Genomic DNA, 218,908 nt, shown 5'->3' with positions numbered 1-218,908 from the left:
ACCCTATCCATTTCTTCATGTTGGATGGGTGATCAGCTTACCTAGGGACCCTTCACCCTTGCCAAAGGGGAAGCATAATTCAACTGAGTCAGAAACAACTTTCTTCCTTCTTCCATTCATTAGAATCTGAAGACAGCAATCTTGGAAGTAAAGGAAAAGGGGGTGAGTAGTAATGTAAGCAACTAGCTGATATGATCCATTTTTTTTCCCATTTTCCTTCTGCATCTGTTGCACAGGAGTAAATTTGCCTCTAGTGGCTACTCAACACAAAACTGTCAAGGTCGTGGATATATCAAGTTTAGTCATTGTAAATTTGACAACTGACAACCACAACTTTCCAGAACTGATCAATAAGTGGTGGAAGGTTATTTATAATGCTGGAAAAGATGTGTGAATCAGGATTGCTTGAATGTTGTTTGTGATCATTCCAATTGTACTGATGATCATTATGCTATTGACCTTGTATCTTACTGACAAGTTACTTCCTTGGATTGAAGCAGAATCAGGCAAAGGATTTAGAGAGTCTCAATGGATTTAGAGAGTCTCAATGGATTTAGAGAGTCCCAATGGATTTAGAGAGTCCCAATGGATTTAGAGAGTCCCAATGGATTTAGAGAGTCCCAATGGATTTAGAGAGTCCCAATGGATTTAGAGAGTCCCAATGGATTTAGAGAGTCCCAATGGATTTAGAGAGTCCCAATGGATTTAGAGAGTCCCAATGGATTTAGAGAGTCCCAATGGATTTAGAGAGTCCCAATGGATTTGGATTTGGACAGTCCCAATGGATTTGGATTTGGACAGTCCCAATGGATTTAGACAGTCCCAATGGATTTAGACAGTCCCAATGCTTGTGCTGTGGTCTGAATATTAGGTGCTAATAAAGCTTCCGCCAGTGATTATTTTTATCCCTTTAGTGAACGGGGTGGGAGGGGGAGGGTAGAGAAGGAAGGTGGCAATGAAACAATATTACAACATCTATTACAGAATCAAGATCTGTAACAGGCTTCTTAGCTGGGTTTTTTTATCTTGTATCTGAGAAGGGCTCAGGCCTTGAAGGGTAATGAAATAAACATTCATTACTCTTTATTTCCTATGGATGCTGCGGGACATGCTGGGTTTAAGTTTAGAATTTTTTTAATTTAAAAATTAAATTTAAACATACAACACGATGACAGGCCCTTTTGGCCTGCAAGCCTTTGCTGCCCCTATTACACCCAATTGACCTACAACCCCCGGTACATTTTGAACAGTGGGAGGAAACCGGAGCCCCCATGGAAAACCCACGCAGACACGGGGAGAACATACAAACACCTGATTCTGATCACAGGTGCTGTAACGTGCTTATCCATGCTGCCCACCATATTTGTGCATTGCAGTCAACCCTAGTATCTGAAGATTTTCAAGTTTAGATTTGTAGATAACTTGGTCACAGACAGTTCTGTGAATCAAAGACAGCTTTCTTTACCTTGGATCTAGATTCCTTTTGGTACAAATTTAAAATGTCCCATTATTGTACAAAATTAAGTACTTTTTTCTGAAAACACACACATATACAAATACACATTTTTTTTTCCTTTGCATGTATTTGAGTTTGTGAGAAAGATGGAGTTGACTGATAATAAATGCCTACCCTTTGCTGACGTAAAACCTCTCTTTTCCCAGGAAGTTGCAAAGAGATGTAGCTTAGTGTATAGCACTGTCTCTTCTGAATAAGAAGGTTCTGGGCTCAAGTTCCTCTCCAGAGATCTACACAAAAATCTACTGAGCGAGTACTACACTGATGGAGAAAAGATACGTAACTAACAATTCAGGCTTGGGCCCTTCATCAAGGTATGAACAAAATGAGGGCAGGCACCTGAACAAAGCGGGTGAGGAAGGGGCAGGAGGAGGAGTACAATTCCACAGGCTGAAGGTAATGGGTGGATAATGGAGGGAGGGCACACCAGCAACCGGGGGAGGGGGGATGGCTCTTGTGAATGGTGAGGAAGGGGGTGGAGAGCTGGAGGAAAGAAGACAATGGGAAGGGAGGAAAAACAGCCTAACGGAAACCTGAGAAGTATATGATAATGCCATCTGGTTGGAGAAGTACCAAACAGAAAATTAAGTGCTGTTCCTCCAATTTACAAGTGGTCTTGGTTTAACAGTACATGAGACCATGGACAGACGTGTCAGCATGGGAGTGGGGCACAGAATTGCCACTAGAAGATCCCTGTCACTGATGTGGACAGAGCAAAGGTGCTCAGAAAAGTGATCACCCCAGACTACACTGGAGTCTCTGATGCAGAAAAGGCCACATTGGGAGCATCAGATGTAGTAGAAGGCTTCCACGGATACACGAGATGTGCTGTTTCACATGAAAGGACTGTTTGGGGCACTGATTGGTGTGAGAGAGAAGATGTGGGCAAGAATGAGATGATGAAGATGCTGCGTGTCACATGAAACATTAAGCAAATGCCCCAACTACTCTTTCAGGAAGGCAAATGGTTCCATTAACTTATTTTGATTACATATAACAGAGTTGCATCTGCTCTCCTGGACAATATTTATCAGATATTCAAGATAACTGGAACAGTTTTTCAAGTCATGATCATGTTGCTGTTTGTGGTTGAATTAGCAGTTTCCTGCTTTTAAACAATGCCACGAATTTTCATAACCTGCATGGGTTTTCTTTGGGTACTTCTGTTGCTTCACACCCTCCAAAATGTAGGTAATTTGGGTGTAATTAGGTGACATGAGTTTAATGGACATGAAGGGCCTTCTACAGTGTTGTATTGTTAAAATTTTTTTTTAAATACTTCACAAGTACTTCATTGACTTTTGGATTTAATAAGATTATGAAGAGTAGTACACACTGCCCAAAAGCTAAATCTGGCCCAAATGGGTCCTTACATTGACCATAATTGATGTTGTGTAGGATATAGAGTCAAGATTCAATTTATTGTCATGCAATATAAACAATGCAATATTACATGAAATGACTGCCGTACGGCAGCGAGATTCGCCATCAACAGAAATTGCCTGAAGTGCCTTTTACAGCCAGAGAAAGAGAAGCAAAAGAGAGCCCCCTCAGAGTCACCATGTGTCCATGGTTTTGCCTCCAGCATTCCAGCAGCCACATCAAGTCCAATACAACACATCAGCAGCCTGAGCTCCACATCCAAACCTCCAACATGATCAGGAACCCTTCAGCGCCTTCGTGGGAACTCTACTTTTACTCTCTATTCTAGTCATGTAAAACTGCTCTATTGTTCAAATTCGGTTGTCAACAAATCCCAATCTTTCTTTTTGTTCATTCCCCAGATTGATAATTATCTTACAATAGAGAAACACCACTGAGATAGCAGATACAGTATACAGCTGAGTTAAGGAGTTGTTTCTCAGAATCTCCCTCTGCGTTATCTCTGTCCTTGGCATTAAGATCTAACTTGCATTAGCCACAAATAGTCAACTTGTCACACAGTAGCTCATGGATATGACATCTAAACAAGTGCAGGGGATCTTGCTCAAACATAATTCTATACAGAAATGAGACAAGACTTCCAATGGAGAAATGGCTTTCTCCCATTTTTCTTGATTTTGTCTTTTTTAAATATTTTTATTGATATTTGTACAATAGAAAAAAATGAACCATGGCAATTATATGTGCTATAGAACTAGTAAAAAATTCAACAATAGTGATCATATGTAAAACTTCAGAAGTACAATAGAACAAACTTAATGTTGCATTAGAATCTAACAAACAAAAAAAGTATAAATTCTAAATCCCTTTTCCTAAGCAAGGTTGAAATTTGCCTTTTTTTTTTAAATTCAGGTGGCATAATCTTGGAGAGAGCATTATGTCAAAATTCCAAATCAACACTAACTCAAGGTTATGATAGTAGTCCATAAACAAGCCCATATTATTTGGAATTTGATATTTGAATCAATGACAGTATATCTATTTTTTTTCCAAATTTAATCAAGACACAATATCCCTTGTGCACGTGAAGGTTAAACATGTTCCTTCCATTTAATCAAAATTGCACATCTGGCCATTGACGAAGGATAAAATGTGACATTGAATTGAAGTCAGTAAAACATCATTGTCACAAAGTATTCCAAAAAGAGCTATGAAAGGGTTAGGTTCCAAATAACCAATAGAGTTTGAAAAACTTCCCTCCAATTTTTTTCTAAGCGAGAGGAGGTCCAGAACATGTTATTTAAAGAGGCATCACCCAGTTACATTTGTCACAGAGGATTTAAAGTCATCACTTTTATTTATCGTTCATACCATGCTCTCCACGACCATGAAGAATATTTACCTAAATATATTAGAATAGAAGTTAACCACATTAAAACATTAAAATATTAAGACATATACAGTAACAGTCCACGTTACCTTATCCATAAATGTTCTGGGAGTTCAGGAGTCTGATAGCTTGGGGGGAAAAAAGCTGTTGCCCAATCTGGATGAAAGGCCCCAGGTGCTGCAGTATTGCCTACCAGATGGCAGAAGGGACCACAGTTTACATGGAATCCTTCACAATGTTTATTGCCTTCCACCTGCATTGAGTATTGTATATGTCCTTCATGTTAGGAAGAGAACCCCCCAGTGATCTTTTCCGTTGACTTCACTACCCTCTGCAGGATCTTGAGGTCCAAGAAGGTATAGCTTGTAAACCAGATGGTGATACAGTTGCACAGGATACTCTTGATACATCCTTTGTAGAACGTAGTGAGGATGGAAGTTGGGAGATGAACTTTCCTCAGCCTTCGCAGGAAGTAGAGGTCCTGCTGGGTTTTCTTGGCTGTGGAGCTGGTGTTAAGGGACCAGGTGAGATTCTCTGCCAAGTGCACTCCAAGGAACTTGATACTCTTAATGACCGCAATGGTCGAGCCATCAATGGTCAGTAGAGCATGGTTCCCCTCAGGCCCTCCTGAATTCAACAACCATATCTTTTGTTCTTTTAACGTTCAGATACAAATTGTTGGCTCTGCACCAGTCCGTTAGCAACTGCACCTCAACTCTGTACGCTGTCTCATCATTTTTACTGATCAGGCCCACCACGGTTGTGTTGTCAGCAAAGTTGATGATATGGTTGGTGCTGTGTTTAGCTGCACAGTCATGGGTCAGTAGAGTGAACAGCAGTGGACTAAGCATGCAGCTCTGGAGTCCCTCCGTGCTCAATGTGATGGTCTTGGAGGTGCAGTTTCTGATCTGGAAGTCAAGAATCCAATTGCAGAGGGAGGTGTTTAGACCCAGCAAGCTCAACTTTCTTATCAAGTACTGAGGTCAATAAAAACTATTCAAACATATGAGACCTTGTTTTCCTGGTAGGTGAGGGCTAGATGGAGTGGTAGTGATGGCATCGTCTGTAGAGCGAACTGCAGGGGTCTAGTGACGGGAGCAGCAGGGGCTTAATGTGCCCCATGACAAGCCTCTCGAAGCACTTCGTGACAATGGGTGTTAGTGCAACAGGGCACTAATCATTGAGGCAGGACACAGACGACTTCTTCAGCATGAGGACAATGGTGATGGCTTTGAAGCACGTTGGGACCACAGTGCTTCTCAGGGAGATGTTCAAGATATCAGTGAGAACATCTGCTAGCTGAGCAGCACATCCCCCGAGCACTCTGACAGGAATGTTATCCAGTCCAGCAACTTTCTGGATGTCCAGATAAAAATGAGACAATTTAACTTTAGACATATATCCTCTACGAACCACTTTAAATTGTAACAGACAATGCAGTACACAAAAGGATGTAGTGTTAATCAGTTTAAGGATAATATTCCACACCTCATTGGACACTAAAAGGTTCAAATCTTGCTCCCAGGTGTTCTTGATTTCAATTAAAGAGGCTTGACTTAAATTAACCACTTTGTCATAAATAACAGATATTAAGCCTTTATAAAGGGTCTGTGGTTCAAAAAATTTATCAAGAATATTTGCTTCAGGAATTCCAGGAAAATTAAGAGCAGGGATTAAACAAAATGCCTAATTTGTAAAAATCTAAAAAAGTGAACTTTTGGTAAATTAAATTTTACAACCAATTGTTCGAAGGATGCAAAATTATTGTCAATAAGAAGGTCTTTAAGACATTTAAACCCAATCTATGCCATTAATTAAAAACTGCATCTTGCAAAGAAGGTTGGAAAAGATAATTGGATATAATTGGCCTAATAAGAGAAGAACTCTGAAATCTAAAAAGCCTTCTAAATTGTACCCATATTCTCAAACTGTGTTTAATGATCAGGTTGTCAGTTAACTTATAGAAAGGAGAAAACAGAGAAGTCCCAAGAATTGTCAACAAAGAAATATTCTAAGTAGAATCTTAGTCTTACCAAGAATATTTCTTTGTTGGCCATTAATAAGAATTTTGTCTTTTTATGAAAGTTTATTATATTAATGGCCACTTGATGAACCTCACATAGTATTATCAAACCAAAATGTCTACAAAGACTCTGTTTCCCCTCCATCTGTAATACAAGTGCTGGGGCATTCACAATTACTCGGCAAAATAGTGTTCAAGAGTTACTCATTTGAATAATTACAGAATAAATAGATGTATTTCTAACACTTTTTATCATGTAATAAACCTGTGAATGGTTAACTATTTAGTAAAACAATGCACGGATTAAAGTTCTCTGAAAATAATTTTGACCATTCAGGATGTTTAGACCCTCAACTCCAGAGGGTTTTTTTTAAACAATATTTGTTTGATTTCTATTCCTGCCATGATCTGCCAAAATACATGATTCTTCTTCATCACAGCATCCGTTCACAGGCAGCACCATCAACCTGAACATCAATGGAGGCCCAAGTATAGTCTCAGCCAAAAACAAATTCACATTTCAGTGAATGGCTTCACAGTTCATACACTGGTCCACCCGGGTGTAAAACTGAAAGAACTGGATGCAAAGTGTAGGCAAACCTTTTCAAAAGCCCCTCTGAATTCAGTGTCCTGCTGTAGAGTGAAATTCAAAGGTGTCAGCACATGTCCTTAACGATGTTTCAGACTTTTATGGTTCAATGCAAATGCACGGCAGTCTGATAGATTAATCCTTCAATTGGATATTTAGTTGCTGGGAGTCTAAAAGCTACCATTATGCAAAGCCAGTTCAGAAAATTTTAAAAATATAAGAGCAGGGGTAGTCAAGACTGCTCTGCCATTCAATACAATCATGGCTGATCTGATGATAGGCTTATCTCCACCGACCTGCCCCTTCCCCATTTCCCTCAACTCCCTTACTATGTAGAAAACTATCAAACCTTGTCTTAATTATATTCACTGAGGTCACCTTCAATGGGCAGCAAATTCCACAGATTCACCACACTCTGAAAAAAAGTGGTTCCTCCTCATCTCTCTCCTAAATTTACAACCCTGAATCTTGAGGCTATGTCCCCTAGTTCTGGTCTCTCCCACCAATGAAATAACTTACCTACCTCAATCTTATCTATGCCTTTCATAATTTTATATGCTTCTATAAGATCCCCTCTCATCTAAATTACAGCCCCAGACTGCAAGGTCCTGACTTGCAAGGTCCTGTATATATGTATGCTGCTCCTCTGCACATAAGTGGCTGGCCCACCCACTGATGACTCGACCCCATGTAACCCCTCCCCCTGTGACCTGGCCATAAAGATCGACCTCCCTGCCCCTTTCCATTCATTCGAGCACATGGAGTTGGGTCAGCCAAAATCTAAAGTGTATTAAGGACTACCATTCTTCACTCAGTCTTTAGAATTATTGAGAATGCGTATCACATGGTCACCATAAAAAATCTAACTAAGCCACAAATTTTAACCTATCTTACACTGAGGCTCCCATTTGCTCTTGTGAAGTGGTTGATGACCTGGGAAAGCAAAAACACTCACAAAATGAGGATTATTCCTGGCTTTTGTGTGGTAGAAGTGAGGATGTGGGATTTGCAACCCAGTGTAAAGTAATGGTTGGACCTTGGGAAAATTTGCCACAGTGCCATGATTTTGTAGATTCTGAATTTAGAAGTCAATATTCATCTGATTGGAGGTTTATATTCAAAAGAAAAATTAATCATAGGAGAGTAATGATGTTCTCCCAATTATATCATGACAAATCATCCATGATCAATTTAACAGAACACATAGAACAAGGACACATTTCTCGCAAAGCTTTTAAATATTAATTGATTTATATGACAGCACAAGAGCAGAAGGGCACCACCCATTCCTTCAGTGAAATCCTGGAGATCTCATTCTCAGCTTTCCCCCTATCTCTCAAGACTTTGATGATCAAAAATCTACTAACTTGATATTTAACATCAATAATTGTTCAAGAACCAATTACTGCTATAGAGCAGAGTTCTGAGTGCAGTATTGTTTCCTAATTTTATTCCAAAGTATCCTGGATCTAATGGATTTTAACTACCAATTAGCAAACGCAATCCCATCCCTCTTTATCTCTTTTCTTCATTTCCCCTAATATTAGAAGTGCTTGAATCAAATCATTCGTTGTAAATTAAGTTAGTTTCACCCTTGGATTCCAGGTATCTATCTATATAAATTAATACTGGATTTCCTCTAAAGGAAACAGCAAGATGTGACACTCAAACTGCTCACATTACTCCAGCAGGAATTGAGTCAGGCTTTTATGCATAATTTCTGAGTCTTCAAACTTCAGTTTTCCACATATAAAGTCTGAAAAACTTTGTGATTGGGCTGAAGTTTGAACTGGCAATATTCAGCCAATTAAACTGAGCTGACTTTTTAAACTATAAACCCTCTGACTTCACAGCTACCAAGACTATATCTCTTGTAATGATGCCATTCCATTCTCTCCACTGCAACTATTATTGAGATGAGGCTCTTCACTCCAGGATATCTGAAATGTGTTCTTCAGGAAATGTGACTTCCCTTCAACTGTGGTTGATGGAGTTCTCATCCACATTGCCCTCATTTCTGCTCTCACCCTGAGACAGAACAGAGATGGAGTTCAACTGGCCGTCACTGTTCACCCTCCAGCCTTCACATTCAGCAGATCATTCTTCATCATTTCCACCAGCTCCACGAGCCCCGTCCCTGCTGCTTTCTGCCTTCTGCAGAGACCACTCTCTCCTTTACTTCCTGGTTCTCTCATTCCTCCTCATCCATCTATCCCCAGCCCTGGAGGCACTGCCAAAGCTGCTGTAATGGCAGCGTTTCCACTGGTGCAGACTCGGGAGAGTGGGGAGCGGAGATACGATGTTGCTCCGCATGGTCCTTCTGCCCGGTCCTGATGCTGACAGCTCTGTACGGGTTTTAAACAGCCTGTTCAGTTAACCAATTATGTTTTTTTTTTAATCCCGCCACCACAGTGTTGTCTGCCCAAGAGGGTGGCATCTGTGCTGGGCAGCATACCACGAGGAGTTGCAGAATCCAGGGTAGCAGCGCACTGGCACACCGCACCAAAAACAGGGTGAACACCCCTCATTGAGAAGACACATGGGAGACAACCCTTCCGGTAAGGTGACCACAGCAGCAGACCAACAAGGAGCTCAGTGGCTGAAGGACCCACACGGGCTGTGGGCGATAGGCAATTTGCAGTTGAAGGAGACACACATGCTTCTGGAGACTGGCTCGTGAGAACCCTATATGGGCTATTGGCTGAGTGGGCTGAGTTGTACCAGCTGTGGGACTGGATGGGATCGGACTTGCTGGAGGTATACACTATGATCCAGGCACGTAGCATCTCAGACTCCATGAGGAAAGGCTACATCACCCTCATCTTCAAACAGAAGTGGGAGAAGGAGTATATCAGGAATTGAAGACCTAGATCATTGCTAAATGTTAACTACAAATCCTGTCCAAGGCCATCGTCATTCAAGTCTGCCCTGCTTAATCCACCCAGACCAAACCTGCACGGTTCCAGGTAGGAAGATCTCTGTCAGCCTCTCACTGCTCAGGGATACCATCGCTTAAGTGCAGGCTGGGGGTGGTGGACACTGCTTGATCAGCTTAGACAAGGAGAAACAATTCAACTGATATCACGTGCACAATGGATGTACTCTCCAAAATGGACTTTGGGGAGGGAATCTGGAATTGGATTAAACTGCTCTACACAGACATCTGTAGTGTAGTCCAAACCAATGGGTTTGGACTATCAAAGAGATAGCTTCCCCATCAAGTCTGGAGTTAGAGAAGTCAGCCAACTGTCTCCAGTCTTCTTTGTGTGCTGCATCAGGAAGGATCTAAAGGTGCTGGGGATCTGGTTTGGAGGGGCCGAAGCATGTAACAAGAATTGGTCATAGCAGATCGCAAACATCTGTCAGAAATTGGGTCTGTGGACACAACACTCCCTTTCAATGACAGGAAAGAACCTAGTCACCAGGTGCGAGGTGCTCTTGGTACTGCTGTATGTGGCACAGGTGTGGCCCATCCCTTGCACCTCTGCCCTGAAGGCGCATCGTGCATAAGTCGCCGGACAATGGGAGCAAAGGTGTACCCAAGATGTTCCTCATCCTTCATATGTGGCTCCATCAGGAGGGGCGTGGCAAGATGGCATAGAGTCTAAACATGTAATCTCGACCTCTCTGGCCAGATGTTTAAGTACCCATCTTTTAACCCTTTGTTTTCAAGTTTAAACTTTTTTAATTTTAGTTTAAAGTATTAAGGAACCATTATGGCCATTAATGGTAAAAAGATTAAACCTCAAGTGCAAAAGAAGTCACATTTTTGAAATGGAAAGAGTCCAACTTCTTCTGAAATGGGATCTTCGAGATTGGAATCTCTTGGATGAAAAGAAGAATTTTCTTTCTCTTACTTTATTTTTTTGTTATTATGATATTTTGATGTTATTCATTGTTTGGCTGGGGAGGGAGAGATTTGCTCTAAGTTCTTTACTAGTCATCAGCCACTGGTGGGTGACCCACACCCAATTCTTGTTTCAGGATTACTACCTTTTGGTATTTTTTTTGGGGGGGCGGGTTCTTTCTTTTTTCTTTATTATTTTTTTTATTTTTATTTTAGTTAGCTTTTAATTTGTGATTTTTTTTTCCTATTGGAGGGCCTATATACATTGATATTGGTATTTAGATATAATAGTAGATATGTCGAAGTTGAGGTTTGCTACTTTTAATGTTCGAGGATTAAACAGTTCGATTAAACGTAAGCGAGTCTTGGCGTATATTAAGAAAATGAAAATTGATATTGCTTTTTTACAAGAAACACATTTGAATGTGAAGCAAAGTATGAAATTAAAGAGGGACTGGGTTGGGCATGTATTCTTCTTCATTTAATTCTAGGGCTAAAGGTGTAGCAATTTTGATACATAAAAAATATCTTTTGAATTACAATCAATGGAGGAAAATACAGGATGTATTCTTAAATTGAATTGTAAGATTTTTAGTGAATTTTGGACTTTACTTAATATTTATGCCACAAGTGCAGATGATGAAATATTTATTTCAGATACATTTTTATGTTTGAGTCAGGCTAATGATAATATTTTAGCTGGTGGTGATTTTAATTGTATTTTGGAACCTTTATTAGATAAATCTCTGAAGAAAGTTAAGAAATCTAAGATGGCAGTTCAGGTTCAAGTGTTGATGAAAGATCTTAATTTAGTAGATATTTGGAGACGTCTTAATCCAACAGAGAAAGATTTCTCCTTTTATTCATCTAGACATGGATCGTTTTCAAGGATTGACTTCTTTTTAGTATCGGCACATTTACAAAGGACAATACAACAAGCGGAATATAAAAGTAGGGTGATTTCAGATCATTCTTTGTTATATTCTGAGAAAATTCAAGTGAACTATCGTTGGAGGTTTAATACAATGTTGTTAAAAAATGTGGAATTTATTGATTTTTTTTAAAAAACAAATTAATTTTTTTTAAAGAAAATTCTAATTCTGTTCAAAGTAAGTTTGCATTATGGAATGCTATGAAAACTTATTTGAGAGGACAAATAATTAGTTATACTTCTAAAATAAAAAAGAATTGATTAAATCAGAGTCTTGAATGAGAGAAACAGATTGATGATTTAGAAAAGGAATTCCAGAAAGATGCTGCTGAAGATCAGAAAATAGAATTATCTAGGTTGAAACTGGAATATAATACTTTGCAATCTTATCAATTTGAATGTGTGGCTGATGATGTATTGGTGTACCTAACAAATCCAGCTCAATCACTTTTGCATCTGAAGGAGTGTTTGATGCAATATGGACATCTTTCTGGATATAAAGTTAACTGGGAAAAAAGCGAAATATTACCGGTGAGTGAAGATTATTCAGCTTATAAAAACATTCTTAATTTGAAATGGACAAATCGAATTAAGTATTTGGGTATAATCATGGATGTTAATTATCAATCTTTATATAAATTATGTTCCATTAATAAAAAAAATTTAAACTGATTTCATTAAATGGAAAGATCTGCCTATTAATTTATTGGGTAGAATAAATACAATTAAGAAGAATATTTTTCCACGTATACAATATTTATTTCAATCTATTCCGTATTTACTTGATAATATTTTTTCCAAGATTTGAATAAAATGCTTAGGGAGTTTTTATGGAGCGGTAAATTTTCAAGAGTAGCCTTGAATAAATTAACTTGGAAATATGACCTAGGGGGACTACGATTACCACATTTTCAAAATTATTATGAAGCAGCCCAACTTAAATTTATTAGTTCATTGATGGATTTGAAACGGCCCCCTAGTTGGGTCAAAATTGAGATGGCAAATATTTTGAATTTGAAATACATCAATATTTGTTTAGATGGAATGTAAATTTGTTACAGCAACATAATGTGCCTATATTAAAACATTTAATAAAGCTATGGACAAAGAAAAAGAAAATGATAGGTTCTAGTGGTGAATTGTCAGACTTGACTCCATTGTATAATAATCAACGTATTTCTTTCTCAATACATAATCGAAGTTTATTATATTGGAGATTTAAAGGTGTGGAAAATTTGTGAGATAGTTTTAAAGAAGATAAATTTTTATCTTTTGATCAGATGAGGGACAGTTATGGTATTGATAAGAATTCTTTGTTTGTTTATTATCAAATTCAATCTTTGGTAAAGCATGTGTTTGGTAGAGATATGATTTTACCTGAAATGACTAAATTTGAGACTTTTCTTATTAAGGTACCAGAGAAGGGTTATATTTCAGTTATGTATCAAATATTACAGGATGGTATGGATAAAAAGGGTTGGGATAAATCTAAAGGTAAATGGGAAGCGGAAATTGGTTTTATTTTTTTCCGAGGATAATTGGTCAGATATTTGTTATGATAGTGTAACTAGACTGATAAATGCGCGCCATGGAATGATTAATTATAATTTTTTACATCAATTATACTTAACACCTGAAAAACTAAAAAAGTATGGTTTTCATGAATCAGATTTGTGTTTTAGAGTGGTAACACTGTTGGAACTTTTTTCTGGCGGTTTGGTCATGTGTATATATATATATATATATATATATATATATATACAATCTTTTTGGAAGAAAATACAATTGTTTCTGGAATACCTGTATAAGATTAAAATACCTTTACATCTGACAGTATTTTTATTGGGTAGTTTGCAACCACTGAAAGGTCTGGGATTAGATAAATTTCAACTTGCTTTTGTATATTTAGCATTATCTGTAGTGAAAAAATGTTTTGCTAGTATGTGGAAAGATACAAATATGATTGATATTAATAGATGGAATAATGAGATGAAATATTGCTTAATAATGGAAAAAAATCACATATGTTTCACGTGATGATTATAGTTTTTTTTATTAATAAGTGGTTGTTGTATTCAGAATATTTACATTTTGATTTACATTGATTAGATTTTAATATGGGGAGGAATCACGTGATGGAGTAGTGGCCAGTCGGGGAACTCCAGCCCTCTCCGGAAAAGTTTTTAAAAAAAACAGAGAAAACGCAAAGGTACAAATATGAAAATTAAAATAAAGTGAAAGTAAAGGTGGGAATAAAATGACAATGAAGAAAGAAAAGTTGAAAGCAACAGGAAGAAGAGAAGAAGAAAAGACATCGGAAGAAGAAGGTGAAGGCCTTACCTGTCCGAGGAGGCCCGCTGTGGAGAGAGAAGTCCGCTCCCTCAGGTCAGTCGAAGTCCTGAGCTCAGGACTACAAAAATGGCTCGCGGAGCCAAGCAAAAGTGCGCAACCGCGCATGCGCGAGGAGTCGCGCATGCGCGATGCGCAAGACAAATAAAACACTGATGGGAGGGGGGACCAGCTGAGAAGTCGATCTCCATAGCTGAGAATGACAGCTACAGCACAACAACAAGAGGAGAACATAGAAAACAACTAGAACAAGAAAGAAGAGAATAAAAAGAAATCAAAGAAACAACAGATGACCAACCAAGAGGAAGAACACAGAGAAATGGAAGAAGAAGGGAAGGTCAAGACAATGGATTTTTTTAAAGAATATATGGAATCAGTAAAAGAATGGCAATCACAAGAATTTAGTGAAATAAAAAGAAGAAGAAAAAATACAGAAGAAAAAATGAATAGATTAGAGATGGTCATGTCAGATATAGGAAAAAGAGTGGACAAGGTGGAAGAATGAGAAACAGCCATAGAAATGGAAGTAGAGGACTTAAAAAAGAAATTAGAAGAATCTAATAAAAAAGTTAAAGAGACACAAGAGCTATTAGCTCAGAAGATAGATATAATGGAAAATTATAATAGAAGAAATAATATAAAGATAGTGGACCTTAAGAAAGATGAAGAAGGCAAGAATATGAGAGAATTTATAAAAGATTGGATCCCCAGGGTCCTAGGAAGACCAGAATTACAGGAAGAAATGGAAATAGAAAGGGCACATAGAACATTAGCCCCTAAACCACAGCCACAACAAAAACCAAGATCCATTTTAGTAAAATTCCTAAGATATACAACAAGAGAAAATATATTGGAGAAAGCAATGAAGAAAATAAGAGAAGACAAAAAGCCACTGGAATACAAAGGTCAAAAAATTTTTTTCTATCCCGATATAAGTTTTGAACTCCTGAAGAAGAGGAAGGAGTTTAATACAGCAAAAGCGATCCTATGGAAAAAAGGATATAAATTTATGCTAAAGTACCCAGCGGTACTTAAAATAGTTATTCCAGGGGAGCAAAACAGACTATTCTCGGATCCGGAGGAAGCACGAAAATTTGCAGAACAACTACAAAACAGACAGAGAGATGAAGACATGTAACGAGAGCAAAAATGACCACGAACTATATATGTGTGTGTGTGTGTGTGTACATGAGTGTATGTGTATTTAAAAGAAAATATATAGAGCATAGATAAGAATTAATAAGGGAAAGAAAAGGAAGAGAGGAAGTAAGGAGGGAATTAAGAGAGTGACTTTTGTTGTATATGAAAATTAAAATCTTTTCTGGGGGGGATGGGTGGGGAGGAGTTACAGTCACTGCGAAATCAGTTGACGTTTGCGAGTGAATTTGCAAATCCAAATGGAGAGGGGAGATGTGGTTGCCCGACAAGGGATAAAGGGCAACTCAGGAAGGGGAGGGGATAGTGGGGTTAAAGAAATTTTAGATAGGAGGATAAGGGAAATGTTTGATGTTTTAGAAATGTTGTCCTATAAAGTGTTCAAAAAAGAAAGCTGAAATGGAGAAGGAAAGGTGATGATGAGGAAACGGAAAGGAAAGATAAACAAAGTATGAAATGGCTATGTTGAACTATATGACTTTAAATATTAATGGAATACATAACCAAATCAAAAGGAAGAAACTGCTAAATTTACTGAAAAAAGAAAAAAATTGATATAGCATTCGTGCAAGAAACACACTTAACTGAAGTGGAGCACAAGAAATTAAAGAGAGATTGGATAGGACATGTGACAGCAGCATCATATAATTCAAAAGCTAGAGGAGTAGCTATATTAATCAGTAAAAATGTACCAATTAAAATAGAAGAGGAAATAATAGATCCAGCAGGGAGATATGTAATGATAAAATGTCAGATATATTCGGAGTTTTGGAATTTACTCAATGTATATTCACCTAACAAAGAAGATCAAAAATTTATGCAAGATATTTTTTTGAAGATAGCAGACATGCAAGGGAACATACTAATAGGAGGGGATTTCAACCTTAATTTGGATTCAAACATGGATAAAACTGGGAAAAAAATTAACAGAAAGAACAAAGTTACCAAATTTATAATTAAATCGATGCAAGAAATGCAACTTTTGGATATATGGAGGAAACAACACCCAAAGGAAAAGGAATATTCATATTATTCGGGTAGACATAAAACATACTCAAGAATAGACCTATTCCTGTTATCAGCTCGCATGCAAGACAGAGTTAGAAAAACAGAATATAAAGCTAGAATATTATCGGACCACTCACCCCTAATATTGACAATAGAGTTAGAGGACATCCCTCCAAGAATGTATAGATGGAGATTAAACCCCATGCTACTTAAAAGGCAGGATTTTAGAGAATTCATTGAAAGACAAATTAAAATGTACTTTGAAATAAATACGGAATCAGTGAAAGATAAGTTTATACTATGGGATGCAATGAAAGCGTTCATCAGAGGGCAAATAATAAGTTATGTAACCAAGATGAAGAAGGACTACAATCAGGAAACAGAGCAGTTGGAAACGGAAATAGCAAATATAGAAAAAGAATTAGCAATGAAGGAAGACACAATTAAAAGAAAAGAATTGGCAGATAAAAAAATAAAATATGAAACACTACAAACATATAAGGTGGAGAAGAACATAATGAAGACAAAACAGAAATATTATGAACTAGGAGAAAAAACGCACAAAATTCTAGCATGGCAGCTTAAGACAGAACAAACTAAGAGAATGGTATTGGCATCAAGGAAAAAAGACAAACAAATCACATATAATCCAACGGAGATTAAAGAAAACTTCAGAGAACTCTATGAACAATTATACCAAACTGAAAACGAAGGGAAAAAAGACAAAATAGATGAATTTTTAACTAAAATTGAAGTACCGAAATTACAAACAGAGGAACAAAATAAATTAACAGAACCATTTGAAATAGTAGAAATACAAGAGATAATAAAAAAACTACCGAATAAGTTTTTTTATTCTTTGTTTAATTCTAAGGCAAAAGGTGTGGCAATTTTGGTACATAAGAATCTACCATTTCAGTTACAGAATGAAGAGAAAAATGGTGGAAGATTATTAAAATTAAATTGTACAATCTTTAATGAGGCATGGACTTTGCTTGATGTTTATGCTCCTAATGTTGAGGATACAGCTTTTGTTGTGGATATGTCTTTATTACTTGGACAATCGAACTCTAATGTGATGATTGGGGGAGATTTGAATGTGGTGTTGGAGCCTTTATTGGATAAGTACCCGAGTAATTAAGAAGTCTAAGATGGCAATTCAAGTGATTAATATGATGGCAGATTTGAATTTAATTGATATTTGGCAAAGAGTTAATCCTACAGAGACAGATTTTTCTTTTTATTCCTCGCAACATAATTCTTTTTCTAGAATTGATTATTTTTTTAATATCAGCACATTTGCAGGATAGGGTTACATCTGTGGAGTATAAGGCTAGATTGGTTTCGGATCATTCACTATTATCATTAGAATATTTCAGTTCACAAGATGTTCAGAAAGCTTCAAGATGGAGATTTAATACTATGCTATTGCAAAAACCAGAATTTATTAGTTTTTTAAAACAGCAAATTGAAATTTTTATTGGTATTAACTGTAATTCTGTTTCTAGTCATTTTGTTTTATGGGATGCAATGAAAGCTTTTTTGTGAGGCCAAATGATCAGTTATGCCTCTAAAGTAAAGAAGGAGAGAATTAAAGAGATTGAAGACTTAGAGGAAAAGATAACTGCTACTGAAAAAGAATTTCAAAAACACGCTACCGAAACGCAAAAGAATCAGTTAACTAATTTAAAATTTAAATTTAATGAATTACAAACATATCGGTTTGAATGTTTAATGAATCGAACTAAGCATAAGTTTTATGAATGGGGTGAGAAAGCTCATAAAGTTTTGTCATGGCAATTAAAAAAGGAACAATTATCTAGGATTATACCAGCGATTAGAAAGAAATCAGGTATTACTTTTAATCAAAAGGAGATTAATGAGGAATTTTGTAATTTCTATAAACAATTGTATACTTCGGAATGTAAAGATGTAACTGGAGACACAATAGATTCTTTCTTGGAAAATATTAACTTGCCACAATTGAATCAAGAAGACAGACAAGAGTTAGATAAACCTTTTACAGAAGATGAAATAGAAAGGGCAATAAGAGACATGCCGAATGGAAAGGCACCTGGTGAAGATGGGTTTTCTATAGAGTTTTATAAAGTTTTTTATGCAGATGTATCTTCTATTTATAAGAATGTATTACAACAAACTTACAATACTTTTCAATTACCTGAGTCTTGTTCTAACGCAATAATTACGGTTATACCAAAAAAAGATAAAGGCCCTTTACAGGTTTCTTCTTCTAGACCAATTTCGTTGTTAAATGTAGATTATAAAATTGTAGCTAAAATTATGGCTAATAGATTAGCTCAATATCTGCCTAAAATTATACATGGTGATCAAATGGGATTTATAAAAAACAGGTATGCGTCAGATAATATTTTACGGTTAATAACCTTGATAAATAAATCTAAATTTCAGTTGTATTATCCAATAGTGGTTTCATTGGATGCAGAAAAGGCTTTTGATAGAGTGGAATGGAAGTTTCTGTTCAAAGTACTTGAGAAATTTTGTTTTGGTTCTTCATTTATTGGGTTGATAAAGGCTTTATATAATAGCCCGAAGGCTAGAATTGCTGTTAATGGCCAAATTTCAGAATCTTTTAGTTTGACAAGATCTACTAGACAAGGATGTCCGTTGTCACCTGCTTTATTTGCTATAGTTATTGAACCTTTAGCACAATTAATACGTCAAAATTAAAATGTTAAAGGTATGAGAGTTCTGAATGAGGAATATAAGATTAATTTATTTGCTGATGATGTTTTATTATATTTCGTGGATCCGGATATTTCTTTACCTGCAATTCAAGAATGTTTAGAAATTTATGGCCAATTATCTGGTTATAAAGTAAATTGGGCTAAAAGTGAAATTTTACCAATTTGTAAAGGTGATTATTCAGTATATAAAAATATTACAAATTTGAAGTGGACTACACAAATTAAATATTTAGGAATTAATGTTAATACTGAATTTAAAGAATTATATTTAATTAATTATTTTTGTTTAATAAAAAGGATTAAATTATATTTGATTAGGTGGAGGGATCTACCTTTGGGTTTACTAGGGAGGATTAATACCATAAAAATGAATATTTTTCCTAGAATACAATATTTGTTTCAATCATTTCCTTATTTTTTAAAAAAAAAAGTTTTTTTAAGGATTTATATAAAGCGATTAGAGAATTATTATGGAAGGGAAAATTTCCGAGAGTAGCAATGAGAAAATTGATGTGGGATTTTCAATTTGGAGGTTTAAGATTACCGAATTTTCAGCATTATTATGAAGCAGCTCAATTCAAATTTTTTAGTGCATTAATGAATATGGACAACCCACCTAGTTGGGTAAAGATTGAAATGCCGGTTATTTTAGAAAAATTTCCTCATGAGTTTTTGTTTCAATGGAATAAAAATTTATTACGAACTTATGATGTGCCAATATTGAAATATTTATTGAATTTATGGACAAGTAAACTTTAAAAATTGGGACTTAAAAATATATATTCTGGAAGATTGCCATTATATAATAATCAACTTGTTCCTTTTACGGTCTCCAATGCCACTTCGAAACAATGGGAAAAGAAGGGAATAAAAAATATATCTGATTGTTTTTCTGAGGGTTGTTTTTGTTCCTTTGATGAATTAAAAATGGTATTAGTGCAAATTCTATATTTGTATATTATCAATTAAGATCTTTTGTAAAACAATTATGTGGTCGACATATGATTTTATTACCTGAATCTAGTTTTGAAGAATATGTACTTTCAATACCAAAAAAAGGGATATATATCTGATTTGTATTGTATTTTACAAGAAATTGATAGTAAAAAAGACTGGGATAAAGATAAGTTGAAATGGGAAAAAGATTTAGGACATAAAATAGCTGAAGAAGCTTGGATGGAAATTTGTCAGAATAGTATTTGGAAATTAATTAATACTAGACTAGCAATGATTAATTATAATTTTATTCATCAGCTATATTTAACACCGGAGAATTTTTAAAAAATTGGTTTTAGTAAGTTGGATTCTTGTTTTCGATGTGATCAGACGGCCAATACTTTTTTGCATACTGTTTGGCTTTGTGATCGATTGCAACTGTTTTGGAAAGGAATTCAATCTGTTTTTAACAGTTTATATAATATCCATCTTGTATTAGATCCCGATATATTTTTATTAGGGAACATGCAATCATTAATCGATTTAGGTTTAGAGAATTATCAGATTTCATTTATTTATTTAGCTTTAGTTGTGGCTAAGAAATGTATAGCACTTACTTGGAAAGATAGAAATATACTAACTTTAGATAAGTGGTATTTGGAAATGAAATTTTGTTTGACTATGGAAAGGATATCTTTTTTCAATTCAGGATAAGATAACTTTTTATAAGTTAAAGTGGACTCTGTTTGCTAATTATATGCATTTAAGTTTGATTTAAATATGTTTAAGTGTGATATTTTAGTATTGACAATTTTTTTTGTTGTTGTTAGAATTTTTTTAGGTTAAGTTTTATCTCTTTTTTGCACGTGGGTATTTTTTCATATATAATATTGTTAATTTTATTAACTCTTCACTCTTTATTTTGGAGGGAGGGTTGGACTAATTTTAAGTTAGACTATTAATATTGTGTTACAATTAACGGGGGGTTATTTTGTGTAGTTTTCTGATGTAATATTGTAATCATACCTTTTTTTATATTTTTCTTTAAATGTAATTCTTTATTGTATTCATGTTATAAAATTTTCAATAAAGTCTTCAAAAAAAAACTACTGAATAATAAAACACCAGGAGAGGATGGATTCCCAATAGAATTCTATAAAACATTTAAAGATTTATTAATTCCTCCCCTCCTGGAAGTAATCAACCAGATTGATAAAACACAAAGCTTACCAGATTCATGCAACACAACAATAATTACAGTAATACCAAAGACAGGGAAAGATCCACTCGTACCAGCATCATATAGACCAATATCTTTACTTAACACAGATTATAAGATAATAGCTAAACTATTAGCAAAAAGATTAGCCGACTATGTACCAAAAATAGTAAATCTAGACCAAACTGGATTTATTAAAAAAAGATGAGCAACAGACAATATTTGTAAATTTATTAACTTAATTCATGCAGTAGAAGGAAATAAAGCTCCAACAGTAGCGGTTGCTTTAGACGCAGAGAAGGCCTTTGAGAGAGTAGAATGGAATTATTTATTCAAGGTACTACAAAAATTCAGCTTACCAGAGAAATATATTAATTGGATTAAAGCATTATATAAGGGGCCATTGGCGAAAGTGACAGTAAATGGATATATATCAGAACAATTTAACTTAAGCAGATCAACATGGCAGGGATGCCCACTATCACCCTTATTGTTCACGTTAGCCATAGAACCACTAGCAGAACTGATAAGAACAGAAAATAAAATAAAAGGGATTAAAAAATAAAGACAAGGAATATAAAATCAGTTTATTTGCAGATGACGTTATAGTATACTTAACAGAACCAGAAATATCAATAAAAGAATTACATAAGAAATTGAAGGAATATGGAGAAGTGTCGGGATACAAGATTAACGCAAATAAAAGTGAAGCAATGCCAATGAATAATGTGGATTTCTCAAAATTTAAGAAAGAATCACCATTCAGATGGCAAATGCAAGCAATACGATACCTAGGTATACAAATAAATAAAAACCTCGGCCATCTATATAAACTCAATTATTATCCACTAATGAAAAAAATTACAGGATGACTTAGAGCATTGGAAAGACTTACCACTAACACTAATAGGAAGGATAAACTGTATTAAAATGAACATTTTCCCAAGGATACAATACCTACTTCAGGCATTGCCAATACACTTGACAGAGAAATTCTTCAAGGAGTTAAAGAAAATAATAAGGAATTTTTTATGGAAAGGGGGGAAACCGAGGATAGCACTAGATAAATTAACAGAATGGTATAAACAAGGAGGCTTACAACTGCCAAACTTTAAAAAATATTATAGAGCCGCACAATTAAGATACCTATCAGATTTTTATCAAACAAGGGGAAAGCCAGATTGGACTAGATTAGAACTAGATAAAATAGAGGAGAAGATACCCGAACATATATTATATAAATGGGATGAAAAATTGGTACAACGTAGGAATTCTCCAGTATTACATCATCTGCTCAATATTTGGAAGAAGATTCATGTAGAAAGGGATAAAACAAATTACCAACTACCAAAACGAATACTGACGCAAAATCAGCTAATCCCTTTTACAATAGATAACCTTTCCTTTAGAGAATGGGAGAAAAAAGGGATCAAAAGAATAGAAAATTGCTTTTCGGGAAATAAATTATTATCCTTTGAACAAATGAAGGATAAATATAATATAACTCACGATACAGTGTTGGCATACGACCAACTGAAATCCTACTTGATGGACAAATTGGGAAGGAGTCTGAGGTTACCAGAGGGAAGTAATTTTGAATATGTGATTACAGACACAATGATAATCAACAAATTTATAACAAACATGTATATTAAACTACAAGAAAAGGAGAATGAGGAAACAAATGGTAAAACTAAGCAAAAATGGGAACAAGATCTAAACATAAAGATAAAGAAGGAAACATGGGAGAAGTTATGCTCAGGAACTATGAGAAATACAATAAATACGAGGTTATGTATGATACAATATAACTGGATATTACACCTCAAAAGTTAAATAAATGGGACCCAACAGTATCTGACAGATGTTTTCGCTGTAAAAAGGAAATGGGAACAACAATTCATGTAATCTGGACATGTGAGAAAGTGAAAAAATTTTGGGAAGATCTAAACCAGATATTAAATAAAATCACAAAAAGCAATATACCAAAAAACCCAGAGATCTTCCTTCTAAGTAACATAAAAAACAAAGAATTTGGACTTGATTTGGATGGTGCACAAAAAAGATTTGTTATGATAGCCCTAGCTGTAGCAAAAAAAATGTATTATGTCAGCCTGGAAATTAGAAGATAACTTGAGAATACAACAATGGTATATAGAAATGAATAAATGTATTCGATTTAAAAAAAAATAGCATATAATTTAAGAAATAATATTACAATATTTGAACAAATATGGGAGCCATACATGAAACATAATAGAGAAAACCTACCGGGGACATCTACCACCTAAAATGACAGAAAGAGAAGAGAATGAAAAGAATTGACTCAGTGGAATTTCTTGTTTATTTTTATTGAGTGACAACATTGTTTGACTGGTTTAATGTATCTTTGATTCTGAACTTTAAATGAATGGGAGGGGAGGTAGGGAGGGTGGGATGGGAAGAGGAGGGTGGAGAAAATGACACTGTATATATTTGAAAAGGAAAATGTATGTATCTTGATCAATGTGGTTTATAATGTGAAAAATAAAAAAAAATTAAAAAAAGATTAGATTTTAATATGTATGCTTAATTTTTTTTTCTTTTTTTTTTCTTTTTTTCTTTTTTTCTTTTATATATATAATATATATATCGTTCATGTTTAGTTTATTGTTATATATGTTACTTATTATCTGTATTTTGAATGAATACATTTTTTTAATTGAATGGGTGATTAATAGGACTAAACAACAGTATTATGAATGGGGAGAGAAAGCACATAAGATATTGGCGTGGCAATTGAAGAAAGAACAGATATCGAGAACTATTAATGCTGTTAGACAGAATTCTTTTATTACTTATAAACCTCGTGAGATTAATGATGAATTTTGTTCATTTTATAAAAAGTTATATACATCTGAAGGAAAACAAGAAACTGGATCGATTGATCTTTTTTTATCACAGTTGAATTTACCGATATTAGAGGATGCAGATATACAGGAGTTAGAAGAACCATTTACTGATTCAGAAATTAAAATGGCTATGATGGAAATGCTGAACAGTAAATCGCCTGGTGATGATGGATTTTCGGTTGAATTTTATAAAATTTTTTATGATGATTTATCTACAGTGTTTGGGGATGTATTATGTTAAGTTGGAGAACATTATGAATTACCTGAGTCTTGTTCTAGTGCTTTAATTACAGTAATCCCCAAAAAAATAGAGATCCTTTGAAAGTATCTTCATATAGACAAATCTCATTGTTAAATGTAGATTATAAAATAATAGCTAAAATATTAGTGAATAGATTGGCTACATTTTTACCTAAGTTGATTCATATGGATCAAACAAGTTTTATAAAGAATAGATATGCTTCAGATAATATTTTGCGCATGATTAGTTTGATTAATAGATTTCGACAATCTTCAGATCACCTGATGGTGATATCTTTAGATGCAGAAAAAGCATTTGATAGAGTTGAATAGAATTTTTTGTTTAAAGTTTTGGAGAAATTTAAGTTTGGTCCTTTCTTTATTGGTTGGATTAGGGCTCTATATAGTAAATTGGTAGCCAGGGTATTGATGAATGGTTGGATTTCGGAACCTTTTAAATTGACTCGATCAACTCATCAAGGTTGTCCTTTATCACCAGCTTTGTTTGTGTTAGTGATTGAACCTTTAGCACAGCTGATAAGACAAAATACACAGATACAAGGTATGAAAGTTTTAGATGAGGAGTATAAAATTAATTTATTTGCTGATGATGTATTGGTGTATTTAATAAACCCAGCTCAGTCACTTTTGCACTTGAAGAAGTGTTTAATACAATATGGATGTCTTTCTGGATATAAAGTTAATTGGGGGAAAAAAGTGAAATATTACTGGTAAGTGAAGGAGATTATTCAGTGTATAAGAATATTATTAATTTGAAATGGACTGATCGAATTAAATATTTGGGAATAATTTTGAATGTTAATTATCAATCTTTATATAAATTAAATTGTTCTGTTAATTAAAAAAATTAAAACTGATTTGATTAAATGGAAAGATTTACCTATTAATTTATTGGGAAGGATAAATACAATTAAGATGAATATTTTTCCACGTATATAATATTTGTTTCAATCTATTCCGTATTTACTTGATATTATTTTTTTTCGAGACTTGAATAAAATGGTTAGGGAGTTTTTATGGAGAAGTACATTTTCAAGAGTAGCTTTGAATAAATTAACTTGGAAATATGAGTTAGGGGATTACGTTTACCACATTTTCAAAATTATTATGAAGCAGCCCAACTTAAATTTATTAGTTCATTGATGGATTTGGTACGGCTTCCTAGTTTGGCCAAAATTGAGATGGCAAATATTTCTGAATTTGAAATACATAAATTTTTGTTTAGATGGAATATATAAATTTGTTACAACAATATAATGTGCCTATACTAAAACATTTAATGAAGTTATGGATAAAGAAAAATAAAATGATAGGCTTTAGGGGTAAATTATCGGCTTTGACTTTGACTTTAAATGTATGAAAAATTTGGGAGATTGTTTTAAAGATGGTAAATTTTTATCTTTTAATCAGATGAGGGACAGTTTGGTATTGATAAGAATTCTTTGTTTCTCTATTATCAAATTTGATCTTTGGTAAAATGTATGTTTGGTAGAGATATGATTTTACCTGAAATGACTAAATTTGAGACTTTTCTTATTAAGGTACCAGAAAAGGGTTATATTTCATCTATGTATCAAATATTACAGGATGGTATGGATAAAAATGGTTGGGATAGATCTAAAAGTAAATGGGAAGCGGATATTGGTTTTATTTTTTCCGAGGATGATTGGTTAGATATTTGTTATGATAGTGTACCTCAATTGATAAATGCACACTATGCAATGATTAACTATAATTTTTTACATCAATTATACTTAACACCTGAAAAATTTAAAAAGTATGGTTTTCATGAATCAGATTTGTGTTTTAGATGTGGTAATACAGTTGGAACTTTTTTTCATGCTGTTTGGTCATGTATACATATACAATATTTTTGGAAGAAAATTCAATTGTTTTTAGAATACCTGTCTAAGATTAAAATACTTTTAGATCCAACAGTATTTTTATTGGGTAGTTTGCAACCTCTTAAAGGCTTGGGATTAGATAAGTTTCAGCTTGTTTTCGTATATTTAGCTTTATCTGTAGCAAAAAAAATGTATTGCTAGTACGTGGAAAGATACAAATATGATTGATATTAATAGACGGCATAATGAGATGAGATATTGTTTAATAATGGAAAAAAAAACTTATGTTTCACGTGATAATTATATTGTTTTAATTAATAAGTGGTTGTTATATTCAGAATATTTACATTTCAATTTACATTGATTAGATCTTAATATGTATATTTAATTTTTCTTTAATATTTTTTCTTTTTTTCTTTCTTTATGGCTCTCCTTAGGAGAGTTGGCTGAAGGGAGGGGGTTCTTTTCTTTTTTTCTATATATAAAAAATAACATTCATGTTCATGGTTAATTGTTGTATATGTCATATACAATTTGTTTTTTGAACGAATAAATTAAGTTTTTTAAAAAAATATGTGGCTCCATCAGGCTGTGCATGGAACCAAAGTACAAGGGTGCCAAGTGCTGCTATGTGCTGAGGTTTTACCTTTCTCAAGTGTTGTGAAGGATAGGCCTGCCCTTGTTGCTGCACAATGTCCCAGTCAGCTGCACTTTGCCACACAACCTTTGTGGCCTAATTCTGCTCCTTGGTTTTATGGTCTTATCAATGTTGGTAATAGGATTGGTCCTGGCCAGAGACGAAACGAGCCTTCCATCACGCATGCAGCCATCTTCAGCGCAAACTCCGGGAGATCCAAAATGAGTTGTGGACTAGCCTCGCCAAACGAACCCAGCTCAGCGCGGCCATTGGCGACTTCAGGGGTTTTTACGAGGCTCTAAAGGTTGTGTACGGCCCCTCACCCCAAGTCCAAAGCCCGCTGCGCAGCTCAGACGGCAAAGTCCTCCTCAGCGACAAGATCTCCATCCTCAACCGATGGTCAGAACACTTCCAATCTCTTTTCAGTGCCAACCACTCAGTCCAAGAATTTGCCCTGCTCCAGCTCCCTCAACAGCCCTTAAGACTAGAGCTGGATGAGGCCCTCACCCGGGAAGAGACATATAAGGCAATTGAACAACTGAAACGTGGCAAAGCAGCAGGTATGGATGGAATCCCCCCCCCCCCCCCAGAGGTCTGGAAGGCTGGCGGCAAAACTCTGCATGCCAAATTGCATGAGTTTTTCAAGCTCTGCTGGGACCAAGGAAAGCTGCCTCAGGACCTTCGTGATGCCATCATCATCACCCTGTACAAAAACAAAGGCAAGAAATCAGACTGCTTAAACTACAGGGGAATCACGCTGCTCTCCATTGCAGGCAAAATTTTCACTAGAATTCTCCTAAATAGAATAATACCTAGTGTCACCGAAAATGTTCTCCCAGAATCACAGTGCGGCTTTCGCGCAAACAGAGGAACTACTGACATGGTCTTTGCCCTCAGACAGCTCCAAAAAAAGTGCAGAGAACAAAACAAAGGACTCTACATCACCTTTGTTGACCTCACCAAAGCCTTCAACACTGTGAGTAGGAAAGGGCTTTGGCAAATACTAGAGCGCCTTGGATGCCCCCCAAAGTTCCTCAACATGATTATCCAACTGCACGCAAAACCAACAAGGTTGGGTCAGATACAGCAATGAGCTCTCTGAACACTTCTCCATTAACAATGGCGTGAAGCAAGGTTGCGTTCTCACACCAACCTTCTTTTCAATCTTCTTCAGCATGATGCTGAAACAAGCCATGAAAGACCTCAACAATGAAGATGCTGTTTACATCCTGTACCGCACAGATGGCAGTCTCTTCAATCTGAGGCGCCTGCAAGCTCACACCAAGACACAAGAGCAACTTGTCCATGAACTACTCTTTGCAGATGATGCCGCTTTAGTTGCCCATTCAGAGCCAGCTCTTCAGTGCTTGACGTCCTGTTTTGCGGAAACTGCCAAAATGTTTGGCCTGGAAGTCAGCCTGAAGAAAACTGAGGTCCTCCAGCAGCCAGCTCCCCACCATGACTACCAGCCCCCCGCCACATCTCCATCGGGCACACAAAACTCAAAACGGTCAACCAGTTTACCTATCTTGGCTGCACCATTTCATCGGATGCAAGGATCGACAACGAGATAGACAGCAGACTCGCCAAGGCAAATAGCGCCTTTGGAAGACTACACAAAAGAGTCTGTGAAAACAACCAACTGAAAAACCTTACAAAGATTAGCGTATTCAGAGTCGTTGTCATACCCATACTCCTGTTCGGCTCTGAATCATGGGTCCTCTACCAGCATCACCTACGGCTCCTAGAACGCTTCCACCAGCGTTGTCTCCGCTCCATCCTCAACATTCATCGGAGCGACTTCATCCCTAACATCGAAGTACTCGAGATGGCAGAGGCCGACAGCATCGAATCCACGCTGCTGAAGATCCAACTGCGCTGGGTAGGTCACGTCTCCAGAATGGAGGACCATCGCCTTCCCAAGATCATGTTATATGGCGAGCTCTTCACTGGCCACTGAGACAGAGGTGCACCAAAGAAGAGGTACAAGGACTGCCTAAAGAAATCTCTTGGTGCCTGCCACATTGACCACCACCAGTGGGCTGATATCGCCTCAAACCATGCATCTTGGCGCCTCACAGTTCGGCAAGCAGCAACCTCCTTGGAAGAAGACTGCAGAGCCCACCTCACTGACAAAAGACAAAGGAGGAAAAACCCAACACCCAACCCCAACCAACCAATTTTCCCTTGCATCCGCTGCAACCGTGTCTGCCTGTCCCGCATCGGACTTGTCAGCCACAAATGAGCCTTCAGCTGACGTGGACATTACCCCTCCATAAATCTTCATCCGTGAAGCCAAGCCAAAGAGAGAAAAAGAAAATAGGATTCATCAGTGGGAACCATGGAGGACTAAACAGAATATATTGTGGATCATAGAATGTTACAGGACAGGAAATGGCTGATGGGTCTATAGTTTTCACTCATTTTATGCTCAGTAAATGGGGTAGTTTATACCAGGTTCTAACCTACAAACACATATTTATTGCAAATTATTAATCAGTTTTTCAAAAAGCTAGCAGATCCAACAACTGAAGATACTTACCCATAACCAAACTTAATGTTGGAAATGTTCAACTAAAGACCCATTTTTTGGGGGGAGGATAAGAAATACAAATATTTAAAATTAGACCACTCCCAGAGTTTCTATATGTGTGGTGGGGAGATAGGCAATTGGTTTACTCCCAGGAGTCAGGACAATCTATCAAACCTTTGGGAGATACATATTCCATTGTATAGACATTTTTAAAATTATTATTACCAAATTCTACAAGGCTTTCTGGACCACAGGAATTGTGCCATTTGCCTGGAGGTGAGGAGGGCTGGATCTATGAACTAACTGTCCTTGCACTGCTCTTGGTGCAGGGAAGAGTGTTCCATTAGAAATGGAAAATGTATCTTCTACCTTCTCCATTGACTGGCCAATCACGCAACTTTGAACTGCCTAAATGCACTATCATCTACCATCATATTAAATGTCAAGCAGGTCAAAGTCTGGTATTTCCGTCTCTTCTAAACCTATTTAAATGAAAGGTGCAAAAGAGAATGTTGGGGACAGCACCAGGTATCCTAAAAAGGTGTATGCCATCTTGGCAAAGCAGAAATGCCAGACAAGGATATGCTAAATAACCTCACACTCAATGTCATCAAAACCAAGGAGCCAATTGTTGACTTCAGCAAAGGAAAACCAGCAGTGAATGATCCATTGGTCATTGGAGATCGGAGGTGGAGAGGGTGAGCAAATTTAAGTTCTTGGGAGTCACTATCTCAGAGGATCTTTCCTGGACCCCACAAAATTAATAGATGTTTAAAAAAATTGTGTGATCACCAAATATCCTCTGGTCACCACCTTCTCCTGGTGCAATCCCAGAGCACCTACCTCAGTCATGCCCTCAGACCATTCCCCACTGCAATCCCCCCACCAACCAGTACTGGAACCCCACGTGGTCAGGGGTTTCCACAAGATTTCCCTTCTCTATGATCCTCAGTTACAGCCTTTTGCAATCTCCTTGCCTGACCAACAGGTTGATCACCTTCAATTGAATGAAAATACTACAAAATAATATCGGCAATATCTCTGGGAAGGCAACATCCTTATCTGAACTCCAAATGTTGAATTTTCATCCACCCTCTCTCTTTGTATGTGTCAAATTCAGTCAGCATATAATACTTAACTTTGTGAAATCTGTGGTGTGATAACATTTAATTTAAATGGACTTTCATAATTTATCCCTCTAACATTGCCTATTTGTGGAGCGCTTAAGTATTTTAAGTCCATTTGGAACTGAAGTTATTTGATACATGCATTTTATTTAAATAAAATAGATTGTGTAATTAAATAAATAATACACATTATTCCAAATATTCTCAAGAATCCCTGTTAATACAAATTTACTGTATTTATTTGCTACTTGTGTAATTAATTTATCAGAGAAAAAACATGATCTTATTACTGCTGAGATGTTTCAAAGCATAAAATATTAATTTTGATGAAAAAATAATTAAGTTCCACCAATGTTCATGATAGATACACACATCTTGCCTCAGCAGCATTCTGTGAATCAATTATGGTATTATCTACTGGATTTCTTTTAACATCAGCTTAGTTTTGTGCTCTCTTGGTATACACTGGTTGGTGAGCTACTGAGCTATTTATAGATTTTTTTTTCTATATCCAGCTGCTGCCTTGCAAGGTCTGCAACCATTCTGAAGTCCATTGCAGAAAATAATTGCTGTGAATATGTGGAGAAAAAAATATGTAGGAGTATTGTGAACAATTAGTTTGTATTTATATTTTATTTCCAGTATTTTTAGTCCACAAGTAAGGAGAATTTCTTGTGGGAAATTATTACAAGAAATGAAGTGAAAGGATGATCATTTTAAAAGCAGTCTTCACTTAAATGACACCTACAACATCTTGTGATGTTAAAGATGTGCAGATATTTACAGCTGCTTTAACAATTTGGTCTCATTAGAAGGAATTTTCATACCAATATGAAGAGGATAAGGTTTCTGTTTACTTTTTTAAAAACAACATTAACACTGCAACAAGTGAGTATTGGCTCTTATATGGTTTTGGAATACTGAGTTAGAAATAGCAGATAAGAAGAATACTGTGAATTACTAAATGCTTCTAATGTTAAAAGACATAGTTTTGTAAACATAACTTGGAGTTTAGAAGAATGAGGGGAGATTTGATAGAGGTATTTAAAATTATAAGGGAGATGCAGTTAGGCTTTTTCCACTGAGATATGAAGCAGAAGATATGGATTAACAGTGAAAGGGAAAAGGTTGAGGGGGAGTGTGAGGTGGAACTTCATCAGACAGAGATTGGTGGATTGAGCTGCCAGCTGAAGTGATGAACAGGCATGTGGATGGGAGAGGTATGGAGGGCTATGGGTGCAGGTAAGTGGGACTAGGCAAAAAAAATGGTTTAGCACAGACTAGAATGGCCGAAGGGGCCTGTTTCTCTGCTGTAATGTTCTATGGCTCTATAGTTCTGTAACCTGTTGCATTTTTTAAAATTTTGATAACTGCTACCTAATTTGCCAATCATAAGTATATTTTGCCATAAATAATTTGCATATTTAAGAAGACATGACCATTTTAGGAATAAATATATGTTTGTCTTCTTTGTAATCAGTCACACTAGTAAAATCACTGAAGTCTTTTTCATCCCAATTTTTACCAGAGCCTTTCCTTTCATGAATGTATAACTTCCCTGCTAGCATACATCTCAATAGGCAGGAATCCTGTTCAACCACCTTTCATGAGTAGTATAGCCAATAGGAAATTTAATCGCAAGCAGCATCACTGATGAAGGGCTCAGGGCCGAAATGTTGGTTATGTAGCTTTATCTTTGGTATATTAAGTACACTGTTTGACCACCTGACTTTCTCCAGCATTGTGTTTCAACTTCATTTATGGTGTCTGAAGACTTTCAGTTTACTACATCACTGATGAGCCTGATCTGTTCACACAGAAAAAAATGCATGACAGGGGTCACACGACAGCAAGTGGCATCGTTTCCCATTCAATGACATAAGGTCATTGAAGTTCATAAATACTACTATGACTGCCCAAGATAAGCAAAACTAAAACAGAAATTAAATATATTTAAATTGTATTTGTTTGATTTCCTACCATTTTATGAGAGGAACTACTTTAAAAAGTACAGTTCTGCATATTCAGCCAATATAACAACTCTCATTCATGTTTCATTTGTAGAGAAAATTGTCACCAAAACCAGCATGGGACAGGCCAAAGAAATAGTTAGGCATGCAGACCAAAATATGGGAAGGGCTTGATTTTAAGTCATGCAATTGACACTTCAAAAAGGATATGCAGCAAGTTTTCTCTTCTGACTGTGCTATCAGTGTGGTGCACTGTTATCCAGAATCAGACACACACACGGTAAAGACTGTACAACAGGCTTTAATCCACAAAGACTTCCACAGAGCCAGGCTGGCTGTAGCTGCAGCAACTCTGAGTGAGGCCTCGGGAGTCCGGCTTATATCCCGGAGGATGATTGACAGCCAGCCAGGTGTTGTCCTGTCCCCTTACACTCCTGCAGGTACAGAGGTTTCCCCCTGCAGTAGGCCGGTGGTGTACCACCACAATCAGTCAGATACATGAAACTAATTTTTTGTACAGAAAAGTAACATTGAAGTAAAAGGCATCTGCATCTGTTGAGATCCTTTGCAGCTGACTCAAGGTGACACAAAAAAAGCCATTGTCGAGGTGACACCAAAAAAAGCCATTGTCGAGAACAATAATTCCATGTATCACAAAGTGTTTGCTTGCATTAGTGAAAGTATTTCACATGTTGAAGAGAAGACAGCATAGGTTTACAAGAATAATACTTGGGCCTCACAGGTTAAGTTTAAGATGAAATTAGTCCAGTGCCAACCAAAACTCCCCTCTTCTTTGGCATAGGGGACTCAAAGCAAGTGATGCACACAAAGCTTCCAGAACCCTTTTCGTGGGTCAGCCGAACTCGAATGACCCTCACTCTTGACATTATCCAAGCTCGGTATTTCTTCTGTTTTCAGAACCCTTTCCGTTAGTTAGCCAAACAAAAGTGACCTTTATTCTTTTGATCACCAAGTGGTATTCTCATTCCTCTATAACAGACAGGAGGAAATCAGACAGATTGTCGATAACCACACATGAGGCCAATCCAGCAGAGTATTTCTTCCAAGAGCTCCATGCTCCTGTACTATCTCTTAAAGATGGCTCCTGAGCAAAGCTGTGTATTTAGTCTTCAATCTGTAGGTCACATGGTCTTTTTCTTTCTCTGCATCCTTACAGGGTGTGAAGAGGTGCAGTCAAGGTAACTGTGGGAGTTTGTGGAAAATGTCTGCAGAGAGTTTGTCTCCCAAGCTGAAGACAGAGAGATTGAGAATGGGGTAAACCAATGGTGAAAACACAAAAGTACCTGATATGACAGGGAGAGTGTTGAATGAATTTGAGATCAGGGTGTAAGTTGGCAGCAAAGTGAATAAAGTTGACTTGTGAAGAGCATAGCCTCAGGACAATGGAAAAGAGTACTCAGAGTATTTGCTTCACAAATTAGTTCGGCACAGACTTGAGGGACCAAGGAGCTAGTGGTATTCCTTAGCTCTATGAATCAAATTTAAAAAAACCTAGATGATATTTTTTAAATGCAGATAATTTCACTGAAATAAATTGAGAATGGTAGATAATGAGTACTCAGGCACTAGATAAATCTATACTTACATTGTGGTATTAGAACAGGACCAAGAAATTTGTTTCAACTTCCTGGGCAATTTTTTTTTTTTCCTTGCCTATCAATCATTAAAGGTGAACACTTATTTAGTCATTGCCTTTGTTATATGAGGGAGCTGACCATGAATGACAAATATGTTTATCAAATGTAACAAGCGAGTCATAGAGTGAAACATGAATGTCTGCAGATGCTGTGATTGTGGTAGAAACAGAGAAATGCTGGAGGAACTCAACAGGTCTCACAGCATTCATAGGAGAGAAAGATATCTATCTGACATTTCGGGCCTGAGCCCTTCTTAGCCTCCTCCACTCCAGGGAAAAGAAATTCAGCAACCTCTCCTTATAATTCAGGCCCTTCAGTCCCCATCACATAATTGTGAATCTTATTTGCACCTTTCCAATACCAAAGTGACCAGAACTGTACACATTATTCCAAATGTGGCCTTGTAGAACTGTAACATGGTGTCCCAACTCTTGCACGCAATCATAATTACATCTCATGAAGGTTACAGTAGATATAAAATGTTTTCTAAGATTATAAGTATGCTACATAAATGCAAGTGTTTCATAGACAACAAATTAACTTGAGATGATTTACAAAAAGACTTCTAGGTATTGGGAAGAAAATGGAAAAATTATAATCTATCTTTTAATTCAATTTTGTGATCTTTCTAGTGACAGACAATTATTGATTGCCCTTGAGAAGGTGATGACGAGCCATCTTCTTGAACCACTGCTGTCCTTCGTGTAATGATGCTCCCACAGTGTTACTGGGTATTTAAGCCCAATGACAACAAAGAACAATATCAGAACAAAGTGTCTCAAAATGTGTATAAGATGATGAGAGGTACTGATTACTGGATGGCCAGAAGCTTTTTCCTAAGGACGAAGTGGGTTACATGTGTTTAAGGAGAAAGGACAGGCGGGGGTGGGGGGGAGAGGAATGTAATAGATATGTTTTTAACACAGAGAGTGGTAGATCCATAGAATGCTCTGTTGGCAATGGTGGTGGAGGCAGGTACAATAGAATATTTTAAGAGTCTGATGATCTGGGATCTGCAATTACTGTATGTCAATAGTATATGGTGGAAAAAAATGAATGTTTAGAGTGGTGGATTGGTGCTAATCCAATGGACTGCTTGGTCCTATCAGGTGACAAGCTTCTTGAGTGGGGTTGAAGCTGATCTACCCAAGCGGAGGAAGATATTGCATCACGCTCCTAACTTGTGCCTTGCATTGTTAACAGTTTGATTACCATCTAGTGATGAGTCATTCCTCCCAGCACACCCAGCCTTTAACCTATTCTTGCAACCACAGCTTTGATGTGGTTGTCTATTTGGTCAATAGTTACTTGCATATTATTGTTGGTAAGTGACTGTGCAATGCTAATGCTCCCATCAATGGTCGAAGGAATATAATTTGACACACTCCTGCTGGAGATGGTTATTACCTAGTACTGGAATGACATAAATGTCGTCAGTCATTTATCCACTCATATTGGAAAGTAAATCAAAACAACTGCAGACACTGAAAATCTGAAATCAAAACAGAAAATGCAAGAAGCATTCAACAGGTCAAACACCATCTGTGGGAAGAGAAAAGAGTTAATCGATCATTACCTGTTGAAACTGTGTTTCTCTTTCTATAGATGCTGCTTATTTTGAAATGTGTTTCCAGCATGTTGGAATGTTGTCATGGTCGTCCAACATGCAGGTATAAAGTGCTGCAATTTTAAAGGACTTCTAATGGAATTGACCTTGGTGGAATTGACCTATGGTGCTCTGCACTTCTGACCGTGTCTTCCATGGATGCACCTGACCCAGTGATAGAGGTTGTTTTGTAAGCTGACCAGCAGACATCTCCTATTTAATATGGGGTATAGAGACTGACATATGAAAGAATGTAGGGCATACAGGGCTTACACATTGAAGTACAGAGGAATGAGAGGTGACCTTATGGGCAGCATGGTTGGCATAGCGTTTAGTGCATCACCTTTACAGCGCCAGTGATTGGGACCGGGGTTTGAATCCCAGCTGTCTGTAAGGAGCTTGTACATTCTCCCTTTGTGGGTGGGTTTTCCCCGGGGGCTCCAGTTTCTTCCCACCATTTGAAATGTACTAGGGGTGTAGGTTAATTGGGTGTAATTTAGGTGGCACAGACTTGTGTGCTGAAAGAGCCTGTTACCGTGCTCTATGTTTTAATGTTAAATTTAATTTAAAATTATTGAATTATCTAAAATACTGAGGGGGGTTGAAAGAGTGGGTGTTGAGGGTATTGAAAGCTAGGGGAACATAGTTTCAGAACCAAGTTTATTGAGGAGATGAGGAGAAATATTATCTCTCAGAGGATTATAAATCTCTCGAATTCTCTACACCTGAAAGCTATGGAGGTTGAGTTGTTGAATATATTCAAGATGGAGACAGATGGGGAGTAAGGGGAGTGTGCAGAGAGGGGGGTATTGAAACCAAGACTGGATTAGCCGTGATCTCATGAAATGGTGGAGCAGACACAAAGGGTTTAATGGCCTACTTCTGCTCCTTCTGTTTCTCTCATTCTCTCAGGAAGAACCCACAGATGTAAATGGAGGAGACTAGTAGAATGACTATGAGGTATGATTCTGTGGATACAACCATGTCAGTGTCTATTTTTATTCCATTTTCATTCTATCTTGTTTTATGTTTTCACAAATTTGGCTGATTTTCTCACCCATTAATACAGTTTTCAAGAGTCAGCTATGTTCTGCTGTATGTGTGGAGTCATAATTAGAGGGATGTTATTTATCAACCATATGAGTTTTCAGGGGCTTCCAATGGTTTCATAATCACCAATATTGAGTCTAACTTTTAAAATTAATCGAATTCCAAATTGTAATTTCAATTACCAATTGCCCTTATGGGATTTAATTGGTCTTTGGGGATTGTTTATTTGGGCTTCTAGATTACAGATGATGAATTATTATTAAAAATAGACTGGATGTTTAAGATTTGTACTGTGTTAGAAAATGGAGAAAATGGCAAATTCCGGAGAGGTTTAGGGGAAAAAATGTTCCACTGTGCAGGAATGGAATGAAGTTCTATGGTTTAGGGCAACCTTGTGATGCTATATAAATTAAATCGCCCACCACCAATATAATCGATATTCAGAATCATTGATATATCCATTCCTAATCTCATGAGGCAATGGTGGCTTTAGCTGATGCAGAAGGAAACTAAAGCATTTTAGAATTCTTTGCACATCCGACTCGATATTCAATATTGTGTCGAATTAATGTTTGCAGCTCGAAGCTTTTCTTTCATGTGGAGATTTCACTTCACTGATTGAAGAGGTACAAAGTTCTACGTGACCCGTTTCAAGATGATTATCAGAATTGTATTAATGTATAAGGCTTGAATGTTGCGAACCTGATGGTATACTCGATCACGTGAGCAAGGTTACCGGATTATTTTTAGAAACAGATTGCGAGCTATTCACCATTGTTGAATAAGATTGTGACGGTCCTCCGCGCGCCCCCCCTCTTCCCTACCCACCTTCCCCACCCCCCATCCCCCCCTTCCCCACCACCCCACTCCCCCCCCTTCCCCACCAGCACTCCCCCCTTCCCCACCACCCCACTCCCCCCCCCCTTCCCCACCACCCCACTCCTCCCCCCCCTTCCCCACCACCCCACTCCCCCCCCCCTTCCCCACCACCCCACTCCCCCCCCCTTCCCCACCACCCCCCAAAATAAAATCCTGATATTCTACTTTGGAGAAAAACAGTCTTGTTTTAAAGTCTGGCTAATTCCAGTGGGCTGGCGTGTTTTTGCATTATGTATCGGATTATTTCATCAGATTGCATTGGCAACATTTAGCCTATTTTCTTTTGCACTCCAGCGATGGAGCGAGTTATTTCCCGATCAAGCCTTCCTCTCTATTCTCGGGAGACCGCAGGGTGACGACAGTTCAGCGGCTCCTGGTACCGTGCAGGCAACTCCATTCATGTCGCTGAAGTCATTGTGGTTTATTCTTAGACTGGGGCTATTGATAAAATTCCAGTGATGAGACGGCGGAAGCGCGCGGGATATATGGAACTCCATTTCTCCAATGTATGTATGCGCAAATCATTAATGGACCGCTGCACAGGGTTTCTGTGAATGAGTCGGAGCTGCTGTCAGATAAACACGTGAGGCACGTGTCTAGCATTTTTTTTAAATCGCTTATGCTTTAATCAGAGATGATGTTCCCTCAAATTAAAACAAAAACCTCATCCCAACATAACCTGAATTGTTCACCCCTGGCCCCATGCACGTTCGTGCTCTTTTTCGCCTCTTCATTCATATTCTTGGTGCACTGGTACATCCTAAGTGATGCAATCGCTGTCTGCATGCACTATTTTTAGACAAGAAGTAAAAACGTGGGGGTTTGTTCTTTTGTGTGGGGGGGAGGACTGGATTAAAATAAATCACGATGATTGAACACTGCCAGTGCCAGAGATTCCAGTGCTTTCTGGCCGGTGCCAGTTGAAGGTCCGTGCAGTCTTTCTTTCCTGCTGAATTAATTTGATTCTATTTTTGAAACTCGCAGTGTTTCTAAGGGAGACCTAATGACGCAATGACGTCAATGCAGGTCAATAACACACAGGAGAAACTGAGCCGGTCGGTCAGGGTAGGCATTGTCAAAAGACCAAGCTCCCGACCAATCGAAACTCGACAATAGTTGGGTCCCCTACTGAGTACGCTTGTACCCCAGGAAAGAGCAAGTGGAGCTCGCCGAAGACAAGGGAGGGAGTGGGGGGGGCGCGTGTCAACAGATTTGCGGGAGAAGGTGAGATACCGCTTTGCAGTTGCGCGAATATTTGAACAGTGCGTGCGAGGTGGCAATGTCCTTCCCATTTATTTGCTATTTCGTCTCTCTGCAACTTGGGACCGGACTCTCAGCGGTTTGTCACTTTTAAATAAGAATGAAGCCCATCTCGTGCTTTGCATGCATCTGATACCCTGCAATTGAACCCACTGATTTGTGTATTTCAAAGGTTGCGGAGAACTCGCATCGTCTGGATAGGACACGTTTGCAGAAATTCTCGGAAAGGTAGGCGTCCAAAACATCGTGTCTACGTTTTGTATTTTCAAAGAGCGTGCACCGGAGGGCGATGTTTAATGATACTGTGCTGGATGCGTGCATTTTATTGTTTTGATATTTACAAAACGGCAATGTTGGATAATTTGGTACAAAACAGCAAGTCCCCCCCCCCCCCCCCCATATTTCTCTCTCGTTTCAGTATAGCTGCGTCGTGCAGTTATAACCGAGTAACCACAATTTTGCAGGGATGTGTTAGTTCACGATGTTCTTTGCAAAATATTCAACACGTAAACCAAACCAGGTAATTGAGGAGACTTGAAACAGCCAGATTACTTACGATTCTTCAATCAGTCTAATGTTGCTACTACCAAAGCACGTATAATTTGACTCACTCTCTCTCTCTCGCGTCCTTTGCAGTTTTATTTAAAAAAAACAGGAATGCTGACTGAACTCAACGTGAGCAGCGAACCACAGATTGCCAGTGACTCACTGAAGGGTGTGATTTCTTGACACCTCGTTATGTTTTTGAGGATACCCACACAGACATCCATGCACACGCCACCATTCCAAATAAACTTTGGATGTTATCAGAGTATTTACGAGCTAATAACTTCTGAAAAGCACACATACAGAAGGACGACACGCAGCATTTATTCAAATTATGCTGTAAATAAGACGATCAGAAGTAAATACATTTTCATTACGATTAAAATCACTAAAATGGATTCACAGGTTGGTAACTGCACAGAAGGAAACCATTGAGCTCATTTTGTCCACACGGCGTTTTTGATAGAGCAACCCAACTCGTCCAATCCCCTTCCCTCTATCAACAGCTATTTATCCAGATCTCTTTCAGGCACTACAACTGGATAATTACCCCTGGCAAAGTATTCTAAAACCCTAACAATATCTCGTGTGAAAAGATATTTCCTCGTCACTTTTTGTCTTTGACCAATCATATTCATTTAATGTTTCCATTTTGTGCCCCCCGCCCCCAACAACACTTTGGGAAAAATTTATCTCTACATCTAAAATGCATCAATCAGATTGTCTTGAGAATAAACTACTTCTGCAGCATGCATACCTAACTTGGACTTCAGTTAACTTGACTGTGTAATGCATCTGTTTATAAAAAGAAACTATGTAAGGCATATTCCACCAATTTTATGCATTCAATTAAGTCCATTTTGGAATCAGGGTTATTTGAAAAGTTCTGCCCTTCCTTCAAAAACTCCCTGCTTTTTTTTTCCCTAATTGAATCACTTGTATGGTTTCCTGTCTATGTCAATATCAGCAGCACTGAAGTTGGCAGAATTGCCCATGGGCCCTTGTGTCATTGTTCAATTTTATTTTGATTGAGAAGTATTGATACTCTCGAGAAGTAAAAAAAAAGGAAATCTGAAAAATTGAGCAAGAACAGGAGCAGGTGGCCAACCCCCCCAACTCCTCTGCCATTCAATTTAGTCATGGCTGAACAAAGCTGGCTTCAACTCCTCTTCCTATGTCTGTTCACCATGACCCTCGATTCCCATCACCTCTTTTCTATCACAAGAAAATATGACATCAGTCAATGTTATGTTATGCTGAATGGCATTTAGTGTTTTTTGACAGTGTACCCTTTCTCCATGTTGTTTAAAATAATGCTCTATATTTATAATATGTATCTTTTCTTCCTTTCAGTCTAGGGATAGATCTACACATGAAGACCTTTGCATTACATGGAAGGGAGCTAGTGATTAAAGGATTTAGAGAATCCATATTAACTACAACAGGGAAAAAAAAACCATGAAGAGATTAAAATTTGTAAAGGATGCTACTTTCATTAAAAGTGCATTCAAATCTACTCGAGATAATAAGATAAACTAACAAATCATATTACTGTACACAGAACTGCAGGATTAATTCAGCAGGTCATGTACCATCCTTTGTAAGTAAAATGCAATCGATGTTTTGGGCCTGAGCTCTTCCACAGGTGTGCTGAGAATCAAACAGAACCCTGAATAAAATGGTGGGGAGGTCGGGGAAGGGGGAAGGAATGCAGGCTGACAGGTCAGAGGTAATGGGTGGATACAGATGGGAGAGCAGAAGAGAAAGAGGCTGTGATAGAGGGGAGAGGGCAGAGAGTAGAAAAAATAGCTCTCTGAAAAGATAAGGAAGGGAAGGGGTGGGAAGCTAGGGGAAAGGAAGGAAAGGTCAATAGAGTGATCTGGGAGGTGTTTACCAGAAATTGGAGGAGTTGATATTGATGTCGTGTTGCTTCATCTGTGAATCTGTAAGGGTCATTTACGGCATCTGTGGTTCCCAATACAATCTTCTCTATATCGTGGAGACTAGGCACAGACTTGGAAAATGCTTCATTAAGCACCTTTGCAGTCCATTGCATCAGCAAGCGGCCTCCAAGTCCACATCTCATTGCCACACGGTCATGTCTATCCATGGCCCTCATGTACTTCCAAGTTGAAGCCATCCACAAATTGGAGGAACACCACCTTATATTCCATCTTGATAGTCTCCAGCCAAATTATATTAATACCAATTTTCCAATTTTGGTCAATCCCCTCACTCCTCATTCTTCTCTTTCACTTCTTCCAACTCCCCACGCCTTTCCTTCTATCAGAGATATCCTGTTTTATTCCTCTGCTCGCTCCCCTTACCACTTCTTTGCTTCTACCTTTCCACCTATATGCACCTATTACCACTTACCTTTTAGCCTGTGTTCCTCCCCATTCCTCTCGCACCCCCCCCCCCTCCACTGCCACATTTTTATTCAGGTGTCTTAGTCATTTTTGGCAATCCTAAGGGCTCAAGCCTAAAATGTTGGCTGCATTTTACTTACTATGAATGCTGTGTGATGCGCATTTCTCCAGCACTTGAGTGCACAAGACCCCAACATCTGTAGATTTTCTTGCTTGCCCAACAACTTGCCTTGTCATCTTCTGTAAATTTTATGTCCCTGGTTTACTCCATTACTTACTCAAACAGAAACGAGCAGGAGCTCCTTTTCTCAGAGGGTGGTTAATCTGTGGAATTTGCTGCCCATTGAAGCAGTGGAGGCTACCTCAGCAAATATATTTAAGACAATATTGGATTGATTTTTACATAGTAGGTGGATTAAGGGATATGAGGAAAAGGCAGGTAGGTGGAGATGAGCCCATCATCAGATCAGCCATGAGCAGGCTCAACAAGCTCGATGGCCTACTCATGCTGCCATTCCTTATGTTCTACTGTTCAAACAAAAATGCAGATACCATTCAACCAACTAACAAGCTGCATTTATAGTATGCCTTTATATTGTCAACCATTCCAAATCTTTTATCAACAGAAATAACATCAAATTGCATTGGCAAAAGCTTTGTCAGAGATGCTGGTTCTGAAATGCATGTGAACAAATAAGATGGAATACATGAGGGAAGAAATTCCAAAGCTGAGGGCCAAAACGATATTCTACTCCACTGATCATAGGTTTAAAATAGAAATTCAGAAGACACAAAATTTCTGGAGCAAAATGATTTTGAATTATTTTAGGGTGGGAGATTACTCTGTGATTGAGTTGGGCTGCTGGAGGGATTTAAATACAAAGATGACACACAGCAAGCAGAAGAATGATGTGAGGAGCACACAGTGAGGGTATTTCAACTGGGTTTAGAAGAGTGGGAAAGAGAACATCAGTTTGGAGAATTCTGGAATGATTAATTCCAGAGACAAGAAAAGCATGAATGTGCATGTCTACTGGGGTAAAGTTGAAGCAAGATGGTCAATATTACCTATTGGAAGTTGATAGACCTGATGTCAGTGGAAGTTCATCTCAGAATCAAGTTGCCAAATAAAGCTGTGATTGATTTGCCTTGCCATATGCACAAACATCTTTCATTAATAATGATTCTAATAAATGAAGAAAATGATTTTAAAATATTATGAATCTTTCAAAAAAAATCAATTGTAGAATTTTAAAGAGAGCACAGGAGGAACATGGATCCATCTTGACATTGGCAGGTGATGTAGCTATGGCTTTCTGAATCATCAAAAGATTTGAAATTTTACCACACATATGTAGGTCAATTTATCTGTGTCCATTGGGGGGGGGGGGGGAGAAAAAAATCTCTATAACTAAATCACAACTCTGCACTAGTTCCAGAGTTCTGCAGCTCATGACTTTTCAATTACATGTCCAAATTTAAATGATGCGTTGTGGTATCTATTTTCAGACGGTGTGTTCCAAACTCCTGCTACTTGCTGGGTGCAAAAGCATTCCCTTATTTCTAGACTGGCTTTTCTCCTATTTTCTTTAAGAAATTATGTGGAATTCTATGTTTTTAAAAAAAATCAAGCCAGGGAGTAAAAAAAAAGAAATGCTATAAGAATATTTTATGAATCAACAGTTAGGCCTCAGATTGTGTTCAATTCTAAAGCCCATATCCTGAAAAAAGTCAAAAGACTGAAAATAATATTGCTGCTATTTTTCCAGGGTGAGATTTCATTTACATGCAGAGAGAGAAAAGATCATGAGATTGATCTCTTTTGAGAGCAATTGTACCTTTCTTTGTCAGAAAACTGACCAGATGATTTATAAATGTTTAGAGTGACAAGGAATCTTGACAGAATAAATAAGAAAGTGCTACTTTCAGCGTTGAGAGGGTCAGTAACCAGAGGACAGTTAGAATGTTGGCAAATGAACTAGAAGGGAGAAGAGAGATTCCCCAAATTCCCATGTCCTCGCCGTAACATTCAAAAGAAGGGCTGTATTTATGAAGGGGGGGGGGGTCATGGGGTTTAAAAAAAAAAGAAAAGATAGAAATAATTGGTTAGTTGTTCAAAATATTTGGCGTATGCAAATATGCTGAATGCTCCTTGATTTTGATGGCTATACTCATTTCTTTTCCGCGATTGATTGCTGAAAGCAATTGTAAAACTACATATACAATTGTTTTATCCTTCGTGCAAAAATGTGCTTTAAAAAAAAACTAAAAGAGCGACCACCGGATTAAACAAACAGCTCCACATTTAACGAGCTGTGATTTGACGAACTTCCCTCCAGAAATTGAAGACTTCAGCACCACGATCAGCTACCACGTTTGAATGAAACACTTTCCAAGTAGCAACACCGTCGACATCAACAGACAGATCCTATCTTTAACATTTCAGTATGCGAGTAAACCGTTTAAAATAGTTAGTCCGCAGTATTTGGATTTTTTTCCAAAGAAATAATTCACAGTGGACCACTTACCATGTCGCTGGTAATACAATAACATGGGTGAGTAGCCTACTTCTATTCCTGAATAGCAGCCTTTACTAAAGACACGATTGAAAATAGTTTTGATAATTAGAATAGACAAAAAGAATGCAGAAGGCACTTTGACCACTTCCTCTCCAGTAAGATTATGTGAGTTTGATGCGCTGCTGCCTTCCTTCGTCGCAAAGTGCAATAATCCATTCTTCAGTGAAGTGTTGTAATCGCCTCCACTCATTGGTACGTGTTGTATTTCCGTGCACTGCAAAATTCTTATCTATAATACAGAATCAAAGAGTCAAAGAGACGTTTCAGCTAAAACAAAGTGGTATGGGGGTACATCCCTAAAGCTACGGTAATCTGACCAGAAAAAAAGGAAGAAAGCCTGCTGCACTGTGGACTTTCAAACTATGCACACTTGCAACATAATAAATCTCAATATGCATGCTTCTAAGTTATCATTGATTTAGTGAGTGTTAAAAAGAGTTTTAATTACAGGGCACGCGCTTATTATTCACACAGATGATTTGGTTGATTGCTATTGTGAGGAACTTTTTAAAATGTTTTTAAAAAATAATGTTGCAATTTTGCCCGCACTGCTATGAATGCAAGTCAGTGATCATTAAAGGTTTCTCCCCAGCACCCCCCCCCCCCCCCCCATTCTCCTTGTCACTTTCCCTTCATATTGACCTGGACAATATTGAGAAAGGAAACATGAGAAATGCACTTTGTAGATTTTGCTAAATTCATATGTGGGAGCCATTTAGTATTTGCCTGCTCTGTGCAGCGTGTCCTTTTACAACATGGGCTTGACGTTGGTTTAAAGTCGTCCCAAGGTTTTGTCAAGATCATCTGCACCGTTTTATTGATAATTGTGCATCAATCCAAGTAGAGTCGGTAATATATTCTTTAATAATGTAGAGTCGGTAAATATAGTTGTTGGTCCGTCTGTTGCCATTTTGGAGGGAATGTGTTCAGTTTTTTTTTAAGCAAACACTTCATTGTGTTTTCTATTCATGAGTAGCAATTGCTTCTTCAGTCACGATAGAGCAAAGGGGCATGTTACGTGATGAACACTTTCTTTTTCCTTTACAAAAACACACAAGAATGAATCTGAGCCCATACAGTTCACATTTTTGCATGTGGATGATGCGAATAGGAAGACTAGTTTTTTTTTCAGATGCCTGTCGCCTGCCTTGTGAAGAACACTGCACTGCCCTGTTTATTTCGCCAACTACAGTGAAGGGCGTTGAAGGGGGTTTATTTTAATTACTGTGCAATTTAAATTCAGGGTTTTCTCCAGCAAAGGCTGTGTTAGCTGATTCCGTGGGAGACCAAGCAGAGTGCGTGGGCGCTGAAAATAGGAAGACAGAGCCAAAGCTTCTGTTATTTGCGTCACTGCAGGAGACGGGGCTGTTTGCCTGACAAATAGAGAGAATTAATCCTCACTTTATCAATATCTGACTCAAGTTCTTTAGCCAAACGCGAGAGGAAGGGTGCAGTTGTTGGTAGTGTGCTCTGTGAAACAGCTCTCTGTTCCCAGAAAATAAATTGCAAGTTATAGCCATTGGTGTCACAAATCAAAACGTACCCCTGTTTACATCCATGCGAAGTTGCTGTGACCATTTTGTCCTCCCCGAGCTAACGCAGATGTTTTTAGCGCTGAAAAAAATCTGTATTCTCCAAAAGAATCGCCTTTTCCTGAGCATTTCGTGCCTCTGAAGAGACCATGAACGTGACGTCAATGGAAGAAGACTGACGCGGCCAAAAGAGGGAAAAAAGCTCAACCGTTTCCACTCAAGCAACAGACAGCAGCTTTAATTATTACCTATTTCTGCAAATGTCTAGATTTAAATGGACCGTTAAAGGGCAATTATGTCTTCCCTTCAATTCCAATAAAAAAATAAAGCCAATGAAACACGCACAACATTGACTGGCGTGTTATAAAGCTTGGTTATTTCTTAATGTTGCTTTCCACGAGTGCTTTCAAGGAACATGCGTTGTGGTGCCTTTGCACTGAAGTGTAAGGTTCCACTGATATAGAATGAACTTGCAGCAAACGGGCTGATCAATATATTTTAAAACTATTTCCACAGAAGTAAAGACCTCATACGTGCACAGAGACACAGCTCGAGAGATGTGCAATAAGAACGGGAATGTAAAAAGGCGTTGGGTTTACAATCTCTGCAATGATGTAACTAAAGCCGGGCAGATGCAAGTGGTGCAGAGATCGTACGGAAAAAAAATCTCAATGTTCACTTAGTGGCTTGTACGTCACGTTCCAGCAAAATGCCTTTGTGAGTAGTTTTTTTTGAGACCACATGCTAAAAATAGCAGCAGGGTTTGATCGCACTCCAGAAATAGACGGAGGGATTCACTTGTATAAAAAGAGAGCGCGGGTGGAGAAGAACCTGAATGCGGCTAGTATATAAGCAACTCAATCAAGAAATTAATTATCGGAACACTTTTTTTTCTGAATACAGCAACCTTAAGCGACGGTAAGTAAGAGTTGCATGCACGATTATGCCGCATTAAAAAAAAATGGTTTTCTTGACCTGAAAAGAAATGCTATTCATAAGCGTCTCCAGAAGTAGACTGCATGCATGTCTTTTAGTGTAAACACATTCGAGATAGTGGGTAGATGGAGAATCACCTTCACGTTAGATTTGTGAATCAATCGCGGTCGGATCTCGTTCTGTCGGCGCTGTTGAGTCTCTATTTTCATCGGCGAAACTGGGCAGACCAGATATGTTCCAAAGACAAGTTACAATGAATGTAACAGGTTTTTTTTTTAATTCCTGATAGCAAACATTCTGAGAACGATGTATGTAAGACCAGCAAACATATCTCCTCTACAATCATGTTATTACATGTTTAAATGGCTGAATTATAGATGCGTCGCCTAGAATTGCCTTTGTATCTTCATTTTATTTAATATAAACTCTCAAGACGCATTTTTGTCCATTTCAAATGGGAATGCTGCTATTCTGACCTGAAATCTCCAACAATATCTGTTATCCAGAGGTGTTGGTAGGATGTGGGTGTTGGAGAAGTGGATGCGGAGCAGTATTATTCCACAATGTTGTAATCGTAACGGTTGTAAAAACTTTTCTTCACATTAATATACTGACAAATGAGATGCATCAAGTATAGTTTTTCTTGATTCCCCGCACTACCTGAGCATTTTTACATAGGTCGTTTACGCATCTTCAATCCAATTTCAACACAATACACATTGCAACTTGTGTGCATTTGCCTTTTTTCTTCCCGCCTCTACCTTTGAACTCGCAACCGGATAATTATTTGCAGAAGCGGAGGTTATAGGATGCTTTATTTAGCTTCATTCTCTCGCGTCATCTTTTAGTTTTGTCCCGCTCATGTCCTAACCACTCAGCATCATATAAGCCCTCTCACTTTGGTGTTCTAAGTCATATGCTGCTAAACTAAGTGGGTGGAATCACTTTCTCGGCGACGTTGTTTTGGGAAAGCTGTATAACTGTACGATATTCCGTGCTGCTGCCCCTGCTGACACGTATCTGACCCAGAGCACTAGATGGTGGTGCTTCGAAGAAAGATAGGATGCATTATTAATATCTAACAGCCTATATATTGGGTGGGGACGGAAAACAAGCAACAAGCTCACGTTAATGTAGTTCTTCCTTTCATAGAGTGCGTTCACTTTGCTAACAAGTCGAAACGGTCTTTTGTTTTCATTACCGTGGTTTTATGAAGACAAGGACAATGTAGGGTCCAAAAACAAATGTAAATTGATTTACTTAGTATTTAGACTGCATGAATCCGAAGCCAGATGGATGAAGATCTGATTGTCTACGTAAGCGTCAAGCAAACATATTGAAATCCATTGAATTATGCAACGATTGCATTCTCCTTAGCAGTAAGCTCAAATCAAGATGAATATATGTCTATATTTATGCATTTTGCGCGAAAGCTTTGGTAAACAAACAGTGATAGCTAATAATGGTGAACAGATAGTGCCTGAAGCACACATCAATGAAGCATATATGCAAGTCGTCATCCAGGAACACACAAGGTAAAAAAAAAGGACGTGCATTTACAGACAGCAGTCTATTCCGTAAATAAACACATGCTGACTAATCTGCACCGACACCCACCTTTTTTTTTTAACAGACCTGCCGCGTTTTCATGACACCAGAATGCAACGTATAAGAACCCAGCGTCAATGGTCGCCAACCCGTGGCTCTGTGCTTTCTGTTACTGAGGTTTTCTGGGAGCTGCATAGACGTATTTAATAGTTTGCCAAATAGAAATAAATAAACAACTGCAGTAACTGGCATCATCTCCTTCTCAATTGTCGCGGTCCAGATGTACCTTTCAAGTGCTGGGTTGCTCCTCGGCGTAATTCAGAGCCTTACTTAGTGTTATTAGTCTATTAAATAATTCAGAGTGGCGGTGTGAATACTCCACTCCGATGGTAGAACAGCATGGTTTCAAAGTCGTGACTGTTAAGTGAATAATCAGCATGGATGCGTCATGGCTCCAGTCACAGTTCACTCGGAACTGGGGAAAATCGTGACTTGCTTGATGCATTCCCTAAATGAAAGGCTCCCAATCAGAACTTTGCAAAACCAGACTGCTGCGCATCGGAGCGATCTGTTCGGGGTTTCTTTTATTATCTTCCATGGTAGGAGAAGGTTGGTCTTAGAATACATAATTACCAAGATCGTGACCCTCCCACACAGTATAATAACTTATATACTTTCTGTGGGTGAAAGGAATGTTAGTTTACAATTTCTGCCGACGCTTTAACGTGTTAAATCCAAGATTGAACGAGGAACAAAAGGTACGTTAAATGAAAACTTTTTTTTTTCCAAAATAATTGTTCTTTTGAGTTTTGTCGAAGCATGCCTTGTGGGTTCGGTGCACCACAGTTACCGCTAAAGGAATGGTTGCTTCGAGAGTTATTTGTATTGTCTAATATGTAAGAGCTGTGGGGTATCTCAAAGTCAACCACTACATTGTTCTGCTAGCCTTGACAGAGGCTGAAGGCGGTGGTGTGTAAAATCAGTTATTTTTTTTTATTGACAGAGCCTTTGGAAGCTCTGCCCCCCCCCCCACCCCCACCCCCACCCACTCTTCTGACTTTCCCTAAGGCCCACCATTCAAGTCCACCAAGCCCTGCGTCGTTCCAAGAGGGGAGCCGGACGTTGCTTAGGACATTCTCCTGGGTGCTCGGCGACTGTTGATTGCGAGCTGCGGGGAGCTCTTGTAGACAAACGGTGACATCACGCAGCTTCGCGGTTGGCCACCCTCTGGATACAGTTCGCGACCACCGTGGCTCCTTGACCAGGTGTCGCACAAAGAAGGGCTCCGATGGCCGGAGCTTGAGGCCCGTGGTGGAGACTAGTTTAATTGGGAGTGTGTGTGTTTTTGAAAGGGGGGCCCTGAAATGAGCTCTTTCGGGATTGGCTGATGACGATTCAGTGGACACCAATGAGCTTGCGCGCCCGTCTCTATTTATTTACTGGTCAGGGCGCAAGGACCCTCTTTTACGCAGCGCCACCAGTCTGCGGTACAGACTCCACTTGGAAAAGATCGTGATCCTCGCTAGCATTGAAGTCCATTTCTCGTTCTTTCCATCTCCATCTCTCCCCCGGCCCCTCGCTACTTCTCCATCTTCCCTTTCTCTGGGTGTGCGCGCGTTCGTGGGGGTGGGTGGGGGTGTTGAAAAACAATCGCTGGTTCCAATAATGAATGGAAGGTTTGGGTGAGAAAATGCCTCGGAGGAGATGAGGGGGAAACCTGGATCATGCCAGCATTGCAATGGATGGGATAGATCCAGACTCGGCGTGGAGGGCAACGAGTTCAGCGCCAGTGAACGGCTGGGTCTGAAGACAGCGAGCCGCCAATCTCAACCACATCGTGCAACCTTTCCCCCGTTCCTCTCTGTTGAAGCAGCCGAATCCCCCCCCCCCCCCCCCCTCCTGCAAGCGTACTTGTCTCTCTCGAATCTTTTTGCGGTCTGGGCTTGCTGTATGTCACTATGTAGCCGGGAAGCCCTTACCCCAAAAAGCATTTGCGGGAGACGCTTTCGTCGAGGATGTCCAAAGGACGCGGTGACTGGCAACGGCGGCGCACGGAAAAGCCGCTCCAACCTCGCCAGCAGTTCATTGCCCATTTCACCAGGAGACCCACTGCATCTCCCCCACCCCCCCCCCCCCCCGAATTTAATCAGCTGAAAATCAGACCCTCTCCCCTGCCTCTCAGGCTGCCCCGAACTTCCTCTTTCCACGCCAAGCTGGTACAGAGAGGGAAAAAAAACTAATGGTCAGCAAACCAGCCAACCGCCACAATAAATGAGAACGGACTTTAACAGAGAGAGAAAAAAAGTTTTTTTTTTCCGTAGGAATATCAATTCTTCCTAGCAACATCAATAAACAATTCATTCACAGTCTGGCGGTGACGAGCTCTGTGAAAGAGTCGGACAAAATGGCTGTATAAGCCCACACTCAAATCGTTGCGATAAAGCAACCTCCGACAGTGTTTGCAGTTTTGATTTTTTTTGCTTCATCAGATAAAGAAGGAATCCAAAATAAAGAAAAAGGCAAATGCTGCAAAAGTTCTAAACTTTTCCAATAAATGACCCAGTGAGTGCATTACCACTAGACGTGGATTGGCAAGCAATGTGCACGGCTGCGCTCTCTGTCTCCTGTCATATTTCATCCGTTTTCCTTTTTTAAAACTCATTTATAATTGTTAAGCTTCGCATTACCGTTTTTTTTTTAAATCATCTCCTAACCCAGGTTTACTGCTAAAATAAAGAGTCAGTTAAGTCCGGTTCAAGTGAACCAAAGACAAAATAATGATGCCTCTTCCCCACTGCACCAGCTTAGTAGCTTTGAGGGCTACTGTTAGATTATAGCAAGAGTGGGAGACGGTTTGCATCTTGCAAAATATGACATCTTAGAGGTACATGCATGAACATTGAGTGCGTGGTGCAGAAAACTTTTTAGTCTGTCAAGTTTAATTTTAATTACTTGGGGAATAGAATCAGGGAGTTAAACAACGTGAACGTCCACCAGACCAATTCTATAATTTTAGCTTAAGATGGAAAACAGTATAATAAATGTGCAAGAGGGTGTACAGCTGTATCTAAATCTCGTCTGAATGAAGTCTGAAAATCATTTTTGGTATAGGGCTGGGAATAATTTGGTGAAGTTCAGCAATATTACTTGTAGGAGACGTAAAACATTGTTAGACCTTTAGTAAGTATCAGGATAGGAAGTTTATGTATGTAGAGAGGGACTAATAAATTGTGAGTTTGAATGAAAGCAATGAATCAAACGTTTGTTTCCAAAATCTAGTAGAAGTTCATGGTGAGAATGACTGCTGACAGGTCACTGCGCTCTTGATGTAAGGACAAACTTTAATTTACCATGAACTTTGATGTCAACCACTATAAAAATCAAATGGTTGATTGTGTTAGTATTATGACATTATTTATTTCAGAGATCCTCCCATTTCTCCACAATAAAGTTAACTGATGTAGATTCTGGGTAAACATACACAAAAATTGCAGATGCTGGAATCTGGAGCAAACATTGAAATACTTGAGGAACTCAATAGATCAAGCAGCACCCAGACAGAGAAATGATCAGTTAACGTTTCAGGCCAGAACCCTTTATTGAGATTCTGATTCTGATTTGAATGGTGTCCCCATCAGTTTTAACTAATAATATAAATGTATGCAGGAACTGTAGTTTATTTACATGGAAATATATTTTGTTGATGGGAGAGATTTGATTTCAAAGAGGCAATATTTAAATTATATCAATTAAATGATTTAAATAATGCAGGAAAGATATACAGCAGTATAAAATCAATGGTTTTATCCTGTTTCAACATCTGCTGAATTTATCAAGTTATGTCTTTTTCAACAATTATGATGTTATGAAAATAGTTATATACTTTATAGCAGTGGTTTTCAATCTGCCCCCCAAACTCACATTCCACCTTAAGCAATCCCTATCCCATAAGTGCTCTGTCATTAGTAAGGGGTTGTTTGAGGTGGTAGGTGAGTGGAACGAAAAGGTTTGAAAACCACTGTTTTAATCGTACCTCATTGACTTGTTATGTGCACAGTTTCATAACTCCAAAGGAAATGGGCCAATGACAATTTTTCTCAGGCACAATATTTCAGTAACAATTGGGTCTAGCTCAACCTTCCCTTCCCACTCACATCCCACTGTAAACAATCCCTTAACTAATCACAGAGCACTTATGGTATAGGGATTGCTTCGAGTGGAATGTGAGTTTGGGGGAGGGGGCAGTTTGAAAACCACTGCTTTATAGTGTAGCATAAATGCATAAAAAAGATCGGCCATTTTATAGGACATTTCAAAATGTTTGAAGGACCTTACAACGATTGTTGTAATTGCATGTGGATACAAGTAATCACAAGCAAAGCTACAAATATAGCCATGTATCTAATGATAAATATATATTTAGTCATTACCATATAACTCTCATACTTGTTCTGGGAAAGATATTTGCAATTTTTTTTGCTGAATCTTGATGTACTTTGAATACCTTACCCACATTTGCCTCACTCACCTCTTGCCCTCTCACATCTGTTGAGGAAAGTAATATAGCCGAGTAATGGAACTGTTCTCCTTTGCTGCATCATTGCTTATTAATTTTTTTATTCTTACTTGAATGGCCTTCTGTTTAATATGTGATTAGTTTGCTCGTCCTTCACTGAGCTCTTGTTTTTACCCATACTCATAGATTCTCTTACAGCATCAGGCCTACGTTAGTCCTCAGAGCATAATCATCAATTTTATTTCACTACTTATTGCCTTGTAATCCATTTCCCTCTCACACACCCAATAACTCCACCCTGATTTTCCTACACATCCATCTGCATGAGGCATATATGTGAGATGGGAAGAAACCGAAGCGGCCCCCGAGGGAAAACCACACAGTGAAGTGCGAACTCCACATAGACGGCATAAGAGGCCAGAAATGAACTTGGATCAATAGAATGATGAAGGCCCGACACTAAGTGGAAAAATACTAGGGAGGAAGCTCCTCTCATGTTACTTTCTGCATCCGTATGTACGAGGCCAACTTAAAATGAATCTACTACTTTGGGCCCTGAGTGCTGACTAGATCGGTAGTATTCCACCGCATAATCAGAGACTTACTTATGGAGCAAAGTATCTCAGTAACTTTATTCTTTTGTGATGTATCAGTCTGTGAAGCTTGGAGTCCAAAGCATCAGTTCTGAGACAAATTTCCTCAAGTCATACAGGCTTTCTGCAGATGTGGTTGCACACGGCTTACCACTCTCCACAATCACCCACATGCTACTGCAAAAACACATCACTTTCCTCTGCCATCTCTATTTTAATGTAATATTTATTTAGATAATTTGTTTTTTTTTTCAAGATTCTGCAAGTTATCATTCAATATATTTTTTAATCTAGATAATAATCTATTGTTAACTTTAGTTGTGTGCTTTTAGATTTAAAATGTAATTTAGGCCACTGTGTATGCTCTTATACAAAATGTAAACAAAACAACATCAAGGATAACTTCTATTTTCTTTCAAACTGTACTTCAAAATTTCTTTGCATGATTCCTCATGTTAGTTTGCAGGCCATCATGTCTTCAGGCATTCTAAGGTGTTCAGTACTGGTTGCCTCATAAATAGGAAGGGCATTGTTTAGAGAAGATTCACCAGGATACTGCCTGGATAAGAGAATATGTCTTATGAGGAAGGTTGAGTGAGGGTAGGGCTTTTCTCTTTGGAACAACAAAGCTGAGAAGTGACTTAGGGGTAAATAAGATTGAAAGACATAGAATAACAATGGCCCATACCGGAGGATATCCATTTAAAATAAGTGGAGCAAAAGAGAGGTGGAGTCTGGAATGGGGTGGTGGAGGAAGTTATTTCAATAGGGTCATTAAAAAGACTTGAATAGGTACATGGATGTAAGGAAAATTGAGGTTTGTCCGTTGTGAAGAAGGGAAGAGTTGGATTTAATCATGGAGTAGGTTTGTATAATTCGGCACAGATCACTGTGCTGTACTATTTGATGTTCTAATCCCTGATTAGGGGCTACTAAGTGAAGTGTTAACAATGTGATTTGAGGAAAACGTGGTTTGGAGAGGTGGGGAAAGAATGGGAGAATGCATTCTAAATTGAAAAAGTCAACATTTTATTCAGTAGTATTGGCAAATTTATCTCTTATAATATGTACCTATCACCAAGCAAAATTATATAATTTGTGATATATTATCTTCTAAAAAGTTTGCATTTTAGGCCTTGTATATTTAAAAAAACACATTGTTAGGACAATTTGGCAGCCATAATCAGGATTTTATTTCCTGTAACTTACTAAGTATATCCTCATAACATCATAACATAATTTCACTTTCCAGCTATATGCAGAAATAATAAATTTTAGTGTCCAAATATCCCAGGTTAAATTTGGTTTTACTTTAACCAATGAAATTAATACTGCTCTTCCAAGACAGCTATTTTGGCAATTCTTAATATTCAAGGTAATATAATTGGGAACGCCTAAACTGTAGAGATCCACAAAAAAATCCATATTTTAAAAGATATGTAGTATCCACAATCTTGCAAACTATTAGAGTCATTAATATATTTATCTGTAAAACAAATATATAGTCAACATTATATGTATGCTAAGATCGGAAGGTATTTTCCATGTTTCCTTCATGTTGCAGTCTTGTAAACAATAACTTTATAACCTGGTATTATCTCTGCATGCACCACAGGGTACATTGGTAATACTCCATTTTATTATTTAACCTATGTGACACAGATGGTGTACACATATTTAAAATGTTAGGCTATCAAGATGATAATTAGAGCTGATATCATTGTATTTTAAATTTGAGCAAGTTGTAGTGGGAAAAATGTAAGTTTACAAATGACAAAATCTAACGTGATAAGGAACATAATATGGGCCAAACATTTGCAGACATTTAGGTTTGTTTAGTTAGTTTGATATAGTATGATTTCTGAATTATTCTTTTTTCTTCATTTAATCAATAAACCACTATGGGTTGTTGAAATAAGCAAAATAAAGGAATTTTTAATGGAAGTTTAATACGCAATAAAATAATGGCATGACTGTCTAATTAGGGCTAACTTGGTGAAGTAGCTCAATTTTTTAGGACCAATGTTTTATTCTACCTTGTATCATTTAAGGGATTTTGAATACATTAGACCATAGACGTTACAAGATATTTTGTATGTTTATATCCAATACATCAGGCCACCAAATATTATTGAGGATTATAGTGCAGTAACTTTAATGAAAAATTAAAGTAAGATCATAATAAGGTTCTTTTTTTCCTAAACCATCGTGATTTATATAGTGTTAATTGCCTTGTCGAGCATAACACACAGATAAAAGGTACGGTAATTAAGCAACTGTATTCATTGAGGTTAATTCTTCTTAATAAAGTTACAATCAATGATAGACAATGGATGATTGTAGCAATGCCCTTTTGGAGACTGCCAAAATAATCAGGGTGAAACGCAAAAGTCTGCAGACGCTGTGATTGAAGTATAAACACAGAAATGCTGGAGGAACTCAGCAGGCCTCGCAGTGTCTACATGAGGTAAAACTAACATTTCAGGCCTGAGCCCTTCTTCAAGGTATGAATAAAAGTAAAGGGAGAAGGGCTCAGGCCTGAAACATCAGCTATATATCTTTACCTCCTATGAACGTTACGAGACCTGCTGAATTCCTCCAGCATTTCTGTATTTTTGTCAAAATAATTATCTTTGGAATTTGTGATTAAATCAACCAGGCCTAAAATAAATGTATCTCTTTTCCTTCTCAAGTTTTGCGTACAATTACAGTTTTTAATGTATTTTAGTTGACGGGAACTTTGAGTTGAGATTTTGGAATTAAGGGCATCCAAAATCTCTAAATGTTTTTGGAAGTAATTTTGTTCCATTCCAAAGTATTGAAGTTAATTGTATCTGAGAAATATATTCCTCCGCTATTAGCTAAATCATGATTTTTAATCTCCTATATTTTCATTTTTCTCACGCTTCAGATATTTGGTTTGGTATGTTTAAGATGTTTATGGTTACATTAGCATGAAGAAGAAATGCCCCATCTGAACATAAAGATTATGATAACATCAAAATCAAAGCATTGCTTGGAAGAACTCAGGTAAGAATGAATATATTTTAAACGAGTTTTGTAAAGACATTGTCTTGTATGTTCTACAGAAACAAAATGACACATTGCTACTCTTAGATAGGTTGAAGAATAGTTTGTAACTTTAAAACTAACAGCAAGTTGTCTTCAAAATCACTTTCTCTGTCATTATTACAGAATAAGCCTGTTATGTCAGAAACCTTTAGGTGAATTGAATGAAACAATGATAGATATTTTTGCACACTAACCACCTTGTATCGTTGAAAAAGACAAGCTATGAGGCAAGCTAGGTCTCGAGGAATTGATTCCTCCAGCTCACAACCAATATTTTTGGGGTTTTGTTTAGAAAATGCACAATTGAATGATTAACAATGAAAACAAGTTGCTCAGACTTTAAGAAAGATTTACAGATTATTTGAAGGCATGCCAAAACAATAATAATGCAAAATAAAAATTCCTTCAAAGCAGTTAATGTAAAAATAATTATTTGAAGTCCAGTAAAGTCAAGTTTGTACAGCTTTTTTTTTTATTTTTGATAAAAAGTGTTAATCTATAATGTAACCCAAATTATAATCAGAACAAATAATTAATTATATCCGTGTTCCTTACATATTAAGAAGGGTATTTAAGTTGGGGTTAAAATTTTTAAAAACTGACTTGTCTTTTCTGGATTAAATAAACTAATCGTATAGGGTATGTTATCATGTTAAATGCTAATCAAATAGCTATTACCTAAAGATCACACACAAAATTAACAGGTAAGAATGGCACATTATCCTAATTCTTACATAATCAGGTGAAAAATAAATAAAATCCCATAAAACTATCCAGTACATTGCTCTGAATCTCAAAATGTTGAATATCAGCAAAAAAAAAAGCCCCTGGATCATAAAGATTTAGAATGATGGTAACCATGTCAGTATGAATGACGGTAACTTGATTTGGTAACACTAGTTCTAGATGTTTGATACAGGGGTCAGCCAGGGAGGTGGGATGAGGCGATGTTAAAGGAGGAAACTACATGCCAGAATTCTTCTCCTCTCAGATTGTACTTACCCAAATTTCATTAACCAAACTCTTGACACAAATGAATTGAAAAGTGAAAGAAAGTCCTGGTTATATAATATTTGGAACAAGCAGCAACAAAACCGTGTAATTTATAACTACTCCTAATGTTTCTAAGAAAGGATTAAGTTTTACTTAACAATTTAGGGGATATCTATTTCAGTCATAATCGTTGAGAAAAAGAACGTTTACGTGGGTATTTTTCGTAGTTTAGAATACGACATTCAGCGAGAAACTTCTATACAATAAAGGCAGGCGAGTGGGATTGAATGTAATATTTGTTGATCGTTTTCTCGGGCAACAAGCACGTCATCTTTTTTTCTTGTCTTGTAACTTCTTCACTGAAGTGCCATTCCAAAGTATTTCATCTAAATGATGTGAAATAACATCGTACCAATGTTTAAACTGCTCACAAGAAAAGTGGAAAAGACGTAAGGAATTAACAATTCATTATTCTATTGGGGTGGGGGGGGGGGAGCAGGATTCCCATTTGGTTCAGACTCAAATGTAGGGAGCACTTGCAGGGATAGAAGATATCATTGAATTGAGCTGGCTTTATCTATTTAAATCCATTCATCTATCACCTTCTGATCGGTGCCGTTAAGGGGCATTCGATTCTTAAAATCTAACCCCTTTACAACGCAATTCCTTTTAGTAATCCCCAGCAAAATTGCAATTTATTACGTTATTATTTATTTTATTTCCTGCCACTTAAATATAATATTTTCTACTACCCATCATTTGAGTTAAAGGCACGGATAGATCTTTCCTGAAATTAAAAAGCAACTCTCCTTGCTTATTCTGTACATTTTTCTCAGCTTGTGGTTAATGAACTTTTTTTTTGTAAGAGATGTAAAGATGATTAATTTTGGAAGCTGGGGAGAGGAAAAGCATTTGGTGAGTTTCTTTTTTTCCCCCCGGGTGAAGAATCACCTGTTATCTGAAGTAGGTATTTTAAATTCGGCGCATGGTGCAAAGCAACTTTATGCCATGATATCGTTAATGGTCGAGATGAAACATGCAATAAACAGGCTTTGAAAAGCCTGCTTCTTAATTTTACAATGATTTGCTTCAAAAGACGAGATTAAATGTCTGTGGCACCATTTCATATTTTTCAATTGAATAATTTAGAATGAACCCATTGTGAATGGAAATGGCTACATGTAATTTCTTCAGATAAAGTTTAACATTACATTAAAGTCATACCTAAGGTGTCAGCTGCAATAAACTTAAGGTTGTTTCCTCAATCATTTCTTGAAAATGCAAGCACTCAGCCAAAAGAGAATATTGCACGTAATATGCTGGCGTGTGGCGAGTATTTATATGGATCTGGTTTTAAAAAAGAATTTATATAATCAGCGTTTTATTTTAAATCTGACGGAAGAAAATGGATCGTGTGATCTGTTTGTAAACCATAGAGAACAGGAAGATCTCTGGTTTAATTTTTAACCCTATTTTGAATTAAATGATCAAGAAATCACAGATTCTGTACAACATTCCTGAATGAAGATACAAATCAATTAAAGTTTTGCTACTTATCATGGATCCTTGATACCAATGAAAAGTGGATGCATTTTGCCATTGAAAAAGTATGAGAGGACAAATCTGTAATCCCACCTTCTTGTGAGTAGATGACCTGCTGCTCACAGTCATGGGGCCCTTTCCACCATTTTAGTGACCATTTGGATGAGGAAGCAGTCAGTTGTTGCAACCTATGGAACTGATTCCAACAAATTCTGATTACTTGAAGGAATAGAGTGTGGGAAGAAAATTGGAAGATAGGATACTGGTATCTGTGGCAGTAGCATGTTCCTCTTTTTTTAAATCCTCAGGAGCAAGGATGACTTTCTTCCTCAGAGATGGTTGATGAGGTCAATATGGGAGCCACAAACTCTGCAACAGGTAGGATATTGAGTATTTTGCAAAATGATATCTTTCGTTTAGTGTTTTTGCTGAGCCTCTGTGTGCTCCTAGCAAATAGACCCAAGGTTCTCAGTGTATCCCAAATGTCCTTCTGCATTTTGAGTGGTCATGGATCACGGGCTTCTCTTTTTCTCAAGATGGCTTTGAGAAAATCAAGAACCATTCTTTTTTTGACCACCTGGGAGGATGTCAGAAAAGAACATCCATTTTGGAATTCTAGTGCCAGCATGTTAATGATATTACTTGCAATTAGAACTGAGTGAGCTTAATTAAGGCCTTAATTCTGGAGATGTTCCCCTCTTTGATATTTGTTTGATTGTCCTGCTGGTGGATTTGGGAGATTTTGTGGAGAGAGATTTTCAATACCTATCCAGTATGTTGCTGTGCTTCCTGTAGGTTGTCCCTGTCTCAGAAGTTTTCAGAAGGACAAGGATCATGACCGCCCAGTAGACCATTTGTGATGGTTTTGTGTTTGTAACCTCCAGTCATAATTTTCCCTCAATAGCTGAAAGTGATGGTAAATAATTGCCGTCACTCAGAAGTGTCTCCAAGATATGGGAGACAATCTGTGCTTTCTGCGGTCTCAATGCAGACCTTTATTATGGTGGTTGGTGGTGTGGCAATGGGAGTATGTTCTTCGAGGGTCTTTGTTTTTCAGATGCTTTCATCTGCTTCAATGAGTGAGTTAACAGCCCAGTCTCTAAATATGCGCAAGTATCATCTTATAATAATCAATGGATGGGGTGACATTGGTTCTGGAGTGAAGGTGACCCAAATGTTAAACACTTTCTCAAATGTTTCTTAGATTAGCAGGAATTTTTCAGGAGGTTAGGTGCATTCTTTCTGCAAGGAAGATTGAGAGACATGTTGGAGCAATGACACACTGAGATTGAGTTTGTTGTAGGCCTGTTTGTTAAAATCATGCCTTGCATGCTCTCATGAAGTAAATATAAGGTAAAAGTAAATTTCTGTCGCTGATGAGATTAATAAAGAATGTTCCACAGCCCCTCTTGACTGATGGAATCTAGGGTTTTTTTTGTGTGAGATTTAATAGGCAATTAAGAGTGGTCGAAACTGCTCCTATGTATTTTTTTTTTGGAGTTGGTGCAGGGTGAAGATCATGTCCACTGTAGCTCAAGATGGATGAATCCACACTGAGTTGAAGAGAAATTACTTTCTGTATGACAGAATGTGGAGACCTCTCTCAGATGCTGCAATTCGATTTATCACCTTTCTTGAAGGTCGTTTTATGAAAGCTCAAAGGAATGCTGGTATGCCTTCTTCTTCCTCATAGTGAGTGAGTGACTGAACATTGCCATTTCTTTTCCAAGCTTCAGCAATGGTACTGTCTGCTCCTGAGGTTTGCTCTAAGGTCTTGTTAATTTTTCAATTGCCGTCCAGGCTGCATCAGATAGTTTATCATGGAGTCCAAGATACTCATGAAATGTCAAAGAAGTTCTTTGTAATGGTTCTTTCAGCAGGCAATAATTGTTCTCTGCCCTTGACAATTTCACCTCCATTTTTGGCTCTCAGTGAAGTGGGCCCTAGAGTGTTTGCACAACTAATGGTCAGGCTAGCACTGACGAAACTCCGCATTACATTTGTGTCTATGTGTGTCATGTTGGATCTCTTGCATCCTCTTTATTGCCACCATTATTTACTTGGGCTTTCTGTTGGACCTTGGCCTTCAGTGTATCTGTAGATCTATTTCTTTTCCTTTGAACCACGATGAACCTTGCATATAAAATATCATAAACTTACAACAACATGTCCTTATGCAGATGCTATCAAATATTGTAAGCATGTTTGTTTAAATCATATTATCCAAGCTAGCCTGTAATTAATCTATCTTAATCACATTTGTTCAGTTTCCGTGTGTGTGTGTGTGTGTGTGTGTGTGCATGTGCGTGTGTGTGTGTGTGTGCGCGTGTGAGTGTGCGTGTGCGTGTGTGCGTGTGTGTGTGTGTACATATAATATATATATTATAAAGTAAAAGATTGGAAAATAAAATGTTGACGTTAATAATGGAAGAGAGACTTCAATGTGTCGGCTAACCATATCATGTTAGGTCAATGGGTTACAATTTTTCATTGGTTTTGTAAAACAACTTTGAACTATATATTAAAAAATGTATTTTTAACTGCTGAACTTTATTAGCCGTTTTATTATTCATTTTAACTAAATATAAAGCTAAAAATAACCAGTGCTATTTAATAAATAATGCAACCAAGCTTTACAATTTATGTGGCATATTTGCAGATCCCATTGTTTTATTTGTAAATTAAATAATCAACATTTTTTAATGAAATGTAGGTATTTTATATGTTTAATTTCATACACAATATAGTTTGTCTTTATTTTAAAGCACAACATAATGAACTGTGCTTCTCAAAATTAATGTTATGTTGAAACATTATTTTCTGATCAACCAGCACAGAAGCTGTCTTCCCCCCCCCCCCCCCCACCACATGTACATACAATGTAGAGATGAGCATTTAACCATTGTGCATGTTTTGATCAAGCTTTCATCGGACAGTTGATTTCACATTCTAAAACAGAAATATTCAAGGATTAAAAATACAAAGCCATTCTGTAATTGATAGCCAATATGTTTATTTTGCTAAATTCGTATTGCAATGTTCATATTGCTGATGTGGATTAAATATCCAAAAGAAAATTTATTTTAAGGTTACTGAATATTTGACTCAAGTGATGGATCTACAATTTTGACATTTGTATCTAATAAAACTAAATTATTGATTATTAGAATCTATGTACATATTCCACAGTAACACACAATTAAAATATATTTTATTGCAATGGTTGACTAAATTAGAAAACTAAAAGCGGCAGAATTAAGCAATTGAATGATTCATTTGAAGCCAAGACAGTTTTTTTTTACATTCAAATATAAACACAATGAGTAGCATACCAGAATAAATCACAGTAAAAACATTTTTAAAAATATTGTTAAAATACCATTTATTGTAATAATATGAATAAATAATTGGATTAGTGGTATCTTTGCATGTCTATTTTGAAAAAGTGTAAACTGATTTTGGTACTTTGTGTGACTAAGAATCAAATAAATTTGCTTCATGATGAAATTTTTTAAATAACACTTTTTTAATTACATTTACTCAGTCGTTTTTTTGAGCATGTGGCTGAATGTGAGATGCCAGGTTCTTTGGGGTTTTATTTGCAGCAGAGATTTTGTTTATGTTAAAATGTTATCTGGAGCAAATGCAAAAAGACGTATAGATATTTTGTTTTGTTATTTTAATATAAAAAAGAGGATGCATTTTTACACAAATCTCCAAGGAAACAGTAGCACGTATTTATGTAAACAAGGAATATATTCTTAAAAAGTGATGTGGCAAATTTCAAGAAAAAAGTTGAGATATTTTGTTATCATTTGACCATCTATTGGATTGGATCTATTGAGACATTATTATTTTTACACTTTAATCAAAAAATGTACACATGTGCAAGCCTTGTTGAGCATGTGAAATTTTAATGGATTTTGCAAAATGAGTTGCAAATGGAATTTGCTGTTCTTTAAATTATGAAAACAATTATAAGAAAAATGTATGGTACAGTATTTTATAAAACTATGGACATTTTTTTGTGAAAAATGAAACAAATAAATTTGACTGGATGTACATTAAATTCCCAGAAAAAAAAAAGCATATGATGTGTTTATTAATATATTTTAATTAAAGAATAATGTCTTTTTCATTCTGGTATTCTTGCATACAATTTTTTAATGTATGTAATTAGTGATGAATTGTACATGTAAATTATTTGTTAAATAAAGTTGAAATCTGTTACAAATAGTTCATGTTGAATTGGGCTAAAATTCATATTTCATTGCTTCAGCAATGGTAAATTCATAGTTGATGTGCTTAGAAATGTACAAAGAAAGACAATTGATAATTTTAAAATGCTATTTATTATCTTTGGATATCACTTAAATACACTGTCAAAATTACAGTGTATTTGAAAATTAGATAGCGAAACATGATGTACATGAACCACACTGTTGCATTTTCATGGTGTTATTTGGAGTTAACACAAGATGACATTGCGTATTTGAAAATGTCAAAATCCAATTAAAAGGGGATTGTCAAATTTGATTTTCTGTGATTCAAAGGAAAATTAATACTCAAAATGGTGGAATGTTGTTTGCAAAAGATTATTCTGAAATTTATCAGAAGGTAGTATACAATCAGTATGATGAGAACATGGACAAAAGTAGTCTATGAATTATGATAATGGAATTTTCAATGCATAGTTTATTTCCTTTTAGATATATATTTGCATTAGTCAGATCCTTATATTACAATTACTAAATGTCGAATTCCTCCACAGTTTTCTCTCCTTTAATTAATATAAAATAACGTATGAAATATGATTTGTATCTTTTTTTTACTTCATGATGAAAATAAGTCATGCATTGGAAAGGTTAGTTGATATTTGCTGTATCATAACTTTCAAACCACTAAAACAAATGCCTGGCATTTAAATTATTAAAATAGATACAAACCTGCATGTTATAAGAAATAATGATGTTAATTGCGAATAAAATAACTTTTTAAAATAAAGTATTTCTATCAGATTTTCTTTGCTTGAATATCAACACACGAGTGGACGAAAACATGATATTTATTGAAAAAGGTGTAGGAATGGACATAAATGGTTACTGGGAAGTACCTTGACGCGATTACTTTCATTTTTCTTTTAGTATTTGTCCATATTTGCTACAAAAATTCTGATCACACCCATCACTTCCGTGTTTATGTGGGAGCGAAATCTCACGATGACTGGTATTCGGCGTGACGATAGAATTGTGGGATAAGTAGTTCCATGTCCTCAATCTTCGAGCCGAAGAACGAACATAAAACTACATGTCCCTTCATGCAACGCGCTCCAGACCTTGTCCCGGAAACGGCTGTGGGCGCACGGAGTGAGCGATGTACCGTGCAACCAATGGGCAGCGGAGAAATGGGTAACTCTCCCGTTTTGACCAATCGGCTGCGCAGTAGAGGGGGGGGGCGGGGCGTTGCTTTCGGCGATCACCGTGGTGGTTGGATGGTCGGCGGCAGCTGCTGTTGAAGAGGCGATGGGTTCCATGATGAAGCTGGACTTCCTCCCGGCGTCCGAGTTCTTTTACTGGCTCGGGTTGGCCGCGGCGGGTTGGATCTCGCTGAAAGCAGCCTGCCAGCTGGTGAACGCAGCCCGCGCTTTCCTCTTCTCCACGGGCGTCAAGGTGGAGAGCTTCGGTCGCTGGGCAGGTGAGTGGCGGGCCGCGCGGGGCTGGGCTAGCACACTCCAGGTGTCCCGAGCGGCCTCGGAAGCTACTTCCCTCCAGTTTATTGTCATGGACGGGTCACGAAGTTCATTGCTTCGTGGCAGCATCGCATTGATATAATCCGCCTTACAAAATAAATGATGATAGTCCAAGAAAAAGACCAAGGTAATGTCTATTGTTCATTCAGAAATCTGAGGCAGAGCGGAAGAAGCCGACCTTGTGCTGCTGAGCATTTGTCTAAATACTTAAGTCCCGAATCTTATCCCCCTCCCTTCCAACCTACTCGAAGCTTTGCCCTGCCTGGGTTGATATTCGCTCCAGTTCAGGGTGGATCTGGAGAGGGTGTAGAACCGCTTAAAATGCGGGTTGCCCAATCGAAACGCCAGGATTTTTTTCCCATCCTGATGGCCATGAGTCAGAAACATTTATTTCGAGGAATGTATCTACAGGAGATGAACGGGAATGTGGCATCAGGTTAAAATAAAGGATACAATGCAGAAATTGCAGCTTCTGGTTTGCACGTTGCAAAGCTTCGGTTTCTGTACTGAACCATTTGTGATTTAAAAAAAAAATCTTAAAGGAGTATACTCCTTCCTAGAGCAGTACAAGAAACTGCAGATGCTGGAATCTTGAGTGAACAAAGAGAAGCTGGTTGGTACCAGCAGGTGAGGTAGCATTCAGGAAGAGAAAAGGCTCAATCAAGCCTGAAACATTAGTTATTTATCTCTATCTTTGCTACATAAAATATATTGTTTGACCTGCTGAATATCTCCAGTGTTTTGTTCTTCCTTCATCCATGGTGTCTTCAGACTTTTGTGTTTTACTCCAGGGTAAATGGTCAGTCAAGATTTCAGTAAATCTTGTGTTTCAAATGACCATTTCTCTCCCTGGATGCTGCCTGATGATCTGAGTCTCTCCAGCTTCTCTTTGTTCACGTTTACTACCTCAAAAATTCCATTAGTTGCTTTTCACATAGAAGGATGCTTAGGAATGGCACCTGGTGGAGGTGGAGGACAGAGGGTAGAGGGGAGAAGAGAGAAAGAGAGCAGCAGAAGAATCCAGTGGGAAGATGAGGAGGTACCAGAAGAGGCGGGATGAGGACCATAGTTGGGGGAATTGAGAAAGGGAAGAGGGAAAGATTGGAAATGGTAAGGAACGAGAGGAATGTCATTACCTGAAATGTAAAAAAAATCCAGTGTATATAATATTAAGCTGTAGACTGCCCAGGCAGACATTGTGTTGTTCCTCAACTTAGAGGCTCACTTTGGCAGTTAAGAAGGTCCAGGTTGGTGTGAGATTAGGAAGGGGTGTTGAAATAGCATACAATTGGGAACAAGATGGTCAAGGAGGACAGAGGACTGTGAAACATGTCCTTGCGTCTGCATTTGGCCTCTCCATTGCAGAGGAGACTGCATCAGGAACACGATGGATGAAGTGCCTGTGAATCTGCTTTGCATAGAAAAACTTTGTGGGTCTCTGGATGGTGGTGAGAAAGGAAATGCAAAAGCAAGTGTTGTACTTCCTGTTCTTGCAGTGAAAAGTATTAGAGATCATGGAGAGGTGGGTGGGGCGGGGCAAACAAACAAGGAAATCACATGGGGAGTGGTCCCATTCAAGTTGGGGAGGAAAGATGTGTGATGGTAGTTCAAGTTGCAGCTGGTTCTTGGAGGGTGGTGAAGTAAAAGGTGAGAACAAGAACCCTATTCCTGTTTTGCAATGGTGAATAGATGTTTTTCTAGTCTGGAAATTATTTTTTGCTGAAGTGTACAGGTCATACTGGACTTGGCAATGTTGGGAGTAGATTTAAGGAGGCATTGTTAAATTGACAATTTAGAAAAGGGTGCAAAATGTGTTTTGTAAGAGATATTTAAAGGAAAGAGAAGACTGCAGATGCTGACATTTTGAGCAAAGAATTGCTGGAGGAATCATCAGGTCAGACTGATAAAGGGTCCAGGTGTGAAATTACTGACCATTTCTACCTGTGGATGCCATCCAAGCTGCTGAGTTCCTCCAGCAATTCTTTGCAATTCCTTTAGATAGTACAGGTTTAAGAGGAATGCAAGATTAGGAGTGGGAGTGCATAATAACAAATCTTTGAAGTTGATAAGGCAAGTTGTCTAAGATTGCTTATGGGGCAATTTGTATTCTGACTCCTTTTTGTAAAGACAAGACTTTTAATGGGTAGGCTTCAGCTGAAGTATTGCAAATGATTCTGAATGCCAATTTTTACAAAGCCTTAAAGAGGGTACATGGGTAAAAGAGTGATGCAATGGGTGCTAGATGTCTGTTCAGAACGGCTCAATATAAATGTTCAGAAATAAATTTTCAGGGGTGTTCATAGAATAAGTAGAAAGATTTCCTTTGGCAGGTGAATTTGGTAACTCAAAGAGTTGCAGAGTTAAAATATTTAGTAAAAGATTGGAAGATCAGTGGAGGCAGACTCAAAAGGCGACATTTAAAAAAAAAAAAAAAAAATGTTGCACAAAGTTGTGAATGAGAAATCTGTTGTCTGGAATTAAAGTGGACATCTGATCAAAAGCAAAAATCACCATGACAAGGTGGTTGCAATGTTATGGGCCTAGAGGACCCCAAAACCCAGCAGCAATAGAAATTCACCAAGACAAATGGTTAAACAGAAGTAATTTTTAATTTTCTTTTTTTTTTAAATTTTTTTATTTTTCACACCATAAATCACATTAGCCATGATATACACTTTTTCTTTTTCACACATATACAGTGACTTTTTCTCCCCACCCCCCTCCCTCCTCCCAAGCCACCCCCCCCATCCATTTTAGGTATACAATCTAGGTTGCATTAAACCCGTCAGACAATGTTGTCATTCAACAAAAATACACCAGAAATTCTACTGAGTCCATTCTTTTCTTTCCTTCTCCTTCCATCAACTTAGGTAATGTTTGTCCCCGGTAGGTTTTCGCTATTGTATTTAATGTAAGGCTCCCATATTTGTTCGAATATTTCAATATTATTTCTTAAACTATATGTTATTTTTTCTAATGGAATACATTTATTCATTTCTATATACCATTGTTGTATTTTCAAATTATCTTCCAATTTCCAGGTTGACATAATACATTTTTTTGCTACGGCTAGGGCTATCTTAACAAATCTTTTTTGTGCATCCTCCAAATCAATTCCAAATTCTTTGTTTTTTATGTTACTTAGGAGAAAGATCTCTGGATTCTTTGGTATATTGTTTTCTGTTATTTTATTTAATATCTGATTGAGATCTTCCCAAAATTTTTCTACTCTCTCACATGTCCAGATTGCATGAATTGTTGTTCCCATTTCTTTTTTTACATCGAAAACATCTATCAGATACTGTTGGGACCCATTTATTTAACTTTTGAGGTGTAAGGTATAGTCTGTGTAACCAATTATATTGTATCATACGTAGCCTCGTATTTATTGTATTTCTCATCGTTCCAGAACATAATTTCTCCCATGTTTCCTTTTTTATCTTTATATTTAAATCTTGTTCCCATTTTTGTTTAGTTTTACCATTTGTTTCCTCATTCTCCTTTTCTTGCAGTTTAATATACATATTTGTTATAAATCTTTTGATTAACATTGTATCTGTAATCACATATTCAAGGTTACTTCCCTCTGGCAAACTCAAATTGCTTCCTAATTTATCTTTCAAGTAGGATCTCAGTTGGTAATATGCCAGCGCTGTATCTCCAGTTATATTGTTCTTATCTCTCATTTGTTCAAAGGATAAGAATCTACTTCCTGAAAAACAATTTTCTATTCTTTTAATCCCTTTTTTTCCCATTCTATAAAGGAAAGGTTATCTATTGTAAAAGGGAGTAGCTTATTTTGCGTCAATATTAGTTTTGGTAATTGGTAATTTGTTTTATTTCTTTCTACATGAATCTTCTTCCAAATATTGAGGAAATGATGTAATACTGGAGAACTTCTATGTTGTACCAATTTTTCATCCCATTTATATAATATGTGTTCAGGTATCTTTTCCCCTATTTTATCTAATTCTAATCTCGTCCAGTCTGGTTTTTCCCTTGTTTGATAAAAATCTGATAGGTATCTTAATTGTGCGGCTCTATAATAATTTTTAAAGTTTGGCAATTGTAAGCCTCCTTGTTTATACCATTCTGTTAATTTATCTAGTGCTATCCTCGGTTTCCCCCCTCTCCATAAAAATTTCCTTATTATTTTCTTTAACTCTTTGAAGAATTTTTCTGTCAGTTGTATTGGCAATGCCTGAAATAAGTACAATATCCTTGGAAAAATGTTCATTTTAATACAGTTTATCCTTCCTATTAGTGTTAGTGGTAGATCTTTCCAATGCTCTAAATCGTCCTGTAATTTTTTCATTAGTGGATTATAATTGAGTTTATATAATTGGCCTAGATTTTTGTTTATTTGTACACCTAGGTATCTTATTGCCTGCATTTGCCATCTGAATGGAGATTCCTTCTTAAATTTTGAGAAATCCGCATTATTCATAGGCATTGCTTCACTTTTATTTATGTTTATCTTGTAACCCGACACTTCTCCATATTCCTTCAATTTCTTGTATAATTCTTTTATTGATAGTTCTGGTTCTGTTAAGTACACTATAACATCATCCGCAAATAGACTGATTTTATATTCCTTGTCTTTTATTTTTATTCCTTTTATATTATTATCTGTTCTTATCAATTCTGCTAGTGGTTCTATAGCTAGCACAAACAATAAAGGTGATAGTGGGCATCCCTGCCGCGTTGACCTGCTTAAGTTAAATTGCTTTGATACATGTCCATTTACTGTCACTTTCGCTAACGGTCCCTTATATAATGCTTTAATCCAATTAATATACTTCTCCGGTAAACTGAATTTTTGCAATACTTTGAACAAATAATTCCATTCTACTCTGTCGAAGGCCTTCTCTGCGTCTAAAGCAACTGCTACTGCAGGTGCTTTATTTCCTTGTACTGCATGAATTAAGTTAATAAATTTACAAATATTGTCTGTTGTGCGTCTTTTTTTGATAAATCCAGTTTGGTCTAAATTTACCATTTTCGGTACCTGTTCTGCTAATCTGTTTGCTAATAGTTTAGCTATTATCTTATAATCTTTGTTTAGCAAAGATATTGGTCTATATGACGCTGGTGAGAGTGGATCTTTCCCTTGTTTTAGTATTACTGTAATTATTGCTGTTTTACATGAATCTGGTAAGCTTTGTGTTTCATCCAGGAGGGGCGGAATTAATAAGTCTTTAAATGTTTTGTAGAATTCTATTGGAAATCCATCCTCCCCTGGTGTCTTATTATTTGGTAATTTTTTTTATTATCTCTTGTATTTCTCCTGTTCCAAATGGTTCTGTTAATTTATTTTGTTCCTCTATTTGTAGTTTTGGTAGTTCAATTTTAGTCAAAACTTCATCTATTTTCCCTTCTTTCCCTTCGTTTTCAGTTCAGTATAATTGTTCATAGAATTCTCTAAAGTTTTCCTTAATTTCTTTTGGATTATATGTAATTTGTTTGTCTTTTTTCCTTGATGCCAATACCATTTTCTTAGCTTGTTCTGTCTTAAGCTGCCATGCTAGGATTTTGTGCGTTTTTTCACCTAGTTCATAATATTTCTGTTTTGTCTTCATTATATTCTTCTCTACCTTATATGTTTGTAATGTTTCATATTTTATTTTTTTATCCGCCAATTCTCTTCTTTTAGTTGTATCTTCCTTCATTGCTATTTTTTTTTCTATATTTACTATTTCCCTTTCCAACTGCTCTGTTTCCTGATTATAGTCCTTCTTCATCTTGGTTACATAACTTATTATTTGCCCTCTAATGAATGCTTTCATTGCATCCCATAGTATAAACTTATCTTCCACTGATTCCGTATTTACTTCAAAATACATTTTTAATTGTTTTTCAATAAATTCTCTAAAATCCTGTCTTTTAAGTAGCATAGGGTTTAATCTCCATCTATACATTCTTGGAGGGATGTCTTCTAGCTTTACTGTCAATATTAAGGGTGAATGGTCCGATAGTATTCTAGCTTTATATTCTGTTTTTCTTACTCTATCCTGCATACTAGCTGATAACAAAAATAGGTCTATTCTTGAGTATGTTTTATGTCTAGCCGAGTAGTATGAGTATTCCTTTTCTTTTGGGTTTTGTTTCCTCCATATATCCAAAAGTTTCATTTCTTGCACTGATTTAATTATAAATTTGGTTACTTTGTTCTTTCTGTTAATTTTTTTCCCCGTTTTATCAATATTTGAATCCAAATTCAGGTTGAAATCCCCTCCTATTAGTATGTTCCCTTGCGTATTAGCTACCTTCAAAAAGATATCTTGCATAAACTTTTCATCTTCTTCGTTAGGTGAATATACATTAAGTAGATTCCAAAACTCCGAATATATCTGACATTTTATCATAACATCTCCCTGCTGGATCTATTATTTCCTCTTCTATTTTAAATGGCACATTTTTACTAATTAATATAGCCACTCCTCTTGCTTTTGAATTATACGATGCTGCTGTTACATGTCCTACCCAATCTCTCTTTAATTTCTTGTGCTCCAATTCAGTTAAGTGTGTTTCTTGGATAAATGCTATATCAATTTTTTTTCCTTTTTCAGTAAATTTAGTAGTTTCTTCCTTTTAATTTGGTTATGTATTCCATTAATATTTAAAGTCATATAGTTCAGCGTAGCCATTTTATACTTTGTTTATCTTCTCTTTCTGTTTTTCCATCATTACCTTTCCTCCTTTTCCATTTCTGTTTTCTTATTTTAAACTCTTTATAAGACAACATTCCTACAACATCCAACATTTTCCTTATTCTCCTATTTCTATCTTCTTTATCCCCAATCTCCCCTTCCCCTCCTGAGTTGTCCTTTATCCCTTGTCGGACAACCACATCTCCCCTCTCCATTTGGGTTTGCGAATTCACTCGCAAGCGTCAACTGATTCTGCAGTGACCGCTATTCCCCCCCCCACCCAGCACCCCCCCAGAAAAGATTTCGCTTTTCATATGTAACAAAGGTCACTCTTTTAATTCCCTCCTTATTCTCTCTATTCCATTACCTTCCCTTATTAATTCTTGTCTATATCTATATTTTCCTCTAAGTACAGATACATTCACGTATGCACATTGTATCTATTCACTCTTATACCTCTTTACCCAAATACATATCAATCGTGATCATTTTTACTCTCATTACCCGTCTTCATCCCTCAGTCTATTTTTGTAATTGTTCTGCAAATTTTCGTGCTTCTTCTGGATCCGAGAATAGTCTGTTTTGTTGTCCTGGAATAAATATTTTCAATACCGTTGGATGCTTTAGTATAAATTTATACCCTTTCTTCCATAAAATCACCTTTGCTGTATTGAACTCTTTTCTCTTCTTTAGGAGTTCAAAACTTATATCTGGATAAATGAAGATTTTTTGCCCTTTATACTCCAGTGGTTTGTTGCCCTCTCTTACTTTTTCCATTGTCTTCTCCAGTACCTTTTCTCTTGTAGTATATCTTAGGAATTTTACTACAATAGATCTTGGTTTTTGTTGTGGTTGTGGTTTAGAGACCAATGCTCTATGTGCCCTTTCTATTTCCATTTCTTGCTGTAGTTCTGGACATCCTAGGGTCTTAGGGATCCAATCTTTTATAAACTCCCTCATATTCTTGCCGCCTTAATCTTCCTTAAGGCCCACTATCTTTATGTTATTTCTTCTGTTATAATTTTCCATTATATCTATTTTTTGAGCTAACAGTTCTTGTGTCTCTATAGCTTTTTTATTAGATTCCTCCAATTTCTTTTTTAAGTCTTCTACCTCCATTTCTGCTGCTACTGCCCGCTCTTCCATCTTGTCCATTTTCTTTCCCATTTCTGTTAAGGTCATATCTATTTTATTCATTTTCTCTTCTGTGTTGTTTATTCTTCTTCTTAAATCATTAAATTCCTGTGTTTGCCTTTCTTTAAATGACTCCATGTATCCTCTAACAAGAGAAAGTATATCCTTTATCTTGCCTTTCCCTTCTTCTTCTATTTCACTGTACTCTTCCTCTTCTTCTTCCTCTGGGTTGGCCATCTGTTGTTTCTTTGTTGCCCTTTTCTTCTCTTCTTTCTTGTTTCCATTGTCTTCTGTGGTCTCTTCTTGCTGCAGGTGTTCTGCAGCTGTCGTTGCCGGCTGTGGAGATCGACTCCCCAGCTGATCCCCCCCCTCCCGTCGGTGTGTTTTTTTTCATGCGCATCGCTCATGCGCATCGCGCATGCGCGGTTGCGCACTTTTACTCGGCTCAGCGAGCCATTTTTGTAGTCCTATTTCTACCGACCTGAGGAAGCGGGCTTCTCTCTCCACAGCGGGCCTCTTCGGACAGGTAAGGCCTTCTCCTTCTTCCTCCGTTGTCTTCTCTTCCTCTCTTCTTACCGTTGATTTTGATTTTTCTTTTTTTGTCGCCATCTTCTTTCCACCTTTATACTCACTTTTCTTTAACTTTTATTTCTGTGCCTTTGTGTTTTCCCTTGTTTTTCCCGACTTTTATGGAGAGGGCTGGAGTTCACCGTCCGGCCACTACTCCATCACGTGACTCCTCATTTTTAATTTTCTTTAAACCTAAAAACAGAATCAAACTTTCCCTTATTATTATTAACTTGACCTCTTTCTAATTCTAAGCACATGTGAATGTAATGTGTATAAGTTCAGAGAAGTTCTTGGATTCACAGTCCAATCTCACTTCTCACTCCTCCAAGTTCACCGGTATCAGGCAATTTTTGTACTGTGCACGGAATTGAACATTTGTGAATTTTCACCAGGCTCTGGTGCTTAAAAGTAATTGGTTACCATTCAGGAAGGTTCTTGTTGGCTTCAGAGAGATTTGTTGCTTGTTGAACACACACAAACTGATTCCCTCCAATCAGCCACTTCAGTATCTTGCCGAAGAAACTTGCCCCATCAGGGTTTTCCAAATGATAACCTCTTCTTCTGCAGGTCACCACAGAGTTCCTTTTGTTTCCCTTATTTAGGTGAAACACACTAGCCAGCCATTTCCTCTTGTAAGGACCACAAGGGTTTTCAACAGGCTGAACTCAGAACTTACAACCTGTCTTCAAAATGGGGTTTTAACAAGTTGCCAACTTGCCATGGCTGCAAAAAACAGTTCTCTCTCTCTCTTAGAGAAAGCCTGTTTCGTCTCTTCTCTCTGCTTGCAAAACCACATGATTTTAAAAAACAGCAAACTGCAACCAGACAAATTGCGGCACTGGACCCAAACTTCTGAGCCTGTTCATCTGTTGCTTTCAAAACAATAATCCATTGCTCCACAGCATGTCCAATTAACACCTACTTGTGAAGTCACAAGCTGGATTCTTCTATTTGTACCTCCTTATGAAAACCTTTAGCAAAGCAGTTTTTATTGTCTTTACAAAGCCCCTGGGCCTGAAGTGTCTTGTTTGAGAAAAGCTCTTGCATTTTGTGAAGTATTTGTATTTGTTTGTGACCTGCACTACCCTCACAATCTATCTCCTCCAAAAACTTAGCTAAATACAATATAAAAAATGATATAATCCATCACAGCATCTTTATTTTTGCCCACTTGTCTTTGCAGGCAGCATGTCTGCCTATTTTAGTCATATGGACCTCTATTGCACCAAGATGGGCCTTTTGGCCCAAACTGGCTTGCATTTATTTGGCTCATATTCCTCAAACTTTTCGTACACCTGTCCTTTTCATTGTTACAATTATCCATACTTTTACCACTTCCTCTGGCAATTCCTTCCATGCAACCATCACTTGTGCGTGTCCCTTTTAAATCTCTCCCCTCTCAGCATTTGCTCTTGAGGGTTAGATTCCTCTCCCTGGGGAGGGGAGGCTCTTTCTATTTATCTTGTCTATGTTATTCATGATTTTATAAACTACTAAGATTGTCCTTCACCTGCTACACTCCAGGGATAAAATTCCCAGGCTATCCAGCCACCAGTCCTATCATGTTCTTTTGAATCCTTTGCACCTTTTCCAGCTTAATGCTATCTTTCCTATAGCTGGGTGACTGAAATTGCACGCCGTACTCCTAAGTTCAGTCTTACTCACATCTTGTACAGTTGTAACATGGTGTCCTTACTCCAGTACTCAATCCAAGCATTCCAAATGCCCTGTCTCCATACAATGCTACTTTTATTCATCGCTACCTCTGTGCCTTTGTTCTAGAACACTCCACAGTGTGCCTCCATTCACTGTGTAAATTCTGGGGTAGCATACTAAAGTACCATATCTTGCACTTGTCCGACTTAAATTCCATCTCCCGTTCCTTGACCCACTTTCCCAGTTCACCTTGATCCTGTTGTAATCTGAGATACCTTCTTTACTGTCCACTATACCACAATTCTGGTAACATTAGCAAACAGTTAATATAGACGAGAAACAATGGTTGACCCAGCACTGATGCTTTTTATCTTTGCCATCTCCTCCCTTCCCGCTTTAGTCTTGATAAATGCTCTTGACCCAAGATGTTGGCTGTCCATGGATGCTGCCTGACCTGCTGAGTCCCTCCAGTTTCTCTTGTGAGAATAAAATTCATAAACCAAAACTGAAAAACTTAACTGTACCTTCACTTTTCTCATTGTCCAACAGATGTGAATGCTTTTTCCAAATGAACAATGGCATGCTTCTACAGCTTCCATTTTAGTGTACAAGTACGTCTTCATGGACATCAGCTGTAATTCCCAACCCTTCACCTCTCTCAGCTAGTACCAATGCCATTTGTTTCTTGGGGTCTGCACCCTATCAGAGACCACCTTATGACAAATGCATGACTGTTTTCTGATTGTTCCCATTAATGAAAGATCATGGGTCCGAAATACTAATTCCTTTTCTTTCTCCACCAAGAACCTGCTGAATATGTTCAGCATTTTGTTTAAATTTGTGGTCATTTTTGAACTCCTTGTGTAAGTCGTGATATACTGTACTTGAGCTGAATTGAACACAGCAGAATTTCATGGAATTGATTTGTAAATATCAACAACACTTTGTAGTTTAACATTTATGAAACCTTATTGGTTCAATGGACCCCAGGGACTTTTGAGACTATTAGAAATATGGAAATGCAAGGTCCACCCTTATATTATTCTTTTTGTCATTATCCCCATTCTTAAAACTGAGCAGTTTTGTGGATTTTAGTGTAATTATAGTTGTAATGTAAAAAATTTTCTAGGCTTTTGTATGTTTTTATTTCCAACTTTTCTGATGGGTAATTTTTAGTGTGTGCATGTCACATTTGCTCCTGTCAGCTAAAATATTGAATTTTCTTTTTTGGCTTCATATTATCCCAAATTATAATTTGCAATTTCAGAAACAAATGGTGATTATTAAGAAATGTGAGTCAGTGCTGGTTAAACTATTTTCCAAATTTTCTGTTTCAGATTTACTGGAAATTATTTTGGTTATCCAAGTTGGGGCAATGACTCTTGGTTGATTTTATGCAAGAAGATTTTCTTTTAAAACAAAGTCACAATCTTTGCTCCTTTAAGTCTCTGCCTGTGGAGTGGAGGACATTATTGAGTATTCTGAGTGAACTGTTTGATTGAAGTGGATATCTGTAAAGAGTTTGCAAATCACAGCTTTAACAAATTTTTTATCAAGAAATCGTTCAGTTTTTGTGCTGGCAACATTGTGTAAAACTTCAGTTCATCCTTGGTCAAATTTGCATTTTGCTTTTGAAGGGAAAAGACCATCTAACCTGTTTTTGGACAATAACTGAACGCTGGAAAGACTTTTGTGATAAAGCTCCTGATTTTGTTGGTTTTTTTTCTCTTCCCACAGGTGCTGCCTGACCTGAATGTTTCCAGCATCTGTGGTCTTTACTTTTATTCAAACCACTTTTTTAGTAGATTTTTTTTCTCCCATGTTTGGATATGTGGCTTTCCACTGATTACTCTGGTTTCCTTCCATATCCCAGAATTTCTGGTAGATTAATTGGCTATTGTAAGTTGTCCTTTTTGTAGGAAATGGGCAAAAAGATTCAAGGAAGAATTGATGGGCATGTGAGTAAAATTAAGTTTTTGGGTAACTGGCAAATGAGAAAAGCAAATGAAAGAAGTATTTCTGGTCCGAAATTTTTGTCTTGTCCAGCATGATTTTTATGAATCACTGCCTTTTGTACAATAAGAATTTGGTGTGAATGTAGCTGTACTGTAAATTGTATCTCTAATTTTTATGAGTGGCAAGTTCTGACTGGGTTTGAGCAAGGTATTGGTTGTGTGACTGGAGGAGGGCTTAGACATGGATAAGTATCAGGGTTTGTGAATAGTTTGTACTGATATTGGTTTATATCTCGTAGGCATTTTGTGTCGGTAGTACAGTGAGCGTTCAAGTGATTTTATCATTGCCTTTGTATATTTGTAAAATTTTGTAAAATTGTGTGCATTTGCAATTCATTTGAGTTCACAGTTAAATGAAATCACAGCTGTGATATTTGTATTGATGAATACAATACTATAGTATTGTACGATGGTCTGGTGGTATTTGTTTCAATGGGCTATTCATTGTTTTATAAGTAATAGTCCATTTATTTGTTCCAATCACCCGCAAAATAACTTTGTCATGTAAAACGACGTTATTTTATGATTTTGATTTTTTTTGGGGTGTTGGGGAATGTGGACAATGCTAGCATGTCACCTTGAACTGTAGTCGATACTAATCCTCCTATCTGATCTTATGATGGAGGGGGTGTTCCTGAACTAGATGAAAATCATAAATACAATATTTCTCTGGAATCCTTTACACTGTCATTTTTGTTTTTCACACTACATCCTGAGCATGACCTCTATTCAAGAAAGGGAGATTTGTATTTTCCACTTAGAAATTGCCTTTAATTTTTTTATCCCTTCGACCATACCATATAACCACTTACGGAGCGGAAACAGGCCATGTTGGCCTTTCGAGTCCGGACCGGTTCACTGATTTTACGCGCCCTCTTCAGGCATTGGTCCCGGTAGATCTTCATTCAATAACGATGGACGAATTCACTGCAGGTGGAATCAGTCGTAGAAATGTTTGTGAAACGTGCAGTTCAATACTTCATAGCTACTCTTTGAAAATTGAATATTCTGGTCCTCCCCCCATTTCACCCACCACCTGGCCCCCCCCAACCCTGACATACCTCTAGAAGTCTGCATCCTCTTACACCTATCCTTCATTTTAAGGAGAGGCCGAGGAACCACGCACCTCTCTGCATTGATGGACAGAGTTGCAAGGGGCCAGCACCTTCAAGGCGCAGGGTGCAAGCACATAAAGGCGACCATGAAGGAGGCACGCCAATGTCTATAATTTCAGAAAAGGAATTTCATCCACATCTCCACTATATCCTTCAAGATTGCCCTTTCTTCCCCACCCACCCACCCTCAAAAAAACCCAACTCAGAACAATTATAGATTTTTTTTTCCATGACTTCTGCCTGGTCTTCCATCATTTGCAGATCTTTTGGTTCATCCATGGCTTTTGATTTGGACTTGCCTGGATAGTCTTAGTAGGAATGCACTCATCAATGCATTTCCTGACTCCAGACAGTCACAAAGTTGCTCTTCTTCATCTCCAGACTATCTTTGAACAGTCTTCATTGCTGATTCCATGCTTTTCAGCTTCTACCTGTTTGTGGTAAGGATTTTTTTGTTAATGTAAAAAGTATAATTTTTAAAAATTGTGATTCTTTGTTTTCAGACCACCTTGTAGCCTTGATCTTCCCTATCATTGCTTACCACATTGAAACCTTGCACCTCTTGGATATTCTACTTTTGCTCATCTTCTGCATTATTCCTTTTGACTTGCTAAGCCCTGGAATTGTGTTACTAATATAAGAAAATAATATAGGAGTAGGCTATAATTTCCTTAAAACCTCTCTCACCATTTAACATGATCATGGCTAATCTATATTGGTTTCAATGCTTTGTCTCTCTGCTACTGCTTGTAACATGCCACTTTGTCATCCGTCATAATTGTGGTTTGTCAAATGTTCGACCTTACTTCTGGGATATAGCTTGATACAAGACAGCCACCATTATCCCAGTGCTGAAGAAAACATAGTGATGGTCCTAAATGGCTGGTGGCTCTGACATCCACCATCATGGAGTGCTTGGAGAAGCTGCTCATGGCTCACATTAATTCCAGTCTCCCACCCAGCCTTGACCCACTCCAATTCACCGACCACTGCAGCAGATGCCACCTTTCTGGCCCTACACTAAACCCTGGGCCGTTTGGCCAATAAGGGCACCTATGTGCATTGATTACAGCTTTGCCTTTGACACAATAGTATTAAGTCAAATTATCCCCAAACTCCCATGACCTTGGTCTCAGGACCTCCCTTTGCAATAGGATCCATGTCTCTCGATTGGCAGGTGACAATTGGTGAGGATTGGTGGCAGCACCTCCTTAACAATAATCCTCATTTCCATGCTCCCACAAGGCTGCCAACTTGGGCTCCTACTACACTTCTTGAGCACCTATGACTGTATGGCCAAACAGTAATATAGATGATATTGTGGTCAAAGGCTGATGTCAAACAACGCCAGCATCACCAGGCTGAGGAACAGCTTCTTCCCATGGGTAGTGAGAATGCTGAACGACCAAAGGAACTGCTCACACTCTCCATCTCAGACTTTCATACTCAAAGAATGAAGTCTATTTATTTATTTATTTATTTATCTATTTATTTAATTATTTATTTATATGAATACTTGTCCTGTATGTGTATCATGTCCACTTGTATGTCTGCAGGTTTTGCACCGCGGACCTGAGAACACTGTTCTGTTGGATTGTACTTGTGCAATCAGATGACTATAAACTTGATGGTATCAAGTAAACTTCAAGGTTCTCTGCTTCCTTCAGTTTAAACCTCAACTGTTGGAACACTTATTCATTGTTATTTCCCTATGTGTTTTTTTTAATGCTATTCAACTATCTACTTATCTAAAACTTCCTATTCTAAATTGTACCAGTTCTAACAATAGTGGTAAAAGGTTATCGAGAAAGTAGAAGTGAAAGTTGGTATTATCAGTAACCCTCAAACCAGTGGATGGCGCTAAATTAATTTCATAAACTAACTTTGAAAAGCAAATGAAATCTTTAATTCTGACTGGCTCTACCTGAGGCTGCAGCAGTGGAGTTGATGAAATTGAATTCTGATCTCCTTTGGCTACTTGGTGCTCAGCAATTTCTAAGTATAGGGAATAGCTGTTATAATAATAATCTCCTGGCTTCTTCCCTCCCCTCAACTTGACTTGCTTGAGTACCAATCACTTTGTGTTTGACATCCAAATAAAGATTTTTGATCTTCAAATATCTTGTTTCTAGAGAACTTTATAGCATTTAAAAAAAAACCCACAGTAAATGCTCGAATAATTCAGCACACGAGGCAGTATCTATTTCAGGCCTGTGACCAATGGGAAAGGGATGGAAATAGGATTTTAGTAGGAGGAAAGATGCAGAGGGTATGATGGAACAAAGCATCTGTGATAGGATGAGTCAGAATATGGCTTAATCAGGAATGTTGTCAGCACATTAACAACCATTACACTGGCTTTAGCGTAATGGGTGGTGGGGCTTACCAACTCGAGCAGGTTGAGCTTTTCTGCAACCTCTGTCTTTGTTCCCAGAAATCCCCACCCCAGACCAAAGACCTATTTTTCTGACACCAGAATTCGTATTTGGACTCTCTGGATTTTTACTCTCTGACCTAAATTATTGGCTGAAAAGCCATTGCCTTGATTTAATTTTCCCCCACTCCCCTCACTGTCACCTACCCTACTTGGAGTATGAGGCATAAAAGCCATTGCCTTGATTTTATTTTCCCCCACTCCCCTCAATGTCACCTACCCTACTTGGAGTATGAGGCATTCTACACACTAAGAATGAATTCTGCTTTGTCCTAATAAATCAGCATGGTGACTGCAGCCCCTTCTACAGATGGTGGCAAGCAATTGGGTAATTTGTGAGGTGCAGTAGAATGGACTCCATTCTACTGTCCAAGACAGTCCTGCAGTCAAGAGAGTCTTCAGTGTTCCATTCAGTGATCATTAAGAGCCCCTTTCACACTGCCATTTACATCTGAGTTAACGTGCCAATATCGTGGGTGAAATCGCACGAATCACACAGTGTGAAATGACATAACCAGGCAAGGCGAAAAGATTTCAACTGGGCTCTGATACACAGAGTCCTGCTGAGTTAACTCACCAATTGCCTTCTGGCAGTGTGAAAGCACAACCTGCTTTTGCATTGTCACTGCTGGAGATGGGATTCCCCCCCCCCCCCCCTAAAATCCTGTGTTGCAAATAATGGTGCAGTGTGAAAGGCTTCCAGGGTCAGTTTGCCTGCAAATTTTCCCATTTCTTAGGAGGGTTGGCAGTGAGAAAAGATTTACTTGTTCTTGTTAGGGTGGGGCAATTGGTGTTTTGCCCACAAATGGGTTTTCTAGCACTAAAGAATCTCCATAAGCTATGGCTCTGAGTTGGTGGGCCTCCTGTGATCTTTCTAGCCACCATCTCTTGTTACAGTTTCTATTCTTCTGCTTTCAGGTGCCTGTAGAATGGTGGCAATCTACTTCCCTGATGCAGGGTTTTCAGCTCAAAATATCAACCTTTCTGGGGATGGCGCCTGACCATTTGAGTTCCTCGAACACAGTGGTTTTTAAACTTCTCCCCCTAAGCTCACATTCTACCTTAAGGAATCCCTATGCCATAAGTGCTCTGTCATTAATCAGGGATTCCTTAAGGTGGTATGTGAATGAGTAGGTTGAGAATGACTTCTCTAGACCCAATTGTTACTGAAATATTTTGCTTGAGAAAAATTGTCATTGGCCCATTTCCTTTGGAGTTATGAAACCGTGCACATAATGAGTCAATGAAGTACGATTAAAACCGTGGTTTTCAAATGTTTTCTTTCCACTCACATGCCACCTTAAGCAATCCTTTACTAATGACTGAGCACTTGTGGGTTTGGGGGGGGCAGTTTGAAAACCACTGCTCTAACACCTTGTTTGTTCCTACTTCCCTAACTGTTTACATTGCTGCAGCCCTCCATGAAATCTATCCAAGTGAAGAAAACTAATATCTCCTCTTCCACTAAGAAGACCTCATCATTGCAGTTCATTGCTATTTGAAATCTCACAAGCCCTTTTTGGACCTTGACATTGTGTAATTTCAACATGAAAGTTTGAAAAATGGAATGGAGTTGGTCAAGTTGCAAATGCTTTGTAAGCACTTCATAACCTGGAACTTCAAAACCTTCAGTGAACAAGTGAATAAAAGCTTTAATGTGTTGCATTGGCCAGCTGGAACAGATTGTGGAACATGTGGCTAAATTTAATAACTATGACAAAGGTATTGCGACAACTTACTTTATGTTCCACCACTAGCACGATCTTAACAATCTGAATGTCCATCTGAGGTGCATCTCCAGCCATCTGCGGTGGGTGGGGGGGGAGGGGCAGAGGGGGGGGGGGGACTTGACTTTATTAGCATTTCAAAAAACTTTTTGTCCCTATTTTTTTTGTCTCTTAATGGGTGATTTCGGTCATCTGGTGTCAAAATACTGCCCCATTGTTTAATTATACATTGAAACAATAGAGATAATTTGAAGATTCTTGCAAACAACAAATGAAAGGATGCAAATCCAATAGGGGAATTTTTTTATTCTCCTTCTGAGGAGTAATATGAATGTGGCTTTGCTTGATATATCCTGAAAAATCATTAAAAAAAATCAATGCTACGCCATGTAGAATCTCAAATAGTCCTGAGATTTTAAAGCAATTTTTTTCTGTGTGGTGAGTTATACTGGGACTGTTATTCTTGACCCAGACTTTAACAATGACTGGGGTGATCATTCTGTAGAATTAATCTTACACCATCACATTGATGGAGCAATAAAGGTGACATTTATTTTAATGTACCTGTGCTGACTTTGAAAAAGATCTCAAATTAAGACCACTCCCTAACTGCAAATATTTTTCTTCCTTGTATTTGTCCAACTTCATTAAGTTGTTTTTTTAATCTGCTTCCAGCCCTTCTTTTTCAGGCAATGTTGGGATCGAAATTCTCCATTCTGTTGTAAGTTGCTGATATTTCTCAATTTATCACTTCAAATCTTAATTCTGAAAACTTGTATAATTTCCTTACTGTTGTGCTTTCAGAACAACCCCCATCTTCAATTGAATAAATTCCATCATTGAGAATTAAAACAGAACTTGGGTTTTTTTGGGGGTTTTCTTTTGAATGTCAGAATTGATACTGAAAGGTTTTACAGAAAGTTTGATAAACTTTAGTTAACAGTTTAAAAAAAAATAAACACAAAGGAAACTGCAGCTCTAATCACAAATGTAATTTAACCCAAGTTGAAAGAAATAAGACCCAAACCTAAACTCTCTCACTTAACACTTCCCTGGTAAAATTGAACTCGCATTTTGCATGCATTTCACTGTGCTGTCTATTCGAACCAGCACTTGTAATACGCAACATTGCTGAAGAAACTTGTGCAGCATCCATATGAAGTAAATGGTAATCAACATTTCTGATCTGGGCTCATGGCAAAGATTGATACCTCTCTGAATAGTCAGGGTATCAAAGGTTATGGGGAGAAGGAATGAAGTGAGGCTGAGTGGAAGAATGGATCAGCTCATGATGGAATGGCGGAGCAGACTCGATGGGCCGATTCACTTACTGCTTTCGCCGATTCACCTACTGCTTTCATATCTTGTGGTCTAATGGCATCTGGTACTTAGCAAAGTCTGTGACCCATTTGGTCCGAGCATAACAAAGGACTCCACAACTTTATTAACCCTTCCCTTTGCTTTCAAGAATCTCATCAGCCATTGGAGCAGGAAAATGCCAATGTTCATGAATAGATAAAAATTTATTTTTTTAGAGAGGTGGTGGTTGTGAGTGTATAGCCAAGAAAGGTTGTGACAAATTCCTGGAATCTTGTCTGATGGGGCAAGTTTAATACTCTGTTGTCCAGCTTTGCTGAAGCATATCATGGTTGCCCATTTACCTGCATATCTTAATGTTTGGGGTTATCTTGCATACTGACTTCTTGCTGTTTAGCATGGTTTCAGTAAGTCCTGCTTAAAACAAATAGTTCTGCTTCTTTTAACCCTTTAGTTATATCCTGCCATTAGTAGTTGTTGCCACAGAGAAATTATTGTTTTTCATTTTACCAGAGCACAAGGTTCTAGCTAAATGCAGTAAGACTTTAATCTCCTTCATTCAGATCCTCTCTCAATAAAGACTAACTTTTTGGCTTGATATCCTTTTGCACCTACATGTTGGGTTACATTGCCTTGCACCCAAGTTCCTCTGAACGTCAATGTTAACAAATCTCACCATTTAAAACAAAAATGCCTTTCAGTTCTCTCTAATTTAGGTTATCTGTTAAAAGCTGCTGTAGTTGTCTCACCTAATTTTGTGTATTCAACAAACATGGAAATCGGACATTTAGTCTCCTTGGCCAAACCATTGAATAGCAAAGGATCAATCATTGATCCCTGAGGCACCCTAATAGTCACAGCCTGTCAATTTGATGAGAAAAAGCAATTCTTATCTACTGTTTGCTTTTCAATAATCATTTCTCAAACCATGTCAATATATCCCCCTGTTCTGTGTGCTCTAACTATGTTAACCAATGCCCTGCATAGGATCTTGTTGAAAGCTTTCAGAAAATGCCACTGGTTCCCCTTTCCACTTATCTAGTCACATCCCTTACACTCCAGATTAGGCAACCACCATATTTCTTTCATAAATCCATGTTGACTTTGCTTAATGGAATAATTCTCATCAAGGTGATGCATGCTTCATTATGGACTCTAGTATTTTCCCCACTGATTAACACAGTCACTGATTTCCTATTCTTTCCTTTTCTCGATATTATGGTCGTATTTGCTACCCTCCAGACCACAAGATCTAATCCAGAGCAAAAGGATATCGAAGAAGATCACCAAAGCATTCACCATCTCTATAACCAGTTCTTTCAAAGCTCTCTAATGTTAAGCACTGGCTCCTTGTAATTTATGGACTTTCAAACTCAATGACTTTGAATAATATTTCTTTTCCTCAATCTTGCTAGACCACTGGTTCAATAATAATGATGGCAGGTTTTTTGTTCTCTCTTCCATGAAATTATGTAATGTATGTTCTTAATTCCTTTATCCTTGTGCCCCATTGCAACTTTTCCAATACCACATTTGCTGTTGCTAGTCTTTACCTCTTTGAACAATCACAAAGTTCTTGGCTTCTGTTTCTCATCAATTTATAATATTCCAGTTTTAATCAATATCTTGCAGTACAGTAACAGGCCATCTCTCCTTTCTTCCCCCCCCCTCCCCAGCATCAATTAACCTATAACGCCATATATTTTGAAAGGTGGTAAGAAACTGGAGCACTCAGAGGAAATCCATGCAGACACAGGGAGAACGTACAAACTCCTTACATAGTGCCGAATTCCAGCATGGGTCGCTGGCGCTGTTATAGTGTTGCGCAAAACGCTATGCTAGCCGAGCCACCATCCTTCCTTGTTAAGAGCTACACAACTGGCTGATCTTTCAAAGTGTCAAGTATCTTTGAACTTTCAGCTGCCAGCTCACCTTAATAGTCATATTTCCAGAGGTGTAATTGTTATACCTATGTGCCACTAATCCACTAATTTGTGAACATTTAGATAGAGCACCTTTAATTTTATTAAGTTGACTTTTTTCGAGCCCAGTTTCTGTTTTCCTTTGTTTCTGCTATTTTCCTTATTTAATTTCCACATACTGTTTTATTTCTTCTTCCCAGATTCCTCTTGAAGTTCCTAATAGATGACCAAATCAAAGGAGGATTGAAAACTTGTGACCAAAATAGTTTTCTCCTTCCTCCTTTGTTGATCTTGGTTCCATCCCATGATGACTTTGACTTTGCTCTCTTTCATGTCTGTTTTTACTATTACCCATTTTTCTGAGATATTCAGATATTGCTTGCAGGAAAATAATTGGAATGTCCATTTTACCCTGCTGTTATTTTTGAGTATGCAAAATAAAACGTGTACAGACCAAAACTGCCTGGATAAAAATATTTGCAGTGGAATTGTATAGATTCAAAAGAAACACGGTTATTGGATGTTAATTAAACCAATGACAGGTTTCAAATGCTGTTTGTTTTCATTCACAATTGTCTGAAAACTTACTAGCTTTTCTCTCAATTTCCATCCCCAATGCTATAATTTGACAAGACATACTGAAATGAGAAGCCATGGGAGTTCCCTGAGGTGTCCAACCTCAGCTAAATGAAGTTGTCTTGTTCTAATCATATTTAATTGTACAATATTTCACATTGCAAAGGACCTGTTATATTGTATCAAGCATGTTGTTTTGAAATGTGTATTCGATTTTCTTTATCCTCCCCATGTTCTTTGGGCCAAAGGTTACAACACAATTAACAATTTCAAATGCAGAGTGTCGAAGGACAATGGCTTAAAAGAAACACATTTTTGAACATGAAATAAATGTGCACATTGATTTTTGGTTTACAGGTTTCCCCGCTCTCCAAAAGTAGAGTGTTCCTATGAAACCTTTCGTAAGCCAAAATGGTGAAAAGCAATTACCATTAATATATATGGGATTTTTTTTTGTGTGTGTGTGTGTTCCCAGCCCAATTTTACACTAAGCATGACACCATTACAAGCTCTCTTAGGCTTTTCTGATACCTTAGGCCACTTCTTGCTAACAGATTAACAAAATAAATTGAGATAAAGCATAGATGCTCACACACAGTTCAAAGCTATGGCAGGTTGATGCTGAGTGTAGTTCCTGGGGAAGGAGCTTGGCGGAGCCGCTTTTGCTGCTCTGGGTGCGTGCTGCGTCTATAATGGCTCACTGCAAACAAACACTGATCACTCTTTTTTGCTTTTCGTCTTTTTTCGTAAAAAATGAAAACAGGACTAATGTAGGTCTCATAAAAGTGAAGTGGAAAAACACAAACTTTCGAAAAGTGGGGAATACCTGTATTTGAGATATGAGCAGTCTAGGAATTCTTAAGATCAACAGTACTATATTATTAATCTATCATTTTATGGAGTATTGAGAAATTAGTATTTGCCAAGTTTTCATAACTTGTATTTAATTTTGTGTATTGGCCTTTTATATATAGACTGCCATTTAAAAGAAATCTTTGAATTGCAGTGGAAGCAATTCTAGTATAGCTTGGATCTGACAGGTCTGCAGTGGAAACTATTTTTAGATGTTTGTGTGTTATTTTTAGCTTGTAAAATATTCATCCTTGTCAAGGGCAAGACATCAATTCCTATGAATGTGATGGGAGCAGAGTTATTTTTTTTTAAACCTGTGAAGGAGAACATTGAGATGTCATTTTAACTTGGCGGATGAGACGTGAGCTTTTCAGTTCTTGAGCATCAGTAGTCTGTTTCAAATCCTTGCGCAACTGCTAATGTAGTTGTTTATTGTCGGTAACTTGGGTGGGCGGTGGCGGGGGGGGGGGGAGATTGTTGTATGAGAAAGAAAGCCGTGAGTCATTCTTATTTTTCCAAAACTTGTGTAAATTTTTGGGGGGGGGGTGGTGAGGGTGCGCATCTCACTCATTAATTATGTACCCCTGCATGCCTTTGTTGTTTTGTTATGTATTCCAGGGTCTTTGGTGGTTTCTAAATACAGCACCGAAAGGCTCGTGCATTGTTAAGGGGGATCAATCGCAGTTTTCTATTAATAGAATGAAGTGGATTGAAATCACATTTTCACTTTCCATGTAATAAATCCCCAGAAGAGATGGTGCTGCAGCCCGCAAGTCAGTTCTTTGCAATTGTATGAGGTGCAGTTGTCACGATTGCAGTGGTATTAGCCACTAGTCAATTAAGTGTTCTTGCACACAGCCATTCAGGTAAAGGTCACAATATGGTGGGTGATGTCAAAAATACTTCGAGCTAAAAATATCCCAGATGTACACAAAGCTTTTGGTTTGTGTATTTATACCGAAGTGAATTGGTTCAAAGTTGAAAATATATTTGCCAAGGTAATTGCAGAGGGAATTTTTTTTTTTTTGCTTAGCACAGAATATTTTCATTTTTAAGTTTAATGCTAATCCTGCAAGTTAATAAAATTTATGGCCATTTGGCAATGTTTTCAATTTATCCTGAATAGAATGAAAGTTTTTTTTAAAGAATCATTCTAATTTTGAAGCTGGATTCTTGAAGCAAACACAATAACTTTTTGATTTACACGCTAAGTTCATTCATGTAAATTCATAATTTGCATATTTTCTCTGGCTGACACTAACAAAGCTGCTCCATTCCACAGTCTTGATAATCTGATGGTATGTCCTAACACTAAATGTCCAGCAACCCTTGATTACAAACCACTGAAATTCAATTCTTCTTAACCAGTCCAATGATATTGAGGCTGAAGGAGTGTTTATAGTGTTCAAGCAAGCAGTTTTCTTATTACCAATGGCTATGATGGAGCCGTTTGGAAGTTTTCTAAAAAAAAAAAAATTGGCAACTTTGCCTTTTGTTCATCCCCAGCAAAATTCTTTAACAACACGTCCTGGACCCCAAACCTTGCTGACTCCTTTGGGGTTGAACCACAAATTCCCATTTCTTCTGACATTATTCACAGCTTGAGATTGATGTAACTGACAGCCCCAATTGGCCTATGGAGGTGTTAATTCTTCTGATGACATCCTCGCACAGCAAGTCTATTCTTCCTTGTGCATCTGTTATTTTCTTTAGCTGCTCCCTGATGATTGCATTGTTACCAAATATTTTGCATTTGACAAATGAGGATAATGCTAGAGTGTCACACATACAGGCACATGTTCTTGGCATTTAAATCTGTACGATTTGGAAATATATTGAATTTGGCCAATCTGCATTTGAAATTTTTAAACTTTTGATTAATGCTGAATTTTTCTGAGTTTTGTGCATTATTTGGATTAAAATAATTTTATTATCGATTGGGCTTGGAATAGCACAGGAGGTGCCTGTGCTGTGCTGACAACTTGCCGATGAATTCACCAACAACTTCAACATCTCACTCTGGCAAGCCATGGTACCCCTCCTGTTTTAAACAGGTGTCAATCATACTGATGCCCAAGAAGAGTGTGATAACCTGCCTAAATGACTATTGACCAGTGGCACTCATATCCGCAGAGATGAAGTTTTGAAAATCTGGGGTCTGAGCGGCGACATGAATCTTTTCCATATTGTAGCAACATATCTGCGGTAGATGAAATCTCACTGGCTCCACACAAAGCCCTGGAACGCCTGGACAGCAAAGATGCATACATCAGGATGTTCTTTATTGACTACAGTTCAGCATTTAACACCATCACCCACTCAAAATTGATCAGCAAACTCTCAAGATCTGAGACTCAATGCCCCACTGTAATTCAATTCTGGATTTCCTCACCTTCAGACCACAATCAGTGAGGATTGGTAAGAACATCACTCCTTTACAATCTCTGTCAATCTCAACCCCTGCTGTATTCCCCATACACCTATGACTGTGTGACTCAGTACAACAATAACACCATCTACAAATTCATTGAAGATACCACGATAGCAGGTTGTATGAAAAGGGGCAATGAGTCAGTATACAGGAGGGAGATTTGTAACGAGCCCAGAGGACTCGAAAACCAGCAGCAACAGAACTTCACCAAGACAATGGTTACTTAAACTTAATTTTCTTCATACATAATAATATCAATATGGTTGGTTTCAGCGAGAGAGGTTCGTTGGACGGACACATGCGCGCGCACACACCTCCTTCAATCAGCCACTTCAGTGTCTTGTCAAGGAAACTTGCCTCCTCATGGGCTTTCCAAAAGATGACCTTCAGGTTACCACAGAGAGTTCTTTTTACCCTATTTCAGGAGAAACACATTAACCAGTCACATCCTCTTGCAATTAACTACAAGGGTTTAGAATAGGCTGAACTCAGAATTGAAAACCTGTCTTCAAATGGGGTCTTGTAGCAGGTCTGCAAAACTTGCAGTTTCCAACACCTCTTCCTGCTGTAATCTCCCTCCAATAAGAATAGTATGTTTTTCTTTCTCTCTCTCTAATAACAATAGCAGGTTTTTTTCTCTCTCTCCAATAAGAATAGCAGGTTTCTCCCTATCTCTCTCTCTCTCCAATAAGAATAGCAGGTCTCGCGCTCTCTCTCGCGCGCTCTCTCGCGCGCTCTCTCGCGCGCTCTCTCTCGCGCGCTCTCTCTCTCGCGCTCTCTCTCTCGCGCGCTCTCTCTCTCGCGCTCTCTCTCTCGCGCTCTCTCTCTCGCGCGCTCTCTCTCGCGCGCGCGCGCTCTCGCTCTCCAATAAGAATAGCAGCTCTCTCGCTCTCCAATAAGAATAGCAGCTCTCTCGCTCTCCAATAAGAATAGCAGCTCTCTCGCTCTCCAATAAGAATAGCAGCTCTCTCGCTCTCCAATAAGAATAGCAGCTCTCTCGCTCTCCAATAAGAATAGCAGCTCTCTCGCTCTCCAATAAGAATAGCAGCTCTCTCGCTCTCCAATAAGAATAGCAGCTCTCTCGCTCTCCAATAAGAATAGCAGCTCTCTCGCTCTCCAATAAGAATAGCAGCTCTCTCGCTCTCCAATAAGAATAGCAGCTCTCTCGCTCTCCAATAAGAATAGCAGCTCTCTCGCTCTCCAATAAGAATAGCAGCTCTCTCGCTCTCCAATAAGAATAGCAGCTCTCTCGCTCTCCAATAAGAATAGCAGCTCTCTCGCTCTCCAATAAGAATAGCAGCTCTCTCGCTCTCCAATAAGAATAGCAGCTCTCTCGCTCTCCAATAAGAATAGCAGCTCTCTCGCTCTCCAATAAGAATAGCAGCTCTCTCGCTCTCCAATAAGAATAGCAGCTCTCTCGCTCTCCAATAAGAATAGCAGCTCTCTCGCTCTCCAATAAGAATAGCAGCTCTCTCGCTCTCCAATAAGAATAGCAGCTCTCTCGCTCTCCAATAAGAATAGCAGCTCTCTCGCTCTCCAATAAGAATAGCAGCTCTCTCGCTCTCCAATAAGAATAGCAGCTCTCTCGCTCTCCAATAAGAATAGCAGCTCTCTCTCTCTCTCTTGGTGCCACAAGACCCACACTACCACGTTCAGGAACAGCTGCTACCCCTTCACCATCAGACTCTTCAATAACAAACTCAAATCAGAGACTCATTTAAGGACTCTTACTTTTGTTCTGTTTTTGATCTCTCTCTATTGCACAATCATTTTGTTTACATTTCTTTATATATGCAATGAGTACAGTTTTTTTTTGCACTAGCAATAAATGGGAATTCCACCTGGCAAACAGGAAAAGAATTTCAGGGTTGCATGTGATTTCATTTATGTATGCCGACAATAAATCTGAAATCTCAGGTGGTTCATCCAACGTGCCTGTAATGGTTCTTTTTCGAACATCTGCAATTTTTCTTTGAATTTTGTAGTTTAAAAAAAAATTAGTGCCTTTTTACATTTTCTATAATATTGCATTGTAGTTATTAGATTGCAGGCTTTTACTGAAGCATTTACAGGCTCAGGTTTTTTTGAATATGTTTCAAGGTGAGAAGAATCAAATTTTCTTTATAAACTGAAATTGAAAAAAATAATTTTGTCCATAGTTAAAATACCCATGTTGTGGATTTTTTTTTGTATGAACCCAAAACCAGTCAAATGTGCAAAGAAAAATAACCTGATATTTCTTTTTAAGTTGTTACAGGAGCAACTGATGGAATTGGAAAGGCTTATGCAAAAGAGGTATGCTAGAAAATAAATATTTAGCTGAATTTTCTTTGTCTTTGCACTTCTGTGGTGCAAATCGTCTTTTACTGTTTTGAATTGGTGTTGACTAAGGCATTTGAATGGAAAATATACATAATGAACCATTTTAAAAATATTTAAAATTAAATTTGCTGAAAAATGATTAGAGCAAAATGAAAAGTTGCAGGTTTAATTAATGTAGTTCTATATACTATTCTTGACTCCTTGAATGCTTTCTCTATAAACCAGCTTGCCAAACGTGGTATGAGTATTGTCCTGATCAGCAGAAATGAAGAAAAACTGGATAAAGTGGCTAAAGAAATAAGTAAGTTAATACTTTTTCTCCATATTTTCATTCCACTTTGTTTTAATCTATCATTACCCATCTTCCTTGTGATTGCAATTCTGTTAATCACATCCAAATGATTTTGTTGTGTTTCACTAACTTGATTGACTTGGTTTTGGATGTCTTGAGTTACTAGACTTGCTTCCGTTGTCCCCTAACATCCACCCTTTCACTGACAGGAAAGATGTTGTGGATTAAATATCAGGTGAGTATTTATCCAATTAATGATGATTCATTTGGCTGCTGAGCCATGGGCTGGAGGCAACCAGGATTCGTGAGAGGGGTGAATCGGGCTCCCAAAGGGCCTTGGTTGCTGGTGGCTTCTGAATAGCAATGGGGATTTCGAACCAGGGGTCAAGGAGGATGACATGTATGCTTTGAGCACCAGCTGTGCAGCTATTGAGGTGCAAAAGCAGAGACGATAGTGGTGGCATCTTGCCTCTGAAGGGGTTCTCTTTTACTTTCCTTTCTCATCTTGATAGTGCACCTTCCTTAAACAGAGCAAAGAGAGAAACAAATTTTGTGGACATGACACTAAAGGAATCTTAATAATTATACATTTTAGTGTGTGCTGCATCGGCAGGTCAAAGCACATCAGCTTTTTGCTCTAGTTCAATGAACTTTTACTTCAAAATACTTGAGGGTCTCATCAAGTATACAAATGTGTGCAGTCTTGCAAACAAGGTGAAAATCTTGTATTTCAGATTTTACATGTCTCTGGGACATCCAAAATGTCATCCAAATTGATGCCTTACAGCGGCGACTTTGCGAGCACCTCTGACAGGAATAATCAAATATTGCTGTTCAAAACTTCTAAAAATCAAACAAAAAAACGAGAAACCTAAAAACAAACTTTCCCAACAGCATGGAGATCCTAAGATCACTTGGAATCTCTGTTGGTCCGAGGGACCTTTAAAGGGCTCCAGCAGGTACTAAAGGGCTCCAGCAGTGGATCCATGAGTCAGCTAAATAAAACTCAACCACGTGGATGCAGAGTGGGCTGCAGGTCAAGCTGAGATGCCGGGAACTGAGGCTTCCGCTCCCTACCATGCTGAATCATCAATTCATTACAGTGCACAGACGTGACGGTCATGTTGCAGTCCTGCTCCTCTGACCTGGAACACCTGGTGATCAAGTGTTGCCCATTCAACCTGCTGAGGGAGATCACCATCATTCTGGTCACAGTGTACATTCCGCCCCAGGCTGGCACTGGAGGGAGTGAGCACTGTGATAAACCGCCATTGGGCAGCACATCCAGATGACTTCCCAATCATTGTGGAAGACTTTAATCAGGCCAACCTGAAGAAGTCTCTGACAAACTACCACCAACACGTCACATGCAAGACCAGTGGAGCCAACACACTCAACCACTGCTCCACCACCACGAAAAACACATACTGAGCCATACCACGACTGCCCTTCGGCAAGTCTGTACTTTTACTCCCGGCATACAAGCAGCCTTCCCAAGATTGTGTTATATGGCGAGCTCTCCACTGGCCACCGTGACAGAGGTGCACCAAAGAAAAGGTACAAGGACTGCCTAAAGAAATCTCTTGGTGCCTGCCACATTGACCACCGCCAGTGGGCTGATAACGCCTCAAACCGTGCATCTTGGCGCCTCACAGTTTGGCGGGCAGCAACCTCCTTTGAAGAAGACCGCAGAGCCCACCTCACTGACAAAAGGCAAAGGAGGAAAAACCCAATACCCAACCCCAACCAACCAATTTTCCCCTGCAACCGCTGCAACTGTGTCTGCCTGTCCCGCATCGGACTGGTCAGCCACAAACGAGCCTGCAGCTGACGTGGACTTTTTACCCCCTCCATAAATCTTCGTCCGCGAAGCCAAGCCAAAGAAGAAGAACAAGCAGCAACTGAAAAACCATAGCACCACTGGTGAAGGTAGGGTCAAGGGAGGCGGCAGAGTGTCTGCAGGACTGCTTTGAATTGGTGGACTGAAACATATTCAAGAACTCATCCATAGACTTGAATGAATATGCAACAGGTGTCACCAACTCCAAGGCCTGTGTGGATGAGTGTCTGCCCATGCACAAATACCAGGTGTTCCCCAACCAGAAGCCCTGGATGAATCAGAATCCACAACCTGCTGAGGGTAAGGACAAGGGTGTTTATGGCTGGGGGTGTTGAATTTTTACAAGTCCGGTATGATTTCCGAAAGGCCATATCCGAAGCAAAGTGGCAATTCCAGAGGAAGCTAGAACAGATGCACGCCAGCAATGGCAGGGAGTGCAGGGCATTACAGCCTACAAAGTGAAGGCGAACACTATAGACAGCTGCAGTGCTTCACTATCTGATGAGCTCAACACCTTCTATACCTGTTTTGAGAAGAACCACCAAACAATGCCTACTAGAATCCCTGAAAAGGCTGAGGACCCTCTGTTATCTGTCCCTGAGGGCAATGTCAGAACATCATTCAACCCTCTCAAGGCATCAGTCCCTGATGGCATACCTGGCAGGGTACTGAAAATCTGCACCAACCATCTAGCTGGAGTGTTCACTGACATTTTCGATCTCTTATTGTGGCAGTCAGAGGTTCCCACAAGCTTCAAAAGGGCATCAATCATTCCAGTACCCAAGAAGAGTAGCATGGGCTGCCTCAATGACTACTGCCCAGTAGCACTAACTTCTACTGTGATGAAATGCTTAGAGGGGTTTGTCATGGCCAGAATTAACACGTACCCAAGTAAAGATCTGGACCCACTGCAATTCGCCTATCATCACAATTGCTCCACGGCAGATGCAAAATTGCTGGCTCTCCACTCAGCTCTGGATCTCCTCAAAAATAGCAATTCATAGATACAGCTACTCTTCATAGACTACAGCTCGGCCTTCGATATCATTATTCCTTCAGTGCTGGTCAAGAAGCTAGCTACAAACTCTAAGGCTCTGAGTGGAGGAAAATCTGAACAAAAAGGGTTAAGAGTTTACCCATAAGTTGCTTACAAGAACATATAAGAGTCAGCTGCATATTGCTTAAGTGGAGGCAGGGAACCTCAAGGTTGTGATTTATCTGCAGACATGATAAGCTTTGGAATTCTGTGTAACGATGATTAAATTGTTGCCAAATGTTGACAATGATAAACTATTGTCAGATTGACTGCAACAGGAAGCCCACTGCCATTTATTGTATATAAACTCTGTTAAAACTGGCTGTGAGCAGAGCAAGCTCAAACTGGGTTTTGGGCATGCTCTCCAAGATATCTTGCTAATAAAACTCTTCCGAAGCGTTACCCTGGTGTTGGTAGTTGATTCTTTCTCTGCAACACTCTGTACTCCACTCTGTAACTAGATCTTTGACTTTCTCATGGTTAGACCATATTCAGTACAAATTGGAAACAATGTCGTCTCCTCACTGATTATCAACACAGGCACGCCCAAAGGTACATGCTTAGCTTATAGCTCCACTCGATATGCACCTACGACTATGTGGCCAGGGACAATTCCAGTGCCATCTACAAGTTTGCTGATGACACCACAGTTGTTGGCAGATTCACAAACAGCAATGAGGAAGTGTCCAGGAGGGAGATAGATCAGCTCATTGAATGGGGTAACAATAACAACGTTAGCAAAATCAAGGAGATGATTGTGGACTTCAGGAGGAAGTCGGGGGAACATGACCCAGTCCTTACCGAGGGTTCAGTATTGGAGACGATCGAGAACTTTGAATTCCAGGGTGTCAACATCTCCGAGGATCTGTCCTGGATGTTGATGCAATCACGAAGAACGAGCACTCAGCGGCACAAGGACAGCTTCTTCCCCGCTGCCATCAGATTCCCGAATAATCAAATGAACCAAAAACACTGCCTTACTTTTCATGCATTATTACGGTTGTTATTACTTTATTTTGTTCAGTAACGTCATAAGATAGTTATATTTATGTTTGCACTTTGGTGCTGCCACAAAACCCTGAATTTCGTGACGTCATGACAATAAATTCTGATTCACTGTTTTGCCTCTAATAGCAATTAATCTGGTGGCTTTGGAAATTGTACTATGATGTTGACCTTTCTGTCCTGGCCGTACCTCCCCCAAGTCCTTAACAATTTATTTTCTCTCCCAATTTCAGTTGTGTCATTAATAACACAATGCTGGAGTACCTCAGCAGGTAAAACTGTATAGAGTAAAGATAAAGATGCATAACCAATGTTTCGTGCTTGAACCCTTCAAGGTATGGAAGGGGATCCAGTAAAGATCCCCCTCCTTTCCCTTTCCTTCTGTCTTCTTTCTTCCAGCTCTCTACTCCTCCCCTTCACAGAGCTTTGCCTCGTCCCCTTGTTAAGAAGTTCTGTTTGACCTGCTGAGTTTCCCCAGCATTGCTTTTACTTCAACAAGTGTCTGCAGACTTTTGTGTTTTTACTTTTCACCAGTTATTAACTCACTTTCATTCACCACAAATACATCTGACCTGTTGTTTCCAGACTTCCCTATTTTCAAAATTTCAGCATTTTTAATCCTCAAAATTTTATTTATAAAAATGAGTTTGACTGCTTCTGTCTACTTCACCTCCTGTAATTTTTTTCTAAAAAAAAATATATAAACTTGAGTAATTACTGATAATGTTGTGAATAATTGAGACTGTTGAGATAATTTGTTTATTGGATAAAAAATGTGCCGCATTGTGGTCTATTTTAACATGGTCATTTTCTACTTGTGTAGAATACCTATACAATCAGAATGCTATGATGTACAGAATGAATTATTCATCTTGTTATAAATTTGAGAAGCATTTTCAAGGTAGAGATTGTTTGTCTGTGTATGTGTGTTCAGGCGGGCAAAAAACTTTTCTGCTTTGGCTTGTTCTTTCAGAGGCTTTCAGAAACTATTGGAAAGAGGATAGAAGGCAAAAAAAAATGTTTGTCTAATGATTTTTAATCCCAGCCGTACAAGACCATTGCTTCAATTTGTGCAGTTTTCATAATCTACAAGCGAAAGAATCCTGATGTGCTTCTCTCCGGAGAGAGGTGAACATAAGGTCTACAGAACATTGGGTCTTCCAATGAATTGCATTGCCCATTTTTGTCACTGGAGGGAGTGCTAGTCTGCAAATGGATCATTGGTGCTTGAACCAGACAAAAACTTGTTTGTCTAATATGGCAAAGCATCCAAAACTGCTGCACAGAAATCTTATCAAAAAATATCTTGACTGAGCTAGTGGTATTAGACATGAACAAAAACAAGGTCAAGGAGGGAAGATGAGGGTGCCTTGTGAAAGTTAATTTGGGAAAATGTAGCTGAGTGTTCTGAACCAGAGTTTTGCAGCATGAAAACAGGGCAATACTGAGGAAGTTGTGTACCTAAGCGAGCCCAGTTGTCTACATTCATCCTGTATCCTTCCAAATATTTCTTAACCCTGTACCCCTCTGAATGCCTCTTTTTTTTCCTTTTTCTTTCCCTCCCTGTCTTCCTCTCCCCCTCCCTCTCTCGACCCAGTTTTCCCCTTCTTCCCTCAACCTTGCCCTCACCCCCTTGCTCCCCTTCCTCTCACCCCCTTGCTCCCCTTCCTCTCACCCCCTTGCTCCCCTCCCTCTCACCCCCTTTTCTCCCCTTCCTTCCCTCCCTCTTTCCTCACCTTTCTCCCCACCCCCTTCTTTCCAATCCCTCTCTCTCCCTCGTCCCCTTCTTTCCTTCTTCCATCCCTCCCTCTCTCTCAACCTTTCTTTCCCCTCCCTCTCACTCTCTTTCACCCTCCCCTTCCTCACTCTCTTTCCCCCTACCTTCCCTCACTCTCCTCCTCCTTCTCTTCCTCACCCCGTTTCCTGCTTCCTCCTCGCTCCCCCTCTCCCTCCCCCTCTCCCTCCCCCTCTCCCTCCCCCTCTCCCTCCCCCTCTCCCTCCCCCTCTCCCTCCCCCTCTCCCTCCCCCTCTCCCTCTCCCTCCCCCTCTCCCTCCCCCTCTCCCCCTGAATGCCTCTTGAGCATTATATTAGTTCGTGCCTCTACCACTTTTAGCATCTTGTCATGTATACCCACTAATCTGGAAGAAAGATTGTGCAGGGGGGTGGGGGGGGGATGTTAAAGATGGAGAGTGGAGAAGCTATAATGGGATTAAAAGCAGGGTTTGAATTTAAAAACAAAACAGGTATTGGCTACCTGGGATGGATATAGATTCATAAGCACAGGCAGGAACATTTTGATAACCTTCACTTGAGGATAGAAATGAACATTTTATTTATTGCTCAAAAAAAGTCATAGTCAAAATCAGAATATAAAAAGATACACAATGTTTATCCCTTAAAATCCCCCTCCCCCCTAAACTTCCCCAAAAGAAGAAAATAGAAGATAGAAGAGGAGATAATCTCACATACCAATCATCAACTATTGCCATGGTTTGGACCAACCCCAACACCCGTTTGGAATGGCGGGGGGGGGGAGAGAAAACTTGTAGATTCAAACCAATATATTTCAAATACTGGCTCCAAACCTTAACAAAAAAGGAATAATTATTATGTAAATTGTATGTTATCTTTTCCAATGGAATACAAGTCATCATTTCCATATGGTACAGTTGAATACCTGTGATGGACTGAGTTGTGTCCACTACTTTTTGCAGGCCTATCCGCTCTGCAATGTGTGCACCCTAATAAGTTGTGATGCAGCCAGTCAGCACACTTTCCACAAGACGTCTGTGGAAGCTTGCTGAGATTTGGTATGACATCGCAACCCTTGGCAAAGTGATGAGTAGGTAGAGGCACCGACATATTTTCTTCATGACGACATTAGTATGTTGGGTCCAGGAAAGACCCTCTAAGATGGTGACTCCAAAAATTTAAATTTGCTCACCTTCTCCCCCTCTGATATCCAATGATCACTGGATTGTACACTTCTGGGCTTCCTTTCCTAAAGTCTACAATCAGTTTTTTTTTTGCTAACATTGAGAAGTTGTTAGTCCATCATTCAGCCAAGTCTCTGTCTATTCTCTTTAATGCAAATGAAAGACCTTCCGGTATTACTTTGAAGGAAATCAGGAATTATCTTTAGCATTCAGGTCATTCTTTCGATCAACATTTTAATAATGGTATTTAATGATAATACATAGTTTTGGAATATGCAAAATGCAGTTTTACTATTTCCTACCTCTGTAAGTGCTTTAATAAATGAATTATATATAGCTGTTCAACTTTTTAAAAAAAACACCTTTTCATAACACAACTTTGGCCAAGTAGCGATTGGTAAATTTAAAAAAAAAACTGCAGGAAGAACCATTGGGCAGCATCCAAGAGAGAAGGGCGTGCAGGAGAAGGATTGTCAATGCTGTGAATTGAGACCTTGCATCAGGACTGAGTGGAGAAGGAAAATTGCCGGAGGAGTCACGTGACTGAGTAGTGGCCGGTTCGGTTGAACTAACCCTCTCCAGAAAAAAAAGTTTGGAAAAGACTGAGCTCAACGAATATAAAACTCAAGAAATAGAAGATAAAGTTACAGAGAAGAACAAGAAGATGGCACCCAAGAAAGAGAAAGTAAGAACATCAGGAAAAGAAGAAAAATCAGCGGAGAAGAAAGAAGGCCTTACCTGCATGTAGGAGCAGGGAGCTACGGTGGTGAAGAGCAGCCGATCTCAGAAGTTGGTGAGTCCATTGTGAAGTTGCGACCTCCTGATCGGTGGACTCCAAAAATGGCTCTCGGAGCCAAACAAAAGTATGCAACTGTGCAATCAAAGGAAAAAGTGAACACCTGTGGGAGGGGGGCTCAGCTGAGGAGCGAGCAGTTACAACGTAACCAGCTGAGGTACACCCGGCATCAGGTTGCTCAACTGGAGGATTAAAATAACAGCGACGAAAGGAGCGAGGAGCCAGATGAGGGAGAACGACAGCAGGGTGACTGACAACAAGAGGATCAACAGCAGGAGGCCTGACAGACAAACAGCCCGTAACTGGAGGCCCAACAGCAAAAGGCCCAACAAAGACATCGAAGTAATTAATCAGAAAAACCAGAAGAGACACAGATACAAAGAAGAGAAGAAGAAAACACAAACACGGGTACAGATAACAAGAAAAGGAAGAAGACCAAGGTCTTCACAGGGAAATAGAAGGTAAAACAATGGACAAAATATAGATAAAGCTGGGGGGCGTGGCAAGATGGCGTAAGGATCAGACGTGCCTTCCAGTCCTCTCCTGACTCTATCTTATTGTTTTGTCTAGAAATGCCCGTTAAAATTCTTTAAAAGTTTAGATAATTTCAGTGCTGTTAATTTAACTTATGATGGTACAATTGGTGAAAAAGAGCAAAAAAAATGACAACAGATCATCAAAAAACTACATTTTCCAAAAGTTCAAGTTTTGGAGCCTACCTACAAGAAAAACACCGGGACTCAGCGTGAAATGGATCCCAGGAGAGAGGTACAGTGTTCGGATGTAGAGCTCTATGTTACATCGGTAGAGCCCCCTAAAGAGGGCGCCAAACAACCTTTAGAACAAAGAGTTACTCAAAGGCATTTATCAACTGTAGAGGTGGCGCTGCAAACTGCATCTCTTGAGATAGAAGAACCTATACAACTTGATGTACTGGGAGAACTTAATACATTATGGACTGGGGAAAACCCCGGCCTGCGTCCTCCAGTCACTGCTGGAGAGGCTGTGGCTGGGGTTTCCACACGCAGTCATACTACAAGGAAGGCAACCAGAATGAAGGAAGGAACAAAAGATCCTTTGGTTATGCAGAAGAAGCAGGAATCTGTTGAGCCAAAATCTCTTCCAATTGAAAAGATTTTTGTGAATCTTGAATCTAAATTATCTTATACAATGCAGGGATTATCCAAGATTATGACTGAATTTTGTACTAGGTTTAATACTCTGGTGAAAATACATTCTCAACAGATGGCTGAGTTTGGAGCTTTTAAGCTTGAAGTGAGAGATAAATTTAATTCATGTGAAGAAGATATAGACGAAATACGGGATCAAGTTCTTGATGTGACCAAAATGGTTGAAGACTTACAAACTCAAAATAAAAATTTGGTGAAAAAGATTGATTATTTGGCAAACCAACCCGACGGAACAATATAAAGATTATTGGTTTGCCGGAAGGTATGGAGGGACCAGACCCAAGAAAATTTTTTACTGAATGGATTCCGCAGGTGCTGGGTCAAGAACATTTCCCGGAAGGTATAATACTGGAACGTGCTCACAGAGCCTTGCATAGAAGACCTATTTCAGGTCAAAGTCCAAGACCTGTTTTGGTTCGTTGCTTGAATTATTATGACAGAGAAATAATTTTACGAGTGGCTATTAGAAATGCACAACAGAGAAAATCACCCTTGATGATTCAAAATAATCGAGTTTTCTTCTATGCGGATTTGAGTCAAGAAGTTATGTTCCAACGACGGAAATTCAATCCTGCTAAAGAGTTGTTGTGGAAGAAAGGTTACAAGGCAACCTTTAGATATCCAGCTGTTTTGAAGGTTTTTCAAGATGGTTACCAACCAAAGTTCTTTGATTCTCCAAAGGAAGCTATAGCATTTGCTCAAGAGCTGCCAATTACTCAGTTTCAACAGAGACATAGTCCGTCGCGATCTCTAAGGAGACAAGAGATGGAAGAAAAGAGCCGTGCTCCAAGAAGGAATGGTTGTAATGGTGACTCGGCAGTTGGAGCTGATTAAAAGAAGAGTTGTCCTTTTTTTTCTAATGTTTTTTTTAAAAGGGATATTAAATAATGATGTTAGTTTAAGATGAAGTGAGAGTTGGGGGAGAGAACTGGATAGGCACTATTTCCTGAAAGTCATCTGCTACGTGAGTTATCTCACACCCATTTTTTTTTGGGAGTTACCGCATTGCGCGGTTTAGACGGGAGGGGGTATTTTTAACCTCCTACCCGTTTTTTTTTCCTTTTTTTTGTATGATTAGATTAAAGAGTGAAGGGGTTTTTTTTTTAAATTAAAAAAAAAGCATAAGAAAGTATTTGATTGTTTAAAAAACTAAAAATTGATGTGGTTTTTTTTTGTAAAGTTTATTCAGTAGATAAGGAATATCTGAAATTTAAATGTGAATGGGATGGATAAGTTTTTAAATATTTTTTCTTTAACTTTAAGGTGAAAGGAGTGGTAATTCTGGTGTATTATTTTGCTATTTTAGTTATAGAACGAAGGGAATAATGGTGAAAGTTATAAATTGAATTGTACAATTCTTAATGAGGCTTGAATTTTGTTTGTGGTTTATGCTCCATTTGTTGAAGATATAGATTTCGTTGTAGATGTGTTTTTATTATTTGGATATCTGAATTTTAACGTAATGATTGGGGATATTTAAATGTGGTATTGGAGCTTTTATTGGATAACTATTCAAGAGTAAAAGGGAAAAATGGTGGAAGAGTACTAAAATTGAATTGTACAATGCTTAATGAGGTTTGAATTTTGTTTTAAGATGGTGATTTATGTGACTAATATGATAGATGTGAAGTTGGTTGATATTTGGATCTCGGCTGCACCATTTCATCAGATGCAAGGATCGACAATGAGATAGACAACAGACTCGCCAAGGCAAATAGCGCCTTTGGAAGACTACACAAAAGAGTCTGGAAAAACAACCAACTGAAAAACCTCACAAAGATAAGCGTATACAGAGCCGTTGTCATACCCACACTCCTGTTCGGCTCCGAATCATGGGTCCTCTACCGGCACCACCTACGGCTCCTAGAACGCTTCCACCAGCGTTGTCTCCGCTCCATCCTCAACATCCATTGGAGCGCTCACACCCCTAACGTCGAGGTACTCGAGATGGCAGAGGTCGACAGCATCGAGTCCACGCTGCTGAAGATCCAGCTGCGCTGGATGGGTCACGTCTCCAGAATGGAGGACCATCGCCTTCCCAAGATCGTATTATATGGCGAGCTCTCCACTGGCCACCGTGACAGAGGTGCACCAAAGAAAAGGTACAAGGACTGCCTAAAGAAATCTCTTGGTGCCTGCCACATTGACCACCGCCAGTGGGCTGATAACGCCTCAAACCGTGCATCTTGGCGCCTCACAGTTTGGCGGGCAGCAGCCTCCTTTGAAGAAGACCGCAGAGCCCACCTCACTGACAAAAGGCAAAGGAGGAAAAACCCAACACCCAACCCCAACCAACCAATTTTCCCTTGCAACCGCTGCAATCGTGTCTGCCTGTCCCGCATCGGACTGGTCAGCCACAAACGAGCCTGCAGCTGACGTGGACTTTTTACCCCCTCCATAAATCTTCGTCCGCGAAGCCAAGCCAAAGATCTCTATAGAGAAATTTTTTTTCATGCTACAATTTTTTTAAGAATTGATTATTGTTTAAGAATTTTTGATAAATAATGTTACTAACTTTACTAATTTTTTTTATATTAAGTTTGAGTTAAATATGTTTCATCTTAACTCCGTTTGTTAAATATATGCATTTAAGTTTGATTTAAATATGTTTTTTAAGTCTGATTAATTACTTTTTTTTTGTTAGTATTTTAATCGGTTATGTTTTTGTTTTTTTTTGTAAGTACGTTTTTTTCTTACATATTATTAACTTTATTAATTCTTCACTCTTTATTTTGGGGGGAAGGGGGGTTGGACTTATTTGAGTTGGGTTATTAATGTGTAATAATTATTGGGGAGGGTATAGTTTATTTAGATTACTGATACTGTATTGTAATTTTATTATTTTATTCTTAATTTTTTTTAATGTAATCCTATATGTTATTCATGTTATAAAATCTTAAATAAAGTTTTTAAAAATATATAGATAAAGCTTTTTTTGAAGAACAAATTAGATCATTAAAAGAATGATTATCATTTGAATTTAATGCAATTAAAGGAAAAATGAAAAGAGTAGAAGATAAAATGCAAAGTTTAGAACTGGTCATGACAGAAATAGGGAAAAGAGTAGAAAATGTGGAGGAGTGGGAATCGGCTGTAGAATTGGAAGTAAATGATTTAAGAGAAAAATTGGAAGAAAGTGATAAAAAAAGTTAGACACAAGAGTTGTTATCTCAGAAACTTGATATTTTGGAAAACTATAGTAGGCGAAACAACAAAAAAATAGTGGGCCTGAAGGAGGATGAAGAAGGCACAGACATGAAGGAATTTATAAAAGGATGGATCCCAAAGGTTTTGGGAATGACAGAATTTCATGAAGAAATGGAAATAGAAAGGGCACACAGAGCACTGTACTGAAACCGCAGACACATAAAAAACCAAGATCCATCTTAGTAAAATTTTTAAGATGTACGACAAGAGAAAATATACTGGAGCGGTCAAGGAATAAAGTTAGAGAAGATAATAAGCAATTGGAATATGAGGGACAAAAAATATTTTTGAATATTTGAATTTTTGAAGTATTTATACCTGGGGAGCAAAACAGACTGTTCTCTGATCCCGAGAAAGCACAAGAATTTGCAGAATGTTTGCAGGACAGAAGGAGGGATGGAGAGATGTAACAAGAAAGAAGACCGGCGCTAAAGTATATATAAAGATGTAATAATATAAAGTAAAAATTTTATATATATATATATATATACACACACACACGTGTGTGTGTGTGTGTGTGTGTAAAGAACTAAAGATGGAAAAGAGAAGGGGGAAAAGAGAGATTTGTTGTATGTATTTTTTAAAATTATTTTCTGGCGGGGGGAGGGAATAACTGTCACTGTGAAATCAGTTGACGCTTGCGAGCAAGATCGCGAACCTAAGGGAAAGGGGAGTTGTGGTTGCCCGGCAGGGGATAAGGGGCAAATCGGGGGGGGGGGGGGGCTGCATTTGGGGTTAAGGTGTTATTAGGTGTGGGAATTGTTGAAGTATTTTGTGTTTTAGATGTGTTGTGATACATTGAGTTTAAAAAGGGAAAACTAAAAGATAAAAAGGGGGATGGCGGTGGGGAGGAGGCAGAAAAGAGATGTAAACAAGATATAAGATGGCCACGTTGAACTATATGACTATAAAGATTAATGGAATACATAAATTAAAAGGAAGAGGCTACTAAATTTACTGAAAAAAAAAAGAAAAAATAGACATAGCATTTGAGCAGGAAATTCATCTAACTGAAGTGGAACATAACAAATTGAAGAGAGACTGGGTAGGACATGTAGCGGCAGCATCATATAATTCAAAAGCTAGAGGTGTAGCCATACTAGTTAACAAAAATATACTAATCAAGATAGAGGAGGAAATGACAGATCCTGCAGGGAGGAATGTAATGATAAAGTGTCAGATATACTCAGAATTTTGAAATTTGCTCAATATATATGCACCTAATGATGAGGATCAAAAGTTTATGCAGGATATTGAAGATTGCACACACACAAGGGAATATATTGATAGGAGGGGATTTTAACCTTAATTTGGATCCATTGTTGGATAAAACTGGTCAAAAGACTAGCAAAAAGAATAAAGTAGCCAAATTTATGGTTAAATCAATGCAGGAAATGAAACTTGTGGATATATGGAGGAGGCAGCACCCAAAAGAGAAGGAATATTCATATTATTCAAGTAGACATAAAACATACTCAAGGATTGATATGTTTTTGTTGTCGGCCCATATTCAAGGGAGAGTTAGGAAAACTGAGTATAAAGCAAGACTACTATCTGATCATTCACCCCTGTTATTAGAAATAGAACTGGAGGACATCCCACCAAGAACATATAGATGGAGGTTAAACTCCATGCTACTTAAAGGCAGGAATTTAGAGAGTTTATTGAACACCAAATTAAAACATATTTTGAAATAAACACTGAATCGGTGAAAGGTAAATTTATACTATGGGACGCAATGAAAGCTTTCATTAGAGGGCAGATAGTAAGTTATGTAACTAAGATGAAAAAGGATTACAATGGGAGAGATCGAGCAGCTGGAAAGGGAGATAGTAAGTATAGAAAAGGAATGATATAAAGAAAAAGAGAGAATTGGTGGACAAAAATATAAAATACGAAACATTACAAATGTACAAGGTGGAGAAGAACATAATGAAAACAAAGCAAAAGTATTACAAATTGGGAGAAAAAAACCCACAAAATATTGGCCTGGCAACTTAAAACAGAACAAGCTAAAACAACTGTATTGGCATCAAGGAAAAAGGACAAACAAATCACATATAACCCAACAGAGATTAATGAAAACTTTAATGAATTTTATGAACAATTATACCAAACTGAGAATGAAGGGAAAGATGATAAAATAGAAGAAATTTTAGCTAAAATTGAACTGCCAAAATTAGAAGAAGAGGAACAAAACAAACTGGTCAAACCATTTGAAATAGAGGAAGTACAGGATATATTAAAAAAAAAGCTGTCGAACAATAAAATACCAGGAGAGGATGGATTTTCAATGGAATTTTATAAAACATTTAAAGAGTTATTAATTCCTCTTCTCCAGGAAGTAACGAATCGGATAGAAGAAACACAAAATTTGCCAGACTCGTGTAAGACAGCAATAATTACAGTAATACCAAAGACTGGGAAGGATCCATTGACACCAGCATCATATAGACCAATACTAACTCAGATTATAAGATAATAGTGAAATTATTAGCAAACCGATTGGCCGACTGTGTACCAAAAATAGTAAAACAAGATCAAAATTGATTTATTAAGAAAAGATGAACAGCGGATAATGTCTGTAAACTTATTAATCTAATTTATGCAGCTCAAGGAAATAAAAAAAAACCAACGGTGGCTGTTGCCTCAGACGCAGAAAAAGCCTTTGACAGGGTAGAGTGGAACTACTTATTTAAAGTATTACAGAAGTTCAATCTGCCAGAAAAATATATTAATTGGATTAAAGCATTATATAATGGACCGTTGGCAAAGGTAGTAGTAAATGGATATGTATCGAAACAATCCAAATTAAGTAGATCAACTAGGCAGGGATGTCCATCATCCCCCTCATTGTTCACTTTAGCAATAGAACCATTGGCAGAGCTAATAGGAGTAAAAATCAGTTTATTTGCAGATGACATCATAGTATACCTAACAGAACCAGAGATATCAATAAAAGAATTACATAAGAAATTGAAGGAATATGGAGAAAAATCGGTGTACAAGGTCAACGCAAATAAAAGTGAAGTGATGCCAATGAGTAATGCGGATTATACAGAACTTTTAAAAAAGAAATAAAAATCACCATTTAAATGGAAAGCACAAGCAATTTGATACCGAGGTATCAGGTTAGACAATAGCTTAAACCACTTGTACAAACTAAATTATCAGCCATTAATAAAGAAATTACAGGAAGACTTAGAACATTGGAAAGAACTACCACTAACGTTGATAGGGAGGGTGAACTTCATAAAAATAAATGTTTTCCCAAGGATACAATACTTAATTCAAATGTTACCAATTCCCTTAACAGAGAAATTCTTTGTTGAACTAAAGAGAATAATAAGGAAATTCTTGTGGAAAGGGGGAAAACTGAGGGTAGCACTAGGTGAATTAACAGAGAGGTATAACCAAGGTGGTTTGCAGTTACCAAACTTCAGAAATTATTATAGAGCCGCACAATTAAGGAATTAGATTTTTACCACGCGAGAGAAAAACCAGACTGGACTAAGATAGAACTAGATAAAATAGGGGAGAAGGTACCGGAACACAATACTTTATAAGTGGGATGAAAAGCTGTTGCAATATAAAAGCTCACCAGTATTGCATCACTTAATATATGGAAGAAGTTCCATGTAGAAAGGAAAAAAAATGAATTACCAAATATCAAAATTGTTATTAATGCAAAATCCACTAATCCCTTTTACAATAGATAACCTTTCCTTCAGAGAATGGGAGAGAAAAGGAAATAAAAGATTAGAAAATTGTTTTTGGGAAATAATTTATTAACATTTGAACAGTTGAAGGACAAATATGGAATAACTCACGGTACAATGTTTGCATACCACCAAGTGAAAGCTTATTTAAACGATAAATTGGGAAACAGATTGATATTCCCAGAAGGAAGCAGCTTTGAATATGTGATTACAGATGCAATGATAATTAAAAGATTTATAACAAATATGTACTTTAAACTGCAAGGTAAGGAAAATAAGGAAATAAGCTATAAACCTAAACAAAAGTGGGGAAAAAAGATTTAAACATAAAGATAAAGAATGAAATATGGGAAAAGTTATGTTCTGGAACTATGAAGAATACAATAAACACAAGGTTACTCATGATACAGTATTATTGGTGACACAGGTTATATATCACTCCTCAAAAATTAAAAGAATGGGATCCAACATTATCAGATGGGTGTTTTCGCTGTAAGATGGAAATGGGAACAACAATGCATGCAATTTGGGCATGTACAAAAGTGAATACGTTTTAGGAAGAACTAAATTAGATATTAAATAAAATCACAAAAAACAACATACCAAAAAATCCAGAGATCTTTAAAGTTACATAAGTAGTAAAGAATTAGGCCTCAAATTGGATAAAGTGCAAAAAAGATTCATTATGATAGCTTTAGCAGTAGCAAAAAAATGTATAATGTCAACTTGGAAAATGGAAGAGAGCCTGAGAATATAGCAATGGTACATTGGGGAAAAAAACAACATAATTTTTTTAAAAAATAACATTTTTTTAAAAATGTCACATTGAACAAATTTGGGAACCATACATGGAACATAACAGAGAGAGCTTGCCTCAAAACAATTTGATTTAATGTATAAAAGTAGATGACACATTTTTCTTGTTTGTTTTTCCTTTGCGTGAAGACATTGTTTTATTGTATATGTTGAATATTTATTGGTTTTGGAGGTGGAAGGGGGGGGAAAAAAAGGGGAAAATGCCACTGTATATTTAATGAGAAACGTTTGTACGTATTTTGGTTGATATGGTTCACAGTGTGAAAAATAAAAAAATTATTTAAAAAAAAATTAAAAAAAGAAAAGGGAAATTGCCAATATAAGGAGGAGATAGAAGGGTGGCTGGGAGAGGATGGGCAGATGGAGTTGGGAAATGGAAACAGGTGAGTAATAGATGGAAGCAGGCAAAGAAAAACAAAAGATAGAGGTGGGGAGGGTGAAGGTGGAGACAATTGCTGGTGAATGAAGTAAGGATATAAAGACTACAAGTGCTAAAATCTGATGTTTAAAAAAAATATATATATAATAATTGGAACTATTAAGGGAGATATGAAGGACTGATGGAACCAAAAGGGCAGGCAATCCGGTTGATGAAATGTGTGGGTAACAAATGGAAGCAGGAAAGGGACAGGGTATAAAAACAGGTTATAGGGGGCTGGAGGGGTGTGTGGAATGGAAAACAAAAATGGAGGACCTGAGGTAGACTTCTGCTGTTCTGTTAATGCAGGGTTGCACATTTCTCACATTTCATTCCTATGTGTGAAGATTGTGAATGTTAAATTCTGTTAGTCACTTTAATTTTTATCACTTCAGATTTCTTAATTTTGGGTCTGACCTTTCTGTTGATGGTAAACTGCTCACACTCTCTACTGATCTACTAAGTAAGTGCAAACTTCTTTTAGACACGATGAAGCCACTTACCTGACAAACACTATCAAGGGTCCAAATGGTGAGGGATTTTGCCTTTCAAACAATTGGAATAAAACTGACCATATCCATGGTTTTATTATAAAACACCGTAAATACGGTTGACTGTTTCTTGTATTCAAAAGCCTTCTCTGGCAATTATAAACCAATTCATCAACAAAAATGAATAAGAATCATAAGTTGCATGTTCTGAAATTGGGTTGACCATTTAACTAATATTATCATGTAGCAATTCTTCATGACTGAAGATGGTTTTCTAGTACCATTTTTTTTTTAAAAAACCACAGTGTCACTTCAGTGAACAGATTCCCTTGAGTATTGATTCTGTCACTTGACTCCACGACCAGTGTAATCTCCGAATGCAGTCAGGGAAATCCTTGTGTTGAGTAACCAATACTTCTCACTTTACATTTAAGTAGGATTTCAAATCATTCTGAGATTTTTCTACATTTATCCCCAATATTTTTTAACTATCTCTATTCAAGTCGTATCAAGATGCTTTGTCCTTGATAATTCTTGCTTGTGAATGGTATCTTCACCATTAATAACATTCATATTTTTTGACCAAGAAAGGATGTTCAATTATAATTTATACTTTTGATACATGGATAAAGAACTCATCGAAGTGGTCCCAGCAAGAATATTTGCTGATGTATGGGTTAAGTCAGAATATGGAATTATAATTTTTTTTTAATGAAACATTGACCTGATTAAATTCTGATGTGATTTGGAAGGGAAAGCAATTTTATTGGTATATGATTCTGGAAAAGAAATAGAAGAAAAAAAAAGTTAATTGTGATGATGTGTTGCTTTGGTTAGATCATAATAAAACAAAAAAAACTCCTTCAATTTGTTCTTCCTTGTGGCCAATTGAAATGCATTTTTTTTAAATCAAATTTTGCAATGTCCACCTTTTAACTCAGACCTACCTACATTTTTGTTGAAAAATGTACCTGTTTGATAAGATGATGAATCTTTGGAATTAACATCCTCAAAGGACAGACTGTTGGTGGTTCGAGGTAGAGATTTTGCAGGAAGGGAGTGAAGATAAGAAATTGAATTTGAGGTAGAAAGTTTTTCATACTGATTGGCCTGGGCAGATTAGCAGCACAATGATCTAGTCTTGTGTCCACTGTAATAAAATTTATACTTCAAGTGCTTTCCAGATTTACATTTTGATTATTTCTGAAGATGTTCTGGTGACATTGGTAGGGAGTGTGTTAAGCTGAGAATGGTGCAGAAATTATTCATGAGAATTTTATGGGAACTGTTGGGCTGCTTGAATTATGATTATGGGCTTGGACTGTTGGAGAGCAAGGGTGACCTTGACTATGCCCCTCATAATTTTATAAACTTCGACAAGGGGCAAACACTTTTTATTTTTCCCAAGCTGGGGCAGTCAGAAACTAGATGCCATAGCTATAAGGTGAGAGAAGGAAGATTTAAAAGAAACATGAGAACATCTCCCCATACAGGATGGTAGGCATTTGGAATGAGCTGCCAGAGGACATTTAAAAGACATTTGGACAGGTACGTGGATGAGAAAAGTTTGGAGGGATATGGGCCTGGGGCGGACACATGGGACTAGCTTTGTTTGTCATGGCCAATTTGGGCCAAAGGACCTGTTTTCATTCTTTGTAACTGACTATACCAAGTTGAAGGTCAAAGAATTAGTATGATGGGGTATAGTAATGAGAAGAATTAGACCAATTTATGAGAAGATGCAAGTTTGCAACTTTTTCCTTCTGTAAAATGTGGCCTTTTTGTTTAGAGGTAAGCTATAAAAAAACAATTATTAATCTGCTTGAACTTGGAGAAAATTAGTAATTAGATATTTGACATTTAATGTAATGATTTTGATCATTTATAAAGATGTATTCTTAATCTGTGGCTTTTGTTTTAAACTCTATAGCTGTTACTATGGCAAGATTATTGACTCTTTGTAACCATAACAAGAAAATTGGCCAACCTTCACCAATTTTGACTTCCATTTATTTTACAACCATGCATAATTGTAACCAATGGTGATAGTTTACACATTTGTATAATTGCCAGTATAATTTGCATGTTTGAAAAGTTATATACCTTTAGAATTTTTTTATTTTTCACACTGAACCATACTGACCAAAATACACACAAACATTTCCCTCTTGAATATATACAGTGTCATTTTCTCCCCATTTTCCCCCTTCCCTTCCCTCCCTCCTTCACCCCCCCCCCCCCCACTCACTCAACGTTCAACCTATATGACACATTAAACCCATTAAACAATGTCGTCACACAATGAAAATAAACAAGAAATTTGTGTCTTCTACTTTTACATACTGGGTCAGTTCATTTCGTCGTCTTCTCCTTCTGTCATTTTAGGCGGTGGAGGTCCGCGGTAGGACTTCTCTATTGTGTTCCATGTACGGTTCCCGAATTTGTTCGAATACTGTGATGTTATTTCTTAAATTATGTTATTTTTTCCAATGGAATACATTTATTTATTTCTTTGTACCATTGTTGTATTCTCAGGCTATTTTCCAATTTCCAGGTTTAATGAAATAATTTTTTTTTCTGATTTGAAAGACAAATGTACAACTGTGGTAACAATTAAAATTTTGAACCTGTACCTGCCAATGGATTTCTTCTGTTCAGAATTTGCAATTTTGCCTCTGTTTTAACTTGTATTTGTTTTGCTTTCCAGAAGAGCAGTTTGGAGTTGAAACAAAAATAATTGCTGTGGATTTTGGAGAAGGACCACCAATCTACGTTGTTATTGAGTCTGTTCTGGCTGGACTAGAGATAGGTGTCCTTGGTATGTATTTTAGGATGAAATAATTGCAGTTTGCAAATCTCTGCTATGTTCCTCAGCTTGGAACTTCACCTGTGTATGAAAGCAGGGGTCATTGCTTAAATCTCTTTTATTTTTGGCCTCTGTCCTTCCTTTGTTGAGACATTGTTCCTGTTCTGTTTCTTGTTGAGAGCCTACACATAGAGGTTTCACTGAAAAGAGCAATATTTTGGAAAGTTTTTCGTCAATTGCTTCAAGTTGACCTTCTTCAGCATGATTTTATGCACAAGGCAACTATTTTTAGAACATAAAACAATTCAGCAGAATTCAGTCCCTTCATCCCACTATGTTGTACTGACCTATACAAAACCTACTCAACAATCGAAACCTTCTCTATCTCACACCCATAATCCTATATTTTTCTTGGATCCATATGTCTGTCTGAGTCTTTTAATTGCAGGCTCCACCTCCACCCCCTCTGGTATTTGCTACTGTAGCCCTGGGGAAAAGATGCTGGCTGTCCACCCTATCCATGCCTCTCAATCTTGTAGACCTCCATTAATTTGCCTCTCATCCTTCTTTGCTCTGAAGACATGTTCTCTAATCCAGGCAATATCCTGATAAATCTCCTTTGTACCCTGTCCAAAACTTTCACATACTTTCAGCAATAAAGCGACCAGAACGGAACACAATATTCCAAGTGTGGTTAAACTGAGTTTTATAGAGCTGCAACATTATCTCACAACTCTTGAACTCAATTTCCAACTAATGAAGGCCTTCTTAACTATCCTATCAACCTACGTGGCAACCTTGAGAGATCTATGGATTTGGCCTCAAAGTCCCCCTGTTCTTCCACACTGTTAAGATTCCTGCCATTATCAATGAACTCCACCTTCAAATTTGACTTTCCAAAATGCATATAGAGAAAAACCCTGGTACTCTGCACCTATGGGGATTGGTAGATGCTTGAGACTTGTACAATGCCTAATTAATACACCTGCATTGAGAAGAAACAGTTTAAAAGACAAAAGAACTATCCTGTATTTGCACTGAACAAACTTCACTTGCATGAATATATAAGCCTTAAAGTATTTTACTTTATATTCTGTCGCTGCATCTGCAATTTCCTTCCCCCTATGCTCTGCCGCCCAAAAGATGAACAATAATGTTGTGGATAATTAACTCTCCCTCCCCCAGTATTTAGATAAAGCTTCTGAATGGGGTGACTCCTACTAAGAAGGAAGGAGACACTTTAAAAGCACCACCCCAACGGCGAGTGGGGAGGTGCTATTGCTGATTCACACAACTTTATTCAAACAGCTGCTACGAAGGCATTCTGCTGGCTATTTGCTCCCATCTTCATTTTTGCTTGTTGCTTGAGGTTGTCGGTTGTTTGAATTCTGGATACTAGGGGCTTTACTGAAGATTTTTTTTTAACCCTGTAAATTTCTGTATGCCTTTGATGCTTGAAGATCTAGATGAAAGAATTCTGTAAAGCACAATTTGATTAAACTATCATCTAAAAATTGAGAGAGGTCTAAAAATTGAGAGAGTTGTGATGCCTTTTCTGTAATAAGAAATGCATAACTAATTACTTTAAAAATGCAGTAAATGCTAAAGGAATGCAGCTGGTCTCAGAGACCATAGAAGGTAAAGATCTATTTTCATTGATTCGGACCTGAGCCCATCTTTCCAGTTTAAGCAAAATGCAGGCAGACATCAGAATAGATTCTGGGAGATAAAAAGGGGAGGGGGAGAATAGGAGCTGGGGGAGTCTAGACCAAAAGAAAGACAAGAATTGATTTTGGCTCTGTTAAAGGAGACACAGGGAAAAGGTCGGGGGGTGGGGGGGAGAGAGAGAGATAGCCAGCACTAGAGGAAAGAAGACAAGAAGTTGAAAATGGGGGGGGGGTGAATGGAAACCAGAGAAGTTGTGGTTAATACCATTGGTTGGAGGGCACCCAGAAAGATGAAGTGTCTTAGTCTGGCAGTGCATGAGACATGTCAGCAGGGGAATGGGGCGGGGAATTGAAATGGGTGGCCATTAGGTGATCCACACTTTTGTGGCAGTCAGAACCAAGGTACTAAAGGGATCTCCCCATCTGCGTCCCTATCTCTCTGATGTAGGGGAGACCATAACAGGAGCACCGGCTGCAGTCGATGAACCCTGCAGGTTCATAATTAAAATGTGGCTTCATTTGGAAGGACATTTTGGGCGGCCCCCACATGGTGATGAGGGAGAAAGGATTATGGGCGGTGGTGGAATATCTCCTGGAGTCACAAGGGTAGATGCCAAGGGGAATAATTGGTGTGGAGGGAGGAGTGAATGAGGGAGTCGTGGAGGGAGCGGCCCTTGTCGAAGGAGGAGATGGGAATAAAGGTTTGGTGCTGGGATCACATAGAACGTGGCACAAATGGATATGTTGGATACAGAGCTGGTGGGGTGGTAGGGGAATCCTGTCCTTGTTGCAAGTTGGGGCTGAGAGGGCCAAGGCAAATGTGTGGGTAATAGAGGATATCCAGGTCAGGGCCAAATTGATGGTGGTTGGGGGAAAGCCATCTTGTTTGAAGAAGGACCTCTGATGATCTATCATTGAAGACTTAATCCTAGGAACAGATGCAATGGAGATGGAGGAATTGAGAGGAAGGAATGGAATCCTTGCAAGATTGTAGTCAAGGTAGCTGTGTGAGTTGGTATTTGATGAAAACGTTCATCGAGAGTTTGTATCCCGAGATGAAGTCAGAGATGAAAAAAAAAAGTGTTTCTTGAGATGGACCAAGTGAATTTGAGGTCAGGGTGGAAGTTGGCAGCAAAATGGATAAAATCGATGAGCTTATCAGCTGTGCATGAGGCAACACCAAAGAAGTTGTCGATTTAGCAGAGGAAGAGTTGAGGGACCTTGCCTATGACTGCCTGCACCATGGATTTCTCCATGCAGCTAACAAAAAGGCAGGCATAATTGGAGACCATGGAGAAAGTGGGATGAGTTAAAGGAGGTTAATGAGGGTAAAGACAAATTCTGCCAACTGGTGGAGGAGGTTGGTGGTGGAGGGGGACTCGTTGCTTCTATTGTTGAGAAAGAAATGTAGGGCTTTGATGCCTTCATTATGGGAGATGGAGGTGTAGAGTGATTGGATGTCCCTGTATCGATGAGACTGTCAAGTTCATGTCTCCCCGCAAAAATCACATGCTCTCCCAGGCAAGCTGTATGCTGCAACTTTGTTACTCTTTTTGCAAAAAGCACTCTGCAAAGTCCTGCAAATATTCTGTTTTAAAATGTTTGTGTGCAACCTGCTCTAATAATTCCTTCCCAAGCCACCTCTAAATACTGTCACAAGTGTATACTTGATTATTTCTGCTGCTCTCTGACAACAGCATTCATCATAGATGTTCTTGATGGTGGGGAGGTCCTGTGATGTCCTTGGTTATGTCCATTTTCTTTTGCAAGGTGCAGAAGTGGTATACCAGAATGATGTTTGTTTAGAGGTTACGAGGAGAAATTGAACAAACTTGAATTACTATCTGGAGCATAGGAGGCCAAGGAGTGACCTGATCGAGGTTTATAAAATCATGTGAGGCATTGATGGGGTGGACAGTCAGAATCTTTCACTAAGATTTAATGTGAGTGGGGAGAGGAAGTTTAAGGGAGATGTGTGGGACAAATATTTTACATTGAATATTAGGAGCCTGGAGCAGATTGACACTATATACTTTGATGAAGGGCTCAGACACAAAATGTTAGTTATGTATAGTTGCTTTATAAAGTACACTGTTAACCTGCTGAATTTCTCCAGCATTGTGTTTTTACTTCAACCATGGTGTTTTCAGACTTTTGTGTTTTACCACATGAATGTGATGAGATATCTAACATGTGCAAGCAACAGACTTTGTTTGATTTGGACATCCTGTTCAGCGCAAACGTGTGCTGAAGGACCAATTCATGAGCTGTATCTTGAATTGTGTGCTTTGGAGAGTGGGCAGAAATTGGAGCCTCAGGAGAAAACTCGTGTAGGTCACAAGGAGAATGCACAAACTCCTTTCAGTCAGTGTCAGATTTGAACCTGGGTCGCTGGTGCTGTAATAGTTTTCCTGAACCCCTCAGTTTAGTTTCCTGAATCAGAGTAAATACCCATTCTTAATTGCTTCTCATTGTGGAGGGGAAATCATTCGTATGTAATTGAATCTGTTCTCTTTTAATTTCCTTCAGTGAATAATGTGGGACTTAGTTATGAGTATCCAGAATATTTCCTCGATGTGCCTGATCTGGACAATGTAAGTATTCAAACATTTGTAATTATTGGTGTTGGAGCTGTCGAGCACAGAAAAGTGGCCTACTACCTTCCCCCTCAAAAAATACCATCATTCCATTCGTCCCATGGTCCATATCCTTCTATGCCTGGCTATTTAAGTACCTATCTAAATGTTCTTGAAATACACTGATTGTAACTGATTCTTTCACCACCTCTAGGAGTGAATTTCAAACAAATGTGAGTTTCTATGTATGTGTTTTGAGTCCCCTTATAAATGATGTCTCTGTATTTTCTTCCTTTCATTCCCCTCCAATGAAATTGAGGCACTAGGCTTTGACAGATTCCTGATGGTTTTAAGTTCAATCCAGATTTAATATAATTCAAATTTGCTCTCCTTAAGATGCAGTTTTGCTTTCCCTAGGTTAATATTTGGCCTAGTATTTTGTTAATGCTATATTGCAAAATTACACAAAAGTTGGGATACAGGAGGATGCTGTTTGATCCAGGGTCAAAAAAAATAACCCAACCTAGTGCTGCCATGGGTTCAGAGGGCAGGTCATTTTAAACAGTAGGTTTGGGGCTTTGATGAAATTAAGTGACACTCTTTATCACATCGACGCAAACAATTATTGATACTCTGAACCAACTACCGTTTTCTCTTAGACACAAAAACTGTAATTGCAGTAAGTGCAAAACATCCCTGCATAGGAAGTCATAGAAACGGGCCTTTCAGCCCAACATGCCCACAGTGATCACCCACACTAGCCCATCTGCCTGCGTTTGGTCCATATCCCTCTAAACATATCCCTTCCATTGTCCAAATTTTTCTTAATAGTTGCAATAACTACCTCCTCCTTCTTTGGCTTGGCTTCGCGGACGAAAATTTATGGAGGGGGTAAATGTCCACGTCAGCTGCAGGCTCGTTTGTGGCTGACAAGTCCAATGCGGGTCAGGCAGACGCGGTTGCAGGGGAAAATTGGTTGGTTGGGGTTGGGTGTTGGGTTTTTCCTCCTTTGCCTTTTGTCAGTGAGGTGGGCTCTGCGGTCTTCTTCAAAGGAGGTTGCTGCCCGCCAAACTGTGAGGCGCCAAGATGCACGGTTTGAGGTGATATCAGCCCACTGGCGGTGGTCAATGTGGCAGGCACCAAGAGATTTCTTTAGGCAGTCCTTGTACCTTTTCTTTGGTGCACCTCTGTCACGGTGGCCAGTGGAGAGCTCGCCATATAACACGATCTTGGGAAGGCGATGGTCCTCCATTCTGGAGACGTGACCCACCCTCCTTCTGTAGCCCATTCAATACCACACTCTGTTAATAAAAAAAATATATCTATCTATCTCTTGCCCTCTTGCCTTTATCCAGGACCACAGACGTACCTTCCAGGTGAAATCTTTAAATAGAATAAATACAAATGTTGTATGTTAAACTTGCAGTAGGAATGATGGAAATCTCAAGGTGATGCTGATTGAGCTTAATCATTTGGATGCTTGTGCTCGAACCTCTCAAATGTAATGTGGACTTGAATTTAAGTTTGTGCAATACAGGTATGTCCCACTTAACGTCAGTTCGGGCAATGTCCATCCGCATATGTACGTGGTCCCATAATTATTCAGTTACCATGAGCAAGTCTGCAGCAATTTAGAAAATGAAATCATTAGCTATAAGAAATTGTATACTGTATATCTAAACTGATCTGACTGCCCCACATTCTCCTGACAGCCCAGTATTGGTCCCCACATCGATTCCCTACTTACAAATAAAAAGTTTACAGGTACACTACAGTTTCCCATATAGCTTTAGTATATCAATATGGCATTTGCACAATGTCCACATCACATAACACCCAATTTCATAGAACGTATCACCGATGTTAAGTGGTGCATAATTAAACAGAGTTTATTGGGAAATGTATGAGAATCCTAACTAACCATTCCAATGCTGCTGCAACAATGCCACAGTAGAACCCTGCTTTGCATCACCAGAGATTTGGGATCAGTCCTGACTTTGGGTGGACTCCATGTGGAGTTTATATGTTCTGTCTGCCGTCATGCAATTTTCTCCAAAACCATGGTCTCTTCCCATATCTGAAAGATGTGGTTTGGCCAGCTCATTGGCTGCAAAATTGTCCTTCATGTGTATAGGGGAGAGGTAGGAACATTGTTGGGGGAATTGTTGAGAATATAGGGTGAATATTAAAAATTATTATTAGTGTAAATGCGTGGTTGGTCTGGGCTTAAGAGTCTGTTTTTGTGCTGAATCTCAATTCTTGCTGAGTGTATTTTAATGAAATTGTATCTGGCATTGCTATGTTCAGTCTTTTGCAAAAATGTTATGTTAACATCAATTTAGCTCCGATATCTTAATAAAATACTGCAGAATCTAACCTTTGCTGCATGATGTTTAGGATGCAACAAGTAACAAAATGGACCAATGTGCCACTTCAGGACGTCATTACATCTGTTCTCCGTTTAACTGGAAATAGTGATGACGGGAACAAAATTTACAACTGCTCGATAATCATGTTGTGTATCGGTTGATGGCTTGCTTCAGGAAACTGGATGGTATATTATCTGACTTGGATGTGCAGCCAACTAAATATTGGCATTTTTAGGATTCAAGTACCATATTTGACCCACTTATTTTCTCCAAAATAAGTGGCTCAAAAATATCCCCCAGTTCTGAAGTTGAAATGAGGGTGATAATGGTGAGTAATGCCGACAGTGATATATTTACTTGCTGTATTTTGATTCACTTCAGATCAGTGAAAAATGCTTTAATTTCACATCACACAGACTCTTGACTACTCTAAGAAGCTAAATGTTGGGGGGGGACGTGGCAAGATGGCGTAGGGAACAGACGTGCCTTCCAGACCTCTCCTGACTCTGATTTATTGTTTTGTCTTTAAGTGCCCGTTAAAGTTCTTTTAAAAGTTTATAAATAATAAGAGGTGTTGGATTAGTGCCTAATGGTTTATATGCAAAAAAAAGAGGTAAAAGAAAACATCAACAGACTGTTTAAAAAAACTACATTTTCCGAAATTGACTGAGCCTACTTGTTTAAAAGAAGCCAGGACTCAGCGTAGAATGGATCCAGAGGAGGACGTACAGAGTTCGGCATTGAAGCTCTGTTTTAAGCCGGTGAGGCTCTTTGAAGGTCGCATTCAACAGCTTTTGGACCAAGGAGCTGGACGGGTGCCAGTATTTCACATAACGACCACTGTGAGTGCTGTTACTCAGTCTTTGACAGTTGAATCAGCTGGGGCGCCACCAGCTGGAGAGTTAAAGAGCTGTCATTCGACTGCTACAGTGGTGGCGCTGCAAAATGCATCTTCAATTACAACGGTTTTTCCAGACATTGATTCAGTGAAGATGATTAAAGAGATTTGGCTTAAAGATAACTCTGATCTTCAGTCTCCTGGCATTGCTGGGGGGACTTTGAGAGGGATTTTTATATGAAGTCAAACTGCTAGAAAAGATACTAAATTAAGGGAAGGGACAGAAGATCCCATGGTGTCTAAGGAACAGCAAGACCCCATTATTCCTGAATCTGTTGAATCTGTATCGAGTATCGAGTCACTTAGCTAATTTTGTGAACCTATTTATTTCCAAGATTAATGCGATGGCGGAAGTCATTAATGGAGCTTTTAAGCTTGAAACCATTGAAAGATTTGAAATGTGTGATCAAGGTTTAGTCGATGCACAGGATCAACTGCAAGATGAAAATAGAATAATTGAAACATTGCAGATCCAAAATAAAAATTTAGCAAAAAAGGTTGATTATTTGGAGAATCAATCTAGACGGAACAACGTGAAAATTGTTGGTTTGCCAGAAGGCATAGAAGGACCAGATCCAAGAAATTTTTTTACTGAATGGATTCCACGAGTGTTAGGACAGGATAAATTCCCTGAAGGTTTAATACTGGAACGTGCTTATAGAGTTTTAAGAAGAAAATCTTTTTCAGGACAGAATCCAAGATCTGTTTTGATCCGTTGTTTAAACTATTGTGACAGAGAGACAATTTTACGTACGGTTACTAGAAATGCCCAGCAAAATAGATCTCCTTTGATGGTTCAGAATAATCCTGTTTTCTTCTATCAAGATTTGAGTCAAGAAATTATGTTTCAACGACGCGAATTTAATTCTGTGAAAGAACGGTTGTGGAAAAAAAGACATAAGGCAACATTCAGGTATTCTGCGGTACTGAAGATTTTTTAGGATGGAAATTAGCCAAAGTTCTTTGACAATCCTAAAGAGGTTATGGACTTTGCTCAGTCTCTACCAATCATGCAGTTTCAGGAACGATGTAGTCCTTCAAGGTCTCCAAAGAGAGTAGAGATGTAAGGTGGGATCCAGATTTTTAAAAGAAATGGAAGCAATGGTGACCGAAGTGATAACGTTGATTTAAAGAAAATAAATCTTTTATCTTTTTTTTGAGAAGAGTTTAAATAGTTTAAATATTGATGATAGTTTAATGAAATGGGAGTTGGGAGAGGGAACTGGGTGGGCACTAGTTTCCAGAAGTCATCAGCTACCTGTGAGTTATCTCACACCCAGTATTTTGGGGGAGTTACCGCTTTGGGCGGTTTAAATAGGAGGAGGTAGTTGTGACCTCCGACCTGTGTTTTTTTCTTTTTAATTTTTGGGTTAAGAAGTGAAGGTTTTTTTTAAATTATTTTTTTAAATAAATATTTTTTTTTAACTCTTGTTTTCTGATTGTAATTGAGAGGGAATTAGGAGGTTTTTTCTCTCCTTTTTTTTCTCTTTTTTTTGGGGGGGTTCTCTTTTTTTTCTTTTTAAGAGGATGATGTCACAGAAGATAAGTCAAAAATTGAGGATGTTGAATTAGATGAAGAGGAAGATGAGGGGAAAGGTGATAAGAATAAAAAGAAGAAAATTAAGTACAAATACATTGAGGGAGAAGAGTTTAATAAAATTAAGTTAATTTCGATAGAGAATTTTGAAGATGTTATAAATGAAGAATATGGAGAATTTTATAAGAGTTTGAACTTTTTTTCTTTTTTTTATATAAGGGGAGGGGAAGGGAATAAAAATTTTATCTGATTGTTTTTCTAAGGGATGTTTTTGTTCTCTCGATGAATTATAAAGGAAACTTGGTATTAATAGAAATTCTGTATTTATGTATTATTAATTATGATTTTTTGTATAACAGATATGTGGTTGATATATGATTTTAATATTTGAACTTAGTTTTAAAGTGGATTTCATTTGTTAAATACATGTATTATGTTTGATTTAAATATATGTTTAAGGGTATTATTTTAGTATTGATTTTTTTTGTTGTTAGTAATTTTTTTTGTTGTTAAGTTTTATCCTTTTTCTGTAAGTGGGTTTTTTTCTATTTTATTTACAACATTGTTAATTAATTCTTCACTCTTTATTTTGGGGGGAGGGTTGGACTAATTTTAAATTAGATGATTAATGTTGTGTTATAATTATTGGGGGGGTTAATTTGTGTAGTTTAATGATGTAGTATTCTAATTTTTATGATCTTATTTTTTATTTCTTTAAATGTAATTTTTATTTTATTCATGTCATAAAATTTTAAATAAAGTTTAAAAAAAAGAAGCTAAATGTTAGCCACGCAGTTTGTATTACAAGCACATATCCATGGAAGATTTGTACAAGTTTTGTACTTGCACACGATGCATTTTAGTGTATTTGTGGACATTGGAAAAAGTATTCCATTCAGCCACTAAAGTAGTAGGATGTTCAGAAAGTATTTGTCCATTTTCTTCCCACCGGATGTTTTTGCAACTCGCTGAATTCTTCCAGTTTCCCAGCCATCTGCAGTCACATTTGAATAAATGTTTGGATTTGCAATTGGGTCGGCGAGCTTAATTTTATTGCATTTTCCATGCTTGGCAAGTCTTCAGAGACTCCATATTATGTGAATGTGCTTTCAGTGTTGAAAACAGATTGGAAAATTGGAGGTAAGATGACTCTAACTGAAGGCAAATGGGGCACCTGTAAGGTGGTAAATAATTTTTTTATTACTTTGGATTGTGTGTTCAACGACATGGTCAAAAAACATTTATGAGCATTCCCTTTTGGTACAGAAAAAGCAATCTGTCTAGTTGGTTGCATTGTATTTATCACTACTAACATAGTAAATTTAGTTGAGTCTTTCAATCCAAGTGTTTCCTGTTACCATAAGAATAAGAAATCAGCAGTTAATTGTATTCCGAAGCAATAACAATTTAATTTTCTTCTCCTCAGGTCATCACCAAAATGATCAACATCAATGTTATGTCTATCTGCAAGGTAAAATGACAACTTTTTTTCATTTGATTCATTTGGGATCACCCAGCTCTATTGCAAGCAGCAGTACATTTCCCCCTTTGTGAATGTTCAGAGACCAATGTTCTCATTAAATTCACAATTGTAACAAGTTGTAATTTCTTAGCCACTGCTGCAAGTGATCTCGCCCTGATCTATATGCTATTAAATAGGAAAGTCTGCAGATGCTGTGATTGTGGTGCAATGCATAAAACCACTGGAGAACCTCAGCAAGTCGTGTAGCATCTATAGGAAACAAAGGGACATAACTGACATTTTGGGCCTGAGCCCTTCAAGGTATGAGTGGGCACCTGAATAAAAAGGCAGGGGGAGGCACACGGGTCAACAGGAAAGAGGTCGTAGGTGGATCTGACTGGGAGAGCATTAGAAAGAAGCTGAGAAATCATTGAGGGTGAGGCTTCTTTCTGTAGGGGGAAGGAAGGGAGTGAGGAGCTGGAAGAAAGGAAATAGGCGGGGAAAGAGAGAGACTGGGGAGATGCTTCATGGAATCTGGAAAATGTTGGATGTGGAGGCTGGTGGGGTGGTGGCTGATGATTAAGGGAATCTTGTTGTTGCATCTTGGGGCAGAGGGGGCCAGGGCAGATGTGCAGGTAAGAACTGAGTTGATGGCAGGAGTGGGGAAGCCACTAACTTAAAGAAGAACACCTCAGATGTTCTGGAATGGAGGAGCTCATCCTGTGAGCAGTGTGACAGAGATGGAGTAATTGAGAGAAAGGAATAAAATCCTTGCAGGGACCAGTGGGAAGAGATGTAATTGTGATAACTGTGGGAGTTGGTGGATTTGTAGATGTTTGCAGAGAGTTTATCTTCTGAGATGGAGGCAAAGAGATTGAGAAAGGAGAGAGTGTTTGGGCCAAGTGAATTTGAGGTCAGGGTGAAAGTTAGCAACAAACTGGAAGAAGTTGATGAATGCATGAGGCAGCATCAATATAGTTATCAGTATAGTGGAGGAAGTGTTGAGGGCCTTCCTTGTTTAGGCTTGTAGAATGGATTGGTCCACATAGTCAACAAAAAGGCAGACATAGCTGGGGCCCATGCGGGTACCCATGGTCACCCCTTTGTCTTGGAGAAAGTGGGATGAGTCAAAGGATGTTATTAAGGGTGAGAAAAAATTTGGCCAGGTGGAGGAGGGTGCTGGTGGAGGGGGACCCGCTGGTTGGGTCGTTTGTTGAGAAAGAAACAAAGGAGAATGGAGGTGGAAAGAGATTAGATGTCCATGGTGAAGATGAGGCAATCAAGTTCAGGCAACTGAAGTTGTTAAAGTGAGAGAGGGCATTGCGTTTGTAAGTTTGAATGGACTGTCCTGGGAGGAAAAAATGGAGTCCAGTTAAGATTATAGCAGTTTGGTGGGGCAGGAACATGCAAAAATAATGAGTCTCCCAGGACAATTAGGTTTAGGAGATGGAACTGGGCAGTGTGGGGTTGGGAAACATTGAGTTTGGAGGCCATAGGAGGGAGATGATGAGTTCTGAGATTAAATGTGAGATGGTCGTTTGATATTTTTGCTGGTGGAAGTTTAAATAAGAGGAGGTATGAGGGAGCTGTCGTCTGGCCTCAGCAAGGTAAAAGTCAGTGTGCTAGACCACAAAGGCAGACTCTAGTCTAAAGGTTTGATAGTAAGGTCGGAGAGAGCGGAGGGCAAGGCATTTCTGAGGGGGTGAAATTCGGATGAGTAAGGGGAGTGGTTAAGATGAGATGGTAGTTGGAAATCTAATAATCTAGAGTGGGCAGAAGGCCAGAATGAGATTTCCAAGAGGAGGAAATAGTCTTAAGATGGGAGAAGGGGATTTCAGTAGGGGATGGAGAATCTTGGTGGAAGTAGGCTCCAAGATAGAGACACCGGAAGAAGAGATCGGCATAGTTTTGTTGAGCACTTTCGCTCTGTCTGCTGCAATAACAGTGATCTCCCAGTGGCCAACCATTTCAATTCCACAACCTGTTTCCACACAGACACGTCTGTTCATGGACTCGTGCGTTGCCAAAATGAGGCCACCCGCAAATTGGAGGAGCATCTTAAATATTTCATCAGGCACTCTCCAACCAAATGGTACCTCTAGTTTCCGTTACCCTCTCCCTGTCTCTGTCTCGTTCTCTCTCCTTCTGTCACTTTTCCTCTAGCTCCCTACCCCTTTCCCTCTCCATTCTGAGCTACCCCCTTCCTCTTTTTTTCTCTTCTGCCCTCCCACCCTTATCCACCTAGGACCTCTTGTCTCTTGGCCTGCAGTCCTTCACTGACCCCTTCACTGTTTTGCCCCCCCCCACCTTTTTATTCAGATACCTGCCTCCTACTCCTAGCTTGACAAAGGGCTCATGCCCCATACGTTGGCTATATCCCTTTCTTTCCAATTGGCACTGCATGACTTGCTGAAGTTCTACAGCACTTTTGTTTATGGTTCTATATGCTGCACTGTTTACAGTCCTTGATGAAGGACTCAAACCAGAAACGTTGGTTCTGCATCTTTATCTTTGCTATATAAAATACAGTGTTTGACCTGCTGAGTTTCTTCAGCATTGTGTCTTTATTTCAACTACAGTGTCTGCAGATTTTTGTGTTTTGCTTCTCCAATGCACACTCTGTTCCTGGGACAGGAAACAGAAACCCATCTCTTTGTGCTAAATGTTATAATGTTGTGATCCCTTTTGGTGCTGATTCCATTAGCTCACCCATTCCTGGGAACACACTATTTTGTACTAAATGATCTTCTGGTGTATTTATGTTCTACTGATTTTATTTTTTAACTTGGATGACTTGCCTTCTCCATTGCCGTCTATATGAGATGGTCTTAAGCCACATAATGACAAGTTTATTAAACATGATGTCAAAATACTTTTTGCAATCTGTAATATTTTTATTCAGCCACACTGGGTTTCAGTCATAACCTTTTATTTAATCCTGTGCACATATTTTAAGCCATGGAGCCTCCTTTGTAATTGAAACTGAGGAATGTTTTAGACGTGTGGAAACATCTCCATGCAGGTAGAACATTCAGGACAGTGGAATGTAGCACCATTCATTTTAAGGCCTCAAACAGTAAACTCACTAATGGTTATTGTTGAGAGAAATTTGAAAACCAATGATTTTTCCTATGCTGACATGTACTGTATAGATGTAGCATGTTCTTTCTGTGTAATTTACACCTATTTTATTTAAACATCATGAAGCAAATGATGGACAGGGTTAAAACAAAGTGAAGATTCCTGCATTAATCTAAACACTGTCAAGCACTGGGAACTATTAACTATCTTTGTTTATACTTCAAATATTTCTATTAAAATTAATTTACTGGTTCTTGTTATGGACCCACAAAACTACTCTAGTTTTATAATTTGTAATGGTGTTACCTGTATTTCAGTTCTGATTTTTGAGATCTTAGTTGTTATGGAAGCTGTTTCAAAAAAGGAAATATTTTACGATTTGTTTTTGATTAGTCAATATGAAAAAAGATGGCGGCACTACCACATCTGCTGTTAGAGCAGCGTTGCTGCTGGTGAGACCTGGGGACAGTGAACCAAGATGGGGGCGCCTGTGTCCACCAGTAGCTTTGAGGGGGGTTTCAGACTCTGGGGAATCAGACGACTGGAGCACCTGAAAATGGGGAAACCAACCCCGCTTGAGAAGAGGAGGAGACGTTCCACAGGATAATGGCGGCTGACCAGTTAGGAGCTCTGCGGCTGTTGGGACTGAGGTTGAGGAACACACAAAGGCTGTTGGAGCCTGCAGTCAAGTGATTCGCACCAGGTTGTGGACTGTTGGAGACTGGCTTGAGACTGAAGGGGTACCAGGTATTAGAACTGGAATGTGAGAGGGTGCTAAGGGCTTCCTGATCAAGTCGGACTTTGGGATCTGGAGTTCAGGTTGTCGATCTTTTGACTTATGGCTGTGTGGCTGCGGGAGCGCTGAAGATGAATGGATGGACACTCAGTGACTCTTGGTGTGGGGAGGGTGGGAGAAGACTCTCTTTTGTTTCTCTTTGTCTCTATGGGATGCTGGGCAATTTCTGTTGGTGGTGAAACTTTCTCTGCCTTACAGTAGACTAAAGGAAATTGTGTAATACATTTTTTATTACATGACAATAAAAGAATCTTGAATCATAGTGTCCCAATTATCATATTATTCAAATGACATCATATTTGTATTCCAGCACCATAGCTGGATTTATATGGATGATCTCATATTTTTCTGTTCTGAAATCTGTGGGTTTCTTATTAGTTCTATAATTACAATATGTGTAAATCCTTTTGAGGTTAGTCACCTGAAATTCATGGAGATGCAATAATGTTCGGAATAGTGATTTTCCTTAAGGAATTATACCTCTTAGTTCAACCTTTTGATGATGAGGCATTTGGATCAAAAGGTTTCTGCTCTTCAAAGAGAAGTTTGGTTTTAGGATTGTTTCACTTGTAATTTGTATTCAAGTGGAAGCAAGTTGAAGTTAAAGCTTCACTGAGATAAATGGCATGAATTAAGTGGACCTGCAAAATTTAATAACAAATTAAAATATAAATTTAGAAGATCGGGTGCTTAACATTTGAAATGAATGACATATTTTGATAGAATGTGACACAAATTTGTACAACCTTTGTACACATTCCTTTTGAGGCTGTCTTCAAAGTTTAAGAGCAATGTATTCTTCACTTTTATTATCCCTATTTTACATCAGAAAGTATCATATGGATGCGTTTGTGGGCAAGAAAAAAAAAGTGGAGGAGAGTTGTTCAAGTTAAACATTGTTTTTGTAATTAACTGAATTCTGGGATAGACAAAGAAAATTAAGACAGTTTGCTCACCATCTGTTGGAATAGCTTGTGATGGTGTATGAAGGTGGAATTGCAAACTGACTAATATTGCATACAATAAAAAGTGTCTTTCTCATTTGACTTTTTATAATTGAAGAATACCAGCAAACTTAAAAAATCATAACTTCAAGAACTTGTCTTGCAGGATGTGTACAGTTCAGCATTTAATAGTACCACATCTATTACACTGCACAATCTTAGCTATTACAGTTTCAATAAAATCGCCTCTCATTCTGGTCTCCCTTCAAGGTTCATTCCCTTCAACCCATTGAAGCTTCTCTACAGCCACCAAGGAAAGAATAAGTGTGGAGATCAAAACAATAGAGTAGTTCAGATAAGATCTCATCAATACCCCAGAAAGTTGTACCCCAGAAAGTTGCACCAATCTTGACAACCACTAATCCTCCAAACCCCTTGCATTAAATGCCAACATTCCATTAATCTTCCCTAATTACTTGCTGTTCATGGATAGTAACTCTGCGTTTCATGCATATAAATTCCTTTTTTTTTGTGTGGTCTCACTTTGTTTGAATAATGCCTTTCATCCAAATGGGATGACCTGATATTTTCCAAAATTATATTTGTCAGTATTTGAGGCCCTTGGACTGGACACTGTGACCACCTCACAGGTTACTGATTGCCAATTAGAAACTCCTATTGATCCTTCTTTGTTTCATTCTCTCCATTTTAACTGGAAACCAATGTAATCAAATTTACTTGGAAATGCCCTTTTATTAATTCCAGCGAATAGGATAGTATTTGTGACTGAATATGAGCTGTGCCACGTGGCATTAGACATTGCAATGTCATGGATATGACCCAGTCAAGTGCTGAACTGCACACATTCTTTGGAAGGTGAACAATTGAATGTAGCGCCAAGCCATTTTAGTCTTTTGACATTAAATCTTAATAAGTGTTTAAGAGTTAATAATGGGAGTGTAGACATCTTTGAAGTAATCAAAGTAAAGGCAGCACAGAAGATTCCAGAGATGGAGTGACAATTATTTTGTGGAGAAGATACTAAGGGATGAAATTCCCCATGTGATTAGAAATTCAAGATTTCAAATTATTTGGTTCAACAGGAGATCACAGGGATTAGGATGATATGTTGAAGTTATGCAAGACATTGGTGAGGCCAGATTTGGAGTGTTGTGTACAATTTAGTCACCTAGCTACAGTAAATGCATCAATAAGATTGAAAGAGTGCAAAGAAAATTTACAAGGATGATGCCAGAACTTGAAAGGGAGATTTATAGAGAAAGGTTGAAAAGGTTAGGATTTTATTCCCTGGAGCATTGGGAAATATGGGGAGATTTGCTGATGGTATTCAAAATTATGAAGGGTATAGATCAGGTAAATGCAAACAGGATATTTTTCCATTAAGGTTGGTGAGACAAAAACAAGAGGACATCGGTTTAAGGTGAAAAGGAGCATTCAGTGGTATTTATTCATTCAAAGGATGGTGAGGGCAGAAGGAGCTACAGGGGAGGTGGAGGTTGAAGGTGTACATTGATTGGGGTATAATCTGGGTGCAGGTCGATAGGTCTAGGCTGAATAAAGTATGGCTTGGACTAGATGGGCCAAAGAGCCTGTTTCTGTCCTGTAATACTCTGTGGTTTGATAGTTCTAACCAGAGTAAACAAATAAAAGCTTGGGATTCATCGTGATTTGTTTATGGTGGGAGTTTGAATTAGAGAAGCAAATGATCGGGTGTTAACCTGGAGGAGCTTGCAGCTATTTGAAAATGTTGAACCAGCAATTTTATTGGCCACAATAATATGACAGCAAGAAATAAGGCATGGTCAGAGTTGGATGTCATGATGCAGAAACTGTCAACTCTGTGGTTGATGCACCAAGTGGATATGAAGGAGCGATGGAGAGTTGATGGTGAGTTGGGAGATAAATAAAAAGAAATTGGTGAGTATATATGGGCTGCAGTATGGTAGAAATGAACCAACCAGGTGCTTTCATGCTTAGAGGTGTTGGTTAAAAATTGCATGATTGTATAATGGTTATAGAAAGGTGGGTACAGTACGTTTCTGATCATCCAAAATGATCTGGACTAGATGTGTATCAGTTAACTGCATTTTTTGGATAACTGAGAAATGGCTTAAAGCAGTGCAGTTGCATCAGCAGAATACTTGCATCTGCCATTGCCAATCTCTGACACCTCCCCACTGCCATCACCGAACATGCCCGGATCCCCGAGGTCCCTGCTCCAATCCTCGGCACCTTTTCACTGCTGTTGCCAAGCCTTCCCAGGACCCTGAGGTCCTCTGGCCTGATGCTGCCAACACGGTTACCCTAATGCCCCCTGATTAGATTTGTTCTGAGGCTGACTCTGGGGACAGCAGAGAACCAAGTACAGTGTAGGGTAAAGAAGAAATGGAAAGAGAGAGGAGAAGGACTTACCTGAAATGAGGACAAATCTCATCATGCATTGCCTGACCCACTGACTTCCTTCATTTACTCACTGCTATTACCAAACTGGAGCTAACAGTGAGTTAGAGCCCCACATGACCACGTCAGGTGAATTTTCTTTTCAATTTATGATCTCGTTGATTGATTGAGAATTTTGGTTAAGTGGTTTTTGGATAATTGGAAACTTACTGCACGAGTTGATGTATAAAGATGTGATTTGTGACTTTGATTTAAGACTATATTGTTGCTGTCCAAGGATGGAAATTTGGAATACAAAGTTGAGATTAGCCCAAATAGGAGAGAAAAAAAACTATATGTTTATAATCGAAATAATAAATGTGCCAAATCATCCAGCAATGGATAGGAATTTCTTCAACCGTGTGGTGGTAAAATGTAGGATTTTTTACCATGGGTACTTGTGGACGTCAAGTCATTAGGTGTATTTAAATTAGAGATTGAGATGTTCTTGATTTTCCAGGTTATCAAAGATTAATGCCGGAAAGTGAGGCTGAGTGGGCTGTATAGGCTTTCTGCTCCTTTGTCTTATGGTCTTGTAGTATGCTAATTACTGTCTTATAATTTGATTCCTAATGTGAGTTACGTTCTTGGGACTGAAATTTTAATAAATGGAGAATAGATTCTTCCAGTTAAAATTTTGTAACTATATTATCCAATGCCAAAACTATAGGCATTCTGCAAGGAAAATAAGTGAAATTTTACAGAGGATGCTGCAGTGCTGAAGATGCAGGAGGTTTCCGAACATAAATGTTTTATCAGGCATACTTTAAAGAAAAACCCCAAAGCTACATTATAATGCTTTCTTTTTTAGATGGTGAAATAATTAAGTCTTGTTGCAGCCTCACGACTTTAAGATATTAGCACATAGGTAGTATTCCCAACTGTCTTTTTTGCTGGTAAATAATACTCAATAGATTGTGCTAGGTGAAACGACAGAGGAAGAGTGTGTGTGTGCGCCTGAGAGACTGCGGGGGCGTTTGAGTGTGCGGATGAACAGACTCTGTGGGCGTTGGCAAGCTTGCTTCAGAGAACAAATGCCATGAATTTAAGATTTATGTAACACATAAAATTAGTTATTACTTGTTCAGAAAAATGAAGTGTGAAGAAGTGTTTAATTTTTTTTATATTGATTGGAAAATCTGAACCATTCATACACTTGTTCTCATGAAGGTCTAATAATTTTAGACTGCAACCTAGTTTACTAAAATTTGGTTATTCATGATAAATACTACAATAGTCTGGTATGCAATGAACTCAGCTGATCTTTGATCAAATTTCCTTGTCGTGTTATTTGGAACCTATGCATCAATGAAATTTGTTGGGTGGGGATTTTTGCCACTCATTTCCTAGGATCATTTAACAAGTTAACCACGTGAACAATTTCATTTTTTCTTAGTGTTTAATGTTAGTTAAATTGACATGCCTTTGCATAGGAGAAAGAATATTCAGCATTTTGTCACCAAATGTGCAGACATAGTATGACCCTGATTTGTAGTTTCTCTCTCAAGAAAAACCGCTCAAAAGCACAATTGTCTAAATGTATCTGCATTTCTTCTGGAATACTCAAACTGCATATTGCAGTTTCTATGTCAGCTTGCATATCTTGTCTGATCAAATGAAATGCACCCCTCCACCCTGATGTGGCAGAGCTCAGAGGCACACAAGAGACTGTTTTATTTGCTGCAGATTGCAATCTGCTGGTGGAACTCGGCAGGTCAAACAGCATCAGTGAGGAAAAAAGTGATTGACGTTTCAGTTCGGAATCTTTCTGAAAGACTGAGAGCATAGATGAGTGACAGCCAGTAGATGAGGGCATGGGTGCAGAGTGGCCAGTCAGGAATTGGTGAACCAGGGAATGGTGAGGGATGAAGGACAGATAAGGAGATGGAGGCAGTTGATTGAGAGATGTCAGACAGTGCTACGATTTGTATATTTCTTTTAAAAAGCATGCTGAAGGAAGATGAGTCATACAAGCTGGAGTTGGAAAAAGTTGGAAGGGAGTGTTAAATGTAGACAAACTACCGATGCTGGATCTGATAAAGTGACAAAGGTGATATATATGGAGTCTTTAAGGGGAGTGGTAAAGGAAATGGGAGTAAATGGAACCAAGGTGAGGCAAATCCTGGAAGTGAAATGTGGGTGGATGGATGGATGGAGGGAGGGGCTGTGTAGGGGTGCGTGGAAAATGGGGTAAAGAAAAAGTGTGGGGGGGGTGAAGGGTAGCTTGATAGAAGAGAAGGGAAATTATCTGAAATTGGAAAACTTGTGTTCATACCACTGGGCTTTAAACACCCCAGGCAGAATATGAGGTGTTGTTTCTCTAGTTTGCTTTGGGCCTGACCCTGGCATTGGAGGAAGCCAAGAATAGATAGGTATTAATGGAAAAGGGAGTTGAAATGGCATGCAATGAGGAGTTTAGGATTGCCAGTGTGGAGAAACCTCAGATTATCTGCCACAATCTTCACTTGGTCTCAATGATGTGGAGGAATCCTCATCGGGAGCACTGAACGTAGTAGGTGCGATTGAAGGAGGTGCCTCACGTAGAAGGACTGTTTAGGTCCCTGGATAGTGGTGAGAGAAGAGGTACAAGAACAAGTATTGCAGGGGAAAATGCTGGGGATCATGAAAGGTGAACAAAGAAGGTTGAGTGGATAAAGGGATAATGGAGGGAGTGATTCCTGTGGAATGAGGGGAGGTGTTGATGTTTGCTGGAGAGACTGAGTTGCAGCTGGCAGATGCTGAAGAACGATGGTGTGAAGGGTGAGGTCAAGGGGAGATATCTCTGTTCTGTTTGGGGTGGGAGATTGAAAGTAAAACTGAGAAATACAGGAAATGTGGGAGATGGTTCTGTTAACTATAGGGAAAGGGAAGCTGTACTCCATACAAGAGGAGAACATTTCAGAAGTCCTGGAATGGAAGGCCTCATCTCTAGAGTAGATGTGGCAGAGACAGACCAACAGGGAGAAAGTGATGGCAAATTTGCAGGGCAACTCACCACCTGCATTCAGTACTACCAAAGTGGCCTTCTCTACATTAGTGAGGCCAAGTGCAGACTTTGGGGCTATCTTGCAGAGCATCTGCTCTCTGTCTGCAATCGTTCTAACAAGCTTCCTGTTGCATGCCATTTAAACTCTCCTTTCTCATACTGACCTGTCCATTCTTGGCCTTCACCACTGCCAAAGTGAGGCACCACCACCCCCCCCCCCCCCCCCTCATCTCCAAAGCTCCTAATGTACCAAGCTCCTAATGCTCCCAAGTACCTTCTCCCCTTGTCCCTCCCCACAATTTTTTTGTCTCCTTTTATTCTGATCTCAGCCAATTATCATACTCTCCCTCTCTGGCTCCACCTGCATCCAACTGAGTTTCTCCACACCAGTCCCTCCATCACAAGACCCCCCCCCCCCACCATCACTTCCTTCACCTTCTATCCAAAGTTTGTTTTCTCTGATCTCTTCCATTATATCATATTCCAGCACTGGTAGATCTTGACTCCACATCAACCTCCTCCAGGTGTTTCCAATCCCACCCTACATGACTCTTTTTCTTCCTCTGATCCCTTATGTTTTCTCTTGCCTCTCTCTTCCATTAGCATCTGCCATTCACCTGTCTCGGCCTTGCCATATGTACGTCATCCTTTTCCCATTGCTAGGTCACCAATCTACTGACCTCTCCCATCCTATTGTCATTATACTGACTGTCTCCCCTCTGCATTCTGTCTTGTAGGGTTTAAGTGCCGCTCAACCAACTGAGTTCTACCAGCGTGTCATTTTTTTTTATCTCAGAACTAGTTTGAGTTCTGATCCCTGTGCTCCTTTTAAACTGGTTCACTGGAATTATTTCTTTTTACTTATCTGCAATATCATTCCTCAAAAAAGGTAACTTAAAAGTATTTTAAACTTAAACAAACTACTTTTAGAAGTCATTTATTTGCGGGATAACCTGTTGTAATGAACTAGTTGGTCCTAATATGGCTTTAGCCATACCATTTTACAATCCATACTTTAAGTATTTGATATTTCATAGCAAAGGCAGACAATTCTTAATGTTTAATAATATCAAGAATTAAATAAGTCAAAGCACTTTTCTTCAACAAGATGTTGATCGGATTTTTGAAATGTTTCTAGTACAAATCAATTTTTTTTTCACTGAAGTACTGATTTCTTAAATATTTGGCTATTCTATGACTGCTTTTTAATGGGAGAGCCCAAAGGCACTTTCAAGTTCACTTTGCCTTTTCCAGGTCCTGATTGGAACAAATCGAAATTTGCATTCTCAAATTTAAGTTTTTTTAGTTGAACAGTTTAATCCCTGTTATCCTGAATTCAAGCAACCAGCAAAAAAAAACTTGTGGAAAATAAATAGATAAAAAATAATGAAGTTTAAAGTTAGTGTGCCTTGCCATAAGTTCTCCAATTATGCAACAGTCTTAAGCAAATGGACAATTCACTTATCCAGCATCTACCAATGCCCATAGGTGCCAAAAATTGGGGGTTTTACAGTTAAACAAATGTATTTACATAATATACATGTAAAATAACTGGTAGATACTGGTGCTGACATTACCTTGATTCCAGCTTCATTCATCTGGATTGTTTTGTTTTTATTTGAACATATTTTAAATTTATTTGTCGCATTATATCTGGTTAGATATGGGTTCTTCTGTGATCAGTCTGTCAGGTTAACTCTAATAATCATGTAGCCACATAAAGAGGAACAAGAGTATAATTACAGTTGGGAGGGGTGGGGGGAGGGAAGAGAATCAATTCATACAAAGGAAGGGCAGCATTATTGCACCATTGTGGGATTCATTCAGGAATCTAATAGTTGGGAAAGTTAACTGTATTTAAGCCCATTAGCATGCAATTTCACATTCTTGAATCTTCTTCCTCAAAGGAGAAGGGAGTGTATCTGGGGTGTGATGGGTCCTTTTGTATGTTGGCTGTCTTTCCCAGACATCAGACCCAGGTTGGACTCTGATACCAGTGGCCACCTATCTTTACACGCTTCAGCATGTGTGCACGCTTCACAGACAGGGACTTTCAAACACACTCCTGATTTTCTGTATCAACAGCTCTCTGCAAGCACTGATCTATCATAGTACCAAACTTAATGTAGATGGTGGTGAGGGCAATTTGAGCAGATGAGCTCTATTATATGTGGATTGTGGGGAACATGTGGCCTCTGTCTGGAATATTGTGGATGGTCACACAGCCTTGCTGTCTGAAACTTATTCAGAATTTGCGTCACCTGCCAATCAAGGTTGGACTCCATCCATCCATTAGTGTACACCTCATTGTTGGCTCATTTAAATGATTCAGTGTCATCATTGGGTAGATGCCCAGCTTAGGACAGTATAAAACATCATTGTATACCGCATTTCTCTCTGTCTCTTGGTCCATATCCCAGGTCGCTGCTTTGGACATCACTGGAGGAGTTGTGGGTAAGGTACGCACTACACAAGTTAAGCTGTAGTACTGTGATAGATCAGTGCTTACAGAGATCCATTGATATGGAATTGGGAGTATGTTTGAGAAGTCCGTCTGTGAAGTGTGTAGATGGCAGGAGCGTGTAGAAGATAGGTGCCCACTGGTATCAGAGTCCAACCTGGGTCCGATGTGAATGCCTATGTAGTTGTTTAGTAGTAATTAAATACCATTTTCTCTCCATTCAGAGCCATCCCCCTTCCCCCTGTTTGCTAGTGTGCCCTCCATCCCTTAAACACCGATTACCTCTTGCCTGTACAACTGTGCCCTCCCCTGCCATTTTGTTCAGGTGCCTGCCAACATTTTGTTCATACCTTGAAGGGCTCAAGCCCGAAACATTAGTTTTGTATCTTATCTTTGCTATATAAAGTACACTGTTTGACCTGCTGAGTTTCTCCAGCAATGTGTTTTCACTTCAATCACTGTATCTACAGACTTTCATGTATTACTCCTCTCTACTTCTAATTCAATTTTTATTTCCGGAGTTCAGACAAAAATTAAAAGACCAAAATACCAACTTGAAGGTGACTTGAGAGAAGTGAGTCCAAAAGTTCAGCACAGGGTACCTGAATGGTATAATTAACCATTTGTGATCCTGTAGCTGATTCGACAAATTCAATCTGGCCTTCAGCTTCAGGATTCTCAATGGTTTTGTCTTTAATTTTTTTTCTCCAGAATGGTTATGCCTATGTTAACAAGGCATAGTGTTAGGATTGGTGTTATTTACTGAAAAGTCAGTGTTTACTACATTTAGAATTTTTTTAAAAGACACTGATTGTGGAATTTTGAACAAAAAAGAGAAAATGCTGGAAATTCTCAGCAGGTCTGGCAGCATCTGTGGAGAAAAAAGAAGCAGTAAAAGTTGAAAACCTTTTTGCTCAGAATTTGGTATTGAGGAGAAGGGAAAACATGTCTTCAAGGTGAAATGGTGTCATTTTTCTTTCCAAATGTCCAATTTCATGTGGGTGTCTGTCTTTTTGTTTTCGCCCATGTCTAAAATCTAAAATGATCTTTCAGCACCAATTGATCATGATATGAATTAAGTAAGTGTAAGATTTAATTTGACAGACTCTACATTAGCACTGTAATTATTTATACAAACTGTCTTTAAGCTAGTCTGTGAACCACAAGGCTCCTTGTAACCCAAACACAAAACAATATACATGTTGGAAAGTTAAAATAAAGAAATGCTACAGGTCCTCTGCAGGTCAGGAATCCTCTAGAGAGCCAGACGCAGTCATTGAACTGACAGGAAACATTAATTCTTTCTGTGTCTTTTGAGGCTGCCAAACATGCAGATTTTTAAAAGCACTAGGTGGTACGTACTCGTATATTTCCTCTACTCGGGGAAATTGTAAACAGTGAGGTTTTTTTTTAACATGAAAATGTGTTTTAAATGTGTAACAGTGGGGAAAATGTATAATGCAGAAAGACTTTTTTAAAAAACAAATGAAATTTGAGGTGCACTTCTATGTGCATTGTGCATCTATTATAATTTTTTGAAATTTTGGAAGGCATTGCGAGATTTTCTTTGACCAATCTATCATTAATATGCTGTTGCATCTGTCTCAAGTGAATAAGTATTTTAATTTAACATGAGATTATAGCAAGTTTGTAGCCGGAAGCACCCACTAAGAGGAGTTTCAGGACTTTGAAAATTATTATTCTTCAGCTGGCGCATGCACCCAGTGGAACTGTCACTTCTCTCAAAAATTACTCGACTAATAAAATACCATAAAGTTGGAATAAGGATTCTATTTCTTTCCCATTGGCTGAGTTGCCTTTCTGGAAACTACTGCAATTGGTCATGTGATCTTAAAGACTTTTTTTAAATCACAGCTAGTTTTTTCACATTGTCAAATTTTGTTAAAGAACAAGATGAAATCGCACACCCTACCATCAAACCTGTCCAGTTTCTGATGTCTGTACCTGTCATCACAGGTAATTGATTGAAATGACCACTTTTTTAAGTTAACATGCAACAGTACTGTTTTAATGCAAGTTAACAACTTCGAGATGACAGTGTTTCCTTTAATCTTTAATTCAACCCATCTTTAGCTTTGCAGCTTTTGATAATGTCTTTAAAAAGTAATTGATTCAGATCAATGCAGGTACAGTACAACTCAGATTATCTCAAATGGTTGGGACCATTTCGGATAATTTTTCCAGAGTTCTGATTTTTTTTTTTAAACCAGCCCAGTAGCAACAGCAAATCACTTGTAAGTTTTTAAACAAGGGAAAACTTTTTAAGCATTAAAATAATGTTTAATTCTCTCCAAAAAAAAATGCTGGCCGCCGCCAATCAATGGCATCTCCCCACCAAAGTCCTTGCTGCTGCCGGCAATCCAAGGTCCCCGGTCAGTTCAGCTCCCAAAGAATTTTTGGATAAATGGAAATTCCTGACTTGTTTCAGATATCCTCGTTTATCTAATTTTTAAAAAAATTTCGGATACTTGAGGATTTTGGATAATTGAAGTTGTACTGTAGTTTGTTTTTCTGCAGATGTAATTGCCATTACAGCAATTTGTTTTTATAAAATTAAACATAGACAGGTTTAAGTTACTGCAGCCACAATCTTTAATAAAATAAGAGATTTTGTGAATTTAGCCTTTGTAACTTGCTGTGTTTATTGGACTTTCACAGAAACAATCTTTATTCTATCATCTTTATACTCATCCAGTTTGATTAATATAATGACAATTTTGAAGCTTGATGAATCAAATTATTATTTGTTGCTTGATTTTTTTAAAAATCATTTATTTTGTCAGAATATTTGCACTTGCAATATTGGTGAATTTAGCATGAGCAATTTGCCTACATGGAATTGACAAAATATATTTTGTTCAGATTTAAAATGGGATAGTTTTGGTCTTAGTTATTTTGTAGATTGCAATAAAGTATGATTTGTAAAATATGATGCTATAGGGTGGCAGAAAACCGCTGCATTAACTCGTGTTCCATATCCATTCCTGACACATTACTGTGTGGAATTTACAGGTTTTCCTTGTGACTGCAGGAAATTGATGAAAATGTGAGGAGAATAAAAATGAGATTGGTGCTTGGTGTTTGGCATGGACTTGGTGAGTCAATGGGCCAGTTTCTGTGCTGTCTGACTATATATATATATATATATATATATTTTTTTTTTTTTTTTTTAATTTTAGAGATATAGCACAGTAACAGGCCCTTCCAGCCCACAAGTCAGTGCCACCCAAATAAATAAATTAAACTGTCCTAAACAATTTTGGAGTGTGTGAGGTAACCAGAGCATCTGGGGGAAACCTACATCGCTCATGGGAGAATGTACAAATTTCTCATAGACAGTGCTGGATTCAAACCTGCGTCACTGGTGCTTTATAGCATTGCACTAGATGATGTGCTAACTGTGCCATTTTTCATTCGCTTGCTTAAATGGGAGAAAATCAAAGTCAATGAGCTATAGCACATTACTCACTGATAGTTTTGTTACAGAGGAGCAAAGTTATCTGGTTAATTTTCGGTGATACCACATTTGTTTTAAGTCGCTCTGTGGCTTTTACTCACTGCTTGTTAGTTTGTTCAAATACTTCCCAAATGACATCTTACCTTTCACACAGCTAGTTTACTCAAGCACTCTGAAAAAGATTTCACTCATTTAAAGCAGTCAATATAGCAAATGATTCAAGCAGTTGCAAATGTCAGCAGCAAAGCAAAATTGGAATCCTTTCAAACAGCTTTGAGGATTTTTTTTCTACTTCTGGATAAACTTGCACAGTGCATCAGAATTTTTTCCTTGCAAATGAGATTCAGTTTTACTAATTGGCTATTGGATTACATTTGACTGTTTTGACCATTTCCACAATGCTTATCTGCAGAACATCTCTACCTCAAACATCGTCTAAAATAGTTGACTGAATCTTGGTTTAAAACATCCAGACAGACAGCAAAATACAATATGGCTCTTTTCATTGTTTCTGCAGATTTATTTTAAGAAAGATAGGACAACATATGTAGAAATACCACCTGATTAATCAGACAATTTGGAATGGCGAGCTATGGAATGAGTCAACTTGATTGCTTGCATAGTTTAATCGCGTCTTATCAACCCAACATGCTCCCTGTTTAGGTAAAGTTAGTGGACTTGTTGACAATGTCTTGCATTTATGCTAATCTTGTACCTATCTGACTGAATTTAAAGAGTAGGAATGTCTTTGATAATAATTCAAAATTCATGTGTAACTTGTAAAAGTGAGCTTTCCATAGAATTGCAGAAAATCTTACTCTTTCAGTTTGTCTAAAATGAACAGTTTTTGAAAAGCTCTGGATATTTTTAGCAAGCAATGTATATTGCAGACATGCTTGGTAGATGGTTCTATTTAAGGGGAAAACATTTTGATATTTTCTTTTCCTACAGATGACACGTATAGTATTGCCTTCCATGGTACAGCGGTGAGTCATTTAATTCATTATTTATGAGGGAGATTCCTTCAAAAGTTTAATGACTAATGAGCCTTATCACTGTTTGAATGATTAACAATATAACGATTTACGGAGCGGAAACAGGCCATGTTGGCCTTTCGAGTCCGCACCGGTTCACTGATTTTGTGCGCCCTCTTCAGGCATTGGTCCCGGTAGATCTTCATTCAATAACGATGGACAAATTCAATGCAGGTGGAATCAGTTGTTCTCTTTCTGATGAGATTCTGAGTGATGGTCAAACCCATCTTTTTTTTTCCCATCCAACTATCTTTCAAAATTTGCAAAGTTTGGGGTCCACAGACCCCTAACATTTTTAAAGGTACATTTACACAATGATTTATTTTTTGGGTAGTATTTTCAAATTAGGCTTTAGTGCTAAACACAGCAAAAATTTAGCATTCCAAATAACGGTGGAATTCAGTTCCTAAGCATTAGCGTTTGCTTGCGGAGAACACAAACTGATCATGCCAAGAGATTGATAGTACCCTGGCAAATAAACACATCCACTATAAGCTAACCATTAAAGCATTTTAAAACTCAAGGGCTATGGACCTTGCTTTATTCCCTGGTACATCAATCTCATTAATTATACTGACATGACTGCTAAATAAGAGAATAATGGCAATGATTTTGAAGTTTAAAGTGCATTCAACTCTCACAATGATAAACCCAGATTAATTCCTGTGGGAGAGGGAAAGCAATTTGCAATGTCTAGCTAGCGGCTCGTCTGTTACCACAGCCTAGTCTAGAATTATGCAATCTAGAAGTATGTATCATAACATGATTCATGGGCTCGAAGAAGTGTCTCCTTTTCGGTTTCTCAGCTATTGCTTTAAAGAAAAATCTGAGTCATCACTGTAAATACAAAATGTAGTTTTCTTCAGCTGATTCTGACAATTTAAAACCTGTCCAGTATTTCCTTGGGATAACCTTCACCAGCCAAAAGCAGATGTGAAACGTGACTCATGATTCATGTCATTTAAAGAAGAATGGTTCATCCCCAAGAGCAAAGGAATGCAAGGAAAATAGCAGCAAAACTCTGGAGAGTCCCCAGCAGAATAATGGCTGTACTTTATCTGAAATTCTGAGAATCACAATTCATTAGGACAGACAAGTTATCATTCAACATTAAATGTCTGTCACTGGTGGAGTAAACTTGGATTTTTCAACATGCACCACTTTTGCGTGCAATTTAAGAAACTTTTCGCCCAGTAAGTGCTTCCTGTGATTAGGATTTGTTCTTTCTTGCATTAATTAACCAAAGGCAGTAAGTGGGATCAAAGACAAATAGGGCATAACCAATTTTTACTTCTCTCCAGAGACCCTATGGACCCATATCCCACCCGAAAGTGAGCGTTGCAACTCATTAGATATTGCAGTGAAAGTGCTAGTCATTTCCTTCATTGACTGTTTGATACGGTTTCAATTTGTGGCTGTCTGTCTTGTTGACAGTACCTCCTTGATTAGTTGTGGGAAGCTGAGAATTGTAGCGAGAAAGGGGAAAACAAAACTGCCAATGCGAGAATCTGAAACTAAGCAAAGACTGAGAGAATTCAACAAAACTAGCAACATCTATGGAAAGAGAAATCCAGTCAATCAGTTTACTGGAGCCTCTGGCTCCCTCAAGATCCACAGTTCATCCAACTCCAGCTGGAGTTTGTTAACTCTGTCTGCAAGTGTAGTTGTCTGGGACAAGTACACGGTCTTAGATTTCCCACCTCCCACAACCAGAGCTATCCACTGCTCTAGTCAACTCAATTGTCTAAATTTAATTAAAGGATTTAAGCTACCTCACTTGGACTTACCTCTTTGATAGGAAGTAGGCTCTTCCTCAGCCTCTGCTTGCCAAAGCCTCTTGCACCAAAGCCTTAGAGCTCCACTCCTCACTGGCTGCTCCTTCAGCAATCCCTCCCTTTAATTGATCAGTTACTCACTCACACAAATCAACACTCTGCTTAACCTTTTAGTTGCTTTCTAACTATTTTTAAGCACTAACGACTCGCCTCTCTCTCTCCCGTTTGCAGCTCTTCCCTTCTTCCTCAACTGCCGCAATTCAAATGGCCTCATTAAGCGACTTTCTTAATTGATCGCCCAAGCTTTCACCTATTTTTTTAAATAAAAACATAAGAAATAGAAGCTGGAATTGATTATAACTCAGCTCCTACTGAATCTGCCTCTTCCCAGAACTCTCAATCCTTCTATTATTCAAATGTTTCTTAAAACACTTTCAACTGCTTTGCGGAGCAGAGAATTCTACAGATTCACCAGACGAAGCAGTTCTTCCTCATATCTCTCTTAAATCTACTCCCCTGAATCTTGAGACTATGTCCCCAAGTTCTTATCTCCCAGTGGAAGCAACTTCCCTACTTCTATCTTGTCTATTCCTTTTAGAATTTTATGTTTTTATGTGTTGGAAGCAAAGTAAAAGGCAGAAAGATGAAGGGCAGGTGGGAGAGGGGATCTGTGTGGATGATAGATGGATGGAACTAGGATAGGGGAGGGGACAAAAATGAATGATGAGGATGTCTGAAGTGGAATATATAAGGGAGCAAAAATGGGAGGACTGGAGTTCAATTAGAGAGGGGGAATGCAGGAAGTAAGAGTCGCCTTTCATTCCCTTTTGTTCTGTGAGTCTTAAATCTATAAATTTAACATCAACGTGACTACAGAGTCTAGTTTTATCCTATTAACTCTACACTCTTGTCATTTGTAACATAAAAGTAGCATTCTATAGTTGTAAACATCTGAGGTAACCATTAAGAATATTTTTGTCATTTCTCTGAGTAGTACTCAATGACAAGCAATTATGATTCCATCCAATATTCAGGCCCTTAAACCAATGAGCATGCACTGCTTTGGTAGTATTTGTTGACCTAGTGGATTATCCTGTTTAACAATCTAGAGATGTGTTCAGATCTTAGTTTTATAGTTGAGCAATTTATATTCAGTTAAATAAACTCTCACAGAGAAAGCTAGTTATCTGTGATATTTATAAAAGCAACAGAGTTTAATATCCAACTGGTTTATTAATAAAATGCACCACTTGATTCTGTCATATAAAAAAGGTATTGTTTTATGTCTCTTACCCAAAATGATCATTACCTAATTTTTGCTTTCCATAAACAGAAATGTACTTTCTGAGGAAAATGTCTGCCATTCAAATAGTCAAAAGTTTTGTGATCCTTCATTCCTTTGTGTAGATAACCATTTGTACATTGAGATTCAAATGAATTTTCATTGCCTTTTAAATAGCAGTATTTTCCTTTTTTTTGTTTGCTTTGACCTCAAGGTAAAATACATGTAGATTTCATAGGGTGATATAGTTTAGGGTGATAGACTGAGATGGCTTTGAGGGAATCACACTTTTCTCAAGAAGCATATGTTATTTTCCAGTTGATACATACTGGAGCCCTGCTCCAGCTCCCTCAACAGCCCCTAAGGAGCTGGATGAGGTTCCCACCCTGGATGAGACATATAAGACAATCGAACAACTGAAAAGTGGCAAAGCAGCAGGTATGGATGGAATCCCCCCAGAAGTCTGGAAGGCTGGCGGCAAAACTCTGCATGCTAAACTGCATGAGTTTTTCAAGCTTTGTTGGGACCAAGGTAAACTGCCTCAGGATCTTCGTGATGCCACCATCATCACCCTGTACAAAAACAAAGGCGAGAAATCAGACTGCTCAAACTACAGGGGAATCACGTTGCTCTCCATTGCAGGCAAAATCTTCGCTAGGATTCTACTAAATAGAATAATACCTAGTGTCGCCGAGAATATTCTCCCAGAATCACAGTGCGGCTTTCGCGCAAACAGAGGAACCACTGACATGGTCTTTGCCCTCAGACAGCTCCAAGAAAAGTGCAGAGAACAAAACAAAGGACTCTACATCACCTTTGTTGACCTCACCAAAGCCTTCGACACCGTGAGCAGGAAAGGGCTTTGGCAAATACTAGAGCGCATCGGATGTCCCCCAAAGTTCCTCAACATGATTATCCAACTGCACGAAAACCAACAAGGTCGGGTCAGATACAGCAATGAGCTCTCTGAACCCTTCTCCATTAACAATGGCGTGAAGCAAGGCTGTGTTCTCGCACCAACCCTCTTTTCAATCTTCTTCAGCATGATGCTGAACCAAGCCATGAAAGACCCCAACAATGAAGACGCTGTTTACATCCGGTACCGCACGGATGGCAGTCTCTTCAATCTGAGGCGCCTGCAAGCTCACACCAAGACACAAGAGAAACTTGTCCGTGAACTACTCTTTGCAGATGATGCCGCTTTAGTTGCCCATTCAGAGCCAGCTCTTCAGCGCTTGACGTCCTGCTTTGCGGAAACTGCCAAAATGTTTGGCCTGGAAGTCAGCCTGAAGAAAACTGAGGTCCTCCATCAGCCAGCTCCCCACCATGACTACCAGCCCCCCCACATCTCCATCGGGCACACAAAACTCAAAACGGTCAACCAGTTTACCTATCTCGGCTGCACCATTTCATCAGATGCAAGGATCGACAATGAGATAGACAACAGACTCGCCAAGGCAAATAGCGCCTTTGGAAGACTACACAAAAGAGTCTGGAAAAACAACCAACTGAAAAACCTCACAAAGATAAGCGTATACAGAGCCGTTGTCATACCCACACTCCTGTTCGGCTCCGAATCATGGGTCCTCTACCGGCACCACCTACGGCTCCTAGAACGCTTCCACCAGCGTTGTCTCCGCTCCATCCTCAACATCCATTGGAGCGCTTACACCCCTAACGTCGAAGTACTCGAGATGGCAGAGGTCGACAGCATCGAGTCCACGCTGCTGAAGATCCAGCTGCGCTGGATGGGTCACGTCTCCAGAATGGAGGACCATCGCCTTCCCAAGATCGTGTTATATGGCGAGCTCTCCACTGGCCACCGTGACAGAGGTGCACCAAAGAAAAGGTACAAGGACTGCCTAAAGAAATCTCTTGGTGCCTGCCACATTGACCACCGCCAGTGGGCTGATAACGCCTCAAACCGTGCATCTTGGCGCCTCACAGTTTGGCGGGCAGCAACCTCCTTTGAAGAAGACCGCAGAGCCCACCTCACTGACAAAAGGCAAAGGAGGAAAAACCCAACACCCAACCCCAACCAACCAATTTTCCCTTGCAACAGTTGCAATCGTGTCTGCCTGTCCCGCATCGGACTTGTCAGCCACAAACGAGCCTGCAGCTGACGTGGACTTTTTACCCCCTCCATAAATCTTCGTCCGCGAAGCCAAGCCAAAGAAAAAAAGAGGACATACTTAAAGCTGCTTAACATGAGGGTACCAAAATTGCTGAAACATTGAATGCCAAACAAAATCTTGTCAAGGTACACAAAACAAATTGAGAATAATTCCTTGTAATAACTTTTTGAAGTTAGTGAAGTTAGATTTATCCTTGTCATATTTATTTGGTGCAAGTATTTTGCTTGTTTCTCTGAATAATTGTAGAATTTCTTTTGAAGGTCAAAGGGCATCATCCTGAATGTGTCTTCTGCTAGCGCATTGTATCCTGTGCCCCTGCTGACGCTCTACTCTGCAACCAAAGTAAGATTTATTTCTCCCTCAAGGTTGAACTGTAGATTAACTTACATTTTTAATTTGTTTAATATTGTATGCATGCTCTGGCTAAAACTGTCTTTTCCAACTAGAATTGCAAAAATTATGAATACATTTGTTATTCTGATACACCTTTTTACCTGGTTGTGGTTCCTATTGATTTGTTTAAACAAATTCACATTTTTAAAAATAATTAGAGCACAGTAACAGGCCCTTCCATCCCACAACCCCGCGTCGCCCAAATACACCCGTGTGACTAATTAACCTTTCAAGTCCGTATATCTTTGGAATGTGGAAGGAAACCAGAGCACTTCGAGGAAACCCACTTAGACACAGGCAAAAATGTACAAACTCCATACAGACAGTAGCAGATTCAAACCCGTGGTAATGATATTGCCCAACTGTTGCAAGTAACCAGGCCATCAGAATTATTTTTGAAAGTTGATTTCAGAAGCAAGAAAAGAAAGAAACATGAAGAGTTCAAAACATAAGCATCAAATTATTGTTTGGTGCATTAGATGGAAATATATAATTTATTTTAGTTACTTGGATTCCTATTTCTAGGGAACAATCCTAATGCAGGAGAGTCTTTCATTGAATTTAATTTTTAAAATTTCTTCTGTCCTGTTTGTCTTTCCACTTCTGGATGGGAGGTGCTGTCTGTAAAGAGTTTGTACATTCTCCCCGTGTTTGCATGGGTTTCCTCCCACCCTTCAAAATGTATGGGATTGTAGGTTAATTGGGTGTAATTAGGTAGCTTGGGTTTGTGTGCTGAAAGGACTTAGTTACCATGCTGTATGTCTAAATTTAAAATATATAACCGGTGTGTGTAGAAGATCTTGGTTAGTAAGATGAGAATTTAGAATATGAGACAGTGCAACTTGGGTATCAGAGTTCTGGATAATTCATATTTACAGTTAGTGTTGAAACATTGCATATGAGCAAATTTCAATAGGTAAGCCTGCAGATTGGTACTGAGTTTCATCTGCTGATGACTGCTTATGGTATGTGATGAGGCCACATTACAAGTGTGGATGTGGTTGCCTTGACAACAGGGAATATTAAGTCAGAAGCTCCATTTGGATGTTTCAGTCATTGAGCCTGTAAAATGGATTGTATCCACCTCTCTGAAGAATATACTTGCAATATCACACTTTAGCTTTCCAAGAATTAATTGGAGAAAGTTTTGGCATGTGCATTATTGAATAGCTGCTGTGCTGTGGTCCAAACTTTAGAAGGGTTGGGAGATGGTGAAAAGGTGCATCTTTGAATTTTCAACGAGTGTTTAGAATCTTCTTTAATGTTTCGAAGGGACAGCATGTTGAGAAAATGGAATCCAAAATGCAGGATTGAGAAGAGACTGAGGAATCTTAGATATGCGATGTATCTAGATTTTCAGAATTTATTGTTAAGAAATTCATTGTTTTTGTAGCAGCATTCACAGTGCAAACATTTATATTCCTCTTAAAACATTACTATTAAAAAATGCACAAAGAATAAGGCAGTGTTTTTGGTTCATTGATTATTGATGGCAGCTGAAAAGAAGCTGTCCTAATGCTGTCTTTGGGCTCCTCTGAAGAGGGCATGGCCTGGGTGGTGGGGGTCTTTAAGGATAGAGACTTTTTAAAGACACCACCTTCAGAAGATATTTGAGAAGCCATGAGTTTGTTAAACAACAGTTGTTGGGATTAATTGATTAGCATGCAAAGAGAATAGCTGAACAGAAAATGAGGTAGAAATAAATGGGTATTGTCATGAGGCAAGTTTTTACCATTTGGGGTGCCTAATGGCTCCATATTGGAGCTGTTTACTAGATTTTTCAGTGAGACGGCTAAAAGAATAGGGATTAAGGTCCTGGTGTGTTGAGGGAAAAATATCCACGTGGAGGACAGAATTTACAAAGAAAATTAAAAATGGGTGAGTGGACTGTATCATGTAGGGAAATGGAAAAAAAAGCTTCAAACAGTGCAGAGCATAGTTGTTGCTCACTGGAGGTGTGGTGGCATGTTTTGCTGTTAGGATTTCAGAATAAGAGAGTAATGAAGTCTTGTCAAAAATAGCTTTGAGGTCACATTTGGGATGCTATATACAGATTAGTTCTTGGGAAAGATAACATTGTTTTAGAAACAGTGTAGTTTTGATTTATTAATCATTAGTCTGAGGTTATTCTCTAAAGCAAGATTGATTTGCGAGGGCCTATTCTGGAAGTAAACATCGGGTATCAGTTAATACATCAATTTATAATAATATCAAAGGTGCTTCAGGACCAAAACTTTGTCAAGTCACTTTTTAGACGTTGAACGAGCGAACTATAGGGGTGGGTGCACAGATTTGGAGCAGGTAGTCCAAAAATGATGAAAGCATTGTCTGAAATGCTGATTGACATTGTTCAGTAAGGAGCAAATCGAGAAAGATATTGTTGAGAAACTTCATGTCGATAAGAAATGAGTGATTGAAAGATAAATCTCTATGACTGCCACTGGAATAGCCGTGTGTCAAAGGAAGAAAAGTCACTGGCAACCCTCTTCCAATGACTCATTTAAATGCATGGGATTCTGGGATGGATTAAAAAGGAGAATAATAAGTTTGGTGTTTCACTTGTGTAAAGGGTCTAGTTTTGAGAGCATATTCATACAATAGGTTATTTTAGGGTAGATTTTGAAGTTTCCACTGAAGCATGAAAGGACGTCAGATACAGAGAGCATTGAGACTGCCTGATTTCAGAACAGAGTTGTCAGGTCTCCATGAATTCCTGATTTCAGCTCTTGCCTGTGAAACTCTATATCAGGAATAAAATTTCAAAATTAAACCAATTGATTGTTTAATGCTCAATCTGGAACAATAACTTCATTTCTATCAATACTTGTTTATTTCCGACAGACATTTGTGGATTTTTTTTCACGAGCACTCCATGCTGAGTACAATTACAAGGGGATCATTGTCCAGGTAAGCAGAGCTTATTTTGGGAAAGGACCCTTGTGGTTACTATAGGAACAACTGCTGTCATAGCAACTAATAAATCTGATTTGGAACTGGCAGTGTGACACTAGTGAGAGGAGTAATGAGTGCTAAGAAAATGAGAAGGTGCATGATTTTAATCGCGATTCACAAATGGAATGTCTTCATTTACATATACTGCATTGTTGGTCATTTTCAAGTAAATTTCCCCAATTTTTAAAATAATTTCTCCCTCTGGTGGTGTAATTATCCTCTAAGCCTCAAATGGTTTCATAAAAGTTTTCAATGCTGGTGTCTTACTGAAAGAAATACTTTTCATCTACTTTCATGAAACTCAGTGGTGTTGATAATGAATGGTAGTTGCTTAAGAGTCATGCATAATGTTCATTTCACAATTGGCTTGAAAGATGTAACGGTGACATACAAAGTTTAACTTTGCCAACCTTTATTATTAGAAAAACATTGAAATCATCCATTTGTCTTTAAAATTTTTCAATTTGATGTATTGATTTTCCAATGAATGTTTTAGCTGATTATGGGATTAATTCACTGCTGCTTTCTGTCTTTTAAATATTTTAAAATCCAGTCACGTTTGATTTTTACAATTACCTAAATTTTGAATGACCTCTTGACTCAGATCAGGATAAAAAAAGACTCTGCTATTCTGAATCAATAATGGGGCTTGTCATTGTCTCGCATTTTGTACTGCAAGTCGAAGTATTGCTTCTCTAACCAAATAACTCAGACATCAAGTTATTACCGGTCTCGGGGGTTGACCAGCTGAGGGTATTCTTCTTAAAGCTCTATGGGCTCTTTCCAGTGCCAATCCCCCAGGGAAAAATTCTTTCCCTAATATTTGCGGAATCCAGTCTTTAAAAAAAACGAAGAGGATCTTGTCCTTCTATACCTTCTGGCAAACCACATTATTCCTTCTGCTTTGATTTTCCAAATAATCTATTTTTCTTTCTAGCTCCTTCTCATGGTCTCTTAATTCTATGACTGATTTTTCCACCTTCATCACTTTTTCTGTGTTGTCACTTGTTGTTGACAGACCAAAAAAGCAGTCTGAAATTTTTAAAAATCTTCATAAGATGCATCCACACGTGTCTTAACCATATTTAATTCTGAACTTATACCAGCATTCATTTGAACCATTTAATTCATTAGAGATGTCAACATAGGTTGAAGAACTGCATTCAATTGCATACACTGTGAATCAGTAAATCTCAGCTCTGCTCTCTCTGACATGGGGGCAGAACAAGGTAACTGCAGCTCCTGCTGCAATTCAACAGAAGGCATTTTACTGCGGGTCTGGACTCCCAGCGACGGCACCCCGACTTCTTCAGGGGGTCACCGCTGGTCTCCCCCCTGTTAGGTCTGCTTTGTTCATGAATGAGTGAGTCAAACACCAGACTGAGTCGAAATCAAGGTTCTTTGTTCTTTATTGCCGGATTGTAACACTTGCAACTAACAGTGTTAGTTGGAGAATGCGCCTTCTCCAACTAACACTGTTAGTTGCAAGTGTTACAATCCAGCAATAAAGAACAAAGAACCTTGATTTCGACTCAGTCTGGTGTTTGACTCACTCATTCATGAACAAAGCAGACCTAACACCCCACATCTTGTTGTTTTCTCATCCATTTGTGAAGAAAAATGATTTCTTCAGATTGTAATGCTTCCTGTTGCATTTCCAACTCTTCCGGAGAACGGGTAATTCCAGCACCATCCTTCATTTGGTGAGTAATAGGTTCTTTTTTCAGCCCCCACAGGCGATCTTTGGGATTTAGGCAATGAAGAAATTGAGCCTGGGGCTGTTTCAAGTCATCTAGGCCCCAGATCTTCAGCACTTCGAAAATGTATCTTCTTTTGAACTTGAGATTTAGTCTTTTTACCATTAGTGGCCATAATAATTCCTTAATACTTTAAACTAAAATTTAAAAAGTTTAAACTTGGAAACAAAGGGTTAAAAAACAGGTATTTAAAAGTCTGGCCAGAGAGGTCGAGATTGCACATCTAGACTCTACACCATCTTGCCATGCCCCCCAAATTAAATTTTTTTTTAACTTGTACAACAGTGAGGCCAGTGAATGGAAACAAATCTTATTGAACCTTGAGTGCTTTCTAAAATTATGGCTGAAGAACGTAATCCACTACAGTAAAAATCCAGATGTCAGAAATCCAGCCCACCCGAGAATCTGGACTCTCAAACTTTTTTAATTTGACGGGCTTTTGAATGCATGTATAAGCGCCACAGATGCCCAGCGGCAACAAGTGACCATGCTTAAATAAGGTAATCTGACCACAAAGAAATACATTTGTATCCTGTATTTTTCTTTTATGATATTGATTTTTAAACATAATTTCAAGCATACACTCTTTTGTCATGAAAAAGATTAGTTTACATTTTGGTCAAGTGCTAACTTTGCTTTTGATAAATGAAACAAGCTATATTTGCTAATGAATAAACTATCAACATTTTACTGTTCACCTCTTGTTTATTTCTCCTTAATTATTAAATTACTATTGTCATTTTTGTTACGATACCTGCTTTCTGAATTTACACATTCTTTTTCTCCAATTTATTTTGTTGAAAGAAGAGAAACTCCAATTGACAATTCAACTTAGAAATAACAAATGGTGTGTTTTTAAAAATCAAAGTGAACTTCACTTTCCCAGCTAAAATATGAAATATAACAAACCTAGCACTGCAGCATGTTTAACTTGTAAATCCTCAGACATGTCTAAAGGATGATGTAGATCTTTGGTAACTCTGAATGAAACTCGTATAGACTGGCTATTCTCAACCTTTTTTTTGCTCTTGATCCCCATAGGACTCTGCTCAAAGGGTTTATGGGTCCTCTTCCCTGGGAAGCAGTCAAGTTTTAGATTCTCCTGTACTTCTCTCCTACTGACTACATTTAAAAAAAAAATCTTATGCAAGTTGGAAAAAAAGACCTTTACTTGAATGTGCTGTGAACCCTAGTGTTTTTTTTTTGGGGGGGGGTGGGAGGAGTTTAGAATGGCTGTTCTCAAATTTCTTTCCCCAGATTTAGATTGTCATAAGCTTAATTGCTTTATTAATCCTTCAGGTAAAGGAGACTAAGAACCTATTTTTTTTTAAATTTGGAGATACAGGCTCTTCCAGTCATGAACCCATGCCGCCCAAATAGATCCATGTGACCAGTTAACCTACTAACCCCATATATCTATTTGGTTTGGCCTGAGCATCATGTACTAAATTGCCTGAGAAAACAATACCTCATTTGGTCCCTAGAACATGCTCTGCCATTTGTTAAGAGTACAGCTAGTTTTGTACCTCAACACAACTTTCCTATATTAACCACATAACTTGGATTTCCCCTATGATCCTAAAGTCTACATATCTTGGGTGTATTCAGTGATTGAGTCTCTATAACCCTCCTGGGCAGAGTATTTCAAAGATATGCTATCCTTTATTTTCTTTCATTCACATACTGAAATGGTTTATTTTGTGGCTGTTTGCCTAATTCTGGATGCACAATATTCTAGGATTCTCATCAGGACAGTATTCAATACTCAGTAGACCCCTGAAACCTTTGACCTTAATCTACCCAGGGATACAAAACAGCCTTCAAGTTCCCTTCAACTGCATCATTTCCAGACATCATACATTGAATGTTCATTGTTGGCTAAGTATAATAAATGTCTTCCCCTTGGGGTGTAGCTCCAAGGTGGCTTAGCATCACTTTTAAGGCAGGTAGAAATGGAGGATCTATAATGTACATGTTCCAGCAACATGTACATCCAAAGAGTTTTCTTTTAAATCAGATGGTATTAACTATTTGTTTGGATTAGTAATTTATGCAAACTACTGAAGAATTTGAATCCTTATTGAACCACACATCCTCCTTTCAAACTTTCAAATTAATTAGATTTGTCAATGTTACACCAGGTACACTTCTACATATTGTCAGTAGGCAAGAAGATGGTTTCCGTCAGAACTGTCGAGAAAGTTTAAGTAAAAAAACTGTGCCCTTTTTATCTGATAACTAGTGGTGTTCCCTATTTGCACCATCTAGTGGCTAATATTTAAATTTCCCAAGCATATTTTGTGCTCTAGTATTTTTATATGCATCATCACTTAAAGATTACTTAAATTTAGACATACAGCTCAGTAACAGGCCATTTCAACCCATGAGTCTATGCTGGCCAATTTACACCCCATTAACCTACACCCCTAATATGTTTTGAACGGTGGGAGGAAACTGGAGTCCCCGGAGAAAACCCACACAGACCCAGAGAATGTTACATACCGCACAGGGCTCAAACCCTGGTCCGGACCTGTTTGCTGGTGCTGTAAAGGCGTTGTGCTAACCACTACGCCAACCACGCTGCCCTGAAAGGAAGACGAGGTTAAGGTTAGCTGACATCTTATTAATAGTGAAGAAGGCTATAGTTTTAACTCCTAATTTATTTGTGCTCTTATAGTCTTTTAATTGGCTTTTCACTGATGACTTATCTTTGTTTTAGAGCATACTTCCATTTTACGTGGCAACTAAAATGAGTAAGTTGCGAACACCGACTATGCAGAAACCAAGTGCAGAAACCTATGTGAAAGCTGCCTTAAACACAGTTGGCCTTCAAGTGCAGACAAATGGCTATTTACCACATGCCATAATGGTAAGAATCCCCAAAAAATTCGACATCAGTTGTGCAATTTATTAGCTTTGTTTTTCTTGCATCATTAAAGGGTTCAAATGTGCTCACACTTTATTGCTCGTGTATTTTGGGGATGATTGGATGGGTACTGTCAGACATTTTGTCCATGAAATTGGACTTTTTTAATGTGTGACTGGTCGACTATTTTATAATGAAATGTTCCATAGTCTCACCTGAATGTAAATTTCCTATTAGTATGCCATTTTTTGTTAGTTTACAAATTGTTAGCATACTTGAATTGGTTTTGGAATCCCATTGCAACTCTCATTCCTGTTAATTTGGTATTTATTTGTACTTAAATGTTGGTGGAATATTTGTGGTTTTGCTCCAATGCCAAACAAGAAATAAGTATTTTCGGAACAGGGATTTACCACATCTATTTCTTGAGCTTATTTCAACCATTCGTGTTAAACACTATTATTAACTGAAGTTATTTAAATTGTGATGCACCTTTTGCATAACTGTGCTTTGACGATGAAATTTACTGCCGCAGGTTAACAATTCCCCAAAATGTTAGGTGATTTGCATTGTGATTGTAATAAAATTGCCTAATGGGTTATAGGGTTTTGTGGGACATAATTGAGACTTTCCATCAAGTTAGGTAGGCCTTCACTGATTGCTAGATGTATACTATACTCAACTTTTTTTTTCTGTTGCTATTCTGGAGGTTCTTAATCATTTTATTTCATAGCTGTTGTACCTTGTTACATGTGATTTTGTGCATTTGGAACCAACTGAATACTGAATCGCATGAACTTTTGCATCTGAGCTGTCTGACCTCGTGGGATCTGATCTGTCATCCATCCTACATCAGTTTTAATTAGTAGTTGGATCCTCCATCCCATCCCTTGCTTCATTCAGAGTTGCCAAGCAGCATGTGAGGAGAGGCTGAATTGTAAAAAATGAGAACTGAACGGTCAGAGGTAAAATGTCATGTAGTAAAACAGAGACACTCGGTAGAAGAGGTCTCTGCGCAAAAGTTTGCTTTGCTCTCGGGAAGTGGGTGCTGTGAAGAAAGCCATCACTTATTGTGTGTCCCTGATTACCTGCTGAATGAGTTATTTCAACATGGAACTGTAAAGCACTGGAACAGGTCCTTGTAGCATGATGTCTCCTCTGACTGTAATACCAATTTGCTAAGTCAAATCAGAGCAAATAAAGGTGAACACTCATTGGTGTGGATCTGGAGCTAAAATATAGTCCAGACCAAGTAAGAACAACAGATTTCCTCCCATTAGGACTTCAGTGGTTGATGTTGTATGGCCTCAGTTACTGAAAGTAGATTTGATTTCTGTCGAATGTGGTTGGATTTAAGCATTTCTCTACATAAATAGCTTAGGACATTTCTGCAAGTTCAATAAATGTTATGTGATGAGAGTTGGAATTAAGATTCAAAACATTATTGGGTGGTTTTGGATAAGAAAGATGGGGTTAGGTGATGTTTAATGGAATTGGTTTTGTCTCTGCTTCTTCCCCTCCTCCCCATCTTCATCTAACTTAATTGGGTTATCCCCAATATGTAGTCGTAATTAAATAATATTTTTCACATATTTTAGGGTTGGATTACAGCATCCTTGCTTCCAGTATCACTGGTAATGAAACAGGCCATGAAGATGAACCAGGGTATCCGTGCCCGGTCACTAAAGAAGCTGAAAGAAAAAGGGGATTGATCAATATTTACATGGATCAACAAGAAACAAGGGAAACATTACTATTGTATGATTTAACAATATTATTAATGCACTGTTTATTGCCCTAAAGCATAACTTAGTGAAAATGTGAACTAATAAAGACTAAGACAGGAGATTACATTTCATTTTGTTGTAATTTAAAAAAAAAAAGAATTTGTGTGCACTTAGTTTGGTCAAAACCCAACAAGAAAATCTGCTATTCAGTTGATTTATTATGATAAACATGCATTTAAATTGGAGCACAAAGTTTGTCTCTGCTCTGGCATTCATGTGGGAAGAAATGATTGTTGCCAGATTGCATCACAAGGAAAAACCTGAACCCAATTTAACATTTTGGACTCTAGCTATTTTTAAACTTTCATCATATATTCTCCGCACTGGGTCCATTGGTAAACCTTTACAGTAGTAAAGTACAGGATATGGTTGGGTGTAAAACCAGTCCTGGAAAAGCAGGACATGGAGGACAAACGGTTAAGAGAAGCTGCAATAAAACTGCGACACTAATTGTCTTTTTTAACCAGATACATCCATGATCAACTCTTTTCACTATCTGTTTTAATTACAGAAACTTTGGTGCATTAAAGATGGCCAAAGGAAATGATCTGCCAGTGTATATGATTTAAAATTTTAAAAAATCTTTAACATAAATACTACCTGGTAACTGGAAAATTAGGAGTTAATTGTATAATTGTTCTTTTTGGAAAGTAAATCTTCTGTTTATTCACTTTGCAGTTATTTTTATATTCCACATGGTACACATTTTTACCAGTTCCTCAAAACCATTTTGGCATCTTTGGTGGATTGTGTAACAGCTGAGTATCTAAACCCTGATCTTGGGGGCACCAGTTCCTAGGTGGCAATCCTCAATATTTGTTCCTGCAGTGTGATGCACCCTTACAGTCACAGCTATGCATGGTTACAAAATGAAAATAAACTTTCTGCGGAGGGACATTTTCAAACATAGTCTTAAAAGCCATGGAACTGTGAATCAGAAGAACTGCTGCCTTTGCCATTTCAATCCCACCATTAAGTTTGAAAACATGACATGGTCACTGTCTTCTCGAATCACATGCAAGGACCATTCCCTGGTCAGTCCTAAAGCCTGGTCACATTTCAATTGCCTTTTTTATCACATCTGCCTTAAAAAAAGTACTCAAAACTGCTTCCATTGGCTCTTGCGAAACTTGCCTCTGAGGAAAAAAAATCCCTCCAAATTGACATTGTCGATTGTCTCACCATCTTGCATATTTCACGGTGAATATACTGACAATACATGAATTATAAATCTAAGAATATGATGAAATGTCTATATTTTTGATTGTTTTCTGACTAAGATTCCTTGAATTCTGGCTGATCCTAATAAGCAAGGGGTGACATATATCAGGGAGTAATGGACTGCAGAGGTCATGTTGGCCTGCTAAAACTTATGGAAAACATTTTTAGATTTTCATCTAAGGAAATGCTAGCTGGGATTGCATCTGTAAGTACATGAATGCCTGTAAATTTAAGATGGGTATGCTAATCTGGCACTTGCACCTGTCCTCCCATTTAGTCAGATCAGAGTTGATTTTTTTTTTTGCACCTTCTTGCCACTTTCCTGTTGACTTCCCAAATATGCAAATAAAATCTGTCATTGATGTACTCAGCAATCAATAGCCTCTGAGATAGAGATTTCTAAAGGTTACCATCCTTTAAATGAAGATATTTCTTGACTGTCCTGAACAGACAGACCCCTTATTTTGAGACAGGTTTAGACTCCAGCCAAGAAAGCATCATCCCTGCTGAGCTCTATACCATTTCAGTACAATCATCTCTCAGTTTTCTGGACTTCAGAAAAATTGGCTCAGTGTGCTTAATTTCTCCTCCTATCCCAACAAGGAAAATCATCTGATGAACCTTTACACACCCATGTTTTGAAATGAAATTCTTCCTTTGGGACGATTATCATAACTTCAGCTATTCCCAGAAAGGCCATATGTGTTGAGGGCAAAGAGGGGTCATCAAATATCAGATCAGACTAGGAACATTTTTAAATTTTAAAAAATCCCCAAAATCTCGTCTCTCCTAGTAATTGGAGTACATCACAGGTTGTTATTGGAAGGCATTTTATATAAGTATAATTAAAAGAAAGGTCTGTTTAGGAACAAAGGGCAATCTGTGTAGAGATCCTGCTGACACGGGGCAGGTCTTAAATCACTCAAGAGAAACACCTGCAAGGTCTCCCACCACTGTATTGAAAGGAGGGGGCTGATCATCAAGGTCTCCCACCACTGTATTGAAAGGAGGGGGCTGATCATCAAGGTCTCCCACCACTGTATTGAAAGGAGGGGGCTGATTATCAAGGTCTCCCACCACTGTATTGAAAGGAGGGGGCTGATCATCAAGGTCTCCCACCACTGTATTGAAAGGAGGGGGCTGATCATCTAACCCCTCTTCATGATCAGCCTCTCCCTGCTCAGTCACTCTACATTACCAGCACAGTGGGTCTGGACAATAGATTTGCAGGTACATCCTGGGGAGATGTATAGATTGTGTTATGTGGATGTCCTGAAAGGATAGAGAAGTTGAAGTCTTTATTTTTGCAAAAGTGCCAAGATTGATACAAACTTTCCCAACTGACACAATCTGGAACCACCCCCCCCCCCCCCCCCCCCCCCACTTCTCAGCATAAACTAAACTGGTGGAATCAATTACACCTTGCCTCCTCCTCCCTTTCATTGTTTTCCTCCCTCTTTCCCCCCTACCGGCTCGCATTGAGGTCTGTGTGGGACCGTGGTCCCTGTTTAAGACCAGCTCCTGCTGCACATTCAGAGATCCTCTCCTCCCTCCCCCTCCCCTCCCTCTTTCCCCTTTCACCTGCTTGCATTGAGGTCTGTGTAGGGCAGATGCCACTGTGGTTCCTGTTTAAGATCAGTGTAATAATAATGGGAGAATTTATAAGATTTAGAGTAGGTCACATATATTCACACATTTTAAAACATCTTATTTGAAATATTGAAGATCTCGGAGAATGTAAGCACTGTCATCATAAAATGAATGACCATTATTTGGAACTGGAGACACGATGGCGAGTGGAAGCTCTTCAATGATTTTGCCAGGTTTACCTAAGATAACAACTTGAGAAGAAGAAAGAACTGTTATTTGCTGGAGAAGGTGGGGGGTTTGCAAGACATGAGTCACATGCTCTCTTTAGAGTTTCAGTTGGAAAAGTCGAGTTAACAGCTCAGTCAGTCAGTGTGTGGGACACTGACAAGTAACTGAAAAGTGCAAGCCAGGAAAAAAACTGTTTAAAACTGATGAAAGCAAGTTCCAGAGCAGTAGATGTCTGATGTTTCTCTTGAAATAGAGGAAGGAATGGAACTCTGTGGTAACTTGAAGAAAGAGGTTACCATCTGGAAGACCCTGATGGGGCAAGTTTCATCAGCGAGATCCTGAGGTGACTGATGGTGGTACCTCAGTTGAGGAAATCCTGGAGCAGCAAATATCTCTCTCTGCAACCCCTACAAGAACCTTCCTGAGCAGTAAACATTTACCTTTCAAGCACCAAGCCTGATGAACTTTATACCTGTTAAATTTTGTGCACAGTATGGTGATTGCCTGCAATCAGAAAACTTGTAAGAAGTGAGATTGAACTGTGAACCAAGGAACTTTTCTTAAATCCACACACACACACGTGTGCTAAGAATTAGAAGGGGGTAATTTGGGCTAGTATAGAGTTTAGTATAAGTACTGAGTTAAGTTAAAGTTTGATTCTATTTTCATGTTTGAAGTTTATTAAAAATAACTTGTTTTGAAAGCCACTTCTCTTGGTGAATGTCGATTGCTGCTGGGTTTTGGGGTCCTTTGGGCTCGTAACACCAGCCCCTGCTGCACATTCAGAGCTCCTCTCGTTTCCTCCCTTCCTCTTTCCCTCTCGCCTGTTCGCATTGAGGGCTGTGTGGGGCAGATGCCACCGCGGACCCTGTTTAACACCAGCCCCTGCTGCACGTTCCGAGCCCCCCCCCCCCCCCCACCTTTCTTCCCTCCCTCCCCTTCTCCCCGCCCCCTTTCTTCCCTCCCTCCCATTCTCCCCCCCTTTCTCCCCTTCCTCCCTTTCCTCCCTCCCTCCCCTCCCCCCCCACCCCTCTCATCCCCTCCCCTCACCTGCTCGCATTGAGGTCTGTTGGGGAAGACGCCACCGCGGACCCTGTTCCGAGCGGGTGCCGGGTAGGAACGATTGATCAGGGCCTTGCGATGCTGGGACCGGCCGGACTTAGGACGGTGGCACAGCACAGGTCGGACCGTGAGGTTGGTACAACCCGAAATTGGGAGGAGGGTCTCGGGTGGGGGCGGAATGTGTCGCCCCAGTGAAAAGGTCTCCCACCACTGTATGAAAGGAGGGGGCTGATCATCAAGGTTTCCCACCACTGTATGAAAGGAGGGGGCTGATCATCAAGGTTTCCCACCACTGTATGAAAGGAGGGGGCTGATCATCAAGGTTTCCCACCACTGTATGAAAGGAGGGGGCTGATCATCAAGGTTTCCCACCACTGTATGAAAGGAGGGGGCTGATCATTAAGGTCTCCAACCACTGTATGAAAGGAGGGGGCTGATCATCAAGGTCTCCCACCACTGTATTGAAAGGAGGGGGCTGATCATCAAGGTTTCCCACCACTGTATGAAAGGAGGGGGCTGATCATCAAGGTTTCCCACCACTGTATGAAAGGAGGGGGCTGATCATCAAGGTTTCCCACCACTGTATGAAAGGAGGGGGCTGATCATCAAGGTTTCCCACCACTGTATGAAAGGAGGGGGCTGATCATTAAGGTCTCCAACCACTGTATGAAAGGAGGGGGCTGATCATCAAGGTCTCCCACCACTGTATGAAAGCAGGGGGCTGATCATCAAGGTTTCCCACCACTGTATGAAAGGAGGGGGCTGATCATCAAGGTTTCCCACCACTGTATGAAAGGAGGGGGCTGATCATCAAGGTTTCCCACCACTGTATGAAAGGAGGGGGCTGATCATCAAGGTCTCCCACCACTGTATTGAAAGGAGGGGGCTGATCATCAAGGTTTCCCACCACTGTATGAAAGGAGGGGGCTGATCATCAAGGTTTCCCACCACTGTATGAAAGGAGGGGGCTGATCATTAAGGTCTCCAACCACTGTATGAAAGGAGGGGGCTGATCATCAAGGTCTCCCACCACTGTATGAAAGCAGGGGGCTGATCATCAAGGTTTCCCACCACTGTATGAAAGGAGGGGGCTGATCATAAGGTCTCCCACCACTGTATGAAAGCAGGGGGCTGATCATCAAGGTCTCCCACCACTGTATGAAAGGAGGGGGCTGATCATCAAGGTCTCCCACCACTGTATTGAAAGGAGGGGGCTGATCATCAAGGTCTCCCACCACTGTATTGAAAGGAGGGGGCTGATCATCAAGGTTTCCCACCACTGTATGAAAGGAGGGGGCTGATCATCAAGGTTTCCCACCACTGTATGAAAGGAGGGGGCTGATCATTAAGGTCTCCAACCACTGTATGAAAGGAGGGGGCTGATCATCAAGGTCTCCCACCACTGTATGAAAGCAGGGGGCTGATCATCAAGGTTTCCCACCACTGTATGAAAGGAGGGGGCTGATCATAAGGTCTCCCACCACTGTATGAAAGCAGGGGGCTGATCATCAAGGTCTCCCACCACTGTATGAAAGGAGGGGGCTGATCATCAAGGTCTCCCACCACTGTATTGAAAGGAGGGGGCTGATCATCAAGGTCTCCCACCACTGTATTGAAAGGAGGGGGCTGATCATCAAGGTCTCCCACCACTGTATGAAAGCAGGGGGCTGATCATCAAGGTCTCCCACCACTGTATTGAAAGCAGGGGGCTGATCATCAAGGTCTCCCACCACTGTATGAAAGCAGGTGGCTGATCATCAAGGTCTCCCACCACTGTATGAAAGGAGGGGGCTGATCATCAAGGTCTCCCACCACTGTATTGAAAGGAGGGGGCTGATCATCAAGGTCTCCCACCACTGTATGAAAGGAGGGGGCTGATCATCTATTTCCTTGTGTTACGTTCTTTCCCAAAGCGGCCAGAGCCAGGCCCCTCGATACAGCAAGCGGACGGATCCCTCGTCCCACGTTACTTTAAGCTCCCGAAAGATCCTCCCTTCCTCACCCGCAGCACATTCAATACCAACAAAAAATCTGCTCCGTCCAGCTCAGGGACCACCTGAGGTGAGAGCGGCTAGAGAAATGGTCTGCCCCGTGATAAACAGGTGCCTCATTCCCCCTCCCTTTCCACCATCGTTAAAGAAAAGCACCCGAGGTGATGGTGAATCCGCTGAATTGATCAAGTTAAAAATTATGAGGCAAATAGGCGAGCAAACACCTAAACCAGAAACCTCAATTTCCGGCCTTTTTAAATAAGGGAGCTTCTTACTTAGTTCGTACTGAATAAAATGTATTAAATGCCTCTATTTGTATCTTCAGTCGTGACTGAAACTTGCTTCATTCTGAAATAGGTCTTTGCATTGATTTGTGTGCATAATTTTTCAAAATGTCTATATTTTTTTAAAGAACAACTACTAATTCTGGATATGGTGTAAACAAAACTGCTGACTCATTTGGTAGCAGTCTTCATCCAGTCTATTGTGAACCTTTTTGAATTGGGATGTGGGTCTTCAGAATCTTTAAAATGGATAAATTAATGGGCACTGGCAAAATCAGGGGCTGGTACTGAAGCCCGATTGCCTATTCTGGTCTCCAGTTTTAACTTTTTTTTTGTCTTTCATCCACAAAAGATGGATGTTCAACCATAAGTGACTCATCGATGAGATAGGAAGAGTTTTCTAAATTGCTACTTGTGCTGAATTTGGTTATGAGATTAAAGACTGTGCGTGTGCGCGTGCCACAGAGAATTTATTGTCATACACATATGTACGATAAATGCACTGAAATTCATTTTTGTTTGCTGCAGCTAAAATACATTAATAAATAATAAGTATAAATTAAATGACCATGAGAAAACGAAGATAATTAATATAAAAGGATCGATAAACATTCATTTTTACAGTTAATGCAAAAAGTAAAGTGATGTTACAATGGAGTAATGTTCTGGTGAGAGTAATTTGGGAAGGCTCAAAAGCCTGATAGCAATGGGAAAAAGTCAGTTCTTAAACCTGGAGGAACCTTCTGTTTGAAGACAGCAGTGAGAAGAGAGCTTTACTAGAATGATGCGGATCATTTATGATGGTGGCTGCTTTCTTGAGGCAGTGACTCGTGAGGGCTATAGGCATTATGATGGATTTAGCTAGATTTACTACTTTCTGCAGCATTCCTGAGTACTCTGGTTTCCAGCGCCCAGACAGTGTCCTGCGTCTGAGAGTTTTGAAGCAGACTTGAAGCAACTTTTGACAATAAAGTTGCACTGGTTGTTAGCTTTAGAATGGATTCCAAAACAGTGGCTGCAGATTGGGATGCTTGAAGTCAATAGTAAAGAAAATGCCAGAATCTATTTTAATAATAGTGTAATAATGGTGTAATAAAGAACCTGGAAAATAATAGGAATTATTAAGATTCAATGTGAGTTAATTTATAATCTATTAGATTGTTTTTGACATTTTGTTTATCAGGATAGATAAAAGAAAACCAGATCATGTATATTTGGACTTTTAGAAGGCATATGCTAAAGTATCTTACAAGAGATTGTTAAACAAAATGGTACAAGAGGTCATATATTCACAGGGACTAATAAATGGACTGAAAATGAGAAGTAGAAATCATTTTTTACTTGAGAAGCAGTGACTGTTGGGTTCCTCCAGGGATTGGTGTGGGGGATTGGAGAGTCCTTGCTGCTCACAATCTACATCAATTATTTGGATGAGATGAGATTGAAAAAGGGATTCACAAGGATGTTAGCAGGACTGGAGGGCTTGAATTAACAGGAAAAATTGGAGAGGCTTGGATATTTTGGACTGTTTTCCTTGGAGTATGGAAGGCTGAAAGCCATGAGAGGCATAGATAAGGTGATTGTAGTCTTTTCCCCAGGATATGGGAGTCTAAATCTGGAGGGCACAGGATTAAGATGAGAAGGGAAAGATTAAAAAGGGACTTGAGTTGCAACTTTTTTTTACACAAAGTGTGATACATGTATGGAATATGCTTCTGGGGAAATAGTAGAGGCAGGTTCAATTATATTTAAAAGACATTTGGACAGATGCATGGATAGAGAAGATTTAGATGGACATGGGCCAAACACAGGCCACAGGCCAACTGAAATAACTTGGATAGGAAGCTTGGCATGAACAAGTTGGACTGAAAGACCTGTTTCTGATGAGCAAAGCTTGACAACTTTTTGAGAAGGTTAATTGGTGGCACTGTGGACTATGATGAAAATGCAGGGAGACTTCAGGGGGGTTTATGCAGCCAAATGTATTGACGAGGGCATAGCAAATAGAATATAATATTGGAGAAATACAAGGTCATCCACATTAGTAGAAAATAAACAGAAAGGTGGAGGATTATTTTTAAATCATGAGAAATTAATTGGAGTTCAATGTGGATGTGCAGCTGCCTGAAGCACTGAAAGTTAATGTGCCCGCTTACACGAGCATTTAGGAAGACATTCAATAATTTTACCTTTATTAAAAAAGGATTTGAAACTAAGAGTAGAGCCATCTTTTCCCAATTATGTTGGATGCTGGTAGGACCACAATGGAATATAATGCATTGGTTTGGACTCCCTATCCAAGCAAGGATGTATCTGCAATAACGTGCAGTGGAGAGCTGTCAGATTTATTCCAGTGAGGGCAAATTTGTTGAATGAGGATAAATAACTAAATTAGGCCTGTACACTTTTGACCTCTTGCACTCAATGTTTACAAAACCAAGGAGATGGTTGTGGAGTTCAGAATTAGCAGAGGAGAGGGTCAAGAACTTCAAATTCCATTGTGTCAATATCTCCAAGAATCTATTGTGGGGTCTCCATGTTGATGCAATCATGAAGAAGGCTCACCATTGGCTATACTTTGTGAGGGGTTTGGCGAGATTTGGTAAGGCATCAAAGACTTGAAAATTACAGGTGTACCATGGAGTGCCTTCTGACTGGTTGCACCATTGTCTGGTCTGGAGGTGCCAATGCAAAGGATAGGGAAAAAAAAACTTCAGAGTTGTTAACATCACGGGCATCACTCCATCGAGAACATCTGGAAGGATGTCCTCAGGGACCTCCACCACCCAGGCCATGTCCTTTTCACAATGGATAAAGGTACAGGAGCCTGAAGACAAGCACCGAGCAGCACAAACCCAGCTTCTTTCCCTCTGCCATCAGATTTCTGAATGGTCAATGAAACAAATACTACCTCACTTATTATTTAAACAAAAAAAAAACCCCTTCACTCTGCGGTAACTCCCAAAAAAAAATGGGTGTGAGATAACTCACACGTAGCAGATGACTTTCAGAAAATAGTGCCTATCCAATTCTCTCCCCCAACTCTCACTTCATCTTAAACTAACATCATCATTATTTAATATCCCTTTTTTTTGAAAAAAAGCATTAGAAAAAAAAGGACAACTCTTCTTTTAATCAGCTCCAACTGCCGAGTCACCATTACGACCATTCCTTCTTGGAGCACGGCTCTTTTCTTCCATCTCTTGTCTCCTTGGAGATCGCGGCGGACTATATATCTGTTGAAACTGAGTGATTGGCAGCTCTTGAGCAAATGCTATAGCTTCCTTTGGAGAATCAAAGAACTTTGGTTGGTAACCATCTTGAAAAACCTTCAAAACAGCTGGATATCTAAAGGTTGCCTTATAACCTTTCTTCCACAACAACTCTTTAGCAGGGTTGAATTCCCGTCGTTGGAACATAACCTCTTGACTCAAATCCGCATAGAAGAAAGTTCGATTATTTTGAATCATCAAGGGTGATTTTCTCTGTTGTGCATTTCTAATAGCCACTCGTAAAATTATTTCTCTGTCATAATAATTCAAGCAACGAACCAAAACAGGTCTTGGACTTTGACCTGAAATAGGTCTTCTACGCAAAGCTCTGTGAGCACGTTCCAGTGTTATACCTTCCGGGAAATGTTCTTGACCCAGCACCTGCGGAATCCATTCAGTAAAAAATTTTCTTGGGTCTGGCCCCTCCATACCTTCCGGCAAACCAATAATCTTTATATTGTTCCATCTGGATTGGTTTTCCAAATAATCAATCTTTTTCACCAAATTTTTATTTTGAGTTTGTAAGTCTTCAACCATTTTGGTCACATAAAGAACTTGATCCCGTATTTCGTCTATATCTTCTTCACACGAATTAAATTTATCTCTCTCTTCAAGCTTAAAAGCTCCAAACTCAGCCATCTGTTGAGAATGTATTTTCACCAGGGTATTAAACCTAGTACCAAGTTCAGTCATAATCTTGGATAATCCCTGCATTGTATAAGATAATTTAGATTCAAGGTTGACAAGAATCTTTTCAATTGGAAGAGATTCTGGCTCAACAGATTCCTGCTTCTTCTGCATAACCAAAGGATCTTCTGTTCCTTCCTTCATTCTGGTTGCCTTCCTTGTAGTATGACTGCGTGTGGAAACCCCAGCCACAGCCTCTCCAGCAATGACTATTAAGTTCTCCCAGTACATCAAGTTGTATAGGTTCTTCCATCTCAAGAGGTGCAGTTTGCAGCGCCACCACTACAGTTGACAAATGCCTTTCCCCAGCCGGTGTTTCAGCTGGTAATACTTCAGCTGATGATACTACAAGCGGTTCATTCATAACATTGCCATCAGATGCTACTGCGCATGTGCGAACCTGAGTAACTCTTTGTTCTAAAGGCTGTTTGGCGCCCTCTTTAGGGGGCTCTACCGATGTAACATAGAGCTCTGCATCCGAACACTGTACCTCTCTCCCAGGATCCATTTCACGCTGAGTCCCGGTGCCTTTTCTATAGGTAGGCTCCAAAACTTGAACTTTTGGAAAATGTAGTTTTTTGATGATCTGTTGACATGTTTTTTTTTGCTCTTTTTCACCAATTGTACCATCAGAAGTTAAATTAACAGCACTGAAGTTATCTAAACTTTTAAAGAATTTTAACGGGCATTTCTAGACAAAACAATAAGATAGAGTCAGGAGAGGACTGGAAGGCACGTCTGATCCTTACGCCATCTTGCCACACCCCCCATACTACCTCACTTTATTCTAATTTCTTGTATTTTTTAAAAAAATGCAATTTATAGCAATATTTGCACTAATACTGCCACAAAACAATGATTTTTATGACAATAAATTTCAGTAAAATGAAAATTGAGTATGACAAATTTCTTATTGGGATGGACAAAGTAGAAGCAGAGTCAGTTTCCTCTGTCAAACAGTATCAGGGTTTTAAAACAAGGACCAGATATTAGGATAATTATGAAAGGAAAGAAAGCTTTCTTCCATGATTTGAGACTCTCTATCACTGCAACCATTTCTCAAAATTTAATCCATTATGGTCTTTGCAATTCTCCAGTTTTGGTCATTTGCCTAATGGCGCTTCTAATCATTGCACTAATTGTGTCCATGGCTTAATTTGCTTTCCTTACTTATTCAAACTGGCAGACAAGTGTGTGCAGATGCACGTCTCTACTTCCAGATGCTTACATCATTGTTCCAGTTTTGTTCAATAGTCAATCTGTTGGATTTTTCATGATATTTATGAAATTATTTCCATCCTTCTGATGTGATTTTGTACTTTAGAGTGCTATGAAAGTGAAGAAGTGACATAAACAACATTTATGGCAGACAAAAGACAGCGGTCAAGAGTGCAGGGCTCATGGGCAAGCCACAGTAAGAATGCAGCAACCACATTTCAAGGTATGAGAGCAACATATTTTTTTTTTCTGGAAAATTCATTTATTGTAACTGAAGGATAAAATTAGGATTGGTGAAATTCTGGGGAATCAAAGAGTATTTAAATATTGGAATGAAAGAGGGAATTGTAGTGTGACAAAAATGATTGATTACATAATATGAGTTTCACTCTATCTGTTCCTGCTTTCATGTTCTTGGACCACCTTCAGTCAGTGCATTTAATTCAAAAATAAGATGTATGGAATCGTAATATAAACGAATCTTGATGTGCTACAATGAAATTCTGCTCACAGCACATTAGGATGTATGGCACAGCTGCTGTGATGAGGGTTATGCTGCATGCGGGCAGCATGCTAGTATATTGGATTATGAGTGGGTTGCTCAAATCTGCATTGAACGTAGAACAGTGCAGCACAGAAATAGGCCATTTTGCCACTATCTCTGCACCGACCATGATTCCAATCCAACCAATCCCATCTGTCTGCACATTATCTGCATCAAAATACTTTCTGCCTGTTCACTTTGTCTGTCCAAATGCCTCCTCAATTGCTATTGTATCTCTTTCCACCATCTACATAGTTTGTTTGAAGCACCTACCACACCCTGTGTAAAAACAAAAAAAAACTTGCCAAGTCAATCACCTTTAAATATTCTCCCTCTCACCTTAAGCCTATACCCTCAAGCATATGATATTTCCACCATGGAGAAAAAGACTAAGCCTATCTATACCTCTTAAAGTTGACATACAGTAAAACTCTGATTAATCGAAAAATAGATTATCTGTTATCTGAAATTTTTTGGACCCGGAAGTGACGTCTGTTCAGCTCCAAATTTTTTTTTTGGATAAGAAATCCTCATTTATCTGAGATATTTTGAAGCCGAAATGATGCCACAGGTTGAAATAAAAATTGGAATTTTGAAAAAATCTTCTGAGTAGAATTTTGAGTTTTTGGTGTTGGATTTATCTTATTTTATTTAGGTTGTTTTTTGATCAGAATTAAACATTATTTCATGCTTAAAAAGCCTTCACTTGTTGGTATTTGAACACTGTTACCAGTGATTTGCTGTTGCTTCTGGGCTGCTTGTAAAAAAATGACGTGTTACCTGAAAATATTTTTTTTAATCTGAAATAGGCCCAGTCCCGACCATTTTGAATAATCAGAGTTTTACTGTACTTCTCAAACTCTGATGCTGCAGAAGCTTCTGCTGAATTTCTGAATAATCTTCCTCAATTCCCCAAAATACAAGATGCATCGCAACTCTGCAGGAAATACAATGAGCAGGCTCTGCTGCAGTCCTTGTGACAAAGACACTCCAATGGTTTGTTCGGCACACAGATATCAAGGATTTATTTTTGACAACATGAGAAACTGCCCTCCTCTGTCCTTTTCATAAGATTTAATCGCCATCCAATTTAAACTCGGGTTGAGCAATGGAATATGTTATTGATATTGCTATCAAGTGACATTCACTCATCAGTGGATTATGTTGTGTGAATGTCACTTGATAGCAACTTCCTTGCCTCAGTCATATCTAATCCTTTCAGAATTTGATCTGTGCCTATAAGAGGTAATGCCCTCCCATTACAGGGCATTGAGGGGATGAGACCAAGGGAAAGCCCCTCAAACGTCAGAGAAGGAGACACGACAAGTGGCACTGTGGTGGTAACAGGGTATTTAGAGAACAAATACAGTACATTGATAAGAAGGTATCGATCCACTTAGGATCTCTTAGTTCTGGATATCAACACATCCTGGCCCAAACATGAACCAATGAGCTGAGTTTCAGAGACAGGTGAAAATTGACATTTGAACATCTTAATCAAAAGGATATCACCGTTAATCAGAAACTTAATTGGTGCTTAAAACTGGGCTTCAACAAACGTTCAAGGGCAGAATATGCTTCACTTCCTGGCAGAGCGATGCCATTATACCATCTACAAGATATATCAGTACCTCTTCACTTGTTAGAATGAGCGCTGCACCAGCAGCACTTGTGCACCTTCAAACGGTCCAGGATAAAACAGCACACGCAAGTGATATCCCATCAACCACCCTCAATATTCATACCTTCCACCACCATCCCACAGCAAGTGCATTGTGTATAATCTACTTCTTATTTGTTTCCACTGCTCTAAGGATACCTCCTGAATTCACAATCTCTGGTGACAGAGGACAAGAGTAGCAGATGCTACATTTGCATTCCTCTGTGTGCACTACTTTGATGTTATGCATCTATTTTCTAACATCTCAGTTTCAACTGGTCGTATCTTGGTTTTCCCATTGAATTAACTTGTTTTTTACTTGGATTACTGGGGAAGATTAGTTAAAGGGCAAAAATCCTGGAGGAACTCAGCAGGTCTCACAGCGTCTATAGGAGGTAAAGATATATTACAAGCGTTTCAGGCCTGAATCCTTCTTCAAGGTATGAGCAAAAAGCAGGAAGGCATCTAAATTAAAAGGGGTAGGGGAGAAGGGAAAAAAAGGCAGGGAGAGGAGCACAGACCAACAGACAAGATTTTCAGATTTACGATTTCTTGTCAGAGTACATGCAGGGACGTGCTTAGCCTTCCCCTGTTCCATGACAAGTGGTGAGTGCTGGGTGTTAACTTTTATTCTTATATTTCTTAGCTTGGTACTGTAATACTCCCCATCATTGTCTTTTGAAATTACCACATTGTTACTCGTAACAAAATCAATATCTCAACCTTTGATGTGCTGAACAAAATGTATATTTTCAGCATATTGGTACTTTTTGTTGTAAAATTATTTCCAATGTTCAGTATTTTATATTTTTGCTATTCAATTTATTTTAATTGATAACATTTGAAATAGGATGAGTTTCTGTTTTATATTTTGCAGTCTTGCGTATTTGTTTAGGACATGAAATCGGAAAGTTTCGACCACATTTCATTAATATGGGACATAAATAAAAATAAACTTTCAATTTAAAAGTTAAAAGAACTAGCTGAAGAATTCGGTCAAGGCTTTTTTTTTGGATTTCACGCCATGCGTCTGTGTATTTACTTGTTGCCTCTCTAAGGCCATTGATAATTGCAGAGTATGTCCAGATGAGGGCAGCAAGTGCATGGCTCCACAAACAACAAAAAAATGGCGAATGATATTGTTGTATCATTCAATGGTGCTCATTATGGGTAAAAACCAAGCACTGCTGTGCCTAAACAAATTATTCTTGGTGTGGTTAATGTTTTGGTGTTATTTTATGTCAAGAAGTGAGAGATAGCCTATCTCATCACATTTTACTTTTTTGTTGCTATGCACTTTCCTCAGTTGAGTGTCCCTTTGACCTCTACAATGTCTATTGTCAAAAATATCTGTTCCTCCCAGGATTCCACTCAAACTTCTCTTGATCAATGTGTGACTATTCAAAGCCATTAAGGCAAATTTTCTTCTTTCTATTATTTTGTTGCTCAGTACTTTCCACATCTCTAAAATTCAGAGACTGTTCACCTCAATTTGAATGAAGTATTGTGGATGTAAAAACTTTGTTCAGTATGCAAGGACTTCATAAACAAGCATTATTTTTAATAATAGTATTGTTTCTCTTTATTAAAACAAAACGATCTTAAATAGTCTATAGAATAGAGAGTAACAGTCATGATTTCTCAGAAGATAATTTCTCCCTTACAATTGTTGAAAGGGTACTGGTGAGGCTGCACCTGGAGTACTGTATTTAGTTCTGGCCTCCTTACTTGAGAAAGAAAATACTAGCTTTGGAAACAGTGCAGTAGTGATTGACCAGGTTGATTCTAGAGATGAGGTTAGCCTGACGAGAGATAGAGTTGCCTGTGACTATACTCAGTGGAATGAGTATGAATTACGGATGAATTAGAGGGGCTCTTATGGACAAAATTTTTTAAACTAAAAATATACTTTATTCACAATAAATTATTTACAGAGAAGAAAACCATTCAAAGCTTTTATGCCCATAATATCAGTCATATCTATACCTTCTTATCAATGTACTGTATTTGTTCTCTAAACACCCTATTACCACCACAGTGCCACTTGTCGTGTCTCCTTCTCTGACGTTTGAGGGGCCTTCCCTTGGTCTCATCCCCTCAATGCCCTGTAATGGGAGGCCATTACCTCTTATAGACACAGATCAAATTCTGAAAGGATTAGATATGACTGAGGCAAGGAAGTTGTTTCTCCTGGTAGGTGAGGAGTAGGGGACATAGCCTCAAGATTTGTGGGAGTAGATTTAGGATGGAAATGAGCAGTAATTGCTTTTCCCCGGGAGCAATGAATCTGTGAGTGTGGCCTCATTTAAGTCAAAGTTTGATGTTTTTTTGCATAGTGAAGGAAATAAGGGTTATGGGGAAAAGGCTAGAAGGTGGAGCTATGACCGAGGTCTGATAAGGCCATTGGATAGCAGAGCAGGCTCAACAGGCCTGATGGTCTAGAAGGTGGAGCTATGTCCAAGGTCTGATCAGGCCATTGGATGGCAGAGCAGGCTCAACAGGCCCGATGGTCTACTCCTGCTCCTATATCTTGCATCCTTATGAAAGTGGTTCAACATTTTTCCATTGCAGTACATAAAGAGCATTTTAAGGGAGTGAAGTACATAGTAAGCAGGGGAAAAAAAACAAAGTGGGAGTGAACTATAAAATAGTTAATGCACTGTCACATTTCAGAATATTTCCTGCCTCAATTGACATCTTCCACAAAAACAGATGTTCAGTATGCCCAAAGAATTTATAGTCTGTGGTTATCACAATAATTGAATTGAACCTTTTCTTTAAAGAAAATGAATGTGCTTGGTGATAACTTTGTGATTATAATGCTTACGTTGAAATATTGTCCTCTATGAATTTTATCTAAAAGGAAACTTTTTATTTTTCAAATACTGCAATGCTGGGAAATCCTTTATCTTTTTTTGTGTGTGCAGATGCTAATTTAAATATGATATGGAGAAAAAATTTATATTTGTGATGAATACATTTTAAAATGTAGTGTGATCTACTTTTAGCTGGTAGACGTACTTCAGAGAATATTGCTCGAACACATTGGCCACGAAAAGAACAAGCTGCAGCTAATGGGCAATTTGTCTTTCAAGATCCAACTGAGGTAATACAAAGAATGGAATGTTTTTAAGTGTCTGATTCAATCTAGTGGAATACATTGGGTCCAAATTTTACAGGCAACATTAACGTACAAATAGATGATATACCTAATGTCCAAAGAGCTGAAGTTTACATGTGCCTTCCAAGAGAAAAGATCATCTTTATATTTGCTTGATACAAACCATCTGCATTGATTCCACAAGTAAACCATATGATGAAGAAATCTACATCTCCATAAAACAGGATGATTGTTGCAAATGGAGTAAAATGTATTGAGAAGCTGTTAAGGTATTGCACTATAAAATGTTCAGTCCAGTTAAACATTTCTCTTTCTCAAAGTACAATGTCTCATTATCTCCAGATGTATTCAATACTTTATTTCTTTGTACACATTGTTGGGAAACATTGATTTATATGTTGCCCAATTATTATATTATTAAGTGTTGCATATCTTCATTTGAACATTTAGTTTTTTAACCATTTTTTTGTTGCTTCATCAAATTAAAACATGTCTACAAGACAAGAATCCATGTGGGATATTGTTGTGTTTGAGAAAATATCAGGTTCAGTGAGTTCACAAAGAGACGAGTGTGGACGCAAGTGTTACAATCAAAGGCAGCTTTATTGAATACATGGGAGACAAACAGGGGAATATGTCAAATGATACATAATTACTCTACTACTATACAACTATATAGACATTCATATTGGACCCACGTTGAACTCTGATACCAGTGGCCACCTATCTTCTACACGCTCACCCACATGTACTCACTTCACAGACGAGGACTTTTAAACACACTCCCGATTCCTTGTACCATGGTGGTGTGGCTTTGAGCAAACACTGATCTATCACAGTACTACGGCTCAGCTTAAATGTAGTGAACACCTTACCCATGACTTCTCCAGTGATGTTCACAGTAGAGACCTGTCTTAGAGCAATGTCCAGGGCTTGGACATCTGGAGAGAGTAATGTGCTTTGCATCAATGTTTTTTTTTAAGTGTTCTGAGCTGGGCGTCTGGCCAGTGATGACACTGAGTAAATCAACGGCAAGGTGTGCCATAATGGGTGGCCAGAGTTCAACCTTGATTGGCAAATGATGCAACTTCTGAATAAGTTTCAGACCGAGAGGACAGGTGACCCTCTACAATCCACATATAATTTTTTTAAAAATTTAGACATACAGCACAGTAACAGACCATTTTGGGCCACAATATCATAATACATAAAAGGCTTGGTGGTTAGAATTGTTTGCAAAATAACTATAAACATAGCTTATTGGCCAAAACTATTAAAAATGAAAGATTCTTGAGCTCCTTGACCAAGCATGCCATGAAATTACTTCAGGAAAAGGACCCAGTGGATCTTTGTCCAGGTTCATTCCAAAACACTGTGATTTTTTTTTCAGGTGTTGCCAGGGATACTTAGTGAGATGCTATGACAAAATTTGATCACCCATCCATTGGATATCAATGTGAGGCTTCAAGAAGGCAGTCAACTTCATAAAGGGCCCCCATCACACTGGTCACAATCACGTCTTGCTTCTACTTTTGGGAAGATGTAGAGCACCTTTACATTCAAAAAAAGTTTTTAAATAGCAGCTATCAGGCTCTTGAACATCCCCTTATTGCCCTAACCATAAACTGCTCCAGGACCACCAAAAAATCTGTCAGTACTATTGAAATGCCATTTTTTTTCTTACACTAGCTGTGAATATTTATTTATCTATCCTTTATTTATTTATTACTAGCAGGATACCCAGCATTGCCCGGGAAATAAAACACTCAGTTGTTGACTCCATGCCTGTTCCTTACCTGTCTGGAGGCCTGAGCACTGAGACGGACATATTGCTGCTGTTCTGTTTCCTGCTGCCTGCTCCTTGCATGTCTGGAGGCATCAACAGTGAGGGGCTTATGAAGAGCTTCTGCCAATGTTGCTTCGCTTTTTTTTGGGCCCATATTGAACTGGGTTTGTTTTTATTCTGAATGTGCATTGATGCGCAGCACTGTAATTGATTGAGGTGTCCCAGGTGCAAGTTCAATTTTTTTTTAACTTAAAGGTTAAATTCAATGTGGTCATGACATTCAGCATCAAATGTTACCCCTACTGAACCTCCTTGGACATTTCTAGAGTGCTCCATATTGATTTGCATGGAGAACAGACATACAAACATAAATATATATTAGATTTCTTTCTGTACTGGGGTAATTTCATGTTACAGTTGTTTTATTTTACGCATTTGGCTGCAACACATAAGGATCTCGGTGCATATGTACAATATATTTGTGTGTATGACAATAACCTCATCACCATTAAGATAATAGGTTCAGTAAAAGGCTCTGATTTGTGTTCCCGAAACATTTAAGAGTTCCAGTATAATAAGATTTATACAGCATAATTTGTTCTTGCCATGAAAATGTTTATATACACACTGCACTGTTTGATTTGTTAAAACCAAGAAAAGTAATTAGTATCTGAATTGACAATATTAAAATTGTGGATTATTTGATTATCCTGATTTTTGTCTGTATGAAGTTTCATACGTGGGCTTTCTCCAGGTGCTCTCGCGTTCCAAAGATGTGCATGCTGGCAGTGTTCAATCTGGAGATGATGTGGTGCAGAAAGTTCTTCGAAAGTCGAGAATGAGATGAAAATCTTATGATGATTTTTTTTAATATTAAAATTATAACTTTTATTTGATGTTCATCAAATAAAGTTCATATGAAATATAGGACAGTCAGGGCCAGTTTGCATGGTTCAGCAAGCCTGGAAAGAAGTATGTAAACCAGATCAGTATCAAAGGAACTTCAAGATTATTTTATTGCCATGTAATAAAACAGAAATATGATGTGGCACAAAATTTCCATTTGCAAAAATTGCCTAGCGCCCCTTACAGCCAAAGAATGGGAAGCAAAAGTGAGCCCCCCACCCCTGGAGTCAGTGAATGTCCATGGCATTGACTCCATCAGTCCTGCAGCTACCACAGCCACACAGCCTTCATTCCAAACCATCAGCAACCCAAGATCCAGGTGCACCTTTGACACTATCAGGAAGCCTCCAACACCCTCTTGCATCTGGTACCCCTTCAGTCAGTCTTGAGCCAGTCTCCAGCAGTCTGCAGCTCAGTGTGAATTCCTTGACTGCAGTTGCCAGCACTTTATGTGGGTTACTCGCCTCAAATCACAAACAACCCACCGCCTGTATTTTCTTCAGCCTCAGAGCCCGTCGTTGGTCCTCTACCAAAGTCACTGTCACGTGGGTCATCTCCTCCTTCTCAAATACTGGTGGTCTCCCCATTTTCTGATGCCCTGTGTCACCCCTCTGCTTCCCCAGAATCTGCAACCCTTTGTGGCCCTGCTGAACATGGACACTGCCATCTTGGGTCCAGATCCTGCAGTCGCAGGATTTTAATGTGAAACACCATCAGCTCCTTTAATAGAGCCTAAGGCAGTTGGACTGTGTAGTTAGATACCACAGGGGGAGCGCTGAGACTTCACTCCCGACTCTCCATGGATCCGCACCAGCGGCATTGCTGTCGTTACAGCAGCTTCGACAGTGCTGCCATTTATTTTTATCAGGTGCTTCCCTTTTTTGCTGACAACAGGCCTGAACTGGTTTAGATAAGAAACTTGTTGAACAGGTCCTGACTGTTCTAAATATTTATAGGTATACAGATTATTATGCAAATATGTAATCAAGCATAAAGAAAGTTAAATCTTCAAGGAAAAGCATGAAGAAAACCACAATTTGGACCCTAATCCAATTATAGGTTAATAGGTCAGTGTAAACTACTTCTTTTGTGTAGCATAGTGGTAAAGTCTGGGGAGTTGTTAAGAATATGAGGAGATAGCTTTAGATAAATTAACAGAGAGGTACAACCAAGGTGGTTTGCAGTTATCAAACTTTAAAAATTATTATAGAGCAGCACAATTAAGGTATTTATCAGATTTTTATCAGACAAGGGAAAAACCAGATTGGACTAAGATTGAGCTAGATAAAATAGGGGAGAAGGTACCGGAACATATACTTTATAAGTGGGATGAAAAGCTGGTACGATATAAAAACTCACCAATATTGCATCATTTACTCAATATATGGAAGAAGATTCACTTAGAAAGGTAAAAAACAAATTACCAAATACCAAAATTATTATTGATGCAAAATCAGCTAATCCCTTTTACAATAGATAACCCTTCCTTTAGAGAATGGGAGAGAAAAGGAATTAAAAGAATAGAAAATTGTTTTTTGGGGAAATAATTTATTAGCATTTGAACAAATGAAGTACAAATATGGAATAACTCGTGGTACAATGTTTGCATACCATCAACTGAAAGCTTATTTAAAGGATAAATTGGGAAGCAGACTGAGATTACCAGAAGGAAGCAGCTTCGAATATGTGATTGCAGACACAATGATAATTAAAAGATTTATAACGAACATGTACATCAAGCTGCAAGAGAGGGAAAATTATGAAATAAACTATAAACCCAAACAAAAGTGGGAAAAGGATTTAAACATAAAGATAAAAAATGAAACATGGGAAAAGTTATGTTCTGGAACTATGAAGAATATAATAAACACAAGGTTACGCATGATACAGTATAATTGGTTACACAGGTTATATATCACACCCCAAAAGTTTTTTAAAAAATGGGATCCAACATTATCAGATAGATGTTTTCGTTGTAAGAAGGAAATGGGAACAACAGTACATGCAATTTGGGCATGTGAGAAAGTGAAAAAGTTTTGGGAAGAACTAAATTAGATATTAAATAAAATCACAAAAAGCCACATACCAAAAAATCCAGAGATCTTTCTTTTAAGTAATATAAGAAGTAAGGAATTAGGTCTCAAACTGGATAAAATACAAAAAAGATTTATTATGACACCCTTAGCTGCAGTAAAAAAATGTATAATGTCAACTTGGAAATCGGAAGAGAGTCTGAGAATACAGTAATGGTACATGGAAATGAATAAATGTATTGGAAAAAATAACATATAATTTAAAAAATAAAGTCACATTATTTGAACAAATTTGGGAACTGTACATGGAACATAACAGAGAGGGCTTGTCTCTGACCTCCACCCCCTAAAATGATAAGAAGACAAAATGACTTGATCCAGTGTGTAAAAGTAGATGACACATTTTTCTTGTTTATTTTTCATTGTGTGATGACATTGTTTAATGGGTTTATTGTATTATATATGTTGAAGTTTTATTAGTTTTGGAGGGGGGAGGGAAGGTAGTAGGGAGGAAAAAAGGGAGAAAGTGCCACTGTGTATATTTAAGAGGGAAATGTTTGTATATATTTTGGTTGATATGGTTCACAGTGTGAAAAATAAAAAAATTATATATATAAAAAAGAAAATGAGGAGAATAAAATGAGATTCATATAGGATTAGTGTAAATGGACTGTTTCTGGTCACTATGAACTTGGTTCATTTCAGTGCTGGATCTCTCCATAGTAAAACTTGGTGGCTGCATTGTCAGACTCTTCACGCATCTGGACGGAGCCACATAAGGAAGCAAATGGAGTTCCATATAATCTATTTATCAGTACTAGTATTTAAAAAGTTGTTTTGACCTAATTTAATATTGAATTCTATGTATCTTTTGCATTGTTTTCAATCCACTGGAGTACTGGGGATTTTGCATTATGGCGTTCTAATGTCTGTAGAAGTAGAGTAAAGCAAAATATATAATAATGAACAATTAAGGTCAGTAAAATGATCCCTTTCAGGACTAGTTTTGAGTCTACACACATTGAGGAGCCCAAGGCATAACTTGTTAAACTTTTCGGGATAAGCTAGTTCAAAATGCCTCTGATTTTCCTGAAGATTCCATCTTGTGGTTCTTTCTCATTCAAGAAGTTGAAGATAAATATTGTTTTTTTGACCTCATTGAATTCCTTCAGGGAGCAAAGGAGGAGGGTGCCAAAGTTAACAAAGTAAATAGTTTATTTATAACATTCCACAATAGACAATAGGGTCAGTATTTCTGCAGTCATGGGACATGTATTGGCTGGCTGCAAAACAAAAGCAGAGTCAGAAAAACTGAAAGCTAGTCAGGGTAGTAGAAACTGGGAAGTGGATACCAGAAGGACAGCTCTAATTATTGTTGTTGTGCTTGTTTGAATGGTTTAACCCTCAGACCTAAAATAATTCTGAATTTGAGAATGACACCAAATTGGGAGGGATAATCAATGCTGAGGAGGATTGCAACAAATTATAATGAGATATTGACAAACCTGTTCGGGAAGAGAATGGGGCATTTTCATACAGCCATTTTTAGTTCATAAGCACAAATATTTCAGAAAATAACTTTGTCTATGAATTGTTGAGTTAATGGCTATGAACTTATTTTCAAAATACATGAACACAATGTACATATGCATCAAAATTCTTGCTGCAGCCTAACAGGTATGTAAGATACACCAACCATAAAAGTATACTTCAAATTCAAGTTTATTATTATTGTACAATTGTAAAGTACAGCTGGATGAAAGAGTGCTCTTCAGTCCTCAGTGTAAAAAAATCATGCAAACACAGACAATATGAAGACATTGCACACAAGCGATTTGCAGTATATGCAAAATCAGAATTGTCCACCACTTCCCTGTAGTATGACTTATTGCTGATGAGGCAATACTGTTGCGTCATCTGCGCACTTGATGGCACCATTGGAGCTGGATCTGGTGATGCAGTCATGGGTCAGTAGCATGAACAGGAGCGGGCTGAGAACACAGCCCTGAGATACGCCGGTGCTCAGTGTGACGGTGCTCTATGTTCTGCTACCGACCCAGACAGACTGTGGACTTTCTATTAAGAAGTCCAGAATTCAGTTACAGAGCTAGGTGTTGAGTCACAGTAAGGACCGCTTCTCCACCAGCCTCTGGGGAATGATCATATTGAACGCCAAACTAAAGTCGATTGAGTAAAATTACCAAGTATGGAAAGAGATAATAAATATAAAGGATAGAAAAATATTCACGGTTTTAGTTAGTGCAAGAAAAAACTGGTATTTCAGTAGTGCAGGCAGTTCTTTTGGTGGTTGTTGGGCAGTATACAGTTTGCGTAGTAAGGGGATGTTCGAGCCTGGTAGCTGTTGGATTAAAAACTGTTCTTGAACCTAGAGGTGTTGGAACTCAGTCTTCTGTATGTTATTCCCAAAAGTAGCAGCAAGAAGAGATGATGATCAGGGTGATGAGAATCTTTTATAATATTCACTGTCGTCTTGAGGCATTAGCTCACACAGATGCTTTCATGGATGGAAATTATAATTATTATTATGGCAATGCTGTTTTTTTTAATGTTCTGACATCTCTCTAGAATTAATAACATATTCTGCTTGTGGCAAGGACCAGTCTTACCAGTCAATGTTATTCAAATGCTTTGACTTTTTAAAAATCTAATTGTAGTACTTTTGTTTTTTTCTTGTGAAACTTGTTTCCATCATAGGTTCAGCGTAAGATTCCAGAAAAAAGGATAATTGAGTAAGTATATAAATACTACCTAATATCACTCTTCGTAAGACACAGAGGCCTTGCAATCCAATCTTTTTCACAAAATGATACAAAATATTATTATAAACAAAAGGTACAGAAAGGGCTTTGCAAACTTGATCTGCTGTTCAAGAAGGTACTGTTTAAATTGGTATTTTGACTCAACACAATCTCCCTGCCTAATTCCAATAACCCTTGATTCACCTTCAGTTGAAAAGCTTATTTATTTCAGCCTTGAATGTATTTATCTCTGCCACTGCAGCTCTCTAGATTAGAAAATTCCAGAGTTACAAACATATGAGATTTTTAAAAAATTCCTTCCTCTTATTTTGGGTGACGTGACTGCCTCAGGTTTCTAGACCACAGTTTAAAAAAATATCCTCTGTATTTATTCCTGTCAAGAGCATTCATTCCGAGATGAAAATCTCTCTGCTATTGCTGGAAATCTAGAATAAAAATAGAAAATGCTGGAAGCAGTTGACAGCAACTCTTTGTAAGGATTCTTTTTGACACTGCACCAACTGATCTCTCTCGGATACTCTACACTTCTGCAACCTGTCTTACTAGCTGTACTATATGTCAAATGTTCATTGGACTGCTTACAAAACAAACTTTATCACTGCTTTTTGGTGTGTTTGTGTGACAATAAATTTGAACTTGAACCTAAAGTAGTTGTTCTCTACCTTTTTCTTTCCACTCACATACCACTTCAAGTAATCCCTATGCCATCAGTACTTTGTGATTAGTAAGGGATTGCTTAAGATGGTATGTGAGTGGGAAGGGAAGGTTGAGAACCACTGCTCTAGGCCCAATTGAAATATTTTGCTTGAGATAAATTGTCATTGGCCATTTCCTTGGGAGTTATGAAACCGTGCACATAACGAGTCAATGAGGTACAATTAAAACAGTGGTTTTCAAACTTTTTCTTTCCACACACATACCACCTTAAGCAATCCCTTACTAATCACAGAGCACCTATGGCATAGTGAATACTTAAAGTGGTATGTGAGAGGAAAGGGAAAGATTGAGAACCATTGAGCTAAAGCAGGGGTGTCAAACTCAAATTCACGGAGGGCCAAAATTAAAAACTTTGACTAAGTCGAGGGCCGAACTAAATATTTATTGAAAATTTTCAACAACATCTGCATGTTTTCTCTTCTTTCAACATATGTAATGTTAAACTTTTTCTTATTAAAATAAATGTTTATTAATAATTTTGGATAAACTCTTTCCAGAAGCATTAACAAATGAGAAATAAAATATTCAATAAATAATATTTCTCTAAAGAGGATTTGTCAAATGTTGCTAGTGTGCTTTCGAATAGTAAAATCTGAGGGCTATTGAGAATGTGGGAGAATAACATGATTCCTGAAACAATCAAATGGGTGACTGATTGTGGGCATGAACTCTAGCAGGGTTATTTGCCATGCCCTTTTTCCATTGGTACAGATATCCTTTGATTTACACACTTTTCAAGTTTTATGCCTAATGAGCTTGTATCCAGGTGCAGGACCATTTTTAACCAGGAATATATTTATCACTGTGACATGAAACTATTGGAAGATCGTTTTATCCTGAGATTAAAGTTCATAATACTTACTCAGGCCTGTGTGCGGGAGAGGTGGGGTTTGCGGGCGATCGGGTTGGACAACGACAGTACGGGGGCATCGGCTCTCGCTGCAGGGCGGCATCTTGGCGGATCAGCGGCCCCGTCACCGTGAGTTGCGGGTCGGCCTGCGGCAGGGAGGGGGAGTGGGCAACGGTAATGGTGAGGTCAGGCCCCCCCTGAGTTTCTGCCGGACCCCCCTTGACCTGCTGAGTTTCTCCCGGACCCCCCTTGACCTGCTGAGTTTCTCCCGGACCTCCCTTGACCTGCTGAATTTCTCCCAGACCCCCCTTGACCTTCTGAGTTTCTCCCGGACCCCTCCCCCTTGACCTGCTGAGTTTCTCCCGGTCCTCCCTTGACCTGCTGAGTTTCTCCCGGACCCCTCCCCCTTGACCTGCTGAGTTTCTCTTGGACCCCCCTTTGACCTGCTGAGTTTCTCCTGGATCCCCCTTTGACCTGCTGAGTTTCTCCCGGATCCCCCTTTGACTGCTGAGTTTCTCCCGGACCCCCCTTGACCTGCTGAGTTTCTCCCGGTCCTCCCTTGACCTGCTGAGTTTCTCCGGGACCCCCCTTGACCTGCTGAGTTTCTCCCGGACCCCCTTTTCTTTCTGTACTGGTGTCCCAGGACCTTTCCAGGGCAGTCTCCGCGCTCAGGACCGCACTGGGATCCCGGTCAGCGGTGGAGGAGCAGGTGAGCGCGGCTAATCCCGATCCAGCCCTCGCCACTCCCGAGATTGGCGGGGGGGTTCCACCCTACCTGCCCGACCAGCCTCGCTCTCCACGTGTACTCCGGGCACCCGCTGCTGGTCCGGTTGGAAGGCGCAGGGTGGCCGGCGCCCCCATCGCCCGGCGGGGAGCCCCAATCTTCCCTCCGGCGTCCCAACTCCATCTGCAGCTCCAAGAAACGCTGTGCCACTGGGGTTCCGGGCGCTGGGAAGCGGCCTTGGCTTCCCCTGACACCGGCCAGGCCGCGCTGCGGTGGGGGTGTGGGCGGGGGGACACGACAGCGTGTTTATAAAACCACCCACCACTACTTTTCAAGGAGCAGGATTTTTCTCTCTCTCTCTCTCTCACCCTGGGACACAGCAGTTACTGTGCATGCGCTATACTGGGGCGGCGGCCAGCAGGCCACCTCTAATACATTTTTGATATGATCTTGCAGGCCAAATATAATTTGGCCCGCGGGCCAGAGTTTGACATGTGTGAGCTAAAGTATATGGATTTACTGCACCACACCTTTGCACAAAAAGTATCTTTTTGTGGACTTAATAGTTTGGTTTTAATTTTTTAATTTTGTACATATTTTCTGATAATATATAATGCAGTATTTTAAAGGACATTTCATTTCAGATTCCTTAGATTAAATGTTTGATCATTTAAGAAGTGTTGAATTCCCTTCAAAAAACTGCAGACATCTTGGAGTGAGTGGAATGAAAATTTACTGAATTGATTTGTGGGGAATGAGAATAAGTTATTTTGTTTGGAACTTTGAAGAATGAGAGATTATAATTGGTAGGTTGGGTTGCTGATGTGAAGCTTTGATCAATGAAACCACTCTAAGAATATTATCCGAAGCATACCTGTCTTTAATAAACCCAGCCTGGTCATAATGTACTAATTGTGGTAAATACTTTGCTAATCTATTTGCTAATAATTTTGCTATTATTTTATAATCCACATTTAATAAAGAAATTGGTCGATAAGAAGAAACTTTCAAAGGGTCTCTGTCTTTTTTTGGTATAACTGTTATTATTGCACTCAAACACGAGTTTGGTCAAGCTTGCTACTGAGTTACCTGATTAAGAACATCCATAAATACAGAGGACAAATCATCATAAAAAACTTTATAGAATTCAGCAGTGAACCCATCATCTCCTGGTGATTTTAGGCATTTGTTGAATAACATCCTTTATTTCTAAATCCGTAAAAGGACAATCCAACTTTCTCACATCCTCCTCCTTCAATACTGATAAATTTAACTCTGACAAAAACACTTCAATAGAACCTTCATCTCACACTCCCTCAGAAGCATATAATTTCTGGTAAAATGACAAAAATTGGTCATTAATTTCCTGAGGTTTAAAAGTAACTGAATTGTCCTTCCTCACAGCATTAATAATCCGTGAAGCTTGTTCAGTTTTCAATTGCCATGCCAAAACTTTATGTTCTCTGTCCCCTAACTCGTAATAATGTTGCATAGATCTTTGAATCAAACGTTCAAATTGGTCAGTTTGCAATATATTATATTTTAGTTTCAATTTTGTCAAAAAAGCCTTATTCTGTACAATTCCTCTGAAATTCCTTTTCCAACTCAGCTATTTGTTTTTCCAACAACTGAGACTCTGCCAAAAATGTCTTCTTTTCCATTGATGCATAACTAATGATTTTCCCAACGTAAAAATGCCTTTAAAGCATCCCATACAATGAAATTACTCCTGACTGTATTTTTATTCAAATCTAAATAAATAGCAATTTGATCCTTAATAAATTTTACAAATTCAGTTTTTTTTTCAGTAACATTGCATTGAACCTCCAGTGAAAAATTGAATTACTTCCGGCCCCACACAGGAGATAAACAACAAAGAATGGTCAGAGATTATCCTACTTTTATATTCAGCTTGAGTAAAATGTGCTTGCAAATGTGCTGATGCTAAAAAAAAATATCAATTCTAGAAAATGAATCATGAGGTGAAGAATAAAATGAAAAATCTTTCTCAGTAGGATTTAATCTTCTCCAGACCTCTATCAAATTTAGGTCTTTCATCAAGGAAACCAATTGAACCACTGTTTTCGATTTTTTTCACAACTTTTGGAAATTTATCCAATAATGGGTCTAACACACAATTAAAGTCTCTCCCCCAATCCAAGTATTCTGAGCTTGACTTAAATTTAAGAAAGCTTCAGACACAAACTATTCATCATCAACATTAGGTGTATACACATTCAATAAGGACCATGACTGAACAAACAATTTACAATTAATCATAATTATAATGTTTTGCACCAGTTATATTTAACCCCTGAAAATTTGAAAATATATGGATTTAGTAATTCAGATCTGTGTTTTAGATGTGGATTATATGTTGGAACATTTATACATTCTGTTAGGTTTTGTGATAAATTTCAACCTTTTTGGTTTAAAATTAGAGTTTTTCTCCAAAATTTCTTTAAAATTCAATTTCCTTTAGATCCAAAAATTTTTTTGTTAGGCTATTTTACTCTGTTAGTAGACTTGGAGTTGGATAAGTTTCAGACAGCGTTTATTCGTCTAACATTGGCAGTTGCTCGTAAATGTATTGCCATGTCTTGGAAAGATGAAGTGGAGTTAAATGTAATTCGATGGCATAATGAGTTGAAGTCGTGTATTTATATGGAGAAAATAACATACAATTTACATAATAATTATGATTTTTTTTGTTAAGATGTGGACACCTTATATGAAGAATATGAATTTAGTAATATTGTAAATTACTGAATGTTTTTGTTTATTTTTAATGCTTCCCTTGAGGGATTTGTTGTGGGAGAGGGGGAAGGGGTGGGTTTATTTTATTGTTTTATTATCATTAGATTACTTATTCTGTAAAAGTCTGTTTATTCTTATTGAAAAATATTAAATAAAGTCTTAAAAAAAGAATGAGAGATTATCTCATTGGCATTTGAATTTCCTATCATATCTGGTGAGACACTGTGTTCTTTGGTTAGAGAGTTTAGAATTATGGTGTCAAAACCTTAGGATAAAGGATTAATCATTTAAGATTGAGTATCTTAACATCTTTTTTGTCACAGGGTTGTGATTATTTGTAATTTTATGTCTGAGGGCTTAGTCTGTTGATACTGAAGTTTCATTCTTCTAATGTATTGCAAAACTGACTGCAGGTTAGGCTTTAGAACTTCCCACACTCAATGCAATGAATTCTAAATTGTTACTGTGTTCTTTTAAAATCCTTATTCATGTTAACATTCTGATCGTTTTGAAATAACTTGGTCAGAGATTTTCACTTACTACATTGGTTATCCTTGTACCCGAGGAATACTTCAAGGATCAACACCATAGGTGTAAAAACTCAGTATCTATTTGGAGCAGGAAGTATTGAGAATAATTTATGTTATTAGCAGTTATTTTCATTAATTATTCCATTCATTAATACAGTATGTTGATTCAGTTTCCTTCCTGTATCTAACAAGTCTTGCATGTTTCTTCTTGAAATTTTAAACTGATTTTGTTCTTTGTTCATTAGCAAAGAAGGATTATATGAGATCAGCAATGAGCCAACAGGAGTTTCCAGGTAGGAAGTTAAAGTTTTTCTCCTGCTCTAAGCATGAAATCTTAAGGTAAAATGAATAATTTTGTAAATTTGAAATAGTTTTGTAAGAAAAACATGGAATTTGTTATTTAAATATTAATTTATAATCTAATTTTTGTTGTTAATGCTTATATCCAGTACTTCTGAACACAAGCTTTTCCAACAGTCATGTAAACTTTGCTGTTTTAAGATTAGTGACACAGTTCTCATTTAAGCAAGTCTGATCTCAAGCCAGTACAGTGGTCTACAGGCAGCACAGTTAACTCTCACCACCTTCAATCTGGGTTCACTTCTGACCTCTGGTGACCGAGTGTAGGGGAGTGGGAGGTTAGTGTGTATGCACAGGGAAGTAAGTAGGGTAGTGCGATGGATGGGATTACTCTGAGAGCCTGCACTGCCATGATGACATGCTTCTTTATCTCAAGGAAATATGAGATTGATAGAGGAGAATCGTTGCCCAGAAGGTTGCAGATTGTCCTGTTCTGGGTACTGATTAAGTTACTTAACCAATAATCCAAACATCTGGAATAACCACTTTTATTCCAAAGCTCAAATCCCAAAATTATCTGGAAAAAGAAATTGCAATTTATCTTCATAAGTATGACCACAAAAAGATTTGGATTTTTGTTCAAAACACACTCTGTTTCACTCATGTCCTTCAGACGAAGAAATCTGTATCATGTGACTCCAGACTCACATCATGTGTTTGATTCTTAAAATATCCTCTGAAATGGCCTATCAAGTATCATCTTCTCAAGGGGCAATTAAGGTGGACAATAAACCTTGATAACGATGCCAGATCCCCAATGAATGAATGAAAAAAGTGCCACGGTCTAAAAATCAAAAACATTGTATCATAAATTCTTCTTTGGCTTGGCTTCGCGGACGAAGATTTATGGAGGGGTAAATGTCCACGTCAGCTGCAGGCTCGTTTGTGGCTGACAAGTCCGATGCGGGACAGGCAGACACGGTTGCAGACACGGTTGCAAGGGAAAATTGGTGGGTTGGGGTTGGGTGTTGGGTTTTTCCTCCTTTGTCTTTTGTCAGTGAGGTGGGCTCTGCTGTCTTCTTCAAAGGAGGTTGCTGCCCGCCGAACTGTGAGGCGCCAAGATGCACGGTCATAAATTAGATAGTAGGATATCAACATTTGAATAAATACATCTAACAGTCTCTGGCTTACAAACCAGTCAGAGAAATATTATCACTTTTTACTTCTATTTTTTCCTTTTCCTTTTATTGCTTTCAGACTGCATCTGAAACCTGGTTTCATTGACCCGAAAGAAGCTGATTGGATGTTTGAACAACTGTACAGGGAAATACCCTGGCAGCAAAAATCTAACATCGGGCAGGGTTTGTTTTATCTTAGAATTTTGGTGTTTTTATGTTGTACTACTTATAGATACTTTTTTATTTGTTTTTTTATGTGACGAATGTGCAAAATATAGAGATTTTCTTAGTTTAATTGGGTTCTTTCCCATGCAAGTGACCTGTGTGTGTCCAGGTTTCAAGAAATAACATTCATAAATGTTATTTATAATTTTTTTTTTGTGAATGCGGCATGGTTGACGAAGCTGTTAGTGCAACACCTTTACAGTGCCAGCGATTGGGACCTGTGTTCAAATCCTTTGCTGTCTTTAAGGAGTTTGTACGTTCTCTCCGTGTATGCATGGGTTTTCCTCAGGGGCTCCAGTTTCCTCCCATTGTTCAAAATGTACCAGGGGTGCAAGTCAATTGGATGTAAATTGGGCTGCACGGACTCGTGGGCCGAAATGCTACCGTGGTGTATGTCTAATTTTTTTTTTTTAAAAACATTTAAATTTAAAACATTCACCTGAAATTGTAAATTATGTAGATTCTCACGTTTCAAGATTCAACTCTTTTGTAATGTAATAAAACAGATAATGCAATGTTGTACGAAATTTCCTTTCATCTACGTAAGGCAGACAAAGTTTTTCCATCAGCAGAAATTCCCCAGAACCCCTTACAGTTAGGAAAAAAAAAGCAAAGGAGATCCCCCAGAGTCAGATTCCCCTCCAGTCCTCTCACAGCCACACAGCCTTCAGTCCAAGCCAATGGCAACCCAAGCTCCGAATCCAAACCTCTGCCACAATCGGGAAGCCCATGGCACCCCCTTGCATCTTGGTTCTAATACCTGGTTCCCCTTTTGCCAGTCTCTGGCAAAACACAGCCTGGTGTGAATCTCTTGACGGTAGTCACCTGCAGCCTGTGTGGGTTCCCTGCCCACTAGCTGTGTGTTCTTCAGCCTCAGAGCTCCTTACTGGTCTGCCGCCATGATCACCATCCCATAGGGTCATCTCCTTCTCAGATGTAGTGTCCCCATTTTCTGATGCCCTGCGCTAGTCCTCTGCTTCCCCAGAGTCTGTAACCCCTCAAGGCTGCTGCCAAACATAGGTGTTGCAGTTTTGAGCCTAGACCTTGCAGTCATAGGATTTTAAAATAAACCACCATCGGCTCCTTTAACAGGCTGTACGAGCTGATGACATTCTGACTGGCCAGTTGGACCCCGAGGGGGAGTGCTGTGTCTCTGCTCCCTGAACTGCCGTCACACCAGCTCTGGCAGCGCCGCCATTTTTTTCACCACTTCAGTTAGCCATTACAAAATTCATTATTCCTTGTCATTAATGCAATATGGCATCTTAAATTTTCAAACCCTCATCACACCGTCCCACTTGTTCCCCATAAGGTCCAAATTAGCTGAAGAAACATTTATTGCATTTAGCTTTCACTGTACTGCAAGAGAATAAAACTACTCTCTTTACCAGTAATTGAACATTAAAAAAAACAGATGCTGAACTTTCTGGTTTACAAAGGCCTTCAAACTGAAAAGTTAATTCTGTTTCTCTTCCACAATTGCTTTGCTATAGATATATTTTTTTTAAATTTTACCACCTTTTCCAAATGTTCTTGTCTTCAGAAAGCCAAGGCTCAGCTGACATAAATTCCTCTCTAGCCTTTGAGAAATAGAAAAAGTTTAATCACCCGAGTCTCAAAACATGAAAAAAAAACTGTAATCCAATGTGGAGAATTTTGTTTGTGAACTGCATCCCGTCACTCAGTGGTATTAATATCATATGACGCCTCCACAACAATCAACTTGTGATCTTGTGGTGAAGAACTGATTTTGACTGGTTTTTCATGTTCTTTTTTTGCCAGATATGATTCTTTGCATCATCTGCTGGACTTCGTCTGTTGCTAGGAATTGTAGCGGGAACTGTCTGTTTTAGATACCCACATGAAGGGTGGCCACACCTTTGAGATGCATTCCTCTAAATACTCTAGCAAATTGTAGTTGGAGGAAATTTTGCATTTACTCATCTTAATGAGGTGAAATTCCTGAATTTAGGATTTCCTTCCAAGTACCAACAATTAATCGTTGAAATATATCTGATTAACTTTCAGTCATTTAGGAAAGTGAGAATGAGATTGGCCTTCACCCTGCCACTTTATTTTAACTGTCATCCAATCTTTATCTCAACATTTTTTCTTATGAAAAAGTACATTAGTAACGTGATCAGTATGCTTTTATTGAATATTTGAATTCAATGTGTGCACTGATTTTTTTTTTTAATGGGGCATGAATTTAGAATGTGCTCCATTTTGCATTTAGTACCCCATCTGAGTCAGTATTGTGATTAAATAAACTGCTCTGTGAACACCAATAAATATAATTTGCAAAGTAATGTCCAATATTTGATAGGTACTTTTCATCAAATGATTCTGCCTTTAGTTAAATTGCTATGTTAATACTGCATAGCATTGAGCTGCTTTGTCTGGATCATAAAGATGTCAATGACTTGAATTGTTCAAACTTATAAACTGTCTTCTGTTTTTTTTTAATTTGTTTTGAAGCAGGATCCTATTATGCAGCATAGCAATGTTCTATGAAACCAGCTTAACATTTTGTGCTGTTCTCATCCTCGTGGAAGTGTTTTGTGAATAATTTTAGTTGTCCCAGCATTTTAAAGAAAACATTCCATGGAGTTCTTTTCAATGTGTAATGCACTGTCCAAAATAATGCATGGCTTAATGTTTTGAGAGAGTAATTCTGCTGGCATTATGTTTTTGAATGTTGCCCCAAACCTGATGGTTTTAAAACAGCTGCAATAAGATTTTAAATGAGTGCTGTTGTTTTGTTTTAATATTTCAATATTACTTGATGGGACTTTTATTTATTTTATTGCCAATGTCAGGAATCTTGTAGAATCTCCATTTGGCCTCGCAGTCAAACTGTAGACTCCCCTCAGAAAATGTCCTTTTCTTTTTTTGCAGTTTGCAGTCTTTTAATATGAACCTCGTTAAAAATTGTGGCTGTTTTCTGCCGGTTGATTTTTTTTCTTGGTGTTATGTACATCCAGTTTTTTAAGGGGATCAAGTACACGATTGTCATTTACACCAGTAAATGTTTCATGCGCTACAGATGGACCATATCAAGAACCAAGACTTACAGCTTGGTATGGAGATCTCCCCTACACATACTCTCACTCAACTATGAAATCAAACCCTCACGTATGTTATTTCACCTGCTTTGAAGTTAATTCTCCATTTGTTATCTCTCTTTGAACATGTCAGGTTTTTTTTTGTATATGATTAGGTGATTAGCTATTGTGTTCTATTTAGTGGCATCCTCTATTGACGATGCTGAAGGATCTCATTCAGGAAATAACTGGACACACCTTTAATTCTCTTCTTTGCAACCTGTATCGAAATTGTAAGGACAGCATTGATTGGCACAGTGACGATGAGCCATCACTGGGAATAAACCCAGTTATTGCATCACTCAGCTTTGGGGAAACCAGGAACTTTGAAATGAGGAAAAAACCACCTCCAGTAAGTGTACATTTATAAAAATATATAAATTAATTTGCAGACACTGGACATGACATTATAACTATGTTTTACTTGATTCCTGTAAAGCAAGTTGTTTTCTTTTACTTATGATTCTTTTCTGATTAATTCAGAGTGGTATAGCACAGAAACAAAACCCTTGGCCCATGCCTATCATGGTGTCTAACTAATATACAACCATTTGACTGTGTTTAGCTCCTATCCCTTCAACCTTCCCTAAACATGCCCTGGAAACTGTCTAATATTGTACATTTATTTAAGAAGGGTACCAAGGACAATCCATGGAATTAATTACAGGCCAGAAAGCCTAATATCAGCGGTGGCTATGTTACGGAAGGGGATTCTGAGAGACATGATTCATCTACATTTGGAAAGGCATGGTAGAGATGGTCAGCATAGTTTGTGTGTGGGAAATCACATCTCACAAATTTGATTAAGTGTTTTGGAGAAGAGACCAAGAGGTTTGACAAGAGCAGCATGGTACATGCTGACTACGAGATATTTAGCAAGGCTTTTGACATGATCCTTCATGGGAGGCTGGCCTGCAAGATGAAATCCCAATGGGATCCAGGGTGAGCCAGCTAAATGAATGCAAAATTGGCTTGGTGGATGTGGAGGTTGTATTTTCAGATTGAAGACCTGTAACCTGTGATGTCCTGGAGTGATCAGTGCTGGGTCCCCTGTGGTTTGTCATATATATTAACAATTTGGATGAGAATCTAAGTGGCATTACTGGTAAGTGTGCAGATGACCCCAAAATTGGTGATCTGTTCGATAGTGAAATGTGAACTGGTGATAGTGAAGCCAAAATTGGTGATCTGGTCGATATCTAAGGGTACAGTGGGATTAGATCATCTGGGAAAGTGGGCCTAGGAATGGCAGATGGAATTTAACTTAGATAAGTGCAAAGTGATGATCTTTAGGAAGTTAAACAGGGCAGGACTTGCATATTAAATGGCAGGGCTTGGCAAATGTACTAGAATATAGGGGCCCTGAGATTGATGTGCATAGTCCCCTGAAAATAATAGACAAGGTGGTGAAGAAGACACATGGCATGGTTGCCTTCATCGAACGGGGCACTGAGTACAAGAGTTAAGCTGCATGGTATGTTGGTTAGACCACACCGAGAATATTGTGTATACCTCTGGTCGCCAGGCTATTAGGAAGCATGTGAATTAGCTCATGTGTACAGAAAAAATACACAAGGATATTTCTGGGTTTAGTTATGAGGAGAGACTGGATTTGATGGGACAGTTTTCCCTGGAGAAAAGGACACTGAGGGAGTGACCTTACAGAGATTTATTTATTTTGTTTTATTAAACTTTAGACATACAGCTCAGTAGCAGGCCCTTTTGGCCTACGACCCCATGCTGCACAAGCACACCAATTGACCTACAACCCCCAGTACATTTTTGAATGGTTGGGAGGAAGCCGGAAGAAAGTTGTGCAGACACAGAGAGAACATACAGTCTCCTTACAGACAGTGCGGGATTCGAACCCCAGTCCCAGTTGCAGCTGTTGTAGCAGCATTGTGCAACCATTGCGTTAGCTCTGCCGCCCATTTATGTAACGATAAAGGATATAAGGTTGATTGGTGAGTCTTTTCTCCAAAGCAAGGTGGTGTAACATGAAAAGCCATAGGTTTAAGATGAAAGGGGAAATATTTAAAGGGACCCGAGGGACAGGTTTTTCAATGCTGTGGGTAGTAGGTATATGGAATAAGCGACCAGAGGAAGTAGAAGAAATAGGTACAATTGCGACATTAAAAGAAATTTGGACAAGTTCAAAGGTTGGAAAGGTTTAGAGAACCATATTTTGGTAACTTAATAATTTAAAATTAAATACAATCAGAAGAGTTAAACCTGCATCATTTAATTGGGCCTGGTTTATTGGTCTCAAGATACAGTAAATGTTTCCTTCATCAGAAATTGAATTGATTTGTATTGTCTATATTTACAGTCCTTTTTGAAAACCTTAATAGATCAAAGCATCAAATTTTTATGCTCATGACAAAGCTACTTTTAAAACAATAAGTAAGCATATAATTTTGTTTAAAGATAGTGGAAAATTGTGTGGGTGGTTCTGACAATACAAGGAAAATCTAATGTGGTGCTGAAGGTTTCCATGGCAACTACTTAAATGTTGGTTTAAAGTGTCTTTGCCGATATCTCTGAAAAGCTTTTCCAGATTGAAAAAAAATGTTCCTTCCTGTGGTTAAATCAATTAAACCTTATTATGCTTAAGACTAAGAATTGCAGTACAAAAAGTACTTCAGTTCTAAAATGTGAAGAATTAGAGGCCAGATAAAGGAATGTTCAAAAGTTATGGGTAATTAAAAAGTGTTTTCATAACATTTGGTTTTGCATGGTAATGTTATTATCCTCATTGTTAATGAAAATGTTTTAATAAAACACATCATTGCATGGTTTCATTAACTGTGAGAGGTTCAAATAAAAAGCCCACACTGTACTTCTCCAATGGAAAGGAGATGGGATGTTTGCAGCACTGGCTTTTATAGAGGATATCCTTGGTTTTGGGGGGGTGGGGGGGGGGGTGCAGTTGAGGGAAATGTAAACATTTTTCAGGCAAATTTCTGAGAGAAGCAGACTCTTGTTTCTCATTGCCTCCTCTCCCTTGGGTAATCCAAAATTAATTACAGTTTTGAGCCACATGGGCATGAAATTTTAAAGCTTGGTGATTGTTTTTCATAATGTGCACATCATGGTGGCATTATTCTGGCAGCTGAAAGGAGGGGGAATGGTAATGTTGCAGATCACAATACGAAATGTTAGGATAGCTCTAATCAAACTATTTTTTATGAAGCAAGGCTTAATATCAGAGATTCACTAATCCCTCATTTGCTTGTTCAGGAGTAAGCATGTTTGTAATTGCAATATCACAATATATTGTTGAATGATTGAATGCTAGGTATGTAGGTACAGTACATCTTTTCTTACTTTTATATGACTGAGATGCTTTGTATATATTTCAGACTATTAAAAATATTTTCCCTCTGCCATTCTTTAAAACATAGTCTATCCATTCTCTGCGTATTCGTGTCTGTCTAAATATGTCTTAAACATTGCTTCCACCACTTCCAAGCCACTACACTTGCCTCATAAATCTCCTTTAAATTCCCTCCCCCACCTTAAAATACTGGAGTTAGGAAGTTTTACTGCCATTAATTAAGGACATGCTGAGATTGTATGTGGAATTGCAGTAGTTTTGTCCTCCTTGCCAAAGAAAGGATACAGGTGGCTGAGAGGGAATCAGTGAAGGTTTACTGGATTGGTTCCAGTGATGGTAAATTTTCCATGTAATGACATATTCAGTCGACTAAGACTGAATTCTCCAAAGTTTAAAGGGCTTGATAGGTTGATGCAGGGACATTATTTTCCCTGGTTGAGGAATCATATTTGCAGAATGGTTAGGACCCAGAAGAAAATATGTGCTGACCCACGCTTGCTACAAAAATATTTTTGTTTTGTTGAATTCCCGGATATTTATGTTGACTTGTCTGTATAGGTGTGCTATGTGAAAAGAAACAATCTCAAATTCAACATTCAGAAATAGTAAAAATTTTGTTGGGTGCAAATGTGAATTATATGGAAAATGAAGTTTTGTAAATTCATTATCTGCTGTCCTGCAGATGTATTAACATGTATTAAATGGATTACACTTTGTTTCAAGTATTAGAGAATAGATTTTTTTTAATGCAGATTTTCCTTTCCCTTGACTATAGTTATTTATTTAGTTTTTAGATCATTCTTTTGCATCATTAATAAGGTGAGTTCAGAGTTGGTGCACCTATTTAACATGTATCAATTGAGGTTGTGGATTTCATGATGTTTCTTGCAAAAGTCACTTGTCAGTGCTTTAATTGTCAGTTAAACTTTGACCAGAAAACTTTGTATTTCCTAGGCATATCTATTGGTAGCCAGGGCTTGAAAATTAGTCCAATTATTATTCTGGAAACATAAACAGAAACCCCAAAATATTAACATAAGCTTTTTTCAAAGGAAATTAAGTTAGACAACGAGCACGGTTAGCACAACACTGTCGCAGCAATCAGGCCCGGGGTTTGAATCCCGCACTGTCTGTAAGGAGTTTGTATGTTCTCCCCATATCTGCGTGGGTTTTGTCCCACCGTTCAAAACGTACCACGTGTTGTAAGTCAATGGGATGTAATTGAATGGCATGAAGTAATGGGCCGAAATGGTTCGTTACTGTGCTGGATGTCTAAACTTAAATTTAACAAACACATTTCACAGTGGTTTCTTAAGTATGGGCCAGGTGGTTCAGGAACAAATGGCACCATCAAATTTACATGGGCTCTAGATTCTTCAAAAGTTTTCATGGGTGACTAATATAACTTACTTTCCATGTCTCAGGAATTAAATATTTATTTCCTGGACACTGGTGTGATTAAATCAGGGGAAAAATTATTATAACCCAAGAAAAAATGGTTTTGTTTTAATTTGTTTGTGCACTTTTTAAGCATTTCATATATTAAAAAAAATACTTGAATAAAAACCTACTTGACTGAGGTGCAAAGTGTCTTGATGACCTATCTCGCTTCAAAGCAATATATCTTCTGTAAATATCATGAGTAATTACAATATTCTTAAATTCTTTCATCATCTTTCTTTTGTTTCATCCAGGAAGAGAAAGGAGATTATACATATGCAGAAAGAATTCATATTCCATTAACCCATGGATGTTTGTTGGTAATGGAAGGGAAAACCCAGAAGGATTGGCAGGTAAAATTCTCTAAAGTCAAACAGCAGATGTTGCAGTCCATTTCATAAATAAATGTGCTTTATTCATCATGGGTCTGATAATTTTCCAGCTCACCTAAACTAATATTCAGTAGGTTCATGGTCTTCTGGGGAGACAGAGGGGGAAGGGACTGGTATTGTTGGAGGAAAAAAAAAACACTTACACCCTATGAAATCTCAGGATGTACAGAGCAAATTAAATGATAATTGTAGTTAGTTTTTAAGAATGGATTTGGTGTAAAAGTGAGCTTGATGGCAGCTGCAAACATTGAGTATAAGGTCTGTTCCTAAGCTGTTGGACTCGATATTTATAACATTCTGGTCAAGAAGGTTCTCTCAAATGAAAAAATCTCCCTCTTTTCACCTTGTATTAGAATAGTTGAAGTCCCATGTCATCGCTATTGTTTTGTGCACGTGTTATTAATTCCCTGAAAATTTGCTCCTCTATATGCATCCACCCAGTTACTACCCTATTGAATACTACCATTTGAGTGATGGCACCTTCTGTTGTTACTTAACTCTAATCAAATGGAATATGAACTTGATTTGTTCCAGAACATCCTCTTTTTGCATCACTACAAGAGTCTCTGTAATTCCTACCAGCCCTTCTCCTATTTAAGATGGACACCAAGATTCACAAACAGGTCTGTCCTGGCTGACCTCTTGTTCCTGCCTGCAGCTATCCCTCTGAACTCATCTCCTCAAACCTGAACACTATGGTGTCTCTGCTTGTCCTATCCCTTCCCATCACCATCCATGACAACGTTAACGCTTTCCACCTTTTTTCAGATCTTCAAATTCCCTGGCCCCCATTGCCTCATCTCATCCCTATACATAAGCATTCCCCATCAGGAGGTCATCAGGGGCTCTGTTTCTTTCTTGAACACCGATCTGCTCAGTCTCCCAGATCTTCCATTTGTTAGCCATTTCAATTTACTTCACCATTGCCATGCAAACATCTCTGTTTAGGTAACCCCCTCCCAGATCCATTTCCTCTGTTTCTATCAGTCCTTACCTGCTGCCATTCTACTTTGCTCAACTTCTGACACCCTTCCACCACCTTCCCCCACCTCAGTACTACTTGTCTCTCCACTTCGTCACCTATATTTGTCAAGTATCCTATCATCTTTGGCCTCTCCCCAGCCCTCCACCCTCTTTTTTTTTCTAAACTTCCAATCTTCCTTTCCTACTTTAGTCTTGTCCCAGTGCCCCCAACACAAAATTCCCTCCATAAATGCTGTCTGATGGGCTGCAGCTCTCCAGCTTTTCTTTGTCCACTCAAGATTCCAGCATCTACACTTCTTGTTTTTCTCCATCGAAGTAGTATTTCTTGGTGCAATGCTGTCCATCTCTCTCAATGCATCACTTGTGGTCCTTTTTCATGCTGTTTGTTGGTCCCGCCCACCCATTCCATCAAATCAAATTTCCCAAACCCATAAAACAGCCCAGGTAACATTGGTCCCTGCTCTTTTGGTTTGGAACTTACCTAGCTTGCAGAAATCCCACCTCCCAGAGAACTGTGCTTAATGTACTAGGAATCCAAAGCCATTCTCCTATCCAACATCCACGATGTCTATAGTTCCTGGCACATGGCATCCGGTAATTCAGATATTGCTATATTTGACCTACTCTAAACTTTAGGTGTTTTAAACTTCAGTAATTCTTTAAAATCTGCCTGCAGGTTCTCAGCCCTTTCTCTATGTTGTCAGTATCAATATGAACCACAATGTTTAGCTTTTCACCCCCTGCTTCAGTATTTTCTGCCACCACTATTGATGGCTTTCAATCTGTCTTGTGGTAGATAACATAGCAATTGGCAGTCTCATCTCTGACCATGCAAACCTGCCTTTATATTTTTGGATGTTGGGAAAACAAAAGGTAAGAGCTGAGTGCAAGTCGTAGAACTTTGGTAAAAGATTAGCCCATAATATTGATGAATAGTGGAGCAGGCAAATGGATTAAAAGACCTTTGTTTTTCAGTTTTCATGTAAATATGTTGGTTTCCCTCACTGTAGAGTCCTCGACAACTCTTGCTGCCTTGATCTTTCTTTTCCCCTCCTCTGAAGCAGATGCACCTACTGGGGAATCTCCTGATCAACATCTGTACTTTTATGTCTTTCTGGAAGGCCCTCTATCCCCCTTGGAATGCACTCTTTTTAGCTGTGCCCAGCTCCTGAAATGTACCTTCTAAAATAAGTGAGCCATTATTAATTGTAACTATATTCCAACCTGGTAGCATACTATTGTCCAATAGCAATGGAACTGTATTTGGTTTGACTTGATGAGGATTAATTACCTTGCATATGACACTGAACCTTTCTAAAACACATTTGTGATTATTGGCTTGAACAGCAAAATATTCTCATATAATTTAATCCTTATTGAACTGCATAGAATAGATGTTAAAAGGTTTCATCAATATTATTGTTTTGAAGGATTTTAATGTCTAAAAATATGCTGTCTTGCAATGGTCAATTCTTAGCTAAAATGCTGGGTGGAATGTTAAATTTCCTCGGGATGTTATTAAGTAAACAATTCAAACTATGTACTCCAGGCACAGACAAACTAATGTGAAATTCCCAACTCCAATTATCTCTTCACAACTTTAAAAAAATTACTTTAATCTTAGAACTGCCAATTAATTGCAGTTAACCATCATGATTAATGCATTAATTTCCTTCACATTAATATTTTGGCACCAATCAAATGCCTAAGATAAACCATGAATCCCTAGAAGCTGCCTGCATCCTTCAATAAAACTTGAGCAGACTCAGCTTTTTGCACATATGTGGCATTGCCAGGGAAACGGCAATGTGTAGTGCAACAGTGACTGTCGATCGTGTGAATCACAGATCCTGAGGCCAAATGCAAGCTGTCTCTCATTTGCTCTTGTGGGCACCAGCAAATTAGTGGCTTCATAAATCTGCTCTTGTAGTCTGCAGGCTAGAGTAATGCTGTGATTAACACTAAGATTAAGCATGCTAAATTGTTGTATTAAACACCATTTTCTTTTATCGTGTGCTGGCCAAAATTTATACTGCAACATTAGAACAGAAAAGTTTTCCTATATGCCTCAAAGAACTACAAATGGACAGTTTGATTCAAGCCAAAGGAGATATTAGTACTTTTGACCAAAAGCTTATTTGAAAAAAAAAGTTCAAGGAGGGTTTAAAGGAGTGAAAACATAATTTTTGAAGAAATTCCAAAACTTGAGAATACAGTATCCGAGGAATTAGGATACAAAATAAGATCTTAAGAAATAAAAATAGATGTAAGGCTGTTTGACCCCTTGTTACTATGTACCATTCAGTAGGATCATTGATATATTTTTTTTTACCTTGGTGCCACTTCCCTGCAATGATACAAATAATTTGATTTCCTTAATATCCAGAAATATAATGAGGTGTCTAAAAGATGACTGATTGATAGGAGCAAAAAACTGAAGAGATTTGAGATTTTTTTTTGGGGGGGGGAGCAGAGATTGAAAAGTAGTATTGGAAGTGTGGTGTGGGTTAGAACACTGGCATTTTTTTAAATCATCAGTTGGAGATTGGGTGTAAACCAACTAAAGTCTTTAGGAAAATGAAGCTCAAAGCTGTTAAGGACAGCTTTTTTTTTGGGGGGGTGGTTTCATGATCAAACAGGTGAAATAAGAACAGGTTTCACTCACAAATGTAGGCAGTCTTTGAGGGAAAGATGAGAGAGAGGGATGAATAGACCAGGAACCGCAAAGTAATTATTGATGTACTTGACAACCCTGATATAAGTGCAAGCTGTTTTTCAGAGTTGAGAGCCAAAGTCTGGGTGTTTAAGAGTTTCAATGAACAACTGTAAATAACGAGGATTTTCTCCGAATTCTGGGTTATGAATAAATTGGTGTCATTAAGATGGAGGGGGATATGAGTAATGAAGAATACACAGGTCTCTTGAATGTTTGGTGGTGGAGCAATAGAAATGTTGTTCTGACTAGGTGAGAGACAGAATGAGCCCTTAGATGATGTATTTGGAGGGAGTAGTTAATGGGAGAAAATGAGTGCAGAAAAACTACTGAAGGGGATAACTTAAAACAAGATGGAGAGTGAATTCATAAACAAGAGGAAGATACCTTGGGAGAACTGAATGGTGACTTGAAAAAGTAAGTGGGGTGTTATTAGATAAGAATGCAGAAAATAAGGGATCTTGACATCAGCACTATTAATATTTGAATATATTTTCTTATTGTTCTCAGCATCGAGTGCCAAAAGAATACCACGATAGGAATCCACGAATAAATCTGACATTTAGAACAATTTATCCAGAGGCATGATTAAACTGAAGATCATGTTACAAATGAAGATGTGTTTGCAGCAAAAAAAAATGTTTGGAAATAAATTAAATAACAGGAGACAAATTGGATTTTAATTTTTTTTTGTTTGAAAGGAGGAACTTTGGACACCACATTAGAATTTTTAAAAAATCGTATGTAGGTTAGTATTGCCATTAACACAAAGTAAGTTCATACCAATATGTTTAAGAATTTGTCTGCTACTGTTTACAATTCTCTGTCATTGGGCTTGTATGTTAATACCTCAAAGGTTTCACTATTGGTGGTTTAAGAAAAATCTAAGTTGATTCCTCAATCCTATCAGTGTTGGAAAGTCATTTCTGAGCTCTGTAAGCAAGAACATTTTGACAACTTTGGAATAAAGATTTCTAATTCTGTACGAATCTGGAAAGAGTTGCTCAGAGGAAACCATGCTTGAATCCAGTCAATATTTGTTAAAGGCTGAGGTGTTTGAAAACCAAAATTGAGTTTCACAATTCAATAATTTGAAATTGAATCAGATGGGAGTTGATGGATTTTGGAAAGAGAAAACAATTATAAAAGTAAGTTTCTGAAAATATGCTCGAAAACTCATTTAATTTTACAGTGATGTAAAATGTCAAGAAAGGTTATGAAAACATAATACATTTTGAAAGTGAGGCACATCAAATAAATGTTATTCCAAACTGTGATTTTTTTTAAAATGTCACTTAATATATATTCCACAGTGAAATGTTCATCAATGCAGGACAAGTTTTTCAAAGCATAATGCTATTACAATCTACAAGAAACATGGAGCCCATATTTGACATCAGGGGGATTTTTATTTCAATCTTGAAGTAGTGAGGTCTTGACTCAAAGGTACTTTGGGTGTTGAGAAGGATTAATTTATCAAAGAGGATTCATTTGTTATGTACCTGGCTTGTGCTTAATGTAGCAAAACCAAGGAGATGATTGTGGACTTCAGGAGGAAGTCAGGGGAACACAATCCAATGCTCATAGAGGGCTCAGTAGTGGAGAGAGTCAAGAAATTCAAATTCCTGGGCGTTAACATCTCCAAGGATCTGTCCTGGAGCCTTCATGTTGATGCAATCACAAAGAAGGCTCACCAGTGTCTATACTTTGTGAGGTGTCTAAGGAGATTCGATATTGTTAGGTCTGCTTTGTTCATGAATGAGTGAGACAAACACCAGACTGAGTCGAAATCAGGGTTCTTTGTTCTTTATTACCGGATTGTAACACTTGCGACTAACAAAGTTAGTCGGAGAATGCATTCTGCCGTTATCAGCAAAATGGTGTTTTTTTATACCTCAGGATACGTACTTAGTAAATTATCATACCATGACATTGTCCAATGAATAAACTGTTGCTACCCTTCTCTGTTAGTCTGCTGCTCATCATTCTTGTTAGTGCAAAGCTTATCTTGAGTGTACAAGGTCACATCTGCATTCTGTTACTCCTTAGTACTGGGTGACTCCTTCTCCGGTCCCATCTCATGATGTTTTTACCTTACAATATGTCACTGAAGACTCTCATAAACTTGTGCAGGTGTTCCGTGGAGAGCATTCTGGGTGGTTGCATCACTGCCTGGTATGGAGGCGCCAACTCTCAGAACAAGAATAAACACCAGAGGGTTGGTAACTTGGCCTGCGACGTCACAGGCACTTTGGCATTTTCATCCGTAGCAGCATTCAATGATAAAAGTCCAACCAGCCTCAAACTTTATGAATTTATTTTACTCTTCCAGAATGGGGCTGTCACAGGCACTTTGCCCTTGTGGTGATGAATTGTTTTCTTGAAGAAGCTGCCGACCTTTTAGTCAGTTGCAATATGCAGTTGGATAGGAACTTCCAGAATATAGACTCTCTGGTAAGGATAGAAGAGTAATATTTCTCCAGATCTGGATGATGTTTGATTTGAAGAGGGGCATCTGTGCAATGGCTTTTCCATGCTGCTTTGGTTGACATCACTGTTTTAGGAGTAGCTCAAGAATACCCTTGATGAGCAATTATCGCAAGACACAGGAACAGCAGTAGGCTGCACAATCCATCATCTTCCCCCCACCATTTAATCGTGAGCTGAGTCATCTCCCCATTTTTCCACTCAGCTCCACTGCCCAGCCTTCTCCCCATAATCCATAAGTGTTTCCTGTGTTTGGCTATCTCCCTGTGACCCTGCCATTTTTTTTGTTTTCCCTGAAGAATCCCTTTCGAATAGACTTAAGAATAAAATACTGTATGTTCTACTTTTAATTTTTTTTTAATCCTCCAGGATTTGAGCCTCAAAATCGAGTATCTAAAATTGAATTGGACTCGAAGTTCAATAGCACTATTCTGTTTCAGTTTTATGCAGTTGAAAATGGACTTCCTGCTGATTGAAATGTGACAATGACTTTTACAACATTTGAAATTGCACTGGGGATTTTCCAATATTTGGGTCTCTTCCCTCACACCGGCCAATACTTCCTTCCCTCTTGCTTCTGGCCCCCGATACTCAGTCATTTGCCACTTCATTTTGACCACCGGCCCTAATTCTGACAGGCAAATCCTTCCTCGCCCACCGCTTACTTACCTGCTCCCCAATTCTGTGCCTGCCAGCCTTCTTTCTTAAAACCCTATCTTGAGAGATGTAAACCCTTTTAATTTCAAATGGCACATCTTTCATAATTGAAAAATGCAATTCCCATTTGAGCATTGCTGAAATTTGTAACAGGGAGTTCATAACCTAAATGGTCAAAGAACTATATTATAATAATGTGGCAAACTCTTTTTAATGAAACAGACATTAAAAGCAATTCCATTTATCAAGTGTAATAAAGTTACCATTCAATGAATCATTGATGGACTAACGGAACACAAGGTCCTTACAGCTGGAGGAGGTCATTCAATCTGTCCTACTCATCAAAATAACTACAGAGCTTCCCTCATTATAATTTCCATTCTGTTCTTGATGTATCCAGAAGTAAGGGTTCATTTTGTGCACTGCTTGCATTTTGTCTAATCAAATCATGTAACCCTGGAATACCCTGTTTTCTATGCAGGTTTTATCATCCGTTACACAAGTCACATGTTATTTTTGATCCAGAATTATGATCTTATTAATCTATTAAGCTGAAGGACATTTTACCCTGAACAATCAAACATGAAGCAGTTTATAGTGGGTTGCGGTTAACATTTGTCATCGGTTATGAGCTGGCTTAACAGCCCCATATGTGCCACTTTGGGGAAGTTGCTAAGCTGTTGTGAATTTTTTTTTTACGAAAGAGAAATGGAAATTATAAATGTCAAAGCTAGTAGCTCTCAAGTCAATCTTTGCAGACGGTTTCAAAGTGAAAGTGTTAATACTTTCCGACCTTCTAAGATGCATTGATCTGCCATGAAGAAATAGAAAAAAATGTTTCCATTTGGAGACTTGCTGTAATAAATATTTGACTTTAAAACAGACAAGTCATTTTTTACACTCCAACTGCACACAGACAACTCAGCTTTAACAACTTATCCATCAAGTTGAGATGTATTTTGTTATAAAGTAGAGATCCACCCCTTTTATAGAGATTTTGTTTGAGTGCATTTACAGAAATATGTATTTGAAACAGGAAAAGGCAAAGTTGCTTTTTTTTGGAAGATTCAAGAGCTCAGCAGGAATTGTGAAGACACTGCTTCAGTGAAGTGACCAACCATCATCAACAATTCCTTGCAATTTGGCAACAGGTTGTTTGGCATATTCTTTTCAAAACAGTTTTTTTTATAAATTAAATGTTGACAAAGCACCAATCAAACTAACTGGATATTCCAAAGCCCTTGAAATTGTACAGAGGGGCCGAGTAACTCCAATTTTGGGATGTTGAATACCTGATAAGTGTTGCCCAAGGTACAGACAGCTCTTTTTATCCAAGTACCTTTTTGATGCAAGGGACTTTTATAATCATCTGGACAGATAAATAAAAAGCTCAGTTTTAACTTTCATTCAAAAGAGAAAGGTGATTAGTGGGGCTGCACATGTTAGTTTTGCGCCATGATGCCACACAATTGTAAAATCTTTTTAAGTTATTTGTATTAAGGTTTACAATAATACAGAAATGAAACAGTATAATTATGTAAGGAATACAAATTGTAAGAATTTTTTTAAAATCCCATAACCTTGAGCGTACCAATGATTGTGTAAAAGATGTTGTCTGAGGGTAATAACAAAGATCTAAATTTCTACTTTTTCTTTCCTTTTTCAAGAATACTGAGAAAGGACCTGTTCTCCCAAGATCTTCATTTTGTTAAAAAAAAAATATTGTTTATATATCGTTCACTATTAATCCGAAAACTGGTGGTTTGCTTTTAATGCAGATATATTTAATTTTGAATGTGTTATTATGATAGGAAGGAGGCCATTTAGGTCAACGGATCCACATTGGCTCCCAGGAGAGCAATCTTGTAAGTTTCATTCTCTCTCACACCTGCCCATCATCTCCCCTTTGATTCTTTTTGTTATTAGCATACACTCTGGGGCAATTTACAGTCGCCAATGAATCTCTTAGCACGTCTTTGGGATGTAGGAGAGAAACCAAAACATCCAGAAGAAACTCACCATCACTTAGATAACATGTGTCGTCCACGCTGACTTCACCAGAGGTTAGGATCTTAATTAATAATAATGGATAAATATTAAATTCTTACAATCACTTATTAGGGTTATTTTTGAGTATTATTGATATATGTTAGAAGCAAGCAAACTGGTAACCACAGTTTCCTTGTAAATCTTTTCTTCTTTGGCTTGGCTTCGCGGACGAAGATTTATGGAGGGGTAATGTCCACGTCAGCTGCAGGCTCGTTTGTGGCTGACAAGTCCGATGCGGGACAGGCAGGCACGGTTGCAGCGGTTGCAAGGGAAAATTGGTTGGTTGGAGTTGGGTGTTGGGTTTTTCTTCCTTTGGTTTTGAAAGAGAGGTGGGCTCTGCTGTCTTCTTCAAAGGAGGTTGCTGCCCGCCGAACTGTGAGACACCAAGATGCACGGTTTGAGGTGATATCAGCCCACTGGCGATGGTCAATGTGGCAGGCACCAAGAGCTTTCTTTAGGCAGTCCTTGTACCTCTTCTTCGGTGTACCTCTGTCTCGGTGGCCAGTGGAGAGCTCGCCATATAACACGATCTTGGGAAGGCGATGGTCCTCCATTCTGGAGACGTGACCTACCCAGCGCAGTTTGATCTTCAGCAGCGTGGATTTGATGCTGTCGGCCTCTGCCATCTCGAGTACTTCGATGTTGGAGATGAAGTCGCTCCAATGAATGTTGAGGATGGAGCAGAGACAACGCTGATGGAAGCGTTCTAGGAGCCGTAGGTGATGCCGGTAAAGGACCCATGATTCGGAGGCGAACAGGAGTGTGGGTATGACAAAGGCTCTGTATACGCTAATCTTTGTGAGGTTTTTCAGTTGGTTGTTTTTCCAGACTCTTTTGTATAGTCTTCCAAATGCGCTATTTGCCTTGACGAGTCTGTTGTCTTATCTCGTCGATCCTTGCATCCGATGAAATGGTGCAGCCGAGATAGGTAAATTGGTTGACCGTTTTGAGTTTTGTGTGCCCGATGGAGATGTGGGGGGGCTGGTAGTCATGGTGGGGAGCTGACTGATGGAGGACCTCAGTTTTCTTCAGGCTGACTTCCAGGCCAAACATTTTGGCAGTTTCCGCAAAACAGGACGTCAAGCGCTGAAGAGCTGGCTCTGAATGGGCAACTAAAGCGGCATCGTCTATATATACACTGTATAATCTCAGGAAATATTACAACTGTAACTGCTCACCAGATTGATTAATACCTGGCTTAACACCAACAATTTTAAGGGCTGACATTTTAACTCTACCAGCTACACCCAACTCTTAACATAAACACGAATGCCCTTTCCACTGGAAAGATTGACAGTAAATTACCTCCAGTTGCAGGGTTGAGATGATGGAGATGCTATCCTTTTTAAAATCAGCTTTATTTATTGAAATAAAAATCTTAACTTTTGAACAGGGGCAAAAGCAAATTAAATTAAAGAAAGAATATTTATTCACTGTGCACTAAGATAAATATACAGTACTAGGCTTGGGAGTGGGGGAAGGCAGCTATATAATATGAGGCCGAACCAGAGCCACCATTGGTACTACACTTGATACTTAGTGAATTATAAAATTAGTGGAGACCAAAGTTATTTTTTGAAAGGGATTGAAGAAACATACAAAGGATTGAATTGATTGATAAATATATCTATAAACATTCCCTTGCCTAATATTAGATTGTGAGTGAAAACTGAAGTAAATGTTTGAATTTTAGATTGGTTTAAATTGATAAATTTAGATGATATTTTCTCTTAATGGATTATGCCACGAATTATATTTAAACATAGACCAATCTCATTATTTTGCCATAAAAATGCCAAAATGTTGGAGGAACTCCGCTGGTTTTTCCAGCGTCTAGGATTTTTTTTTTGTCAAAAGCTGAGCTCCTCCAGCATTTCAATCTTGTACAGTAGCAACTCTTAGACTCCAAAGGGTAAAAGGGCAAAGAAGCAAACAAATTTGTGCTTTATAGTTCATTCTGACGTTCTCGAAGATGCTCCATCTTGAAAATCAGTTTCCTAGACTGGTAAAAATTGGCAAGTTCCATTCTGAGGCTTAGTCAGTAACTTTGAAATAAGTTTTTTTTTGATGTGTGGGACTGATATTTTTATATTATAGCTCCTGGTTGAGTCCATAATTTGTAAATATTCCCATTCGTGGTAAACTTTGTATAATTCATGACATTTTATGTGTTTTCTGTTGATGAACCAATTATCAAGTTGTCAAGTTTATTATCATCTGATTGTACAGCCTGATGAAACAGAATTCTCCAGTCCTTTGTGCATAACATACAGACACACAACCAAACATAACACACATACAGACAAATAATATATATGCAGGAAAGTATTATAGCTACAAAAATAAATAAATAAATATTATTTTGTACTAATGAGAGTCTTGGATAGTCAGTTCCTTTGATCATTCAGCATTCTTACTGTCCATGGGAGGAACATGGCTCTGATATTCCTGTACCTCTTCCCCAACAATGTGTGCATGGTGGAAGGGGTCTTTAATAATTTATTGTGCCTTTTTATTTATTTTTTTATTTTTTTATTTTTCACACCATAAACCATATTGATCATGATACATACATTTTCCTTTTCAAATATATAGTGTCATTTTCTCCCCCCCTCCCTCCTCCCATCCCACCCTCCCTATCTCCCCCCCATCCATTTAAAGTACAAAACCTAAGATACATTAAACCAGTCAAACAATGTTGTCATTCAATAAAAATAAACAGGAAATTCCACTGAGTCAATTCTTTTCATTTCCTTCTCCTTTCGTTAATTTAGGTAGTGAATGTCCCCGGTAGGTTTTCTCTATTGTGTTTCATGTAAGGCTCCCATATTTGTTCAAATATTTCAATATTATTTCTTAAACTATATGTTATTTTTTCTAATGGAATACATTTATTCATTTCTATATACCATTGTTGTATTTTCAAATTATCTTCCAATTTCCAGGTTGACATAATACATTTTTTTTGCTACGGCTAGAGCTTCTTAACAAATCTTTTTTTGTGCACCATCCAAATCAATTCCAAATTCTTTGTTTTTTATGTTACTTAGGAGGAAGATCTCTGTTTTTTTTGGTATATTGTTTTCTGTAATTTTATTTAATATCTGGTTTATATCTTCCCAAAATTGTTCTACTTTCTCACATGCCCAGATTGCATGAATTGTTGTTCCCATTCCTTTTTTACATCGAAAACATCTGTCAGATACTGTTGGGTACCATTTATTTAACTTTTGAGGTATAATGTATAACCTGTGTATCCAGTTATATTGTATCATACGTAACCTCGTATTTATTGTATTTCTCATCGTTCCAGAACATAACTTCTCCCATGTTTCCTTTTTTATCTTTATATTTAAATCTTGTTCCCATTTTTGTTTAGTTTTACCATTTGTTTCCTCATTCTCCTTTTCTTGCAGTTTAATATACATATTTGTTATAAATCTTTTGATTATCATTGTATCTGTAATCACATATTCAAAGTTACTTCCCTCTGGTAACCTCAGATTGCTTCCTAATTTATCCTTCAAGTAGGATCTCAATTGGTAATATGCCAGCACTGTATCTTGAGCTATATTGTATTTATCTTTCATTTGTTCAAAGGATAATAATCTATTTCCTGAAAAACAATTTTCTATTCTTTTGATCCCTTTTTTCTCCCATTCTCTAAAGGAAAGGTTATCTATTGTAAAAGGTAGTAACTGATTTTGCGTCAGTATTAGTTTTGGTAATTGGTAATTTGTTTTATTCCTTTCTACATGAATCTTCTTCCAAATATTGAGTAGATGATGTAATACTGGAGAATTCCTATGTTGTACCAATTTTTCATCCCATTTATATAATATGTGTTCAGGTATCTTCTCCCCTATTTTATCTAGTTCTAATCTAGTCCAATCTGGCTTTTCCCTTGTTTGGTAAAAATCTGATAGGTATCTTAATTGTGCGGCTCTATAATAATTTTTAAAGTTTGGCAGTTGTAAGCCTCCTTGTTTATACCATTCTGTTAATTTATCTAGTGCTATCCTTTCCATAAAAATTTCCTTATTATGTTCTTTAACTCCTTGAAGAATTTCTCTGTCAAGTGTATTGGCAATGCCTGAAATAGGTATAATATCCTTGGGAAAATGTTCATTTTAATACAGTTTATCCTTCCTATTAGTGTTAATGGTAAATCTTTCCAATGTTCTAAATCGTCCTGTAATTTTTTCATTAGTGGATAATAACTGAGTTTATATAGAAGGCCAAGATTTTTATTTATTTGTATACCTAGGTATCTTATTGCTTGCATTTGCCATCTGAATGGTGATTCCTTCTTAAATTTTGAGAAATCCGCATTATTCATAGGCATTGCTTCACTTTTATTTACGTTAATCTTGTAACCCGACATTTCTCCATATTCCTTCAATTTCTTATATAATTCTTTTATTGATAGTTCTGGTTCTGTTAAGTATACTATAACATCATCCGCAAATAAACTGATTTTATATTCCTTGTCTTTTATTTTTATCCCTTTTATATTATTTTCTGTTCTTATCAATTCTGCTAGTGGTTCTATAGCTAACGCGAACAATAAGGGTGATAGTGGGCATCCCTGCCGTGTTGACCTGCTTAAGTTAAATTGCTTTGATATATATCCATTTACTGTCACTTTCGCCAATGGCCCCTTATATAATGTTTTAATCCAATTAATATACTTCTCTGGTAAACTAAATTTTTGCAATACTTTGAATAAATAATTCCATTCTACTCTGTCAAAGGCCTTCTCTGCGTCTAAAGCAACTGCTACTGTTGGCGCTTTACTCCCTTCTACTGCATGAATTAAGTTAATAAATTTACAAATATTGTCTGTTGTGTGTCTTTTTTTAATAAATCCAGTTTGGTCTAGATTTACCATTTTAGGTACATACTCTGCTAATCTGTTTGCTAATAGCTTAGCTATTATCTTATAATCTGTGTTAAGTAATGATATTGGTCTATATGATGCTGGTGCGAGTGGATCTTTCCCTTGCTTTAGTATTACTGTAATTATTGCTGTTTTACATGAATCTGGTAAGCTTTGTGTTTTATCAATCTGGTTGATTACTTCCAGGAGGGGAGGAATTAATAAATCTTTAAATGTTTTATAGAATTCTATTGGGAATCCATCCTCTCCTGGTGTTTTATTATTTGGTAATTTTTTTATTATCTCTTGTATTTCTACTATTTCAAATGGTTCTATTAATTTATTTTAGTACAATTTTAGTTAAAAATTCATCTATTTTGCCTTCTTTCCCTTCGTTTTCAGTTTGGTATAATAGTTCATAGAATTCTCCAAAGTTTTCCTTGATCTCCGTTGGATTATATGTGATTTGTTTGTCTTTTTTCCTTGATGCCAATACCATTTTCTTAGCTTGTTCTGTCTTAAGCTGCCATGCTAGAATTTTGTGCGTTTTTTCCCCTAGTTCATAATATTTCTGTTTTGTCTTCATTATGTTCTTCTCCACCTTATATGTTTGTAGTGTTTCATATTTTATTTTTTTATCTGCCAATTCTCTTCTTTTAGTTGTATCTTCCTTCATTGCTAATTATTTTTCTATATTTACTATTTCCCTTTCCAACTGCTCTGTTTCCTGATTATAGTCTTTCTTCATCTTGGTTACATAACTTATTATTTGCCCTCTAATGAATGCTTTCATTGCATCCCATAGTATAAACGTATCTTTCACTGATTCTGTATTTATTTCAAAATACATTTTAATTTGTCTTTCAATGAATTCCTGCCTTTTAAGTAGCATGGAGTTTAATCTCCATCTATACATTCTTGGAGGATGTCCTCTAACTCTATTGTCAATATCAAGGGTGAATGGTCCGATAATATTCTTGCTTTATATTCTGTTTTTCTTACTCTATCTTGCATACGAGCTGATAACAAAAATAGGTCTATTCTTGAGTATGTTTTATGTCTTCCCGAATGATATGAATATTCCTTTTCCTTTGGGTGTTGTTTCCTCCATATATCCAAAAGTTGCATTTCTTCCATCGATTTAATTATAAATTTGATTACTTTGTTCTTTCTGTTAATTTTTTCCCAGTTTTGTCCATATTTGAATCCAAATTCAGGTTGAAATCCCCTCCTATTAATATGTTCCCTTGCGTATCTGCTATCTTCAAAAAAATATCTTGCATAAACTTTTGATCTTCTTCGTTAGGTGAATATACATTGAGTAGATTCCAAAACTCCGAATATATCTGACATTTTATCATTACATATCTCCCTGCTGGATCTATTATTTCCTCTTCTATTTTAATTGGCACATTTTTATTAATTAATATAGCTACTCCTCTTGCTTTTGAATTATACGACGCTACTGTTACATGTCCTACCCAATCTCTCTTTAATTTCTTGTGCTCTAATTCAGTTAAATGTGTTTCTTGCACAAATGCTATATCAATTTTTTTCTTTTTTTCAGTAAATTTAGCAGTTTCTTCCTTTTGATTTGGTTATGTATTCCGTTAATATTTAAAGTCATATAGTTCAGCATAGCCATTTCATACTTTGTTTATCTTCCCTTTCCGTTTCTCCATCATCACCATTCCTTCTTATCCATTTCTGCTTTCTTGTTTTGAACACTTTATAAGAAAACATTTCTAAAACATCAAACATTTTGCTTATTCTCCTATTTAAAACTTCTTTAACCCCATTCTTCCCTCCCCCTCCTGAGTTGCCCTTTATCCCTTGTCGGGCAACCACATCTCCCCTCTCCATTTGCATTTGCGAATTCACTCGCAAATGTCAACTGATTTTGCAGTGACCGTAACTCCTCCCCACCCAGCCCCCCCGGAAAAGATTTCAATTTTCATATGTAACAAAGGTCACTCTTTTAATTCCCTCCTTATTCCCTCTATTCCCTTTCCCTCCCTTATTAATTCTTATCTATACTCTATATATTTTCCTCTAAATACGGATACATTCATATATACACACTATATATATACATACACATACCCCTATACACAAATACATATAGTTCGTGGTCATTTTTACTCTCATTACATGTCTTCATCTCTCTGCTTGTTTTGTAGTTGTTCTGCAAATTTTCTTGCTTCCTCTGGATCCGAGAATAGTCTGTTTTGTTGCCCTGGAATAACTATTTTAAGTACCGCTGGGTACTTTAACATAAATTTATATCCTTTTTTCCATAAGATCATTTTTGCTGTATTGAACTCCTTCCTCTTCTTCAGGAGTTCAAAACTTATGTCTGGATAGAAGAAAAATTTTTGACCTTTATATTCCAGAGGCTTTTTGTCTTCTCTTATTTGCTTTCTCCAATATATTTTCTCTTGTTGTATATCTTAAGAATTTTACTAAAATGGATCTTGGTTTTTGCTGCGGTTGTGGTTTCGGGGCTAAAGTTCTATGTGCCCTCTCTATTTCCCTTTCTTCCTGTAATTCTGGTCTTCCTAGGACCCTGGGGATCCAATCTTTTATAAATTCTCTCATATTCTTGCCTTCTTCATCTTCCTTAAGGCCCACTATCTTTATATTATTTCTTCTATTATAGTTTTCTATTATATCTACCTTCTGAGCTAACAGCTCATGTGCCTCTTTAACTTTTTTATTAGATTCTTCTAATTTCTCTTTTAAGTCCTCTACTTCCATTTCTACAATTATTTCTCGTTCTTCCATATTTTCCACTCTTTTTCCTATCTCTGACATGACCATTACTATTTTATTCATTTTTTCTTCTGCATTCTTAATTCTTCTTTTTATCTCATTAAATTCTTGTAATTGCCATTCTTTCACTGATTCCATATATTCTTTAAAAAAAGATACATCCATTGTCTTGCCTTTCTCTTCTTCTTCCATTTCTTTCTGTTCTTCTTCTTCTTCCTCTGGGTTGACCATCTGTTGTTTCCTTGTTTTCTTTTTACCCTCTTCTTTCTTGTTGTCATTATTTTCTGTGTTCTGCACCTGCTGCTGTGTTGCAGGTGTCTCTCTCAGCTGTGGAGATCGACTCCGCAGCTGTTCCCCCCTCCCGTCAGTGTGGTTTTTTTTCATGCGCGGTTGCGCACTTTTACTCGGCTCTGTGAGCCATTTTTGTACTCCCGAGCCTGGGACTTCCACTGACCCGAGGGAGCGGGCTTCTCTCTCCGCGGCGGGCCTCTTCGGACAGGTAAGGCCTTCACCTTCTTCTTCCGACGTTCTTTCTTCCTCTTTTCTTCTCATTGTTTTCGACTTTTCTCTCTTCGCTGCCATTTTCTTCTCACCTTTATTTTTACTTTATTGTAAATTTTAATCTTGTACCTTTGTGCTTTGTGTGTTTTTTTTTTAACTTTTCGGGAGAGGGCTGGAATTCCCTGACCGGCCACTACTCCATTATGTGACTCCCAATAATTTAGCGTGCCTTGTTGAGATAATGATCCTGGTAGATCACGTCAATGGGGAGGAGTGAAGCTCCAGTGTTCTCTCAGCCACTCTGTGTTCCGTTTTTTTGGCAGAAACCATACCCCACTCTGATGCAGCCAGCCAGGACACTCTCAGTAGAGCTTCTATAGAAGGTTGACATAATGGTGGCCAGTCACCTTGCCTGCTTCAGTCTTCTCAGGAAGTGCGGTCGCCATTGCACCTTCTTGACAAGTGAGGAGATGTTGAGTGTCCATGATAGGTCACTAGTTAAGCAAAGTCCAAGGAACTTGGTGCTTTCCACTCTCACTATTAGAGGTTGATATGTACTGGAGGGTAAAAGTAAATCACAAAATTCTGTAAAGTAAAAAACACAAAATGCTGGAGGGTGGTTATTCCCAGTCCTCCTGAAGTCCATCATCATCTCCTTCATCTTGTTCACGTTGAGACTTAAGACCATTTCATGTGCTTTTCCACCTCTTCTGTAGAGCAACTCATCGTTGTTGCTGATGAGGCAACTACTGTTGTGTCATCTGCAAACTTGATGATAATGTTGGAACTGGATTTGACAATGCAGTTATGGGTCAGTAACGTGAACAGGAGCAGGCGAAGCACACAGCCCTGAGGTGCGCCAGTGATCAGTGTGATGGTGCTTGATATTCTGCTACCGAGCCAGACTGACTGTGGTCTTTCTGTTAGGAAGTGCAGGATCCAATTATCGAGATGGGTGTTGAGTCCCAGCAAGGACAGCTTCTCCACCAACCTCTAGGAAAAGATCGCATTAAATGCCGAGCTGGTCAGTGACCAGCAGCCTGGCATATGAGGTGTCCTACTCCAGAAGGCTAGGATGGAGTGAAGTGACAAGGCTATAGCACTGTCTGTGGAATGGGTTTCTTTTATAGGTGAATTGAAAAAGATCCAACGTCTCTGGGAGGTGTGTTTTGATGTGTACAATTATCAGATGAACACCAGAACACTGATAAAGCCACATGTAGATTTTATTTGCAAGTCAGGCCTCACCATCTTATAGGAAAAATAGATGTGTTTGGAGGAATATTCACCAAAATAATATCTAGAAACATAGAAATATACAAATTAGGAATAGCATTTGAACCTGCTTGGCCAAACAATAAAATGTTGGCCTATCTGATTTTAACTTTAGATTTGCATTCCTGCCCAGCCCATTCTCAACGACCTTTCATCTCATTTATTACCATTGACCATTATTCCATGATTGCTCTTTGAGGAAACCATTCCAAAGGCTCCTGATTTTTTGAGAGAAAAAATGTGCCTCCTTTCTCACTGTTCAGAAACTGTAACCCCTTGTACAGAATTTTCACACATAAACCAACAACCCCAATACATCTATGCTGTCATGACCCCTCAAGATCAGGGAAGCCTTCACGATGAGCTTGTTACTAAATCTTGTTTTGATGATCCAGAATTCTCTCAGAAACTCTTCTGCAAAACTCTATTCATCCATTGTATTTTACTAATGTACATGCAGAATCCTGAGATGGTGTTTCCCCCCACCCCCCCCCCCCCCGCCCCCATAAAAGATTGCACATCTTAGATCCATTCTTTCTTTAGAAGAATGAGAAGTGATCTCATTGAAACAACCCAATTTTTAAGGTGCTTGACAGGATATATGTGGAGTTGATGCTTCCTGTGGTGGTGAATCTTGTATCAGTGTCATATTCTCAAAATAAAGATTAACCATTCAGGAAAGTGATGAAGAAATTCCTGAACAAAGATGGTTATGAATTTACTATTCAAGGCCAGTGGAGGCCGAGTCACTGAATATGTCCCAAAGTGAGATGGATAATTCCTTTTAAATATGAAATTAATCAAGATATGCACAAAGATGGCAATGATGTATAAATTAGCCATGACTTTATAAATGGTGAAGCAGACAAAGCACCAACTTGACTACTTCTGCTCCTCTTCTCATGTTCTTATGTAAACAATTCAATGAACTAAAAATATTTGGGGCTAATGTCTTATTTTTAGTTTAGGATAAGAAAGGATGATTAGCTTAACCATTTCAGTCAGCAGTTGATTCAAAAGCAATGCTGAGTTCATTATTATATATATTCCATTGATCTATCTTCCTCATACTGTCAGGTTAAATAAATCCTCCAGTACTGAAGAAAAATGATTACTAGGCAAAGAAAATATACCTGGGAAATTACAAATAATTTATTTTTGTATTGGTTTGATTTTTGGTACTGTTTAACCTATAAACAGGTGAAAATGTATTTTGAAATAATGCCTTTAAATTCTTACTATAGGAGTTCCAGTTGCGATTGAAATTAGAATGTCCACTGCAGCTGTCTTCCCATCCTCATGGAGGCGGTGGGGGGGGGGGGGGGGGTTGTTTTAATGTTTACAATTCTAATACACATTCCTCATTTCAACCATTTGATCAAATTCATCTGATGAGAAATTAAATGTTAACTCGAGCAGAAAAAGATTGACGAAATCGCTTACACTCAAGGGCTGCATGCCAGAATATAAAACAAATTTCAAATGCCCAGTCTTTCCAAAGAAACCGCTATGTTGGGAGCTCTCAACACATAAAGTTAAAAACATAAGAACGTAATAACGGCAGTTAGCATGTTATTACAGAGCCACCAACCCGGGTGTTCAGGTTTTCTCCTACATTTCAAAGACGTGCAGGGTTAGTAGGTTAATTGGGTGTATTTGGGCTGCACGAGCTCATGGGCCGGAAGGGCTGTTACCTTTCTGTAAATAAAGAACATTAGCCTTTCTTTCCTGCTCTGCTATTCATTAAGACAATAGCTGATCTTTGACCTCTGTTCCACTTTCAGAACTGCAATGAGAATGTTGTACTTTTCAATGGTATTGCCTCTCATTTTCATAAATGCAATCGAGCATAAGACTCATCTGCTGAACATGTTCTCAGCGGACAAACCCACCATCCCAGCAATGAATATGGGGAATCTTAGCTGATCTCCCACTGATGACTTCAGCAGAATTGAAACGTGGATTTTTTTTAATTGGACTATGTACTGACAATAACCACACCAGCAGTGCGAGTATAAGATAGCTTTAATAAACTAATATATACACCAAGAGGTCTTGTCTCTCTGCAAGACGAACCTGAGGGCTAGACTGTAGCTCCGGGATGACCCTGGTGATCTAGTGGAGTAATTACATATCACCACATTCACCGCCCTTTAAAAAAATTGTTATTTCCCCTGTCCTTCCCTTGTTTGTAAGTTCATAAGTCCAAAATTTTTCGTGGCTTCCGTTGCCTTCTGAACCTCCTCGGTAGTGGTATAGGGGTGGGGAGTGCGGTCTGCATTTCGGCCTTTCTTGGTGGAGGTGTGGAAGTTGGAAGTACTAGATGGCCGTGTGGATCCTCTTGTATGGGATTAGATCCTGCTATCAAGTCTAGGGTATTTTGTGGGGCGGACGTACCCAGGGTCCTGATTTCCAGGGTGGCTGGTATAGTCCTCTGGGGTGACTCGATGAACGACTGTTCTAGTGACTGCTGCTGCGTTCCTCGTTGATCCGTAGACATCTGGGTTTCCTCTGCGTTGTTCACACATCCAGCTGGCGCGAGATCCCTGATGGCCACCGAGTCTTCTCTTCCATCTGGGAATGTGACGAAGACGTACTGAAGGTTTGCATGCCTCAACTCCACTTGATCCACTAGCGGGTCCGCTTTGTGGGGTCTCCAGTGCTTCCGGAGGAGAACAGGTCCCGGTGTCATCATCCATTTAGGCAGCACTGTGCCCGTCGTGCCTTTCCTTGTGAAAGAAAAGATATGTGGGGTCATGTTAATGGCGGTAAACAAAGAATGTATAGAGTGTAGGACTTCTGGCAACACTTTTTGCCATTTTGTAACAAGCAGGTCTTTTGCTTTTAAGGTCAAGAGGACTGTTTTCCAGATAGTGGCATTTTCCCTTTCGACTTGTCCATTCCCCCCAGGATTGTAACTTGTAGTGCGGCTGGTAGCAATCCCTCTCTCATGCAGGTACTGCTGTACTTCTGCGCTCGTGAATGCAGCATCCCTCTCTGTGTGTATGTAGTTCAGGTACCCAAATATGCTGAAGATGGGTTGGAGGCATTTTATAACAATGGCTGCTGATACATCAGAACACAGGATTGTGAAGGGGAAACGGGAATATTCATCTATTACGTTTAGGAAATAGACATTTCTATTATTGGACAGGAGCGGGCCTTTAAAATCGAGGCTGAGGCGCTCAAAAGATTTGATGGCTTTTATCAGTGTGGCTTTGTCTGGCCAGTAAAATTGCAGTTTACATTCCGCAAAGATGGGGCAGCTCTTGTTCACTGACCTACTTCCTCTACTGAAAATGGGAGGTTTTGGGTTTTAATGAAGTGAAACAGTCGAGCGACCCCCGGGTAGCCCAGCTCATTGTGCAAGTTCTGCAACTGGGATGTGTGGATAAGGATGGCACAAGTGCCTCTGAGCAGCGCGTCCGGGGGCTCGTTGAGTCTCCCGGGGCGGTATAGAATGTCATAGTTAAATGTAGACAATTCTATCCACCAGTGCAGGATTTTGTCATTCTTAATTCTCCCCCTGTTCTGGTTATCGAACATAAAAGCCACAGACCATTGGTCCGTGACGAGGGAGAAGTATTTGCACGCCAGATAATGTCGCCAGTGCCTTACTGCTTCCACAATGGCTAGGGCACACATGTCAAACTCTGGCCCGCGGGCCAAATTTGGCCTGCGATATAATTATATTTGGCCCGCAAGATCATTTCAAAAATGTATTAGAGGTGGCCCGCCCTGCAGCGAGAGCCGATGCTGTTTTTTGGTAATGTCACCCCCACCATCCTCCCCCTTCATTGCACATCCTTCCCCATTGTAACACGAGAAATTGTAACACGAGAAGTCTGTCGATGTCATCAGCCGGCAAGCCAATTGGAAGGCTCCCTGCACAACCAGTCACTTCTCCCACCTGTCGAGCGGTGCAGCGGATGGGCGAGCACCTGTGATTTCCTGTCGGCGCGATGGGCATGGCAGGCTGCGCACGGCCCCCGGGCAGTCAAGCCCCATGCGACTGGCACTGGACGGCCCTTCCACAGCGCGAGCGCACTTCTCCAGGTCGCCACGGCCTTCAGCGCTTGCACCCGCGCGGACCCCAGGGACGGCTGGTTCGGCCCTGCATGTGAAGAGAGAGATGGTGGCTGTCCGCAAAGGCTGATCGGCAGCGTGCTGGGCCTGAGTGGGTGGGTAAGCAGGGGTGGGCAGAGGGTGTAGGTGAGGAGTAATGGGCAGGGGAAGTTATGGTGGTGCGAGGGGCAGTTAGAGGGAGGGATGAGTAGAAGGAGGGGTGGATAGGGAAGAGGTAAAAGGGGAGGGGCAGGGCGAGTAGGGGAGGGGTGATTAGAGGGTGAGAGACAGGTAGAGGGAGGAACAGGTTGAGGGGAGAGGCAGAAGAGGGGTGTGTATACGATGGGGTGGGTAGAGGCAGAGCGAGTGGAGTGAGGGGTGAGTAGAGGTTGGGTAAAGGACTGGTCAGGTAGAGGGATGGTGGGTCGAGGGTGAATAGAGGCCTAGAGCCTGAGGAGTGAGCAGGAAATGCTGAGTCCTGATGCAGGCCAAAATGGACACAGCCTGTGAATGCTGACTACATCTCCACAGGGACCAAATATGTTTCCCTCAGGTCAAGCAAAGGGTGAACTTGAGCTACCTACTCCTGACCTGTAACATTATCCTCCTAAAGTTATATCCTAAAGTTTAACATTACATATGTTGAAAGAAGAGAAAACATTCAGATGTTGTTGAAAATTTTCAATAAGTATTTAGTTCGGCCCTCGACTGAGTCCAAGTTTTTAATTTTGGCCCTCCGTGAATTTGAGTTTGACACCCCTGGGCTAGGGCCTCCTTCTCTATTGCTGAGTGTCTTACCTCTGACCCCTGTAGGGTTCGCGAGAAAAAGGCCACTGGTCGTCCGACTTGGTTTAGGGTGGCTGCCAGAGCCACATCGTATGCATCCGTTTCTGCTTGAAATGGGATCGACTCATCTATGGACCGTGTGGTAGCTTTAGCGATATGGTCCCTAATGTCCCTTAATGCTCTGGTGGCTGCTGGGCACAGTGGGAAAACTGAGGCTTTTATAAGTGGACAGGCCCTGTCAGTGTAGTTGGAGACCCATTGGGCGTAGTAAGCGAACAGTCTGAAACACCTTTTTAGTGCTTTCAGTGTGTGTGGCACTGGGAGGTCTAGGAGAGGGTGCATACGGGCTGGGTCTGGGCTGATTTCCCCATTCTGCACTATGTAGCCCAGGATTGGCAACTTCCTGGCGCTAAAAACGCATCTGACCCTGTTGTATGTTAGGTTCCTTTCCTCGCCTGCCTGGAAGAAGCTTTTTAAATTTGTGTCATTATCCTCCTGAGTGTGGCCACAGATTGTCACATTGTCTAAGTAGGGGAACACCGCTTTCAGTTGGAACACATCTATTATTCAGTCCATCTCTCTCTTCAACAGGGACACTCCATTGGTGACACCGAAGGGGAGTCGCAGAAATTGATACAGCCTGCCGTCTGCCTCAAATGCCGTGTAAATGTGATCGCTGTTTCTAATGGGCAGTTGGTGGTATGCTGCCTTCAGGTCTATGGTGGAGAAGACCTTATACTGCGCAATGTTGTTGACCATGTTTGCTATATGTGGCAGGGGGTAGGCATCTAGTTATGTAAATTTGTTGATTGTCTGGCTGTAATCCACTCATGCGCAGTTTTTCTCCTGACTTTACTACAACCACCTGGGCTCTCCAGGGGCTAGTGCTCTGCTCTATGCTGCCCTCCTGTAGTAGCCTGCGGACCTCTGTCCTAATGAATGCTCTGTCCCTCGGGCTGTACCTCCTGCTCTTTCTGGCTATTGGTGTGCATTCTGGGGTCAGGTGTGTGAACAGCGGAGGGGGTTCTATGTTCAGGACAGACAGGCTGCAGTGTTATTTCTTCGTAAAG

At 38.6% G+C, this 218,908-nt stretch overlaps 2 protein-coding genes and 2 long non-coding RNA genes across 11 annotated transcripts; 3 read left to right on the top strand and 1 right to left on the bottom strand.

The window, feature by feature from the left end:
* Nucleotides 1–37,686: 37,686 nt before the first annotated feature.
* On the top strand, nucleotides 37,687–42,917 carry LOC138746991 (uncharacterized). 2 transcript variants are annotated; one of them, XR_011347223.1, is made up of 3 exons: nucleotides 37,687–38,034; nucleotides 38,961–39,016; nucleotides 40,688–42,917. It is a non-coding gene; the product is annotated as an uncharacterized lncRNA (long non-coding RNA). The 2 variants fall into 2 exon arrangements; XR_011347224.1 differs by lacking the exon at nucleotides 37,687–38,034 and adding an exon at nucleotides 38,600–38,752.
* A 3,725-nt stretch (nucleotides 42,918–46,642) lies between these two features.
* On the top strand, nucleotides 46,643–154,792 carry hsd17b12a (hydroxysteroid (17-beta) dehydrogenase 12a). 6 transcript variants are annotated; one of them, XM_069905729.1, is made up of 14 exons: nucleotides 46,643–46,732; nucleotides 56,319–56,437; nucleotides 59,323–59,392; nucleotides 82,740–82,785; nucleotides 91,411–91,457; nucleotides 91,710–91,785; nucleotides 111,939–112,049; nucleotides 116,234–116,298; nucleotides 122,511–122,555; nucleotides 139,704–139,738; nucleotides 145,239–145,320; nucleotides 148,213–148,278; nucleotides 152,800–152,949; nucleotides 154,545–154,792. In XM_069905729.1, the coding sequence occupies exons 2-14, from the start codon at nucleotides 56,373–56,375 to the stop codon at nucleotides 154,656–154,658; spliced, it is 972 nt and encodes a 323-aa protein (XP_069761830.1). In that variant the 5' UTR covers nucleotides 46,643–46,732; nucleotides 56,319–56,372; the 3' UTR covers nucleotides 154,659–154,792. The 6 variants fall into 6 exon arrangements, with proteins under 6 accessions (XP_069761830.1, XP_069761821.1, XP_069761836.1 ...); XM_069905720.1 differs by lacking the exon at nucleotides 46,643–46,732 and adding an exon at nucleotides 48,976–49,056 and having other exon boundaries at nucleotides 56,361–56,437; XM_069905735.1 differs by lacking the exon at nucleotides 46,643–46,732 and adding an exon at nucleotides 49,011–49,056.
* Nucleotides 117,708–158,905, bottom strand: LOC138746997 (uncharacterized). Its single transcript, XR_011347227.1, has 3 exons — nucleotides 158,823–158,905; nucleotides 152,583–152,665; nucleotides 117,708–117,901 (listed from the first exon to the last, which is right to left on the bottom strand). It is a non-coding gene; the product is annotated as an uncharacterized lncRNA (long non-coding RNA).
* On the top strand, nucleotides 158,802–200,330 carry alkbh3 (alkB homolog 3, alpha-ketoglutarate dependent dioxygenase). Of its 2 annotated transcripts, XM_069905778.1 has the most exons (10): nucleotides 158,802–158,966; nucleotides 166,393–166,509; nucleotides 171,499–171,596; nucleotides 179,052–179,086; nucleotides 184,940–184,987; nucleotides 186,252–186,355; nucleotides 189,444–189,532; nucleotides 189,644–189,853; nucleotides 194,533–194,631; nucleotides 198,878–200,330. In XM_069905778.1, exons 2-10 carry the CDS (start codon nucleotides 166,431–166,433, stop codon nucleotides 198,953–198,955), a joined length of 840 nt encoding a protein of 279 aa, XP_069761879.1. In that variant the 5' UTR covers nucleotides 158,802–158,966; nucleotides 166,393–166,430; the 3' UTR covers nucleotides 198,956–200,330. The 2 variants fall into 2 exon arrangements, with proteins under 2 accessions (XP_069761879.1, XP_069761889.1); XM_069905788.1 differs by lacking the exons at nucleotides 158,802–158,966; nucleotides 179,052–179,086 and having other exon boundaries at nucleotides 166,399–166,509.
* Nucleotides 200,331–218,908: the final 18,578 nt, after the last annotated feature.

This window comes from Narcine bancroftii, chromosome 1 (genome assembly GCF_036971445.1).
Source record: "Narcine bancroftii isolate sNarBan1 chromosome 1, sNarBan1.hap1, whole genome shotgun sequence".
NCBI classification, from domain to species: domain Eukaryota; kingdom Metazoa; phylum Chordata; class Chondrichthyes; order Torpediniformes; family Narcinidae; genus Narcine; species Narcine bancroftii.
Note: the sequence above shows the minus strand (reverse complement) of the source record. Positions and strands in the feature narration are given on the sequence as shown.

Coding starts and splice junctions, on each gene's coding strand:
- hsd17b12a (XM_069905720.1), top strand. CDS start 48,991: ATGTTAGTTTACAATTTCTGCCGACGCTTTAACGTGTTAAATCCAAGA. Junction 91,458..91,709: donor GAAAGGCTTATGCAAAAGAG/GTATGCTAGAAA, acceptor TCTATAAACCAG/CTTGCCAAACGTGGTATGAG. Junction 145,321..148,212: donor CGCTCTACTCTGCAACCAAA/GTAAGATTTATT, acceptor TATTTCCGACAG/ACATTTGTGGATTTTTTTTC.
- alkbh3 (XM_069905778.1), top strand. CDS start 166,431: ATGGCAGACAAAAGACAGCGGTCAAGAGTGCAGGGCTCATGGGCAAGC. Junction 184,988..186,251: donor GAGCCAACAGGAGTTTCCAG/GTAGGAAGTTAA, acceptor TATTGCTTTCAG/ACTGCATCTGAAACCTGGTT. Junction 189,533..189,643: donor CTATGAAATCAAACCCTCAC/GTATGTTATTTC, acceptor TGTTCTATTTAG/TGGCATCCTCTATTGACGAT.